This window comes from Bufo bufo, chromosome 2, assembly GCF_905171765.1.
Source record: "Bufo bufo chromosome 2, aBufBuf1.1, whole genome shotgun sequence".
NCBI lineage: Eukaryota > Metazoa > Chordata > Amphibia > Anura > Bufonidae > Bufo > Bufo bufo.
The window spans coordinates 467602100-467831013 of record NC_053390.1 but is presented as its reverse complement, the minus strand read 5'-3'; the positions used below and the strand labels follow the sequence as shown (position 1 = coordinate 467831013).

General features: G+C 43.5%; 2 protein-coding genes across 12 annotated transcripts; one reads left to right on the top strand and one right to left on the bottom strand.

Annotated features, from left to right (window-relative positions):
- Positions 1–12944: 12944 nt before the first annotated feature.
- On the bottom strand, positions 12945–113925 carry TJP3 (tight junction protein 3). Of its 6 annotated transcripts, none has more exons than XM_040417696.1 (21): positions 97802–97864; positions 96108–96167; positions 88022–88146; positions 84534–84636; positions 74111–74717; positions 73903–74006; positions 73637–73805; positions 66307–66412; positions 66153–66214; positions 62752–62839; positions 56049–56199; positions 53912–54020; positions 53610–53829; positions 53334–53521; positions 50448–50543; positions 50272–50342; positions 46508–46718; positions 46295–46395; positions 45833–46189; positions 25151–25190; positions 12945–13238 (listed from the first exon to the last, which is right to left on the bottom strand). In XM_040417696.1, exons 1-21 carry the CDS (start codon positions 97817–97819, stop codon positions 13129–13131), a joined length of 3096 nt encoding a protein of 1031 aa, XP_040273630.1. In that variant the 5' UTR covers positions 97820–97864; the 3' UTR covers positions 12945–13128. The 6 variants fall into 6 exon arrangements, with proteins under 6 accessions (XP_040273630.1, XP_040273629.1, XP_040273632.1 ...); XM_040417695.1 differs by having other exon boundaries at positions 12945–13234; positions 25150–25190; positions 56049–56205; positions 97802–97863; XM_040417698.1 differs by lacking the exon at positions 97802–97864 and adding an exon at positions 113542–113925 and having other exon boundaries at positions 12946–13238; positions 56049–56205.
- Positions 113926–114044: 119 nt separating this feature from the next.
- PIP5K1C (phosphatidylinositol-4-phosphate 5-kinase type 1 gamma) lies at positions 114045–219138 on the top strand. Of its 6 annotated transcripts, none has more exons than XR_005776273.1 (20): positions 114045–114179; positions 120163–120191; positions 121767–121832; positions 121913–122043; positions 122122–122239; positions 122785–122937; positions 137091–137390; positions 140808–141013; positions 145692–145775; positions 146874–146922; positions 147496–147580; positions 148328–148489; positions 150011–150149; positions 150395–150427; positions 195847–195948; positions 196747–196843; positions 209382–209427; positions 210351–210422; positions 210618–210701; positions 218069–219138. XR_005776273.1 is itself a non-coding variant. In XM_040417693.1 (20 exons), the coding sequence occupies exons 5-20, from the start codon at positions 122016–122018 to the stop codon at positions 218069–218071; spliced, it is 1641 nt and encodes a 546-aa protein (XP_040273627.1). In that variant the 5' UTR covers positions 114072–114179; positions 120163–120191; positions 121554–121668; positions 121767–121832; positions 121913–122015; the 3' UTR covers positions 218072–219138. The 6 variants fall into 6 exon arrangements, 5 of the variants coding, with proteins under 5 accessions (XP_040273623.1, XP_040273624.1, XP_040273625.1 ...); XM_040417693.1 differs by lacking the exon at positions 209382–209427 and adding an exon at positions 121554–121668 and having other exon boundaries at positions 114072–114179; positions 122859–122937; XM_040417689.1 differs by lacking the exon at positions 209382–209427.
- The last annotated feature ends 9776 nt before the right edge of the window (positions 219139–228914 follow it).

Below are 228914 nucleotides of genomic sequence, written 5' to 3'. Positions count from 1 at the left end.
CAGCAAATGTAAAACAGGGACTGAAGATTATTACAAAAGATGCTACATTTTTTTTTTGATTATATTTTTGGTGAATGTTAAAACTGGGGCCTCACTTAAAGGGAACCTGTCAGCATCAAAAACCACCCCAAACTGCCAGCAGTACCTTCAAGTATCCGGCAGTGTGTTTCTAATGATGATTTTCTTCCTGCAGTCAGATGCGGTAAAAGCAGGAAAAAACGATCTTTTATCCCCTGAGCGCGCTATTTTCGAGTCACTCTTGAAGTCAAGCAGGCAGCGGCCTCCTTGCTTCAAGTCAAGGTAACTATGCCCCCTTCCCTGCCCCTTCGCTGTGACTGACAGCGTTTATGCCAGACAGCCGGCTGGCTTTGCCGAACAGCTGGCTGTCAGTCACAGGAGAAGGGGAAGGGGGCATAGTTACCTTGACTTGAAGCAAGGAGGCCGCTGCCCGCTTGACTGCAAGAGTGACGTCAAAATAGCGCGCTCAGCCGATAAAAGATAGTTTGTGTGTGTTTTTACAGCATCTGACTGCAGGAAGAAAATCATCATTAGAAACGCACTGCCCGCTACTTGAAGGTACTGCTGGCAGTTTGGGGTGGTTTTTTGCCGCCGACAGGTTCCCTTTAAATAAAAAATGCATTGCAGATCTAGCTGTATTTTTGTCTTCTCCCTCTCCTCTCCCCTTTCTTATTTATTAGAGTATTCAGACATTATGGTTAAAATTGCATAGAAAAACATGTGGTCTTTGATGTGGTTGTTGTTTCTTTACAGGCGAAACACATTTGACAAATTTCACCTGAAAAAAACACTTGTTTTTCCAGTGCATTGTTTTTATGCTGTTTTAGTTGCAGCTCAATGTCTGAATACACACTAAGGCCTCTTTTAGACGGGCGGGATTTCCGCGCGGGTGCAATGCGTGAGGTGAACGCACTGAATCAGCACTGAATCCGGACCCATTCATTTCTATGGGGCTGTGCACATGAGCGGTGATTTTCACGCATCACTTGTGCGCTGCGTGAAAATCGCAGCATGCTCCTCTTTGTGCGTTTTCCACGCAACGCAGGCCCCATAAAAGTGAATGGGGCTGCGTGAAAATCGCAAGCATCCACAAGCAAGTGCGGATGCGGTGCAATTTTCACACACGGTTGCTAGGAGACAATCGGGATGGGGACCCGATCCTTATTATTTTCCCTTACAGAATGCATAGTACAATAGGGCTGGACGGGTTAAAAAATTAATTTAACTCACCTTAATCTACTTGTTCTCGCAGCCCGGCTTCTCTTCTGTCTTCATCTTTGCTGTGCAGTAGGAAAAGGACCTGTGATGTCACTACGCTCATCACATGGTCCGTCACACGATCCATCACCATGGTGAAAGATCATGTGATTGACCATGTGATGAGCGCAGTGACGTCATCAAAGGCCCTATTCCTCAAAAAAGAAGACAGAAGAGAAGACGGGCTGCGCGAACAAGTGGATTAAGGTGAGTTAAATTATTTTTTTATATTTTTTTTTTAACCCCTCCAGCCCTATTGTACTATGCATTCTGTATTAAGAATGTATTATTTTCCCTTATAACATGGTTATAAGGGAAAATAAAGAGCAATCTACACAACACCTAACCCAAACCCGAACTTCTGTGAAGAAGTTCGGGTTTGGGTACCAAACATGCCGATTTTTTCTCACTCTTGCATTACAATGTTTTACACTCGCGCGGAAAAAATCGCACATTTTTCCCGCGACGCACCCGCATCTTATCCGGGCCAAAAACATGACGCCCGTGTGAAAGGGGCCTAGGAGTAGCTAGCAATGTGGGCTTTCAATAGTTTCTATAGAACTGGACGACTTTTATGTTGTTCAGTAAGTTATCTACCTGAATATGAAAAACAGTTTCTGAGAAAATTGAACTTGCTGCTTTTCAATGTAATCCCCCTTTGTGGCAGGCGCAGCACTATGAAGTGCCTTTTGCGCTGTGGCATTAGAAGAATTTTGGTATCTCTGACTTTTAGTCTAACCAGACTGTCTATTATTCTGTAATTCCTCTAGCTCCATTCTATGGCAACAGTAGGTTTGAGGAGCACACCAAATGCTTGAAATAACTTCTTTATTAACTTCAACTTTCTTCATATATAACACTGCCGCCTCCGCAGCAAGATAGTCCATGTACATAACGCGTGTTGAAAGATATCACAAAATGGCAGTATGCATTAAGATGGTGGTTTAACTGTTCAATCTTGTCATTCAACATAAAATGGTGGATATATTTCTCTCTTCATCACACTTTAAGTTATTTAAGCACTTTATGATCTCTCTGAGAGGTATATCTGAGGTCTAACTAATAGTTTTCTTGCTGAATTTGGTCACAATTTGCAATATGTAGTTAGCAGTAACTATTTGCAGATTGGTTGAGTATGATCTGGTATGGTTTGTATGCAATTTGGATTGTGAACTTTGTAGTTTGCAATTGTAGTTTGCAATTTGCTGTAAGTAAACACACATAACTGGTTCATTATACAGTTCTAATCACTATATTAACAGTAGGAACATTATATAACTGTTTTTTTAAATACCTATTTTGGCCTCTCTGCTTCCATAAAACACAGCTCTTAGTGGAGTGAATATCTATTCAGCTTCTCTCTGGTGAAAAATGATTTATAGCAGCTCCTGCTAAGGAATTTCCCGCACAGGCTGTGTGTGAGGCTTGCTGTGATTGGCCAAGACTCCTGCTGTGTGTGAGGCTGGCTGTGATTGGTTAGACTCCTGCCCAGCAACAACAGTTTAACTCTATGCTTTGTTGTTTCTGCTGTGTCATTGAGCTTACCTCACATATATATAATCAATCCTAAAGGCATATTGTCTTCTGTTTCTGTGAACACAATATATATAACAGTTATATGACATCCAAACATGAAGTCACTGTTAATAACTGTTTTTGTCTTTAACCGCCTCCGGACCGCCTAACGCAGGATCGCGTTCCGGAGGTGGCAGCTGCAGGCAGAGTCACGCATATACGCGTCATCTCGCGAGACGCGAGATTTCCTGTGAATGCGCGCACACAGGATCGGAAGGTGAGTGAATGGATCTACAGCCTGCCAGCGGCGATCGTTCGCTGACAAACTGTAGATACGATTTCTTTTTTTTTATTTTTCTTTTTTTAACCCCTAACAGGTATATTAGACGCTGTTTTGATAACAGCGTCTAATATACCTGCTACCTGGTCCTCTGGTGGTCCCTTTTACTTGGATCAACCACCAGAGGACACAGGCAGCTCAGTAATAAGTAGCACCAAACACCACTACACTACACCCCCCCCCCCTGTCACTTATTAACCCCTGATCACCCCATATAGACTCCCTGATCACCCCCCCTGTCATTGATCACCACCCCTGTAAGGCTCCATTCAGATGTCCATATGTTTTTACGGATCCACGGATACATGGATCGTACCGCAAAACACATACGGACGTCTGAATGGAGCCTTACAGGGGGGTGATCAATGACAGGGGGGTGATCAGGGAGTCTATATGGGGTGATCACCTCCCCAGTCATTGATCACTCCCCTGTAAGGCTCCATTCAGACGTCCGTATTGTTTTTGCGGATCCGATCCGTGTATCCGTAACATATGGACGTCTGAATGGAGACTTTCAGGTGGGTGATCAATGACAGGGGGGGGTGATCACCCCCCTGTAAGGCTCCATTCAGACATTTTTTTGGCCCAAGTTAGCGAAATTATTTTTTTTTTTTCTTTCTTACACAGTCTCATATTCCACTAACTTGTGACAAAAAATAAAATCTCACATGAACTCACACATACCCCTCACGGAATCCAAATGCGTAAAATATTTTAGACATTTATATTCCAGACTTCTTCTCAACGCTTTAGGGCCCCTAAAATGCCAGGGCAGTATAAAATACCCCACATGTGACCCCATTTCGGAAAGAAGACACCCCAAGGTATTCCGTGAAGGGCATATTGAGTCCACGAAAGATTGAAATTTTTGTCCCAAGTTAGCGGAAAGGGAGACTTTGTGAGAAAAAACAAAAAAAAAATCAATTTCCGCTAACTTGTGCCAAAAAAATAAAAAATTTCTATGAACTCGCCATGTCTTCTTTCCAAAATGGGGTCACATGTGGGGTTTTATACTGCCTTGGCATTTTAGGGGCCCTAAAGCGTGAGAAGAAGTCTGGGATCCAAATGTCTAAAAATGCCCTCCTAAAAGGAATTTGGGCCCCTTTGCGCATCTAGGCTGCAAAAAAGTGTCACACATGTGGTATCTCCGTACTCAGGAGAAGTTGGGCAATGTGTTTTGGGGTGTCATTTTACATATACCCATGGCTGGGTGAGATAAATATCTTGGTCAAATGCCAACTTTGTGTTAAAAAAAATGGGAAAAGTTGTCTTTTGCCGAGATATTTCTCTCACCCAGCATGGGTATATGTAAAATGACACCCCAAAACACATTGCCCAACTTCTCCTGAGTACGGCGATACCAGATGTGTGACACTTTTTTGCAGCCTAGGTGGGCAAAGGGGCCCCACATTCCAAAGAGCACCTTTTAGGATTTTCACACGTCATTTTTTACACATTTTGATTTCAAACTACTTCCCACACATTAGGGCCCCTAAATTGCCAGGGCAGTATAAAACAACCCCACAAGTAACCCCATTTTGGGAAAGAAGACACCCCAAGGGTATTTAGTGATGGGCATAGTGAGTTCATGGAAGTTTTTATTTTTTGTCCCAAGTTAGTGCAGTGCTTCTCAATTATTTTCTGTCATGCCCCCCTAGGAAGAAGAAAACATTTCGTGCCCCCGCGCGACTGTAAATAGTATCATTTGTCTATAAAATTGTTATAAGTACACCTCTGCATAACACTGTATCCTTATTAACGTATAAGAGAATAAAAAAAGAAAGAAATGGGATCGGACACACACTTAAAGGGGGGATCTGTGGATGACGGACACTTATGGGGGGGATCTGTGGATGACGGACACTTATGGGGGGGGAAATCTGTGGCTGGCACTGTTATACAGGGAGTGCATAATTATTAGGCAAGTGTATTTTTGAGGATTAATTTTATTATTGAACAACAACCATGTTCTCAATGAACCCAAAAAACTCATTAATATCAAAGCTGAATATTTTTGGAAGTAGTTTTTAGTTTGTTTTTAGTTTTAGCTATTTTAGGGGGATATCTGTGTGTGCAGGTGACTATTACTGTGCATAATTATTAGGCAACTTAACAAAAAAACAAATATATATACCCATTTCAAATGATTTATTTTTACCAGTGAAACCAATATAACATCTCAACATTCACAAATATACATTTCTGACATTCAAAAACAAAACAAAAACAAATCAGTGACCAATATAGCCACCTTTCTTTGCAAGGACACTCAAAAGCCTGCCATCCATGGATTCTGTCAGTGTTTTGATCTGTTCACCATCAACATTGCGTGCAGCAGCAACCACAGCCTCCCAGACACTGTTCAGAGAGGTGTACTGTTTTCCCTCCTGTAAATCTCACATTTGATGATGGACCACAGGTTCTCAATGGGGTTCAGATCAGGTGAACAAGGAGGCCATGTCATTAGATTTTCTTCTTTTATACCCTTTCTTGCCAGCCACGCTGTGGAGTACTTGGACGCGTGTGATGGAGCATTGTCCTGCATGAAAATCATGTTTTTTCTTGAAGGATGCAGACTTCTTCCTGTACCACTGCTTGAAGAAGGTGTCTTCCCAGAAACTGGCAGTAGGACTGGGAGTTTGAGCTTGACTCCATCCTCACCCGAAAAGGCCCCACAAGCTCATCTTTGATGATACCAGCCCAAACCAGTACTCCACCTCCACCTTGCTGGCGTCTGAGTCGGACTGGAGCTCTCTGCCCTTTACCAATCCAGCCACGGGCCCATCAAGACTCACTCTCATTTCATCAGTCCATAAAACCTTAGAAAAAATCAGTCTTGAGATATTTCTTGGCCCAGTCTTGACGTTTCAGCTTGTGTGTCTTGTTCAGTGGTGGTCGTCTTTCAGCCTTTCTTACCTTGGCCATGTCTCTGAGTATTGCACACCTTGTGCTTTTGGGCACTCCAGTGATGTTTGCAGCTCTGAAATATGGCCAAACTGGTGGCAAGTGGCATCTTGGCAGCTGCACACGCTTGACTTTTCTCAGTTCATGGGCAGTTATTTTGGCGCCTTGGTTTTTCCACACGCTTCTTGCGACCCTGTTGACTATTTTGAATGAAACGCTTGATTGTTCGATGATCACACTTCAGAAGCTTTGCAATTTTAAGAGTGCTGCATCCCTCTGCAAGATATCTCACTATTTTTGACTTTTCTGAGCCTGTCAAGTCCTTCTTTTGACCCATTTTGCCAAAGGAAAGGAAGTTGCCTAATAATTATGCACACCTAATATAGGGTGTTGATGTCATTAGACCACACCCCTTCTCATTACAGAGATGCACATCACCTAATATGCTTAATTGGTAGTAGGCTTTTGAGCCTATACAGCTTGGAGTAAGACAACATGCATAAAGAGGATGATGTGGTCAAATACTAATTTGCCTAATAATTCTGCACGCAGTGTATATGTGCCATCCACAGTGCCCCCCCAGCCCATAACAGTGCCATCCACAGTGCCCCCCCACCCCTTAACTGTGCCATCCACAGATTCCGTGTGCCCACCGCCGTTTAAAGTTATTAAACATGCCCCCCTCACTCCTAATAGTACCATATATCCGAATTTCTTCTGTATAATGCCGGCCGGGGGGGCCGGCGCGTCCCTCAGTGACGTCACTTGTCTGTGCCGCCTGCTTCATTCATAAAGCAGGCGGCGCAGGCACGTGACATCACTGAGGGACGCGGCGGCGGCCGCCCGGCCTGCCTGCCGGCATTATACAGAAGAAATTCGCACACCCCAAAGGCCGGCCCTGAACGAGCCCCCCTTTACGGAGCCTGGCGCCCCCCCTGGGGGGCGCGCCCCACTATTTGAGAAACACTGAGTTAGTGGAATATGAGACTTTGTAAGAAAAAAATAATAATAAAATCATCATATTCCGCTAACTTGTCACAAAAAATTTAAAGTTCTATGAACTTACTATGCCCATCAGCGAATACCTTAGGGTGTCTACTTTCCGAAATGGGGTCATTTGTGGGGGTTTTTCTACGGTCTGGGGCATTGTAGAACCTCAGGAAACATGACAGGTGCTCAGAAAGTCTGAGCTGCTTCAAAATGCGGAAATTCACATTTTTGTACCATAGTTTTGTAAACGCTATAGCTTTTACCCAAAACCATTTTTTTTTTATCAAAGACATGTAGAACAATAAATTTAGAGAAAAATGGATATATGGATGTCGTTTATTTGAAAAATTTTACAACTGAAAGTGAAAAGTCATTTTTTTGCAAAAAAAAATCTGTAAATTTCGATTAATAACAAAAAAAGTAAAAATGTCAGCAGCAATGAAATACCACCAAATGAAAGCTCTATTAGTGAGAAGAAAAGGAGGGTAAAATTCATTTGGGTGGTAAGTTGCATGACCGAGCAATAAACGGTCAAAGTAGTGTAGTGCAGAAGTGTAAAAAGTGGTCTGGTCATTAAGGGTGTTTAAGCTAGGGGAGCTGAGGTGGTTAACACACAAACATAGGAACTGTATTAAGGTTATTGGCAGGTCTAGCTGTATAAACATATAAGCTGTATTAGCAACCTAGGACAGGTCTTAGCTGGCCAGCTACACCCTTGACTTCAACACACTTATTCCACTTTCGCCTCCAGTGATTGGATGCTCTCAGAATAGGAGACTTCTTGCTGCTGCAGAAACCCTGTTACCGTCTCCTAACTGCATCATCGTCATCAGGACATCTTTGCTCACGCAGAAATTTCTTCATGTTCCAAAATAAAATAATCACTGGGACCCAGGTCTGGACTGTAGAGGGGATGGTTAAAGCGGTTGTCTCACTTCAGCAAATAGCATTTATCTGTAGAGAAAGTTAATGCAAGACACTTACTAATGTATTGTTATTGTCCATATTGCTGGCTTGCTTCATTTATCCATCACTTTATACACTTCTCGTTTCCATGGTTATGACCACCCTGCAATCCAGCAATGGTGGCCGTGCTTGAACACTATAGGAAAAAGCACTGGCCTATGTGTGCACCCACAGTCCTGGCCGCTAGAGAAACCAGCGCTTTTTCCTATAGCGTGAAAGCACGACCACCACTGATGGATTGCAGGGTGGTTGTAACTGTGGAAACGAGCAGTGTACAATGTGATGGAAAAATGAATCCAGCCAGTGAAGGAAGCAATATGGATGATAAGAATACATTACAAAGTGGCTTGTATTAATTTCCTTTACATATTGAATGCTATTTGCTGAAGTGAGGCAACCCCTTTAACTCCATGAAGTCTCATTCCTTGATAGCAGCTTGTGATTTGGGAGCCTTGAGAGTTGGCACATTGTTGTGAAGCAGCAACACACCTTTCCACAGCATTTCTCTTTGCCTCACGTAATGCTGTCATTGTTAAAGCATAGGTGTCTCCAGTAATGTTGTCTTGTATAGCATGGGATGGTGTTCAGACATGCAACACAGTGCCTATATCTTTGGCCATATACATAGTATTTAAAAATATATATATTTTTTTAAATGTGGAAGTTGATCTAACGCAGTGATGGCGAACCTATGGCACGGGTGCCAGAGGCGGCACTCAGAGCCCTCTCTGTGGGCACTTGCACCCTGGAAAAGTCTATGCCTCCGTGGCCGTGCTGCGGGCCGCAATGCATGAACACAGACCATGGGGCAGCCGCAGTGAATCGCGGACCTATTCACTTTAATGGGTCCACGATCTGCAAAAAGATAGAACATGTTCTATCTTTTTTTGGAACGGAAGTACGGGATGAAACCCCATGGAAGCACTCCGTAGGGTTCCGTTCCGCACCATTCAGGATTTGCGGACCCATTAAAGTGAATGGGTCAGCATCCGTGATGCAGAATGCACACGGAACGGTGCCCATGTATTGCGGGTCCGCAATATGGCAACAGGACACCTACAGTCATGTGCAGGAGGCCTTAGACTTTTCCTGCCCTTCATCAGCGCAGGCGCACTATGAACAGCACAGGCAGCGCACTGAGTGTAAACAGGCTTTTATAGCGAAAAGTACATGGAAGATATACTATACTGGACTGCAGAATTCAGGGGAAATTCCCATGTTGGCACTTTGTGATAAATATGTGGGTTTTGGGGTGCAGTTTGGGCACTCAGTCTCTAAAAGGTTCGCCATCACTGATCTAACGGAAATAACACAGAGACTTACCACGTGTGACCAGAGATTAGAGGTGGTGTCAATTGGAGAGGAACACCCCAGAAGAAGCGGACAGCGAAACCCAGGTTGGGCAAATTGATTTTATATGTGATGTGAACAAGTGTCAATCTTGTAAGTAAATTAAAATATGTAGTGTTTAAAGGATAAAAGAGCTGTGATTGCTGGTGGATATTGAGACCGAGGAGTTGGAATTGTTTTGAATAGAGATAAATTTGTCTCGTGGAAGTGTTGCTGTGTGTGAACTGTTCCTTACTGATGAAGTTCAAGTGCGGACCCTGAATTGCAGTTTATTTTAGTTAAAAAAGAAGAGACCTACTCCTGTTGTTTGGGACTGCTGCTGATTGTGCTGCTTGGAAGACCACACAAAATATCTTTTGTTTTCTGTCTTGTATAGAATGAATTCTAGTGGTAATGCCTTCTGTATCCCAAAAAACGGTTGCTATGTTCTTTCCAGCTGACTGTTGCACACAAAATTTCTTTGGAGTTGGTGACCCCTTGGTGCTTATTGCATAGACTCTTGTTTGGTCTCAGGATTATTGTGGTGGACCCGTGTTTCGGGAATAGAAGTCTCCTGGACTTTCTCTAAGCATGTCTAAATTCTCTTTGCCTTTGACATCCTCAAAACATCATACATGATGCTGGAAACGATGCCAACTGAAATGCCCAATTCATAAGCTATAACTAGTGTTGAGTGAATCAAAGTTAATGAAGTGGACTTTGAGCCGGATTTAAGGAGAAATTTGATTCCCTGCGAAGCCGAATTTCCACGTGCTTCATGGTAATGAATCCCTGAAATGGCACTAAAAAAAATAAATCATACCTCATCCATTTCAGCATGAAGAAGCCGCCAGAGCCATCTTGCTTGGAGATCCCGCTCGAAATCTCATGCGCGGTGACGTATGATGTCATCATGCCAGCCAATGTGTGTCATCACGCGCTGTGTGAATTTGCACTGGCCTTGTCGCGATCAAATGGATGAGGTATTTTTTTTTTTTATTAACCACTAAAATGCTTTAATATGGATCTCGCCACTTTCTTTGTAGACCTTCCTGTCACTTCCAGTGCTTTCATCAGGCTGAACTGCTACTGTGTGTGCTGCATGTCCAGACATGTCTCAACCTGCGCAAATAAGCTCAACCCGGACAGAACATGCTGGGGTTGATAACTTATTGAACACCCCTCGTATCTCACAAAAGTGCTACGCAATGATTCAGGGTCTAAGTAAAAACGAAAGGTTTTGCATGCAAGTTCAATCACTTTTATCTGCGACTGTGTTCAGCGTCTCTTTTCATGCGGATGCAATCGGTTTTTGATGCTTTTTTCAGGTGTGTGAAGAAAAACTAAAGAATAACACAATATCTAACAACCATCAGTGAAAAATGCATTGCATCCAGATGTATTCAGTTTTTCACACAACCCCTTAAAATTCTACAGGACCAGGGCTGTGGAAAAAGCATAATAGAACATGCTGCAATTTTTCCTGAATGCAGTGATGATCAGTGATGAATAGCGTTCATGTACAGAGACCCACTGAAATGAATGGGTCAGGATTCAGTCTGGATGCTATGCGTTCAGAACATGCATAGCATCTGGACAGGAAGGTCTGTTGTGTGAAAGAGGCCTTAGTGGGTGGATTAAAGAGCGGTTTCCACCTCCTGTGCTGAAAGAGTTTGAGGCCTTCTTAGAACACATTTGTAGATAACAATTTCAGATAAAAAAAAAAAATTCCCAGTATCCGGCTCTGTCTTTGGTTTCCAAGTGTTACAGGCATCTGTCCCTCCCTGACCAATGTTACTTGGATTAGGCTACTTTCACACTAGCGCTTGATCGGATCCGTTCTGAACGGATCCGATCATATTAATGCAGACGGAGGCTCCGTTCAGTACGGATCCGTCTGCATTAATAACTTAGAAAAATTTCTAAGTGCGAAAGTAGCCTGAGCGGATCCGTTCAGACTTTCAATGTAAAGTCAATGGGGGACGGATCCGCTTGAAGATTGAGCCATATGGTGTCATCTTCAAGCGGATCCGTTCCCATTGACTTACATTGTAAGTCTGGACGGATCCGCACGGCCAGGCGGACACCCGAACGCTGCAAGCAGCGTTCAGCTGTCCGCCTGGCCGTGCGGAGGCTGAACGCCGCCAGACTGATGCAGTCTGAGCGGATCCGCATCCATTCAGACTGCATCAGGGCTGGACGAAGCGTTCTGCTCCGCTCGTGAGCCCCTTCAAACGGAGCTCACGAGCGGACAGCAGAACGCTAGTGTGAAAGTAGCCTTACTCCTACCGGTAACAAAAACCATAATAGCACTAGTATTCTCTTCTTGAGTTTTCTTGCTTTTAGGCTACACGCACACGAACGTATTTTGTTTCAGTGTCCATTCCGTTATATTTATTTTTAGGATAGCATGTGGACCCATTCATTTCAATGGGTCCGCAAAAAATGCAGACAGCACACCGTGTGTTGTCCGCATCAGTATGTCCGTCCCGTAACCCAGTAAAAAAAAAATAGAACATGTCCTATTCTTGTCAGTTTTGCGGACAAGGATAAGCATTGTTGCAATGGATCCGCAAACAAAAATGGATGACATACGGATGTCATCCTTTTTTGCGGATCGCAAAACACATACAGTCGTGTGCATGTAGCCTTATGTTGCAGTTTTTTTTCTGTCCAGCAGTGGTAGGTCCTTTCCATGGGTGCCAGAAAAACATAACCGGTAAGGCTTCTTTCACTCTTGTGTTTCACTAACGTTTGCAAGCGTGTGCTGCCGGAAGTCCGCCCTGTCCCCATTCTCTATAATGGGGACAGGACAGAGATCCGGCCACAGCATAGCAAACATGTCAAGAAACGGCTGGACAAAATAAGCAGCTTGCCCTGCTGGAATAGCCTACCGGACAAGCCTTATGCTTGTGAAAGAAGCCCAAGAGTAGTCCACATACCTTAGTAAACCAAATAAACTGGTACATTCGTTATGATCTCCTTATTCAAATGTTGTTGTCCCCATGTAGATCACTGACCTTTGTCACAAAAATAACAGCAATAGGGTGAGGAGCTTTTGGTGCATGGTGATGCCCTCTTTGCACTGAACATCTCATTTGCATAACACAAAAGGCTTGATTCCTCAGCATTGAAGGCACTGATCTGATCACTGATGGGGCAACAACTTTTGAATTAGGAGACAAAGAATCTACCAGTTCATGTTTTACTACTCAGGTATGTGGTGACAGATTCTTTTTAAGAATTAAACATGAACAAATAAATTGTCTCCCTCAAAGCGGATACCTCCAATACACAGCACTCATACCTGCTGAAAAATTTGGGATTCATAAATGCCAGACTGTCAGATTCGGAAACATGGTTTTAACCTGGCTAGAAGTGTGAATTCAAACACAGCATATTTTTTCTGCAACTGGAAATCAGTTCCATTCATCTGCCTGGGGTTGTTTATGCAGCTTGTGCATGGATTTCTGCAAGACCCATGCAGATGTATGGGACATTTCTGCAACATGTGATTTCACCCTAACATATTTGAACTGAATTGCAGTGGAATCAGACCAATAGTGTAACAAGACTTCAAGTGGTTACGTTTTTCAGGACATGCTGTTGTATTCCCTTATGGTTTTTTCAGATGAAACCAATAACTGGCCGTAGATATGAAAAAAAAAAACTATTTATTATACATACTGTAAAAACAATGTATTATGCAAATGTTTTGTTCCAAGCGGCTTCTGCTTATAAAATACAGAAAGCTGGTGAAAGCTTTATCTTAGACTGTGTTTAATAGTGTCATCTACGGGATCATCTCTTTACAGGTCAGTGGCTGGACCTCCCCAGCTGTAATCTTCATCCTCAGAGCTGGAACTTCTGGCATGGTTAAATTTTTTGCGAAGTGCATTGTGCTCATATTCCCTGCTGAAGATTAACAGATAACCAGTTATTTTGCTGAATAGTCAAAGGAATATAACATCAATCGAGTGAGACTAGAGGACTTTCACTGTATTTATTTCATGAATATCCACTCACTTTTCCTCAACAATAAAGGCAGTAACAAAATGCAGAATAGTAACTTTCCAGGGAACAACTACATGTAAGAACTGCATCATTCTTTTTAATAAAAAGTTCTAAGAAGAATATTTCAGAATAATTCTTGACTGCATCAGAAATCATGTTTATCCATGTGAATGCAGGTGATTTTAGTGCACTAGTTATCCCTTTTCCCCAAATTACATACAAATTTTCTTATAAGGGCTCTTTCACACCTGCGTTGTTCTGTTCCGGCATAGAGTTCCGTCGTCGGGGCTCTATGCCGGAAGAATCCTGATCAGGATTATCCTAATGCATTCTGAATGGAGAGAAATCCGTTCAGGATGCATCAGGATGTCTTCAGTTCCGGAACGGAACGTTTTTTGGCCGGAGAAAATACCGCAGCATGCTGCGCTTTTTGCTCCGGCCAAAAATCCGGAACACTTGCCGCAATGCCGGATCCGGAATTAATGCCCATTGAAAGGCATTGATTCGGATCCGGCCTTAAGCTAAACGTCGTTTCGGCGCATTGCCGGAGCCGACATTTAGCTTTTTCTGAATGGTTACCATGGCTGCCGGGACGCTAAAGTCCTGGCAGCCATGGTAAGGCTACTTTCACACTAGCGTTCGGGTGTCCGCTCGTGCGCTCCGTTTGAAGGGGCTCACGAGCGGTCCTGAACGCATCCGTCTGGCCCCAATGCATTCTCAGTGGAGACGGATCCACTGAGAATGCATCCGCCTGCCAGCGTTCAGCCTCCGCTCCGCTCAGTGAGCGGACACCTGAACGCTGCTTGCAGCGTTCGGGTGTCCGCCTGGCCGTGCGGAGGCGAGCGGATCCGTCCAGACTTACAATGTAAGTCAATGGGGACGGATCCAATTGAAGATGACACCATATGGCTCAATCTTCAAGCGGATCCGTTCCCCATTGACTTACAATGTAAAGTCTGAACGGATCCGCTCAGACAACTTTCACAATTAGAAAATTTTCTAAGTTTTAATGCAGACGCATCCGTTCTGAACGGATGCAAACGTCTGCATTATCGGAGCGGATCCGTCTGATGAAACATCAGACGGATCCGCTCCGAACGCTAGTGTGAAAGTAGCCTAAAGTGTAGCGGGGAGCGGGGGAGCAGCATACTTACCGTCCGTGCGGCTCCCGGGGCGCCCCAAGCGCATGGATCATGTGATCGCATTGGACACGTCATCCAGGCGCATGGGGCGCCCTGACGTCATTCTGGAGCGCCCCGGGAGCCGCACGGACTGTAAGTATACCGCTCCCCGCTCCTACTATGGCAACCAGGACTTTAATAGCGTCCTGGGTGCCATAGTAACACTGAAAGCATTTTGAAGACGGTTCCGTCTTCAAATGCTTTCAGTACACTTGCGTTTTTCCGGATCCGGAGTGTAATTCCGGCAAGTGGAGTACATGCCGGATCCGGACAATGCAAGTGTGAAAGAGGCCTTACTTCTCTTTATATCGCCATGTCTGAAAATTCCCAGAAGTACTGGGAGCTGAAGCCCCACCAATTACATACTGAGGACCTACCCGAAGGATAGGGGATAAATCACGCAGAAAAAGATGACCTATCCTCTGGATAGGTCATTAATATCAGATCGGTGGTGGTCCCAGATGTTGGACCCCCACCAATGAGCGCTGTGGCCTTTTCCTAAGCTATGAGACATCACCGTACATTGGTCACATGGCCTAGTTGTAATACCAAGTACAGCCGCTATACATTGTATGGCATTGTGCTTGGAAAGCTGCTGGGAGCCAGCTGCACTCACCAAAGCTCTGGTGAAATCAGACCCATGCTGATGTGATAATGATGGCCTATCCTGAGGATAGCTTATTATCAATTCCTGAATACCCCCTTTAAGTATTAACACATAACAAAAGAGTATTTATATTTGATATCACTATAATTGTACGGTGCCTGAGAGTATAGGCAACATGTCATTATTACCATACACTGAACGCTTTAAAAACTAAATCTGTAAAACAATGGTGCAGTTGTGTATTTTTTTTTTTTCAGTTACACCCTATTAGCCTTTCATGAGCCAGCTGATATAAAAAAAAAAACATTTTTCCTCCCTGCTTTCCAAGAGCCAAAACTTTTTTGTTCACATAGCTGAATGGGGGAACTTGTTTTTTTGCAGGGCAAGTTGCATTTTTTAATGTCACTATTTAGTTCACAGTGTCATGAATTTAAAAATGGGAATAAAGTCATCTGTGGGGGTGAAATGAAAAAAAAAAAAGCAATAGGTTTTTTGGTGTTTTATTTTTATGGCGTTCATTGTGTGCCAAAAATTACTTGATGGCAGGTCAGTTCAAATACAGAGATACCAAATTTATATAGTTTATATGATGTTCCACAGGTTTTTTTGGGGTGAGCTGTAGTTTTTAGTAGGACTACTTTAGTGTACTTTAATTTGATAATGTTTTAAATTTTTCTGTTTGCAATAAATATTTTTTATTTTATAATAGTTTGGACGTTTCCAGACAGAGCAATACCAATTATGTTTATTTTTATTAGGAAAGGGGGGAGATTTGAATTGTTAATATTTTTTTTTCTATAAAACTTTTAGTCCACTTAGGTAACTTGAATATGTGGTCTTCTGATTGCTTGTACCATAAACTGCAATAGAATACTACTGGGATTTTCTTCCTGTTAAGTCCTGCTGCAGGCTGGGCTTAACAGGCAGCCCTGGAAGCCTTCACATCAGAACCTTACAATTTTGCCATGCAGGCTTTAATTGGAGGACAGAGGATGCTCCCTCCAACTGTTTAACCACCATGGCATATAACAGGTTAAATGACTGGGATTGGAGAACTCTAATTCAGTCACTGCAGCAGAGTGTCAATTGTATTATCATAATCATGTATGGAGTGGAATCAACTTGTAACCATGTTTCATACAACAATTGCCTGCTGCTAATCTACTACAGTATTACATCATGGTGTGTGAAGAGTTTTTTTCCCAGATCCCAATACATTTTATACAATATTAAATGGTGCCATTAGAAAGTACAACTGCTCCTGGAAAAAGGCAAGCCCTCAGATGGCTATGTGTATGGAAAAATAAAAGAAAGGCAATAAAAAAAAAAAAAAAAAAAACAGCCTCAAGTATATGTTTCAAAATAAAAGACTGATCATATATTTTCATGTAATTTTAGAATCATCATTATAAAACCTACTTGTATGCAATAATCTGATGTACATAACCAAATTTACATATAACTTCTCATTTTAAAAGGAACACCCTGGGCAAGACTGATCCATTGTGTTATGCCTACAGCAGTGCAAGAGGGGGTGGAACATGTCCTTTGGGTCACCTGGATTTTGGGTATAGAGCTCAGGACATGGGTTGCTAGATGGCCGCTAGCACATCCGTAATATCCAGTCCCCATAGCTCGGTGTGCTTTTATTGTGTAAAAAAGACGATTTGATACATATGCTAATTAACATAAGAGTCATATCTTACTTGTGTGACCAGAGAAGAGTCATATTTTCAAGCTCTGACTTATCTCAAGTTAATTTTTATATGTATCAAATCGGGTTTTATACACAATAAAAGCACACAGAGCTATGGGGACTGGGTATTGCAGATGTGCTAGCGGCCATCTAGCAACCCATGACCTCAGCTCTATACACAAAATCCCGGTGACAGGTTCCCTTTAAGATCCTGCACTAAGCATAAGTCTGTGTGCTGTGCCTGAAGTTTTCCTTGAACTAAAAATACTTTGATATTTGGATTTTGAATGACCATATTTAATGTTTTCATAAATCAGATTTATTTTTTTATTGACATTTTTGTTATTTTAATATACATAACATACAATGAGGTATAACCAGGATTATTGTGCATAAAACTGGACCTGTTCCAATGATTGTACACCATCTGGTATGATACAACATAAGAGTACATTGCAGAACAACCAATGTCCCTTCCCCTATCCTCCCCTTCCAATTATTTATTCCATTCAAACTGAATAATAATCTTAAATTACCTTCAGATCTGATAACTGATACCACTCTGTATATTGAAAGTTTCGCATGAGCTTTTGTATCTCTCTATTGGACAGGTGTTTGCGAATATAAGTTTTCCATTTGTCAAGGAAGTTTGTTGATGTATAGTTTTTCTACCTCCAGCTGATCCATTAATAAAAAGTATCTCATTTTCACCTGAATTTCTGCGTCTGAGGGTGTGTGTGGCACTAACCAAGTGCACAGTAAACACCGGAGTGCTACTAATAAGACACCATGTACTAATCTAGGCACTTTCATTTTCTCCGGATAACCATGAAATACCACTAGTGGCTCACATGGTAATTCTATCTGCCAGGTTGTAGTAATCCAAGATAAGATCTTTTCCCATTAGGCCTGAATCAAATGGGCAAGCCCAGATGCAATGATCCAAGCCTGCCTTTGGCATATTACACTTAGGACATGCTACTATCTTTGGATTTGCAGCTGAAGCGGGGATATTAAAAAGCATATATTGCCCTATGTATTAGCTTAAAGTGTGTTTCTCTCCATCTCTCACATGATACTGCTCTCCTCACTCTTACCCATCCTGCCATCAATTTGTCTCTCCTGTCTATAGATCCTAACAATGATTTCCATCCCTGAAATAATTGTGGAGTAAGCTTACTGTTTTCTCCTTCTCTCAAAGTTATATATTGTAACTGGATTAGCTCATGGGACCGCCGTCTCCTGGGATAGACAGGCGCTATAGGCACATAAAACACAGTCCAGTCCAAGCAAGTATGGTGCAACTGGCCTCAAGCAGTTTTATTGACTTTTACAGAAAAAGAATTAAACACAACAGTTCAAAACAAATGAAATACCTGGCCGTCTGGCCACTACTTCTAAACAGGCAGTAGTCCCTAACTACATGAAACTGAGCCTTGTGCCCAGCTCCATCAACCAAACACACTGTTGTTTTTCACTCACCCCGCAGGGTTCTTCCCAGGAGCAGAGAGATCAGCTAGTGAGCTGTTTGCCCTTTTATAGCACACTCAGGTTCCAAGGTGATTAGCCACAGTTACCCTGAATACCTGGAGTGGCTAATTGGAGCAGGGACCCACCCAACTCTCCCTGCTCCAAGCAGCCAGGCCCTTCTAACCAGGTTTTTTAACAAAACCCTTGCAAAGAGAAAACCTAGTTTTCCTTGCTGTCAATTCCCTGGCTGTTTTTTAGAACGTATAGGACAGGAACCTAGGTGAAATGTAGACTCCTTCTACCACTTTCCCCCTGGTCCTGTCACAAAAAATAAAATAAAATAGATTTTATATATATATATATATATATATATATATATAATATCTCTCAGTGGAAGTTTAAGTTCCATTTGTTCTAGGAGAATATCAAAACGATTAGAAACACACTCCTGTGGTACTGTAGGCATACTATACCTATCATGCAGCTCAAGCAAATACATATATCGAAGTTCTTTATCATGTATTATGTGTTTTAAGGAATGAATACCCATTGATCTCCATGTTTGAAACAGCTTGTTGGTCTTCCCCATAACAAATTCTGGGTGTTTACATAGAGGCATATGTTTAGATGCTAAAAATGATAAACCAAACACCAGTTTTTTCAACCCCCCCCCTGCACCTCTGAATGATTTTATGGCGGCGGGAGGTGCAGGGGGGCGGGTGGTGCGGCAGGCGGGATCGCGATCCCCTGCCCGCCTCCTCTTGAATAATCATTGGTGGCCAGTGGTTATACCAGAGTGTCCGCACATTGCTGACACTCTGGTATAAACGGCTGACATCTGTGATGCGATGTCAGCCGTTTAACCCTTTCCATACCGCGGTCCGTACGGACCGCGTTATGGAATAGCAGAGGTTAACAGTCGGGAGCTCCCTCCCTCTCCCATCGGGGGGCTACTGTGCCTTTGCAGCCCCCCGACAGAATGGGGTGACAGAGGGAGGGAGCCCCCCTCCTTACCCTTCCCAGTCTGCGCAGTTGTGGCCACAACTGAGCAAACGGGGAAGGTTCCCATGGCAACAGGACGCCTTCTCAGGCATCCTGCTGTCCATGGTGCTGAACAGATCTGTGCTAAAGGCATAGATCTGTTCAGACAAAGTAAGTAAAATACAGTACAGTACACTATATATTGTACTGTACTGTATTATACAGACATCAGACCCACTGGATCTTCAAGAACCAAGTGGATCTGGGTCAAAAAAAGTAAAAAAAAAAAGTAAAAAAAAAACAAAAAAAAAAAAACACATTACTGATTAAAAATGAAAAAAATAAAATTCCCTACACGTTTGATATCACCGCGTCCATAACGACCTGATCTATAAAACGGTCATGTTACTTTACCCGAACGGTGAACGCCATAAAAAATAAAAGACTATGATGAAATTGAAATTTTGCCCACCTTACTTCCCAAAAAGGGTAATAAAAGTGATCAAAAAAGTCGCATGTACGCCAAAATAGTACCAATCAGTCATCTCATCCCGCAAAAATCATACCCTACCCAAGATAATCGCCCAAAAACTGAAAAAACTATGGCTCTTAGACTATGGAGACACTAAAACATGATTTTTTTTGTTTCAAAAATGAAATCATTGTGTAAAACTTACATAAATAAAAAAAAAATGCTATACATATTAGGTATCGCCGCGTCCGTGACAACCTGCTCTATAAAATTACCACATGATCTAACCTGTCAGATGAATGTTGTAAATAACAAAAAAAAAAACGGTGCCAAAAAAGCTATTTCTTGTTACCTTGCCGCACAAAAAGTGTAAGAGCAACCAAAAATCTTATGTACCCTAAACTAGTACCAACAAAACTGCCACCCTATCCCGTAGTTTCTAAAATGGGGTCACTTTTTTGGAGTTTCTACTCTAGGGGTGCATCAGGTGGGCTTCAAATGGGACATAGTGTCAAAAAAAAACAGTCCAGCAAAATCCGCCTTCCAAAAACCGTATGGCATTCCTTTCCTTCTGCACCCTGCCATGTGCCCGTACAGCAGTTTACAACCACATATGGGGTGTTTCTGTAAACTACAGAATCCGGGCCATAAATAATGAGTTTTGTTTGGCTGTTAACCCTTGCTTTGTAACTGGAAAAAAAATATTAAAATGGAAAATCTGCCAAAAAAGTGAAATGTTGAAATTGTATCCATTTTCCATTAAATCTTGTGCAACACCTAAAGGGTTAACAAAGTTTGTAAAATCAGTTTTGAATACCTTGAGGGGTGTAGTTTCTTAGATGGGGTCACTTTCATGGAGTTTCTACTCTAGGGGTGCATCAGGGGGGCTTCAAATGGGACATGGTGTCAAAAAAACAGTCCAGCAAAATCTGGCTTCCAAAAAACATACGGCGCACCTTTCCCTCTACGCCCTACTGTGTGCCCGTACAGTAGTTTACGGCCACACATGGGGTGTTTCTGCAAAATACAGAATCGGGGCAATAAATTCAGCATTCTGTTTGGCTGTTAACCCTTGCTTTGTTACTGGAAAAAATGGATTAAAATGGAAAATTTGCCAAAAAAAAAATCTAAAATTCTGAAATGTTATCACCATTTGCCATTAACTCTTGTGGAACACCTAAAGGGTTAACGACGTTTGTAAAATCAGTTTTGAATACCTTGAGGGGTGTAATTTCTAGAATGGGGTCATTTTGGGTGGTTTCCATTATGTGAGCCTCACAAAGTGACTTCAGACCTGAACTGGTCCCTAAAAAGTGGGTTTTTAAAGATTTATGAAAAATTTCAAGATTTGCTTCTAAACTTCTAAGCCTTGTAACATCCCCCAAAAATAAAATATCATTCCCAAATTGATCCAAACATGAAGTAGACATATGGGGAATGTAAAGTAATAACTATTTTTGTAGGTATTACTATGTATTATAGAAGTAGAGAAATTTAAACTTGGAAATTTGCAATTTTTTAAAAAAAAATTGGTAAATTTGGTATTTTTTTTATAAATAAAAAAGAATCTCTGGATCCATATGAGGTACAGGGCTAGTTTTATCTGTGTTAGAAAGAGAGATTGTCATGTACTATATGAGGTCTGATATTCATATTTTAGAATAATCATGGGATAACCCCTTTAAGTCATGAATGCTGAAGAAAACATCATACAAGTGAAGTCAGTTTAGGGATGATACGCCTTCAATTACAAGATCCGTAATGAATTTGATGCATCAGTTATACCTTTTCTATTTTTATTATTACCCTTAGGCCTCTTTCACACTACAGTATTTTGCGTTCAGTATACTGGACGTTTTTTGAGTTCAGTATACGGAACAGATACTGAACCATTCATTTCAATGGTTCAGCAAAAAATACTGAAGTGTCTCCGTGTGCATTCCGTTTCAGTATTTCAGTATTTCCGTGCCGTGGAAAGATAGAACATGTCCTATGTTTGTCCGCAAATCACGGTCCGTGGCTCCATTAAAGTCAATGGGTCCGCAAAAAAACGGAATGCATACGGAAGGCATCCGTATGTCATCCGTTTTTTGCGGATCCGTCATTAACAAATGCTAGGCCCAGCCCACTGTGGCCATGTGTTTCTTGTTGCCAAACTTTGGCTGAGCACAAATACAGGTGGCTTCCGTTTTTGATCCGTGAAAAACGGACCGTATACGGGAACCATACGGAAACCATACTGAAAGGTTTTTGCGGACATACTGAACGGAAACGGAGACACAACGGAACCCAAAAACGGGACAACGGATCCGTGAAAAACGGAACGCAAAACACTGAAATGGACATACTGTAGTGTGAAAGAGGCCTTAAAGAGATTTTCTGGGAATCTTCACTATTAACTTATGGCCCCTAGCCTATATTTACTCTTCCCAGAATTCAAGAGGAGCATTTCCTGGCCTATAAGACTCCTCAAGCTGCTTAGGCGCTCTCCATAAGGAAATATCCCCCAAATCCTGACCTAGGTCTCTCACCCAGTTAAGCCAGTACTCTTTGCTCTGCATGGATGAGGGTTCAATCACCCCAAAACAGCTGTTTGCAGATGAGGTGCTGGCTTAATTATTATCCAAGTCCTGTCTCAAGGCCTGTTTAAAAGGTTGAACATTGACTTATAGTAGGGATGCCCAACCTGCGGCCCTCCAGCTGTTGCAAAACTACAACTCCCATCATGCTTGTACAGCCTATAGCTATTAGGGCATGTTGGGAGTTGTAGTTTTGCATCATCTGGAGTGCCACAGGTTAAGCATCTCTGACTTATAGAATTACCTACCTTACATCTGCTGGAATTAGAGGCAGAGCTTAACCTCTTCAATATCAAGCCAGTTTTCACCATAAGAACCAAACCATATTTTGCAAAACTGACATGTTTCACTTTATGTGGTAATAACTCTGGAACGCTTTTACGTATCCAAGCCATTCTGAGATTGTACATCATTTGAGTCCATATTTATAAAAAAAATCTACCGAAAATTTGGAAAGAGTCTCAATTTTTGAAAATGTGAATTTCTCTGCTTTTAAAGCAGATGGTGATACCTCATAAAATAGTTGTTACTGTAAATTTCCCAGATGTCTACTTCACCTTAGCATCATTTTGAGAAAATGTCATTTTATTCTTTAGGACTTTAGAAAGCTTAGAATTGTAGAAGCAATTCTTAAAATTACGAAAATTTCCAAACCCACTTTTTTAAGGACCAGTTCATTTCTGAAGTCACTTTCTGGGGCTTACATAATAGACACCACCCATAAATGGTCCTATTTTAGAAACTAAACCCCTCGAGTTATTCAAAACTGATTTTACAAACTTTGTTAACCCTTTCGGTGTTCAACAAGAATAAGGAAAATGGAGGTGAAATTTCTAAATGTAAATTTTTTTTTGCAGATTTTCCATTTTTATCTATTTTTATGTAACACTGCAAGGGTTAACAGCCAAACAAAACTCAATATTTATTACCCTGATTTTGCAGGAAACACCCCATATGTGGTTATAAACTGCTGTATGGGCACATGGCAGGGCACAGAAGGGAAAGAGTGCCATATGGATTTTGGAGAGCAGATGTCGCTGGGATAATTTTAAGTTGACACTTGAAGACCCCCTCATGCACCCCTACAGTAGAAACTCTCAAAACGTGACCCTATTTTGTAAACTACGGGATGAGGAGATAGTTTTATTGGTACTATTTTGGGGTACATATGAATTTTTATCGGTCGATATTACGCTTTTTGTGAGGCAAGGTTATAAAAAAAATGGCTGTTGACAGGATAGATCATGTGGTGTTTTTATAGAGCAGGTTGATACGGAACAGACAATACTAAATAGGTGTATTTTTTTTTCCTCCATTTTCTGAAAGCTACATTTCTTTTATTTTTCTGCCAAATCGTCTTATGCAAGGGCTCTTTTTTGCAGGAAGACCTGACATTTTTATTGGTACCATTTTTGGGTACATATGATTTTTTGATCATTCAATGTGACACTTTTTTGCAGCAAGGTGACCAAAGAATTGGTTGTTTTGGCACAGTTTCATTTTATTTTTTTATTTACTAACCTTAGGGGGTAGATCATAGGGGGTAATATTTTTATAGAGCAGGTTGTTACAGCCGTGGTGATACCTAACATGTCTACTTTTTAAATAAATTTATCTCAGTTTTACACAATAAAAGCTTTTTTGAAAAAAAATTATAATCATGTTTTAGCATCTCCATTTTGTGAAAGCGATGTTTTTTAAATTTTTTAGGGCAATTTTCTTACGTAAGGGCTCATTTTTTGCAGGAAGAGATGACGGTTTGATTGGTACTATTTTGGGGTACATATGTCTTTTTGATCGCTTGGCATTACACTTTTTGTGATGTAAGGGGATTAATAAAATAGCTTTTTTGCACTGTTTTATATATATATTTTTTTTTACAACGTTCACCTGAGGTGGTAGATCATGTGACATTTTGGTAGAGCCTGTGTAAGGCATCGGAGTTGCCATAGCATCCATTGGCCTCCTGTTACTGCAGTGCGGAGAGGAGGGGTGCAATGGAGTCAGAGGGAGTCCCTTCCCTCTGTAAACCCCTTACGTGCAACGGTCACTGCTGACCGCGTCATGTGAACGGTTACTCCACCAGTATTGCCACATACAGCGATGCCGGCGGATGCAGCCAGGCCCGTGCTGCTGACCAGGCAGGCGCAGCTCCTGCACCCGCCCCATCACATCACGTACATGCACGTGGGGATGTGGCAAGTGTCCGCATTCCTTCACGTACATGTGTGTGATAATGCGCAAATGGGTTAAGAGCTCATTTGCATACCCTCTGACCTAATGAAAGACACATAATTGCCAGTTTCCCACCGCTCTGGTCCTGCTTCCCGGTTATTTCCCCCATCTTCTGATCCCTGGCTTGTTTACTTTCAGTCCAGATATGGTCATCTGTGCCGCTGCAGCCAATAACTGGCTACAGCATTGACATGTCCCCAAGTGGCATGTGACCTAACAGTGACATGCCACTAAAGCCAGTCATTGGCTGCAACGGCACAAGTGACCATGTCCATACACTGGCTGGAAGTAAACGAGCCAGGGATCAGAAGATGGCCTACAAGGAGCCAGGGTGTAGGACCGGAGAGGCAGAGAACATTTAAGTATGTGTCTGTGTCTTTCATTAGGTCATACATGCTAGGGGCCGTAAGTAAATAGTGAAGATTCCTAGAAAACCCCTTTACATTTTTTTTAATGAGATAAATCTACAAGTATAGGGTACATGTATGCCAGTACTTGTGCAGCTCTGCTATGATTCAGGTGTCATTTATGGCACAATATTCACAATGGGATGACAATAAAATAATGGTCATGACATAGGCGATTTCTATTGTACCTGTTTTGACGCCACTGAGGACGGGCCGGCATTACTTCTTCCTACAACAGAAAGAAGCATTAAGTATAATTTGCACTCATCAATCCGCATATTTCTGCCTCCATGCTTCTCCTAAAACACCCCACTCCCCCCCCCCCCCCCCCCCAAAAAAAAAAAACACAAAAAAATAAACATTACTATATGAAGAAAAAAAATGGATATAAAAAAAGAAATGGCTGAATAAATATTAGAACAGATAACTAATACTATTGCTAGGACAATTGCATAGCATTATAATCAGTGGGAGACAAGCCAAGCCAGAAAATGAAGGGACAGAGGTCATTTTGGCATCTCTCCTGCACAGCGCTGCTACCAACCACCTGTTGTGCAGAGAACTGCAACACAGCAAAGAGAGAATCTGGCTGTGCTGGTTCCCTGCAGTGTGGGTGGTTGGGAGCAGTATTGTGCAGGGTTAATCTGTAAAATAGCTGCTGCCCTAAATACTACTGTGGCCCTTTTAGTTTGGCGATCTGTATGGGTACAGGCAGTTGGACACCATAGATGAGTAAACAGTGGCATGAAACCCTTACTACAGTAGTAAAAACTTTATAAGATTTGGATTAGTAATAATTACAGGAACCAAAAGCCCTATAATTCTAGTACAGCAAAATGGAGCAAACAGCTGAATGCCAGCTACAGTATATTAAAAGGGATTGCCCTGCCTAGGAGCAGACAACTTCAATGAGCCCCATAAAACAAAGACAACCCTCACCTGCCCTGCCTGCTCCTTGCCACACAGGATCAGGAAGTGGCTCGGCCCTATGACCACTGTGGCCAAATCTGCTTAATTGGCATGTCACTGTTATTAGCTGCAGCAGTCACAGGACCAAGCCACTTCCTGGTCCCGCGGGGCTGGGAACAGGAGAGAGGCATGAGCAGACAGATGAGTGCACAGGTTAACACCATTGGGGCTGTCTGTTCCTATTCCGGACAACCCCTTTAATAATAGTATTCTTTATTTATATAGCACCAACATATTCTGCAGTGCTTCAATCAGGAAGTTCATGTACAAAGCAACAAACAAGTCAACATTTAACCCCTTAATGACTGGGATATTTTGCAACTTCGTGACCAGGCCGATTTTTGCAAATCTGATGTATCTGGTAATAACTTTATAATGCTTTTACTTATCCAAACCATTCTGAGATTGTTTTCACATCGTAATTCATGTTAGTGGTTAATTCGAGTCGATATGTTTTTCCTTTCTTTGTTAAAAAATTCAAAATTTACTGAAAATTAGAGGGGGGGGGGGAAAATCACAAATTTTAAAAATCTGAATTTCTCTGCTTTTAATATAGATACTGCTAACTTATCAAATAGTAATTACTTAACATTTACCATATGTCTACTTTATGTTGCTATCCTTTTTTAAATCAAATAAACTTTTTTTTTTTTGGATATTCGAAGGCTTAGAATTTTTGAAGGAATTTTTTACATTTTTAAGATATTTCCAAAACCCTCTTTAGGACCAATTCAGGTATGAAGTCACTTCTATAATAGAAAGCACCCATAAATGGCCCCATTTTAGAAAATGCACTCAAGTTTTTGAAAACTGATTATACAAACTGTGTTAACCCTTTAGGTGTTCCTCAACAATTAAAAAGGACAATATGGTGGAATCTCAAATTTTATATATTTTTTAACATTTTTCATTTTATTAACTTTTTATTTTTTTTACTGGAACACAGCAAGGGTTAAACAGCTAAATAAACCTCAATATTTATTACCCTGATTCTGCAATTTACAGAAATACCCCACATGTGGTTATAAACTGCTGTGTGACCAAACCACAGGGCTCAGAAGGGAAGGTGCAACAACATTTTCTGGGCCCATGTTGCACTTGAAGACCTCCTGATGCACCCCTACAGTGGAAACCCCCAAAAAGTGACCCCCATGTTGGAAACAACACCCTAAAGAAATATTTTAAGGGGGGTATTGAGCACTTGGCTATAAAAATAAAAAAATTATATATTTTAGAAGAAAATGTCACTTTACGCCCACATTTTTAAATTTAACAAGGGGTAACAATAGAAAACACTTCCCACTATTTGTTATCCATTTTCTTCTGAATACAGCAGAACCTCATACAGTGGGGGAAATAATTATTTGACCCCTCACTGATTTTGTAAGTTTGTCCAATGACAAAGAAATGAAAAGTCTCAGAACAGTATCATTTCAATGGTAGGTTTATTGTAACAGTGGCAGATAGCACATCAAAAGGAAAATCGAAAAAATAACTTTAAATAAAAGATAGCAACTGATTTGCATTTCATTGAGTGAAATAAGTATTTGAACCCTCTAACAAAAAAAGACTTACGGTAATACTTGGTGGAAAAACCCTTGTTTGCAAGCACAGAGGTCAAACGTTTCTTGTAATTGATGACCAAGTTTGCGCACATTTTAGGAGGAATGTTGGTCCACTCCTCTTTGCAGATCATCTCTAAATCCCTATGGTTTCGAGGCTGTCTCTGTGCAACTCTGAGCTTGAGCTCCCTCCATAGGTTTTCGATTGGATTAAGGTCCGGAGACTGACTAGGCCACTCCATGACCTTAATGTGCTTCTTCTTGAGCCACTCCTTTGTTGCCTTTGCTGTATGTTTTGGGTCATTGTCGTGCTGGAACACCCATCCACGACCCATTTTCAGTTTCCTGGCAGAGGGAAGGAGGTTGTCGCTCAGGATTTCACGATACATGGCTCTGTCCATTTTCCCGTTTATGCGAATAAGTTGTCCTGTGCCCTTAGCAGAAAAACACCCCCAAAGCAAAATGTTTCCACCCCCATGCTTGACGGTGGGGACGGTGTTTTGGGGGTCATAGGCAGCATTTTTCTTCCTCCAAACACAGCGAGTTGAGTTAATGCCAAAGAGCTCTATTTTGGTCTCATCAGACCACAGCACCTTCTCCCAGTCACTCTCTGAATCATTCAGGTGTTCATTGGCAAACTTCAGACGGGCCTGCACATGTGCCTTCCTGAGCAGGGGGACCTTGCGAGCCCTGCAGGATTTTAATCCATTGCGGTGTAATGTGTTTCCAATGGTTTTCTTGGTGACTGTGGTCCCTGCTAATTTGAGGTCATTAACTAACTCCTCCCGTGTAGTTCTAGGATGCTTTTTCACCTTTCTCAGAACCATTGACACCCCACGAGGTGAGATCTTGCGTGGAGCCCCAGAGCGAGGTCGATTGATGGTCATTTTGTGCTCCTTCCATTTTCGAACAATCGCACCAACAGTTGTCACCTTCTCTCCCAGCTTCTTGCTAATGGTTTTGTAGCCCATTCCAGCCTTGTGCAGGTCTACAATTTTGTCTCTGACATCCTTGGACAGCTCTTTGGTCTTTCCCATGTTGGAGAGTTTGGAGTCTGCTTGATTGATTGATTCTGTGGACAGGTGTCTTTTATACAGGTGACTAGTTAAGACAGGTGTCCTTAATGAGGGTGACTAATTGAGTAGAAGTGTCTAACCACTCTGTGGGAGCCAGAACTCTTAATGGTTGGTAGGGGTTCAAATACTTATTTCACTCAATGAAATGCAAATCAGTTGCTATCTTTTATTTAAAGTTATTTTTTCGATTTTCCTTTTGATGTGCTATCTGCCACTGTTACAATAAACCTACCATTGAAATGATACTGTTCTGAGACTTTTCATTTCTTTGTCATTGGACAAACTTACAAAATCAGTGAGGGGTCAAATAATTATTTCCCCCACTGTATGTGGTCATAAACTGCTGTATGGGCACAAGGCAGGGTTCATAAAGGAAGGAGCACCATATGGTATGGTGCTCACCAGAATATTAAAAGTTTAAATCCCACCCTTCCCCAATTTTAAAAACAAATATAAACAATAAAAAAAGAAACATATAAGGTAACGCCTGAAAATTTCCTGTGTGGTAAACGCCATAATGAGAAAACAAATGAAAAATGCACAAAAAGTCGTTCATACCACCAAACATGGTACCAATAAAAACTACAGTTCATTACGCAAAAAACAAGCCCTTATACAGCTCTGTAGACATAAAAAAAATAATGGCTTTCAGAATATGGCGATGCAATGAAAACTTAGATTTATTTCAATTTTTTTTTAAAGCAATTAAAATATAAACTACACAAGTTTGGCATTGCCGCAATCGTATTGTGCCCCGTCAGTTAATTTTTAGTGCACAGTCAACGCCGTGATGTCAAAACCCCAAGAACTTTGGTCGAAGAGAGTTTTTTTCAATTTTACCCCCACAAAGAATTATTTTCCCATTTTCCAATACAAGGCATAGTAAATTTGATGCTGGCGTTAAAAAACGCATCATGTCCGGCAAAAAACAAGCCCACATATGACTATGCGAAAAGGAAAAGTAAAAAAGTTACGGCTATGGGAACGTGGGGAGAAAAAAAAAAAAAGTGAAAATAGGCCCAGTCTTTAAGGGGTTAATAGATCAAGTCTTTACGTACAGGGCGATACCAAACACTTCTTGTGTACATTTTTTTCATTTTTAACCAATTATAAATGCGGATATAGGAAATAGCAATTATTATTATTATTATTTTTTTTTTTTTTTAACGTTAGCTGTACAATACACTGCAATAGTGTATTGTCAGTGACATTAATTCTGATCAGCGTCCTGCCTCTGATAAGAGACAGATAGAGGAGTTTGTCTGTTGCATTTGTGATAGATTGGAGAGGGTAGAGTTTAGTGAAGGGGAGACCAATTAAGTACGAGTTACAGTAATCAAGTCAAGAATGGATCAGGACAACAATTAAGAAAATGTTGAGTTCTAAAAGAAGTTTTTGAGGTACATGCAACACGAGTGGGGTGAGTCATTGAATATAGGCGGTGAATGAAAGATAAGTGTTAAGCATGACACCGACAGGGAGCGTGCTGCCTAGGTATTATGGTAGTGCCACACACAGATATAAATATCCGGTTTAGGCCTCTTTCACACGGCCGTTTTTTTTTCCCGTTTACTGGCCGTTTTTTGCGGTCCGTATACGGTCCGTATACGGAACCATTGATTTCAATGGGTCCGCAAAAAAAAACGGAATGTACTCCGTATGCATTCCGTTTCCGTTTTTCCGTTTTTCCGTTCCGTTTTAACATAGAACATGTCCTATTATTGCCCGCAAATCACAGTCCGTGGCTCCATTCAAGTCAATGGGTCCGCAAAAAAACGGAACACATACGGAAATGCATCCGTATGTCTTCCGTTTCCGTTCCGTTTTTTACTGAACCATCTATTGAAAATGTTATGCCCAGCCCAATTTTATCTATGTAATTACTGTATACTGTATATGCCATACGGAAAAACGGAACGGAAAAACGGAACAAAAACGGAAACACAACGGAAACAAAAAACGGAACAACGGATCCGTGAAAAACGGATCGCAAAACACTGAAAAAGCCATACGGTCGTGTGCAATAGGCCTTATGTAGGTTAGAAGAGGGAGAAAACACAAGTAGTTCAATTTTTTTTAAATTCTGTTTCAGATGGAAAAAGGACAGTGTTAGAGACAGCGGACAGTCAGCATAGAGATGATATTGAAAAACAAATAAAGTGATCTTATGTTCAATAGGGGCTGTGTACAGAAGAAAAAAGGGGAGAGGACCTAGGACTGAACCCCGAGAAACCCAAACATCAAGAGGAAAATATGTACAGCCAGCAAATGATACACTGAAAGCAAGATCTGAAGGGTAGGAAGAAAACCAAGAGAGTCGTATCCTTAACCCCTTAATGACCACTGATATGTGTTTTTACGGCGGTCACTAAGGGGCCTTTGGCTGGGCCGCCGCATTTTTACATGAGAGCCGCGGCCCTGCTCTAACAGCCCGGACCAGCAGCAGTGCTGATTCGGGCTGTTTAACACTTTACATGCCGTGGGCAATGGCGCCCGCCGCATGTAAAGTGGTGACAGAGGGAGCGGACTCCCTCTGTCTCCGATCGGCACCCCGCAAATGCAATCGTGGGGTGCGGATGTGTGTGAAGCCTACCTGGCTTCTGATGTAGGCCCCGGTCTTGGCTATAGTAATTTTCAACAGGCTGCGCCTCTCTGGCGCACCCTGCTGGCCAATGTTAAAATAGCATTGCTATTAAAATGCAATGCAATATAGGGATAATGCATTGCATTTTAAAAGCAATCAAAATACTGTCTGTTATAGTCACCTTGTGGGACTCTTAAATGGTAAAAAAAAAAAGAAGAGAAAAAAAACATTTATTAAATTAAAAAAAATTACACTTTTTTCCATAGAAAATACACTTTTCAATGAAAACATTTCCAAAAAGAAATCTCCCCCGTATATTTGGTATTTCTGCGTCCATAATGACCCGGACTACATAAATATCACATAAATTATCGCCTAAAAAAAAAAGACAGAATTGCTAATATATTCTTAGTTGCCACCAAAAAAACTTAATAGCAAGTGATCAAAAAGCGCCATTTACTCCAAAATGATACCAATGAAAAATACAAGTCGTCCCACAAAAATCAAGCCCTCAAGCAACTCCATAGAAAGAAAAATAAAAAAGTTATGGGTCTTGGGAAGCCGCAATGGGGTTTTATTGCAAAGGGGTTTTATTGCAAAAAAGTTGTAAAACAAAAAAAAATGAAACTATATGTATTTGGTATCACTTAGGGGTGGGCGATATAGGCGATATGCGATATAAATTTGTGCCACGATATGGATTTTGTGCATATCGCCAGATCGCGCTCTCGGGGCGCACCATGTTCTCCTGAGCCGGCACAGTGGAGAAGGAGGGAGTCCCTCCCTCCCTACTGTGCGCGGCTGCCGCTGACCACTAATGAGAACAGAGTAGGAGGAGGAGAGGAGGGACTGTGGCCACTGTGCCACCAATGAATGTGCCGGCCATATCCCGGCCCCTATGACTGCACGCTGCGATCCGCCGCAATTAACCCCTCAATTGAGGGGTTAATCGCGCGGATCACAGCGTCCTGTCAGAGGTCGGGTGCCGGGAATGTTCTTCAGTCTCTGCATTTGTGGCAGTGGGCAGTTCCGGCATACTCAGTGGGCATACTCACGTGCGCCGTGGCCGCCAGTCGCTCCTTCTTCTGTCTGTGCGGCGCATTGCTAATGCTTATAGCATTAGCAATGCGCCGCACAGACCTATGAGAAGAAGGAGCGCCCGGCAGTCACGGCGCACGTGAGTATAATGCTGCTCACTAACATACCATGGCAGCCAGGACTTCAGTAGCGTGACTCCTGGCTGCCATGGTAACCGATCGGAGCCCCAGGATTACACTGCTGGGACTCCGATCGGAACTGCCCACTGCCACCAATGATGGGGGGGAAAGGAGGGGGACCCTGTGGCCACTGCCACCAATGATTAATACTGGGGAGGGAGGGGGGGTGGGTTTGAGTTACCAGAGGAGGCTGATAAGAGGGAGAGGCTGGGGGGCACATGAGAGGCTGGCTGCCATGGTCAGCTCCCTGCTGTTGTGTGCACAAAGCACAGGGCAACAGGGAGAGTGTAAAGTCCTATTCACCCTAATAGAGCTCTATTAGGGTGAATATGACAAGGGTTCTAGCCCTTAAGGAGGCTAATAGTTATTAAATAAAAAGTAAAAAATAAATAAAAAAAATTTAAAAAAAAGTTTTAACACCCCCCCAAATATAGAAAACAATATATCGCGATATATATCGCATATGCTTAAAATTATATTGCAATATAGATTTTAGGCCATATCGCCCACCCCTCGTACTGAACCAGAGAATAAAGATATTCTGTTATTTATACGGAAAAATGAACGCTGTAAAATTTTAAACGTAAAAAAACGCAGCGACAGTTATGTGTACCCCAAAATGGCACCATTAAAAACTACAACTTGTGCCGCAAAAAACAAGCCCTCATAAAGCTATATAGATGGAGAAATAAAAAAAAAGTTATAGCTGTTGGAACGAGACGATGAAAAAAAGGAAGAAAAATGCTTGGTCAGTAAGGCCCAAAACAGGCTGGTCCACTAAGGGGTTAAAGGGAATCTGTCACCAGTTTTATGGTGTCCTAACTAAGGGCAATATGAAGTAGTGACAGATGCCCTTAGCAAAAAGCTGGGTCACTTTCTTTATGTTTTGCCATAAAGAAAGTATTACACAGCTTAAACGCATGCCGAACGAGTCCCCATATACATGAGTTTTTATTTTTTGTTTTTTACAACGTTCATTTGACAAGTTACATCATGCACTACTTTTATAGAGCGAGTTGTTATGGACGTGACAATATCAATATGTCTACTTTTTTGGTTTGTTTCATGACTCTCTCCACCCACCTGCTTCTGATTCATATGGAAAAAACTGTCAGAGGCAAGTGGGCAGGGAAAGCCAGCAGTTCATGAATATGGGGACTCAGTGGCATGCGCTGGAGCTGTTAGAACCTAGAAGCATAAAACTGGTGACAGATTCTCTTTAAACCCTTTTATCCCGTGCCAGTTTTCACCTTCCTGCCCAGGCAATTTATAGCAAATCTGACTTGTCTCACTTTATGTGGTAATAACTTTCGAATGCTTTTACTTATCCAAGCCATTCTGAGAATGTTTTCTCGAGACACATTGTACTTCATGACAGTGGTAAATTTGAGTCAATATATTTCACGTTAATTAATAATTTTAAAAAAATCCCAAATTTACAAAAAAAAAATTAAAATTACTAATTTTTTAAATGTCAATTTCTCTGCTTTTAAAACAGATAGTGATACCTCATAAAATAGTTATTAACATTCCCCATATGTCTACTTTATGTTGTCATCATTTTGAAAATGTCTTTTTTTTAGGACGTTAGAAGCCTTAGAATTTTTGAATCGTACTCTGCTGTATGGGCGCACAGCAGGGTTCAGAAAGAAAAAAGCGCCATATGGTTTTTAGAGGACAGATTTTGCTGGGCTGGTTTTTAGACACCATGTCCCATTTGAAGCCCCCCTGCTGCACCCCTACAGGAGAAACTCCAAAAAAGTGACCCCATTTTGGAAACTTAGGGATAAGGTGACAGTTTTATTAATACCCCTATTTTGGGGTACATATGATTTTTGATCACTCTTTATTATGTTTTTTGTGAGGCAAGGTAACCAAAAAATGGCTGTTCTGGCATAGTTTTTATTTTTTGTTTTTTACAACGTTCATTTGACAAGTTAGATCATGCACTACTTTTATAGAGCGAGTTGTTATGGACGTGACAATATCAATGTGTCTACTTTTTTGTTTGTTTGTTTCAGTTTTACATAATAAAGCATTTTTGAAAAAAATCATGTTTTTCTGTCTCTATTTTCTGAAAACCATATTTTTTTATTTTTCTGCCGATCATCTTGTGTAGCAGTTAGTTTTTTGTGGGAAGAGTTGATGTATTTATTGGTACGATTTTTGGGTACATGTGATTTTTTGACCATTCAATATAACATTTTATGGGCCATGGTGACCAAAAATATGTAGTTTTGGAAGTTTTTTGTTTTTTTTACAGCAGTCACCTTATATTGTGATATTTTTAAATCGTGTTATGGACACGGCGATACCCAATATGTCTTTAGTTTTTTCCTTTTCTATTTTTTACAACTTTGTTTTTTCCTTGAAACTTTTTTTTTATATATGAAAAACACTTTTTTCTTTCCTTTTTAATTCTGTCCCACTCTGGGTCTTCAACTTTTGGGGGTCTGATCCCCTCTGCAATGCCCCCAAAAAAGCCATTTTTGTCACCTTAGATCACAAAAAGTGCAACACCAAGTGATCAAAAAGGTGTATGCCCCCCAAAATGGTACCAATCTAACGGTCAACTTATCCCGCAAAAAATGAGCCCCAACCTAAGCCAATCGCCCAAAAAAATTAAAAAACTATGGCTCAGAATATGGAGACACTAAAACATCTTTTTTTTGTCTCAAAAATGCTGGTATTGTATAAAATTTAAGTAAATAAAAAAAAGTATACATATTAGGTATTGCCAAGTCCATAAGAACCTGCTCTATAAAAATATCACATGAGCTAACCCCTCAGGTGAACACCATAAATTTTTTTAAAATAAAAACCGTGTAAAAAAAAGCAATTTTTTGTCACCTTACATCACAAAACGTATAATAGCAAGCGATCAAAAAGTCATACGCACCCCAAAATAGTGCCAATCAAAAAGTCATCTCATCCCGCAAAAAATTAGACCCTACCTAAGATAATCGCCTAAAAACTGAAAAAAATAAGGCGCTCAGAATATGGAGACGCTAAAATATGATTTTTTTTTTTTTGTTTCAAAAATGACATTGTGTAAAACTTAAATAAAAAAAAGTATACATATAAGGTATTGCCACGTCCGTAACGACCAGCTCTATAAAAATACCACATGACCTAACCCTTCAGATGAACACCGTCAAAAAATTTGTCTACTTACATCACTAAAAGTGCAACACCAAGCGATCAAAAAGGCATATGCCCCCCAAAATAGTACCAATCAAACAGTCATCTCATCCCGCAAAAATCACACCCCACCTAAGATAATCACCCAAAAACTGAAAAAACAATGGCACTCAAACTATGGAGACACCAAAACATGATTTTTTTTTTGTTTCAAAAATGAAATCATTGTGTAAAACTTACATAAATAAAAAAAAGTAGATATATTAAGCATTGCCGCGTCCGTAATAACCTACAATATAAAAATATCACAAAAAAAAGTGTAAAAAAATGCCTTTTGTCACCTTACATCACAAAAAGTGTAATAGCAAGCAATCAAAAAGTCATCTTATCCCGAAAAAAAATGACCCCCTACACAAGACAGTCGGCCAAAAAATAAATAAAACTATGGCTTTCAGAATGTGGAGACACTAAAGAATAATTTATTTTTATTTTTTATGCTGTGTTATGTAAAACTATATTTGGTATTTTCACGTACGTGACAACCTGCTCTATAAAAATACCACATGATCTAACCTGTCAGATGAATGTTGTAAATAACAAAAAGTTACCTTGCCTCACAAAAAGTGTAATATAGAGCAACCAAAAATCATATGTACCCTAAAATAGTACCAACAAAACTGCCACCCTATCCTGTAGTTTCCAAAATGAGGTCACTTTTTTGGAGTTTCTACTCTAGGGGTGCATCGAGGGGCTTCAAATGGGACATGGTGTCAAAAAACCAGTCCAGCAAAATTTGCCTTCCAAAAACCGTATGGCATTTCTTTCCTTCTGCGCCCTGCAGTGTGCTCGTACAGCAGTTTACGACCACATATGGGGTGTTTCTGTAAACTACAGAATCAGGGCCGTAAATATTGAGTTTTGTTTGACTGGAAACCCTTGCTCTGTAACTGGAAAAAAATTATTAAAATGGAAAATCTGCCAAAAAAGTGAAATTCTGAAATTTCATCTCTATTTTCCATTAATTCTTGTGGAACACCTAAAGGGTTAACAAAGTTAGTAAAATCAGTTTTGAATACCTTGAGGGGTGTAGTTTGTCATTTTTGGGTGGATTCTATTATTTAAGCCTCACAAAGTGACTTCAGACCTGAACTGGTCCTGAAAAAGTGGGTTTTAGAAATTTTCTGAAAAATTTCGAGATTTGCTTCTAAACTTCTAAGCCTTGTAACGTCCCCAAAAAATAAAATGGCATTCCCAAAATGATCCAAACATGAAGTAGACATATGGGGAATGTAAAATAATAACTATTTTTGGAGGAATTACTATCTATAATAAAAGTAGAGAAATTGAAATTTGCTAATTTTTCCACATTTTTGGTAAATTTGGTATTTTTTATAAATAAAAATAAATTTTTTTGACTCCATTTTACCAGTGTCATGAAGTACAATATGTGACGAAAAAACAATCTCAGAATGGCCTGGATAACTAAAAGCGCTTAAAAGTTTTTCACACAAAGTGACACTGGTCAGATTTGCAAAAAAATGGCCTGGTCCTTAAGGTGAAATATGGCCGTGTCCTTAAGGAGTTAATGTAGATGGTTGAGAGTTCGAATCCCCACAGAAACATTTTAAAAATAGAGTTTAAATAAAAAGATTAAATTTAAAAAAAAAAAAGGCTAAATAAAACTTAAATACACAGGATTCTTCATAAAATGTTTTATTATATTCTTTTCATCGCGATATTCTGACCCTCAACTTTTTTAGTTATGTCTACTGAGATGTATGGGGGCTCATTTTTTGCAGGACGATGTCGTTTTTGACAATAACATTTTGGGATGTTATTCAATTTTCTTGGGAGATAAAGTGATAAAAAAACGCGAATCAGCCTTTTTAAAATATTTTTATGTTACGCCGATCACCATATGCGCTAACTTTATAAAATATTTCAATAGTATGGGGGTTTTCGGCGATGCCCGTAATGCCATTTTTTGTTTCTTTTTATTTTGGGGAATGAAGGTGATTTTAATTTAAGGTTTTTTTATATTTTCCAAACTTTTTTTAACTTTTTTTTTTACTTTTTGTTAAGTCCCCCAAGTGGACCACAACTTACAATCATCAGATTTAAATTGCTCCATTAGTCTGTATAGAAATAACAGAATGTAACCGTGTTGTTAGTACATTATTACAGGATTCGGGGCACCACTTTTGATTTTGCCCAGGGCCACATTTTGTCTAAAACCGGCCCTGGGATTGCAAATGGGTCTGAAGATAAAAATAACAATCGGACTCAGCATCACATACTATACACTGCTTACTCCAGTTTAGGGGTTATTTCGGAGCTGACAGATTCCCTTTGAGGCCAATAAATTGCGGCATACCAAGTAGGAGTTAGTGGTCTACAGTGTCATATGCTGCAGAGAGATCCAGGATAACAGACAGTAGTCACCAGTGTACTTAGCTGCCAGGAAGTCAGTTGTCACTTTTAGTAAGGGCAGTTTCTATACAGTGTGGAAACAAGATTGTAAGAGGTCAAGGAGAGAGTTAACACAGAGATAGGGGATGAGGTGTTCTACAAGTTTACAAATGAAGGGGAGATTAGAGACAAGTCTGTAGTTGTGCAGGATGGGTCAAAAGTTGTTTCTTTTTCAGGAATGGGGGTTTGACAGAATGTTTGAAAAAGGAGTGAAAGATGCAAGATGAAAGAGAGGTTAAATATTGTAGTTAAGTGACTAATGACAGATGGGGAGAGAGACTGGAGGAGGTGTGAGGGACTAGTATCAGTAGTGCAGGTAGTAAGTCAAGAAGAAGATAGAAGCCTGGAGACCACTTCTTCTATGGCTGGAACAAGTGTGGAAAGTGAACCAGAGGAGGAGCGGGAGGGAAGGGGAACACAATGATGCTTCAAGAGAGGGAGATAATTTCATGCCGAACGTTTTTAATTTTCCCTTTGAAGTAGGTGGCCAGATCTTCAGCAACGAGTTCAGTGATGGGCATCTGTACTTTAGGACTAAGGCGTGAGTGAAGAGGTTTTTTTATTTTTATTTTTTTGGGGATAGTGAAGAGATGAGAGGGGTGAAGTAGGTCTGTTTGGCAAAGTGGAGGGCAGAGTTATAAGTTCTTAGCATAAACTTATAATGGATGAAATCTTCTGGTGTATGAGATTTTCTCCACAGGAGTTCAGTATTCCTGGAGCGTCGCTGAAAGCGAATTCTTTGTGTGTGCAAGGGTTGTTTTTTTCTGTTTTGGGAGGTGGTGAAGAGGGCTTCCCTTCATCCATCGTGCTTTTGAGGGTATCAGAGTGGTGTGTTGCAGCTAGATTGGAACAGGAGAGGGAAGAGATTGGAGACAATGATGACTATAGAGTTTCTGTAAGTTTCTTAGAGTCACTGCATTCTGTCAGTGATTTACAGTCAGGTCCATAAATATTGGGACCGACACAATTCTAACATTTTTGGGTCTATATCCCACCACAATGGATTTGAAATGAAACGAACAAGATGTGCTTTAACTGCAGACTGTCAGCTTTAAATTTAAGGGTATTTAGATCCAAATCAGGTGAACGGTGTAGGAATTAAAACAGTTTGCATATGTGCCTCTGACTTGTTAAGGGGCCAAAAGTAATGGGACAATTGGTTTCTCAGCTGTTCCATGGCCAGGTGTGTGTTATTCCCTCATTATCCCAATTACAATGAGCAGATAAAAGGTCCAGAGTTCATTTCAAGTGTGCTTTTTGCATTTGGAATCTGTTGCTGTCAACTCTCAAGATGAGATCCAAAGAGCTGTCACTATTAGTGAAGCAAGCCATCATTAGGCTGAAAAAAACAAAACAAACCCATCAGAGAGATAGCAAAATCATTAGGCATGGCCAAAACAACTGTTTGGAACATTCTTAAAAAGAAGGAATGCACCGGTGAGCTCAGCGACACCAAAAGACCCTGGAAAACAACTGTGGTGGATGACCGAAGAATTCTTTCCCTGGTGAAGAAAACACCCTTCACAACAGTTGGCCAGATCAAGAACACTCTCCAGGAGGTAGGTGTATGTGTGTCAAAGTCAACAATCAAGAGAAGACTTCACCAGAGTGAATACAGAGGGTTCACCACAAGATGTAAACCATTGGTGAGCCTCAAAAACAGGAAGGCCAGATTAGAGTTTGCCAAACGACATCTAAAAAAGCCTTTACAGTTCTGGAACAACATCCTATGGACAGATAAGACCAAGATCAACTTGTACCAAAGTGATGGGAAGAAAAGAGTATGGATCCTAAGCATACCACCTCATCAGTGAAGCATGGTGGTGATAGTGTCATGGCGTAGGCATGTATGGCTTCCAATGGAACTGGTTCTCTTGTATTTATTGATGATGTGACTGCTGACAAAAGCAGCAGGATGAATTCTGAAGTGTTTTGGCCAATATTATCTGCTCATATTCAGCCAAATGCTTCAGAACTCATTGGACGGCGCTTCACAGTGCAGATGGACAATGACCCAAAGCATACTGCAAGAGCAACCAGAGTTTTTTAAGGGAAAGAAGTGAAATGTTATACAATGCCCAAGTCAATCACCTCACCTGAATCAGATTGAGCATGTATTTCACTTGCTGATGTCAAAACTGAAGGGAAAATGCCCCAAGAACAAGCAGGAACTGAAGACAGTTGCAGTAGAGGCCTGGCAGAGCATCACCAGGGATGAAACCCAGCGTCTGGTGATGTCTATGCGTTCCAGACTTCAGGCTGTAATTGACTGCAAAGGATTTGCAGCCAAGTATTAAAAAGTGAAACTTTGATTTATGATTATTATGTCCTATTAGTTTTGGTCCCTTACCAAGTGGGAGGCACATATGCAAACTGTTGTAATTCCTACACCGTTAACCTGATTTGGATGTAAATACCCTCAAATTAAAGCTGACAGTATGCAGTTAGAGCACATCTTCTTTGTTTCATTTCAAATCCACTGTGGTGGTGTATAGAGCCAAACATTTTAGAATTGTGTCAATGTCCCAATATTTATGGACCTGACTGTACATGGTTTACTTATTGTTTTCATTATCTTCCTGCTGGGTCTGCTAACCAAAGCCAGCATGCTTGGCCATTAATGTTTCACAGAATTTGCTCCGCCTAACTAACATTGAGAGCGTAGTTGTAGGGGACGTGACTACTGCAGAGGGAATAGTGTGGCAAGCAGAGCAAGCCCTGTGAAACATTACAGAACAAAGCATGCTGGGATTGCTTAGCAAACCCAGAAGGAAGCTGATAAAAACAGGAAGTTCTGCATGTAAATATCCTGCCGAGAACAGGGGAAGGAAAGTCCTGACATGAAAATCAAGTATATGGGGCAAAAACATGCAGTGGAGGGACTCTGGGCAGCTAAAAAAAAAAAAATGGAAAGAGCAATATATTTTTAGTTTTTTTCATCTCTGCATTTCAAAAGCCATAACTTTTTTTATTTTATTTTTATCAACATAGCCATATGAGGCTTGTTTCTTTTTTACTACTTTACTACTTTGTGTTCTCATAACTGCTTTACTGTCAGTCGATTGAGCTGTGTGAGTTTTTTTTTTTGCAAGGTTAGCTATAGTTTTTATTGATACCATTTTGGGATACATGTAACCTTTTGATTGTTTTTACTCAACTTTTTTTGTGAGGAAAGGTAACCAAAAAAAATGACAATTCTGGCATTCACTGTTCGGGTTAAATAATGGGATAATTTAATAGATTGGTTGTTATAGGTACGGCGATACCAGTATCACAGTGTATAGGGGTATTTACAGACAGACAGTCTTTTACATCCTTCCAGAGGCAGGATGTGATATATGCCGATACACGGCACGGTTGAGTGCGTTCAGTGCACAGCACAATTCACAGGGTGCTCCTTCACTCTATTTAAATACTCAGAAGCGGTGGGCACTAATGATCATGGCATCTGAGGAGTTAAGCTGCTGGAACCTGAGTTAATTCTGATTCCAGCAGTGAGAGCAGATTCTGAGTATTCAGCCTAAAGAAACAAAGCCAAGTAGCATGTGACCACTATGGCCAGTGAATGGCTGCATCAGTGCACATAGCAACATACAGGATGTCTCACTTCTGGTCCACAGGGGACAGGAAGCAGCAGGGATGGGACCCTCAGCACTAGAACAGAGCACCAATGAACAGGTAAGTGGCTTTTTTCTTCTTTAGGCTGAGCACTTTCGCAGCCATAATTAATTTCTGTAGGTCTGACAACGTTCCTTAACTTTTTCTAGTTAATGAGCCAACATGACAAGTGGCATTAAGCCATTTCACTTAAAAAAAAAAAATATATAGATTACAGTACATTATATATAGCCAAAAACTGGTGAGCGATATGAAGGGATGTGATTGCAACTAGTTGGGGAACCCTGCTGCAATGAAACCAGAGTGGGAAGGTCAGTTCCAATGAGGGCTTCTTCCACGGAGTAAGCACAGTATAATACAAAAACATCTGGAAAATCATTTCACTGAAGAAAGAAAATCCATATATTGGTAACAAAGTTTTCTACATAAACTAAATGATTTGAACATACTAGTGTCCCATTAAAATGGTTTTAAAGAGGACCCGTCACAATGAAAATGCAGTGTAATCTGCAGGCAGCATGATATAGAGCAGGAGAAGCTGAGCAGACTGATATATAGTTTTATGTGAAATCAATTTCAGTAAAACGTGTTTTATTCATTGAGGTCATTACATTTCCTATGTAACCAGGAAATGTAATGACCTCAATTATGGTAGCGCCATCCTGGTTGTACACACTTTGTTGGGCGAGTCCTGTTTTTGCTGTTGTCTTCCTGGAGTTTTGGCTAAGATTTTTGCGGGATTGCTCCGTATGTACTATTAGTTTGCCAATATCCTTATATTATGTATTGTTGATGACTCTCGCAATTATAGACTCCCTCCAGTATTAATAATACCCTCACAGAGCCCCCAGTAGAAATAAGGCCCCCTATTTTTCCCCCAGTGGTAATAAAGCTCTCTACAGCCCCCCTCAGTAGTAATAAGGCCCCCATAGTGCTCTTAGTAGAAATAAGGCAGATATATATGTCCCTCCTATAGAGCCCCCAGTAGTAATAAGAACGCCTAATGTCCCCTGGATTTATAATACCTCTACAGTGCCCCCAGTATTTATACTGCCCCCACTGTTATAATGGTCACCCTGAAGTGCCCCCAGTATTTATAATGCCCCCTGCAGTGCCCCCTGTAATTATATTCCTCTGTCCACCATACAGGCCCATGTAAATAACATCACACCATCTCTTCTACCCTCTCCAAAATACAGTCCTATGTAAATAACATCACTCCTCTCCCTTCAGCCCCTCCGACATACAGTCCCATGTAAATAACATCACACCATCTCTCCAGCCCCCTCCAAAATACAGTCCTATATAAATAACAACACCTCCTCCCCAGCCGCCTCCAACATGCAATCTCATGTAAACATCACCCCCTCAACATTCAGTCCCATGTAAATATCATTCACCCCCACCAGCCACCTTCAACATTCAGTCCCATGTAAATAACATCACTCCCTCTCACAGCTACCATTAACATACAGTGCCATGTAAATAACACGATCCCCTCCCAAGCCACCTCCAACACACAGTCCCATGTAAATAACATCCCTCCCTTCAGCCCTAACATACAGTCCCAGTAAAATAACCACAATTCTAGCATTGCTCTGCCTCTCCCTTCACTTACCTCTCCTCATGTAGCAGATCTCACCACAGCTTCTTCCCCCAGGTCTTCTCTTCACTGCCGTCCTCTCCTGCACTGGTCACATGATGGTGACATCATCACAGGTACTTCTCAACCACTGCCTGTCACATGACCTGTGATGTCACCACAGGTCCTTCAGATCTTTTAGTGTATTAGATTCAAATGTATTGCTATCCTGAGGATAGCAATACAGTTGTATCTAGCAGGCAGGCAGGACATTCAGGGCCTGGGACAAAACTACAGGGGCCCAGGCCCCGAATGTTTTAACCTAGCAACGCCCCTGATTAAATGTGACTATAACCCCCCTCACCATAGAAATTCACCCATGCACTGCTGCACATGGGTGTATTCCTATGAATGAGGGGGGTTATAGTCACATTTAATGCAAACACTTAGGCCAATAATAGTACAGCTTCTAGACAGTGTTTATATTAAATGTGACTATAACCCCCCTCATCCTAAAGAGAGCACCCATGTACTCAGTACATGGGTGTATTCCTATAAATGAGGAGAGGTTATAGCACTATGTAATACTTATTTGTCCAGGTCGGCCCTTGAGCTCCCCTTCTTTATATCCAGGCTGTCACTCACCAAGTCTCAGGTAGTCCCAAGGGTAGTCCCAAGGGAAAGCAGTGCTGACTCGGGGTGACGGAGGTTTAGTAGTGACGAGCAGTTGGTAGTGGCAAGCGGTCAGGCAACTGACTAAACTGATTGGTGGGGAGCACGGCGGGAACTGCTGCTCTGCTGCCTCCACCAATCAGCTCAACATACAGGGCAGCAGTGCCGGAGCGTGTCACAGTAGGGGAGGGAGGTGTGGTTCGGAGGACAGCACAGCGTCAGTGCTGCTAAGCAACAGTAGACGGAGCGCTCACACGTCTTGTTAAACATGCATGCTGGCGGCATTTAGCTTCAATGACCGCCGCCCGCCCCACACTTCCTACTAGAGGGCGCCGCCTCACATTATTAAAACTGGAGGTGAGTCTCTAAATAACAGCCTGCAATGTGACGGCCATATTTCTGGGCACGTTTGCTTTATAAGACGCATTGACTTCTTCCCCCCATTTTGGGGGGAAAAAGTGCATCTTATAAAGCGAAAAATACGGTAAATTAGAATAAAAAAAAGACTTGGGAGGAGAAGATGAGACACAGCTCACAGTAGTGAGCCAGCTTTACATATAATAGAATACAGCACCACATACCTCTTACTTCCAGTGACATCTCCTGTCATGTAGATCTTCTCTTTCCTCTTCTCCTCCGTTTACCCCAGAACGCCATGACTAATTCTTTCCGCTGCATCTCGTCTCTACAGAGTTTGTTACACAGACATGTTAGATTTCTCATAATTGGGGTCATTTATCAAACTGGTGTAATGTACAACTGGCTTAGTTGCCCATAGCAACTAATCAGATTCCACCTTTCATTTTCAAAAGGAGCTGTCTAAAATTAAAAGTGGAATCTGGTTGCTATAGGTAACTAAACCAGTTCATACGTTACACCAGTTTGATAAATGACCCCCAAATGTCCCTATAGTGTCTACAGCTATTATAATGTCCCCTAGAGTGCCCCCAGTAATAACATCCTATATTGTACTCCAGGTAATAATGCCTGTATAGTGTCCCTGAACAATAATGTCACCTAATATGTCCTTGTAATAGAAATGCCCCTATAGTTCCTACCCAATAGCAACATCCCCCACACTACCCCCATATAGTAGTTTGCCCCCACACTGCCCCCACAGTATTAATTCCCCCCACGGTAGTAATTTTCCCCCACACTGCCCCCACAGTATTAATTCCCCCCACGGTAGTAATTTCCCCCCACACTGCCCCCACAGTATTAATTTCCCACACACTAGTAATTTGCCCTCACGTAGTAGTTTGCTCCCCATCTGTCCCTTCAGTAATATTCTCCTGCCCCCCCCCCCCAGTAATGTCCCCCAAAGTTGGCACACACAAAAAAATAAAAAATAAAAATAAAAGCTAATACTTACCTGTGTCCCAGTCAGCACTCACTCGTACATGGTAGGCAGGCACACTGCACACACACGTCAGTGTGCTGCTTCCGGGCACAGGCGCGCAATGACATCATCACGCCCGCCAGCACCGGGATTTTACTACCGCATAGGCTTCAGGCCTACTAGGCCTGAAGCCTATAGCGGTGATCGGGGGGCAGGAAACTATGCGCTCCCGTGCCCCGCCGTAGTTTGTTGGCGTTGGGCCCCCCCAGCGATGCCGGGCTAAAGACCCAAACGCCCCAATTATAATCCGCCACTGCTTAGAGGTCATGTGGAAGGTTCTACAGTGACTGACAGATTTAAGTATTTCTAAAGAAAAGCTTGTCAATCGCTGAATAGGACGGCCCACTTCTAAGCATAGAAAACACAATGAATACATTACAAGTCTTATTGAATCTTTTCCTATAAAACTACACATCAATCTGCTCAGCTTCTCAATTTCTATAACATGCTAAATAAACTGCATGTTTGTGGTGACAGGTTCGCCTTAAGAAATAATTTTCTTCATTTGCTTTTACAGTTTTAGATTATTTTGCTAAAAATAATCAAACCGACAAAATGTAATAATGGTATAAAAAGATTTACCTGTGCAATATTATTAGATGGGGAATGATCTCTGTAGTGCGAAAATGGCTCAGTCGGTGACTGGTTTTCATGGTAGGAAGAGGTTTCAATAGATGACTGGCCTTCGTAAGAATATGATCTTTCATAAGGTGAGGCGATATCATGGTAAGAAGGTGAATGCTCAACAACAGGTTCAGAAGAACGGGCTAGTGCAGGTTCTTGGAACTCCTCATCCAGCTCCTGGTCAGTATAAGCTCCGCCTTCAGCATCAGTCTCCTCATAGTCACTGTTAGCCCGACTGTCACAACTCAAGTAATCTGCAGACCCAACTGCCGACCCATTCATCAGATCCAGAGGCTCATTAACTAGAGTCGCAGCCTAAAAAAAAAAAATATCTGTTTATTCTCAATTAAAAAGGTAAGTGTTGCCTTAAAAAAATACATATTCCTGCACCCCAAGTCCCATGGAGCTTAAAATCTTCACCTTCTCTTCAGTAGTCCATATAGGTCTTCCTTGTTCTGTCCGAATAATTTCCTTCAAACTGGGAAGCCATGCGTTACTAGCTCCACTCAAGTTAATAGTCGCTTAAAAATAAATTAATGATTGCATATAAATACGAGAGAGTAACTAAAGAAAACAGTAATAAAAAGCAAACAATAAAGACAATATAAGAGGGTGAAGGAAGCATGTGTTCACCTGTGAAAAGATGGGAACTGTTCTTGCGCAGTTTCACAGCTTGTGCATACAAACGCCGGGAGCTCTTCTTGGATTCTGGAAGTAACCATTGTCGCATTGCCTTAACCCCCTGTCTATTCTCTGGGTTGCAGAAGACTACAATTGGGTAGAACTGCACATAATTCAGGTGTTCCACTGCCGTTGGTGTGATGTCCAATAGTGCATGCTTATTCTACATGAGAAGGCAACATTTAGCTTGATATAGAAAGAAGTTCCCTGTTACACAACTATCAGTCACAGGTAGAAGGAGGTCCTAATCCCATACACATTCCTCTGATGAACTTGAGCAACATTTGCAGCAATGCACTTAAAGTAAATGTCTATTGAGCATCATTGTGTGCTTTTTAAAAATCAAAATACCGTGCATTTAAATATAGGGTTTTGATCTTTTATCTTTAAAAATGTTAGAGTGTTGCTCTATTTTTCACAGGGATCCAAATATCTTACACAGCGTTATATTTATAATGGACCAACTACAGGGACATTGTAAAAATAATAATACAAAAGAAAAACTTTAATGCATTTTTCCAGCTCTCTCCAATCCAGCATCACCACTCTGTCCCCTTTGCTGAGCTGCATCAGTGACATACTCTTATGGTTGCAACATTGATGCCCTGTATACCACTGGCCTTAGCAATGTCATGCCTTAGGCCTCATGCACACGACCGTATTTTTTTGCGGTCCGCAAAAACGGGTTCCGTTTTTCCTTGATCCATGACCGTTTTTTCGTCCGTGGGTCTTCCTTGATTTTTGGTGTCCGCCTGGCCGTGCGGAGCCAAACGGATCTGTCCTGAATTACAATGCAAGTCAATGGGGACGGATCCGTTTGACGTTGACACAATATGGTGCAATTTCAAACGGATCCGTCCCCCATTGACTTTCAATGTAAAGTCAGGAGTTAATATACCATAGGATCAGAGTTTTCTCCAATCCGATGGTATATTTTAACTTGAAGCGACCCCATCACCATGGGAACGCCTCTATGTTAGAATATACCGTCGGATTTGAGTTACATCGTGAAACTCAAATCCGACAGTATATTCTAACACAGTGGCATTCCCATGGTGATGGGGACGCTTCAAGTTAGAATATACTAAAATAACTGTGTACATGACTGCCCCCTGCTGCCTGGCAGGTGCTGCCAGGCAGCAGGGGGAAGCCCCCCCCCCCTGTAGTTAACACATTGGTGGCCAGTGCGGCCGGCCCCCCCCCCTCCCCTGTAGTTAACTCGTTGGTGGCCAGTGGGCCCCCCCCTCCCTCCCCTGTAGTTAACTCGTTGGTGGCCAGTGGGCCCTCTCCCCTCCCTCCCCCTCCTAATTAAAATCTCTCCCCTTATCATTGGTGGCAGCGGAGAGTACCGATCGGAGTCCCAGTTTAATCGCTGGGGCTCCGATCGGTAACCATGGCAACCAGGACGCTACTGCTGTCCCGGTTGCCATGGTTACTTAGCAATTTGTAGCAGCATTATACTTACCTGCGAGCTGCGATATCTGCGTCCGGCCGGGAGCTCCTCCTACTGGTAAGTGACAGGTCTGTGCGGCGCATTGCTTAATGACCTGTCCATTACCAGTAGGAGGAGCTCCCGGCCGGACGCAGACATCGTAGCTCGCAGATAAGTATAATGCTGCTACAAATTGCTAAGTAACCATGGCAACCGGGACAGCAGTAGCGTCCTGGTTGCCATGGTTACCGATCGGAGCCCCAGCGATTAAACTGGGACTCCGATCGGTACTCTCCGCTGCCACCAATGATAGGGGGGGAGATTATAATTAGGAGGGGGAGGGATGGGAGAGGGCCCACTGGCCACCAACGAGTTAACTACAGGGGAGGGAGGGGGGGCCGGCCGCACTGGCCACCAATGTGTTAACTACAGGGGGGGGGGCTGCCCCCTGCTGCCTGGCAGCACCTGCCAGGCAGCAGTCATGTACACAGTTCTTTTAGTATATTCTAACCTGAAGCGTCCCCATCACCATGGGAACGCCTCTGTGTTAGAATATACTGTCGGATCTGAGTTTTCACAAAGTGAAAACTCAGCTCTGAAAAAGCTTTATGCAGACGGATCTTCGGATCCGTCTGTATTAAAGTAACCTACGGCCACGGATCACGGACACGGATGCCAATCTTGTCATATTTTTTTGACGGACAGGATACACGGATCACGGTCTCGGCTGCAAAACGGTGCATTTTCCGATTTTTCCACGGACCCATTGAAAGTCAATGGGTCCGCGAAAAAAAACGGAAAACGGCACAACGGCCACGTGCATGAGGCCTTACACTAACGCCAGTGATTGGTTTCAGTGGTATACAGGATATCACAGATTCAGCCACAACAGGCAGCTCTGGAGTGGGTCGGGAAGGGAAGTTCGCTTTTTTTTCCATTATGTCCCTGCGGTTGGCCCATTACAAATCTACCTTGGAAAAACGATTTAAATAATAAATTCTGGCTGCCAGCAGCCACTAGTAAGGGGGTACATAAAAGTATACTGCATACACTGAACTTAATAAAACAGTATGCAGTAACCTCCTAGGCTCCCTCTAGTGGTGGCCACAGGAATTTCTCTTAAAAAATATTTTTTGTAAATGTTTGAGGAAATGTGTTTTGCATCTTTAAAGACATTTAATTAAATGATATATTGTTATTTCTTAATTAAAGGGTTTCTCTGAGATTATAATATAGATGGCCCATCCTTTAGTATCCCATCAATATCATGTCACTCCCAACAACCTAGCCGATCACCTGATTGTAGTGGTTGTGCCTGGCATTGCAGCTCAGTCCTTTCACTGACCACTCTCAGCTACTACAAAATGTACAAAACTGTATCCTGTAAACAATGAAGGGTATATGGCACTCACTGGAGCCCCAAAGCCCTTCAGTTTAAAAAATAATAATTGGATGCCTCTGCGTCATATGCAAATTAGGTCCCTGATGTCAAAGAGGCAGAAACCCTAGTTTCTTCTGCTTCATTGATGTCCCTGAGAACAGAGATGGTCATTACAAGCCCGGGAGAAATGAACAACAATGGCACACATGCCAGATTTCATCCCTGCTTGTAAAGATGTTCCCTCTCTTCAGAGATGTCAGTCAAGACAGAAAGTGCAGGATTTGGTCCAGATTTACTATTAGTAAGACAGGTTTGACATCTAAACAGAGAGTCTTTAAAGGAGATTTCTGAGAATTCAATATTGATGAACTACTATCAAGTGAATGGACCTGAGCTGCAATATCAAGTACAGCCGCTATACAATGTATGGTGCTCTGACTGGTAAGCTGTAACTATACTGTAGCACTCACCAGAGGCACTGCTGAACGGCAGGGGTGCAGAGTCTCGGACCCTCACTGATCAGATCGGATGACCTATCCCGAGGATAAGCCATCAATACAGGACTCCCAGAAAAAACTCCTTTAAGCCAAAGTTTACTTTATATTTTCACAACAGAAATGTTGGCACATTTCAGTGCAAAATGTCGCATGTGATGTCACACATACTTTTCAGCTAAACTAGGCCCTCTTGTCCAGCATAGTAAAAAACAACACACTGTCTAAAACACAAGGTGCAATATTTTGCACCAAAATCAGAAAATCTGGACAGGACTCCTAGGAGAGACCGTGAGAGTCCTGATCACCGTGACTGACAGCCTTCTGTGTACACACAGATACGGAGAAAGCTGTCATCCATATTAATTCAGCATTAAGAAATGCGCAAAAGCTCTATAAAACTGCTCACCTGTTCTGCAATCTCTTTTACAATCTGCAGTTTGATGACTTTGGAACCGCCATCATCTCGAGACATACTTTCTGCAACCAGAATAAGAGACTCTCAGTGGTTGATTTGCACGATGAATTCCCCAAAAAACGGATTTCCACCACTGAAAATAACCTCTATTTCTAAGCACAACTCACCTGCTGATTGAAATTCCTGGGGTAATTCTGCACAGAGTTTAATATGTGCAATATCTGTTATAGGACCCAGGATTACAACAGGCCTTTTGAAACTTGCTGCATAAAACATGTAAATTAAAAAAAGTTACCATTTTTGTCAACAGAAAAAAATAGCTGTATGTACAAAAAGATAATTAGATAATTATAATAGCTAAAAGAGTCAATGTGAAAGGACAGGAAAAAAAATGTGGAGAAGATTAATAACCCATAGCCGTTTCTGGAACTGCTAGAAAATATAATTACAAGAATAATAAAATAAAACATTTAGAATATAACAGTATTATACAGTTAGAATAAATGTATTAAGAAATTAAGGGCCCACACATATAGCCTTATTACAGTTCTGTGTCCTACGGATCACCAACCAAAGACTGCAAAAGGCTAGTACAGTATATGTTTGCCTCACAGTTTATAATAAAGGCATTAAAATATGAAATGAAATATAATTGCTAAATATTCACTGAGGACAGGAGCCCTAGGAGTCAGCCCCCTATTTAGATGAATTCATTGAGCACTAGCAATGGTATGAAACCTATAAAGTTACATATACGCTATGTAAAACACATAAAAGTTTTCATATTCGTACAATAAGGATGTCCAGCAGTTGAAATTGGAGACTTCATTTCACTGGGTCCTGAAATATCAGACAGCTGAGAGTTTTTAGGGCAGTGAGTGCCCATGTTAATGCATAAACACCTTCCTTTATAACCATACACAATGGACAATAAGAATCTGCTGACTTAGTACTGATGTTATGCAGAATTATAGGCGGTAAAGGTTCACTGCACAAAGTGTAGCAATACAAAGGCTGTATTTATCGTATCAGACTAAGGGTGCATTGTTGAGAAGACGTCTCCAAAGATTCCTATAATATTGGCCTGGCAGAAAGTCATTTACCGGAGCACAGGTATTTTAACCCAGCAGGAAACAGATTCACGTGTGTCCTCTAAAAATTGATTCTCACTCTTGTACAAAGCTACATTCTAGAATCCTAGGTGACATCAGGCAAGTCATATGTCTCATAGCAAAATGAACCCTTGCCCATGATTTCAGGCTTTGTAAGGCAGGTAGAGAGCAGAATCGAGCCTGAAATGGTGTTTCATTCCAGATAAATGAAGAAAATTACACTGCAGTTACTAAAACGCTGAACAGTCCAGTGGTTAAAACTGTTACACCAAAAGGGCAAACCTATTATCTACACTCGATTTCAAAAGCCGCTTTGAAGTCAAATTGGAAAAATAAGCGCTGCATTTACTCTATACCTTCTCTACATAGCTCCAGGGCCAATAATGAAAGCCTATAAAGCTGCTCTAATATCACTATAGTCTGAACCGGTTACATTTCTTTAAAAATGTAATCATAACTAATTATGCTCCATAGGCTGAAGTTTGATGCTGTGGATTCGCAGTCTGGATTCTGCACCTCAAATCCACAGCAAATTACAGTGCAATACATGTGGATTGGGTTGCTAAAAAAATGGCAGAAATTTAGCATGCTGCAGATTCTTTCATGGCATCTAGCTATAGCCTAAAAAGATGGATCAGCTGACACTCTAATGTCATTGCAAGGGAAATCAACCCCCATCATCTCCAACTGGGATCCAATGATTGAATAGGCGATAACTTGTTTACCCCCGGGAGGAATAAGGAAAGTGGCTTTTAGCTGAATGACCAAGCTGTCTTTAGTGAACGGACAGTTTGAAAAAGGGGTTTACTAGGGAAATCAGATTTAAAAATGGTTAAAGGGATTCTGTCAGCACGATTTTTCATGTTAAGCTGCCAACCGGTTCACGGAGGTCTCTGAGTATGTTAGAAACATACCCGTGTGTGACATATGAATGCTGTTGTTTGCCTTAAAAACTATTTTATATTTATGCTAATTACCTGTGAAAAGAGCCCATGGGGCTGTCCTGATGGTTAGTGGAGCCAAGCCACAACCATTCTGAATAAGCCTCGCACCTCCCCTCATCCTGAAGTCCCTTCCTAGCTCCTCTGACGTCAAGCAGACCCTGCACTGTAATCTCACACAGGCGCAACAAGATGTCACTTGAGCACCCGCATGGTCTGCGATCCCTCTGCCGCCTTCAGTTTCATTTAACCTACTGCGCACGCGCCAGCTATATGCGCAGTTCTCCTGACCCTGACATAGGTATTAGTACAGTCACTTCTGGCTAAGGAGAGCTGCTGGCGCATGCGCAGTAGATTAAATGAAGCTGAAGCCGGCAGAGGACAGCCCCCAAGGAGATCCCCATGAACCTGTTGGCAGCTTAATATGAAAAATCGTACTTACAGAATGCTCTTAAAAATTTAAAATAAACCACACTCACCCTGACCAATCTCTCACAACCGCCCTTCTGTAGCTGATCCGGTCCATGCTGCTCTTCACTTTCTGGTCCTGGCGTGACAAACTGAAAATGCCAGGAAAGGCCCACTCAAGCAATCTCTGGCCAAAGCTGTGACCCGCCTCAGCCAGTGATTAGCTGAGCAGGCCTTTGCTGGCCAGGAACAGGAAGTGAAAAGCAGCGGGAACTAGAGCAGCATTAGAGGGGAAAGGCAGACTTTTTAAATAAAAATAATTTAATAGAGTAAAAAAAAACAATGCCGCAATAAAATTTTACAGTGGGACTCAAGTATAAAATTTTAAGATCCACGTAACGAGATCCCTGCAATGGCTCTAAAGTGCTCAATTTGAACTGTTTAATGATCCACACAGCATAAATAAAGTATAGTTTTACATCAATGCTACTTTCATACATCGGATTAACCAGAAAGTCTCTCACAACTACTGGTATACTGGCACATTTAGGTCAGTCACTAGATAGGAACAGAAAGTTTGGTGTATTGTTACCTTCCCGAAGCACCACTTTCTCATAAGGTGGATACTTGGCCTTGCTAGTAATTGCAGACAAATCCTCTCTACTTTTCTTTAATATTTTTTTGGCTCCCCTCAGGCCTCTCAGCTTCCAAAATTCAGCTCGTGGTCCTGAAGATGACTGGGGCTTTAAGACGTTTTCTAAGCTAGCATACTGTTCCGCCCTGAAAAAGTATGAATTTCAACTTCAGGATCAACTAAGGTGGAAAACAGATAAAAGATATGGTCTTAAGATCATGGCAAATAATTTACCTAAGACGATTCGGGATAATTCCTTTGTCCATCTCCTTCAGATCACGAGCAACACGTGCAGCAAGCCAACTCCCAAGCTTCCCACGGTACATTGTGTCCAAAACATGGAAAATCTCACCCCGAGTGAAGCTCAGGCTAGATGGACTATCTGCCTCATGATCAAAGTGTGTACGGATATAGAAGGAATCACCAACATTGGACTTAATCATCTTCCTGTAAACTATAACAAACAGCTTGTAGTGTGCATCCAACACCAAAGAACATATAGTACAGGGGAAAACTAGCTACGTTATTTAACTTACTGTCCTCCTTCCCCTGGGTCAGTATTAGAACATCTTCGTTCTGTGGCAAGTTCATTAGATATTGTACAGCATCTTCACGTGTCATGTTGTGGAAACTGGTTTCATTTACCTGGGAATGGCAACAGTATATCGTCTTACATGCTGGGGTCAAAATACCCATGGTACCAGTATGCATCCATTGCACTCATTTCTCGGTGACAGACATTATAGTTTGGTGGTTCAAAGAAGGGGTCGCGCTGCTTCACTTGGCTATAATTCAAGAGTCTTGATCAGGATAGGATACAACAGCTTTTTGGTGATACCAAACAACGAGGTACCACTCTGTAGATATAAAGGTTCAGGCACATAGTGAAGGTCCACCAATGTTTCCAATGAAAGGTATAAAATCAGGTATAAAATCAGTAGGCATAAAATAAAATCTCTTTAGTTATAACACCGCTCAACCCAGGTTTCGCCACACCAGCTTCATCAGGAGCAGATGATACACTCACATATGGGCGTTCCTTTTATATGGGTGTCGAAATAACATAAAACGTTCTCCCACCCCCCTTCCATTATAAATCCACTATTTTTTTTAAACCACATAAAAAAAATCTGTTATCATTGGAAACATTGGTGGACCTTCACTATGTGCCTGAACCTTTATATCTACAGAGGGGTGGTTTTGTGACCGAGATTATCCTCCTGTGGAACCTTGTTGTTTGGCATCACCAAAAAGCTGTTGTATCCTATCCTGATCAAGACTCTTGAATTATAGCCAAGTGAGGCAGCGCTACCCCTTCTTTGAACGGTCTGTTGAATGTGAATAAGCCCGCTTCACACGGTGGTCTGAGACGCCAAAAAAGAAGAAAACACAGTGGTGAACTTTTATCATTTTTATCCGTATTTTTATTTTCACTTCATTATTATTTTTTATTGAAGAGATTATAGTTTGGTGAGTTCTGAAGATCTAGAAACATACCATTGCTATGTCAATTTAAGTTATTAGGGTAACCTAACGCAGAAACTGGATTTTTGTATTTAACCTAAAATCTTTTTCTCTTCTGCTTATTGGGAGACATGGGCAGGACCATGGGTATAGCTGCTGCTACCAGGAGGCGGACACTAAGTGTTTACTCTTTCCATCAGCTATACCCGTCCTACAGGGTCTAAGCTAAAACTAAAGCTAGAAAAGGTTTGTACAAAAGCAGTAGGAGAGACAAAACCTTAAGATTCCCACAAACTGGGAGAGGAAAAAAGTTAAAAACCAAACATCTCGGTGGGTGTTGTGTACCCCAGTGAAAGAAAGATACAAGGTTTTTACGTTAAGTGCAAAATGTCTTCCGATCCTTTCACTTTTTTCTAAAAATTTCATGTTGGGGCTTGTGCTAAAATAATAAATGAGAAAGGAATTAACCCCTACAGCACTGTACAAGTAACAAGATGACACAGACAGGGATGTGGGGGGGGGGGGAGAGATGAGAAGGCTAACTAAAAGGGAAGGTGGATATCTTTTGAGGTCTTGTACCGCAGATGCACCCAGATCCCCTTCTTCAGCATGCTGCCCCTTGGAGACAGAAGTCATGCTGAAATAGGGGGACTTGTCAGAAAAGGTGACACAAACGCTGGCAAGTGACAGCAAATTTAGAGAGCTGTTGTCCCTCCTTCTGGTGGTAGGGAATGAGCTGCGTGTTATGATGACCCCCTGGTCACTCTTTTCGCCATTGGGAAGACAGGGAGCTGTTTCTGCCTGTATTCCCATATACAAGAATAAAAAGTGGTGGGAGGAGCTAACGCTTTCTTCAGCATAGTGTCGCCTCCTAGTGGCAGAAGCTATAGCCATGTTCTTCAGTGTTCTCCAATGACATGGATGAAAAACAATGACTGCAACATAACAAAACTGCCACTTAAAAGATACCTGCAAGACTATGTAGAGCTTTGGGGGTATTTTTAAATCATTGCATTCTACTTATTTTGGGCTATTTTTAATAAAGGCTAATTGAAATTGTTTTAGCCGAAAATGTGTAAAATGCGCAGTAATAAAATAAACTGCCCTCAAAAGGTGCCCATAGACTTTAAAAAGCCCTGAAAACTACTGTGAGTGGGTTTTAAAAGGGGTGAATGGGGAAAGTTAACAAATCTTAAAAAGATGGGTCACCTGTAGGATCTGGTCACCCTCTTTCATCCCTTCTCTGGCTGCAGGGCTCCCTTCCTGGACAGCAGCAACAAATATTCCCACATCATTTCCCCCAGCAAGACGTAGTCCAATACTTCTTTCCTTTTGAAACTGGACAAGGCGTGGATCAGGACTGTATCTTAAAAAGAAGCAGAAAGCTTATAAAAAAAAAGTCAGACAAGTGTTAAATAACTTGCAGCTTACACATGGGGAACCAATACACGCAGGGTTACAAGAGAAAGTATATTCTAGTGTACCTAGACACATTGCAGATCCGCACGGTTTTTCAGAGTAAATTTTTGCGCAGATAAAATACGCAAAACTGTACCAGCAAAGTGAATGAGATTTGATAAATCTCATGTACATCTTTTTTCTTTCCTGTGGAAATTGACCTGCTGTGTGGCTTTTCCAATCTGCAGCAGGTCAATTTTAGTGTGGATTCCACCCTTTGCAATGCAGCGTTCTCCCTGATCTCATGCATTTTGTCATGCAAAGAGTAGGATCAGAGAGAAACATCAAAATCCGCACAAAAATCTGTGTGGAATTTCAGTTTTCAAACCTGCACTCGTGTGCAGGTAACCTAAAGGAGGGAAGTTACAACGAATCAAGCTCACCTTTTCACCAGAACATTTTGCTCTTTATCTACTTGACAGCCACAAATAAGGGTACTTTCACACTTGCGTTAGAGGATTCCAGCAGGCAATTCCGTCGCCGAACTGCCTGCCGGATCCAGAAATCCATATGCTGCGGTATTTTCTCCGGCCAAATTCCGTAAAAGGGACTGAACTGAAAACATCCTGATGCATAGTGAGCGGAATGCTCTCCATTCAGAATGCATTAGGATAAAACTGAAGCTTTTTTTCCCGGTATTGAGCCCCTGTGCCGAAACTCAATACCGAAAAACTTTAACGCCAGTGTGAAAGTACCCTAACATACATCCCATTGCTTTACATATGCGTTTTAAAATACTAATGCAAAACTGAAGGTAACATCTGCCCTAAAATTATTTAATATGGAGAAAATGTATTTTGGTGCCTGACCTAGCTAGAGTTCCAGCTAGTTGTCTGCTACAAGTAAAAGCAAAAACAGCTAAATAAAAAGGTGCCAAAATATGCTTGGGGATGAGGGATATTCGTTAATTTCTAACGATAATTTGTTTTCCCTTAGTCCTAACAGCAGCACAGATGGGGTTAACTACCCCCGTGGACTGGTAGGACCGGCGGAAGTTTAATGAGCCCAAGTACCAATAATAAACTTCACTCCCCTACAAAAAGGAGGGAACCGCCCCCCAGCCCACTGTGTTTATAGCAAGAATAACTTTACTAGGGTGGGATATTTGTGTGCTGCTAATAGGACTAAGGGAAAACAAATTAATCGTTAGAAATGAACGATTCCCTTATGTCCTACAAGCAGCACAGATGGGGAGATAGCAAGAAGAACCCCTAGGGAGGGCCCTCATGCCTGGTAGAACTAAGAATAGTCTGCCCAAATGCCGAAAACTCACCAGAGGAAGGAGACGTCTTTCAGCAAAAGAAGTAGAGACGGCCCTAGTGGAATGGGCCTTCACAAACTCTGGAGGATCCAATGCCTGAGAAACGAAGGACTCTCCTATGGCCTCCTTAATGCAGCGACTAATAGAAGTCTTGGACTCCTTATAGCCTTTAGACTTACCGGCAAACAGGATAAAGAGGTTCTCATCTATCCTGAACTCCCTAGATCTATCCACATAGATCTGGAGGCATCTCGAGATATCCAACGAATGTTTGACTGGATCTCTGGAGGAGGGAGAAAGAGAAAACAAAACTGGCAATGAAATAACTTGGTTGATGTTTTGAAACGATGGAACCTTGGGCCTGAAGTATGGAAGAAATCTTAGGAGAACCCGGTCTTGTAGAAAAATGGTATAGGGTTCGTGGGCCGAGAAAGCTTGAAGCTCCGAGACCCTCTTGGCCGAGGTTACCGCCAGTAGGAAGACCAACTTCAACAACACAAATTTCAAATCTACCTCCTCCAAAGGCTCGAAAGGGGGAGATGCTAACCCCTTGAGTACAACTGATAAATCCCACTGAGGGATGGGCTTCAGTACTGTAGGCTTCAATCTTTCAGCTCCTTTGAGGAAGCGTTTGATGAGTGGGTCCAGAGAATAGGATCTGTTGAGGCAGGCCGAAATGGCAGAAATCTGGACCTTCAGAGTAGATGGAGCAAGGCCTTTGTCAAGGCCATCCTGCAGGAATTGAAGTATTGCAGAGAGGGGCGGATCTGCAAACGCCACCTGTTTAGAGGCACACCAAGACGAGAAGATCCTCATGATTTTGGAGTAGGCTTTTTTGGTAGAGTCTGCTCTTGAATGTGACAATGTTCTCCGGACCGACTCTGAGAGCCCTTATATTCTGGGAAGGGACTGATCAACCTCCAGGCTGTCAGGTTGAATCTGTGCAGATCTGGGCAGAGATGAGGGGGGAGCCTCCAATAATGCCCTCGACTCATCTGAATGAGTTGGGTAAACCAGGATCTCTTAGCCATCATACCGTTTTGGCCCATCACCGAGGCCTGATCCTGACGGATTTTCATCAATACCCTAGGTATCATGGAAAATGGAGGGAAGATGTAAGCCAGCCTGAACCTCCACGGTATTGACAGAGCATCTATCGCCAGGGGGTTGTCCTCCCTGTAGAGGGAGCAGAACCTCTCCACCTTGGCGTTGAACCTCGTTGCCATGAGATCTACCTCTGGCAAACCCCACTTGAGGACTATCTGCCAGAACATCTCCAGATGCAAGGACCACTCCATCGTCGGTAGACCGCGACTCAGGCAATCTGCGATCATATTGAGGGAACCTCGAATGTGGATGGCAGACAGGTGGGAAAGGTTCGACTCTGCCCACCGAAGAATCATCCTGATCTCCGAAAGGAGGGGTAGAGATCTTGTGCCACCCTGCTTGTTGATGTACAGAACCGCAGCCATATTGTCTGACTGTACTTTCACCGCCCTGCCCCAGATTCGGGGGGCGAAGTGAAGGAGGGCTAGCTGGATGGCTCAAATCTCGGAGATTGGAAGAGAGTAGCCGCTCCTGAGGAGACCAAGTCCCCTGGACTGGGGAATAGTCTAGGCGAGCGCCCCAGCCTACTTGGGACGCGTCCGTTGTCAATATGACCCAGGATGGCTGGGTTATAGACCCCCGCCCGGGAGATGGAACCACCATCTCAGGGAGCTTCGAGTTTGATAATAAAGGGAGCACCGGGAATCTAGCCCGGCAGGGCTGCCATCCCACTTGGAAAGGACCTCCGACTGTAGAGGGTGGAGGTGCCACAGAGCCCAAGCGACTGCATCCGCAGCCGCTGACATGAGCCCCAACATCTTCATGAGAGTCCGGATAGGAACTCGACGAGGAACAGATAAGAACCTTGCCAGGTCCTGAATCCGAGTTCTTCTTTCTGGAGTTAACTGGAGGGACTAGGTAGGTTACCGAAGTCGACGGGCTCACATTCGACTTCTGCCAGTTGATGATCCACCCTAGGTGGACCAGAAAGGAGATCGCAATATGAAGATGGTGGGAAAGGACTGGAACCGAAGAGGCCTTTAGGAGCCAATCGTCCAGATAAGGAATTATGGTCAGACCCTGAAGTCTCAAAGCTGCCACCACCGAAACCACTACCTTGGTGAAGGTGAGAGGAGCACTAGAGATCCCGAAGGGCAAGGCGACGAACTGGAGGTGCCTGCGGACCCCCGAGACCTGGACCGCGATCCTGAGATACTTCCTGGAAGCATGATGGATCGGGACGTGAAGATACACATCCTTGAGGTCCAGAGTTGCCATCACGTCTCCAGGATTGAGAACGTGAACCACTGACCTGATAGTTTCCATACAAAACTTTGCCTTCTTTAAAATCTCAAAAATCGATCATCATCCGGAGATCAAGATTTTTTGGGGACTAGTAAAATCGGAGAATAAATCCCCAAGCCCCGTTCTCCTGCCGGAACCTCCTCCAGTGCGCCCTTGAGAATGTAGGACTCCAGAATTGCCTCCTTGGCAGGTTGTAAGCGCTGGTTGGTGATGAATCTGTCTGGGGGAGGAGATTTGAGACTGGATTAAGTAGCCCTCGGATATGACCTTTAGGACCCAAGGGTCCAGAACTTCCTGGGCCCACATTTCCTTGAAGTGGGCCAGACGCCCCCCGACAGGTACAAGGGGGCAAGGGATCTGAAATACTTCTGGAAGGACGGCAGGAGTAGCGGGTGTTAACCAAGAGCCTCGGGGAGGCCCATAGTCTGCGAGGGCGCTTCCAATTTCTACAGTCTCTACACGATCTTGCGTGTTGGCCAGACCTACCGCCATGGGCCCTGAGAAAGGAAGAAACCTCAGTGGCCACAATAGCGGTAGATGCGGAAGCTGCAGATGCAGAATAGCTTCTTCTTGAAGTGCACTCAGCCCTCCTATCAAGGGGGTCTTGCAGACTAGACCCATCGTTTGCTGGCACCAGAGTGCGCCTGGACAATTTGGCAATAGCCATGTCCACCTTGGGAACGGAACCCCACAATTCCATCAAGGATTTTGCCATGGGAAACATGGTCTTGAATTTTTTGGTCAATTTTTCAGGCTTTTTCCATTCCATCCACATGACGGAAAGAAGGGTCTCATTCGCCTTAAAGACACGCTGTGCCTGACCGGCGGGATCGGAGGACTCCCCAGCGTCAACATCATGGTCCTCTGACATGATGTCCGAAGAGGAAGAGACCGATGAAATGGCTGCGGGTTATTCGACGGGCACGGAGGTATCCATAGGTGCCTGGGTGGGCGCAGGGAGCCTTTCGTCCAGTAGGTTTACGACACCCTTAATGGATTCATCCACGTATCCTTTAACCCACGCATACATCTCTTGCATGGTGGGTTCAGTAGATGGTTGGAGCCTACGACAACCTTCGCATCTGGAATTGGGACAATTCTCGTCCAGGAGAGCGCTGCAGTCGAAACAGGCCAGATGTTTCCTCTTCTAAACCGATTTCCGGGCCTCTAGGTGAAGCTATAGCTGTAAAGAATTAAGAATTAGTAAATTCTGCCACCAGTAAAAGAATACCAGAAAAAAAACTTAAGCAGCGGCCAACCGAGGGAAACGTCAGAAAGCAACAGCTAGTAGCAATGGAATCTGAGTACAATGTACTAGATAGGCTCTGGAAGATAGCTTCGAGAGAACAGTGTGCTACCAGAGGAAGAGCATGAGAACAGAGGCTCCTGAAAATAGATGAGGCTCCGCCCCCTTGGGCGGAGATACCGCCCCTGGAAAGATCTACCCCGATCCTTATAAAATAATATTTTAACTACTTAATACAGTAATCCCCCTCCCTCCCCAATCCCCCGGAGTCAGGGGGCCAAGTATGCAGGCGCAGAGGAAGCAAAAGCTTCCCAGAGCGGAGAAACGGCGCTGGCCGAGGACCGGAAGTGACGCCAGAGAGGCTGACGTCAGTTCCGGAAGATGGCGGCGCCCACGGAAACATGGCGGAGCGCCGCACAGACAGAGGAGGGAGGTAAAGGGAAAAAAACAGCCCCGCAAAAAGATAGCCGGGCTTGAGCAAATATAAGAGAAATACTGCCGAAGCCAGCAGTATAAAAGAATACATGCTTCCCCCCAAAAAAAACAACAGAGAAAAGCGGGAAACCGCCAGTCCACCTGTCAAAAAAACACAGTGGGCTGTAGCGGAGTGAAGTTTATTATTGGTACTTGGGCTCATTAAACTTCCGCAAGAATAGGCATATTCTATTAGTGCCGGCGATGTGCGGTCCGCAAAATCAGTGTGTGAATGGACCCTTAAGCCGAGAGTAGGTGGGCTAAAAAGGAAGGAAGCAGGAAAAGGGTTCACTTGCCATTCAGCTGAGAGGGATACTCCCTCCCCATTACTTTTGAGGATAAGGGATTACAGCATGGAAGGATATTGTTTTATCCCTCACTGTCATACTTATTGCATGGGTATTCAGCTTGTTTTTTTTTCCTCAGTCACACATATTGCCACAGCTTGCCTGGGGAAAAAGGTCCCTGCCTTGTGAAGGAACACCCAAAATTCAGGCAACATGCCCATTGCATTGCCATAGCTTGGCATTAAGACAGGATTTAAAGGAGTGTTAGGGAAGAAACTCTATAGTGGTTAAGGTTTCTACATGAATGTGTATTTCAATAAGGCTGTGAAGAGTAATTTGGTATCAGCTAAGTGGGTGTGAGGAGGTTTACAGCTTTTCCCACAGATGGTAAGGATCCCTGTAGTGTGACAGCAGCAGCCCGAAATTAGCAGTAGAGTCCAATTAGCTATGGTACTGTACACTATGGCATTGCTACAAATGGCCATATTTCTAGCTTAACTTGCTCCAAAAACCCAGCCTCTATGCACTGCACCACATTTATTATGTTTTATACCCTTTTTGTGTCTCACTAAAAAAGTAGCGTGGCATAGTGAGAAAGGTGGCGAGGCTTACAATGTGCCACCATGAACTAAAATGGTCATAAAATTTAGCCACAAAGTGGTGTAAAGTTAGACAAAAGTGTCAAAACTTACACCAAGTTTATCATCCAGTATAACCCACTGAGATAAATTTGACGTATCTTTAATGTAAGTTTATATTATTTAAACATTTGACAGGATTAGTAAATCTTCTCCATTATATGGTGTTCTACAAAGAAAGTAAAATATGGGATACCCCACTCGCAGTTCATCTCTGTCCTTAGCCATAGGTGGGTCAGGATCTTCCCTGTGTTCAGTATCCAAAGGAGGAGGTTCACTGTTAACTGGTTAGAAGTAAAACAAATTAGGAAACATTAGAATACATTGAGCCAAGATGGTAGCCGGCAGCACTCATAATATAGGGGTTGTTTGTGATGGAGAGAAGCCCTTTACAAGCACCGTTATCTCTTACCCACACATAACCCATGTGAAAAAGTAACTGTTCTTTTACCAGGAAAGGACTGTATCAGGCCAATGGGCCTTGAAGAGAGTAGAATGGTTTTCCAAAATGTGAGTTTCAAAGACCAGATCCCCACAGGCTCTATAATAACGTCAGAAAATTGAAATGCTGCCCATGCACTTTAACCTTCTTATCTATCTGCATATCTGTACCTGTAGATCTAGAATACAAGTAACCTATAAAAAAAATCCTCAGGCTTCTGCACTCAGCATGGCGTATTAGATCCCATCTCATAGACAATGCTGGGCTGGATCACTCTAAAAGTGTGCTATATGTTCATTCAGGTTGGTTTCATCCTGCCATACATTTTGGTTAATGACTAGAAATCAGAATATAATGTGAACTGGGTATCTAATAACATAACTTTTATTATGTCATTTTTAAAATAGGTTTTGAGTAAACCACATTATGAGACAAGACACAAATCAATGAGAACGCCACTTACTAATTCCATAAGATAAAATGAAAAAAAGAAAAAGGGTAGATCTTACCAATTTTAGTAGAGAGATCCACACCTAATGGCGTGATGGTCCTTTCAAGGATAACAGAAGGACAGTTGTGACCGGCACTCAGGTGGTAAATGGCAGTGATGGTATCTCCTGTAATGCCCTTAGATAACAGCCCTACCTAAACGGAGGGTTAGGGACTAAACAGTACACCTGCCTACCAGACACAGAGCACGATAGGGGTGACCCCATATGGAACCTGTCCCTGTATTGGGGCCTATTCCTTATTATACCCTATTGTACAGAGCCCTACATGCCATGTTTCATCCTGAATTATCAGAACTCATCAGGGGACTTCAATGAACTTCAAGTCTTCAAGTAGAAGATCCATTTAGCCTCACACTGGAGGATTCTCCTCTCAAAGTCGCCACGTCTTGCCCCTGGTTTGATTTTTTCTATACCCATGAATGAGAGGCAATCTGTCCTCCCACCATGCTCAGTTCTTACATGGCGCGAGACAGAAGTGTCCCTGGCATTTTTCACGTCACCGATATGTTCACCAATCCTCCTTCTTAATTCCCTTGTCTTACCGACATACTCTTTACCACAGTCACAGGTGATTTTGTATATCACTCCTGTGTATTTACAATTAATCAGATCCCTGATTGTGTACGTCTTGTGAGTATTATTGCTCCTAAACATTTTGGCACACTTCATGTACCTGCACGCTACACAGCCCCCACATCAGTAAATACCATGAACACCTCTCTCTAGCCACGTTTTGTTGGTGGGTGCTGGTGTGAAATGACTATTGACCATCCAGTCACGAACACTCCTTCCTCTCCTATATGTGATGCTAGGGTGCTCCTTTATCACTTAACAGATCTCAGGGTCCATCCCGAGTATATGCCAGTATTTTGAAATTATCTCCCTAACTGCAGTAGAGGACCCATTAAAGGTGCTAATGAGACGTATTTCCCGTGTATTGCCTTCACAGTTACTCCCCACAAGTTGTCTCTTTTTAGGAGTAAGTAGGGAAGTACGTTCACAGTTTAGGGCTACCTGATAGGCTGGTGTTAAAATGCCAGCGGGATAGCCACGATCAATGAATATGGTTTTTAAGTCGTCAGCCTGTCTCAAGAAATCAGAGCGTCTAGAGCAATTTCTCCTTAGCCGTAAGTATTGGCCTCGGGGGATCCCTTTTTTTAAAGGGAAGGTATGGCTACTCTCCCACCTCAGAAGGGAATTAGTGGAGGTTGGCTTTCGAAAAATCGAAGTATCAAGTGTACCATTGGGATTTTGGATGACACAGATGTCGAGGAAAGGGAGTTGAGTTGAATGGCATTCTGAAGTAAAGCGCAGACCAATGACATTGTTATTCAGACCATTGGCCCATGCTGAGAACGACTCTGAACATCCCTTCCAAATGACAAATAAGTCATCGATAAAGCGTGCCCACATTTGGACGTGCTGTGTTTGTGATGTGAGTTCATCCTTAAATACCAGGGTATTCTCTCACCAGCCCAAGAACAGTGTTTACCAGTTGCCATACATCATTGGCAGCATTTGTGGGTGATGTGTGTGCGCGCCGCTTGGTTGCTAAGCTGCAGGCGACGCTCACACACTGGTTCCCACCCCACTTCCAGCAACCCGCGATCACGTGATGCTTGCTTCCGGTACTGTGGAACGCACGCGGACGGCGTGCGTTCCAAATGCGAACCATGAGTTTCGCATTCTGAATACCAGGTGAGGCGGGCAACTAGGAGTTAGATTAGCCGGTTACTTCGTGTATTTAAGTGGGGGAGTTAGCGCAACTTGGCGCTCTCCCAAACTACCACATTTGGAGGTGAGACACAGGTGGACAGGGGACACTTCCCTACACCTGCATCTGGACGCTTGCTACCAAAGGTCCATATAGAGAATACGACGGGGAACCTGCCTTAGTCGATTATAGTAAGTAGATTTTGATATTATGATCTAGGAGCTAGCTGTATATACAGTCCGTCATGTAGGACTGATAGTGACCATTGTTTTTTGTATTTTCTGTTTCCGTTTTCTTTAGCATTTCCCTAAGTTCATTGAAGTCCCCTGATGAGTTCTGATAATTCGGGACGAAACATGGCATGTAGGGCTCTGTACAATAGGGTATAATAGAGAATAGGCCCCAATACAGGGACAGGTTCCGTATGGGGACGCCCCTATCGGGGCAGGTGCTCTGTGTCTGGTAGGCAGGTGTACTGTTTAGTCCCTAACCCTCAATTTAGGTAGGGCTGTTATCTAAGGGCATTACAGGAGATACCATCACTGCCATTTACCACCTGAGTGCCGGTCACAACTGTCCTTCCGTTATCCTTGAAAGGACCATCACGCCATTAGGTCTGGATCTCTCTACTAAAATTGGTAAGATCTACCCTTTTTCTTTTTTCCATTTTATCTTATGGAATTAGCAAGTGGCGTTCTCATTGATTTGTGTCTTGTCTCATAATGTGGTTTACTCAAAACCTATTTTAAAAACGACATAGTAAAAGTTATGTTTTAAGATACTTAGTTCACATTATATTCTGATTATACGTTTGGGTTGTGATTATATACCTCTGTACGTCTATCTAGTGCAGACGGTACCACTGACCTAAAGCAATAAGTTATTTAATGTACTACTGCAGTAGTACTATGAAGACAGCAGGGTCTCACCATTTTCATGTTCTAATTTATCTATCTGCGGGCTTGGTGCTCCATTAAAGTGATGACTGTGCCTAAAAAAAAATAAAAAAAATAAAGAGAATGAGAAACTTGCAAAAAGTTGAGGATGTGAGCATTTTTGAAGGCTTCATATAATGGCTCTTACCCAGGGTTCTCTAAACTTTCAGAGGAGCTCCTATGGGTTTGTCCTGGAGGAGGTGGGGGAGGATGAGAAGGTGGTGGGGACGCATCCGAACTCAGTTGTGAAATATCTGTCATGAAGAAAAAAAGACACTCACTGATCTGGCAGAAATGGTGGCACTCGTTCTACATAACTCTGTAAGGTGCTGTAGACGCTGGTTGTGCCACCTGAAATCATCAATTATCTGGGATCAGCTGCAGAGTCTCAAGGCACAGATGATGACAAAATATACTATCTGCATCAAACGATCTCTCTTGGGATTGGCAAAGTGGAAAAAACTTTTAGTTGCTCAATATGTAAACATAGAGAAGAATAAGTGTTATTTAAAGGGGTTATCTCACAAAGTGTTATGCCTAACGTATATGGAGGCATCTAAATACAAGCCAGGGTAACAAGATACTTTATTATGTAAATATTACCTAGAACAAAGGTTATTACTTTAATCTGTCACGTACATGAAGAATACCATCATTTCTGGCCATTATGTGATTTGTATCTGGCATTATTCCCTCTGCTATCTGTAATTCTCATTCATTTCACAGCTAGTGGGTGGACAATACACCTACCAACACACAGGACACAGGGACACAGATAAATCGGATGATCTGCTACCCAACTCTGAAGCACTCCCTCACAAGCAGCAGCCACACAGACTTTCTGGGGCGTTATACTGGTGTTTTGCACTTTTGTGCAAACAGCTGCTTTTTTGTAGGGGTATTTTTTCACCCTCAGGGTGCGTTTTATTATTATTTTTTGCTTTTTTCGAAATGCAGCATGGTCTGGCATTTTTCCCCTCATTGTCTGCCGCTTTTCCCCCTTAGACCTCCTTTTTTTTTTTTTCTTTGTTGCTTTAAAAAATATATTTCTTAGTGTTTTTTTCCCCCAATGATTTTTTCCCCATACAGCTCTCCACAGAAAGTGGCATCACAGAGGGGAACATATATTCCTCTAATAAAATATGGGCAAAAACGTCCCATGAAAGGCTACAAAAAATACAGATCAAGTCAGGCATTTTTGAGAACTTTCTTGGGCAAAGAAAAAACCTGCCAGGGTCAAAACTGTTGCAGGAAAGGCATTACACAGCAGAAATAAGCAGTTTAGATTTAACAAAGTAAGGCCGAGTTCACATCACCGTTCAGCCTTTCCGTTCTCCTGCTCCGTTATAGGAGCAGGAGAACGGAAAGGACGGATTCGGCACACAACTGAGGCGAACGGAGCCTAAGGACCCCATAGACTATAATGGGGTCAGTTAGGTTTCCGCTCAGAAGATGATATTGAAGCAGAGACAAAAGTCCTACATGCACAACTTTTGTCTCTGCTTCAAAATCATCTTCTGAGCGGAAACATAACAGACCCCATTATATTCTATGGGGTCCTTAGGCTCCGTTCTGCTCAGTTATGTGCCGAATCCGTCCTTTCAGTTCTCCTGCTCCTATAATGGAGCAGAAGAACAGAAAGGCTGAACGCTGATGTGAACTCAGCCTTAGACAGTCAACCACTTCCAAACCAGCAGCAGTCTTTCGGTCCATCTCCAGCAGCCCCTCCCTTCTCCTCCTCCTCCTCCACGCCATAGACTTCTATGTTATCTAATCCATCAGTGAGCAGGCAGCCCCCTTCACTAAAGACACAGCTGACCATTAAATTGAGAGTTAGTGAAGAGGACAGGAGCAGGATATTTCTCTGAGTGCTGGCACACAATGCAGTTATAACATGCATTCAGGATGCAGTTTTTTATTGTAGCTAGCTGAAATTAATTAAATCATTCCCACAATGCAGAACACCAGGGTTTAACCCCTTCAAGAAATTTTTTGTTAGCCTTAAAGAGGACCTTTCATCAGTCCAAACATTGTAAGATAATTATCAGGCTACATAGAGCGCCACCCAGGGATCTCACTGCACTTACTATTATCCCTGGGCGCCGCTCCGTTCGCCCGGTGTGTCCTCCGGTATCTTCACTGAATTGGTTCTACTAGTCTTCCCTGTTTTCACCCTGGGCGTTCGTTCTCCCAGGCTGTAGCGCTGTTCAATCGCAGCGCAGAGCTCACAGCCTGAGAGTTTTTTTTGTCCCAGGCTGTGAGCTCTGCGCTGCGATTGGACAGCGCTACAGCCTGGGAGAACGAACGCCCAGGGTGAAAACAGATTTTTTTAGAAATTTTAGAAATCTGACATGTGTCACTATGTGGTAATAACTTTGGAACGCTTTTACTTATCCAAGCCATTCTGAGACTGTCAATATAAATGACCTTTATTTATTTAAAAAAAAAAAATAATTCTCTGCTTTTAAGGCAGATAGCGACACCTCACAAAATAGTTATTACTTTACATTTCCCATATGTCTACTTTATTTTGGCATCATTTTGTAGATGTAACTTTATTTTTTTAGGACGTTAGATGGCTCAAAATTTTTGCAGCAATTCTTAAAATTTTTAAGAACATTTCCAAAACCATTTTTTAAGGACCAGTTCAGTTCTGAAGTCACTTTGCAGGGCTTACATAGTGGAAACCACCCATAAATGACCATAATTAAGAAACTACACCCCTCAAGTGATTCAAAACTGATTTTACAAGCTTTGTTAACCCTTTATGTATTTCACAAGAATTAAAGGAAAATGGAGATGAAATTTGTAAATTTCACTTTTTGGGCAGATTTTCCATTTTAATCCATTTTTTCCTGTAAGGCTAGTTTCACACTTGCGGCAGGACGGATCCGACATGCTGTTTAGCATGTCGGATCCGTCCTGTGGCTGTTCGCCGTGCCCCCGCTCCGTCCCCATTGACTATAATGGGGATGGGGGCGGAGTTCCGGCGCAGCACGGCGGTGCACGGAGAAAGCCGCCGGACTAAAAAACCTGACATGCAGTAATTTTAGTCCGGCGGCCTTAAGCCGTGCACCGCCGTGCTGCGCCGGAGCTCCGCCCCCATCCCCATTATAGTCAATGGGGACGGAGCGGCGGCCCGGGGGCACGGCGAAACAGCCGCAGGACGGATCCGACATGGTGAACAGCCTGTCGGATCCGTCCTGCCGCAAGTGTGAAAATACCCTTACACATCAAGGCTTAACAGTCAAACAAAACTCAAAATCTATTACCCTGATTCTGCGATTTACAGAAACACCCCATATGTGGTCGTAAACTACTGTAAGGGCACACGGCAGGGCGTAGAAGAAAAGGAGCACCGTATGGTTTTTGGAGGGCAGATTTTGCTGGACTGGTTTTTAGACACCATGTCCCATTTGATGCGCCCCTGATGCACCCTACAGTAGAAACTCCTAAATAGTGACCCCATTTTGGAACCTACGGGATAAGGTGACAGTTTTATAGATACTATTCTGGGTTACATACGATTTTTAATCGCTCTATATTAGGTTTTTTATAAGGCAAGGTTACCAAAAATGGCCGTTCTGGCACAGTTTTTATTTTTTGTTTTTTACAATGTTCATCTGACAGGTTACATCATGTGCTATTTTTATAGAGCAGGTTGTTACGGATGAGATTATATCAAATTTGTCTACTTTGTTTGTTTCACTTTTACATAATAAAGCATTTAAAAAAATAAAAATAAAAATTGTGTTTAGATTTTCTGAAAGAAAAAGGGGGTCAGTCAGCACATCCCAATGCACAGGTGCCTGCTGCTACGCTTATTTTGTAAAATTTAGATTCTTGGCAAATACATTTTGTACAAAATTATTTGGGACCGTCTGCCACACGTCTGCCACACGTCAAGGCGATCTCTTTTTGCGGGAAGAGTTGACATTTTCATTGGTCCCAATTTTGGGTACATAATATTTTTTGATCATTCAATGTTGCACTTTATTGGGCAAGTAGACCAAAAAAAAAAAAATATGGTTGTTGTGGCACATTTTATATTTTAGTTTTTTACAGCATTCACCATAGGGGGTAGATCATGTGATATTGTTATAGAGGAGGTTGTTACGGATACAGCGATACCTAATAGGTCTATTTTTATTTTGGTTTTACACAATAAAAGCATTTAAAAAAATATATATACATTTTTGTGTCTCCATATTCTGAAAGCCATCTTTTTTTTATTCTTTGGGTGATAGGTAGGATGTTATTTTTTGTAGGATGAGTTGACGGTTTGAGTGGTACTATTTTGGGGTACATATGATTTTTCGATCGCTTTGTATTACACTTTTGTGATGGAAGGTGACAAAAAAATAGCTTTTTTGGCACAGTTTTTATTTTTATTTTTTTATGGGGTTCATTTGAGGGGTTAGGTCATGTGATATTTTTATAGAGCTGTTTGTTACGTACACGGCAATACCTAGTATGTATACTTTTTTTTATTTATTTCACTTTTACACAATAAAAGCATTTTAGAAAAAAAAAAAAAACGTTTTTGTGTCTCCATTTTTTGAAAGCCATAGTTTTTTTTTCATTTTTTGGGCAATTGTCTCATGAAGGGGCTCACTTTTTGCGGGGTGAGGTAACGGTTTAATTGGTACCATTTTGGGGTACATACAACTTTTTTTTAATCACTTTTAATACCTTTTTTGGGGAAGTGAAGTGGGCAAAATTTCAATTCCATCATAGTTTTATTTATTTTTATTTTTTTAAGGCGTTCACCGTGCTGGGAAAGTAAGGCTACTTTCACACTAGCGTTCGGGTGTCCGCTCGTGCGCACCGTTTGAAGGGGCTCACGAGCGGCCCCGAACGCATCCGTCCGGCCCTAATGCATTCTCAGTGGAGGCGGATCCACTGAGAATGCATCCGCCTGCCAGCGTTCAGCCTCCGCTCCGCTCAGTGAGCGGACACCTGAACGCTGCTTGCAGCGTTCGGGTGTCCGCCTGGCCGTGCGGAGGCGAGCGGATCCGTCCACACTTACAATGTAAGTCAATGGGGACGGATCCGCTTGAAGATGACACAATATGGCTCAATCTTCAAGCGGATCCGTTCCCCATTGACTTTCAATGTAAAGTCTGAACGGATCCGCTCAGACAACTTTCACACTTTGAAAACTTTCTAAGTTTTAATGCAGACGCATCCGTTCTGAACGGATGCGAACGTCTGCATTATCGGAGCGGATCCGTCTGATGAAACATCAGACGGATCCGCTCCGAACGCTAGTGTGAAAGTAGCCTAACATGATCAGGTCAGGTCGTTATGGATGCGGTAAATATCAAACATGTGTAGTGTATTTTAGTTTTTTAATCAATTATAAATGTACTATAAGAAGAAATTAGATTTTTTTATTTTACTTTTTTTTTTTTACCCAGACCCACTCCAGTGGGTCTGATGCCTCTATAATACACTCTTTAATACACTGCAGTGCACTTTATAGTGTACTGCAGTGTATGGTGACTTTACACTTAGTCTGATCAGGCTTAGCTATACCATGGCAAGCCGGAAGTCTGTGAAGGCGTCCAGTTGCCATGGTAACCATCGGGACGCTGCCACATGCAGACATGGTGACAGTTTAATGCCATGATGTATATACTCGTCATGGAGCACCAAGTAGCAGTGCTCCATGACGAGTATACACGTCAAATAGCACTAAGGGGTTAATAAGGCTGCTAAACTGGCTAAATTGAAAACTGCATCCTGAATGCATGTCAGAACTGCACTGTGTGCCAGCACCCTTAGGTATATTACAAACTTTCTTCTATTCGCCTGTACTACATAAAAAAATAAAATTAAATAAAAAAATTAAGTGACAGTTACTCTGCAAATCACTTTCTGTTGGTTCCTTTATCTACCTTATTTTCTCCTAGTCAGCTTGCAAGCTAATGTACAGGGATCTCTCCAAGACCAGGACAATATCGGCATATGCAGAGACAGCACCACGACTGTGCATGCATGTCCACTTTAGCACTGTGATAGCCACAGAAAGCTTGAAACAGCAGGTGGCACTATATAAGTTATTTCACGTAATATGAAATTGCCATAATTTGTAAATTGAAAATAGGCTCAGATTGTGGTGCTTTTTCAAAAGAAAAACAGTATTTTCCATGAGACAGCCCCTTTAAAGCAGTGTACCAGGACTAAGTAATTGATGACCTTAGGATAGGTCATGAATATCAAATTAGTGGCAGTCTTGCTTCATACACTTACTAACTGAAACTGCAGCTGCCGGTAACAGCTGAACGGAGGGGTGCTGGGAATCATACCTCCACGATCTGATATTGATGACCTATCCTATGGACAGGTCATCAATATCTCCATCCCAAAAAAAAAAAACATTAAGCATAATGTAACAAATGGCAGGCTTCACAAAAGTATCCCACTGGTCACATACTATTTTATAAACTATGATGTTCTATTAAAAAGAACAATGAGGTCTAATACTTTTTTATTCTAATACTTTAAATATACTCAATCTACAGATGTACTGTAAGAATGTCTCCATTATGCACACAACGGGCATATTTATCAACTCAATCTAAAAGTAAAACTGGCCTTGTTGCCTATAGCAACCAATCACAGCACAGCTTTCATTTGTCAAGAGCAGCTTAAGAAATAAAAGCCGAGCTCTAATTAGGTGCTACAGGTCACAAGGTCAATTTTAGATAGTTTTAATAAATTGCCCCCATGTATGCTGGTTATCGTTCCAAAACTGTATTCATCCACTTGTAACTAAAACATTTCTAGGAAAAAAACAAAAACAAACCTACACTATAGTATTTTGTTCCATTTAAAGCTTTTCACGCATCACGGTTGGGTGGCAGTTTCCGTACAGTGACATTTTTGTCCTGGTGATCTCACAGGTGCTGAGAGTGCACTCGCAAGAGCACTTGCAGGAGTTAGGCTGTTTTTTTGTTTTTTTTTACCGGCTCTGGAGCATTTTTTCTTATGACTCTGTGTTATGCTACTGCACTATTATTACTGCTAGAAGTTTATGACTGAAGGTACAACTGGGTATTACAAGTTGGGGTATGTGTTTCTGTACAGTTTGACACTGTCCAATCAGTGCTGTCAGTATCAGGCACACCCCCTACCGGGAACACCAAGTTGTACCTTTATTTATAAACGCCTAGTAGGAATAATACAAGAATAACACAAAATAGAGTTAAATGAAAAGATGCTCCAGAATTGTTATTTCATAAGGAATGCAAGTAGTTACTAAACCAGACATGTCAGGAGAGGAGACTGGTCTTCTTTAAATATGAAATCACATTCTAGTGACAGATCTGCATTTTTTCAGCCTGAAGCACAAATCTTTATTCTGCATACTTGTCCAGCACACAGTGCATCTAAAACGCTATATGCAATAGGACATGTCATGTATTCACTTACATCTACTTTTCAATATATAGCGGGAATATTAATACCATTACCATCATGAATGGAGCTCCTATCATCACTTTCACTGTCCCTTACTTCTGGAATGTTGACCAGGAACTGTCGATTATCCCTCAAGACAGTGAGAGTTAGTTTGCCTTTTGACTTCTCAATAAGGTGGCGTGTGTCAGCCAAAGACATATTCTCACTTGCCACGCCATTTATCTGCAAATTCATTCAGAATATATACTTTTGGTCAGTCAGATTACAGTGTGGAAGAGAGAAGCAGGGGGATGAAAAGGTTAAGTGTGGAGTCAATAACCTTCAGGATGAGGTCGCCCTCCTGCAACGATTTTTCCTGAGCTGCCAGACCAGTCTCTGTAATATGTTTAATGAAGATCTGACTGCCCAACTTCAGACCATATTCTGTGGGAATACAGCAAAGTAGAAGGAAAGTTAAGAAGTAAAGAAAAACAAGTGGATTTATGGTAATAGAGAATTCTAAGTAAACACTGCACATTTCAGCATACCTTGATTCTCCACGCGTTTCACCAGCACGGTTTTAACAGGTTTGGATGGTACATCCTGAGGGGGCAGGCGTTTGAACCCGGATACCAGTTGTAGGCCATTATGGTCCCTTCCCCCTGCCTCACTGCCAGATCCCCTCCTTGAGTAGTCTCCTGCTTCACTGCCAGATGCCCTCCTGGAGTAGTCTCCTGCCTCACTTACCGAACCTTCCAAACCACTACCATTTTCTTTCAATCGACTGGAAGCCCTGGTATCACTTCCAGAACCATATTTCTCTCTACCAGCCCTCCTCCTTGTATAATTTCCTGTTTCACTTCCCCCACCCCTGGTCCTGCGTTGTCTGGCATGGTATGAAGATGGTGTTCGAGATCCTCCAGAGCTACGTCCACTAGAAGAATCTCCTTCATAACCTTGTGCTGTATCTTGAGGCTCTCTACTAGAACTTGCGTATCTTTCTCTCCACTGCACAGGAGAATCCGATCGGTCTTCCTCATCTCTGGGATATGAATCAGATAAGTGATCTAAAGTGTTAGGTGTTCGTGAGGGTCCTGTAGAGGCTGATACAGAGTTGCTCACTGGGATTTGAATTTTTTTAGGTCGTTTTACGGTCTGTAGATAGAAATAAAAGAAAAATTTAAAGAAAAATTTAAAGGACTTAAATATTATGAGAAAAATATTAATTTCCCTAAAACATATTTGTATTTTATTGTATGTTTCTTGTGTGTTTATGTTTTTGGTACAGACCAGACCCCCCAAGAGGTCACATAAGACACGTAATAATAAAAACACTCAATGGTGAATGCATGCAACCGTATAAGCATAGCTGCACATGTCAGGGGCATATGTGTGGTGAAAACTAGAAGAAGTGAAAGAAAAAAAAAAAATCTTCTTTCAATTTCCATCGTGTAATGTAAAAGTTAAAACTGAAATATAACTGGTTGCTGTGACTGCACTTTTTGTCTTTATTGTATTTTTTTTTGCATTGGATATGTATCAAGCACGTTACTTTGGATACCTACTAGGTGTTGGTAGGTGTCAGAAAGAAAAGGGCACAACTTTGGAAGTTGACCGATTTAGGCTACTTTCATATCTGCATTTTTAATTCAGGTTTTGAGATCCGGCAGAAGTTCTCAAAACCTGAATTAAAAAGGATCCGTTCCATTTAATACATTCTGAAGGATCCATTTCAGGGTCCATTCACACGTCCATATTTCTGGCTCTGCATCTGTTCCACAATTTTGCAGAACGGATGCAGACCCATTCATTTCAATGGGGCCGCAAAAGATGCGGACAGCACACCATGTGCTATCCGCATCCTTAGTTCCGTGGCCCAGCAAAAAAGATAAAACATGTCCTATTCTTGCCCGCAATCGAGGACAAGAATAGGTATTTCTATCAGAGGGGCCGGCCATTTGTGGTCCGCAAAACGTGGAACACACACGGCCAGTATCCGTGTTTTGTGGATCTGCAATTTGCGGACCGCAAAACACTTACGGACGTCTGAATGGACCCTTAGCCTGATACAGTTGTATTAAATCAAAACTGAACAAACCTGATCAGGCATGAAAATCATTGTAAGTCAATGGGCGCCTGATCCAGTTTTTGTTTTTTCTGTAATGAAAAAAAAAAAAACTGATCTGGCACCGTTGGCTTACATTGATCTCCATGCCTGATGAGGTTTGTTCAGTTTTGAAAACCGGGCACAAAAACGCCGCTTGAAAAGGTTTTGTGTCTGTCCCCAAAATGCAATTGAAGTTAACTGAAGCATACTGATGAGTTTTGTCCCCATTCACAATGAATGGGGGCAAAACTGATCCGTTTAATACCAGTTTTGCCAGATCTCAAAACCGGAACTAAAAACGCAGATGTGAAAGTAGCCTTACAAGAGTTATCTGCCACTTCTCTGTCCTGAAAAGTGGTGGTGACCTAAACCATGTCCAATTAGCATTGCCACCAGGCAGGTAAACCACTGGCCTGGCTACTAGTAACACTGGGAGGTCCGTGTCTATAATACTTTTTTAACCTCAACAGCAAGTGCTGATAAGTTTGAACATGGCGCCATGGAAGGCCCACATTATTCTAGAAGATTATTGCTGAAATCCTTTTTGGTCGGGTTATAGAGCAAAGGAGTGAGGAGTCACAGGAGGTCACTAGTGTACGAGCCTTCTCCCTGCAAGGATACTTTGTGACTGACATGTGACTCACATTGTACCCAAAATGGGTTAAAATACAAATCAGCTTTTATTTGTCTACATACCTGGGCAGATTTACTAAAAGTGTCTAAAAGTAAGACAGACTGGTAACCTACACCAGATTTATCACAGTGGCTGATGGCTGGATAATAAATCTATCACAGCTTTAGACTGTCTAGTCTAAGTTTACGCCAATTATGGGCCTTAATACGCTAAGCCACACCCCTTGTGGTTTGAGGCATGAAAAGGTTAGAAAAGTGCATGAAACACCTGCTAAATGCAGTGCACAGCATGTACGTCAATTTTTTGGCACATTTTCAATTGTAAATCTGCCAAAAAGTCAATTGTGACAAAAAGGTTCTGTTTAAAGGTACTTTTACACAAGGCAATTATCGGTACGATTGAGTGACGAATGAGTCGTATCTTGGTGTAGTGAACGTTTCAACAATGACCTATTAGACGCGCTGATTATCGTTCACAAAATCGTAATTTCGATTGAATATTCCATAGTTTGTAAAGCAGATTGTTGAACTGTGTTAATTGACTGCAATTCTTTGTGAAGTGAACGATTCCTGTTTACACGTATGAAATAGTTAACGTCCAAAGATGATTTTTGTGCCCACACAAACGATCTAACAAACGACAAATCTAACAATTGTTGGTTGTTGCTCTATCGTTCATTGCTTTTCCACTGCTGGATAATCGTGCAGTTTTGCTCAATATTTGTACACGATAATAAGCCCGTGTAAAGGTGCCTTAACAGTGCTAGTCCATGTCATCACAAAATGCAGTCTAATCTGCAGGCAGTGAGTTATAGAACAGGAGGAGCTAAGCAGATTGATTTATGGTCTTGTGGGTAAAGATTCAGTAAAACATGCAATTGTACATCGGTGGTCTTATCAGAGAATGAAAGCAATTTCTGTATAAGTGCATATACAGAGATATCGGTCAGTCACTGACAGTTGTACACGGGGAGGTGTCTTCAGTGATTGATAGCATTCTTTGTGCAAGTGTCACGGTCCCTCCCGTGACAGAGGTTAGAAGATCTGAGAGACTGGCTGCATGTTAGGCTGTCAGATAACTTATCTGTTTTCACTTCTTGCAGTGTTGTTGGTAATGACCACACCTCTCGTCTCAGGTGTAGCTTGTGGTCATTACTGCTCCTCTATTTAGTCTGGACTCACACTTCTTACCATGCGGTTTATGTTCTCCTGGAGTTGGAAGAGCTGGTGTGTGGTCCTCATCTGAGTTCCTGCTCATCGATTTTCTATTGAAGATAAGTGTACTTCTCTTGGTATTTTGTTGCTCCCATTTGCTCGTTTATTAGGCCTCACAAAGATGCTAGTTTGTTCATCTGGGAAGGAACCAGTAGTCTCAGACCCTGTCACTAAACCTAGGGCTTTTCAGGGTTACTAGGGCCTAGGTTTACGGGAGTATGAATATTCCTATCTTCAGGGTCTATTCATACTGACAGGAGTCAGGGCTAGGTTTAGGGTTTCCTTAGGTGGTCACTATTTCCTTTTTCCTAGCCTTGAGGCCTAGTTCCTGGTCATTTTCCTTCTGGTGTTCCTCCCCTTCCCCTACACTGTGACATTGTCAACCGCCAAAAAAACACCATTTTGTTTGTGTCAGTGCAGCGATGGATACTATTTCTGCACTGGTCGGACAACTGCAGGGGCTGTCTTTGGAGGTAGCACGACAGTCTCACAGATCCAGAGACCACAGGCAGCTGGTCGCGGCAGCGGGAACCAGGCCTGTCCTGAACCTAAAGTCACTCTCCCGGACAGATTTTCCAGGGAAAGTGACAACTTTATTCGGTTCAGGGATTCATGCAAATTATATTTTAGATTATGTCCTAACTCTTCTGGGGACGAGAGTCAAAGAGTGGATATAATTATTTTGTTACTTAAAGGCGACGCTCAATCTTGGGCTTTTTCGTTGTTGACCAGATCACAGTCCCTCCGGTGGTAGATTAATTTTTCAGAGCTCTAGGTCTTATCTACGATGACCCAGATCGGATCTCCCTGGCAGAGACTAAGTTGCATGGCTTACGGCAGGTAGAGCGTTCTGCGGAGACCTATTGCTCTGAATTTAGGAGATAGGCTACGGATATGGAGTGGAATGATCCAGCTCTCCGTGGCCAATTCTGTCAAGGGTCATCCGAGAGCCTGAAGGACGCGTTGGCGTTTCACGAATATCCTGAGTCATTGGAAGCGGCCATGTCCCTTGCTGTACGCATTGATAGACGCCTGAGGGAGAGATCTAAGGTTCTTCACTCTCAGGACGTACTATCATAAATGGTGGCGGCCTCCTCCGACACTTTGGGTAGAGAGACACTTAGAGTTTAAGAAGAGTTTGAGCTTAAGAAGAGACTGATTTTTCTGTGGAAAAAGGGGACATTTTGTTAACGTATGTCCTTATGTTCAGCGTCAAGGTGAAAAAGAAAAAAAAAAAGTTTAATCCTCATCTCACTCTTGGCGGTGTGGGTGGGGAATCTGAGAATTTACTTTTCTCACTTGCAGGTAGTACCAGATTTGACTGCCGAAGTGGCGCTAGATTCCAAGACTGTGGGAATTGAAGTGTTTATTGACAGTGGGGCAGGGGTTAAGAGGGTTGATGTAAACTTTGTCCGTATGCATGGGTTGACAACAAATGCATTAGAAAAAATATTTAGGTGTATGCAATTGATTCCGCTCTACTCACACAGAAATGTTTGCCACAAATGGTGCAGGACATCCATTTAAAAGTGGGTAATTTTCATCAAGAACCCATTTCGTGTTTTGTGCTGGAGGGTCTGCCTGCTTCCTTGGTTTTCCATGGTTAAGCAAACATGATCCTACCATCGGTTGGCAAGCGAGACAGATTCTTGATTGGAGTGATTATTGCATAGACAACGGTCTTAGCACATCACTTTCTGTTGTAACCACTAAAGTTGTACCTTCGTTTATTTCTGATTTTTCTGATGTATTCTCTGAAAAGTGGAGACCAGGAGTTACCTCCACATCGGGAGTACGATTGCCCCGTCAACCTTGTTCCCGGAGCCAGAAAAAGGACGGAACTCTTAGGCCATGTTTGGACTTCCGTGAGCTTAATTGCATTACTGTCTGTGATCCTTATCCCCTTCCTTTGATTCCAGATTTGTTTAATCAGATTATCTGTGCCAAGGTGTTCTCCAAGTTGGATTTGAGGGGGGTATATAATCTGGTAAGGATCAAGGAGGGGGACAAATGGAAGACTACCTTTAATACCCCTGAAGGTCATTTTGAGAATATGGTCATGCCTTTTGGGTTAACCAATGCCCCTGTGGTTTTTCAACATTTCATCAATAACATCTTTCAGCATCTGGTGGGCAGGTTTGTGGTGGTGTATCTGGATGATATTCTAATTTATTCTCCTGACATGGAGACGCATCAGGATCACGTGAGACAAGTGTTACAGATCCTAAGAGAGAATAAACTGTATGCCAAGTTGGAAAAGTGTGTGTTGCAGTTCAGGAAGTGAAATTCCTGGGTTACTTACTCTCATCTTCAGGTTTTTGCATGGATCCAAAGAAGGTCTGTGCTGTGTTGGACTGGGATCGACCTAAAAATCTGAAAGCGCTTATACGGTTTTTGGGGTTCATCAACTACTACCGTAAATTCATTTTGAACTCCTCGACGGTGGTTAAACCTTTAACGGACATGACTAGGAAGGGTTCGGCTGTCTCAGTCTGGTCTAATGAGGCATTACAAGCCTTTTCAGTGGTGAAGGAATGTTTTGCTTCTGCTCCTATACTGGTGCAATTGGATGTCTCACAGCCATTCATTGTGGAAGTTGACGCTTCTGAAGAAGGGGTAGGAGCAGTCTTGTTGCAGGGCCCTTCACCTAGTAACTGGCACCCATGTGCTTTCTTCTCCAAGAAGCTCTCAACTGCTGAAACAAATTATGACGTAGGTAATAGAGAGATGCTGGCCATTAAGTTGGCTTTTGAGGAATGGCGTCATTGGTTGGAAGGAGCGATTCATACTATTACGGTAATTACCGATCACAAAAATCTGGCTTACCTGGAGTCGGCTAAACGTGTGAACTCAAGGCAGGCTTAGATGGTTGTTTTTTTACCAGATTTAATTTTGCTGTCACCTATTGCCCTGAGGTTAAGAATGTCAAGGCGGATGCTTTGTCGCGTAGCTTTCCTGGGAAGGGTGATTCGGAAGATCCTGGTCCGACACTGGCTGAAGGGGTGGTAATATCCGCCCTTTATCCTGAACTTGAGGCAGAAGTGTGGGAGGCTCAGGGAAATGCACCGGAGTCCTGTTTTCCGGGGAAGTTTGTTTGTTCCGAATTACGACAAGGTGTTCGAGGAACATCACTGTACAGTTCTTACAGGACACCCTGGGATCAGATCCACAGTCGATCTAATTTCTCCTAGATTCTGGTGGCCAGGGTTCGTAAATGTGTTGAGGGCTATGTGTCAGCTTGTGGTACTTGTGCACGTACTAAGGTGACACATACTCAGCCTTCAGGATCTCTACTTCTGTTGTCCATCCCGTCCCGACCTTGGACTCATTTATCCATGAACTTTAATCACAGATTTGCCAAATTTCTTTTGCCAAAAACATTGATTCTGGTGGTTGTTGATCGCTTCAGCAAGATGTCGCAATTTATAGCATTAGCAGGTCTACCTAATGCTAAAACTCTCGCACAAGTGTTTGTAGATAACATCGTAAAGCTACATGGTATTCCCTCTGATGTGGTGTCTGATAGGGGAACTCAGTCTGTTTCCAGATTCTGGAAGGCGTTCTGTATTCGCCTGGGTGTACAATTGTCCTTCTCCTCAGCCGAACAGACAGAATGAACGCACAAACCAGAACCTGGAGACTTATTTGAGATGTATTCTCAGAGAATCAGGAGGAGTGGTCTTCATTTTTGTCTTTAGCCAAGTTTGCAATAAATAACCGTAGGCAGGAGTCCACTGATAAGTCACAGTTTTTTGGGGAATATGGGTTCCATCCGCAGTTTGGCACATTTTCTGGTACTGAGACTTTCCATCTATTTGGTGGAAAATTCTAAATAATTAAAAGAAAAACGGGCAACAAGAATAAACAGATGGCTGACAAGAGACGTATGAGTGGTCAGGACCTGAGAGTGGGCGATTCTGTGTGGCTGTTCACAAGAAACATTAAAGTTGAAGGTACCTACTTGGAAGTTGGGTCCAAGGTTTATTGGTCCATATAAAGATCTCTGCCATTATTAGCCCAGTAGCCTTTAGTCATGAATTTTTGAAAGCCTGCGGAAGTTCAAAATGTTTTCCACAAGTCATTGCTGAAGAGATATGTCGAACCTGCTGCCTCCTGCTCCTGTCTTGGAGGACACTGAAAGCTGTACATGGGGAGGTGTTATCAGTGATTGATAGCATTCTCTGTGTAAGTGTTTATACAGAGATAGCGGTCAGTCACTGATAACACTTCCCCGTATACAACTAAGCTCAGAAAGAGATATAAAATGTATAATGTAGAAATGACAAGTTTTGCTGAATCTTTTCCCACAAACCTATATATCAATCTGCTCATCTCCTCCTGTTCTATAGTATGCTACTATTTGCAGATTGCACTGTATTTTGTGGTGAAGGGTTCTCTTTAACTCCTTAAGGTCAAGGTCTATTTTCATTTTTGCAATTTGGATTTTTCCTCCCCACGTTCCAATAACCATAACTTTTTTATTTTTCAGTTCACATAGCTATACGAGTTTTTTTTTTTTGCGGAACAAGATGCATTTTTTATTGCCACCATTTAATTTACCATATCTCGAATTGGAAAACAGGACAAACTTGTATAGGTTTTTTGTTTTACTACTTTAAAAAAAAAAATAAAAATAAAAATCTACATTTTCTTTGCATTGCCATATTCTGACAGCCATAAAGTTTTTATATTTCGGTCTACAGAGCTGTATGCTTGTTTTTTGCATAACAAACTGTATTTTTTTATTGGTACAATTTTTGTGATATGTGTATTTTTGATCACTGTTCTTGAATTTTTTGGGCAGACAAAATGACAAAAAGAAATGGCGAACCGCGCGTTTTTCATTTTTTTTTCCCATTACGGTGTTCACCGTACAGGTATTTTTTATTTTTTTATAGTTGAGACATTTTTGGATGTGGTGATACCAAATATGTTAATTTTTTTTTATTGTTTATATATTTTTATATGTAAAAGTGGGAAAGGGGCGTGATTTATATTATTTTTTTAAATTTTTTTACTATTAGCCCTTATTAGGGACCTAGTGCATGGGTTCTTTTGATCCCCTCTTCTATTCACCCTAATAGATCTTTATTATGTGAATAGGATTTTTACACTGTCCATTCTGAGCTATGCCTCGTGCATAGCTCAGTATGGAGAAAGCAATGGCAGGCCTGGATTGCTTCACAAGCGCCCAGGCTGCCATTGCAACCGATCGAAGCCCCGTGATTTCACTGCGGGGGCTCTGATCGAAAAGGCAGAGGGCACCTGAGGGGTTAAATGACGGAGGCGTCGTAATCGCCGCTTCCTGTCAGTGCAGGCGAGTGCTGGTTGCAGAGGCCCGCTCCATACATCCCTTCACACATTAAGACGTACAGGTACGTCATAATTCGTGAAGGGGTTATAGAGATCCTGTCAGTAGGATCAATCATATTAAACCAGCCATAGTGTTGGGGTTGATCCTGCTGATAAAAATGATAATTGTGTTGTCAAAATCTCTTTCAGCGTTCCAAAAAAAAAAGACTTATTCTTTATGTAAAAGAAGACTTCAGTGGACCGAAGGGTGTGGCCAGAACTGGAAATTAGTGGTGCACCAAGGAGCTAAGCCCAACCCCTTGGTGTACTGAAACCTTTATTTGCATAAACAATAAGGGTGGGTTCACACATAGGGTTTTTGTGGCATTTTTTGCACCTGCATTTTTTTTTGCTGCAGTCTTTTTCAGTAAAAGCATCAGCTCCAGATGCTGAAGATCTACAGGAAATATGGAAACGCAGGACACACCATTTTTTCAGGCGTTTTCATATCACCTTCTCAATAAGGGAAGAACACCTGGAACAAAATGCTAGTGGATAACCACATTGTTTGTAAGAAATGCCCAAAGATGTGGCAACATTTCTACAAATCTGTGTGTATAGAGACCCCAAGACATTTTTTTTCCCGCTCAGGAACACTGCAGCCGATTTTCATAAGACATGTATCATTTTAAGCACCAGGATCAATGCCAAGAAGTATGCCTAGTTTAATAGAGGTGCTCTTTAAAGGGGTATTCCGGTTGTTTCAACTTATTCCGTATTCACAGGATAGGGGATAACTATTAGATCTGTGGGGGTCCTACCGCTGGGACCCCTACAGATGACTAGAATGGGGGCCCTGTACCCCCCGCAGACCCAGTTAATTGAACAGAGCAGCTGGTCGCACATGGGCGCAGCAGCTTCATAAATTTCTATGGGAGTTTCGGAGATAGCCAAGTACAATAGTACAACATAAAGGAATAAACAAAAATAACAACAGTTGCGGTCACAGAGATCAGCCGCTGTCCAAGATAAAGCACCGGTAGGCCCCACCACAGTCCCCAAGAAAGACTGACACTTGTCAAGAACTCACATGTTCAATATAGGCGGGCACCTATTGATTCCCTTTCCTAATACCATGTCGTAAGGCGGATAGGTCTTATCTGTGCTGTATTTTGCTTGGCAAAGCATACCTCAAAGAACCATTGTACCCAGTCTTTCTTGCCCAATCTTCCTGCTTCCACCAAACCATTTGGAAAAAGCGAGTTATTATCTCCAAGAATAACTTCTTGGGAGGGGGTGGTGGCAGTATCCAACAGCTATCATTTTAAAGAGCTTATCTCATAGTTCTATACTGTGAGATGGTGATTCACGGGCAAAAATGTTGTTCAAATCTCTGTGTTTGGATTGGAAACGTATAAAAATTCTTAACAAATAAGAAAAACCTCTCAGACCTAGTATGAAGTCCCCTCCTAAGACGGCTCCCCATGTAAATCTGGCAAGTTTTTTGGGGTGGACAGGGTAGTAACACCATGTACAGTCTGACATAGTTCACTTGCTATAGTGTGTTGGTCGCATACCACTCTGTAATTATATGGTACAGCCAACCTGGTAAATGCAAAGGCATTATCCATGGGGAGAATCAGGTTAAAGCTCTCAGTTGTGTGATTTTTAATGATTTCCTGTGCTAAACATACGGTACTTGATGAAATGAAATGTTAGCTTACCACATTGGCAGTTTTGGCACAAGATTTTAGCGCGTGTATAGCAAATGACGAAGTCACATTCTCCATAGATGCACCATTTACCATTACTATGCGATCTCTCGTCCTGAAGAAACCAGATTATATAGTTAAATCACAGCAAGACAAATAAAGATAGTAAAAGTAAGACCTCATGCACATGGCCGTGACAGATTATTAATCCACAAAAAACTGATCCTTGAAAAAAAAAAAATAGCATAACTTCTGTGTGTGTCCTATTTTTAACTCAATCCCATCAACAGAAAGACCTATTCTCATATACAAATACGGAAATGAATAGGACCTGCACTGAGACTTGTGGATCGGGCACATGGAGCAGTGAAACACATGGATGTGTGCACGGTTCAATAGAAATGAATAGGACCTGCACTGAGACTTGTGGATCGGGCACATGGAGCAGTGAAACACATGGATGTGTGCACGGTTCAATAGAAATGAATAGGACCTGCACTGAGACTTGTGGATCGGGCACATGGAGCAGTGAAACACATGGATGTGTGCACGGCTCAATAGAAATGAATAGGACCTGCACTGAGACTTGTGGATCGGGCACATGGAGCAGTGAAACACATGGATGTGTGCACGGTTCAATAGAAATGAATAGGACCTGCACTGAGACTTGTGGATCGGGCACATGGAGCAGTGAAACACATGGATGTGTGCACGGCTCAATAGAAATGAATAGGACCTGCACTGAGACTTGTGGATCGGGCACATGGAGCAGTGAAACACATGGATGTGTGCACGGTTCAATAGAAATGAATAGGACCTGCACTGAGACTTGTGGATCGGGCACATGGAGCAGTGAAACACATGGATGTGTGCACGGCTCAATAGAAATGAATAGGACCTGCACTGAGACTTGTGGATCGGGCACATGGAGCAGTGAAACACATGGATGTGTGCACGGCTCAATAGAAATGAATAGGACCTGCACTGAGACTTGTGGATCGGGCACATGGAGCAGTGAAACACATGGATGTGTGCACGGCTCAATAGAAAATAATGTGTCAGTGTGCTATCCGTGATAAAATCAGACAGCACACTGAAAAAGAAAAATATGGTCGTGTGCATAAGCCCTAATGTAGATGACATTAGGCACACTGTCAGAGACATGAGAAAGTCTTGAAGCCTTGGACTGAACATACGTTCACCCATCTTTGTGTGCTTTCTGTCTTTCACTCTACATGCTGGTAGACCAGTCAGCTGTGTGGCAGAAAGATAGGTGGCTCAGTGGTTAGCAATAGTGGCTTGCAGCGCTGGGGGTCCTAGGTTCAAATCCGACTAAGGACATCTGCATGGAGTTTCTCCCCATGTTTGCATGGGTTTCCGGTTTCCTCCCCTACTCCAAAGACATACTGATGGGGCTCACAATCTAAGATCCCTATTTGGGACAGCTTCATAATAATGATGTCTGTAAAGCGCTGCAGAATATAAATATAATGCGGTATAACTATATACCGTATTTTTCGCTTTATAAGACAACACTTTTTATCCCCCAAAAGTGGGGGGGAAGTGGCAGTGAGTCTTATAAAGCGAATGCTGCCATTTTTAATCTGCTGACACTGATAAATCGCCGCCCACTATGCGGCACAGAGCGGGGGGGGAAGGAGTCGCTGGAGGCAGGAAACTGATCTTGCGATTGCGGCGGGGCCCGGTGTAATCACTGTACTGTATTACACCGGGCCCCGCGCACAGCAGTATTCATATGTAAAGTGTAGTCATTTAATCCTTAACCAGTGGGTTAGCTTTGTTAAAGTACCGCAATCCTCTGAAATTGTACTCCCTATCAAGCTACCATAGCAGGCCGGCAGCATAACGTCACTCACTCCCTCACCCGCCTGCTTAATTAATAAAGTTGGAGGAGCATGCATGTGAGGGAGTAAGTGACGTTACGCCGACAGCCGGCCTGCTACGGTAGTTTGATAGTGAGAACTACTGCAGAGGATTGCGCTACTTTAACAAAGCTAACCCACAGGTTAAGGATTACATGACTGCAGGCTCATCCTTCACTAGGGTGCGGGCTGATGACAGGGACAGAGCAGGCTACACTCCGGGGGTCCCACGCTGCACAGTGTCCGGGCTGCTCATGCTGGTGTGCCTAGTTCCTCCATGCAGACAGCTGAGCGCCACCTCCGTCACTGCTCTTCCCTGTACAGTCGCGTCTCTTTACATATGAAGACTGCTGTGCGCGGGGCCGGTGTATTGGGGGTCACTATTTACACAGGGACACCGTAATGGGGGAAGGGGGGGGGGGGAAATCTGTGGATGACACACATATATATATATCCCCTCCATAACAGTGCGTCATCCACAGATCCCCTCCATAACAGTGCGTCATCCACAGATCCCCTCCATAACAGTGCGTCATCCACAGAACCCCTCCATAACAGTGCGTCATCCACAGAACCCCTCCATAACAGTGCGTCATCCACAGATCCCCTCCATAACAGTGCGTCATCCACAGATCCCCTCCATAACAGTGCGTCATCCACAGAACCCCTCCATAACAGTGCGTCATCCACAGAACCCCTCCATAACAGTGCGTCATCCACAGAACCCCTCCATAACAGTGCGTCATCCACAGATCCCCTCCATAACAGTGCGTCATCCACAGATCCCCTCCATAACAGTGCGTCATCCACAGAACCCCTCCATAACAGTGCGTCATCCACAGAACCCCTCCATAACAGTGCGTCATCCACAGAACCCCTCCATAACAGTGCGTCATCCACAGAACCCCTCCATAACAGTGCGTCATCCACAGATCCCCTCCATAACAGTGCGTCATCCACAGATCCCCTCCATAACAGTGCGTCATCCACAGAACCCCTCCATAACAGTGCGTCATCCACAGAACCCCTCCATAACAGTGCGTCATCCACAGAACCCCTCCATAACAGTGCGTCATCCACAGAACCCCTCCATAACAGTGCGTCATCCACAGAACCCCTCCATAACAGTGCGTCATCCACAGAACCCCTCCATAACAGTGCGTCATCCACAGAACCCCTCCATAACAGTGCGTCATCCACAGATCCCCTCCATAACAGTGCGTCATCCACAGATCCCCTCCATAACAGTGCGTCATCCACAGATCCCCTCCATAACAGTGCGTCATCCACAGATCCCCTCCATAACAGTGCGTCATCCACAGATCCCCTCCATAACAGTGCGTCATCCACAGATCCCCTCCATAACAGTGCGTCATCCACAGATCTCCTCCATAATAGTGTCATCCACAGACCACCATTAGTTCAAAACCCACCAAAAGCACACCTTTTGGTTCAAAATATTTTTTTCTTATTTTCCTCCTCAAAAACCTAGGTGCGTCTTATCATCAGGTGCGTCTTATAAAACAAAAATACAGTAAGTGCATAAAATAAATAGATAAAAAAAAAATGTTGGTGCTATAAAAAGGAAAAGAAGAAGAATGATAAAGCTCTACATACTGTAACCTTCCATCAGCAGGCCCACCACGGACAACATCTGACACAATGACAGAGCTGTCCCCATCTGTTCTAGATGGTCGATCTCTGCCTCCAGAGATAGCAATGCCAAATCCTTTACGGGGGTCCTGTAGACAGATAAGGTGTTTTATGAAGACATGGAGATTTTCTAATGTCTTTATTATGAACATGTTTATAAACGTGACATAATCCATTATAAATACAGCATTATGTAAGCATTATAATGAATGTGCATGATACAGTAGTTATGTATAAGCAGCACAAACATGTGAGAAATATCAAATCATTACATTTAAAGGGGTATTCCCACCTAGCATATTTATAGGATATGCCATGAATGTACAATAGGTGTGGTTCCTCTGTTACCCACTCCTATTCCTATCTCAAGAATGGGGCCCCAAAGTGAATGGAGAGAACACTGCACATGGATTCACTGCTCTCCATTCACAGTCATAGGACTTCTAAAACTAGCCAAGCACGCTGAATTAACCCCTTCACTATCGAGCCACTTTTCACCTTAACTCCCAGGACGATTTTTGCATATCTGACATGCGTCACTTTATGTGCTAATAACTTTGGAACGCTTTTACTTATCCAAGCCATTCTGAGATTTTCTTCTCGTGACACATTGTACTTCATGACAGTGGTAAATTTGAGTCGATATATTTCAACTTTATTTATAAAAGAATCCAAAATTTTATTAAAAATGTCGAAAAATTCACAATTTTCTAAATTTGAATTTCTCTACTTTTAAGACAGATAGTAATACCTCATAAAAGGACGTTAGAAGGCTTAGAATTTTAGAAGCAATTTTTAAAATTTTCAACAAAATTTCCAAAACCATTTTTTTAAGCACCAATTCAGTTATAAAGTGATTTTGAGGGGCTTACGTAATGGAAACCACCGATAAATTACCCCATTTTAGAAACAAAAGCTCTCAAATTATTCAAATGATGATGTTACAAACTTTGTTAACCCTTGAGGTGTTCCACAAAAATTAAAGGATAATGGAGGTGGAATTTCAAAATTTCATTTTTTTGGTAGGTTTTTTATGTTAATCAATTTTTTCTTGCAACACAGCAAGGGTTAATAGCAAAATAAACTCATTATACATTACTCTGATTCGGCAGTTTAAATAAATACCCCATATGTGGTTGTAAACTGCTCTATGGGCACATGGCAGTGTTTAGAAGGAAAGGAGCGCCATATGGATTTTGAAGGCAGATTTTGCTAGAATGCTTTTTAGGCACCATTTTGTAGTGGTAAACTGCTGTGAGGGCACATGGCACGATTCAGAACGGAAGGAGAGCCATATGGCTATTGCAGCGCAGATTTTGATGGATTGGTTTATGGGTGCCATTGGTTTTTATTTTTTGAGTGATTGAGTCTTATGTGGAGGTTCTTTTTTTTGTGGGATGAGGTGACGTTTTCATTGGTACCATTTTGGGGTACATAAGACTTTTTGATCGCTTGGTATTACAGTTTTTGTGAGGCAAGGTGACAAAAAAATAAAAATAAAGGACTGCTTTGACATAACAAAAATAAACTAAGTTTTACACAGTGAAAGACTTTTTGAACAGAGTAAAAGCCATATCTGTTTTATTTTTTAGGCGATTGTCTTAGGTAGGGGCTCATTTTTTGCGGGTTAGGCTACTTTCACACTGGCGTTTCTGGGTCCGCTTGTGAGATCCGTTTCAGGGCTCTCACAAGCGGCCCAAAACGGATCAGTTTAGCCCCAATGCATTCTGAATGGATAAGGATACGTTCAGAATGCATCAGTTTGCCTCCGTTCAGCCTCCATTCCGCTCTGGAGGCAGATACCAAACCGCTGCTTGCAGCATTTTGATGTCCGCCTGACAATGCGGAGCCAAACGGATCCGTTTTCACTGACACAATATGGTGCAATTGAAAACGGATCTGCCTCCCATTGACTTTCAATGTAAGTCAAAACGGATCCGTTTGCATTATCATGAACAAAAAATATACACTGCTCAAAAAAATAAAGGGAACACAAAAATAACACATCCTAGATCTGAATTAATTAAATATTCTTCTGAAATACTTTGTTCTTTACATAGTGGAATGTGCTGACAACAAAATCACACAAAAATTTAAAAATGGAAATCAAATTTTTCAACCCATGGAGGTCTGGATTTGGAGTCACACTCAAAATTAAAGTGGAAAAACACACTACAGGCTGATCCAACTTTGATGTAATGTCCTTAAAACAAGTCAAAATGAGGCTCAGTAGTGTGTGTGGCCTCCACGTGCCTGTATGACCTCCCTACAACGCCTGTGCATGCTCCTGATGAGGTGGCGGACGGTCTCCTGAGGGATCTCCTCCCAGACCTGGACTAAAGCATCTGCCAACTCCTGGACAGTCTGTGGTGCAACGTGACGTTGGTGGATAGAGCGAGACATGATGTCCCAGATGTGCTCAATTGGATTCAGGTCTGGGGAACGGGCGGGCCAGTCCATAGCATTGCTGCCTTCGTCTTGCAGGAACTGCTGACACACTCCAGCCACATGAGGTCTAGCATTGTCTTGCATTAGGAGGAACCCAGGGCCAACCGCACCAGCATATGGTCTCACAAGGGCTACCTCTGGTGAGCACATGGAGGGCTGTGCGGCCCTCCAAAGAAATGCCACCCCACACCATTACTGACCCAATGCCAAACCGGTCATGCTGGAGGATGTTGCAGGCAGCAGAACGTTCTCCACGGCGTCTCAAGACTCTGTCACGTCTGTCACATGTGCTCAGTGTGAACCTGCTTTCATCTGTGAAGAGCACAGGGCGCCAGTGGCGAATTTGCCAATCTTGGTGTTTTCTGGCAAATGCCAAACGTCCTGCACGGTGTTGGGCTGTAAGCACAACCCCCACCTGTGGACGTCGGGCCCTCATATCACCCTCATGGAGTCTGTTTCTGACTGTTTGAGCAGACACATGCACATTTGTGGCCTGCTGGAGGTCATTTTGCAGGGCTCTGGCAGTGTTCCTCCTGTTCCTCATTGCACAAAGGAGGAGGTAGCGGTCCTGCTGCTGGGTTGTTGCCCTCCTACGGCCTCCTCCACGTCTCCTGATGTACTGGCCTGTCTCCTGGTAGTGCCTCCATGCTCTGGACACTACGCTGACAGACACAGCAAACCTTCTTGCCACAGCTCGCATTGATGTGCCATCCTGGATAAGCTGCACTACCTGAGCCACTTGTGTGGGTTGTAGACTCAGTCTCATGCTACCACTAGAGTGAAAGCACCGCCAACATTCAAAAGTGACCAAAACATCAGCCAGGAAGCATAGGAACTGAGAATTGATCTGTGGTCACCACCTGCAGAACCACTCCTTTATTGGGGGTGTCTTGCTAATGGCCTATAATTTCCACCTGTTGTCTATCCCATTTGCACAACAGCATGTGAAATTGATTGTCACTCAGTGTTGCTTCCTAAGTGGACAGTTTGATTTCACAGAAGTGTGATTGACTTGGAGTTACATTGTGTTGTTTAAGTGTTCCCTTTATTTTTTTGAGCAGTGTATATATGTATATATATATAATGTTGTTTTGTTTTTTTTGTTCATGGTAATGCAAACGGATCCGTTCTGAACAGATACAAATCGGTTGCATAATAGGTGCGGATCCGTCTGTGCAGATACCAGGTATGAATGTAGCCTTAAGATGACGGTTTGTTTGGTACTATTTTGGGCTACATCCACCTTTTAGATCACTTAGTATTGCACTTTTTGTCAGGCAAGTTGACCAGAAAATGGCTGTTTTGGCACAGTTGACGGGGTGGATCATGTGATATTTTTAAATATGTAAACTTTTCTTAAAATTATGAGAAAAGGCCGCTTTTTTTAAATATTTTTTTACACTTGAAACTTTTGATTTTCTATTGAGTAAAACTCAATTTTTTTACTTTTTTTTTGTCCCACTCTGGGACTTCAACTTTTGGAGGTTTGATCCCCGTACAATGCATTACAATACATTTGTATTGTAATGCATTGGTTGTAAGTGTATTATTGAGTGTAACACACTTTCAGTCGCCAGGGGGCTGGATCTCACAGGCTTACAGGGAAGGCAGCACAATGCCTAAGGAAGGCATCGGGCTACCGTCCCAGCGGTTGGGTCTCCGGTACAGCAGCGCGGGGACCCGATGGGAGCTCCCTCCACATACAACGCGCGTGCAGCGGTCTAGGGTTAATGAAAACACCGAAACCCGGCGCATGCAGCAGGGGTCTGGCTATCAGTGACTGCCGCAACCCTGCAGCTGATCGGGTGGGTGCAGCTCCTGCACCCGCCCAATCAGCACGGCGTAGTACTATGGCGCTGGGATTTTAAACGGTACTGTACGCGTTAACAGACATTACCAAATGATGGGCTACGGCTACATGGCCAGAAGGGTTGTCCAGTTTAGATATCACTTTTTATATACCTTTTTATGGAATTCTCAGTCAATTGCTCGAGTCGACCACCATTGATCAGGCACTTATCCCTTATCTTGAGGACAGGAGATCAGTGTTTTTTTGTGGGACAACCGCTTTAAGGCTGGGTTCACATTATGTTTTTTCCCATCTGTTTAGCATATACACGAAACATATATGTTAAACAGATGCCATACAGTGGTATCCGTTAACCATAGAGTTAAAAGTATATTTTTTTTTTACCGGACTCTGCAGGATACAAGAACTTAGTGTGCTGCATTTTTGGATCCTTTTTTTCAAATTTATACGTCAAACGGAGGCATAAAATGTGATGTGAACCCACCCTTAATTAGAAATAACCATGTCCTGGAGCACTGTACATGGAATATACTAACGTACATGTTTTTATGGCATTTGGGGGGGGGGGGGGGGGGAGTAGGAACGCCTTAAAACTGATAGTTCAAATGAATAACACTAAATTATCTCATGGCAATGGCACCTTTCAAGTGGTGGGCTATATTAGGCAGCAAGTGAATAGTCAGTTCTTGAAGTTGATTTTTCAAAATCAGAAAGAAAATTGTAAGGATTGGAGAGACTTAAACAAGGGAAAATTGTGTTGGCTACATGACTAGGTCAGAGCATCCCTAAAATGGCAGGTCTTCTGGGGGTGTTCCCAGTATGCATTCCTTACTAACTATTAAAATTGGTGCAAAAGTCAACCAGTCAGCTAGGTGCTGCTTTTTCAGATGAGAGTCACCTCTCACAATCTCTGTACTTGTCTGTTACAAGGCAAATGTGGATCTGCTGTGTCTACTGAACAGATTCTAAATGTCCGGCCTGGTATTCACTTTAACCCCTGTACAGGGATATGGACTCCGTTGCAGAGGAACCACCAGACTACGACCTCTTGGATAGTCTCTGTTCAGTAGATTGATGACCCATGGGTGTCAAGAGACAACAATATGAAACACTAAGTCAGGCCGAGTTCATGCAATCCAAAATCAGTCAAGGCAGGGAGCTCAGGGTCAGTACAAAGATCAGGCAGAAGTAAAGTCAGGCAGCTCAGGGTCAAATCCAAAGACAGGAAGAAGTTGGTCCACAGGAAAGGAAACAAGTTAAGTAGAGCACCAAAGCAGGAAACTATCCAACTAGAACCTGTTTCTCAAGCATCTTGCACCAGGGACAGGTACCTTAAATACCCTAAGGTAACCAGCCATTGACTGGAAAAGACAAAGGTGGATGGACATTGCCCCTTTAAGAGCCAGATGAGGCACACATGCATGCCCTATGGTTACAGTGAGGCAAAGCAGGCGAGTAGCAGGCCTCAGCTTGTGTGGAGTGGACACAGCTGCACAGACCCAGTGGTCAACAGGGAAACAAGCCGAGTGTTCCGGTGTCTTTGCTTACAGTGAGGAGAGATGTGGTGATGGGTGTGGACCACTGGTTTAAGAGTCTGAACTTCCAAGTATTGCGTCATACAACATCTTGATGCCTAGCAGTGACAAGTATTGCAGGAATGGGGAGAGGTGAGTAACTACATCTGGTCTGCAGTTAGTTCTAACACCTGGGTTTGTTGGGGCTAGTGATCTTTATTTTAGAGGTCTGGCGTGTGGTCTGTATTTGCTTAAAATAATCTACTGTGTGGTCTGTATCCAATGCCAGGTGTGCTAAAGGGGGTCATATGTACTATTTGTGATTAAAATGCCATAGGTTGGGGCTTGTCCTATATAAAAATGGGAAGAAAATATGGCCAAAAAAATCCCTCTTCAGAATCCACATGATGTCCCTTTTGAAAAGATGGCAAGTAACTTAGCTGCTAACATCTTGGTGCAAGATATCACAGGAAACCTTCAGAGGTCTTGTGGAGTCCATGCCTCAACAGGTCAGAGCTGTTTAGATGACACTACAACAGGGGCATAACTATAATTCATAGGGCCCTATAGCAAAATAAGGCTACTTTCACACTTGGGTTTTTCTTTTCCGGCATAGAGTTACGTCACAGGGGCTCTATACCGGAAAAGAACTGATCAGTTTTATCCCCATGCATTCTGAATGGAGAGTAATCCGTTCAGTTTGCATCAGGATGTCTTCAGTTCAGTCGTTTTGACTGATCAGGCAAAAGAGAAAACCGCAGCATGCTACGGTTTTCTCTCCGGCGAAAAAAAACCGAAGACTTGCCTGAATGCCGGATCCGGCATTTTTTCCCATAGGAATGTATTAGCGCCGGATCCGGCATTCAGAATACCGGAATGCCGGATCCGTCCTTCCGGCCTGCGCATGCGCAGACCGATAAAAATGTGAAAAAATGTACAAGGTATGTACAATAGTACAGTATATCAGAAAACCCACATTATAGCAAAAAGCCACCATATTATTATTCCTCACCAACAGGTACAATGTTCCTGATAGGGATTCCACCCCCGCAGCCTCTGGGCCCTATAGCAAGTGCTATGGCTATAGTTACACCCATTCCTACATAATATTAGGCAGGTGGTTTTAATGTTAGGATTACATTATGTATATCTAAAATTGGAGAGAAAACATTAATGGCATTGTCAACCAGGCATCACATAAGAGGTCATCAGCACTTAGATGCCAAATACAGTGTGATTGGGCCCATATTCCAATTTCAGCAATGAAATCATTTTCACGATCTCAGTTTGCTATTACTCAATAGGATCCTTCATAGGTTTTTTTTTTCTACTGGAAATAAACTATCCTAGGCATGCACTGGACACACTGTCCCGATTACAGAACAGTTGTCAGATATCTATCTTGCATTGCTGGAAACCAGGCAGGCTCTCCCATACGATCTATAGAAATTACAGGGGGTTGTCAGAGTTCTGCTAAAACTTTGCCAGCAGCAATAAAAGTAATGGAATTACAAAAGAAGTCATACTCGCCATCCTGCGTCTTCCATGGTCGTGCTCCGGTCCTCCCCGATTGTGTTTGTTTTCTTGGGTGCAAGCGGTAACATCCCGGCATGTCACCACTGCAGCCAATCAATGGCCTCAGCAGCCAAGTGCTGTATACAGCTGAGGCCACTGCACAGTGACCTGGTCTGTACGGTGCATGGCTGCTGCAGGCAGGAGATGTCAGTTTTGTAGGACCGGAGCACAATGCTGGTAGAGGAATGGGAGAAAAATCGTTATTTATTGTTGCTGGCAAAGTTTTATTCTAATTCTGACAACCCCTTTAAAGGAATGGCAAAGGTTGTTGTTGCTGGGACACCAAGTGTGTACGACACATGGCATATGGCACGTCGCTGTAGTCACAGACAGTGCACTCAAGAATCACTATGGAATAAAGATATCTGTAGCTCTCCTCGTTCTGGTAGTACTACAATTTATTTTCTTATATTGGATCGCATTAAAAGACAGCGACATGGTTACATCCCAGTCAACACGCTGGCCTGAGGCACAAGTCAGCCGGAAATGGCCATTCCATTGGGATGTCTCTTCTTCATGCTGTGTCGTTCTTCCACAGTAATTATAAAAATAAAGGGGTTGTGCAGGATTAAAGTGTATCTCATGTCGTTTCCTGAGAAAGCACACAGTAGTATTCGGACATCTTGGCTTCTGCTGCTAGTCATTACTAAGTGGTCCCCTACAGGCCAAGTAGTAGAGCATTCACATGAGGGATCAGACTTACCCTGGCCAGTGTGACAGTGTACTGCTCCCATATTGTCATCTCTTCCATTTCAGACACCTGCTTACAAAAGAATGACAGGATTCATATCAGAGAAGTTTCACTTTACCACACAAGCCGCTTTCATTTTAAAAAGACTATCTATTTGACGTGCTGCTTTACCAATCATTATTGTGAAGTAGGGAGGTGTGCATTGATTTCGGTGAGGGTACTGGCTTTTATTATAGCCTTCTGAATGAAGGAGCCCTGACCAAGATGACCTCCAGAGTTGGCTGTGCCCAGGCTCATACCGCTTCATCCCCTTGAGGGAGCAATGCAGAGACGTGTTGGGGACTGTCTAGGTGCCATATTAGGGTCTGTGGAGGTGGTATTCTTATACCTAGATCTAGATTTGTAAATCATTGTGAATACTGAATTGTCTACCATTTTCTCACGTTTGCTAATTTCGACTGCAACATGGTACCTTGTGAATAGTGTGTCTGCCCATTGTACTTGTATTTAAATTACTATCCATTAATAAAGATGAAATATTTCAATCGGTGGCAGTGTGCGTGTTTTTTGTATTGAGTTTTCATATTGCTTCAAAAACAGGAGCAAACCCAAAACTGCAGCTGGGGGGTAAGCAAACTCCCTGCACTTCAGGGATCAGCAACCTCCGTCACGCAAGCTGCTCTGAAACTACAACTCCCAGAATCCTCCTTTCACTTCAAAGGGAGTTACAAGACGAGTTGAGTAAGTGTGCATGCTGGGAGTTGTAGTTTCACAGCAGCTGGAGTGCGAAGGTCGCTGCTGATCCCCACTATAGGTAAACTACAGGCAATGGCCTCTATAATTTCTCTATTGAACACAGGCTACCGATTGTTGTAAAACCGTATGTATCCTGATGACATCCCTGATCTACGTAGGTCTATGAGGGGAATGTGCACATGACCCCAGATGCCTCATAAGGTTACCACAAAAGATGATGGGTGACTGGCATGTTAAAGTCCACCAAAACACAATGGGGCAATTTATCAAAACTGGAGTAAAGGAAAACTGGCTTAGTTGCCCATAGCAACCAGATTCCACCTTTCGTTTTCAGAGGAGCTGTGAAACATCAAAGGTGGAATCCGTTTGGTTGCTATAGGCAACTAAACTAGTTTTCCTTTACAGTTTTGACAAATCTGCCCCTACAGTGCGAGAATTCAAGCTTAAATCCTGGCATACAAGCGTTACTAAGCATTTATCATGTGTTTTAGACACTTTTAGTGCCTCCTTTGTTAAGGGGGGGGGGGGGGGGGGGCTTGAGATGCACCAACATTTTGTAAGCCAATCAACAGGTGGTGAAATGTTAGACAAAACTGTGTAAATATGCACCAAATTTATCTTCCAGCATGCACGGTTTGATTTGCCTATGTAGCCTAGGTTTACACTGTGGAAATAGAAGACCGGATTAGTAATTCTGCCCCAAAGTAATAAAGAGGTTAAATAATAACATCATCAGCAGCGCAGCATATGGATAAGTAATTCCACGTTACAGCGAGGAGTAAGCCGTCACATACCATTACCCGTCTCTAAAAAAGGTGTACAGTACCCTTGAAGAGCTTTTACAAATGAACCTCAATCTCCCTAGTCTTGAGCTGGTGTAGCCTACTATTGAGAAACCACTCCATGAATGCTACACGCTACCTGTGTCTGGAAAACATGCAACTACTTACCTGAAACCTCACCGCCATCCCACCACAAGCAAGCAGTCCTGAGAGGGGAAGGACTTCCAGCCTCACCTGCACTCTGCACACTTGTGTTTTTCTCCAGGAGGTGCCCTCCCACAGTGACACAGGAAGGCATAGTCAGAGGTGGAGAACCCGGAAGGGAAGCAGGTGGAGAGCACAGTAAATAAGGGGGAGACGGTGTCTTTCTAGGACTGACATTCCTATCTGTGAGCATATTTAGCCAAGACATGGGGCCAAATTTATCATGACTCTGACAGCTCACTCCACTTTCACATATGGCTAAAGTCAGTTTTAGCCAAGTCAGATTTATGATCGGCCCTTTAAGACTGTAATAAATGTGGTTTGACGGTAGCAGTTTATTTGTCAGTAAGCAGCTTTACAAAAGTCGCACGTCTTTACGAAAAAGTCGCACGTTTTTATGAAAAAGTCGCATGTTCAATAAAAAGTCTCATAAGATAAGCATGGTCCTCACTGGAGTGAAATTGCGACTTTTTTGCGACTTTTTAAATAGTCCCAATAGTAAATCTGTCTAGAGATTCATTTACATAAGAAAACACGCCCACTTTCAGAAAACTGGCGAGCATAGTGCAGAGCAGAAAAAAGTCGCAAATTTGAGTGCAGTTTTAGCGTTTGGGACTTTTTCACTCCATTATTCTGACCTGAGCTAATGATAAATCTGGCCCATGGAGTTCAAGAGTTTCCTTCCTGATAAGCCATACACTACAGGTAGACATGAGAAAGTAGTGATCATGGGGGCAGGGGTTTTCAGATCCTACTGAAAAACATTACAAATGGGGTAAATGCATATTAGCATCCTCATGTGGCAAAATGTTCCACACATTGTGAATGTATGGATATCGCACATGTAAATCAGCCCACCGACTATAGCTTTATAGTACCCAGATGTGAACATTGGGGTAGATCTATCAAACGGGTGTAACAGAAAACTGGCATAGTTGCCTATAGCAACCAGATTCCAGCTTTTATTTTTTAGAGCTCCTTTGAAAAATGATAGGATCAAGCTAATTGGCTGCTATGGGCAATCGAGCCAGTTTCCATTTGCAGCAGTTTTGATAAATCTCCCCCAATGGCTGCTAGGTGTCTGACAGCTTGCACACTTGGCTGATCCCAGCATGCACATTTATAAGGGAGTTGGGAAAGACACTCATCAGTCACATGCTTAACTGCTAACTCAGTGTCATCTTAAAAGGGGTTGTCCTATTACAACGTATCTGTAGAAGAGGGTATAATTGCCTGATCAAGGTGGTTCTGCCTTCTGGGGCTTGTGTTCCCCATGTGAATAGAGCAGCAGACACATATTCGTGCTGCCTCTCCATGGGACTGCCGGAGAGAGTGGAGCACTTGTACTGGGTTATATCTGCCGGTTGAATGTAGCGGTGGCGCACACTGCTCTACTGAAATAGGAACACGGGCCACTGTTCTAGTGATCACATCTATGAGGGCTCCCGACTGTCTCCTGATAGCAGGGGGAAGAAGGAGAAGTCCTGTACCTTCCTGACAATCGCCTGCTTGTTAATGGAGGAGACTGCTGCTATTTTTGCCTTCCTCTGGATCAACTTGTAGGATGACAGGCCGAACTGGATGGACAAATGTCTTTTTTCGGCCTTATGTACTATGTTACTATGTTACTATTACATGCAGTGATCTCCTCCACAGTATGGGGAGAAGCATTCGCTTATGCCATTGCTCTTCCTCATACAGAATCATTATTTGCTGGCAGCAGAGCATGATTAGACAGCACAATCTGCTGCCGGCAAATGATGATATTTAATACTGCTGGGTAGTACATACGAACGCATGTTGGTGATGAGCTGGCCGACTATCAGCCAGTGTAATACAGGCTTAAAGGGAACCTGTCACCGGGATTTGATGTATAGAGCTGAGGACATGGGTTGCTAGATGGCCGCTAGCACATCGGCAATACCCAGTCCCCATAGCTCTGTGTGCTTTTATTGTGTAAAAAAAAAACGATTTGATCCATATGCAAATTAACCTGAGATGAGTCCTGTCCCTGAGAGGAGTCCAGCGTGAAGGAGCCCAGCACCGCCCCGCATCCTCAGAATCTCCTCCTTGCTCCCTGACGTCAGAAAGCCGCAATCTCGCAATGTGCAAGCTAGCACATGCGCAGTGTCGTCATAGTGTTCCTTCCCTGTGCTGGCATCAGCCTCAGGGAAGGAACTGCGCATGCGCTAGCTCGCACATCGCAAGATTACGGCGCTCTGGCTTTCTGACATCGGGGAGCAAGGAGGAGATTCTGAGGATTTGGGGGACGGTGCGGGGCTCATCTCACGTACAGGACACATCTCAGGTTAATTTGCATATGCATCAAATAGTTTTTTTTTTTACACAATAAAAAGCACACAGAGCTATGGGGACTGGATATTGAGGATGTGCTAGCGGCCATCTAGCAACCCATGTCCTCAGCTCTATACACAAAATCCCGGTGACAGGTTCCCTTTAAGGCATGTCGGACAATGTCAGTGTGCATGGTTATACTGGTAATCAGCCAGAGAAATCCCCTTTCATTACCATTTGAACGCTACGACTCATAATCGTGTAATGTGAATGTATGTGATGACTGACCGATTGTACTGAAAATGCTCGTTCAACACTTGTGTAACGCCCCAGAGTGGCATTACCACTTTTGCACCCCACCACTATCTCCTATGGTTTACCTAATGTCATTCTGTGTATTTATTTCCAGGTCCTGCAAAATGTCTATCCATAATAATGTTATGTAACTGTTAAAATGTAATATGCCCGATTCACCAGCAGGTGGCAGCATAAATGGTAGAGCTATCTTACATAGAATGGAACCTTCTTTCCATTCGATTTTCTCCCCCTAGGGAGGAGTTTAGCTAGTTAGAGGGTAGAATAGAGTACCCCCTGCTAGGGGAAGGAATCAGGAGCCCATCCCTGCTGGACGAGCCCTGTACAGGCCAGCCAGAGCACCTTCAGCTCTGCTGGACATGAGGCAGAAGCTGGAAGCCTCTGAAGCCAGGAGTAAAGTTCCCTGGACAAAGCTAGAGATAGACCAGATTACAAAGTTAAGTACAGCACAAAGAAGCAGCTGAGTTCTATAGTCAGCCTGTTAGCACAGCAGGGCCAGAGAACAACAGATGTAGGAGTTTGCCTGCCACAGAGGAGTTTGCCTGCCACAGTTAATGCCAAAGCCTGCTGGAAACCAAGAGAAAGCCTGTAAACCGTTTGGAGGACGTTTATGCAAAGTAAAGCTGTTATCAACTTCATCCCAAGGTCTGGACTCAATTTATTCTTCATCCCCCTACTACTACTACCCCCCTTTTTCTGCTTTTGGAGGGCAACGCCTGGGGTTCCAGCATATCCAGGTAGGAGCACCGTGACACGTGCAACACCATTAAGAGACATTTAGGCCACCCTACACCACTCTGGCATCACTAAAAGGGGCCCTGTGGCCTTGTTGCTTCACTGCAATTGGCGTCACGACAAAACATATTTTAAAGGACCCCAAGTACTGCGCCCGACGACTGCACTTCGTTTATGGGAAAAAATACATTATTGTCGGCTGCCACTGAATTGTGGTAATGTAAAAGTAAATTGTATGATCTTTTGGCGATGTGAACAAGCGCGTTTTATGTAATTCGTGGCTGTCTAAATACAGAAAGTGGTTTTCCCGTCTCGTTCCTATACACTTGAAGAGCCATCCTATAGAAGTGAATGGCACGGCTTGTAATTACACCTGCTTACCTCTGCGCTGTCAATGACGAGCAGGTAAACAATGAAGAGAAGGCAGAGCTGGCATGGTGCGTGGTCTTCTCTTCAAACAGCTGATTAGCAGGGGTGTCGGACACCCGTTGATCTGATATTGATGAACTATCCTGAGAATAGGTCATCAATATTAAAATCATGGAAAACCTCTTAAAATTAGTAAATGATCTTTGCATGAGGGTTCATGCACTCGGCCATAAATGTTTTGCGGTCCACCAATCGCGGATCCACAAAACACAGATACCGGCTGAGTGCATGACGCCACTTATTTTTTAACTTCCGTAGAAATGTCCTATTCTTGTCCACAAAACGAACAAGAATAGGACACGTTCTATTTATTTTTTTGTGGCCCGCAGAACGGACGTGCAGCCGCAGTGAAATTAATGGGTCTGCATCCAATCTGCAAAAAATGCGGATGGTATGTGGAACGAAACTACGGTGGTGTGCATGAGCCCATTAAATGACTAAGGTCGTTACATGTACTCGTTGGATGGATACTTCACATTACTATTAGCTTCAGTGCCTCATATCATTTAATGATGAGGGGTGAATAGGCCAGAGGAGACATAAGGGGGCCAGGGGGTCCCCAGAATAGCAGGTCAAGTTAGGAGTACTAGTAGCTTAGCAGTGTATAGAAGGGAAAATGGCACTGGCTACATTCTCCAGGTGGGGGGACAGTACACCTGCGTATAAAAGGGTGGAATGATGGGAACTGGTGTCCTCTTGCACATAAAAGGATGCACAAGACAATGGGGATAAAATTCTAAATAAAAAACCTGTGTAAAGGAAAACTTACTTAGTTGCCAATAGCAATCAATTCCATTGACCTTTCCATTTCCCAAAGGAGCTCTAGAAAATGAATGGGGGAATCCGATTGGTTGCTATGGGCAACTAGGCCAGTTTTCCTTTGCACAGTTTTGATAATGCTCCCCTAAGGCCCCTTTCACACGAGCGAGTTTTCCGCGCGGGTGCAGTGCGTGACGTGAATGCATAGCACCCGCACTGAATCCTGACCCATTCATTTCAATGGGTCTGTGTACATGAGCGGTGTTTTTCACACATCAGTTCTGCGTTGCGTGAAAATCGCAGCATGTTCTATAGGCCTCATGCACACGACCGTTGTGTGCATCCGTGGCCGTTGTGCCGTTCTCCATTTTTTTTCGCGGACCCATTGACTTTCAATGGGTCCGTGGAAAAATCGGAAAATGCACCGTGTGCAGCCGCATCCATGATCCGTGTTTCCTGTCCGTCCAAAAAATATGACCTGTCCTATTTTTTTGACGGACAACGGTTAACGGACCCATTCAAGTCAATGGGTCCGTGAAAGAACACGGATGCACACAAGATTGGCATCCGCGTCCGTGGACCAGGGCCGTAGGTTACTTTCATACAGACGGATCCGAAGATCCGTCTGCATAAAAGCTTTTTCAGAGATGAGTTTTCATTTTGTGAAACTCAGATCCGACAGTATATTCTAACACAGAGGCGTTCCCATAGTGATGGGGACGCTTCTAGTTAGAATATACTACGAACTGTGTACATGACTGCCCCCTGCTGCCTGGCAGCACCCGATCTCTTACAGGGGGCTGTGATCCGCACAATTAACCCCTCAGGTGCTGCACCTGAAGGGTTAATTGTGCATATCCTAGCCCCCTATAAGAGATCAGGGGCTGCCAGGCAGGAGGGGGCAGACCCCCCTCCCTCCCCAGTTTGAATATCATTGGTGGCCAGTGTGCGGCGCCCCCCCCCCCCCCCTATTGTAATATCATTGGTGGCCAGTGTGCGGGCCCCCTCTCTATTGTATTAATATCATTGGTGGCCAGTGTGTGGCCTCCCCCCCCGATCATTGGTGGCAGCGGAGATTCCGATCGGAGTCCCAGTTTAATCGCTCTGGGGCTCCGATCGGTAACCATGGATGCTACTGCAGGCCTGGTTGCCATGGTTACTTAGCAATATTACAATATTAGAAGCATCATACTTACCTGCTGGCTGCTGCGCTGGCTGTGTCCGGCCGGGAGCTCCTCCTACTGGTAAGTGACAGGTGTGTGCGGCGCATTGCTTAATGATCTGTCACTTACCAGTAGGAGGAGCTCCCGGCCGGACACAGATAGCGCAGCAGCCAGCAGGTAAGTATGATGCCTCTAATATTGTAATATTGCTAAGTAACCATGGCAACCAGGCCTGCAGTAGCGTCCTGGTTGCCATGGTTACCGATCGGAGCCCCAGAGCGATTAAACTGGGACTCCGATCGGAATCTCCGCTGCCACCAATGATCGGGCAGGGGGCGGGGGGGGGGGGAGGGGAGGCCGCACACTGGCCACCAATGATATTAATACAATAGAGGGGGAGCGGGGGGGGGGGGGGGGGGCGCACACTGGCCACCAATGATATTACAATAGAGGGGGGCCGACGGAGGCCGCACACTGGCCACCAATAATATTACAATAGAGGGGGGGGGGGGGGGCGCACACTGGCCACCAATGATATTCAAACTGGGGAGGGAGGGGGGGTCTGCCCCCTGCTGCCTGGCAGCCCCTGATCTCTTACAGGGGGCTATGATACCCACAATTAACCCCTTCAGGTGCGGCACCTGAAGGGTTAATTGTGCTGATCACATCCCCCTGTAAGAGATCGGGTGCTGCCAGGCAGCAGGGGGCAGTCATGTACACAGTTAGTAGTATATACTAACTAGAAGCGTCCCCATCACTATGGGAACGCCTCTGTGTTAGAATATACTGTCGGATCTGAGTTTCACGATGTAACTCAAATCCAATGGTATATTCTAACATAGAGGCGTTGCCATGGTGACGCTTCAAGTTAAAATATACCATCGGATTGGAGAAAACTCTGATCCTATGGTATATTAACTCCTGACTACATTGAAAGTCAATGGGGGACGGATCCGTTTGAAATTGCACCATATTGTGTCAACGTCAAACGGATCCGTCCCCATTTGGCTCCGCACAGCCATGTCCGTGGATCCTCCAAAAATCAAGGAAGACCCACGGACGAAAAAACGGTCACGGATCACGGACCAACGGAACCCCGTTTTGCGGACCGTGAAAAAATACGGTCGTGTGCATGAGGCCATATTCTGCGTTTTTCACGCAGCCCTGGCCCCATAGAAGTGAATGGGGCTACGTAAAAAACGCATTGCATCCGCAAGCAAGTGTGGGTGCGATGCGTTTTTCACTGATGGTTGCTAGGAGATGTTGTTTGTAAACATTCTGTTTTTTATCACACGCGTGAAAAACGCATCAAAACGCATTGCACCCGCGCGGAAAAAACTGAACAACTAAACGCAACCGCAGACAAAACTGACTGAACTTGCTTGCAAAATAGTGCGAGTTTCACTGAACGCACTCTGAACGCATCCGACCCCAATCCGCAACGCCAGTGTGAAACCAGCCTAAAATGTTTGCCATGTGTTTCTTGTATCAGGGTTGTCACCTTTTGTAATATTGATGACCTACCCTCAGATCGCTCATAGGAGCGCTGTGTTCTCTCCTGTTCTCTCTTGGTGTAACTCCGCCCTCCCATTCACTTGAATAGGAAGGAGCCGCCCAATTGAATCCGGATGCCCTCCGTTTTTCATGCATGGCCCATTCACTTCTATGGAGCCAGAGCTGAAAAACGCTAATCATATAGAACATACAACAATTTTTCCTGGACGCAGAGGTGAGTGATAAACAACACTCATGGGTCAGGATTCAGTCCGGATCCTATGCGTTCACAACACACCGTGCATCCAGACAGAAAAATCACTTGTGTGAAAGGGACCCGAATCAGTTTTTTAGTAAAAAAAAAGAAGAAAAAAAAAGTTGCAAACCCCATGTCTGTGACTTTTTAAACATCAGGGAGGGGCCAGTGGTCCTGGCACATTTATCTTCATTTACACCAGTTTGGAGCTCCTAATTTATGCCGATCATGAATTGGGCAGGGGATATAAATCTCCTCATGCTGGATACCACTGTATGACCATAAACACAATGTGAACATAGCCTTACTGATTTATTTTTTTCCATAAAAGTACATAAATCTGCTCAGCAGTATGACTTGCTAAGACTGCACATATAATGTAACAGGTTCTCTTTAAAGGGGTTGTCCAGTTACAGAAAGTTGTCCCCTATCGACAGGATAGGAGATAACAATTAGATTAGTGGGGTTCCTACCACTAGGACCTCCATCGATCACAAGAACGGGGGCACGATACCTCATGCCGCCCCCTCACATGCTCAAAGCCACTCTATTCATTTGTATGGGAGTTCGAGATAACTGAGCGCCATACTCGGCTATCTCCGGAAATTGGCAGCGTGCATTTTGTCCATTTCAAAAGGGCTCCATGGGGTACAGGGCCACCATTCTCGTGTTCAGTAGAGGTTGGAGGAGTAAGACCCCTACCAATTTGTTATCCTCTATCCTGTGGATAGGGAACAACTTTCTGTAAATGGAATACCCCTTTAAGTCTCCAGAGGGTTAGCAAGTGCATACCTCATAGCAAACAGAGAAGTGGATGTCAGCTCAGCCTTGGTTTTCTATCACATGAGGTCACATTTCCTGTTAATGTGAGTGAATCAGCTGAATTGTAGTTGCTCAGAAGACACCCAGCGCATGCTACATAGTAAACAGCAATGTGCTGTCACTCATCTGCACTGTAGTGGAATGCAGTCTATTGTTTGCTGTTAGCCATTGCACAACAGGGAGAGGCCGACCACTGATGACTTCTGTCCACAGACAGCACACCAAATGTAGGCTCCAAGCGTGATCTGAACCCAGGTCGGCTATTATTTACCTATGTGTGCTGTTTGTACGCTGGCTTTTACTTACAAACACTGATGTAAAACACTGACCGTGTGAAAGTCGCCTAAGGCTACTTTCACACTAGCGGCAGCCTTCTCCGACACATGACGTAGTTTTATTCTGGCCGCCTCTCGGCATGTTTGCTGTGCTGCCGCCGAAACTCTGGCCCGCCCCCATTATAGTCAATGGGTCCGGAGCGGACCTCCGGCGGCACGCGTGCACTAGCGGCAGCACGGATCCAGCAGGCTGTTCACCGCTAGTGTGAAAGTAGCCCAACTCCAGCAGCATACAATTATGGCACATACAGCTAAGGTTACTTTCACACTTGCGGCAGGACGGATCAGACAGGCTGGATCCGTCCGTCCCCATTGACTACAATGGGGACGGGGGCGGAGCTCCGGCGCAGCACGGCAGTGCACGACGAAAGGCCGCTGGACTAAAAGTCCTGCATGTCCGACTTTTTAGTCCGGCGGCCTCTCACCGCGAACTGCGCCGGAGCTCCGCCCAGTCCCCATTATAGTCAATGGGGACGGACGGATCCAACAGGGTGAACAGCCTGTCGGATCCGTCCTGCCGCAAGTGTGAAAGTACCCTTAGCTGTCCATATGGAAGGTCAGCCACTGCTAAAGCCACAATTGTGAACCTCAGGACTAAGACAGGTGTCCGATGCAACTAGAAGTTATCTGCAGCACATCTAAACGGTAAAATAAAATAAACTAAATCACCTGAAAATAGACGGTAGGTCCTTGAGTTCCACCTTTTCATACCCGTGTCTGCTCCCAGGAAGACGGAGGAACAGGTCTGCCGAGCTATGCTCTAATACATCCCTCCCCCTGTATAATGCATTACTGAAATGACAGCAGTTCCATGATGTAGCAATGAAAGCTGTAGAGCAGGGGTGGCCAACCTGTGGCTCTCCAGCTGTTGTAAAACTACAATTCCCACCATGCCCTGCTGTAGGCTGATAGCTGTAGGCTGTCTGGGCATGCTGGGAGTTGTAGTTTTGCAGCAGCTGGAGAGCCGCAGGTTGGCCAGCCCTGCTGTAGAGAATGCTTAGTGTATGTTCACAGTGCACCACGGGTTATGAAAACATGCTTTTAAAATCAGAACGGAATCCACCTGGATTTTAAAAACGGATTTTTTAAGGCACTTTCTTTTTGTGCAGTTTTGATGGAATTTTTTTTGCCGGGACATATACTTCAGTGCAAATCTGCATTCCTGCTGCGGATCTGTGCAAAACAAAGATTTTTTGGCGGCTTCCCATTCAATGAAATGCAAGATTCAGTGCCAAGATAGTACACGCCGCTTCTTTTTTCTTGCTGCTTCCCATTGAAACGGGAATTTGTCAGCACTTTGTCGGTGAGAAACGGATGACACACGGACAGCAAAAACAGACACACAGACCACACACAGATCCTTAATGGGCAGCTTCATGGTTGCATCACTGACCATCTTTTTCACAGATTTGAGTGTGGACACAAACGTGTGAATGTGGCTTAAGTGATCTAATGATCCACCTTTCGTGCAGGTGGATAGCACATGCTGTTCGCATTAATTCAGAAACAGCAGAACCCCTTTAAAGGAGTTGTCTTAAATGATCACTGACTTTTCACACAACTTTGCATAAATCAATAGTACAATTGACCATAAGAAACTTTGTAATATACCTTACCAGAGAGAAATGTCTTATTCTAGAGTCATCGGCTGTTTCTTCCCCTTCTCTTTCTAAAATGACTGTCTTTAAAAATCATGAGAAATCGGCCTTGGATGGCCTTCTTCTCACTAAGGGCTCTTTCACACAAACGAGTTTTCCACCCAGATGTGATGTGTGTAGGGAACGCATAGCATCCAGACTGATTCTTAACCCATTTATTTTATTGGGTCATCTTTGCATTCAGGAAAAAAAAATAATGATTGCATCTGATCAAAAAACAAAACAAAACAAAAAAAACACTCAGACCAGACTGTTTCAACTTGTGCGCAAAACCATCAGTTTTTCCCTGAACAGACCCTGACTCATTCAGTATCACTTATGTGAAAGAGGCTTAAAGAGGATCAGATTACATTATCCCATTCAAGTCTATGGAGAGGGGAAGGAGTGAGAAGAAGCAGGACTCCAGGAGAGACACCAAAGAGACTACGGCAGCTAAATAGGAAGTTTATATCTCAGCCCAAGTGTTTTATTCACAACTATACAGGTCAGTACTTCTCTGCAATTTCCTCCCTGATCCTGAGACTGCTTTTGAATAAGGCCCCTTTCACACAAACAATACAGATTATGTCCGGATCTGTTCAGGAAAAACTGAAAGCTTTGCATGCAAGTGCGGTCAGTTTTGTCTGCGATTGTGTTCAGTGGTTCAATTTTTGCACGTGGATGTCATCAGTTTTGATGCTTTTTTTTATATTTGTGCCTCTTCTGTGTTTTGGACCCACTTCTGGTTTTGGCTTACAAATACTGATGCAAAAATACTAACGAAGTACTGACCATGTGAAAGAGGCCTTAGCTACACTTTAGAACAACTCCACAGAAATAATGTACCCAGTGATTAGCTGATCTCTGCAGGTCTGGCTTGCAAGCCCCCAATGATAACAGCTGATTGAACCTTGCAGGTGGTCACACAAATGCATTATTACCCTGTGCCAATTCAAAGCAATGGGTGACGATACATGGGTGTGCCACTCTCGCTAACAGAAATACCTTACATGTATGTTTGCATTAATAAGGCATATGAACAGGGTTTCTCCAGGTATTCCAGTCAGAGATTCACTGTAAGGTCCCATGTACATGACCATATTTTTGGGCACATCCAATACACATTTTTTGCAGCTCGGATGCCAACCCATTAATTTCAATGGGGCTGCAAAAAAATGCAGACAGCACACTGTTCCGCCATACCGCAAAAAATATAGAATATGTCCTATTATTGTCCGTATTGCTGACAAGAATACGCATTTTTAACATAAGGTGGGATGTGCGGAATGGGAAAAGGTTGGTATCCATGTTTTGTAAACTGCAAAACGGATACGGTCTTGTGCATGGGGCCTAAAGTTTTCACTTTTCATATCACGCACACCATCTAGAAAGTGGCTGTCAGAAGCCATAGGCATCATGCACACGACCGTGCCGTTTTTTGCGGTCTGCAAACTGCGGATCCGCAAAAAACGGAAGCCGTTCGTGTGCCTTCCGCAATTTGCGGAACAGAACGGGCGGCCCATTGTACAAATGCCTATTCTTGTCCGCAAAACGGACAAGAATAGGACATGTTCTATATTTTTTTTGCGGGGCCACGGAACGGTGCAACGGATGCGGACAGCACATGGAGTGCTGTCCGCATCTTTTGCGGCCCCAAGTGAATGGGTCTGCATCCGAGCTGCAAAAACTGCGGCTCGGATGCGGACCCGAAAAACGGTTGTGTGCATGAGGCCCTATACTGATGCAGTCATCAGACTGACAACTACAGGTACGGTCTTCAGGTCTTCTCCTTAGGCTATGTTCACAAGGCAGGGGAGGGTTGGTCTTCCAAAACTGCATCAAGAAACCCGAATGTGTGGCTACACCAACAGTTCTCCCATCAAACTAAAGTTTAAAGGGTCACTGGATTTTCAAAAACTTCTGATATGACATAGAGTCTCGGGACAGAGGCGAGAAGTGCTCGCTGCAGGGGACAGGATTGAGACAGGCCCACAGACTTTCTATTGAGTCTGTCCTGCTTCCTCTCCAGTAGTGAGGACAGAGAGCTTGATATGATAGCACTTCTCTCTCCTCCTTTTAGGGATCGGTGGGAGTCTCAGCACTCAGACCCCCACCGATCAAAACTTTTGATGTGTCTCTATGACACATGAAAAGTCTTTTGAAAACTCAGTGTCCCTTTAAGAAGGGCACATACCGGTGTTACACTATAAAAAGAGAAGTCTATAAACTGCAAACTTTCATGACCAGGAGGGCAGAGGAACACGGGAACAAAACCTCTCCAGCTTGTTTGACTAGTTATGATTCCACCGAAACTCACCCTGCAGGCACTGAATGGGCAGAGTAAAGCTGCACTGGAGCTGGGCCCACGGGGGGGCTTGTAGATGAGTTAGGTGATGGTCAGTGCACCAGGCCAGTCTGAGGGGAAGGTTACAGTGCAGGATCACCTAGGTGCTCCCTGCGGTGCAGGTCCTGGAAGTACTAGAGCTTTGGCATGTGCCTTGTGAGAAGCTTTTGTTCAGCTATTCTATTTGCATAGGGAGGGGATGTTTTTGAAGTGAAGCGGTCAACTGTGCTGCCCACAAGAAGTATACATAAGGGCGGAAAGCGCTACTCACTGCACACAAACTAAGGGGGGGGGGGTCAGTGCTTTACTCCTGAAGGGTTAAACACACAAGAATCTAAGAAATCCAGGTTAATAATCTATTCTCAAAATGTAAGATTTCTGAGTTAAACATTTTCTAGCCCTGGGGAAATGGATGGGACCTGACAGACTAAGCCCAAAATCTGCCCTTTAAGACTGAATGAAAAAGTCTGGAGGCTCCCAGAAATGGAGGTATAGGAGATGGTGATCATGGCCTCACAGACTTTCCACATTACACACCGTATGACATGGCTGACAACAGAGAACACTAGATTGTATTCAGCAAACAGAGAAGATACGCTTTACCTCCCAATGAAAGTCAAATAAGGAAACAATGCCTGAAGAGCAAATGTTAGCTTCCATCAGGTGACCTTCACAGATCTGCTGCTAACCTGGCGGCTGGATTCACACACAGCACTTGGCAGCGTCCTTTGTGGCATTTTCATGGGCATTGCCAATTATTGTAAAGCGTTTGAGGGAGGGGGGTATGGCATTCCTTTAAAAAATTGCATCATCCTGAGACTATGGCATTTTCCCCCAAAGGCTTCTCTATAAGACTCGAAAATGCACATGTAACAAAATATTGAATGCCACGAAAAACACTAAGAAAATCAAGCTTTTAAAAATGCTGGAAAATACAATGCATGTGATGCAGGTCTAAAGAGCTTTTCATGGTGAACTACAAATCTGTTCTCTCGAATAGTTACAATCAGTTCAGGGGTTTGTTTTTGGAGAAAGGTGGGTTGTCCCCCTGCTTTCCCAGATAAATCGGGCTCGTTTTCTGCTTGGGCACTAGTCTGGGAGACCTCGTGACAACCCTTGACATGAAGATCACAATGTCACAGTGCAACACTGTATCCGATTGTCACCAGGGTTGTGATGAGACACCAACAGTCCAGCAGTGTTGGAAACTTTTTTTAAAAGTTGCAATCTCACTCCAGGAGGAGAGTGGAGTAGGACAACTGGAATAGCTTTTCTAGACATAAATGTTAGGTTTAAGGACAAGGCAAATTTATCAAACAACCTGTGACAATTGATAAATGTGGCACAAAGTATGCCAACACAGACTCAAGCAGAATAGACTTCAAATATTCTCCTCATGATAAATTCCCACCAATGGGCCAGATTTATCATGACTGACAGCTCACTCCACTTTCACATAAGTCAGATTTATGATCGGCCCTGTAAGACTGTAATAAATGTGGTTTGACGGTAGCAGTTTATCCGTCAGTAAGCAGCTTTACAAAAGTCGCACATCGTACGAAAAAGTTGCACGTCTTTACCAAAAAGTCGCATGTTCTATTAAAAAGTCTCATAAGATAAGCATGGTCCTCACTGGAGTGAAATTGCACATTTTTTTGGAACTTTTTAAATAGTCCCAATAGTAAATCTGTCTAGAGATTTATTTACATAAGAAAACACGCCCACTTTCAGAAAACTGGCGAGCATAGCGCAGAGCAGAAAAAAGTCGCAAATTTGTGCGCAGTTTTAGTGTTTGCGCATTTTTTTGCTACTTTTTCACTCCATTATTCTGACTTGAGCTAATGATAAATCTGGCCCAATGTGTTTTTCTCTGATGGTTGCTAGGAGATGTTGTTTGTTAGTCTTCAGTTTTTTTTTCACGCGTGTAAAAAACAGACCAAAACTTATTAGGCTACTTTCACACCTGCGTTAGGTGCGGATCCGTCTGGTATCTGCACAGACGGATCCGCACCTATAAATGCAAACGCTTGTATCCGTTCAGTACGGATCCGTCTGCATACACTCAGTCAAAAAAAAGTCTAAGTGTAAGTCAAACGGATCCGTCCTGACTTTATATTGAAAGTCAATGGGGGACGGATCCGTTTACAATTGCACCATATTGTGTCAATGTAAACGGATCCGTCCCCATTGACTTCCATTGTAACCCAGGACGGATCCGTTTGGCTCCGCACAGCCAGGCGGACATCAGAACCCTGCAAGCAGCGTTTTGGTGTCCGCCTCCAGAGCGGAATGGATGCGGAACGGAGCCAAACTGATGCATTCTGAATGGACCCACATCCATTCAGAATGCATTGAGGCTGAACTGATCCGTTTTGGGCCGCTTGTGAGATCCCTGAAACGAATCTCACAGGCGGACGCAGAAACGCCAGAGTGAAAGTAGCCTAACACTCGCATGGAAAAAACTGACACACTGAACGCAATCACAGACAAAACTGAATGAACTTGTTTGCAAAATGGTGCGAGTCTCACTGAACGCACCCTGACACAATCCGTATTGTGCGTGTGAAAGAGGCCTAAGACTTCACTCACACGAATGTTGTTTGGGTCCGCATCCAAGCTGCATTTTTGGCGGCTTGGATGCGGACCCATTCACTTCAATGGGGCTACAAAAGATGCAGACAACATTCCATTGCTGTCCGCATCCGTTGCTCCGTTCCGAGGTCCCGCGAAAAAAAATAGAACATGTCCTATTCTTGTCCATTTTGCCCACACGAATAGGCATTTCTATTATGGGTGGCCTGGGCGGCATCTGTGTATGGTGAATCCACAAATTGCACACGGATCCACAAAAATAAAAAATCTGTGTGACATCCGTTTTTTTGCAGATCCATCTTTGTCTGCAAAACGGACAAGAATAGGACCTGTTCTATTTTTTTGCGGAATGGCCATGTGGACTTTCGGATATGGAATGCAGACGGAGTATTATTTCTGATTTTTTGTGGACCCATTGAAGTGAATGGTTCCGTAAAAACTAGAATGGACACAGTAAAAAAAATACGTTTGCGTGCATGAGCCCTAAAAGGGATGAGGGGATCCCCGCTGAATGGAGGGGTCTCCTACCTGGTGAGGTCGGGCAGCTCCACAGGTGCTCTCTCTACAGGTGTCTCCAGTCACTCTGCATTTCCTGGTATCGCCTCAGACTCTCCGCCAGCTTAACCCTGTCTGTGCTGCACACTCGCCTTTAACCCCTTCATCGCGGACCCGCTCTCAGCCTCACAAGCTACACAGTGAATGGCTGCAGCAGGAGGTTTTATTGAATTACCTCACATCTCTACAGAAAGTGAACGTAAAGGTACGCGCACATATGTATTACTATTATTATTATCGGGCACTTGACAGAAGTACATGAACTATGTCTGCCGCCGTCAGGGCTGTACACGAGTCACACTGCAATACTGCTGTCATGCTTCCACTCAATAACTCTTTCAATATTTTGTCGGGAATTTTTTTTTTTTGTTGCCAGTAGCAATGATGGCGGTCACTGTCTCCCAAGCTCCGCCCTATAGGAAGAGGGAACCCTTCTGACTAGTGACGTAAAGCGCTGCAGAACGTAATGACGTAAGAGGCAAGACCTCCGGCGAAGCTGTCAAGAGAACGGTAGAGAGGCTAGTGGAGGATGGAGGAGCCCGAGGAAGATGAGGGGTGCGCGGAGAGCCCGGAGCGGGCGGCCGGGGAGTCCACGGCAGAGCTTGGCGAAGGTGAGTACTTATTAGGAGCACGTATCGGCTCACAGCAGAGTGGAACTATGGAGGGACACCTCCTGGATTCATCTCAGTGTTATCTGTCTCCTCTCCATGTATTGTAGCCATCTATGTCCTGTCTGATATCTAGATCTGTGTGTCTCTACCCTCTCTCTTGTTATTGTGATGACAGGATCAAAATAATATATATATTTAATAATAATAATAATAATTTTTTTAATATTTTTTTGCAATAATTGTGAAAGTGTACACAGCACATATTTATTATTATTATTATTCTTTTAAATATTTTTTTTGCAATAATTGCTAACGGTGTTGCATTAGACTTTTTTGCTGAATTGCCTCCAGTAAAGCCGATTGAGGCAGTGTGTATGCGCTGCACTTTAGCAGACGCAGGTGCCTCTACTTTGAGTTCCTTGCTTATAGTGCACGCATGGTGGTTTTACTCTCCACTGAGTCTGGACCCAGTGTAATTGGGTGCCTGTGTAGTCTTGTACTTAGATTCCCACCACGTTTTACCCCTCTAGACCAGGGATGCCCAACCTGCAGCCCTCCAGCTGTTGTAAAACTACAACTCCCAGCATGCTCTAATAGCTGTAGGCTGTCCAGGCATGTTGGGAGTTGTAGTTTTGCAACTGCTGAGGTCCGCAGGTTGGGCATCCCTGCTCTAGACCATTCCCACAACCTAGCACACATAAGCACAATTTTAAATGTATGGCTCTTTCCCCAGTGACATCCCCTGTACCGGATGGAAATTAGAGCAGCCATGCCTACTGGGTGTTACCAGAGCTCCTAAGTGTCCAGCACATTCAGCGCTAATCTGCGATGTCCTACACGGGCCATGCTGCAGTGAACTAGCGCTTGCGCAGTGTAAATTTTCAGTTGTGGGCAGAGAATTCAATTTCCTTCCTGAGCATGTGTCAGTCCCTATTTAACACACGTAGGCTGTGTCCACGTCATGTTTTGGTTCCACGTTTAAAGGGGGTGTCTCATCTCAGGAATTGGTGACCTATCGCTAGGATATGCCACCGATGACATAGGTGTGGTTCCCACCTCTGGGACCTGCTCCCACCTCCAGAACACAAGTGTGGCCATCCTCCATTCCCTTCAATGAAAGTTCTGAAAATTGCCAATCGCTACCTCAGCAATTTCAGGCTGTCCCATAGAGGTGACTGGAGAGGCGGCCGTGCATGCGCAGTGTGTTTGCCATTCACTTCTATGGGACTGCGCTTGGCTATTTTCAGGGCTTCCATAGAAGTTAATGGAGAGCATGTGCGGTCAGTTCTCATTCGCCTTTGGGTCCCCATTGTGGGCAATTTCAGGGCTCCGTTCTGTTACCTGTCTGACACTGGTGGTATATCCTAGCAATAGGTCACCAATTCCTAAAATGAGACACCCACTTTAACACATACACCTCCGACACCATAGGGTTCCAGAGTAAAGAAAAAATAAATAAAAAAATAATCCATTCATCTATGTTTTTTTCCTGGGCTCATCAGGATAGAAAAGTGTAGTGTAGTACAATATTGTATCCTTTGTTTCCAATATGTGTTAAACAGGGGACAAAACTGTGATGTCAACATAGGCCTCATACACATGGCCGTTGCCCGTATTGTGGCCGGGTCCGTGGGGTTTCTCTACGCAAGTTCTATATTATTATTTTTTTGCGGTGTGGACCGATTACAGACCCATTTAAGTCTAAATCTGGATCCATCTGTGACAGCCGCATGAACGTTGCCCGTGCATTGGGGACCGCAAATTGCGGCTGTGCATGAGGCCTTAGTTTGAAATCTTTCTGTGGGATGTCTCCAGCCCTAGTCATAGCGTTGTACAAGCTGTTAATAGCAATGCCAAGTTTAATTTCATGCGTGAAGAAGTGGAAAGAAGACTAGAGATTGTAACCTGAAGAGTGCCGACCGGTGGGCTTTCCCAGTTTGGAGCTTCTCTGCATTGGGTTGCACAGGACGTAATTGGGCAGCAGAGCTTGCTCTCTGCACATGCGGCTTAGCAGAGTGTACAGATTGTATATGGAGATGATGTCATCAGCCGATTAATCTTTCATACTCCCTCCTCTCTGAGACTAAATCCAGCCACTGCCATCCTGAACTTCCCCTCCTAAATCTGTCTAATCCCCCTCATCTGCTCTCTTGTGCTTATGGGCAGAAGGCAATAACGGGGTTTCATTAAAGGAACAAATGAAGGCTTTTCCTGAGCAGAGGCAGTGAACCGGATTTCTCTGCACGATGATTCAACCTAATGTCAATTGTTTACCTGCGGTAGGTTTTGTTGTGGGGCGCGAGTAAAAGACCACCTTAAGAACATCTTTGGCAGGGGGCTGCATTACATGCTCACACAAAGGTAGCTCAGGTTAGTGCACATATATGTGGGATTAAAGGGTAACTACTTTCCCAATAGTTATTATTATGTCCAGCTGAATGCTTGCTGGAGAACATCCAGATCAGTTTAGTAGGCTTTTAAGCAACCTTCTGGTAGATATCTGCTGCTAGGGCTGCCATTTTACATGTAAGGAAGGCCTCCAGTGGTGTGCCAAAGTATAGATGTGGACAGTGCTAGAAGAGGCATTGAGGCTCATTCATTAAATCAAGTATTGACTTGTATGACCGATGAAAAGGATCCATCAGAGGGCAGGACATGAAGCAATGGTTGTGCCGCTTTGATGAAGTCTGCACCCTTCTGTTCCATTTTGGAATAAGTTGCCCAATGTTCTCCTCAGAATATACTTAACATTAAGCCTCATTCAGGTGGCCCTTCAATATCCGTCTGCAAAACACAGATGTATCTGGACGTCTGTATTTCCTCTGGGCCTGTTCTTCTGAATGAATACGTCTCAGATGGAAAGCAGACAAGACTGGTGCATGCTGCAAGTGTGAACTACGCCATGTGCTATGCAGGTGCAGTCCGGATAGCACACAAATGGAAATTGTTACTGTCTGAATTAGACCTTGCGTCATAAATGTGCCCCATAGGTCTCTCAGGTAGAGTTTTTCTTAAAAGTGACCCTCCTGTTCCAGAATAAAATTCATGTAACTGGGGAACAAACAGAAGACTGACCGGTAACCGGTGGCCTGCTTTTCATGTTTGGAGCTGCAGATCTTCCAATTTCCGACCTCCTCTTCTGCCATCCAAAATGGCTGCACCGCTTTGTACATCTGCGGTCCTAGACGCTTCTAGCTTGTCCAGCCCTGCTCTTAACACGACATCGCACATGAGCTAATTACCTGTGCTATGCACAGTATTATTCTATGGCGGCCACTGCTGTTGAGTCAAGCCCTATTGACTCCATACCAAATTGACTATGGCAAGTGCTGAGTATGCCTGGCAGTCTCCGAATGAATTGGGTAACCAACTAGAGTGGATGTCCCCTTCTATGATTCTTGTGATGTCCATTACAGACGAGCTGCCAGTACTCAGCCCTGGAGTTGTGGATTGCTAAGGCCTCATGCACACGACCGTTGTTTGGGTCCGCATCCGAGCTGCCGCTTTGGCGGCTCAGATGCGGACCCATTCACTTCAATGGGGCCGCAAAAGATGCGGACAGCACTCCGTGTGCTGTCCGCATCCGTGGCTCCGTTCCGCAGCCCCGCTAAAAAAATATAACATGTCCTATTCTTGTCCGCGCTTTGCGGACAAGAATAGGCATTTATATTGCCGGCGCCCGTTCCGTTCTTCAAATTGCGGAAGGCAACACGGGCGACTTCCGTTTTTTGTGGATCCGTGGTCTGCGGACCGCAAAAAACGGCACGGCCGTGTGCATGAGGTTTAAGGCTACTTCCACACTAGCGTTTCAATTCCGCTATTGAGATCAGTCATAGGGTCTCAATACTGGAGAAAAACCGCTTCTGTTTTGTTCCCATTCATTGTCAAGGGGGACAAAACTGAACCAAACAGAATGCACCAGATTGATTTCCGTTCCGTTTGGTTGCACTCCTATCGCAGACAGAATAACTCTGCAAGCAGCGTTTTTCTGTCCGCGATGTGATGCTGAACAAGATGGATCCATCCTGACTCACAATGTAAGTCAATGGGGACGGATCCATTTTCTGACACAACAGAAAAGTGATCCGTCCCCCATTGACTTTCAATGGTGTTCATGACGGATCCGTCATGGCTATAAAAGACATAATACACTGCTCAAAAAATAAAGGGAACACAAAAATAACACATCCTAGATCTGAATTAATAAAATATTCTTCTGAAATACTTTGTTCTTTACATAGTTGAATGTGCTGACAACAAAATCACACAAAAATAAAAAAATGGAAATCAAATTTTTTAACCCATGGAGGTCTGGATTTGGAGTCACACTCAAAATTAAAGTGGAAAAACACACTACAGGCTGATCCAACTTTGATGTAATGTCCTTAAAACAAGTCAAAATGAGGCTCAGTAGTGTGTGTGGCCTCCACGTGCCTGTATGGCCTCCCTACAACGCCTGTGCATGCTCCTGATGAGGTGGCGGACGGTCTCCTGAGGGATCTCCTCCCAGACCTGGACTAAAGCATCTGCCAACTCCTGGACAGTCTGTGGTGCAACGTGACGTTGGTGGATAGAGCGAGACATGATGTCCCAGATGTGCTCAATTGGATTCAGGTCTGGGGAACGGGCGGGCCAGTCCATAGCATCAATGCCTTAGTCTTGCAGGAACTGCTGACACACTCCAGCCACATGAGGTCTAGCATTGTCTTGCATTAGGAGGAACCCAGGGCCAACCGCACCAGCATATGGTCTCACAAGGGGTCTGAGAATCTCATCTCGGTACCTAATGGCAGTCACGCTACCTATGGAGGGCTGTGCGGCCCTCCAAAGAAATGCCGCCCCACACCATTACTGACCCAGTGCCAAACCGGTCATGCTGGAGGATGTTGCAGGCAGCAGAACGTTCTCCACGGCGTCTCCAGACTATGTCACGTCTGTCACATATGCACAGTGTGAACCTGCTTTCATCTGTGAAGAGCACAATGCGCCAGTGGCGAATTTGCCAATCTTGGTGTTCTCTGGCGAATGCCAAACGTCCTGCACGGTGTTGGGCTGTAAGCACAACCCCCACCTGTGGATCGTCGGGCCCTCATATCACCCTCATGGAGTCTGTTTCTGACCGTTTGAGCAGACACATGCACATTTGTGGCCTGCTGGAGGTCATTTTGCAGGGCTCTGGCAGTGCTCCTCCTGTTCCTCCTTGCACAAAGGCGGAGGTAGCGGTCCTGCTGCTGGGTTGTTGGCCTCCTCCACGTCTCCTGATGTACTGGCCTGTCTCCTGGTAGCGCCTCCATGCTCTGGACACTACGCTGACAGACACAGCAAACCTTCTTGCCACAGCTCGTATTGATGTGCCATCCTGGATAAGCTGCACTACCTGAGCCACTTGTGTGGGTTGTAGACTCCATCTCATGCTACCACTAGAGTGAAAGCACCGCCAGCATTCAAAAGTGACCAAAACATCAGCCAGGAAGCATAGGAACTGAGAAGTGGTCTGGGGTCACCACCTGCAGAACCACTCCTTTATTGGGGGTGTCTTGCCAATTGCCTATAATTGCCACCTGTTGTCTATCCCACTTGCACAACAGCATGTGAAATTGATTGTCACTCAGTGTTGCTTCCTAAGTGGACAGTTTGATTTCACAGAAGTGTGATTGACTTGGAGTTACATTGTGTTGTTTAAGTGTTCCCTTTATTTTTTTGAGCAGTGTACAAACGGATCCATTCATGACGGATGCATGCGCTTGTATTATGGTAACGGAAGCGTTTTTGCAGATCCATGACTGAGCCACAAAAAGCGCTAGTGTGAAAGTAGCCCAAGTCCTTTTTTTGTTTTTTACATTGTCTTTCAGCTAGAAGTTTATATGAACAAAACTAATTCATCCTTTTTTCATTAGTGCAAAGATAGGATACAAAAATGTATATGACTTCACTTGTCTTCAGGTTTTGCACTAATAGGGGTTTCCGTTTTCTATATTAATAGATGTCATTGGAAAGAGAGCGGCTTCAGAGGTAAGAATTCTGTTGTGCATAAGTGTGTATTCATGGGCCATATAGGGTTAAAGGGGTTGTCCTGGCGCTCCGTTGTTACCGTAACCTCTATTTTAGTGAATTGGAGCTGCCTGAATCTGCATAGCAGATCGAGTTACCCTGCCTCTGTAATGCCTGCTATGAGCAGGTGCAGGTTTGCACCTTTTTTTTATTTTGGTATTTTCAGTTTTTACATTTGTTGAAACATGTCTGACCACGCCCCTCCATCTTAACCCCTCCCACTTAGATGGCAGAACACTGGCGCAGAGCAGTTGATAAATACCCACCATAGTTTTTTGTTGCATAGGTGTAGAGGGAAATTTAATCTGAAGTGTGCTAGCATAAGAGGCACTAAATGTATTAAGAGGCACACACCTCTGGTCCATCTGTGTGTATCAGTAAATGAAATCTATACCTGCTAAAGTTTCATCATCATTTGACTCTAAAAGGTGAACAGGAAAGTTCAAAATGACGACGAGGCTATGTGCGAGAAATGTGGCGGAAAATGTGTTAATATATTCCTTCCATAGTGGTTGACAATTTCCAGTTAGCTTCTCAGCATGCTGACAGCGCTCTTATATGGGTTTCCAAGATTTGGTCTGTTTTTAGTTTTGACCTGAAGAAAAAAAAATCCTACTCCCTGGCTCTATCCAGCAGCCAATGGCAGGCGAGGACGAGCCTCCCTAGCATTGCGGGTGGCGCTAGGGAGGCTGGTGCCCGCATGCCATGTTTTCATCCAGGCACGGGGACAAGCAGCAGTGCAGGGACCAGGAGCGGAGCAGGGAGCAGGGACCCGAGTAAGTATATTCAGCATGGGGGGCCCAGTCTATGGGGGGGCTTTTTTTTTTTTTTTTTTTTTTTTTTAGAATAGGATAACCCCTTTAAGGCATCTATTGGATGCCCTAAAGCGGTGTTCCTCAACTCCAGTCCTCAGGGCCCACCTACCGGTCATGATTTGAGAATATCCCACAGAATGAATACCTGATGCACGGACATGAATTATATCACCTGCTCAATACTAATCTTGAAAACTTGACCAGCAGGTGGGCGCTGAGAACCAGATTTGAGGAACACCCGAAGTCAGCAGGTGCTAATACATACAGACTCTTTCCCTGTATGGAAATGATGGGCCATTCCCCACACCTTCCTTACTAATGTGATGTACTTGTTGCTGTGTGCTCCCTCTAGGCCCATCAGCCAAGATGGCTGCATCATTTGCATACCTGGCATGCTCTGTAGCTGTGCATCATACTGGCTTGTTTCATAGAGCATTTAATAGGTTGTCTGTCAGTCCCTTTAACATACAAGTCATTGACTTTGAAACCGATGCTGTGTCTTACATAGAGAAACTCTACCTTGAAATCCACGTGGATGTGACCTGAGGTGTGCATTTAGCTTCAGTATACTTTTTGATTTGAATTAGTGTGAAAGATGCAGACGGAAAGTCTTTCTTATTGAGGTATGATCCAATTAAAAAGTAGTATTTGCAGAAAACCATACAAATATATATTTTTTAATGACCACTTATTACAGTAAGTCTCTCCTTTATTTATGCAGCCAGGAGCTGGTAAGAAAATTGGGCACCGTGGAGTAGATGCGTCAGGAGAAACCACCTATAAAAAGGTTAGCTATAAGCAGATCTTTGGTGCAGATGTAGATAATGTCCCTCAGTAATATTTTACTAACCACCGTGTACTCCACAGACCACATCATCAACATTAAAAGGTGCCATACAATTGGGTATTGGCTATACTGTGGGCAATCTGAGTTCCAAACCAGAGAGGGATGTCCTGATGCAAGATTTCTATGTTGTTGAGAGCATCTTCTTTCCTAGGTGAGGAGATTGACTTTAAAGTGTGAGTGCTTACCCAAGACTTCTCACTGATCTTGACTCCTTTTGGTTAATTTGTAGTGAAGGCAGCAATCTTACTCCTGCCCATCATTACCCGGACTTTCGCTTTAAGACATATGCCCCTGTGGCTTTCAGATATTTTCGAGAACTCTTTGGAATTCGCCCAGATGACTATTTGGTAAGTGTCTAATTAATTTATCGATTTTTCTTCTGCCTAAGGGCTCATGCACACGACCATGATGGGCCTGGAAAACATGGTCCGTACTTCTACTAAACTGTGAGTTCAGTAGAAGAGATCCGCAATGAGATATGAACTGACTGTAACATAAAACACTATGATACAGTGAGTTCACGGGAGCCATGGCCTGGGAGGTCCAGCAGACACACAGACCATGGTTCCTGGGCCCATTACGGTCGTGTGCATGAGGCTTTAGGAGGGGGCTCCACATTAATACGAATTTGCCAAAGATTGTATGTAAAATTGTGGCATTGCTGTCATTTGGGGGCTACTCCCCCCTACTACTTGGGGGAAACTCCAGTTTCTCTACTGGAAAGAAATATGCAAGTAAAAACTAGGCCTTAGATCATAGAAACATAGAATGTGTCGACAGATAAGAACCATTTGGCCCATCTAGTCTGCCCAATATACTGAATACTATGAATAGCCCCTGGCCCTAGATCAAATGGCTCACCTTACTTACTCCTTCCTGCTTTAATTTACAGTATTCTCTGTGTAATGAACCTCTCATTGAACTCTCCAACCCTGGAGCCAGTGGCTCTTTATTTTATGTCACTAGTGATGATGAGTTCATTATCAAGACTGTCATGCATAAAGAAGCGGAGTTCCTGCAGAAATTGCTGCCCGGATACTACATGGTATGTTTGTTGTTTTGTTCATTTCATGGACGCTTGAAATGTTCTCTCATTTTAATAGCTTATAGACAATGTGTCGCCATTTTTTTCCTGCCAGATTCCTTTTTTTTTCTAGTCTGTTTATTTTCCAATTACAGATGTTTGTGATTTTTGTTTTTTATATTGATTATGATTATGTGGGCTGCCATCTGAGAACGGTGCACCCCCACCGATGAGCTGTTTGAAGGAGCCACAGGTGACAAAGCTGTGCTATGTGTTACAGCTCATTCCCATTCATGACTGCCATGGCCTCTTCAGCTGATCTGTAGCGATGCCTTCCTGAGGCATCTGCGCTGCCTTCCGGTGAAGAGCCTGTGAGATCCAGCCCCCTGGCTCTCACAGGCCCTGGAAGCTGTATGAGTAATACACACAGTATTACTCATACAGCCAATGCATTCCAATACAGAAGTATTGGAATCCATTGTAAAGGAATATACCCCCAAAAGTTCAAGTCCCAAAGTGGGACAAAAAATAAAGTGAAAAATTAAGTTTCAAGTAAAAATAAATAAAAATAGTATCGACCGGCTCTATAAACATATCACATGACCTAACCCCTCAGATGAACACCATAAAAAATAAAAACTGTGCTAAATAAACAATTTTTTTTGTCATCTTACATCACAAAAAGTACAACAGCAAGCGATCAAAAATGCGTTTGCCAACCAAAATAGTACCAATCTAACCGTCACCTCATTCGCTAAAAATTAGCCCCTACCTCAATCGCCCAAAAAAAAAATAAAAAAAAATATGGCTCAGAATATGGAGACACTAAAACATAATTATTTTTTTTTTTGTTTGAAAAAAGCTGTTATTGTGTAAAACTTACATAAATAAAATAAAACCGGCTCTATAAAAATATCACCTGACCTAACCCCTCAGATGAACACCGTAAAAAATTTAAAATATAAACTGTGCTAAATAAACCATTTTTTCCCTTTCATCCTCCATGACGGCATACCATGAGAGATGACCCGCCTCCAACCAGGTAGGGACAGGAAGTATAAATTTGATGCTCCTCCTCAGTGCCTTCCTGTCCCTCCAGGTAGGAGATAGGGTTTTCCCTTATGGTCGCTGACCATGAAGAAAGAGGATACCATGTGAGGAGGCAGCAGAGTCCGAACCCTAGTTGGGTGAAACGGGCTCTGAAGACCTGTCTCTTACCTGCTGCTAGCGCGGGCAGACAGGTCCACGTGGGACCAGACACTCAGGGAGTCCCTCCGGTCAGTTGCTGAGCTCCACACTGCGATCCGGCATGGCCGGCGCTCACAGTGTCATCACCGGAAGTGGACGCGCTCCATGCATTCCACAGGCGTACTTCCGGTATGGGGCCTGAGAGCACTTCCGGCGGTGGATTGCATGCCGGCGGCGGCGGGAAATTCAAAAATCGCGCAGGATTATGACTGAGGCCGTCCTCTGATCTGAGGTCTTAAGGTGAAGCTATTTAAGGGGGAACAGTAAGGTTGCTTGTTACCCTGAAACATGCTGGATCCAGGTGAAGTTATGGAGACCACTCAGGGATCTGTAACTGTGAGTAATGCCACCAGGACTTGGGTTAAGGCAGTATATTCTGTTATTTAACCCTTATGTTTTCTTTCTTTCTGTATGTGTGCAGAGTGAGAAAGAGAGTGCTCTGAAAGCTAAAACTAGTCAGAGGGCTAAAAAGTGCAGTATCTGTTCTGTTAAACATTCAGATTCCTCTACTAAGAAAGTTTGTAAAAAGTGCACTGACAATATTTCTAAGGAATTGGTTCCGTCCTTAAAGGAAGAACTTAAAAACACATTTAGGGAAGAAATCAGGGCTGCTATGTCAGCTACCTCATTAATCCCTTCCTGCTCCAAACAGACGCAGGGACCAGCGACAAACGTCTGATTCTGAATTAGAGGAAGATTCAGAATCAGGAGAACTCGGGTCCGAAGATTCTGGATCTGATTCAGAATTTAAAAACTATCTTTTCCCCCCTCGCCTATGACAGCACCCATGGATAGCATCCGCCCCCTTCCTCAGGACAGGAAACAGGAAGCACAGCCTCTTCAAAAGGGAGGTACAACCCCCATCATGCCAGTTCTGTTTCCTGTCCTAAGGGACAGGGTGGAATGCACAGCATGAAGAGACGGAGCTGCGGGAGCCCCTTGTTTTTTTTTTTTTTTTACCCGTGGGAGGAGGGCCTACCCGAGCAGCGTAAGCCTTCTTTGGAAGCCGCTGCTGAAGCCTGGACCTCTGGACTCCCCCTCGTTCCGGTCACTCCCCCATCGGGGCCGCCCTGTGTGTCCCCAGCACCTCTGCGGCCGTGCTGTATGTTCGGCTACGGTCTGGCGTTCGCGCGGGTGCGCGACGCCGTCACTTCCGGGTAGGTCAGGCCGGGGCGCTGACGTCATTAGTTGGCACCGGATCCTGGCCTCCGGATTCTGCAGTGGGAGGAGGCGTGGCCTTGGGCCGGAAGGGGAGGGTGCCGGTACGCGCCCGGCAAGTTCAAATCCAGCCAGCTCTCACTGCAGGCTGGTGTTTTGGCCTGCAGTGACCTCCATAGACGAAAGCCAGTGGCAGAAAATGGAGCCCACACAGCGCGCAGAACCCACTGAAACCACCAACGAATCCTTGGTACCGGTGGGGGTAAGAGGGGTGAATGCCCTGCCTTTTTCATTTATTTCAGATCTTGATGGGAGTCTTCATTTATTTTGTGTGTTTAGACTTCCAAAGAGAAAAGGGGGTCAAGGTCCAAGGAGCGGGGCTGCGCTATTTGCAAAGGAAAGCTACCGTCCGGTTGGGGTAAACCTGCGTGGGCAAATTGTTGGAGGATGAGCCCCCTTCTCTCATCAAGCCTAAAAAAGATTATCAAGGATGAGGTTAAAGAATCAGTGAAGAAGTCCTTGAGTAATCTGCTTGAAGATTGCCCTTGCACTTCCGCTGCTGTCTCTATTCCCGCTTCAAGTGATCAGGAGTTGTTATCGTGATTAGAGGAGGAGGGAGAACTTCCGTCCTCGGATCACTCCCAGGATGAGCAACTGGCAGGGAGACCTCTGTTCCTTCCAGAGAACATTAATTCCCTAGTCGGGATCGTCAGGGCAACTATGGGGCTTGACGATCAGGCAGAACCCCAGTCCATGAGAGATTCCATGTTTGAGGGCCTAGGTCCTAGGAGGCTGAAGTGTTTTGATGTACATGAAAACATAACTTCGGTAATTAAGAATGAATGGAGTAGGCCGGATAGAAAAATTTTCGTGCCTTCTGCCTTAAAAAGGAAGTATCCCTTCGAAGACAAAGCCTCAGCTGATTGGGATAGAGCCCCGAAGCTAGATGCTCCGGTAGCGAAAATCTCTAAGGCTGGGTTCACACTTGAGTGTTTTACAGCGCGTTCAAACGCGCTGTAAAACGCGCTGTAAAACGCTCAACACATGAAAACCAATGCTTCCCTATGGCCCTGTTTCTCACTTGAGCGTTTTACAGCGCGTTTGAACGCGCTGAAAAACGCCCTACGCTCAACAAGTTCTTGAGCTTCTTTGGGGCGTTTTGACGCGCGTTTGTGGCCATAGGACACTGCAGTCAATCGCACAAACGCGCGTTTACTATTCCAAAAAACGCGCGTTAAACGCGCATATCAAATACGCTCAGGTCTGAACCCAGCCTAAGAGAGCAGCCCTCCCATTTGAAGACTCGGGTACTCTGAAAGATCCAATGGACAGAAGAGCTGAGGTCTATTTAAAAAAGAACTGGGAGGCGACGGCTGGCTCATTCAGGCCCGCTATAGCCGCCACTTCTGTTGCCAGGTCTTTAAAGGTTTGGATGAAAGAGATGGAAGAGTAAATAAAGATGGGAGCGCCCGTGGAACAATTGCTCTCGTCATTTCCAACTCTGTATAGTGCCATTGATTTTTTTTAGCAGATGCCTCAGTGGACTCCCTGAGGCGGTCAGCGAGAGCCGCAGCTCTTTCAAATTCCGCCCGCAGAGCGATTTGGTTAAAGGACTGGAAGGGAGATGCAGGTTCAAAGGCGAAATTGTGTGCTATTCCCTGTCGGGGGGGAATTTCTCTTCGGGCCCACGTTGGACGATCTGCTGGAAAAGGCTTCTGACAGAAAAAAGGGTTTCCCTTCTATGCATCAGCAGCCTCCTAAGAAGCCCTTTCGTTCTCAGACATCCAGATTTAACTTCAAGAGAAGAGAAACTCCCAGACAGTCTTGTAATGCGGCCAGAGGGAACAAGGGTTTTCTTTTTTTCAGGTGGAGAGGCCTCTAAAAAACCTCCGCAATGACGCCAGACCCCCGGTTGGAGGTCGTCTCTCCCTCTTCGCAGAGCAATGGCGGAAGATCTCGAACAGCCCCTGGATTCTTTCAATCATTTCAGAGGGCTATTGCCTGAACTTCCTAAGAACTCCTCCAGAAAGATTCGTTTTGATGGACTATCGCTCCAGCCCAGAGAAGCTAGAAGCATTAAGTCTGGAGATTTCGGATTTGCTGAAGAAAAGGGTCCTGCAGGAGGTTCCAGCTCAAGAGAGGGAGACGGGATACTATTCAACGCTTTTCCTTGTAAAGAAGCCGAATGGCACCTTCCGTACTATAATAAATCTGAAACTGCTCAACAAATACCTGGTGTACGAGAGATTTCGTATGGAGACTATCAGTTCCATAATCCCAAATTTATTCCCGGGCTGCTAAATGGCGACCCTGGATCTCAGGGACGCTTATTACCACGTTCCAATTCATCCCAGTCACCAGAGGTACCCAAGAGTAGCAGTTCAGTTCCCGGACAGACTCCTACATGTACAGTTTCGGGCCCTGCCGTTTGGGTTGTCTCAGGCACCCAGGCTTTTCACAAAGATTGTAGCAGAGATGATGGCTCATCTGAGGGAGAAGGATCTGATTGTCATTCCCTATCTACACGATTTCCTCCTTCTCTCTCGGGAACCAGGTCAATTAATCGATCGGATTTTCTGGTTCAGGGAGGTGCTGGTGAAGTTGGGTTGGGAGTTAAATCTCCAGGAATCCAATCTTGTGCCAAGCCAGATATGCACCTTTCTGGGGCTACTCCTGGACTCCCAGAAACAAATGTGTTTTCTTCCAACACAGAAAATATCTCTGCTAGTCTCCAGGGTTCAGGACCTTGTAGCTCGCCACTCCATCTCTCTAAGAGAAGCTATGTCAGTTCTAGGCCTAATGACGGCTGCAATCCCGGGGGTGGAATGGGCCCACTTCCACTCGGTCACTTCAGTTGCAGATCCTGGGGGTTTGGGACAAAGATCCCCAATCCTTGGATTCTCTCTTTTCCCTTTCAACTCAAACGTTAAAAGATCTAGAATGGTGGACGGTGCCTTCCAACCTTCAAAATGGAGTCCCTTGGTCAAGGAAGGATCCCCTTACTCTGACTACAGATGCAAGCCCTTGGGGTTGGGGAGCTCACACAGATTCTCTACTTCTGCAGGGACCGTGGAATCAGGAGATAGTTCCCAAATCTCACAATTTCAAGGAGCTTCTAGCGATCCTCATGGCCTTGGGGAGGAGCCTCCACCTCTTAAAAGGCAGAAATATTTTGATCTACTCAGACAACATGACGGCAGTAGCTCATATCAATCGTCAGGGGGGGGACCAGATCTCCAGACCTAATTTCTCTCACCAAAGAGATTTTCGAGCTAGCAGAGGGTTTCCTTCCATCGATCAGGGCAGTACACTTAAAGGGAAAGGAGAATGTGAGCAGGCAGTGTGTTCGGCAGGGGGAATGGTCCCTGAATCAACAGGTCTTCAACGACATTGTGGCTCTTTGGGGTCTCCCGGTGGTAGATCTCTTTGCCACAAGGGGAAACAGAAAAGTGAAAAGATTCTTCTCTCTGTCCCCATTAGAGCAGCCCACGGCGGTGGATGCATTGGCCCAATCATGGAGTGTAGGCCTCCTGTACGCCTTCCCTCCTATAAAACTACTCCCAAGAGTCCTGAGGAAGATTCGGGAGGAGAAGGCCCTAGTAATTACTATAGCCCACTTTTGGCCCAGGAGGGTCTGGTTTTCCTGGCTAAGGAGGATGTCAGTAGCAGATCCCTGGGTACTTCCTGTCTTCCCGGGGCTACTAGTGCAGGGGCCGATACTTGCTCTACATCCTGGGCAGAAAGAGCTTCTGCTTCTATTGACCAGATTTGCAGAGCTGCTACGTGGAGTTCTTCTCATACCTTCTTTAAACACTATAGACTGCAGCTTCCTTCACAGGAAGGTTTAGGGTTTGGGCGTAAAGTCCTCCAAGCAGTTGTCCCACCCTAGATAATCTCGCCTAGATATCCATGGGTGCTGTCATAGGCGAGGGGGGAAATATGGGATTACACTTACCGGTAATCGTTTTTCCTTGAGCCTATGACAGCACCCGCCTAATAACCTCCGAAAAAAATAAAAAATAAATGGTGTGTGTGTGTGTGTGTGTGTGTGTGTGTATATGTATGTATGTATGTATATATATATATATATATATATATATATATATATATATATATATATATATATATATATATATACACACAGTACAGACCAAAAGTTTGGACACACCTTCTCATTCAAAGAGTTTTCTTTATTTTCATGACTATGAAGGCATCAAAACTATGAATTAACACATGTGGAATTATATACATAACAAACAAGTGTGAAACAACTGAAAATATGTCATATTCTAGGTTCTTCAAAGTAGCCACCTTTTGCTTTGATTACTGCTTTGCACACTCTTGGCATTCTCTTGATGAGCTTCAAGAGGTAGTCCCCTGAAATGGTCTTCCAACAGTCTTGAAGGAGTTCACAGAGATGCTTAGCACTTGTTGGCCCTTTTGCCTTCACTCTGCGGTCTAGCTCACCCCAAACCATCTCGATTGGGTTCAGGTCCGGTGTCTGTGGAGGCCAGGTCATCTGGCGCAGCACCCCATCACTCTCCTTCATGGTCAAATAGCCCTTACTTTCAAAGTTTTCCCAATTTTTCGGCTGACTGACTGACCTTAATTTCTTAAAGTAATGATGGCCACTTGTTTTTCTTTACTTAGCTGCTTTTTTCTTGCCATAATACAAATTCTAACAGTCTATTCAGTAGGACTATCAGCTGTGTATCCACCTGAATTCTCCTCAACGCAACTGATGGTCCCAACCCCATTTATAAGGCAAGAAATCCCACTTATGAAACCTGAGAGGGCACACCTGTGAAGTGAAAACCATTTCAGGGGACTACCTCTTGAAGCTCATCAAGAGAATGCCAAGAGTGTGCAAAGCAGTAATCAAAGCAAAAGGTGGCTACTTTGAAGAACCTAGAATATGACATATTTTCAGTTGTTTCACACTTGTTTGTTATGTATATAATTCCACATGTGTTAATTCATAGTTTTGATGCCTTCAGTGTGAATCTACAATTTTCATAGTCATGAAAATAAAGAAAACTCTTTGAATGAGAAGGTGTGTTGTGGTGTGTTGTGGTGTAGTCTGGTTTTTGTCTCCTTAGTTCTTGGAATAGGACTGGCATGATGGGGGTTGTACCTCCCCTTTTTGAAGAGGCTGTGCTTCCTGTTTTCTGTCCTGAGGAAGGGGGCGGATGCTATCCATGGGTGCTGTCATAGGCTCAAGGAAAAACTATTACCGGTAAGTGTAATCCCATATTTTTTCATCAGAGGATACCAGAGAGTTAATTAAAGCGGTTAGGGCCACTATGGATCTTTCTGAGGAAAAGGTCCGCAGATCAGTCCATGACGAGATGTTCAGTGGATTTGAGCAGAGGTCTAACCGAGGCTTTCCGGTACATAAAAATATGCACGATCTAATTAAAAGGGAATGGAGGTCCCCAGATAGGAAATTGTTCATTCCTAAGACAATAAGGCGACGGCTCCCTTTTTCTAGTGAAGATAAGGCCCTTTTAACAACTTGGCCTAAAATAGACGTTTCCCTATCTAAATTAGTGAAAGGTCCAAACGCCTTACCATTTGAAGATATGGGATCATTAAGGGACCCCATGGATAAAAAGACGGATCAAACCCTCAAAAAAACATGGGAAGCTTGTGCGGCCCTGTTTAAACCAAACCTAGCTGCAACATCAGTATCCAGATCACTAAAGAAATGGCTCACGCAGTTAGAAGCCTTACTGAAAAGCGGAAATTCATATGATCGTCTAAAAGATTCCTTTCCGCTCTTAATTAAAGCTGTGGATTTCCTATCGGACTCCACTGCGGAATCAGTCAGGATAGCTGCAAAGGCATCTGGGTTAGCGGTCGTGGCAAGAAGGTCCCTCTGGTTAAAGTCTTGGTCGGGAGAGGTCAGTTCAAAACTAAAGTTATGTACCTTGCCTTTTCATGGTAATTTGTTGTTTGGGGAAGATTTAGAATCCATCCTAGAAAAAGCTTCTGACTCAAAGAAAACCTTTCCCAGGGACTCTGGAAAAAGGAAATTTCCCTTTCGGAGGGTTAAAAAAGGGACCCCCTTTCAAGCAAAGAAAACGAATAGGGATTCGAGCTGGTCAAGGGGAAGAAACCAGAAGAGTAGAGGATACTTATACTCTACAAAGAATACAGAACCGTCAAAGCAATGACGCCAGTGCTCAGGTAGGAGGGAGATTAAGTTTTTTTTCTAGACTATTGGGAACAGATTACAACAAACCCTTGGGTCTTAAATATAATATCAGAAGGCTACAAAATAGTTTTCCGTCTTCCTCCTCCCTAAAATATTTTCAGGGTAACTCCAATTCAAAAAACAACCGTTCTTCAAACAAATCTGGAAGAAGGGATTCGGAAGCTACTAGCTCAAAAAGCCATAATTCCGGTTCCCCATTCTCAAAAAGGTCAGGGATATTATTCAACCGTTTTACTAGTAAAAAAACCAGACGGGAAATATCGGTTAATAATAAACCTAAAAAACTTGAACAAGTTCATACAATACAACAAATTCAAAATGGAAGCAATAAGATCAACCGTGAATCTGCTAAAAAAGGGAGACTTCTTGGCCTCCATAGACTTAAGAGACGCATACTACCATATTCCGGTATACAAACAGTCTCAAAAATTCCTGCAGATAGCGGTCTATTTGGGGAAAGATCTGCTCCACTTTCAGTTCCAGGTATTACCCTTTGGAATAACTTCGGCCCCAAGAGTCTTCACAAAAGTGATGCTGGAGCTGGTGGCCCACTTGAGAAGGAGAAACATCCTGATTGTTCCTTATCTAGACGATCTACTGATAGTAGGCGAGACAAGACAGTCACTGGAGAACAATCTCTTAGTGACCTGCCAGACGCTGTATCTAGCGGGATGGCTAATAAATTGGGAAAAATCAAAGCCAGTCCCGTCCCAGGAAAGAATTTTCTTGGGCCTCTCCCTGGACACCACTCGTCAGAGGACGTCACTTACAGAGCAAAAAGTTTCGGGAGTGGTAGAAAAAGTCTCAAGGTTTCAAAGTCATTGATCTTGTTCGATACGAGAGGCTATGAGACTACTAGGGACTTTAACCTCTTGCATTCCTGCGGTAAAGTGGGCTCAGTTCCACTCTCGAACTCTGCAATACTGGGTATTAACCTGCTGGGACAGAAACCAGAGTTCATTGGAACTAACAGTTCTGATTCCCTTTGCAGTAAACCAGTCTCTTCTGTGGTGGAAACAAGTAAATCACCTATGCCAGGGAATTCCATGGAATTCGGAAGAACAGGTGTTTGTCACAACAGATGCAAGTCCTTGGGGGTGGGGAGCGCATTACTCTCATCACTATTTCCAAGGGGCCTGGGCAGACCACCAAATACTTTGTCCTCAAACCAAAAGGAATTGATGGCAGTTTGGGAGACTATAAAAGTGGCGAGTCAATATATAGAAGGAAAAGATGTCCAAATAAGATCAACACAACAGTGGTGGCATATTTAAACCATCAAGGTGGAACAAGGAGCCAATGTCTGAGCCAAATAACAGAAAAGATTTTTTCCTGGGCAGAAGGAAATATAAGATCCCTTTCAGCAGTCCATTTAAAAGGAAGCTTAAACGTAAAAGCAGACTTCCTAAGCAGGGTCAAAATATATCAAACAGAATGGAGTTTGAAGAAACAAGTTTTTCACCATATAAACAAAAAATGGGGGGTTCCCCAGATAGACCTCTTTGCGTCAGCCACAAACGCAAAAGTAGGTAGTTTCCTTTCCCTCAATCCAAGAGACGGAAGCGAAGGGATAGATGCCTTTTCAATAAAATGGAATTTCCATCTGGCTTACTCCTTCCCTCCTCTGCTACTAATATATCTCGAGTGATAAAGAAGATAAGGCAAGACAGGGCTCACGTTATTCTGATAGCCCCCTTATGGCCCAAGAAATCATGGTTTCCACTATTAAAGATCATGTCCATCCAAAGTCCATGGATCCTTCCTTGGGATCAGGATTTGTTGTCGCAGGGACCAGTTCACCATCCCGGGGTGGAAAGGCTGCATTTAGCAGCCTGGAACCTGAAAGGTTGATTTTAAAAGCTAGAGGCCTGTCAGATCCTGTCATCAATACTATGTCGGCTAGCAGAAAGGAGGTAACCTCAAAAATCTATAATAAAGTATGGAGAACTTTTAATACCTGGTGTATAAAAGAGAAAGTATCCCCTGAAAAATTTTCAGTCCTTTCAGTCCTAGGTTTTTTACAATCTGGGCTGGAGAAAGGTCTTTGTCCCAATACACTAAGGGTTCACGTATCTGCTCTTAGTGCAGTTTATGATGAAAAGATTGCCAATCATGCTTGGGTTATCAGATTCCTTAAAGAGGCAGACAGACTGAGACCATCATTGAAAGCCATGACTCCCCCCTGGGATCTCAGTGTAGTTTTATCAGGCCTAATAGAAAGTCCTTTTGAACCCTTATCATCTGTCTCTATAAAATATATAACCCTAAAAACCCTGTTCTTAGTAGCAATTACGTCAGCCCGCAGGGTTGGTGAAATCCAGGCCCTGAAGATTAATGAGCCTTTCTGTGTCATTTCTTCAGATAGAATTACGTTTAAATTGGATAACTCCTTCCTTCCCAAAGTTGTGTCTAATTTCCACAGGCAAGAAGAAATATTGGTTCCCTCGTTTTGTGACAACCCAAAAACAGAAGGAGAGGAGAGGTTTCATAAATTGGACGTACGCAGAGCCGTTCTAATATATTTAGAAGCCACAAAGGCCTTCAGAAAGACTGACTCCTTATTTGTTCAGTTTCTTGGCACAAATAAAGGGCAGAGAGCGACAAAAAATACTGTTTCCAGATGGATTAAAATGGCGATTTCAGAATCCTATAAAGCGCTAGAAAAATCGCCTCCTGAAGCCTTTGCAGCACATTCTACAAGATCGGTTTCTGCCTCTTGGGCAGAAAGGGCTAACGCTTCACTAGAGCAGATCTGTAGGGCGGCCACTTGGTCTAGCCCTAATAAGTTTATCAAACATTACAGAGTCCATGTTAAGGCAGGTCAAGATCTAGCCTTTGGGAGGAAAGTTCTTCAAGCTATAATCCCCCCCCTAGTTCTTTAATATGTTATATCTCATGGTATGCCGTCATGGAGGATGAAAGGGAAAAACCAAATTACGTACCGGTAATTTCCTTTTCATGAATCCTACATGACGGCATAGGGGTTTCCCACCCAAAAAAAAAAAAAAAAAAAGGGGTATAAATGAAAAGATTCGAAAGAACACTCTCTAGGCTGTCGATCCAGAAAGACACTGAGGAGGAGCCGGAGGAGAGTCAAATTTATACTTCCTGTCCCTACCTGGTTGGAGGCGGGTCATCTCTCATGGTATGCCGTCATGGAGGATTCATGAAAAGGGAATTACCGGTACGTAATTTGGTTTTTGTCACCTTACATCACAAAAAGTGTAATAGCAAGCGATCAAAAAGTCACACGCACCCCAAAATAGTGGCAATAAAACAGTCATCTCATCCCACAAAAATCATACCCTACCCAAGGTAATCGCCCAAAAACTGAAAAAATTATGGCTCTCAGACTATGGAAACATTAAAGCCATGATTTTTTTTGCTTCAAAAATGAAATCATTGTGTAAAACTTACATAAATAAATTAAAAGGTATATATATTAGGTATCACTGCATCCGTGATAACCTGGTCTGTAAAAATATCACATGATCTAACCTGTCAGATGAATGTTGTAAATAACAAAAAATAAAAACGGTGCCAAAACCGCTATTTCTTGTTATCTTGCCTCACAAAAAGTGTAATATAGAGCAACCAGAAATCATATGTACCCTAAACTAGTACCAACAATACTACCACCCTATCCCGTAGTTTCTAAAATGGGGCCACTTTTTTGGAGTTTCTACTCTAGGGGTGCATCAGGGGCGCTTCAAATAGGACATGGTGTCAAAAAAAACAGTCCAGCAAAACCTGCCTTCCAAAAACCGTATGGCATTCCTTTCCTTCTGAGCCCTGCCGTGTGCCCGTACAGCGGTTTACGACCACATATGGGGGGTTTCTGTAAACTACAGAATCAGGGCCATAAATATTGAGTTTGGTTTGGCTGTTAACCCTTGCTTTGTAACCGGAAAAAAATTATTAAAATGGAATATCTGCCAAAAAAGTGAAGTTTTGAAATTGTATCTCTATTTTCCATTAATTCTTGTGGAACACCTAAAAGGTTAACGACCTTTGTAAAATCAGTTTTGAATACCTTGAGGGGTGTAGTTTCTTAGATGGGGTCATTTTTGGGTGGTTTCTATTATGTAAGCCTCGCAAAGTGACTTCAGACCTGAACTGGTCCCTAAAAATTTGGTTTTTGAAAATTTCTGAAAAATGTCAAGATTTGCTTCTAAACTTCTAAGCCTTGTAACATCCCTAAAAAATAAAATATCATTCCCAAAATGATCCAAACATGAAGTAGACATATGGGGAATGTAAAGTAATAACTATTTTTGGAGGTATTACTATCTATTATAGAAGTAGAGAAATTGAAACTTGGAAATTTGCAAGTTTTTAAAAATGTTTGGTAAATTTGGTATTTTTTTTTATAAATAAAAATTTATTTTTTTTACTTCATTTTACCAGTGTCATGAAGTACAATATGTGACGAAAAAACGATCTCAGAATGGCCTGGATAAGTCAAAGCATTTTAAAGTTATCAGCACTTAAAGTGACACTGGTCAGATTTGCAAAAAATGACCTGGTCCTTTAAGGTGAAATAGGGCTGAGTCCTTAAGGGGTTAAAGGCCCAAGCATCGGTCAGATCATTGCGAACAAGTGATGATCTGCAAATCTAAAGGTGCCACCGATTCATCGGGTAATGAGATTGTTTGTTTGTGTTGTCAGCATATAATGATTCTGTATGAGGACGAACGTTGGAATTAGCAATTGCGTCTCCCAATACTCTGGAGGAGATCGCTGCAGATAAATTTAGCGGTCACCTCCACTGATGAGCAGGCAATTGTCAGGAGGGAACGCTTCCTCCTCGACAATCGTCTGAGCAGTGTAAAGGGGCCTTTACCCATCAGATGCAGTGTCAGTACTGATTGTTGCACCTAAAGGCTGCCCCTTTTACACTGCTTCATGGAGCAGACTATTGCTGAGGAGGAAGAGTTCCTTCCTGACAATCACCTGCTCGTCTGTGGAGGTGACCGTTGCTATTACTTGCAGCGATCTCATCTACAGTATGGGGAGGAAGTATTGCTAACGCCATCGCTTGTCACCATACAGATTGTTTGCCGGCAGCAGAGTGCTGTTTAGACGGCACAATCCGCTGCTGGCAAACGATGATTTAGGTGTCTGCACCAACGATTCTATTACCCAATGAACTAGCGTTTTGCTCGTTCATCAGGTAATCGCCATCTTTACATTGGCAGATCATTGCTACCGAGTTTTCCTGCAAACGCTTGTTAGTATTTATCTGCCCAATAATTGGGCTGTGTAAAGGTGGTTTTACAGATACAAATTAAAAACGAACTTTTCTCCCATATACAATGTTTTATTAAAAAAAATAAAAACATATACTGTATGCTGCATCTGTAAACCATCGAACTATAAACATAATACTTTACAATGGTAATGGATAGTATACTCTCTGCCTGCACCCTCTTGCTAGTTGCTCTTGGTAACAAAATTGTAAATGGGTACTACGAAGTGTTCACACTTTTTAACCCTGTTTGGAACCCCTTGCCAGGCTATATACTGAATACTTTGTGTTCTGTTGATGCAGAACCTGAACCAGAACCCACGGACACTTCTCCCCAAGTTCTACGGTTTGTATTGTGTTCAGTCTGGTGGGAAGAATATCCGTGTTGTGGTCATGAACAATATCCTTCCAAGAGTGGTCCGTATGCATTACAAGTATGACCTAAAGGGTTCCACTTACAAGAGACGTGCCTCTAAGAAAGAGAGGGAGAAACGTAGTCCTACATACAAAGACCTAGATTTCATACAGGATTCGCCAGAAGGGCTACTCCTCGATAGTGACACTTTCAGTGCACTGGTTAAGACCATGCAGAGAGACTGTTTGGTAAGTTGTACTTCACTATGCTAAGCTCACTTTAAGGGTCCATTTACACGTCCGTAAGTGTTTTGCGGATCCGCAAAACACACAGACACCTGCAATGTGCGATCCGCAATTTGTGGACCGCACATCACAGACACTATAATATAAAATGCCATTTCTGGTCCGTAATTGCAGACAAGAATAGGACATGTTCTATTTTTTTCAGGAACGGAATTGCGGATCCCGAAAAAACGGATCCCGAAAATGTGGATTCGCATCTGTTCCAGCCCCATTGAAAGTGTATGGGTCTGCAAATTGCAGAACGAATGCGGACCCGAATTATGGACGTGTTAATGGACCCTAATAATGAATACCTGTGATTCCAGCATTAAAGGAAACCTGTCATCAACTTTATGCTGACCTGACTGAGTGCAGCATAAATTAGTGACAGAAATGCTGATTTCAGCGGTGTGTTACTCATGAGCTAAAAGTAAGTGATTGCTGAGAACCAGCATCATAATCATTACAGCACAGGCCTTGAAAAGAGTCAAATCTACTTGAGAAGAGTCAGTTATTCATAATCTTTTGCTCTCTCACCAATCTGCTGATGATTGGCAGTTCTCTCCTAGACAGAAAGGGAGAAAACTAGGTAGAAGACTGTCAATCAACAGGTGTGAGAGCAGGAATTCATGAATAACCAGGACTCTTCTCAGGTGGCCGGGACTCTTTTCTAGGCCTAGTCTACAATGATTGTGATGTTGGTTCTCGGCAACCACTTACGGTACTTTTAACTTAGAAATGACAGACTGCTGAAATCAACTCACCCGTCTCTACTTTATACTGCCGTTAGTATGGGCAGCATAAAGTTGATGACAGGTTCCCTTTAAGATACACTCAGACCAAAAATAAAGCGCTCAGATTGAAATGTTGGATTGCTGCAAAACTCGGTATGCAGTTATGTCTCAGGCAGATATGTAAATGATTACAGGGTTCGTCTGATTAGACACCTAAAAGTGCTTCCCCCACTGCCCTATAAACAGGCTCTCAGAGGCTACTTTTGGGTACTTACCTCTTGGTGAGAGATCGTTGAATGCTAAAAATGCCTCTACGATGCACTCAAAGGGGGTAATTTATCAGAGTGGTGTAAAGTACAACTGTCTTAGTTGCCAACAGCAACCAATCAAATTCCTACTTTCAGTTTCCAAAGGAACTGTTTAAAAAGAAAGGTGGCATCTGATTGGTTGGTATGGGCAATTAAGCCACCCGTTTACACCAGTTTAATAAATGACCCCCAAAGTTCGTACAGCACTCCAGAATAGAAATTGAAGACTTGTGCATGCATTGGCTGGAGATGAGTCCGAATTACCTCCACAATAACAATCCAAATAGCAGAAAAGTCAGCACTTGTACTTGTGTACAGCTGTATTGAATGAGTGTTTGCTTATATTGTACCACAACAGTATTAAATCCATGTATCTGGAAAGCAGCCTCCAAATGTAAGTCATGAAGAGTAAAAAGGAGCGTAGATTATATGGGCCCATCATTGGAGGGTACCAAAAAAGGGGGAAAGGGGAGAATCACCTTTGATAAATAACAAAGAACCATATGCTATCCATATCAAGACATGAATAAAGTTCACTAGTGAATCAAGAGGTACGTTACCACCCCCTAGTGATTCAAGATGAGCAAAATCATAGTCCAGCTGGAATAAAGAAAAAAACATACTGTTAAAATACAAATACACAACTATGCATAAAGGGGATGTCTCACTTCAGCAAATGGCATTTATCCTGTAGAGAAAGTTAATACAAGGCACTTACAAATGTATTATCTATATTGCCTCCTTTGCTGGCTTGATTCATTTTTCCATCACATTATACACCGCTCGTTTCAAGGGGTGACTGCTCCCAGATACGAGGTGGCCAGGACAGGAGCTGCTGCACATTCATGCCTATGCACGATCCATGGTCCTGGGAGGCCAGCACTTTTTCCTATAGTGTGCAAGCACGGCCACCGCTGCAGTACAGTGCAGTGTGGGATAACCATTTAGGGAAGATGTCGCATATTCTGCCAGTGACATATCATTTGTTTCTAATATAGATATAGATAGAGAGAGAGATTTTTTTTATTTGTATTCCTGAGCATTAGTATAGGAGCTGCCATTGCCTGAGCTGTTAATGGCGTTTAGAGAGATACAGTACAGAAGCCCCCATGGGGCATAGACACAATAGTCTGAAGGAGACTCATTGATTTCTGTGGGAATTTTCTAGGCATGCTTTGTCACTTGTGTTGATTCTGTATTATGTATATACAATGGTCCCTCAAGATACAATGGTCATTTCTGACTCATCCTAAGATGAAACTAGACTCCACATGCAATGCCTCGGACTCGGATCCAACCAATCCAGGCCACTTCTCTGGTAAAACAGATGTATTAGTTGCTAGTTAGCAGTTGTTCCTGACTGTTATATGTAAGGACTTGTTTTATATGTCTTGGTTATCAGCTTATTTTTCTTTATATCTTCATTTTCTCTTATCTTGGATGACATTTTTGGGGCTCTGGAACCGATTACTCAACTTACAATGGTTTCAACATACAATATTAATTGGTTCCAGGACGACCATTGTAAGTTGAGTAATCTGTTCCAGAGCCCCAAAAATGTCATCCAAGATGAGAGAAAATGAAGATTTAAGAAAAATAAGCTGATAACCAAGACATATAAAACAAGTCCTTACATATAACAGTCAGGAACAACTGCTAACCAGCAACTAATACATCTGTTTTACCAGAGAAGTGGCCTGGATTGGTTGTATCAGAGTCCGAGGCATTGCATGTTGAGTCTGGTTTCAACTTAGGATGAGTCAGAAATGACCATTGTATGTTGAAAACATTGTATTCTGAGGCCATTGTATGTTGAGGGACCACTGTATATAGGTGAAATCTGCCATTGTAATCATGCCTGTGATGAAAATGGTATGACTGCTGAAAAGTGGTCTGTAGAGACCAAAAAGTAGCACCTATTAATCATAGTGGCCAGTGCAAAAGCTGCATATTTTATTTGAATATAGTAATAACCACCAAAAATTCTTTAAAATGTCTAACATAAAAACTTGATGTAAACAATAGGTCATTTTCTGCTGACACGTTCCTTTTAAAGGCTCACTAGACAAATTCAATATAATATTGCAATGTATTAGAGAAACCCTCAACAGGCTGCAGTTCACACTCACTGGACATCTTGTTAGAGTATCATGGATTATTATTTTTTTTTGAGCTGGTCATCTCATGCCACTCATCTCGGAATATGTTGAACTAAGAGAAAAGTTAAGGAAGGGTACATTGTAGGTGTGAGTTCTGCTGTGAGAAGGTAGAAGATGTTAATGATAATGTTTAATACTTGATGATATTGTAGTATCTTATTATCTTTACCCTTTTTCTAGGTTTTAGAAAGTTTCAAGATCATGGATTACAGCCTTCTTCTAGGCGTGCACAACCTAGAACAACAGGAAAGAGAGAGGCAAGCAGATGGGGCACAGAGTCCAGCTGATGAGAAGCGTCCAGTCGCACAGAAGGCACTATACTCCACAGCAATGGAATCCATTCAGGGAGGAGCAGCTCGTGGGGAATCAATAGACACTGATGACACGTGAGTAACTCTTTGGAATATATTCTTAAATAGTGTTGAGCGAACTTGTGGTTTCAAGTTCGGTGTACAAAGTTCAGGTTATGTAAGAATTCCGTTATGGATTCCGCTACCACAAACCATTACTTATAGTCCGTGGTAGCAGAATTCATAACGGAATTCTTAAATAACCGAACCTTGTACACCGAACTTGAAACCACAAGTTCGCTCAACACTATTAACGGCTATGTACAGTCGTGGCCAAAAGTTTTGAGAATGACACAAATATTAGTTTTCACAAAGTTTGCTGCTAAACTGCTTTTAAATCTTTGTTTCAGTTGTTTCTGTGATGTAGTGAAATATAATTACACGCACTTCATACGTTTCAAAGGCTTTTATCTACAATTACATGACATTTATGCAAAGAGTCAGTATTTGCAGTGTTGGCCCTTCTTTTTCAGGACCTCTGCAATTCGACTGGGCATGCTCTCAATCAACTTCTGGGCCAATTCCTGACTGATAGCAACCCATTCTTTCATAATCACTTCTTGGAGTTTGTCAGAATTAGTGGGTTTTTGTTTGTCCACCCACCTCTTGAGGATTGACCACAAGTTCTCAATGGGATTAAGATCTGGGGAGTTTCCAGGCCATGGACCCAAAATGTCAACGTTTTGGTCCCCGAGCCACTTAGTTATCACTTTTGCCTTATGGCACGGTGTTCCATCGTGCTGGAAAATGCATTGTTCTTCACCAAACTGTTGTATTGTTGGAAGAAGTTGCTGTTGGAAGGTGTTTTGGTACCATTCTTTATTCATGGCTGTGTTTTTGGGCAAAATTGTGAGTGAGCCCACTCCCTTGGATGAGAAGCAACCCCACACATGAATGGTCTCAGGATGCTTTACTGTTGGCATGACACAGGACTGATGGTAGCGCTCACCTTTTCTTCTCCAGAAAAGCCTTTTTCCAGATGCCCCAAACAATCGGAAAGAGGCTTCATCGGAGAATATGACTTTGCCCCAGTCCTCAGCAGTCCATTCACCATACTTTCTGCAGAAGATCAATCTGTCCCTGGTGTTTTTTTTGGAGAGAAGTGGCTTCTTTGCTGGCCTTCTTGACACCAGGCCATCTTCCAAAAGTCTTTGCCTCACTGTGCGTGCAGATGCGCACACACATGCCTGCTGCCATTCCTGAGCAAGCTCTGCACTGGTGGCACTCCGATCCCGCAGCTGAATCCTCTTTAGGAGACGATCCTGGCGCTTGCTGGACTTTCTTGGACGCCCTGAAGCCTTCTTAACAAGAATTGAACCTCTTTCCTTGAAGTTCTTGATGATCCTATAAATTGTTGATTAAGGTGCAATCTTAGTAGCCACAATATCCTTGCCTGTGAAGCCATTTTTATGCAATGCAATGCAATGATGGCTGCACGCGTTTCTTTGCAGGTCACCATGGTTAACAATGGAAGAACAATGATTTGAAGCATCACCCTCCTTTTAAAATGTCAAGTCTGCCATTTTAACCCAATCAGCCTGACATAATGATCTCCAGCCTTGTGCTCGTCAACATTCTCATCTGAGTTAACAAGACGATTACTGAAATGATCTCAGCAGGTCCTTTAATGACAGCAATGAAATGCAGTGGAAAGGTTTTTTTGGGATTAAGTTAATTTTCATGGCAAAGAAGGACTATGCAATTCATCTGATCACTCTTCATAACATTCTGGAGTATATGCAAATTGCTATTATAAAAACTTAAGCAGCAACTTTTCCAATATTTATGTAATTCTCAAAACTTTTGGCCACGACTGTACACCTTTTTGGAGGCAATTTTTGTTTATTTTATGATTGCATTTTACTTATTTTTGGCTAAATATCATTTTCAATTGGCTTTTATTAAAAATATTGAGCCATTCTGTCACAAAGAGTTAACTGTTTACAACTGTGTGACTGGTACTTTGACATTCACTTTGTGCCATCTAATAACCCTTATTTCCTCATTCTTATCAGTAAGATAAGAACTGAGCTATAATGCTGTGTTTATAATGTCGGAGAGCGAGATAAGAATTCTGTCTGCTCCCCAGATGACGGAAAAGACAAAAAATCCACAGGCAGCTAGTAGAAATTGTCAGCCATGTACACAAAAAAGAATTCCATATTTTTTTATAAAGACCAATTGAAGAAAAGATTTTTAGCTCAAAATAAGTACAGTGCAATAATAAAAAAATAAAAAAAATAATTCCCCCAAAGGTGAACATAGTCTTTAAAATTATGAAGGGCATCTTCGGTTTTCTACAAAAGAAATAAGGGGATAGTGGGTCAGTTATATTTCAGTAACAGCAGAAAAATGAAAGCTCTCAAACACAGGACCCCTGATTTTAAGAAAAAAAAAAAAGCTTGCTATTTATTAGAAGAGGGGCATATTTTCTGTAATGTTGCAGTTTGGTGAAGTGTTAGTTTTTACATATGAACAGAGGTAATGTAAAACATAATCATAGTAGACTATGCTATTCCATACCACGGACGAGTGTAATTAGTGTTTTGTCCACTGGAGGGACCCATGTTGTGTTCCATACTACTTTCATGTTCCGTAATGGTCTAGCTCAGGGATGGCCAACCTGAGGCTCTCCAGCTGTTGCAAAACTACAACTCCCACCATGCTCAGACTGCCTACAGCTATCAGCCTACAGCAGGGCATGCTGGGAGTTGTAGTTTTACAACAGCTGGAGAGCTGCAGGTTGGCCATCCCTGGTCTAGCTAGAACACAGTCTAATTTGGGAGTGCCCCTTAAAATTAGCATAGAGGTGAGGGTCACTTACGATTTGGACACTATAGGTCATGTGCATCTAATGCTTCTGCAGCTATTGATGCTGAACCTTGTGGCCCTCACCTTCCTCCCCGACAGCCAATTGGTAAAGAGCTTTCTGCAGATTGGCTCAGGCAGCTGTGTGCAGTATTCAAATTTGGACCATTACTGTATGGCAAAGTGTGTAAAAGCACCAGCGCCTGCTGTCACTGGTCCCAACATCCTAGTGTTCCAACCCTGTTTTCTATGCACACAGTCATGAGCTCCCCACTTTCCAGTACCCCTTCCTGGGCTTCTGTGCACATAGTAACACCTTTCAGGGGATTTGTCCTGCATCAGAAAACTCCAGTAGTCACTGTCCATATATTTGCATGTCTCTGGAGCTCCTCCGGCCAGAAGATGTCCTCTGAAAGGTGTCGCTATTTGCATAAAATCTCAGGATGGGATGCTGGGATCCAGGGAGCCCATGACTGCAGACACTGGTGCTTGTCCTCATGCTGAGTAACCAGGACTGCTGTAGAAGATAGGAATTGGATTATTTGTGGTGCCAGGGGGGAGCTGTACATAAAGAGGGGACAATATGGATGACACATCTCAGTATAGGCCTTTGTAATAGGATAAGTTATATGTGTACATTGAGAGTAGAAAAAGAAGAGTCCAGCATCTTGAGGATTCTAAAATTGGAGCTTTATTCAGACATACGGTAAATCCATAACTATACAATTAGTTTTATGTCTCAATAAGGCCCCAGTTTTAGGATCCTCAAGATGCTGGACATTTCCACTTTGTATAGTGTGGTTCGTTCACAAGCAGAGTTTGAACATTGGGGATCCTTTGAGTAGGCAGTAGGACAAGAAGTGGACAAACCCTAAGTTGTCCTTAAGGCCTCTTTCACACGAGCTTGACGGATTGGCTCCGGATGCGTTCAGTGAAACTCGCACCATTTTGCAAGCAAGTTCAGTCAGTTTTGTCTGATTGCGTTCAGTTGTTCAGTTTTTTTCCGTGCGCGTGCAATGCGTTTTGATGTGTTTTTCCACACGTGTGATAAAAAACTGAAGGTTTACAAACATCATCTCCTAGCAACCATCAGTTGCTTGCATCTGCACTTGCTTGCGGATGCAATGCGTTTTTTTACGTAGCCCCATTCACTTCTATGGAGCCAGGGCTGCGTGAAAAACGCAGAATATAGAACATGCTGTGTTTTTTCATGCAATGCAGAACTGATGCGTGAAAAACACTGCTCATGTACACAGACCCATTGAAATGAATGAGTCGGGATTCAGTGTGGATGCAATGCGTTCACGTCACGCATTGTACCCACGTGGAAAACTCGCTCGTGTGAAAGGGGACGAAGTCTTGCTTCATTTGACGTAAACTCTATTTTTAGATATTGTCAGCTCTTAGCGGAGTTGTAGTCTTAAAGGATTAAGTTCTCACCATCCTATAAACAGAATGTTCTTTACTTGCTGCAGAAGCAGTATAGTGTTTGCTTTATTTGGATTACCAGGCATTCTCCTGCTTTATGGCCTTTTTTTGCCCTCTTTCTCTACAGCTAAAAAGCAGATGAGTGTACTTTGCATTTAATGCAGCGCAGTCCCTGTTTTAGGGTTAAGCATATATCCTATACGTATGTGGCAGCCTGCTCATTGGCAGTATACATCAGTGATGCTGTTTATGGCAATGCAGCAAACCCAGGTAGTAAGTATGGTAACTATACAACTGGATCACAAGGTCTCAGCAGACTGAGCAGTATGGGTATGTGCATGAGCCTGGACCTGCAACCATTTATAACGAGGGTCCTTATTAGTGAAGAAAATCTCTGTACTGTATATTTTGAACGCTATATACACTGAGCAGGTATCGTAACACTTATTAATCTACATTCATATTTTTTTTTTTCTAGAATGGGGGGAATTCCAGCAGTCAATGGCAAAGGGGAGCGGCTTTTACTGTACATAGGAATTATTGACATTTTGCAGTCTTACAGGTAAATGGTGTAGCTTTCTGTACAATGCATCTACAGTTAAGACTTCTTTATGAATTTCTGGACAAAGCAGAGCCTTGGTATACTTGGCAGCAAGTACTGTGTACAAGTGTGTCATCACCCCACTACAAATGTAGCCATTGCCAGTGTATAGTAGAAGTGCGGGTCAACAGTGGCGTCTTTCAAAGTGTTAAAGAGGACCTTTCACTTGTAAAAACAATGTGAATTAGGTATGCTGACATATAGAGCGGCGCCCGGGGATCTTACTGCACTTACTATTATCCCCGGGCGCCGCTCCGTTCTCCCGTTATGCCCTCCGGTACCTTTGCTCTGTAAGTTATAGTAGGCGGTGTCTTCCCTTGTCCTGTGGGCGTCTCCTTCTCCTAGGCTGTAGCGCTGGCCAATCGCAGTGCACAGCTCACAGCCTGGGAGAAAAAAAACTCCCAGGCTGTGAGCTGTGTGCTGCGATTGGCCAGCGCTGCAGCCTAGGAGAAGGAGACGCCCACAGGACAAGGGAAGACACCGCCTACTATAACTTACAGAGCAAAGGTACCGGAGGGCATAACGGGAGAACGGAGCGGCGCCCGGGGATAATAGTAAGTGCAGTGAGATCCCCGGGCGCCGCTCTCCATGTCTGTATACTTAGTTTACATTGTTTTTACAAGTGAAAGGTCCTCTTTAAATGAAAGGGTTAGCTGCTTTATTTAGTGTTGTGAAGCGGACTACCTGATCACAAGAAATCGGTTAGATACCGAATGAATGAAATCTTTCCATATAACAAGGCAATCGCTTCCTTCATAGACTTTTTCAGTGTATCTAAATGCTGATCAAGTATTTATTCAGTTACATGGACTTAAATCAGGCGTGTATTGCCTGGACCCTTTTCTGTATGCCCACACCGGCCCCCAGCTGTGTGCCCCTTCCAGGACGTCATGTCACCTAATCATTGTAGATTAAAGTGACAAGACTAGTTCACCATTGTAGTCTTTATTGAGACACTGGATATATTCCATTTTCAAAAAATGTCTTCAGGGACTGTGATGTACCAAGTATTTGCCCCTGTATAGTGGATGCTACTTTTTTTACTTCTACTTTTCCCAGGTTAATAAAGAAGCTAGAACATACGTGGAAAGCTCTTGTTCATGATGGGGTGAGTAGAGCGTGTAGAATTGAGTTCTAGCAATGGCGTCACCATTGCTCTTGTTGCACCCAGCCCCTACCTCGATGCTTTGCCACTGCCTGGCTCTGGCAATCAAAGCAGCCAGGGAGGGGCTGGCCACAGAAAGGAGCAGAGCTTGGGTGCAACAAGAGCAGTGGTGACACCCTCATTGCACCCAAGAAAAAGTATCATAACTCGGGAACAGAGCCTCGAATCAACAACAAAAAACAGCATTTTAATCAGGTGAACCACAGCACATCAGGTGTCTATGCAAACAGTTTGATGGGGACAGATTCCCTTTAAATAATTTCCTTGTTCATGGTTAGTCAGACAGTGCTAACATGCTGAGGAAGACCATCTGATATAGAGATGGGTCGGAAGATAATATATTATCTCCATCTGGGACACATAGAAGTGCTCTGGCCAATCGCTGGCATTGAGTATTGTGAGCTCTGGGGCGTCGGGGTGCTGTGGCATCCATCATTCAGGGCTAATGGTGCATGGTTTTATATGGGTATCTGATTTGATATACCTACAGGTGTCTTATTTTTTTCTTTTTTTCAGGACACGGTGTCTGTACACCGGCCCAGTTTTTATGCTGAACGGTTCTTTAAATTCATGACTAACACAGTGTTCCGAAAAACATCCTGTAAGTAGCTGTAGTTGTTAGATCTTATTACGATGTCAGTGTCCCTGAATTGATCTCCCAGTCACGCAACAGTGCCGGAGAATTTCTGTAGTTCCAAACTGGTTATAAGTTTCTATGAACTGCAGGTTGGCGGTAGCATTTACTAGAGCATCTGTATTAAACCATTGTCCTTCATCAAACTGACTGGTCAAGAGCTTTCCATTCAGCTTTAGCATCATGGGGCAGGACTGCCAGGCTGTAAAGCAGCAGAAAACTGATGGCATGTGGCCCCTGTAGAGCATCAGTGAGGCGATTATCACTCTTTCTTTTAGGTCATTCTGACCTTAAAAAAAAATTTGGTCAACCTTTTTAAATGAGTTAAGTGGCTTTATGATTTTGCTGGGAGAGAGCTTATTGTAATGGCTGCATGTTTTTTGTTTTTATGAAATAATGGTTTCCCAGCAAAAATCATACAGGCACATAACCTGCCATTTCCTGTGGCACTCCCCTGTATTCACTCATAACCTATCATACGTCAGCACTAGACAGCTATATCGGTGTTATTTTCCCCTTGTCATTTCCCTGGCCACCGACTAAATTTAGTCATTTCTGATATTCCCTTTATGTATATGCTCTGACTTTTCAAAGGGATTTTCAAGGCTCCTGATATTGATTTCATATTTTTAAGATAAGTCCTCAATATCAGGAGCCCAGAAAACCCCCTTGATTACCCACATTACATTTTAGCTTTCTGGTTTATCATTGCAGCACTGAAGTCCTCTCCTTCCAAGAAGGGGCGAAGCACTCTACTGGTACCTCGACCCCTGGGACCATCTGCAGCCTTTTCGACAGGGCTAATTCCTACAGAACAAGAAGAGGGGAAATATGAGCTGCGTGGGGTGCGCAGCTACCCTACATTAGAGGATGATGGTAAGATAGTCATGTGGCCAAAGTATCAACTAATGCCTCATGCTCAGTCTTCTGCGTGATTTTTGGGTTGAATGGGGTGTCATTGCTTTGCACAGTGTACTAGGCTGCTGTACACATGTTCTAAAAGGTAGTGACTTTACAGAACTTTATATTTGCTAAATTGTTTGTGTACCTTGTTTGCTGATATTGTATGATTATGACCTCTGTAATAAGAAGTGATTTTTGACACACTGAATAAATAATAAATCTGTCACCATAATAATGTTATGAAGTGCCTAAATTTATTCAGTGCAAAAGTAAAATGGTTGTGATATGCCCTAATAATACTCCTATTACATCTCCTACGTTCAACAGCCTGCCCTCGCAATTCCATCATATCAGTATGTGTAGCCTTCTGATGAAATCTTTGTGCTTAGGTCATTCCTTCTGTACTCTATTGTTTTTTTTAAAGAAGCACTCCCATAGTTTGTTTGTTTTTTTGTAGCTATAAAGCTTTATCTCTAAAGATACAGTATCTCTCTACAAGTATGTCAAAAACATTTACAAATACATTTTTTTGGTCATTTTATGGGGCCTGAACCTGTGATCATTCAATTACTTATATCACAGACTACAAAAGTGTAGTGATGCATGTCTTAACAGGCAGTTTACTATGGCAGGTCTGGATGCTCCATCTGTCAGACAGAGGACAGAGAGAGCCCCCTTCCTCTATCTAATCCCTCAGATGCTGCAGTCGCTATTCACCGCATCATCTGAGTGGGTTGAATGACTTGGATCAGACTTATCTCCTGAGCTAGTTATTGCCAGTGGGTGTCAGATGTATTACTTAGCCACTATCTGCCTGGATCAGATTTGGCTTGTGAGACGTCTGGATACACGTATCCATCATATAGCATGAAGGGGTTAAGGTGATACTCCAGGAAAATTGTAGGATCAGACAAGCTAGCATTTTCCTTCCCACATGCATCACTGAGCCGTGGGTGCCAATGACCTTGTTGCCACTTCACAGCGTAATTCGTAATGCACGCCATAAGTGGTGCTGCAATATGTCCAGAGAATCCACAGCACTTGGATATATGGAAGTTCTTATTTTCTATATCACAGCACATTGTCAATCTATCCTGAACTTTTATCAGGTAGTATCTGGAGTATTGAGAGATGCAGGGATATCCCTGAGTTGTGCTGTGAGCAGTTGTCTAGCGGTCCTTCCTTAGACCACTTTTGGTACTTACCAATCACTGCATAAGTAAAACGCCGCACATGATCTGGTATTTTGGAGATTCTCTGCCTCAGTCATCCAGCCATCCCGATTTGGCTCGTTGCTCATATCCTTAAACTTGCCCTTTTTTTTTTTTTTTTTTTTTCTTTTTCCAACACTTCTACTTCAAGAACTGATTGTTCACATGCTACCCCATGACAGTTGTCATTGTCACAAGTTACTCACTGCACCTCCGGTGTTGTATTTGCTGGTTTGCATTTTTGGTGTAATAGCCTTATTGTTTCTCTTCTTTATTTCCATAGGTCGTGCCGATTTACTGCCCTGCACACCTCCATCTTTTGAGGAAGCCACTACTGCTTCTATTGCTACTACTTTGTCTTCCACCTCTCTGTCCATTCCAGAACGCTCTCCATCTGAAACCTCAGAACACCCTCGTTATCGGTGAGCTTTGTTGTGTGTGTGTGTGTGTGTGTGTGTGTGAGACGGAAGCAGTTTATGTAAAACGCCTTCCATGGCAGATCTTTCCTCACCTCTGTTATTTGTAGGCTACATCAAACCTTACTTTCTTGGTCTTGCTTCTGCTGCATGTGTGCGAAATAGTCTGTACGATGTTTGCACATTTTCATTTCATTTCTTACCCATGTAATGAAGTTGCAGTGTAATAACGTGTTTGTCTCTCCTCACAGAAGGCGTACTCAGTCATCAGGATATGATGTCAGGTAGGTGTCATCTGTTGTGTGTGTGTAGGAATCTTGGAGACATACCTGAATGCTGTTTGTCAGTCCATAGAAGGTATTGGAGAAGTGGCTACGCATGTGCATTACCACTCCATTTACATGGGGTCTCTACAAACCAACCTGTCATCCTGTGACCAACATTGAAGCTGTAACGAAAGCTCCATCTGGTTCTGTGCATACATATTACTGGTTTATCCACAGACACAATATAGGATCATACAGATCGCAGTACTAGGAGATAGCTTCTAAGTATAGAAAAACCATGTGGTAATGTCCCTATGTGGTAATGTTATAGCTTAGAGGTTACATTAATGGCTTTGCATGTAGATATCCCAGGTTGAAGCCCCCAGAAAGACATATGTTTTTTTTCTTTAATAGCATATACTATAATAAATAATATGTCATTAACCCGTAGGATACCAGCGCTGTACATGTATGTCGCTGGAAACACGGTCACAAATCCCAGCGCCGTACAGGTACAGCGCTCTGATCGGGCGGCCACAAGAGCTACTCCCTCCCGATCAGTTGCAGGGGTCCGGCAGTCACTGATAGTTGGACCCCTGCTGTATGCATCGGCATCGGTGAAAACACTGATGCCGGCTCATAAACCCTTGCACTGCCGCGGTCAGCGTTGACCGCTGCACGTGCGGTATCCTGCCGGGTGCAGGGTTTCCATCGGGTCCCTGTGGTGCTGTGGCGTCAGCTTGCTGTCTAGCCCTGTCAGTCAATGGGGGGAGGGGGTGCAGAGCACAGGGGGGGTTACAGAACATTGCTCAGAATATTCAGCCCCTCCTCTGAGTGCTCAAATTGTTTATTTGCATATGAATAAAAACACAGATATCTCTGCAGCTATTTATCATACATAATCAGCATAATGAGCCCTACCAGGCAGTATGTATGGTCTAATAGGGTTGATTCTGGTGACAGACCCTCTTTAACCTCTTACGGGTACGCCCTGATGTCATAGTCCTTAAGGGTATGCCTTGTGTATTTCCGATTCGGGTCTCCGGTGACCCAGAATCACCCTCTATAGATCCTGTGAGGTGGCGGTGACGGAGGATGAGGGTGAGGATTGCCTGTGATTGGCTGGAGGGACTGACCTGGAGATAACGTCCTGGAGCTCCGCTCTCCCCGCCCACAGACTTCTGTGTGAGCAAGGAGAGAGGAGTCCTGTGTCGGTCCCTCTGCATCCCACACTATCCGCCGCCATCCATGGCCCCTGAGACCCCATAAAGTGCCATCTGGCATATAAACATTTATGGAGAGCTTTAGGTTAAGCAAAAAATCCTATTTAGCATGGCTGGATCTTAACAAGGTTCCAAGTAGAGCTTCAACATGCAACAAGAAGAAATGGGAGTGAGAGAAAACATTTTTTGAGCATTCAATTTAATGAAAACAACAAATAAACTGAAACAGGCTGTTTTTCAGCTGATCCAAATTTTAGGACCACATGCCTTTAAAAGACCAAATCTGTGCAAAGATTTGGATTCATTGTCATTTTCTGTCAGGTAGTCACATGTTGTGATGGCAAAGGCAAAAAAACTCTCCCTTTTTGAACGTGGTCGGGTTGTTGAACTGCATAAGCAGGGTCTCTCACAGCGCGCCATCGCTGCTGAGGTGGGATGCAGTAAGACAGTCATTTGGAATTTCTTAAATGATCCTGAGGGTTATGGAACAAAAAAGTCAAGTGGAAGACCCAAAAAAATGTCATCAGCACTGAGCCGGAGGATCCAATTGGCTGTCCGTCAAGACACTGGACGATCCTCGATCCTGCAGCCCCATAACCATCAGACGGCATCTGAGACTGAAGGGCTTCAAAAACAAAAAACTTCTTCAAAGACCTTGTCTCCTTGAACGCCACAGAACTGCTCGTTGGGACTTTGCAAGAGAGCACCAAACATGGGACATTCAAAGGTGGAAGAATGTTTTATTCTCTGATGAGAAAAAATGTAACCTTGATGGTCCTGATGGTTTCCAACGTTACTGGCATGACAAGCAGATCCCACCTTAGATGTTTTCTACGTGCCACAGTGGAGGGGGCGCCATAATGGTCTGGGGTGCTTTTTCCTTCAGTGGAACAATGGCGCTTCAGGAAGTGCAGGGGCGTCAAACGGCCGCTGGCTATGTCCAGATGTTGCAGAGAGCATTCCTCATGACTGAGGGCCCTCGTCTGTGTGGTAACGACTGGGTTTTTCAACAGGACAAGGCTACAGGACAACGCTACAGTACACAATGCCCGCAGGACAAGGGACTTCTTCCAGGAGAATAACATCACTCTTTTGGCCCATCCTGCATATTCCCCCTGATCTAAATCCAATTGAGAATCTTTGGGGATGGATGGCAAGGGAAGTTTACAAAAATGGACAACAGTTCCAGACAGTAAATGGCCTTCGTGCGGCCGTCTTCACCACTTGGAAAAATGTTCCCACTCACCTCATGGAAACACTTGCATCAAGCATGCCGAAACGAGTTTTTGAAGTGATGAACAATAACGGCGGAGCTACTCATTACTGAGTTCATGTTTGGAAGTGGATTTCTGTTTTGGGGGGGGTTTAGTTTTTTTTGGAGGTGTGGTCCTAAACTTTTGTTTCAGTTTATCCGTTGTTTTCATTAAATTGAATGCTCTTGACCCCCGTCCCCCCAGGGGTGCTGCAGCTTGCGCCCCCCACATATTTTGGGGCGCAAGTGTGTGTGTATATATATATAGCTGCAGCACCCCTGGGGGGACGGGGGTCACACAGGGTGCTGTGGAACCCCCTCAGATCCGGGTGCTGCACACAAAAAATAAATAAAATTTTATATATATATATATAATCTCTGCTCAAAAAAATAAATGGAACACTTAAACAACACAATGTAACTCCAAGTAAATCACACTTCTGTGAAATCAAGCTGTCCACTTAGGAAGCAACACTGAGTGACAATCAATTTCACATGCTGTTGTGCAAATGGGATAGACAACATGTGGAAATTATAGGCAATTAGCAAGACACCCCCAATAAAGGAGTGGTTTTGCAGGTGGTGACCTGACCACTTCTCAGTTCCTATGCTTCCTGGCTGATGTTTTGGTCACTTTTGAATGCTGCCGGTGCTTTCACTCTAGTGGTAGCATGAGACGGAGTCTGCAACCCACACAAGTGGCTCAGGTAGTGCAGCTTATCCAGGATGGCACATCAATGCGAGCTGTGGCAAGAAGGTTTGCTGTGTCTGTCAGCGTAGTGTCCAGAGCATGGAGGCACTACCAGGAGACAGGCCAGTACATCAGGAGACGTGGAGGAGGCCGTAGGAGGGCAACAACCCAGCAGCAGGACCGCTACCTCCGCCTTTGTGCAAGGAGGAACAGGAGGAGCACTGCCAGAGCCCTGCAAAATGACCTCCAGCAGGCCACAAATGTGCATGTGTCTGGTCAGAAACAGACTCCATGAGGGTGATATGAGGGCCCGACGTCCACAGGTGGGGGTTGTGCTTACAGCCCAACACCGTGCAGGACGTTTGGCATTTGCCAGAAAACACCAAGATTGGCAAATTTGCCACTGGCGCCCTGTGCTCTTCACAGATGAAAGCAGGTTCACACTGAGCACATGTGACAGACGTGACAGAGTCTGGAGAAGCCGTGGATAACGTTCTGCTGCCTGCAACATCCTCCAGCATGACCGGTTTGGCATTGGGTCAGTAATGGTGTGGGGTGGCATTTCTTTGGAGGGCCGCACAGCCCTCCATGTGCTCGCCAGAGGTAGCCTGACTGCCATTAGGTACCGAGATGAGATCCTCAGATCCTTTGTGAGACCATATGCTGGTGCGGTTGGCCCTGGGTTCCTCCTAATGCAAGACAATGCTAGACCTCATGTGGCTGGAGTGTGTCAGCAGTTCCTGCAAGACTAAGGCATTGATGCTATGGACTGGCCCGCCCATTCCCCAGACCTGAATCCAATTGGGCACATCTGGGACATCATGTCTCGCTCTATCCACCAACGTCACGTTGCACCACAGACTGTCCAGGAGTTGGCAGATGCTTTAGTCCAGGTCTGGGAGGAGATCCCTCAGGAGACCGTCCGCCACCTCATCAGGAGCATGCACAGGCGTTGTAGGGAGGTCATACAGGCACGTGGAGGCCACACACACTACTGAGCCTCATTTTGACTTGTTTTAAGGACATTACATCAAAGTTGAATCAGCCTGTAGTGTGTTTTTCCACTTTAATTTTGAGGGTGACTCCAAATCCAGACCTCCATGGGCTAAAAAATTTGATTTCCATTTTTTTTATTTTTGTGTGATTTTTGTCAGCACATTCAACTATGTAAAGAACAAAGTATTTCAGAAGAATATTTAATTAATTCAGAACTATGATGTGTTATTTGTGATATATATATATATCTAACAATCCTCCTGGGGACCTGCGACCAAGATCCCAAATTGTATAGAAAGCAAAAGAAGGCAGCACTCCAAATAAACTTGAAAAAAGTGGACGGTTTATTCACTCATTCAGCGACGTTTTAGCTCTCTCAATGGAGCCTTTTTCCAGCTGAGTAACATGTGCCAAATTACATATATAAATAGTGCAAGTAATTACCAGAATACAAATTGGTACATCATATAATAAAGTGCAAATGCATACAAATTACAATCGCATTACAGATATAAATACCATAGTGTCATAACATAGTGAAATAACAATGTAAAGAAATCTTAAAAAATTCACAATATGATATCTCCGGTGTACAATCTTCAGAATACCATAATCATCAATCAAATCTGTGACGGTGAACAAAGGTGTATAGCATAATATAACAATCAAAAAATTTAAAAACCTTTGAATGAATCACTTGCGGCTGAATAGACCTGGTGGAATCTGTTGGCGTCCGGAAGACTCAACGGCGCATGCGCCGTCTCATCCGCTATCGCGAGAATCACAAAGTTAATGTGTGGTATAGCAACCACATCCAAAATGGCCGCTTCTGAACTTTACTCTAGGGCGCATGCGCATGCCAGTAATAACGCCCATATGTATTTGACAGACACTTATACAGTGTCAGAGCGCCACAGTATCTAGCAGAAAACAGCTGATCCATATATCGGAGGCCGGCGAATCAACGTCGGTCGCCAATAGGATATCTGTATCTTTTTTCCTATAGGATATTATATTGAAGTATAAAAGCAGGAATGTTCACGTAAGGCGAATACCGGAGGAACTATGTTGGCGGTCCTTCTTTTTATTATTTTTTTCAATATGTATAACTGGCATCTGACGTCAGCCCCTGTCTGATTATATAGTGCGACTCTAGCCCCCTTTGGGACTTGAGTGGCGCTGTCACAGACGGTTAGCACTGACATATTTATTATTTATTGTTAATAAACTGATATGATGAGCCCCGATGCAGTCTTGTCCGTGTCCCTTCCGTTGATACACAGCGGTTTACTACTGTGCAGCTGTAAGGGACATGGAGCGGATTGGCTGTTATTCTGGACAGCGGGAGATTAACGGTGTGAAGACCGGGCTGTCCCGCTGATAGATATCCTATTGGCGACCGACGTTGATTCGCCGGCCTCCGATATATGGATCAGCTGTTTTCTGCTAGATACTGTGGCGCTCTGACACTGTATAAATACATATGGGCGTTATTACTGGCATGCGCATGCGCCCTAGAGTAAAGTTCAGAAGCGGCCATTTTGGATGTGGTTGTTATACCACACATTAACTTTGTGATTCTCGCGATAGCGGATGAGACGGCGCATGCGCCGTTGAGTCTTCCGGACGCCAACAGATTCCACCAGGTCTATTCAGCCGCAAGTGATTCATTCAAAGGTTTTTAATTTTTTGATTGTTATATTATGCTATACACCTTTGTTCACCGTCACAGATTTGATTGATTATGGTATTCTGAAGATTGTACACCGGAGATATCATATTGTGAATTTTTTAAGATTTCTTTACATTGTTATTTCACTATGTTATGACACTATGGTATTTATATCTGTAATGCGATTGTAATTTGTATGCATTTGCACTTTATTATATGATGTACCAATTTGTATTCTGGTAATTACTTGCACTATTTATATATGTAATTTGGCACATGTTACTCAGCTGGAAAAAGGCTCCATTGAGAGAGCTGAAACGTCGCTGAATGAGTGAATAAACCGTCCACTTTTTTCAAGTTTATTTGGAGTGCTGCCTTCTTTTGCTATATATATATATATATATATATATATATATATATATATATATATATATATATATATATATATATATATATATATATATAATATACTTATTCTGACTGTGGCCGGCATAGCCATAAAAGAGCGCTTGGCCACAAAAGAGCGCATCGCCAACCTCACCGCTGATCAACTTGCTGTCAGGCATTACTGGAGTGGGGACGTCCTCTACCAGACCCCACTTTACAGTATGGCCATGACACGTTGCTGTTTTGAGGCCATTCAGAAATGCCTGCATTATGCAGATAATGCAGCATGTCCCCCAAGAGTACCTCAGGGTACACTTACAAGTTTTGTGTGTACGAGGGGTGAGATTCCCGTATTGAACCCCCAGAATGTCCCGCCACTCTGGGTGTTAGCGGGAAACTTGTGTGGGACCTTATGAACCCCCTGCTACATAAGGGTTACTACCTGTACGTGGATAACTTTTTTATACTTGTATCCCCTTGTTCCAGTCCCTCGCCGCCAGATCCACGTCCCCTTGTGGGACCGTGCAGAAAAGTCAACGAGGCCTCCCTACCCACCCCCTCCAGGTACCTATCCCCAGGGGTGAGACCTGTGCCCTTACCAGTGGAAACCTGTTGCTGGTCAGATATAAATACAAGAGGGATGTCCTTGTACTGTCCACAATTCACGGTAACTGCATCACCCCTGTCCCTGTGCGAGGTACCGTGGCACCAGTCCTCAAGCCCGATTGTATCGTGGACTACAATCGGTATATGGGAGGAGTTGATCTTTCTGATCAAGTCCTCAAGCCATATAACTCCATGCGCAAAACCCAGGCATGGTACAAAGAAGTTGCGGTCTACTTGGTGCAGGTTGCCTTGTACAAGCGGACACAAACGCCAGTGTGAAAGTAGCCAAACCTAAAAGTCTTTGTGACCCTGACAAGTGAAGGAAGTCTGATATCAGTGTCACGCAGCATTTGAATTTGCCTCCTATCTAGGGCTTAATCAAATGTAAAAAAAATTGAGGCTGAAAGGGGTTTTGAACACAAACACTGGATATGAGGCAATTGTTTTACCACTGAGCTATCAGCTATGCACTCATAACACTGTAATGTGTTAACTTACAGCATTTCAGGCACAGAGCTATAAGGTCAGCAATAGACTGTCTTTGGTTGTGTGATTTAGCATAGAAATACATAGTATATCTATAACTCATTCTCACTTTGACCCTGCCCTATGAAGAGCATAAGTCAAACTCCGATGTCAGAGTCATGGGTCAGGTGTCAGATTGGCATTATTTTGATACTTGACTATGATATCTGACCATGTCCTAAAATGAACACTCTACTGTGGGCATCTTGATCTAGGCCTATCAAGAGACTAATAGTTATCTTATTTTTATCCCAAATTCTACATCTACTGTTAATTAGGATTACCTTGCAGATAACATCTTCCCCTCACAGCAGTAGTATACAGACAATGGATTATCTGCCTATATAGGTCTTGGCATTTGTTCCGAACACTACAGAAGGACAGTAATTTGTATTTAATTTTCAATGGCACAGTATTGCTGAAATGAATAACAAGAAAATGCCAAAAATTCTAAAATAAGTAGTTTGATATGAATCTTGATTGTGTGCCCTGAGGGTAGGCCCAAGCCACTGTATGCATTCCTTGTTCCTCCTGCTTCCTCTGCTAACCCCCTTCTCTTTCTTAATAAACAGGACCAGGTTCCTGCATACACATCTTACCTGGCCTTGTCGATCAAGGAGAGAAAGAGAGAGGCTGGCAGAGGAAGGTGGGGGATCAAGGGAGCACGTAGTGGCTTGGGCCTAAATTCGGTACACTGAACTGCTCATTTGCATATGGATTAAAAGTACATTCTCATCAGTGTCATTGGGGGACACAGGCTTAACCATGGGTATAGCTGCTGCCACTAGGAGGCGGACGCTGAACACAAACGTGTGAGCTCCTCCCACCAGCTATACCCTTCCTACAAGGGACTAAGCTAATACAGTATATACAGGAGGCAGACATCCCTGCTATGCGTGTCTGCCTAAGATCTTTTTTATTTTATATTTATTTATTTTTTAGTTTTCTTTTTTTGACAAATAGGGCTACAGGCGGCCTTAAGCCACCTGTTTTTCCCACCCATGAGGGGGGGGGGGGGGGGGGGGGAGACCAGTGGGCCCTGAGCACACCGAAGAAGGTGACACTGCTGGATTCAGGGTGAGCAGAAAACGTCAGACAGGTGGAGGCGTGGCCTAACCTGCATGGCGTGAGGAAGCAGAAACAGTTATATATGTGTACTGGGTGGCAGTACCCTGAACAGGCACGCACTGTAATAGAAGAAATTTGTTTATTTGCCTTTTCTCACTGACATACCTATATGGTATACATGTTCATCTAAAGGGTTAGGGTAGTGCTATCATACTCAAAAGTTTGCTAGTTAAGGGATTCAGGCTCAACCATGTTGGGAAGGATTGGGGGGGTGCTTGTGTTGGAATTATTTCTAATACGGTATGTATGTGTATTATGAAGAAAAAAACTGAAGGTCCAGCTTCTAAAAATCCATTTTCTTTATTCCAGCGGTTTAAAAGTTTTCCATACACAGGACAGTAGTATACAATCTACGCGTTTCGGACTCACAAATTTACAGTCCTTACTCATGACAAATGTGCTTTACAAATGCCACTCCATATAAACCCCCCCCTAACTCCCATCAAACACTGGGAAGCTAAGCGGGCTCACCTGGAATAGGCAATTAGACAATCACCACACTCATTAACCCTTCACCTACAGAAAAATACATAAACATTAAAATAACATCATTTCTCTTTCAACAAAGAATGGCAATTGCTAGGGGTATCTGTCATTAATATTGCAGAATCAGATCATATTTCTTATGTAGGCCCCTTGGGACACAGGTGCCCAGTTCATGCATCCAAAAAGTTTCTCTATTCAAGAGTTTTTTTTTTTTCTATGATCTCCCCCTCTCACTGGTGGAGTAACCCTTTCAATCCCCTGGACACGTAAGTTGGCAGTATTACCCTGATGCTTTACCGCAAAATGCAAGCTCACTGCAGAAACATTTCTTGTCATATGGTGTGGTGTATCTGAAATATGTTTTCGTACTCGTGTCTTTATCGCATTTTATGTACATCCCACATATTGCAGGTTACAAGCTATGCATGTGATCAGATAAATCACAAACTTTGAGTTGCAGTTCAGGTATGACTTGATATTATGTGTGTTCCCATTTGCTGTAGAGCAAAATGTTCTGCTTGTTTGCATATGGGAACAACAAATGCATTTATTCTGACCACATTTATAGCTGCCAATATATTTCAACCAGGTGGGCTCTGTAGGGGGTTTGTCCAAAAACAAACTAGGTATGTATGTGTGTGTGAGATTGTGCCTTCATCGGACCGAGATATTGGCTATTTCTTTTCTGGCGGGTAAAATGGCATTATTTAAGTTACTAATAAAAAGATAAGCTAATAAAAAGATTAAAAGATCTTTAGTTTTTAATTATCTGAAGAAGTATAACCCAGATATAGTGTTATTGCAAGAAACGCACCTTCAAGGTCAGAAAGTACTCGCTTTGCGATGTCCTTGGGTGGGGTCCACGTTTCATGCAGTATACTCAAATCACGCTAGAGGGGTTTCTGTTTTAATCACTAAGAACCTGAAACGGGAGACTTTCAGTACACTTGGATCCTTCTGGTAGATATGTGATTTTACATGCCAGTGTTAGAGGATTGCAATATTTGATTGTTGGTCTTTATATCCCACCGCCATTCCGCAGAGAAGCCCTAGACTTAAAGGGGTTATCCCATCATAATGATCACTGTTAAATCTGTTAATGATTTGACAGTGATCATTTTTGTAAATATATTTGATTAACCCATTCCCACCATTTATGAGAAAATTCATCCCCACTTACCTCATTGTTGTCATTCGGTCTCCCCTGGTTACGGCCACCTCTCTTCTCCGGAATCCCGGTGGCCGCACTTGCGCAGAAGACTCCTTCTTTTCTCCAGGCCGGGCCGCTCGCTGTCCTGAACGCGCACGCCGCCGCGCATGCGCGATGGTGACTTCTTTCTGGCCAGAATAGTACAGAGCTGCGAACGCGCACGCTGACTCTGTACTATACTGGCCAGGAATAAGTCACCATGGCGCATGTGCGGCGGTGTGCGTGTTCAGTCCAGCGCGCGGCCCTGCCGGGAGGTAAGTATGAAATTGCAAAGTGTGATAACCCCTTTAATTATAGCTAAGATAGCAATGTTTCCAGCAACATCCTGCATTATTATGGGTGACTTTAATGCCACTTTAGATCCAATACGAGACAGATTGATTCCCCTGGCCTCTCACAACAATGCGCTTTCATGTTGGGCTGATGCCCATGGTCTGATAGAGACGTGGCGTTATTTTCCTCCCACAGATATGCAATTCTCGTGCTACTCTGCTTCTATTGGCTCGTTATCCCGTATAGATTTGTCCTTTGTCAGCAGAGACAGATCTCCTTATATCAGGTCTAGTGATTATCTGCCGAGAGGTGTTTCGGATCATGCCCCCCTCCTTCTGAATCTGTCCCAGCCGTTGGCTTCGGCCGATAAGCAATGGCGGTTAAATACCATGTGGCTTGGTAGTAGTGAGTAGTAGCCTGGACGAGTACTAGCCTGGACGCTATGGGAAACTACTGGATAGAAAATGAAGGGTCTATGAATTCCCTGGTAGAATGGGATGCTTTCAAGTCAGTAATGAGGGGCACTGATTTCTGCAATAGCAACTCACAGAAAGGAATTGAATATCAAGCGGGGTAAACTAGAGATGGAACTAGCAGATGGAGAGAGGTTGTTTCTACTGGATCCGTGTAGTGAGAAGCAACATATGTGGCTAGATGCACAACGTAGGTTTAATTTACATTTGACTGAGTATACTCAGAAGAAACTCTTGGCTCAGAGACAAACCATTTTTTCAGATGGTGATAAGTGTGGTAGAGCTTTGGCATATCTGGCTCGATCTGAGACCCAGCAAACGGTAGTGGCGGGAGTGCTGAATGATCAGGGTGTGTTGTTGAGGGAACCTAGAGATGTCTGTCGTCAGTTTGCCTCCTACTATACAAACTTGTATGCCTCCAAAACCACATGCAGTCCGGGAGAGATTGCCAAGTTCCTGGCGGGTATTAACATTCCCTCACTTGATTGTGACGACAGGGAGGCCTTGGCGGCGGACATAGACTCTGAGATTGAAGTAGCCATCAACTCTTTAGGGACCAAAAAAAACCCAGGTCCCGACGGATTCCCAGCTGAATGGTATAAGCGTTTTTCTAAGGACCTTGTTACTAGAATGGGGAAGTTGTTGAGACATGTGCTCGAACAGGGTTCACTGCCTCCTTCTTTTTCAGAGGCAATAATAGTAGTACTTCACAAGCAGGGAAAACCATCTAACCGTGTAGCTCATACCGGCCTATCTCGCTTCTGAATCTTGATGTCAAAATCTTCGCGAAGGTACTGGCATTGAGATTGAGGGAGGTAATTCTTTCCTTGGTTGGGGTAGATCAGTCGGGTTTCATGCCAGGGAAGACTACCGATATTAATCGAAGACGTTTGTTCACTAATCTTCAGGTCAAACATGATAATCTAGGTATGAGGGTTCTCGCCTCCTTAGGTAATGAAAAAGCTTTCGACTCAGTAGAGTGGGACTTTATGTGGGCGGTGTTGGATCAAATGGGATTCCCTGCGAAATTTCTGCGCTGGCTGCAGATGCTTTATAGATCCCCTTCGGCGAGAGTCAGGGTAAATGGGTATACATCGGATTCCTTCTCCTTAGGTAGAGGCACTAGACAGGGCTGCCCTCTCTTCCCCTTGTTATTTGCATTAATAATGGAGCCTTTATCGATACTCATTTCCTCTAACTCCGGTATAGAAGGCAGGGAGATAGGCGGAATAACAGAAAAGCTTTCGTTATATGCTGATGACATGTTGGTATACCTAGCTGATCCGGAGAAGTCCTTAGATACCCTTTTTAAATGTGGATTATTTTGGTAGCTTCTCGGGTCTTCGCGTGAATTGGGCCAAGTCAAGTCTTTGCTTAATTAATGGATTTGATCCAATTCATATTTCATTGAACACTAAGCTTCAAATTGTAGAGCAATTTACATATTTGGGGATCACTATTCACAGAGACGTGGCAAAGTTCTACGACCTAAATGTTGTTCCTACAATGCAATACATTACCAGAAAATTAGAAGCATGGGAAAACTTAGCTTTGAATTTCATTGGGCGTATTAATATTATAAAAATGATTCTTCTCCCGAAATTGCTATACCTATATAGGGCTGCCCCAATACTACTTTCCAGGAAACACTTTACTACCATACATAGAGTATTCACTCCCTTTTAATGGAAAAAATCTTACCTACAAGGAGATCTATACGTATATTATGTAGCTGTGCAGCTAAGCTATGTGGCGTGGTGGGTACAGGCAGATTTGGGTAATCCGGCGGTAGTGTTGGAAGCAGCGTTGATGGGGTCCTATGAAGCGCTTATGAATTTGGCATATAGGAAAGGGGCTGGTTCTGCAGAATATTATACCCAATCGATGGCTGCGGTAGTGAAGATTTGGGTTAAATGGAGTCAGATGCGTAATTCCGGTGAGAATAGCATTACTTGGTCACCATATTTGCCATTGTGGAGAAATAGAGGATTGCCGGTATTGTTCTCATTAACGGAATTCGAATTTTGGCCCCAAAAAGGGGTGCGTTATCTTACCCAACTGTATGACTTTTTTTTTTTTTTTAGATCCTTTAACAGTCTGAAGCAGGAATTTAATCTGCCCCAACATGGTTTGTACAGATACTTTCAGATTAGACATGACTGTCATCCTCAGTTTGGTAGAGATCCACTAAAGCTGGAGTGTGGCCCTGTAGAAGCAGTAGTCAGGAGGGTTCCTTTAGTCAAACTAGTGTCTGCTCTCTATGCGTCGTTAATGACGTTACAGGAGTTTCCCCTCGATAACTCATTTGTCAAGTGGAGAAGGGATGTTGAAAATCTAGAAGATACGCATATTAAAGAATTTAGCCATACATGGAAATCCACAGTAGTAAGTGCTAGAGATCAATTGATTTAAGCTAAGTGGCTTCATAGAATATACTATACCCCTGAGACTGTTCAAAATGGGTAAATTACCAGACCCTCAGTGTACGCAGTGTGGATATGAGACGGGATGCCTAATACTTATGATTTGGCAGTGTCCGGTCATTTTATAGCTTCTGGGAAGAGGTTCATGCTTACATTAGGATGGCCTTATGCCTATCCCATGCATGCTTAAACTCCTTCACTGTATTTGCAGCTACCACTTCTGCAGGAAGGCTATTCCATGCATCCACTACTCTCTCAGTAAAGTAATACTTCCTGATATTACTTTTAAACCTTTGCCCCTCTAATTTAAAACTATGTCCTCTTGTAGCAGTTTTTCTTCTTTTAAATATTCTCTCCTCTTTTTACCTTGTTGATTCCCTTTATGTATTTAGCAGTTTCTATCATATCCCCTCTGTCTCGTCTTTCTTCCAAGCTATACATGTTAAGGTCCTTTTAATCTTTCCTGGTAAGTTTTATCCTGTAATCCATGTACCAGTTTAGTAGCTCTTCTCTGAACGCTCTCCAAAGTATTAATATCCTTCTGGATAGGAAATTATACAGAATACTCTTGTTCTATGCTAGGAAAATCATCCTCCTGAATTGGAGTCCTACTGTGCAACAATGGATACAATTAGTTAATACTGACCTTGAGTTATATAAGTTTATATATGAGCGTCGAGGGACCCCCGACTGGTTCATGAAGATATGGGATCCTTGGATTGGCGCCCAAACGCTGATACCCTAGGAGGTAGTGGCGTTTATATCCGGCCGATGAAGGTATGTATGTATGTATGTGTGTGTGTGTGTATGCAGTACTCTCTACTATTCCATGACCTAATATATTGGGTGCTATTCATACTAATAAGTTACTATTCGCTTCTGATCTGGGCAAGGGCTGAAGGAAGCTGCTATGATTAATCCCATCAGAATTAATGTACTGGACTTATTTGTAGTTTGGTTGCAAATGTAGTGTTTGTAATGCTCTGTTTAAACTTTAGTAAAAAGATACTATTAAAAAAAAAGTCAGACAGGTAAGTATTAACCTTTTTTTCCTACCCTGTATTTTTTTTCTCCCATCGTAATGGCCTGGGTTTTTCCTACATATTGACCCCTGCTGGCCCCTCTTCTCCTAGCCCTTCTCCTGCACTGTCTGGTTCGAGCGCCCACCACTAGTTCTGGGGCTGCTGCCTCCTCTCTCCCAGCCAGCAGCCGCTGCTGAAATCTAGGCCCCGGCTCTGTTTGCGGCCTTCCAGGTCTGACGTTCATCCAGCTGGCAGCCAACCCTAGCCCCCGGCTCAATTTACGGCCGACCGGTTTTGCCGCCCTCTAGGTCGTCGGTGGCTGCGAAAAATCGAGGTCCTGGTGTCATTGCGGCCTGCCTGTTCGGGCACTCGTCCTGCCAGTGGTCGCCACTAAAAATTGAGGATCCAGCTTTTATTGCAGCCTGCTCTTCCAGCCACTTGTTTTCTGGGCTTCCGTTGTTCCTCCTCCCTCATCTTAAATTTCTTGTGCTGTTTTTCAGGCTCCACCCACGTCCTGCCTGGAGTGCGCACAGTGGCCTGCGCTGCCTTGGGGGGACACATACACAGTAACCTGAGTAAGCTACATTTATCCTTTTTTTGTAGGATCTGGTTTCCCCCCCTTTTTTTGCCTTCCTTGGGGTCACAGCAGTGGGGTACTATGTACGAACCCAGAGCTGAGGCCTCTAAATGGGCAACAACTTCCATTCCTCATGCCCAGCCGCCGGGAATTTGCGGTCCCGTCCCTGCTGCCCCTCCTCCCCTGCCTATGGCGGAACCACAGTGAGCAAAAATAGTGCAGGACATTTCCCACACTAACAAAGCTATTGTTGAAATGTTGGGGTATTTGTCCTTGCGGCCTCCCTCTGATCATTCAGACTGAGGAACCTACAGCTAAGTCCCATCGTGGCTGTCCTACTAAACAGGCCAGTACATCCTCCCCCACAGGGCTTCTGTATCTCCCGTTGTCTCTCCCCCTCCTCCTAGGGAGTCTCACTCTGACATGTTTTCTAAGGAGGAGGCATCTGAGAGTCTCATTGCGACTGTAGCAGGGACCCTACAGGTTAAGCAGCTGGAACCTTCTTCAGGATCAGGTTTTTTCCCCTCAGATGTCCCTGTTGCTCACCCCAAATTCTTCTTTGACCATGCAGATTTTGATTCCTCTCTTTCCAAAGATAGATATTTTTTTTCCATGCCAAAACGCATAGACATTATAAAGCCCTTCCAGGAAGATGGTTGTCGTCCTCTGTTGTTGACCTCCTTGCCCATGGCGAATGGTGCTTCTTTTTCGGACCAGAGGGACAAGGAGCTAGAATCCTTCACTAAATCTTCTTTTGAAGTGGTCAGTTCAGCCTAGCATCCAGTTTTTGTTTCTACCTGGGTGAGCATGGCCATGGCAGAGAGGGCAAGCAAATTGCGACAGGGTATCACCTCAAGGGATGCTGTGGAGGAGCTTTCTGACATTTGCTCTGCAAATTTTACATGCCAGCTCTTACATCTGTGAGGCCTCTTTGGATGCAGCCAGGCTTATTATGGTCTGCTTTTCGGCCCTTCTCATGGCTATCTACCAAACTATCTTCCTCCGTAGCCCATGCCTTTTTTTCAAGCCATCCACACTCTTCTGTGGCAGGGCGCGATCTTTCCCGTTATCAAAACATTTTCACGGATTTTACTGCATTCTCTTTGTGGTCCCCAAAAAGAAGGGGATGGTCCAGCCCATCCTGGACCTCAAAGCTCTCAACCACTTAAGATGAGGCACTTCAGGATGGAGTCCTTGTAGTCGGTCATAACATCCATGGAGCAGGGAAAATATCTGTCCTTGATGGATTTCAAGAATGTTTACCTTCATGTTCCCATCTGTGTAAGCCACCAGAAGTTTTTCTGGGTTGCCATTGGTCCCTTCCATTACCAGTTTGTTGCCCTTCAGTTTGGGTTCACTATGACTTTGAGGGTCTTCACCAAGATTCTGGCCTCTGTCATAGCTCTACTCCGTACCAAGAGAATTGTGGCGATTCCATACCTGGATGACATTCTCTGCAGCACTAGACAATCTGCAGATTGTCTTAGACACCTTGGAACTCTTCTGTTGGATCCTGAACCTTTCCAAGTTTATGCCTTCATCCGTCTCAGCAGCTAACATATCTGGGCATGCTGTTCAACACTTGACCGGCCAAAGTGTTTTACCTCTGGAGTGTCACGGCCACGGTTTTGGCCGTGACTCCTTGGGAGCCGCATACTGTTGCCCGCGGTTTTGTGTTGTAGTTTCAACCGCAGCTTGAGGCATAATGTAGTTGGCCTCAGGTGCGGTTGCCGCGGACAACAGCTATGTGTGCGGTTTCCTAGGAGTTGTGTGTATGTATGCACTTTTGTATGTCGGTGTGCACTCTCTGTTTTGTGTGGTGTACACTTACATCTTCTCCTCACTGTGGTTGCCCGTGGCAACGTTTGGTTGCATGGTGTACATGTGGTGGCAGTGTCCCGGCCTTCGGGCTGACTCCCAGGACATGGTTGCCACCCATGTCGTTGCCTGCGGCAACAGCCACAGTGTGTTTCTGAGTTGGACACTTTCCCTTTTATTTTATGTTTCCCTTCTCTGGTGTTGGAAGGGTTAACCTCCTTCCTAGTGTGTGTGTGTGCACTGGGTGTGTCTGATTGTGGGTGTGGCTTCCTGGCCTATATAGCCTCGCTGTTAGCATGGCTCAGTGGGTTGTTTCAGCCATGCTTGCTGGAGCAGCCTCCTGTGTTATTATCTGCCTGTGAGAGCCACCCCTGTGGTCATAAAAGAAAATGTCACTTTATGTTTTATGTCATGTTGTGTGAGATGTCCGTCTGATGTTCTGTTGGGTCCTTCCTGCGTTTGGTTTGTGCAGCTAATGGTTCTGGATTCTGTGTGTTCTCAGGGATCCAGTCAGCAAGGCTGTGGCAGGTTGGTTGAACTACTTAGTTCACCTGCCATTTCCGTTAGTCTGTTTTGGTTCCCCTTTTTCCCAACAGCTTGGCCAGTGAGACTCCTGCTCCTCCGCGCCTAGGAGGAGTAGGTCGTCTTACCCTGACTCCTAGCGCAGGGACCGGACGGAGGGTGAGTTAGGGATCCGAGGTTCCTGCGCATGGGTCCTCCTACCTTTAAGGTCAGCCCATGCAGTTAGGAGTTAGGGTCAGGGTAGGGACGCTGTTAGGAGGTGACCTGCTCCCTATCCTGTTCTCCTGGCCGAGTAGGCCAACAGCATCTGGCATCGCACGGCTGAGGATTTCCCCCATCCTCAGCCGTGACATGGAGCAGCTGTCCACACTTCACCTTTAGGTCCTCCACTTACTGCGGCCATGTGTCACAGGTTAAGGTGAAAGGGAAAACGCCAAATACACAACACAACGAATAGACCACAATCTAGGCCTCAAAAGCTAAGGAATGGTAACCTCCTAGTAATCCCTAGGCCTTTCCCTAACTCCTCCCAGTATGAGAAGATCCTGATGGTGGAAATACTCATACACCGGATACCTAAAGCCCTGCTAAAACTGACGAGCCCTAGGGCTTCCAGAATGAAGGAACCTGCGTCTCTCTGAGGCCTAGAAACAACACACACCAGATAATAAGAAACAGCGAAGGCAACAAGTACTTAGCTTAGCAATTGTATGGAGAAGCGGGAAAGCCAAGACAAACCAGCACTAGCAACTCCAAGCAGTAAATATCAACCGCGTGGTCAACAGTGTGAGGCGGATCTAAATAGAGCCTCATCACTGATAACGAGCGGCACCTGAGTAGAGGTGAGATCCTGCCAAACAACATACATAAAGGAAAACCGAGAGATCTGTCAGCCTCACGTGCAGCAAGTCTATCCGATATTTTCACCTCTCACAGGAGGGACCGTGACACCATGCCTGCTCCCCTTTTGTCAATTCATGAGAATCCTGGGTCTCATGGTCTCTGCCTTCGAAGCAGTCTGCTTTGCACAGTTCCACACTGTTAATAATGAAGTGATGGTAGTCCTCGTTCTTTTCCAGAGATTAAGCTTTATTCCGAGTATCAGGCCCAGATATAGCAAGGTTTATAGCTCTTACGATGAATGAACCGACTAATACCGAGAATGATGTTACCTCAGTTCATTCACCTCTCCCATTTATTCAGCCTTCCTTCTTATACCATTTTTACCCATTGTGGAGGACCTCTAATTGGCTAATACAAAATGTCAAACCTAAACATAAGTCTGTTGGTCGTTTTAAAAAAACTAAACGGATATTCTGATAGATTTTTATCTAATACTGTTGTAGTAGTGGCAGTTGTATAACTTAAAATGCGGAAGGAAAATTCTTGTCCGGGCGCTTCTGTGTAGACCTAGACTATGTCACATACAATAGTCACTTTTTACTGTAAACCGTACATGCAATGGACAGAAAACGTTATCCATTGTTCTTGGAGTCAGAGAGTCTCCGTTGGCCTAGAAAACCCTACGGTCTACAATTTTGCATCTAATTTAAACAAAAAGATTTCCAGTCTCACCTCTAGACATCAACTAGGAGTTGTAAAGTTCTGATTGTAACCTGAACCTAAATGTCCGCCAATGTTAGATCAATGGGCCATGCATAAATCATGTATAATACATATAAAAATATATAGTATACCAATACACTCCTCCATTATCACCAGTTGGGACAGGTCTCCAGCCTCACTGAATCAGCTTCTGTGTCTTTTCACTCCAACGCGTCGAGCTATCAGGTGGTGGACCACTTCACTGATGTTGACATTGGGTCCGCTCATTCATTCCCCACCACTGGCTTGTGGTTACGACAGATGCCAGCCTGCAAGGCTGTGGATGGGTGTTGGGAAGTCTCTACATGCAGGTCACTTGGTCTCCCGAGGAATGCTCCCTTCCAATCGACATCCTGGAATTGACAGCTATTCGACTATCTCTGGCTCACTGTACAGACCGTTTGCTGGGGCATCCGATTCGCATTCTGTCTGACAACTCCATGGCAGTTGCCTACCTCAACCACCAAGGCGGGCCCCCAGAGTCTAGCAGCCATGGCAAGTCGAGACCTTTGTGGTGCGTAGCACGGATCCTCTGGCAACCGACGTGCGAGAGGTTCTCCCAGTCATTTGTTTCTTTTTTTTTTTTTTAAACATTTTCAATTTTAAGAAGGAACTGAAGGGAAGAGGAACAAGCAATAATTCCTGAAATATGTATTTTCTGAGCCCATCTATATCATGTTGCAAATAACAATAGATGGATGCCCAGTGACCAACATTTAAGGAAAAAAAAGTAATATAATATAAAAGAGGGGGGGGGGGGAGGCGGGGGAGGAGGGGAGGATTACACTTGAATTGAGCCCAAAGTACCTTTTAGGGAATAAATGAGGTACTAGGAGGTATACTGGAATGGTTTAACCACCTCCAAGATTTCAGTGGGACTAAAATGAGTGATGAGGAAGATCTTCCATTTTCGCAAGAATTTAGTAGCTGCACCCTCTTTGTGCCTCTCTGCCTCGATCCGATCATACCTCAACAACGGCTTCAGTTGAGAAATCACTGCTGATACATCAGGCAAGGAGTTAGACAACCAGTGTTGTAATAAAACTCTCTTGGCAATTAGCAGTATCAAATGGAGGAAGAGAGGGGCATTTTGGGGCGAGTGGATTGGGATGCCGGTAGGCGAATGTAATGAAACAACGTCTGAGGTTCTAGGGGGAGGTTGACAGACCAGTGCGTCCTAACATATGCTGTCAAGTCCTTCCATAACTTTGACACCTGGGGGCATGACCATATCCCAGGTTCTTTGCATTTTGGGCAATGGGTAATGCGCTCTGGAAACCTGGGAGAAGCTGGGAAATTAAAACCATATATGGTGTTATGCATCATCTTTGAAGTAGGATTCCCGCCATCTCTCATTGATAACACCGGAGCAGACCTTAGCCCACCCCTCCAGAATTTTCTGTCTAATCTCCGCACCCATCATTCTTTTTTCCCATTTACAAAAGAGCTTGGATGGTGAGACTTTCATGAAATTGCCAGACCTGGCTCTCTAAAGTCCCAAAAGTTATATAATTTGCGGAGTGTTTCCTACTATATCATCAAAAGTGTTCGTGAGTGCTTCTTTGGATAAGTCCTGAACTCTATGCCTGCAGAATCCTAGCACTTGCATGATGTGAAGAAAGTGAGTCTGGCAGTTGGTATCTTTCCTTCAGTTGCCAGGGAAACAACCAACATTTCTCCTCCATGTATCCGATGTTTCGCCCTAACTATCCTTCTTGATCTCCAATTTCCAGAAAACATAACATGCCTCCCTTGGGGAAACTCAGGATGATTCCATAACAGCATCTTTTTTTTTATATTGAGTAGGGGAGCCCAAAAGCCTTCCTGATCACTTTCCATGCAACCACTGTATCTTTCACTAACACTGAGTTCCGAGGGCCAAGTTTTGTTCCAGATCTCTGTTGAAGTGGTCTGTCCCGTGTAGCCAATCCACGATGTGTCTCATGAGGCAAGTGATATTGTATTCCCGTATGTTCGGGAACTTCACTCCCCCCTCGGGCTTCCATTACATCACTTTTTATACTGAGATCTGGGGCGCTTACCTGACCATATAAACTTAGTGAAGGCTGTGTTGAGGGTGTCTACATCTGCATGTTTTAACAAAATTGGGAGGGTTTGGAGAGGATATAGCAATTTGGAGAAACTCATCATTTTAATCAGATGACATCTTCCCAAAAACAACAAGAAAAGTGTGCCATCTCTTTAAATTCGCCACGGTTTTCCCTATGAGTGGCGGTTAGTTCAAATTGTATAGTGAGTTAGGAAGTTGGCCTATCTTCAATCCCAAATATGTTATGTTGTTTGACTGAAGTAGGGGCAAACCTATTAGTCTGCCACAGTTGAGGGGGATTTTTGGTTTGCAATTCAAGGATTTTACTTTTGGCAGAATTAATGTTCTAACCCGAGAGGGAACCAAAGCAGTGCAGCAAGTCCATCAGGGGGCTCATATGTTGTTGAGGATTGGACATAAATATCAGCAGGTCATCAGCGTGTAATGCCAATTTGACCTCCTTCTTCCCAACTTTTGATGCCTGAGTAAAAATCCGAGCTTTCCAGGAGCGGCTCTAGGGCCAAGTCAAACAACACACGGGGATAAGGGGCAACCCTGCCGTGTGCCTTTTTGAAGGGAAATGGTGGGGCATAGAAAGCCCCCTGAATGTACTCTTGCTATCCGGTTTGTATAAAGGCCGTTTTGGAAGATGCGAATGTGTCCAAATATCTGAAATTTGTTCAGCACTGCTCCCAGCCAGTTCCACCTAACAGGCTCCAGGAGAAGTATCTAGTGGGCTCAGCATGCATGTTGGTACTTGCATCCCTGGATCCGATGAAAGCAGAGTGGGTTAAAAGCAGAGTGTGCTTGGCGTGCATGCTGACCTGCATTCCCTGGACTTTGTGTGGCTGTCATGGCCCATAAACAGGTAGGAACTAGTGTTAGGGACCACTCCATAGAGGCGACCTTGACGTGGTGAGTGGCTTATTACGCTTTGGCCAAAATGTACACCAATGCCTCATCCAGCATAGAGGCAGGGCAGAATGCTGGTTGCAGAGTGTTATAACATTTGTATTTTGCGAGTGTCAAAAGCTTGTTCAGCATCCAAGGCCAGCAAAATGGAGACCTCCCGTGGCCGAGAGGGCTGCCGGACCACGGTGATGGACCGTGTGATCTGACGTCACCACAGGTCCTTTAGCCGGCAGCTCATGATTAAAGAAGTAAGACGAGACCGGCAGCTACGCGATCAAGAGGAGAAGGTGAGTTAATTATTTTTTAACCCTCAATTGACCACCTACTAAGCATTCTGTATTAAAGAATGCTATTATTTTCCCTTATAACCATGTTATAAGGGAAAATAATACAGTGAATAGACTGTCATCTTAGCAACCATGCGTGAAAATCGCACCGCATCCGCACTTGATTGCGGATGCTTGCGATTTTCACTCGGCCCCATTCACTTCTATGGGGCCTGCATTGCGTGATAAACGCACAATATAGAGCATGCTGCGATTTTCACGCAACGCATAAGTGATGCGTGAAAATCACAGCTCATGTGCACATCCCCATACAAATGAATGGGTCCGGATTCAGTGCAGGTGCAATGCATTCACCTCCCGCATTGCACCTGAGCGGAAATCTCGCCCGTGTGAACTCCGCCTTAGTGTCAGGTATCAGGGTCTCATAGAATGACCTGTTGGAAACACCCTTCATTATCAATTTCCTGACGCACGGTATAACACATATTGTGACGGCGGCTATTTTAACTATGATTACTAGGATAATGATGCCTAACTGTACAAGTGCCTGTTTCCAATTGGAGAACCAGCCAAAATATTGATCCCAGGGGTTATTAATACCCGAGTTCTTCTTGAGCTCGATGGATAAGTCCTCGAGTTTCTGTATCGCCAGTGTGACCTTACCATTAGGGGCCGGTGTTGTTGGGTATGAAGGTGCAGCACGATGCAGGGTCTGTCAATACCTTACAAACACCTCCTTTCTCTGCCAGTATCATGTCTAATACCATGCGATTCTGAAATGTCATGATTGAATCTGCCTGTTGCTGTTCTGACACTCCTTGCATGGCGTCTCTAGTATAATTTATAAATCTCTGTTGATTATAGTAAATATAATTGATCCAATCTACATTTTTGTTAGCTGTAATGATTGGAAAGATCGATTCAAAGCCAGCAGCAACTTGATCTCTTGCCTTGAATTCATTCGGGACCCCTCTTGGGACGCCCACTGCGTCTATATACACATGAGGGTCCAAACTACCCATGGGGAGTGATCTTTTGGTCCTTGTCACTCTACCTACACTAGGGGCTATTTGTTCACTAAATATGTTTATATTCATTATGGCTTTAGCAAGAGCACATTCACCTTTCCAGGAACCTTCTAATCTAGATCTTATCTTTCCATCCCCACAGATCCAATACACATCTCCAATCGAGTATACTTCTGTGTGAGGGAGGTATCTGTTTTACTGTAAGTTGCACAGTATCCTTCAGTGAAATTACCCAGGGATCTTCCTTGATTTCCCCCTCTGTGGCAGGTATAGTTACCAGGATAGATGTGTATACCTTCCCCATGGCGAGGAGTTTTTGTGAGTGGGTATTTTTGCTTCCATTCTTCACACTGGGGATAATTGCTGGTTACATTTGAAAATAGCTGTAGAAAACATTCCTCCACATTTTTTTAAACTCGTTTTATTAAAAGAGAATAGCACAAGTATGGTATACACAAGACATTGTGACAACCCACGCAGGGGTTAATTTTGAAATGCAAGGTAAACAGAGTTGCATAAGGACATAGATATATCGGGAGACCCAGGTGTGGGATTACATAATAATGATGACTTGGATGGTATACAGTTTGCATGGAACCTACATATTACATACACACAGGGCATATCCTCAATGACAACAGCATTTACAATGTAAGCCCCCTGCTATTAAGATAGAGGGTCAGTGAGAACCATCAGCTGCCGAGTACAAATGGGAAGCATGCAGGGTGAGCGGGGATGCGCACCAAACTCCCCAGACTCGATCAAATTTTTGAGGACATCCTCTGTGCTTATAAACAACATTCTCCATGGAGACTGCGTGGTTTTCTAGGGAAATCCATTGTCCCTTTGAGGGAGGGGTGTCTCCCATCCACCGTAAGGCTATCGCCTTCCTGGCAAGAAATAATGTTTCCGCTAGAAAGATTCTGTGGTAATGCGACCAGGACTCCTCATCTATAACCCCTAATATACACAACTTGGGGCATAAAGGTAACGCCACAAGGACCATGGTTGTGAGGACTTCCAGCACTGAGGCCCAGAACTGGCGAATGACTTCGTAATCCCACATCATATGCCAAAAGTTAGCTCCCTCCGTATCACACCGGTGACACCTAGTGTGAGTTAGTCTTCCCATCTTTTGAAGTCTAGTGGGTGTGAGGTAGCTGCGATGAAGGATGAAAAGCTGAATCATTTTGTTATTTATAGAGGGTGATTCCTCCACATTTAGTGGGAGGTTGAGAGGTACTGTCCCCAAGTGAGGTTTAGCTGTCCCACATATACACTCACCTAAAGAATTATTAGGAACACCATACTAATACAGTGTTGGACCCCCTTTTGCCTTCAGAACTGCCTTAATTCTACGTGGCATTGATTCAACAAGGTGCTGATAGCATTCTTTAGAAATGTTGGCCCATATTGATAGGATAGCATCTTGCAGTTGATGGAGATTTGAGGGATGCACATCCAGGGCACGAAGCTCCCGTTCCACCACATCCCAAAGATGCTCTATTGGGTTGAGATCTGGGGACTATGGGGGCCATTTTAGTACAGTGAACTCATTGTCATGTTCAAGAAACCAATTTGAAATGATTCGAGCTTTGTGACATGGTGCATTATCCTGCTGGAAGTAGCCATCAGAGGATGGGTACATGGTGGTCATGGAGGGATGGACATGGTCAGGAACAATGCTCAGGTAGCCCGCGGCATTTAAACGATGCCCAATTGGCACTAAGGGGCCTAAAGTGTGCCCAGAAAACATCCCCCACACCATTACACCACCACCACCAGCCTGCACAGTGGTAACAAGGCATGATGGATACATGTTCGGACTGTACCATTTGAATGTCTCAACAGAAATCGAGACTCATCAGACCAGGCAACATTTTTCCAGTCTTCAACAGTCCAATTTTGGTGAGCTCGTGCAAATTGTAGCCTCTTTTTCCTATTTGTAGTGGAGATGAGTGGTACCCGGTGGGGTCTTCTGCTGTTGTAGCCCATCCGCCTCAAGGTTGTGCGTGTTGTGGCTTCACAAATGCTTTGCTGCATACCTCGGTTGTAACGAGTGGTTATTTCAGTCAAGAGTTGCTCTTCTATCAGCTTGAATCAGTCGGCCCATTCTCCTCTGACCTCTAGCATCAACAAGGCATTTTCGCCCACAGGACTGCCGCATACTGGATGTTTTTCCCTTTTCACTCCATTCTTTGTAAACCCTAGAAATGGTTGTGCGTGAAAATCCCAGTAACTGAGCAGATTGTGAAATACTCAGACCGGCCCGTCTGGCACCAACAACCATGCCACGCTCAAAATTGCTTAAATCACCTTTCCTTCCCATTCTGACATTCAGTTTGGAGTTCAGGAGATTGTCTTGACCAGGACCACCCCCCTAAATGCATTGAAGCAACCGCCATGTGATTGGTTGACTAGATAATTGCATTAATGAGAAATAGAACATGTGTTCCTAATAATTCTTTAGGTGAGTGTATAACAGTTACTCCTATTCACTGAGGCAGCACTATACTTCATCCATTCTAACCATAGGTTGGCATCAGAGAACCCAGTTTTTGCTGCAAGAGCCTCCCCATATGTTGTGTTAGATATTGCTCTCATATTGTTAAAAGTTAAGATACGGGGTTTGAGGGGGTTTGTTTGTTTTTTAGGGTATTCTGGGGATTGGTACATGTCTCTTATCTTAAACAGTCTGGTGACCATTATAGTCTCCGCCCCCCACATGTGGTGATAGTACCATCCCAGCACATAATCTCCTTCATCACCTTTGTTGGGATTTTCTATGTTTATGACTACTTTCATTTCAGACACTACCTTAGGACATAGCGCATATCCTGCAGAGTGGGTAACATCTATATGACAATCTCCTCCGTTGGCAATTGTCATTCTACTAATCAAGGATTTACCATTTTTTTCCTTCTTATTAAGGGCATTCCATGGTTTGTACCCCCAGTCTTCACCCGTATTCCATCCTACTGACCCCCAGTATGTGCATCGATTGCCCCAATAGGAATCGGTCACACAGATATAGGCCTGTTCAGTCTTATAATGGTTACAGCATCTCATGGCAGGGCCGCACTTCATCAGGCTGCATAAACAGAAGGAGTAAGTTGCAATGTGCGTATTAGAGGAATTGTACCAAAAGGTGGTAATGCCATCCTTCTGAGTTATGGCCACTTCTCCTTTGTTACCACCCAGGAAAGTCATTGAGATCGCTGACAGGATTGGGGAAGGGCATCCTGGTGGAGGTCAAAGCTGTCTGCTCCCGTTAGTACCTCGTTCTGTTCCCCTTCAAGGTCAGGGCTGTCTGCCCCCGTTAGGACCTCCTTTTGGGATGTGTTTGTGACCAACTTTAATCTGGTGGCGTGTATCCAGGAGGGTGTTTCTTCTGTAAGGACAGCTGTGCGGGTCACTGCTACCACTGTGGTCGGTGGTCCGTAGGTGAAGTCCCCTGGAGCTTTTCCTTTCCTCAGTCTTTACCAGCACGGTGTCTCCCGCCTGAAATGGGTGGGTGGGTTCCTGTGGAAGAGAAGGAGACTTACAAGCAACTTTTTCTTCAGTTTAACTTAGGACCTTTTAATTAGTTTGGTAACACTCTTCTCTGATGAGATCTATATCCCCTTCCTGCACTACCAGTGGGTGCTTGGCCCAATGGGTGGGGAATGGCCTACCCATGAGTATCTCAAATGGTGACATCCCTAGTTTCTTATTAGGTGTCATCCTGATCTCAGCTAGCACTATTGGTAATACTTCTTTCCATTTCTCAAATGTGCCACCTGTTGCTTTTCTCAATTTATCTTTTATTGTCCTGTTCATGCATTCCACAATGCCTGAGCTTTGTGGGTGGTATGGGATATGGAATTTCCATTCCATCTCCAGAATTTTAGCAAGTTCCTTATTTACCCTTGAGGTGAAGGCTGGCCCCTGGTCAGATTCAATCGCCAGTGGGCAGCCCCATCTTGGAATGATGTTCTGTGTGAGTATCTTGCCTACTGTTTTTGCATCTTCTGATTTTGTAGGGTAGACCTCTGGCAATCTTGAAAACATGTCAACTATGACCAAGGCGGATTCCTGTTTCCCTTTTTTGCCTAGGTATGTGTGTAAAATCTACCTGCAAATGTGTGAAAGGAGTGGTGGGGTAGTCAAGATGTTGGTGTGGGACATTGACATTGTTGTTTGGATTGTTCCTCAAACATGTGATGCATCTCCTTACGTAGTCTGAAACTAACTCTTTGATACCCATAATATAAAAGTTTTGTGTTAACAGCATGTATGTTGTTTGAATGCTGTTGTGTCCTACTCCATGAAAATGTGCAATGAACAGAGGAACACTGTGTTGTGGTATGCATGGTTTCCCCTCTTTGCAGATTAATCCAGTCTTGCCCAATTCTGCAGAAGTATCCTAACACCAATCAGCCATTTCATCTTCAGTGGCTGAGGACTGGAGGTCCACTAGCATCAGGGTTAGTTCTAGTGAAGGGGGTACCAGTCTTGTCATTTGCAGTGTTGCTGGAGCCAACAATGCCGCTTTCTTAGCTGAAAGAGATCTAAGACATGCTGGCATTCCTTGGACAGAAGCCGGCATTACCTTCGAGAAAAATGCACAAGGACGCAACTTGCCTCCGTGATACTGGGTCAGCACACCCGCCATGGTTTTACAATTTTGTCGAGCATATACGTGGAATGTGAGGTTGTAGTCAGGGAGGCCCAAACCTGGACTTGTCATTAAAGCACATTTCAAGTAATCAAATGCATTCAACATTTCCTTTGACCATTTAATCAAATCTGGCTGTTCGCGCAGTGTGCCTTGCCTCAGAACATTGTCATAGTAGGAGCAATCAGGAATCCATTGTCTGCAGTAGTTTATCATGCCAAGGAAAGATAGCATCTCCTTCTTGGTGTGTGGGGTGACCAGGCCCGCAACAGACTGGACTCTTTCTGTGCTGATTCTCCTTTCTCCCTTTTTGAGGACAAAGCCCAAGTACTCAACTTGCTTCTTACAACCATTGCATTTTCTTGCGTGACACCTTGTGTCCACATTCTGATAACCATCTTAACAAAGATACACCATCAGTAACATTGGCCTCCTCTGACATACTACACAATAACAAATCATCCACATATTGCAAGAGCACAGAACCCTGGGGGGGTGCCATGGTTTTAAACTGGCTTGGAGGACAATGCTGTACACTACAGGTGAATCGGCATATCCCTGGGGCATTCTGCACCAGGTGAGTTGACGACCCTCAAAGTAAAAAGCAAAAAGGAGCCTAGTCTGCTTGTCAACCGGGATAGAGAAGAAGGCATTCTTCAAATCTATCACGCTGAAACAGACAGCATCTGCAGGGATGGTTGAAAGAAACTCTCATGAACTGATCCCCTATTGTCATGAAGGGGAATGTCTCATCACGGACATTACTCCTCAAACGTTGTGAGATGGGAGGACTTGCAAATCTAACACTCTGTGAGGGACCCTCTTCTCCCTCAGCTCCCAAATCTCCCCCCTGCACTGAGGTAGAAGTGGGTAACTCAGCTGGCGGGCTTCTTGTTGCATCTGCGACCCCTGGTGGACCATGTGGGGGTTGCCCCTGCTGTTGTGGTATCAGTAGTGCTGGTGGTGCAGTGGGTTGTTGCTGCAGGCTAGTATGAGCTGCAGCTGTTGATTCTTCTGTAAAACTAGGGTAGATCTTTTGTATATTACAACTTTTCTTACTCACTGAGCTGTCTGTATTGTTACAGGGGACATTAGGAACTTGGTATGGAGGAGGTCTGTCTAAAACTTGACTCTTTCTACCTTTTCTTAGGTCTGCCTCAAGATCATGTTTCTTCGATTCATCAGGCATTCTTTTAGGTGGTTTAGTTTTCTTTGTACTCCTATCATACCAATGGGGCGCTATTTCTAGCCACTGTTCCCCTCCCCTCTCCATATATGTTGTATCCCACTCAGGAACTGGTTCAAAGTGTGGCCAGGCGACCTTGTCCCCTAGGCACAACCCTTTGACCATATCCATGTGATAAGGACCATTGTCCCAGTCACGTGGAAAAGGACTACAGGCTTCCATGAATTCTGTCCAGCCCGCCAAATTATCTATCTATCCATGGATTTATGAGGTAGTAATTTGTGGGGCTAACCCTAGCAACATATTCTTTACATGTTTCTCCTACATTAGGGGGAGGGAAATCTAGTCTGTACACTTACCACCCAGACAGGATCTCCACACAATATAACAAATAATCTTATCACTCTATAATAATCTTATCACTTTACAAAGTTATCTATGTGGGTCAAACCAAGGTAGGTTAGTCTCCCTGAGACTTATGCCTTATTCACAGCAATACGTAGTACTAAAAGTACTGACTATAAACTCCCTGAGTCTATATTAAGGCTTTAACTATGTATCCCGGATACAAAAGTAAAACTTACGGATCGAGACGTGGCCAGTAGAGTTGAGCGGACACCTGGATGTTCGGGTTTGGCAGGTTCGGCCGAACTTGAAAAAAAAAGTTTGGGTTCGGGACCCGAACTTGACCCCGAACCCCATTGAAGTCAATGGGGACCCGAACTTTTGGCCACTAAAATGGCTCTAAAATAGCCCTGGAAAGAGCTAGAGGGCTGCAAAAGGTGCTTAAGAGCATGGTAAATGCTCTGCAAACAAATGTGGATAGGGAAATGAATTAAAAAAACATAAGACCTTAAAAAAAAAAAAATAGGAATGATGGAAGAGGTTGAGGAAGCGGTGAATGGGTGGATGTGGCCGTGTAGGCTCACGTGGCGGTCTAGGTGGAAGCGGCGGCAAAGGAGGAATAGGAAGCCAACACAGATGTGTTATTTTGCATTTTTACATACGGGTATCCCCCAAGATATTCGGACATAAAAAAATAAAAAAAAAGGAATAAGTGCATTTGAGTACAAGGATGGATGGTTGAGGCTGTTAGAACTGTCTATTCTGCACAAGGTACAGATAAGTCTTGTGGGATCCAGGCCTGGTTCATTTTAATGAACGTGAGCTTGTCCACGTTGGCTGTGGACAGGCGGCTGTGTCTGTCTGTAATGACGCCTCCTGCCGTGCTAAATACACGTTCAAAGAGTACACTGGCTGTACGGCAGGCCAGCACCTCCAAGGCATACAGGGCAAGCTCTGGCCATGTGGACAATTTGGAGACCCAGAAGTTGAATGGGGCAGAACCATCAGTCAGTACGTGTAGGCGTGTGCACAGGTACTGTTCCACCATGTTGTTCAAATGCTGCCTCCTGCTAACACGCTCCATATCAGCAGTTGGGGCCTGTTGTTGTGGCGAGGTGACAAAGCTTTTCCACATGTCGGCCATGCTAACCCTGCCTTCTGAGGTGCTGGCGCTGACACAGCTGCGTTGGCGACCTCTTCCTCCTCCCCTGCCTTCGCCTTGTGCTTCCACTTGTCCCCCGGCGTCAGTTGGGAATGCTCTCAGGAGCGCGTCTACCAGCGTGCGCCTGTAGTCGCGCATCTTCCGATTACACTCCAGTGAGGGAATTAAGGACGGCACATTGTCTTTGTAACTGGGATCCAGCAGGGTGGCCACCGAGTAGTCAGAACATGTTAAAATGTGGGCAACTCTGCTGTCGTTGTGCAGGCATTGCAGCATGTAGTCGCTCATGTGTGCCAGGCTGCCCAGAGGTAAGGACAAGCTGTCCTCTGTGGGAGGCGTATCGTCTGCGTCCTCCATATCCCCCCAGCCACGCACCAGTGATGGGCCCGAGCTGCGTTGGGTGCCACCCCGCTGTGAACATGCTTCATCCCCATCCTCCGCGTCCTCGTCCTCCAGTAGTGGGCCCTGGCTGGCCAAATTTGTACCTGGCCTCTGCTGTTGCAAAAAACCTCCCTCTGAGCCACTTCTAAAAGACTGGCCTGAAAGTGTTAGAGATGACCCCTCTTCCTCCTCCTCCTAGTCATGGGCCACATCCTCTTCCATCATCGCCCTAAGTGTTTTCTCAATGAGACTTAGAAGTGGTATTGTAACGCTGATAACGGCGTCATCGCCATTGGCCATGTTGGTGGAGTACTCGAAACAGGGCACACAGGTCTCGCTTGGAGGCCCAGTCATTGGTGGTGAAGTGGTGCTGTTCCGCAGTGCGACTCACCCGTGCGTGCTGCAGCTGAAACGCCACTATGGCCTGCTGCTGCTCGCACAGTCTCTCCAGCATGTGCAAGGTAGAGTCCCCCCTGGTGAGCACGTCGCATATGAGGCGGTGAGCGGGAAGGCCGAAGTTACGCTGTAGAGCAGACAGCCGAGTGGCGGCAGGATGAGAACGCCGGAAGCGCGCACAGACGTCCCGCACTTTACGCAGCAGCTCTGACATGTCGGGGTAGTTGTGAATGAATTTCTGCACCACCAAATTCAGCACATGCGCCAGGCAAGGGATGTGCGTCAAACCAGCTAGTCCCAGAGCTGCAACGAGATTTCGCCCATTATCGCACACCACCAGGCCGGGCTTGAGGCTCACTGGCAGCAACCACTCGTCGGTCTGTTGTTCTATACCACGCCACAACTCCTGCGCGGTGTGGGGCCTGTCCCCCAAACACATCAGTTTCAGAACGGCCTGCTGATGTTTACCCCTGGCTGTGCTGAAGTTGGTGGTGAAGGTCTGTCGCTGACCGGATGAGGAGGTGGTAGAAGAGGAGGAGGAAGCAGAGTAGGAAGAGGAGGCAATAGGAGGCAAAGAATGATGCCCTGCGATCCTTGGCGGAAGGACGTGCGCCAAACAGCTCTCTGCCTGGGGCCCAGCTGTCACTACATTTACCCAGTGTGCAGTTAGGGAGATATAGCGTCCCTGGCCGTGCTTACTGGTCCACGTATCTGTGGTTAGGTGGACCTTACCACAGATGGCGTTGCGCAGTGCACACTTGATTTTATCCGATACTTGGTTGTGCAGGCAGGGCACGGCTCTCCTGGAGAAGTAGTGGCGGCTGGGAACGACGTACTGTGGGACAGCAAGCGAAATGAGCTGTTTGAAGCTGTCCGTCTCCACCAGCCTGAATGACAGCATTTCAAAGGCCAGTAGTTTAGAAATGCTGGCATTCAGGGCCAGGGATCGAGGGTGGCTAGGTGGGAATTTACACTTTCTCTCCAAGGTTTGTGAGATGGAGAGCTGAACACTTCTGTGTGACATGGTGGAGATGCTTGGTGACGGAGGTGGTGGTGTTGGTGGCACATCCTCTGTTTGCTGGGTGGCAGGTGCCAACGTTCCTCCAGAGGCGGAGGAAGAGGCCGAGGCATCAGCAGAAGAGGGAGCAGGAGGGGCCTGAGCCATTTCTTAGTTTTGAAGGTGCTTACTCCACTGCAGCCCGTGTCTCGCATGTAGATGCCTGGTCATGCAGGTTGTGCTAAGGTTCAGAACGTTAATGCCTCGCTTCAGGCTCTGATGGCACAGCGTGCAAACCACTCGCGTCTTGTCAGCACATTGTGTGAAGAAGTGCCATGCCAGGGAACTCCTTGAAGCTGCCTTTGGTGTGCTCGGTCCCTGGTGACGGTGGCCAGTAGCAGGCGAACTGTTTTGGCGACGGCTGCTCTGCTTTTGCACCCTGCTTCCTCTTTTGCTACATTGTTGGCTCAGTCTCACCACTGCCTCTTCCTCCGAACTCTGAAAGTCAGTGGCACGACCTTCATTCCATGTGGGGTCTAGGACCTCATCGTCCCCTGCATCGTCTTCCACCCAGTCTTCCTCCCTGACCTCCTTTTCGGTCTGCATACTGCAGAAAGACTCAGCAGTTGGCACCTGTGTTTCGTCATCATCAGAGACTTGCTGAGGTGGTATTCCCATGTCCTCATCAGGAAACCTAAGTGGTTGTGTGTCAGTGCATTCTATGTCTTCCACCCCTGGGGAAGGGCTAGGTGGATGCCCTTGGGAAACCCTGCCAGCAGAGTCTTCAAACAGCATAAGAGACTGCTGCATGACTTGAGGCTCAGACAGGTTCCCAGATATGCACGGGGGTGATGTGACAGACTGATGGGCATGGGTTTTAGGCGCCACCTGTGCGCTTTCTGCAGAAGACTGGGTGGGAGATAATGTGAACGTGCTGGATCCACTGTCGGCCACCCAATTGACTAGCACCTGTACTTGCTCAGGCCTTACCATCCTTAGAACGGCATTAGGCACGACCAAATATCACTGTAGATTCTGGCGGCTACTGGGACCTGAGGTAGTAGGTTCAGTAGGACGTGTAGCTGTGGCAGAACGGCCACGTCCTCTCCCTGCACCAGAGGCTCCACCAACACCACCACCACCACCATGACCGCGTCCCTTATTAGATGTTTGCCTCATAGTTAGCGTTCACCAAGCAAAGTAAAAAGTGATTAAGTCTGTTAAAAATAATTAACCGCCAATAAAAACCCTGATGTAGGGTATTGCACTCCAATTTTTTTGTTTAAAACTCTATATGACAGCGGTATTTGTGGCCTAAATTCCACAGTAATTTATGCACCTCTAATCCCAGATGTGCAATATATGAAACAGATGGGGTTTTTTTCGCCCCAGTATGAGAGAGCCGTATTTCTGGCCTGAATTTCACAGTCACTTATGTAGCGATAATCCTAGATGTGCACTATATGAAAAGAAGTTTTTTTTTAACCCCAGTGTCTCAAAGCAGTATTTCTAGACTTGCAGACATGCAGATATCCTGTGCTGCTGCACTATCGTTGCATAAAATGGCTGCCGATTATGTATTGATATTGACTAACTGAAGGAAAAAAAGTTCGTTTTCAGTAGTAGTTGGCTCAGGGCAGGCTTAAAACAATTGAGCACTGCACCCACAAAATACATTTGCTGTAGATCGCTGAGTAAAGAAGCAGTTCTTCATAAGATTCCTCCCTGATCTCTCCCTCACAGCAGCTGCTTCCTCTCCCTACACTAATCCGAGCAGAGTGACGGGCGGCGCTACGTGACTCCAGCTTAAATAGAGGCTGGGTCACATGCTGCAGTTGGCCAATCACAGCCATGCCAATAGTAGGCATGGCTGTGATGGCCTTTTGGGGCAAGTACAGTTGTGTTCAAAATTATTCAACCCCCAATGCTGTAAAGGGTTTTAGAGAATTTAGTGTACATTTGTAATTGTGTTCAGAATGAAATCTTACAAGGACTTTTTAAAGAACCAAATGCAACTAAAATGACATCAATTTCTTTTGTAATACAGTATTAAATGTTTTTTTTGTGATTTCTTCATTGACACAATTATTCAACCCCTTAAAGACTACCACTCTTAAGAACAGAGGTTCATTCGAGTGTTTTCGATCAGGTATTGAAAACACCTGTGGATGTCAAGGAGCAGCAATCAAGCATAATAAGCACCAATTAGGCAGATTTAAAAGGACTGTGATACTCAGCTCCTTCTAGACATTTACTGGTGTGTTTACAAACATGGTGAAGTCAAGAGAATGGTCCAGGAAGACAAGAGAAGAGGTGATTTCTCTTCACAGGAAGGGCAATGGCTATAAGAAGATTGCAAAGATGTTAAACATACCAAGAGACACCATAGGAAGCATCATTCGCAAATTCAAGGCAAAGGGCACTGTTGAAACGCTACCTGGTCGTGGCAGAAAGAAGATGCTGACTTCGACTGCTGTGCGCGCTAGCTGAAGTGCAAAGTGGAGAAAAGTCCCCGTGTGACTGCGGAGGAACTGAAAAAAGATTTGTCAGATGTGGGTACTGAAGTTTCAGCTCAGACAATAAGGCGCACACTGCGTAATGAAGGCCTCCATGCCAGAATCGACTGCAGTATGCCAAAAGTCATGTGGACAAACCACAAAAGTTTTCTGTGGACTGATGAAACAAAATTAGAACTGTTTGGGCCCATGGATCAACGCTATATTTGGAGGAGGAAGAACAAGGCCTATGAAGAAAAGAACACCTTGCCTACTGTGAAGCATGGCCGGGGGTCAGTCATGCTTTGGGGCTGTTTTGCTTCTACAGGTACAGGGAAGCTTCAGCGTGTGCAAGGTACCATGAATTCTCTTCAGTACCAGGAGATATTGGATGAAAATGTGATGCAGTCCGTCACAAACCTGAGGCTTGGGAGACGTTGGACCTTTCAACAGGACAATGATCCCAAGCATACCTCCAAGTCCACTAGAGCATGGTTGCAGATTAAAGGCTGGAACATTTTGAAGTGGCCATCGCAGTCACCAGACTTAAATCCGATTGAGAACCTCTGGTGGGACTTAAAGAAAGCAGTTGCAGCGCGCAAGCCTAAGAATGTGACTGAACTGGAGGCTTTTGCCCATGAAGAATGGGCGAAGATACCCGTAGATCGCTGCAAGACACTTGTGTCAAGCTATGCTTCACGTTTAAAAGCTGTTATAACTGGAAAAGGATGTTGTACTAAGTACTAAGATTGAATGTCACTTGGGGTTGAATAAAACTGATAATGATGTGAGCACAGAAAAGACATTTGTGGTTATTTCATTATAAATGTTATGTTATATTTGTCTGACTTACAAGTGCCTCTTTGATTTAATTGTAAACAAGATGACTGAAATGATCAAAATCAATGTCAAACTGGCCAAAACACTCAATTTCAGTGGGGGTTGAATAATTTTGAACACAACTGTAGTATGACGCTTGTTGATTGCCTGCTTTGCAGCCTTTTAAAAAGCGCCATAAAAATTACGGAACACCGAACCCAAACTTTTATGTAAATGTTCGGCTCCGGGTGCCGAAAAACCTAAAGTTAAGGTTCGCTCAACTCCTAGTGGCCAGTGCCCTCGGACCGGACAGGTGGACAAAAGGATGTCTCTTACCTGACGCGAGGATGACCTTCCCGGACGCAAGCCCCCAAATTTAAAGGATTCAGACCTTTCTGGACCTCTAGAGCCACCTTGGTTTGACCCTACTGACGTCAGGTGAGTATTCCTCAGCAGCAAAGGAATGACACGCACACAGGTATCACTGAGAAACACTCTAATTTTATTGTTCTACAGTTCAGCCTTTTATAAGGCAGAGAATATAATTTACATAGTAACAGCATTAACCAATCGTATGTAGGCACATATAGGCCGGTAAACATTAAGCCGGAATGACCTTGTAAATCACAAAAATTTAGGAATTTCAAGAATCTGTCCAAGGACAGGGAAACTAAACCTAAATCACAGTGGGGGAACTTGAAACAGTGCATGGACGAGATGCTATCACAATACATATTGTTAGAACAGACAAAATGGAGTCACATTTCTCTTCACCCCCCAAGTGCCTCAATCAGCCCCCCCATCGTTGGTGGAATTGGTGGTGCATGTAAAAATAATACTCAACCACCGCTTATGAAGTGGTCTCCCGGTCCTCCTCTCCGACGCTGTCCGGACTCGTCTCTTCCGTGCACGAACTGTTCGGGCGGCCGCGCATGCACAGAACTATATCCTTTTGTGCTGCGTTGGAGCCGCACATGCGCGGCTCTCTTTTAGACGCGGCTCAAAAGAATATGGATATGCGCGGCCGGCAACGTACGTGCTCAGTGTGAGTGAGAGGCCGGCGAGCAGGATCGAAATAAAAACGACTGCGCAAGCACGGCCCATGGATGCGGCCGGCGAGTGGTGGCTGTATCCATGGGCAGCGAAGATAAACAATGGATTTTAAAAATTCGATTTAAAAGAGAACAGTAGTTTATATTTTTTTATGATATATTTATTTAGAAAAAAGTTAAATGGGGGATAAATAATTTAATCAAAGATGATTAATAAGATGGGAATACCCCTTTAAGGGCTCTTTCACACGAGCGGATGCCGTTCGGGTAATCCGCTGTGTGAAAGAGAGCCAAGCCCCGTTCTGGACAGCAGAGACACGGAGCACTAACATGATTAATAATGCTCCGTGTCTCTGCTGTCCAGAACGGGGCTTGGTTCTCTTTCACACAGCGGATTACCCGCACGGGATCCACACGCGTGAAAGAGCCCTAAGAGTTTGGAGCGCTTTTGTGGGGAGCGCATCCCTTCAATTTTGGTTTAGTCACGTCGCTCTATGGGGAAGGAAGAGGGAGAGAGAGAGAAACAAAAAAGTAACTGAATCAGCACTTGTGCTACAGCCTATGTGGAAGCCAAGATGTTATGTTCACTTCCTGGTGTTAAGCTAAGACCTTATCTTAGGTTAAGCTACCTGCTACATCACTAGATAAGTCGCATTTGCTATTCCTCGTGAACCTAATGCAGTTAGTTATCTAAAAAACAGAACCTAAGAACTTAAAAGCCCTAAACTTGTATAGCCCCGCTGTCTTCCCCCTCTAACAAGTATGGGGTCTGGGGTCCCTTGGGGCCAGGCAGATCAGCGCCCCAAGGGAATACCCCCCCCCCCCCCCCCCTCGGTGGAGTCCACTGATCTTTCTCTGGAAGCGCAAGGGGGACCTTGCCAAGGAGGGAGTTGTATTTGAGGCAGTCATGGATGGGACGTTATTCAATGCTTCTGCCGCTGCCGCAGGAGAGTCGAAAGTGGAGACACCTCCCTGGGCATGGTAGACCTTCAGCATGGCTGGATATATGAGCTGGAAGCGGATGTTTTTATGAAATAGCTTGGTGTAGATGGAGCTAAATGCTTTTGCGTCGTTTCGCTACTTCTGCCGAATAGCCCCTAATGGAAATCGGGTGTTGTCGTCTTTGGAAATTGCGCAGTATGGCAACTTTGTCATTAAAGTCCAGCAACCGCAGTATTACTTGGCGGGGTCTCCCACAGTAAGTGGAGGAGGAGGAAGCTGGGTTCGAGTTGCGTTGCTCTAAGGAGTTTGGTCCCACCCTGTGTGCGCGCTCTACCCGGCAGAAAAAGTTAAAGGATAACTGTCACATTTAGACCCTAATTTCAATTCTCATATATGTAGTTACTAATAACATGATATTCCAGAATCAGTTACTATTAGACCGACTTACCCCATATTTAAAAAGATTCAGCCCTTAGCAACCAGTCTGCATAAAACTTCAATTTCACTATTCAGTTAAGATGGCCGCCACTGCCCTCACCCTGAGGCTAATCCCACCTGCCCTCACTAGCCAGTAACAATAGCCCCCCAAAAGTGTCAGTAACCAGAGCCCTCCCCCTAAAGAATTAATCTCCTGCAGCACAAAGGGGTCCTCTTACCACATGTTGCTTTCATTTATACACTGAGCAGATGGCAGATCTACCTTCCCTGGTCTGCGCTGGTTCTGCTCTGCTGAGTGAGGGAGCGTCTGCCAAGCGCAGGGACAGGGAGAAGTGCACACAGCCCAGGCACTGTTATCAGCTGCTGGGGAGGACCTGGCTTTAATCATTTACTTACAGTCCCTGGCTTTCAGTAATCTGACCTTGCACGCAGCCTGCTTCTGTGTGCTCAGTCCTTCAACAGAGGACGGACCATGCCTAGCAACCCTATTTTAAGCACAGGTAAAAGTAGGCAGTACAGGGGACAAAAATGTGGAATTAAGGGGTAATTTAATACACAGTGAAAAGTTGAAATAGGGCCACCAAGGAGATATTAATCGCCACAATCCAATACTCCAAAAAAAAATATATACGACAGTTATACTTTAAAGCCTCCGGCAGTTCCTGCTCACAAAGGTCCAGCAATTCTGAGGGCCTAATGGTTTCCGGTAAGCTCACCACCCTTAGGTTATTGCGGCGGGACCTATTCTCTAGGTCCTCGACCTTGCTGCATAGCTGCTCAAGAGCTCGTTGTTGGGTCTGTATAGTGGCTTCCAAATCTGCTGAGGTGGAATGGAGGGATTGCACCTCCTGTTCTAGCTCCCCCAGCGTTCAGGGAAGACTGTATGGTGGTCTCCAAAGTTCTCTGGATGTCTGGGGTAATGCACAGCGCCACTTCTATGCCAAGTCGCTTGTAGTCCAGTGGATCTGAACCCCCATCTGAAGGCAACAGTTCCTGGGAGCTGTCCTCATGGAGCACCAGTGGTGAGCCTGGTGCCATTTTGGTAGGCCGGGAAGGGGGGGGTGAACTGGAGTGCTGAGATCCAGTGGATTTGTGTCGGCTCCGTATTAAGTACCGGTGTCTGTGTAGCAGAGGAGCTCTGTTCACTGCGTTCTCACATGGCAGCGACAGAACCGGAGGTCCTCCCAGTGATTCTAGTGGCTCCAGATTGGCTATGTCGCATGCATCGCTGGTAGACCTTCTCATTGACGAGCCCTGGTGTCTCCCACTTTGAGAGGATCTGTTATCTCAGAGTCCTCTTTCACTGGAATTTACAGTTGCTACATTTTAAAGGCATGGCTGAGGCAGCCATTCTGAGGGCCTGCGGTTTTTTGGAAGCTGTCATCCAGATGATGATCCATGCCAAGAAGCCGGCTTCCTCTAAGATTTATCACAGGACCTGGAAATCCTTCCTTCATTTGTGTGTGCACAACCAGCTGTCTACCATGTGATATTTGCTTCCCAAACTCTTATCCTTCCCTGCAATCCAGCCTGGAGATGGAGCTGGCGCTCTGTTCCCTCAAGGGCTAAGTTTTCCATTTTATTTCAGCGTAGCCTGTCCTCTGTGCGTTTCGGACCTTCTTGCTGATTCGGTACCTCCCTACCGCCAGCCCCTGAGCTTGTGGGATCTTAGTCTTATCCTTGATGTCCTCCAGTCATTGCCTTTTGCAGCAAATTTCTATCTGCTTTCTCTCCTATAAGGGGGTCTTTTTGGTAGCAGTCTCCATTCGGCAGGTGTCAGAACTTGCAGCCCTTTCCTGTCACTGTCCTTTCCTGGTGCTCCATCAGGACAAGGTGGTCCTCCGTCCTGTTCAGTCTTTTCTTCCGGAGGTGGTGTCTTTGTTCCACCTCAATGAAGAGATTGTGTTGCCATCCTTTTGCCCCTCTCCATTTCACTCCTGAAAAGCACTCTCTCCGGACTCTGGATCTGGTTTGGGCTATTCGCATTTATCTGTCATAGACGTCATCTTTCTGGAACGTGGATTCCCTTTTTGTGATCCCAGAGGGCCCAAGGCGAGGACTGGCGTCGTCCAAATCTTCTATTTCTTGATGGATTTGTTTGACTATTGTGGAAACGCTTTGTACCAAACGCCAGAAACCACACTTCCATATTAGAGCTCATTCCGCTTGTACGGTAGGGGCTTCCTGGGCTGTGCATCATGGAGCTTGGGCCCTTCAGGTATGTAAGGCTGCAACCTGGTCCTCTTTACACACTTTCTCTATGTTTTACGGGGTGCACACCTTTGCATGCTCGCCACTTCACTTGGGTGCAATGTGCTGCAGACGGTGGTTCTGACTGTTTCTTCTTCTTTGTCTTCTGGCCCACCCTTGGGACTGCTCTTGAACGTCCCATGGTCAAGCATGTGTGTCCCCCAATGACACGGATGAGCAAACTAGATTTTTGTACTTGCTGTAAAATCTTTTTCTCTTCCGTTCATTGAGGGACACAGCTCTCACCTGTTCTCTAGTTTTGGTTGGCCTTCATTGTGGCCTGGTTCGGTTCTGGGTTTTTACATAGTTGCGCTTATTTATTTATTTTTTCTACTTCTTTTCCACTAACTGTTTTAGCTTAGTTCCTGTAAAAAGGGTACAGCTGGTGAGAGGAGCTCACACTTTTGTGCTTAGTGACAGTCTCCTAGTGGCAGCAGCTATACCCATGGTCAAGCCTATGTCCCCAATGAACTGAAGAGAAAAAGATTTTACGGTAATTACAAAAATGTAGTTGTTTTTTTTTTCCCTCCAGAAATAAACGATGAATATGGGCCCGGGCATATTGGGGGGGGGGGGGGGGGCCCATTTCCAGTCTCGGATAAACCCTTTAAAAAATACAATTAATATATTTATTATATATAATTTTTTTTTCTCCATTCCTCCCCCCCAGTGAGCCTTTCAATACATTCAATACATTATATGTACCCTAAAATGGTGCTAATGAAGGGGTTTTCCGAGACTGGAAATGTCCCCCCCCCCCCCCCCCTTTCCCAATCATATGCCCGGGCCCCCCTCACACTGGTTCTACTTACCTTGCTCCTTGCGCCGCTCCTGGTCCACGCACGACTCCGCTGCTTCTCCCTGTGCGCAGATGAAACAGGGACATCCAGTGCTGGGGAGGGATGCAGCCAATGGCTGGCGGTGACTAAGAAGAGCTTCCCTAGTGTGACCCGCCGGCTGTGCAGAAACCAGGAGCGGCACAGGGAGCGGGGAGCCAGGTAAGTAGAATCAGTCTAAGGGGACAGTCTCTGATAACCCCTTTAAAAAATTGCAACTAGTCCTGCTAACACAAGATGTCATATTGCTATCGCCACAGAAAAATTATATGGCGCTTCAAAGGCAGGGATGAAAAGTGAAAAAAAAACGCTGTCTCCTGAAGGCCTAAATAGCCCATGTTCTTAAAGGGGTATTCTGGTTGTTTCAAGTTTCCCCTATCCACAGGATAGGGAATAACTATCAGATCGGTGGGGATACTACCACTGGGACCCCCACCGGTTATGAGAACGAGGGCCCTGTAGCCCCTGCAGCCCCTCTGAAATGAACAGTGAACGGTCACACATGCGTGCATCCACTCCATTCATTTCTATGGGAATTCCTGAGATAGCTGAGCACGGTGTTCGGCTAACTCCAGAATTCCCATGCAAATGAATGGAGCTGCGGCCAGCCGCTTCAATTATTTCAGTAGGGCTGCAGGGGGTACGGGGCCCTCGTTCTCAATTTTCCCATATTTTTTTTTAAACTTAGTTACAAATTGTCTTTTAATATATACACCTTTTTCTAAGCGCAGTATATCTGACATCCTATTTAGAAATTCTCCCCTAGACGGAGACTGGGGTCTAAGCTAGTATCTGGCTATCAGTTTCCTAGCTTGAAATAGCAAACGCTGTACTCCCAGACGATGATGGCGGTTTTTAATGTCCAATATCCCGACCACACATGCTCTTGGCCCAGGTGGAACCGTAATATTATATGCATCTTTTATAAAGGCCAGAACCGCGGTCCAGAAGCTCTGGAGCTCCGCACAATCCCAGAACATGTGTAACAAGGATGCAGAACTTATACCGCATCTAGGACAATCCGCACCTGCCCGAACACCTATCTGGCATAAAAACTCTGGAGTCCTTAACACCCGGTGTAATAAAAACAGCTGGGACAATTGCGGAGTGAGCGCTAAAATCTACTTCCATTGCTCTTCTGAAATCGGCCTGACCTCATCTTCCCATTTAGATTTAACTGCTAAAACATCTTGTTTCAGTGATTTCACATACAAGTTCCTGTAAATGGATGATATCAGACCGCTCGAGGAACTGTTTGTGAGGAGCTGCTGAAACAACGGGATCGTAGTACATTTCAGCGATAAGGATTTAGCCTGTGTCTGAGCTCTTTTATGGCGCCAAATCAGGTCCCTAAATCTATCAATTTTAATAAATCTCTTGCGAGGTATCCATATCGGGGAATTATGTAGAACATACATGAATTTGGGCATGAGAATCATTTTAAGAAGGTTACTCCTCCCAATTTCAGACAACGGCAATTTGCACCAAGCCTTAACCTTAGCCGACATTGTGATCAAGAGCGGTTCTATATTAAGTTTAATATAACTGTTAGGGTTTGCGGTAACTAAGATCCCCAAATACTTGACCTGTTGCGCAATCTTCAATGGATTGGACTGTGGGAGGAGAGTCATAACAGAATCATCTAACGGTAGGAGAGTGGACTTATCCCAATTGATACGGAGACCAGACCTATCTCCAAACTCCTGTATAAGTGCCATGATAGGACCTAAGGACCGTTCCACATTGCCCATATACAGTGGGGGAAATAATTATTTGACCCCTCACTGATTTTGTAAGTTTGTCCAATGACAAAGAAATGAAAAGTCTCAGAACAGTATCATTTCAATGGTAGGTTTATTGTAACAGTGGCAGATAGCACATCAAAAGGAAAATCGAAAAAATAACTTTAAATAAAAGATAGCAACTGATTTGCATTTCATTGAGTGAAATTAAGTATTTGAACCCCTACCAACCATTAAGAGTTCTGGCTCCCACAGAGTGGTTAGACACTTCTACTCAATTAGTCACCCTCATTAAGGACACCTGTCTTAACTAGTCACCTGTCTTAACTAGTCACCTGTATAAAAGACACCTGTCCACAGAATCAATCAATCAAGCAGACTCCAAACTCTCCAACATGGGAAAGACCAAAGAGCTGTCCAAGGATGTCAGAGACAAAATTGTAGACCTGCACAAGGCTGGAATGGGCTACAAAACCATTAGCAAGAAGCTGGGAGAGAAGGTGACAACTGTTGGTGCGATTGTTCGAAAATGGAAGGAGCACAAAATGACCATCAATCGACCTCGCTCTGGGGCTCCACGCAAGATCTCACCTCGTGGGGTGTCAATGGTTCTGAGAAAGGTGAAAAAGCATCCTAGAACTACACGGGAGGAGTTAGTTAATGACCTCAAATTAGCAGGGACCACAGTCACCAAGAAAACCATTGGAAACACATTACACCGCAATGGATTAAAATCCTGCAGGGCTCGCAAGGTCCCCCTGCTCAGGAAGGCACATGTGCAGGCCCGTCTGAAGTTTGCCAATGAACACCTGAATGATTCAGAGAGTGACTGGGAGAAGGTGCTGTGGTCTGATGAGACCAAAATAGAGCTCTTTGGCATTAACTCAACTCGCTGTGTTTGGAGGAAGAAAAATGCTGCCTATGACCCCCAAAACACCGTCCCCACCGTCAAGCATGGGGGTGGAAACATTTTGCTTTGGGGGTGTTTTTCTGCTAAGGGCACAGGACAACTTATTCGCATAAACGGGAAAATGGACGGAGCCATGTATCGTGAAATCCTGAGCGTCAACCTCCTTCCCTCTGCCTGGAAACTGAAAATGGGTCGTGGATGGGTGTTCCAGCACGACAATGACCCAAAACATACAGCAAAGGCAACAAAGGAGTGGCTCAAGAAGAAGCACATTAAGGTCATGGAGTGGCCTAGTCAGTCTCCGGACCTTAATCCAATCGAAAACCTATGGAGGGAGCTCAAGCTCAGAGTTGCACAGAGACAGCCTCGAAACCTTAGGGATTTAGAGATGATCTGCAAAGAGGAGTGGACCAACATTCCTCCTAAAATGTGCGCAAACTTGGTCATCAATTACAAGAAACGTTTGACCTCTGTGCTTGCAAACAAGGGTTTTTCCACCAAGTATTAAGTCTTTTTTTGTTAGAGGGTTCAAATACTTATTTCACTCAATGAAATGCAAATCAGTTGCTATCTTTTATTTAAAGTTATTTTTTCGATTTTCCTTTTGATGTGCTATCTGCCACTGTTACAATAAACCTACCATTGAAATGATACTGTTCTGAGACTTTTCATTTCTTTGTCATTGGACAAACTTACAAAATCAGTGAGGGGTCAAATAATTATTTCCCCCACTGTATATTAGTATGTCATCCGCATACAAGGATACCCTTTCCTCCCAGGTCCCACAGGGAAATCCTTTGATCCTATCAGATGAGCGCAACATGCAGGCAAGCGGCTCAATTTCGATGGCGAACAGAAGGGGGGATAACTGGCATCCCTGTCGGGTTCCTCTGCCCAATCTAAACGACTCAGAAGTTCCCCCATTATCCCGTATTCTAGCCGTGGGGCCATTGTATAACAACTGGACCCAGGAGATAAAGGTCTTCCCAAACCCCATGACTCGCAACACCTCCCAAAGATAACTCCATTCAACGCTATCAAATGCCTTAGCCGCGTCCAGTGAAAGGATGGCTCGACCTCTGACAGGCTCGACCCTTCTCTGGATATTAAGAAAGTCATCTAAGATTTACTGAAGTAGATTTGTCAGGCATGAATCCCGCCTGATCACTAGGAATAATAGTGGAGATGACAGACTGTAGACGATTCGCTAAAACTTTCACCAAGATCTTAATATCAGAGGTCAACAGTGAAATTGGTCTGTACGGGGCCCTCGTTCTCATGTTCGGTGGATGTCCCAGTGGTAGGACCCCCACCGATGTAGTAATCCTCCTCCTAACCTGTGGATAGGAGAACTTCAAACAACCGGAATACCCCATTTAAGGGGTTAATGTGACTGCAAGGATTTATTCCAGCGTTGAAGTCTGCAGCACATTCAGTATGCTGCTGTGTCCGGCTGTAGGAATCAATGCTCCAAGAAGTGATCCAACTACAATCCAAAACTATTTGGAGTATTTTGTTTTTAAATATTTGCCCCTTTTTATAGCTAAAGAGTGAAGCCATCTATTATCGCCACATATCTGCATACTACTGCGAACACTCTAAATAAAACCTCTCAATAAAACTATGGTGGAGCTCTGTTTTATACCTTTTTGTTTCTCTCTAGGGCTTATGAGGAGACACGAGCAGAAGACATTCAGCAGGTTTCAGTTGAGGTGGAGCCCAGACCATCGGATACTGTGATTCTACCAGAGGAGGAAAAGCATGGGTAAAAAAAATGTACCAAATTTGAAGAGCAAAAAAAAATAATTGGTTTTCTAGAGGGGTGGTTCCTAATAAAGGAGGGAAAGTATACGTAGGATTTAAAGGGAACCTGTCACCTGCAAAACGCATATTAAACCGACCACAGTACCTTACAGTATCCCCCAGTGTGTTGCTAATCATATTTTTCTTTGCGTTTCTTCATACTTGTTAAAAACGTTGTTTTAATGTCGGTTGGCGCTGTCTCCGAGTCAGGCTTGAAGTGAAGGGGGCAGCGGCCTCCTTGCTTCAAGTAAAGCTAAGCCTGCCCCTTACCCCTCCTCTACAATTAGATGGACATGCTGCCGGGATTGCGCTCTTCTAGCACATGCACGGTACGCTGCCTGTTACAGCGTGACGGCCGGGCGCGCGCACAATCAAACTGTCCGGAGCATCCGCAGTCAGCAAAATGTAGGCGGGTGAGTGAGGATCGCGCTGTAACAGGCAGCGTACCGCGCATGCGCTAGAAGAGCGCGATCCCGGCAGCATGTCCATCTAAATGTAGAGGAGGGGTAAGGGGCGGGCTTAGCTTTACTTAAAGCAAGGAGGCCGCTGCCCCCTTGACTTCAAGCCTGACTCTGAGACAGCGCCAACCGTTTTTAACAAGTATGAAGAAACGCAAAGAGCAAAGAAAAATATGATTAGCAACACACTGGGGGATACTGTAAGGTACTGTGGTCGGTTTAATATGCGTTTTGCAGGTGACAGGTTCCCTTTAAGGAATTTTTCCCTGCAATCAATTTATTGCAGCTATTTGTCTTTACAGCGAGGCCTCAGGCTGTACTGGGAGGACATGTCCAGTTGGAGAAACAGGCAGTCAGCGATCTGAGGAAGATGAAGTGCCCGTGACGGACATATATTTTGTAAGTTCTTTACAGTCATCTTAAAGACTATTTTTAGATGAAAAAAAGAGTCCTTATGTCTAGACTGGTTCTAGACACTTTCAGTATATTAATGTAAACCTTGTTAGAAGAACTAATGCATTAATGAAGGTTTGAAATTATTATACTTTTTATGAACATACAAACGTCTTATTTGGGTTTGGCATACATTATTTGCTCAGATCAACCTGGAACTTTGCTTGAAAACTACTGACTAGATTTAAAAGGGGAAACAAGATTTACCTGTATTAAAAAAAAAAAAAAAGTGTGAGCATTGCATTCAAGAGCATTTCAAGTCGCCTTACCATCTTTAAAACGGATCTGTCCTCTATTGACTTTCAATGGAGTTCATTACTGATCCGTCTTGGTTATGTTAAAGATAATGCAACTGGATCCATTCATAACCGATGCAGACAGTTGTATTATCAGTAACTGAAGCGTTTTTTCTGAACCCTACCGAATCCAGCAAAAACGCTGGTGTGAAAGTAGCCTAAGACTGTGTAGGCACACACAACCCAGTGACAAAGGGGATTTTGACCATTCGTACAGAGGAATGGCACAATGCAGAATTCTCCAGAATGTGGGAAATAAATATTTACTAATACAGACATTATTTGAAGAGCTGACAGGTCTTCTTTAAAGGGGTATCCTAGTAATAACAACTTATACCCTGTTCAGTGAATAGGGATAACTGCTAGAGCAGTGGGATACAGACTGCTGGGACCGACACCAATCGCAATACACTGTCTACATCAGTCCCATAGATACCCAGAGCTTGACTATAGCTGATCTAGCAGTTCTATCAATTGAATAGGGGATAACTTGTTATTTTCTACATGCAGGCATATACAAGTGTTGATATTCTTGTAAAGCTAACCCCCCCCCAAAATTGACCAATACACCAACAGTACTTAGGTGCTATAGCAAAGATTAAACACGTAACCTCTGCAAAATAGTGCGTAGTACACTGTATAAAGCAGAATGAACATATCTTTATTACATCTATATATAAACGTGGCAATAAAAAAGGCAGAAACCAACCCATGCAAATAAGTGGTAGCAGGGGGATATTAGTACATCAAGTACATAAAGGATAAAATGATGAAGTGCAAAATGGCACTGCACATGTGATTACATTCCCATGACATTATAAAGGAGCAAATACAATAAAAAGCTAAAGGATGCAACTCAAATAAGGGTGGGTTCACGCTAGTGTTATGGAGTCCGTCATGGCTTTCCGTTATAACAGAACATAACGGAATCCATAGGATGGAATGCAAAACGGAAGCCTTGAAGAGGCATTCCGTTTTGCTCCGTCCTAATAGAAGTCTGCGTCCCATTATGCAAGACTGAAAACAAAGTCCTGTCGACAGGACTTTGTTTTCCGTCTTGCATAACGGGAACCAGACTGATCCGTTTTGATTCCCATAGACCTCTATTAGGACGGAGAGCAAACAGAGTGCCTTTTTAAAGGCTTCCATTTTGCATTCCGTCATAATGCAAGTCTATGGGCAGCAAAACGGATCCGTCCTTCTGTCTTATGGATTCCGTTATTTTCTTTTATAACTGAAAGCCATAACGGGCTCCATAACGCTAGTATGAACCAACCCTAAGCAGTATAGTATAATATACAATGGTATAATAATAGCATACAGACAGCGGTTAGCTCCACCCTTCACACAAAGAAATAGCAAAATGCTCATTGGGGTGACGTGTCAACTGCGGTCTGCATGTTATACTGTCTAAATACATACAACCCCAATTTTAAAAAAAGTTGGGGCGCTGTGTAAAACATCAGTACATGTAAATAAGAACAGAATGCAATGATTTATAAATTTCATAGACCCATATTTTATTCCCAGTAGATCATAAAACACATATCAGATGTTACTAATGATGTTACTAAAAAAATGAACTCCTTTAAAACTTAATGGCAGCAATTCATCTCAAAGAAGTTGGGACAGGGCCATGTCTACCATTGTGTAGCATGCCCTCTTTTTACCACAGTCTGTAAACGTATGGGAAGTGAGGCGACCAATTGCTGGAGTTTTCTGAGAGGAATGTTGTCCCATTTTTGTCTAATGGAGGATTAGAGCTGCTCAACAGTCCTGAGTGGTCTTTGCTGGATTTTTCCTTTTCATGAGGTCCCAAATATCTGTTGGTGAAAGGTTTGGACTGCAGGCAGCCAGTTCAGCATCCAAACTTATCTGAGAAGCCAAGCTGTTGTGAAGTATGCAGTATGTGGTTTAGTATTGCTTTGCTTGAATGAGACATCGTCTAAATATGAGCAGTTCTAAAAACTTCTATACACGGTTCAGCATTGATAGTGCCCTTCTAGATGTGTAAGCTGTCCACACCATAGGCACTAATACAACCCCATACTATCAGAGATGCAGGCTTTTGAGCTGTGCACTGGTAACAAGCTGGATGGTCCTTCCCCTTTTTAGTCTGCAGAACACGTTGTCTGTGGTTTCCAAAAATAATTTAAAATTCAGATTCATCTGGCCACAGAACAGTTCTCCATTTTAGGCTACTTTCACACTGGCGTTTTGAATTCTGTTTGTGAGATCCGTTTCAGGGCTCTCACAAACGGTTCAAAACGGATCAGTTTAGCCCCAATGCATTCTGAATGGATAAGGATCTGTTCAGAATGCATCAGTTTGCCTCCGTTCCGCCTCCATTCCGCTCTCGATGCGGACACCAAAACGCTGCTTGCAGCGTTTTGGTATCCGCCGGCCGATGCGGAGCCAAACAGATCCGTCCTGACTTACAATGTAAGTCAATGGGAGCGGATCCGTTTTCACTGACACAATATGGTGCAATTGAAAACTGATCCGTCCCCCATTGACTTTCAATGTAAGTCAGGACGGATCCGTTTTGACTTTATTCTTCATAATGCAAACGGATCCGTTCTGAACGGACACAATCGTTTGCATTATAGGTGCATATTAATCAGGCCTTGTCACTGGAAACAACCTGCGAGGTGTCCTCTTTGCATGTCGATCCTGGATAGTGTGGCCATACAAGCGATCCATGCTGGATCAATATTTTGTTGATTGGATTGATTACGTCATTGGAGTGGGATCTGTGCACCAGAACTGTAAAGTGATTTCCAGTACAGAATCATGCCTGTTTTCAAAGTCATGCCGCCTGAGGACCCATAGATCACAAGAAGGGATGAGCGAATCGACTTCAGATGAAACATCCAAGGTCGATTTGCATAAAACTTTGTTCCAATACTGTACAGAGCAAGAGCTCTGTACAGTATTAGAATGTATTGGCTCCGATGAGCTGAAGTTATTGCTTTGTGAAGTCTCGCAAGACTTCGCATAATAACTTCATAAATTAATTTCTACTGTAAAAAAACATTTCCCGAACTCTGGTTCGGTTCAAAGGTACAATTTGCAACCGAACCATAGTTCTGGAAATGTTTTCTTTACAGTACAAATCGCGAAGTAATAACTTTGGCTCATCGGAGCCAATACATTCTAATACTGTACAGAGCTCCTGCTCCGTACAGTATTAGAACAAAGTTTTATGCGCATCGCTTTTGAATGTTTCATCCGAAGTCGATTCGCTCATCCCTAATCACAAGCATCCAATATTGACCGTTGGCCTTGTCCCTTACGCACATGGAGGACATTATGCACTTTGAATATCGCACCATTTAAAGTCTTCACAATTTTTGCAGATTGGTGAACTTCTGTCCATCTTTGCTCCTGAGACTCTGCTTCTAACATGCTCTTTTTATACCCAGTCTTGAGACTTAGTTGCAAATTGCTCCTCCAGCTGTTTTTTTTTATTAGCACCACTTGCTTTTCTGCCTTTTGTTTCCCCATCCCAACTTCTTTGAGATGTGTTGCTGCCAACGAGTTTTATATTTATTTTTTTCATGAAAAAATCCAATATACTGCCGTTACAATATACTGCCAGTGTGGTCTTCCAGCACCAATATACTATAGATTCCCACTGAGAATAACTACAACGCCCAATATTTTTTATGTATGGGGAGTTTAAATGGTTCTGTTGGGATTCTGAAGCTGTCAGCTCTGATAAGCAACTTGAACTTGGGTTCAAGTGGAATTACAACATGGACGTATGTTGCTTTTTTATATATACCTATTGTTTACAGTTTCTTTTACAAGTCTGTTTTTCAGTTCAACATCATGGACATGTTTTCTATAGTTTGCCTCTGTCCTTTTTCCTGTTAAATCCTAATATCACATGTCATAATGTCTCCTCATCCCTTTTCAGCTCATTCACTCGATGTGTCCTCTCTCCATCGGTCTTTTTTGCATGCCTGCTGTAAACAGCCTTTTTTACCTTAACCAGGGCTGATGTATCAGGATTAGGCTACTTTCACACCTGTGCTTTCCCTTTCCACTATTGAGATCCGTCCTAGGATCTCAGTACTAGAGGAAAACGCTTCCGTTTTGTCCCCATTCATTGTCAATGGGAACCAAATTAAACGAAATGGAATGCATTCCATTCCGTTTGGTTACATCCCCATCGCGGACAGAATTACGTTGCTAGCAGCTTTTTTCTGTCTGCGATGTGGTGCAGAGCAAGACTGATCCGTCATGACTCACAATGTAAGTTAATGGGGATGGATCAGTTTTCTCGGACACAATAGAAAACTGATCCGTCCCCCATTGACTTTCAGTGGAGTTCATGACTGATCCGTCTTGGCTATGTTAAAGATAATACAACCAGATGCAGCTGGTTGTATTATCAGAATGGAAGTGTTTTTGCCGATCCATAACGGATCCAGCAAAAACGCTGGTGTGAAAGAAGCCTTATGTCCATTGTGCTTATATTCTGTAACAAAATGCATAAACAAAAGTGATGTAGGAATAATGGCTGGTTCTTAAGCTGACATGCTTATGAAGCACGAACAAATTCCAGAGTGCTGTACAGGAATTGTCATCCCTCGAATCTGTCCCTGTCCCCAGTGGGGCTCATCAGTTTACTTGTCACTAGTCAAGGTCCTTGCAGTTTTTTAAAATCAACACATCAGGTATCAAGCATGTGGTTGATAGTCAGTCATTTTTCAAATACACCTACAAATTGCAAGTAATCCCTCTATGCAGATCTGTCAGTGTAGCATGTGAAATAGGGAAATGTTGAGGTTGGGCATATTAGTTTTTTTTATGATTTTAATTAATTATTTTCATATAAAAACTCTTTAAAGGCTGTTTGGGCTTGTTTAAAAATAAATTAGTCCTGAGTACATCTCCCAAGCACAGTAGTGATTGACAGCTGTCCTTTGACACACTCAAACAGGAAAAGCTGCCATTCACTCTGTTAGCAGGGGAAACATGAATCCCTGTTTATCCCCAAGCACAGGATCTCCCCCATGGTATCCCGAATGGTCCACACTTTACAGCTAGGTAGGATAAGGTGTCTGGCAAGCTCTTGAAGTCTGAAATATGTATAGACATTTTTTTTTTTTATTATACCGCAACTACTCTTTCTCCAGGGCAATAGGGAGGGTCCAGTGTTAAGTCAGTCGGAGCAGTGCGGTAGTAACAAGCTCCCTCCACTACAGGGTTGACAGTGCAGATGGAGATACATGATCGGGCGGCATGTGAGGCATTTTGGACACCCGCCAATCATCACTTAGTAAAGACTGGACAACCTTTTTAAGGCTAAGACTCCACAACACCCTAGTGTTAGCAATAACACCACCACCACCACCACTTGCACCATGTCCATGTCTATATGCTTCCCTGTTGATATAGAAGGCTGTCCCCAGAATACCCCAGGCTGTACAAAGTACTCTATCCTATGGGATCCCACCCTTATCGGCTGGGACTCCTGTCTAAATTAGAACTATCTCACCCACTGCACAGCAACTGCAGCCAAGCCAATACACTGCAGTACACACAGTAATCTGCTTTAACATCAGTGCATACCAGTTACAGACAGACATTACAAACATAGGTAAAAGAAAATGAATTGCATAAAAAAACTAAACTCGAGAATAAGCCTTTGTTTCTACAATGAGAAAGAACAAAAAGCCTTTCTCATGGTAGAAAGTTTTCCTCCATACTTGGGTTACTTCTAAATATCTGGACAAGCAATCTTTTTACATCCAGACAATACAGCTTCCTTTACTTGTCGTTTTTTGGGGTTTTGACATAAAGAAGATGGAACAATCTCCTGAGAACGATGGAAGGGGGACACAGCCTTAGGTAGGAAGGCTGGGTCTATTCTAATAATAATTCTATCCTCTAGGAAATTGGTAAAAGAAGGATTAGCAGAGAGGGCGCTAATTTCTCCTACCCTTCTTGCCGAGGTGATAGCTACCAAGAAAACTGTCATAATGGATAGGATGTCAATCAGAATCTCATCCAGCGGCTCGAATGGGGGATCCATCAGACTAGAAAGAACCAAGGTTATCAGGTGGAGCATGTCTACCAACTGCCTTAAAAAAAAACCTCTTTAAGGTTGTAAGGTCAGAGATACATCAAAGAAAGCACTTGAACTTTAAGAGTACTACAGTAGGTCTCAGTTTCTGATTCAACCCTTCCTGGAGAAAATCTCAAATTTTTGGCATAGGAGGGGATTGTAACGGATCCACTGAACATTGACAAAAACTCAAAGCCAACCAAATTCTAAAATTTTGAGGTGACTGGTTTTCTGCTAGACCTTTCCTTCTCAGGATCCCCCTCTCAAATTCCAGGCCGCCAGGTGCAAGTTCGCTAACTCTGGATGGGAAAAAAGGACCCTGAAGAAGGAAATCCCTGCTTACCGGTAACACCCAGAGATCTGAGAGGGACATCCTTCTCAGCCAAGTGAACCAAGTTCTCCTTGGCCAAAAGGGTGCTATCAAAATGAGTCTAACCTGTTCTGATCTCAATTTCTGAACTATTCTGGGAATTTAGTCTCAGAGAAGGAAAGGCACAGAGTAGAAGGTTCGGCCAGGAGAGAGAGAGAGTCTGTCCCTGTTGGGTTGTCCCTGGGGTTGAGAGAAAAGAAAATATGGCATTTCTTCTTTTCTCTGGTAGCGAAGAGGTCTAACTTGGGATGACCCCAAAGGTTGCATATCTGATGAAAAAGATTGGTTCAGGTACCACTGCCCCTGGGAATGATGACTCAAAAAATCTGCTTCTATGTTGTCTTTCCCCCTGAGGTGAACAGCTGAAATAGACAGAGCTAGAGGAATAATAGTTTGAAAAAATTTCCTGAGTGCTAATGACATCAAAGATGGAGACCTGGTGCCCCCTTGTCTGTTCAGATATGCAACCGCTGTGGAAGTGTCCAAGAACATTTTGACATGTCGACCCCTCGGCCTTGTCAGATAGCCCCTGAGAGCAAACAGGATGGCTCTTAGCTCACTCACATTCTGGGATTCTTGGGACTGTGCTCATGACCAACTGCCCTGGCTGACTTCTAGTACATAATAAGCCCCCCAACCCAATGGACTGGCATCTGTTATTGTTAGCTGATCTTGCAACACCCAAGGTAATCCCTGATTCAGGTTTTCTAGGGACAACCACTAGACCAGAGGAAAGAACCTGAGGGTTCAACTGTAGAGGTTGGTCAAAGTTTAGGGTTGGAACCATCCAAGTTTCCAGTATCTTCCACTGGAGTGGTCGGGAACGAAAACATCTCTGGTTAAACATTGGGAGACGGGATTAGGGACAATTTTTCCCAATTTATCTGCCACCCTAACTTCTGCAGAATGGAAATCATCTGATGAAGATGGTCGAGGAGAATTACTCGGGATTTCGCTATCAACAGAAAATCGTCCAAGTAAGGCACTATCAAAATGTCCCTTTCCCTTAAATGAGCCATCACCTCTGCCATGAGTTTTAAAAAATAGTCTGGGGGCCTGCGAGATTCTGAATGGAAGGGCCTTGTACTGGAGATGGAGGATTTCTCCCCTGACATGGACCGCCACCCTCAAATTTTTTTGGGAACTTGGATGAATTGGTACGTGGTAATACGCATTCTTTATATCGATTTAGTACACATTACACAGTTTGGAAACAGGTACTTTATTGTAGAATGAATTGACTCCATCCTGCATTTTTGTAAGTTAGGTCCTGATTTTAAGTCCTTTAGATTTATTATCCTGCTAAATGTCCCATTGGGCTTTGGGATCAGAAACAGGGTGAAGTAAAAACCTCTCCCTCTTACGCTACGGGGTAAAGGAATAAGAACTTGGTAGTCTAGAGCAAAAAAAAATTTCTTTAGGAAAAACGCTCTTTCTGATGTTCCAGTAACGTCTGTGCTTTTTAATCTTTCTGGAGGGGGGAGGGGTAGAACATTTTAATTAAAAACCTTCCCTGATTATATTTTTTATACAAGGGATTCTTGTTATCTCTTCTCAGGCCTGAGAAAAATAGGATATTCTGCTCCCCACCAGGTATCTGGCTTCATTGTTGGTTAGGTTTGTCCTTGGAGATAGATTTGGAACTAAACAAAAATCCCTTGTTTCTTTTATTGTTGTAGGATTCCTTCCAGTATCTATCTTTTCTAGCCCTGCTAAACTGATTTTTCCAGTTGTGTGGAAGGAAAAAGTTTCTGATAGTCCTTTTTATCTGATGCCTTCTCAAAAAGGTCATCAAGCATGGGCCCAAAGAGAAATTCCCTGTTGTTGATGATTATTATTATTATTATTATTATTATTTTTTATGGAATTGGCTTGGTCTCACCATAGTTCCCTAGTCAATACTTTTCAATAAGTATTGAATTACCTAGTAATTGCAGCTTTCTCTTTGCTCCTCCAGGCATTTCAGTTGTGTGGCTAAAACAGCGTTGCTAGGTGTCCTCCGTCTCCTATCTTGTATGTACAGAAGACGGATGACTTATTAGTGGGCAGTCCTGAACACGGCGTGTGCGCTCCTGTCGAACCGTGGAAATTACTTGCTTCTAGAGCAATGTAATTCCCGCTCTAGGGACTAATAAAGCGCCAAGCTACAATAACCTCTAGTTAACACTGCCTTTTCTATTAGACCAGGTACACGGCCACAAGTCAAAATAAATGAAATAGACATAAATATTAACCCCTGCACTGCCGTTTTATTTAAGTAAATGAAATAGCCCCCACAAACTGACAGTATATAATGCAGAGGATAATATGTATGCACTCTCAGGAGCAAGAAGGCGTGTTTAACTGTGGAGAAAGCCGATTGGTTGGGGTGAGGCTGCGCGTTCCCGAGATGAGCCTAAGTAATTCTGGTAAGTTAGGGAGGGCGGTCTTGGCCTCAGGGTAAGGGCATCGGCGGCCATCTTGAGAAGATTTTCTTTTGAGGGAGTGGTTGATATGGACGGAATCTTATTAAACAAGTGATATGTGAACACAATAATAAGTTTGATTATGGATTATCACCACAGCAACAACATATATGAAAATTTGAATTTTGACTTGAAAATATGACAGTTACACTTTAATGAATCCACCGAGGCATCTGAGATAAAATCAACCTTTTTCATAATGGTAAATGATAAAAGTTGGTCTCTAGGGGTTTTATCTTGAATATGTGATTCTAGTTCTTGGAGCCATAATTTTAGGGACCTAGCCGTGGAAGTTGTGGCAATATTAGGTTTAAAGGATTGAGTGGGGGATTCCCAAGCTTTTCTATCCATTGGGTCTTTTAAGGTGCCCAAATCCTAAAATAGTAATGCATATCTTTTGGAAATTTTTGGTCACAGGTGCGCCCACTCTTGTGACTCTATCCCAGCACGATGATTCCCCTTCTTCAAATGGTATTTACGCTTTATCGCCCTGGGAATATAAAAATTTATTCTGGCTTTTCCACTGGTTTTGGATTAAGCATTTAATGTTATCATTAAGGGGGAAAAACTGTTTCTTATGGCCTAAATCCCCAAACGTAATATCCTGAATGGATCTTTTTATACTTATCTAATTTCATTCAATGGCTTTACGTAGCACATCAGTATCTTCAAGGGAGGCTAAGGGCTTCCCCCCTCGCCTCATCATCACAAGAGTGAAGAGTCTCTATACAATTCTCCTTCTTTGTCATCTTCTGAAAAATTTGTATCAGAAGCTTCTACAGGGGAAGATGGTCTACCCCTGGAAGTAGAGGGAAGGCTCCTTTTAAAAACCTTCAAAGATGAAGGAATTTCCGTTTTAATCGGCTCCTTAATATTTAGCAAAAAGGATGGGGACTCCTCTTCTGTCGTCTTTTTAATGCAATCGTTACACAAGGGTTTCCCCAATCAGGGGATAGCAAATCACACAATCCCTCCTTTTATGACCCTTCTTTGGGACTCTAGGATAATAAAATTTAAATATATTAGGCCCAAATTTTTAAAAAAACATTTGGGGTTAAGAAAGCCCCTCCCCCTCCAGGGAAAAGCGGTCTGTCATCTGTTCCTTCTGGAATATCAGTGCGTTGACCCACATCTTCTTCCATAACTTCTCGCTTAGGAAGGTATGATGCAACCAGGGTTCAGAGAAAGCAGTCTTGCTGCCGGTAGAAACCACTGATGCTGGCTGGGGGCTGAAGCGCACTCCTATTAATGTGGATGGAATTTTTATAATGCCCCTCGCCTGGTCTTCTATGAGACGGCGCCCGACGTCCCATCCTGTGACCTTACTTCCGGTCACGTGCCTGGACATCCCACGTGCGCAGGGGAAAGGAGCGTGGCGCAGTCCTGGCGGACACTGCAGATAAAAGCCGGGCCTTCAGGGGCAACATGGAGCGGAGGCATGAAGACGACTTCAGGGCCAGTGAGTGGTGGAGATGATGCACTGACTTACTAGGCGGCTCCTAGTGGAGACTGATGCCTTAACCAGGTAACCTCCGTATTTACTTGAAGCTAGGAGGAGCTATATGTTTAATTGATGATTTGGATCACCAGAATTTTTAGTACATAGAATAGGAGTGGTGATTTTGTAGTTAAAATTTTGCTTTTAATAGTTATATATAGAATACGGTCCCTATGTATTTAGTTTAGATATAAAATAGTGATGATAACACATGGGATACACAAATAATAGTTTGGTGCAAAACCGCACCTTACCTATAGAGAGGTTGATGCATGGCGGCACCTTGAATAACCAGTGGTCCTACCGTTTTTAGGCCAGGGTCCTCTGGTCACTGTTGATGTTCAGATAGCACTTGATAAGCTATAAAATAAAGCAATTAGGGCTGGGCGGGGATATTAGTGCATTAGAGGTACCTAGACAGCCCTGATATATGGGTACTATCTCGGCCCTAGCGTCCTAACCACGGAGCACCCGTTCTGATAAGAACGACCCCGTCCGGAACCTTGCCCTTTTTGCTACTTGGCCCTATTGTGCCCTAGTGTAGCTAATCCCTACATGCATGTTTCGTAAAAAACTCATCAGGGGCATATAGGCACACATACAGGGGCAATACAATGTAATATCATATAGTGTTGGTCTTGGTTTAGTAATCAACACAGTTATACTTTGCAATAATTGACACAATTGATACCTGAGAGCGGTAACCTATAGTCCAGGCTCCGCTTATGTATCAGGGCGCCGTTCCTGCCTCATGATATGGAGGCAGTGTTGAGAGGGTAGCCTTTTTTGCAGTCAGGTCCTTCTCCTGAAGCGCTACGGTGTGTCCTGAGGCCGTGATGTAGACCCACATCTTCTTCCATAACTTCTCGCTTAGGAAGGTATGATGCAACCAGGGTTCAGAGAAAGCAGTCTTGCTGCCGGTAGAAACCACTGAGGCTGGCTGGGGGCTGAAGCGCACTCCTATTAATGTGGATGGAATTTTTATAATGCCCCTCGCCTGGTCTTCCATGAGACGGCGCCCGACGTCCCATCCTATGACCTTACTTCCGGTCACGTGCCTGGACATCCCACGTGCGCAGGGGAAAGGAGCGTGGCGCAGTCCTGGCGGACACTGCAGATAAAAGCCGGGCCTTCAGGGGCAACATGGAGCGGAGGCATGAAGACTACTTCAGGGCCAGTGAGTGGTGGAGATGATGCACTGACTTACTAGGCGGCTCCTAGTGGAGACTGATGCCTTAACCAGGTAACCTCCGTATTTACACAGAGAAAGAGGCCCTGCAGTATGAAAGACTAGAATAAAACCGTCCATTCGAACAGGAACTGATGTGATGTGGAGGGGCTACTCCTTTTAAACTCTCCATAGAAGTTCCTGTCCTGGATGGGAGGAGGTCTCTCAGGGTGCTGTCATGGGCGTAAGGGAAAAAAAATTTGAGTGGGTTGTGAGCCTTTATATTTCAGAGCATATGTGTAATTCTTATCAATGTATTAGAAGCAATGTTTGCATATGCTGGTTTGGAGTTCAGCTCTGAGATGTAAGGCTAGTTTCACACTAGCATTTACAGATGTGGCAGGCTGTTCTGGTTGGGAAGATGGCGAGAATCGGCCAGACAAAAAATACCGCTTCTATGCAGGAACGGCTGACAGAAGGCTGTGTCTGCAGTGTGAAACTAGCCTAAGCAGTTTAGATGATACGTTTCTATTGTTGATGGCGCAATGTACGTAAAAGTGTAGACAGACAGCAGTATAGGCTACATGTTTCATTTTACCGCCCTACAGACATTGACCCTAATGCAGCTACCCGTGAAGCATAATTCTGACACCAGTAAGTGCTACATATGTCATGCATGTGCAGTGACTGGCTGTTCTATTACCTTGTACATAAAATTTTTTCATTTATTGCAGAGGCTATACTTTTAGCAGGGTCTTGACAGTATTGGAATTATACACATTTTGGAAGCTCAGAGGGAATCTGTCACCAGTTTTATGGCACCTTAACTAAAGTCATCAAAGACTAATGACCCATCTCCTTAGCAAAATGCTGGATCATTTTCTTGAATTGACTCAGCCCACTTATTCGTAAGGATCTGGCTTTCCCTGCCTACCTCCACTGCTGGCTGACATGTTTTTTTTTCTTGTAGCAATTAGCTGGAAGAACGGAGTCCTCATGAATTTCAGGGCTCATCCGCATGTGTTTTGTATTGAGCAGCTCCAGGGCTGGAGCTGTTCAGTATAAGGTTTTAGCAAAACGGCTTGGTCAAAAGCCCGTGACCTGGAGTTTTTGTCCCAGTCAGCAGTTTGTGCTGGCCTCAGGGCACCATTGTTGACAGATTCCCTTGAATAATTCTCTGATGTTTTTAGCTTGAGAATGCTTAATTTAACATTTAAACATATTTTTAATCCTAGTTTTAATAAACTTTGACAAATTGTTGTAAGTATTCTCTACTGCAAGCAGCTAATTTAATCCTTTGGCTCTGCATGTCTGCTCTAGACTAAGCAATAATCGGTCCTTGCTAGTCTCTTTTAATGAATGGGTCTGACATGCTGCCTCCCCTTTCTGGTGTCTTCATAGAGAACTTTTCTTGTATGTTGCACTTGTAGAGAGTAGTTTCAGCTCTCTCTCTCTCTAATCGTTATGGCCTGTTTCTGGTTGTGTATCATGTTATCGTGTGGAAGTCTCATCCCATTCCCTCTGTCATTTCATTTATCTGTCTTTTTCACCTCTGTGTCATCTCATCTTTCAAGTAGTTCACGGATGGGCGATATTGGGTGTATTCCCCCCGCCTCAACCGGATACACTCTCCATCGTCCACTGACTCTGTGAGTACGATCAGTGCAATCAAATGCTAAACCTACATGACCCTTGTCTGACAAGTATGGACTGTAGCAGTGTTAGAGACTCCTGTAGGCCCTTCAGGCATATATGCATCCATTTATTTTGTTCTTATTTTCTTCTGTCTTTTTCCTCCCCTCCTCCTACTTCTGCCTTAAAATGTCTCCTCACCCCTTGTGTAGCCTCCAGATGACCGGAGCTGGGTTTATTCTCCACTCCACTATAACACCCAGGTTCAGTCTGTCTCGGACGAGGAGAGTGACACAGTAAGTTCTTAATGGAAGCATATTAGCACTTGTGTGTGGTTTTGTTTTGGATAATTTAACTGGCGAAAGGCGTTTGACATTAAATTATGCCTATTGGTTAGAAAGCGGGAGACTTTTTACGTTTGGGTATTACCGGGGTTCCCCATCTGTGTAAAGCTGCTTGTGCAATAACCTCTATTTTCCTTATGGTCACACTATTTACTATGGAGGGAGGAGCATCATCTTTCTGTTCTTTTCACAGAGCTGGAGGAGAATGGCAAATGAACATTGTGAGGTGTTCTTGAACACCTTGGCCATTTATGGCAAGGCATATGCCCTAAATTTCTGATAGATTTGGTCACTTTTGCTGGGACGCTACCCTGTTTGCAAATTTAAAAGCCGCCGTCAGCAGCTGCTTTTACTATTAAAGTTAAAAGGGTTGTCCTGTTTTGTAATATTGATGACCTATCCTAACTTTACACCAACTACTGGTTGCCTACCTTTAACCATAATTTTGTTGCAATTTTGGTACATGTTGTTGCATCTTTAGCCTCGCCTCCTTTCTGCTAAGCCACTCCTCCTTGTGCAGCTTGAAAGCCAAAGCAGCAAAGTTAAGCACAGTGCATTATTCCTTTTTGCGCATTTAATTCATGAATAGGTCTAAATGTCATGTGGCAAATTTTGCATTTTACAATGTCTAGGCACAATCGCATTAGTACATTTTCACCAGTTTGTTAGAAAGTTGCATTAGCATGATTAAGATTTTGCCCTTTAATGGAGTTGTCTCAAACCATGAAAATGGCATTGTTTCCATGGCTATAACTACAGCAGTGGCCGTGCTTGCAGACTATAGAAAAGAGCTCCGGCCTCTTTGGTGGCTGCGACCATGGGAGCATGCATACACCACAGCTCCCATCCCGGCCAACTTATATCTGCGCCGCAAAGGTGGTCATAACCCCTGGAACTGAGCAGAGTATAATGTGATGGAAAAATGAATTCGGCCAGCAAAAAAGGCAATATGGACAATCACAATACATTAGTAAGTGCTTTGTATTAACTTTCTCTACATCATAAATGCCATTTGCTGAAGTGAGTGAGACAACCCCTTTTAACACTTGTAAAGTCTCAACCCCTCCTCCTCCCCACCTTAATCAAGGGGTGGTGCTTTAGGCTGGGTTCACATCGTTTTTATCTAACTTGTACAAAAAATATATACGTTAAACTGATGCCTACTACGGATGTCATACAGTGGTATCTGTCACCATAGAGTTCCATTGTAACAAACACTATACCTGTATGTTAACAGATACCAAGTACTATGCTTTTGCATCCTTCCCCCCCCCCCCCCTCCTTCCCCAACAATTACTTTAAATCTAGGGCAAAAATGTGAAATGAACCCAGCCTAACATGTCTGGTCTTCAGTTGGAGACTGGGCAGTAGGGATGGCTCCTTCTGCAGAGCTGCATACAGGCAAAGATTTGTCAGAAGGCATAGAAAAGGAATGGCTCAAATCCAGGGACACACCTAAAAGAACTGTTTATATATTTCTCTGTTTTGTCTTTGGACAAAATTAAACTAAAATGAAATTTAATTCATTTAAATAAACTGCTGCAAAATAAAGGACCAAATATATTTTTTATCAACTATATATAGTGGATAACTCTTCGACACTGGTTACACAATGCAGGTAAATACCAAGGGTTGCATCCAGAACTGTACTAATCCTACCACAGCTCGCTGATAGTAGAACTTATTAGATGGAGCGGAACATGATTCCAGAACAGAATACCAGAATTGCCATAACCACCATATGCTGGACACCTCCGGCACCCAAAGGATCCCATTGACTATGATTGTGTCCGCTAGGTTTCCAGCCTGACTAACAGCATTCTAGATGCAGCTGTATTTTGTCCAGCATGAATACTGGCATTCTGCCGACAAAATACAGCTGCATCCAGAATGCTAGTATTTGTGCCAGAATCCCAGCAGACCCAGTGCATAGGATCTGTCAGGTTCCAGCGGTGACTGGCATATTCCAGATACAGCAGTTCCGATATTCTGTTCCTATGCTGGAATAGAATGCCACAGTTGTGATTGCAGATGTGGACATAGCCATACTGTAGAAGATCATGTCCTCGATAGAAGTACAAACAATAGAAAGAGACCATGGATTCTGGCTAGTTAGGTTAGGTCAATCCAGCTATTTTAAGTACAGATGTAGCCAGCTTTAAGTCATGCCTGGTGGGTTATCACACTAGCATATCTCACTGGTTTATTTTAACTGTATGGAAAGCTTCCAAAGTTTAAAGTATTGAGTTACACTGTTGGGACGGCGCACTAACCCACTGATTCTGGTACTTAATACATCTGTATACTCAACACGTTTCCTGACCTAATGCATTTTTCTTACAATGTCACCTACATGATCCATAACTCTCCTGCAGAATTCATGAATGGTTTTAGGTGGGCAAGAGCTTGTCTCTAGATTGGTCATGCCTCCAGACATTCTACCTTTTATTGACACGAGGTCCAGATAGATTTTTTTTTTTTAGACTTGTTTGGTTTTTCTGTTTTTGTATTTTATTTGAATTGGGAGTTCTGTTCTAGCCAACTTTTGTTCAGTGGCTGGCCCATTTACAGTCTTGTGGGAGCAAACGTCATTGTCCTCAATGATGCTCTGTCTGTTAATTTCAATATAAGTTTGAATGAAATCAATAAAAAAAAGATGAGATATTATCTCATTATTAACATTGTAAACTAAACAGCGGATCGGTTTCCTGGTCACCTGGTGGTCGGGACTTAAGCTGCATTTACAGGGGCCAATAATCTTCCAAATTATCGGGAATGACCATGCCTGACAATCTGCCCATGTAAATATGCCGCCAATCACCTGATAAACGAGCAAAACGCTTGTTCATCAGGTGATCCTGCCGTTCATGCAGGCGCCACTGATCATAGTTTCTGAGCAGCAGATTGTGTAGCCTAAACAGAGATCTGCTGCCCAGAAACCATGATTCTGTACGAGGATGAGGTAGCAATCCCTCGTCCTCATACAGTGATGGAGATCGCTGCATGTAAAAGCAGCGGTCTCCTTCACTGAGCAAGCCTGACTGTCAGGAAGGCACGCTTCCTTCCCAACAATCTAAATCCACCTTTAGTTTCATCTCTTCTTAGCAAGGGAAAGATGAGACAAATCTTTCAAGGGGGAGTTGCTGATCTGTTGTATGTGTTTGTTTTTGTACTTTTTTTTTTTTTTTTTTTTTAATGTTTCTTTAATGCGAAGTATTGATGCAGCACTCCAGATGGCAACCAAAATGTTTGCCAATGTGCCTTAAAATTTGCAGATGGCGACAGGACTTTTTAGCCTTGCCGCCATTTGCGATAGGGCTGCCGCGGCGGGGCATGGAAGCCAATAATTCCCTGCCCCACCGCAGGCGCTCAGCAGCACAGGGGAGAAGGAAGCAGTCTCTCCCCCCCCCCCCACTGCGCCACCAATTATGTTAACTCACCCATTAATTCAAATACAGGAGGCGGGTGCTGGCTGCAGAATCACATAGCCGGCACCTGACCTCTATGACGGGTAGCTGCGATCTGCAGCAGTTAACCTCTCAGGTGCCGCACCTGTCATAAGGTCGGGTGCCAGCTATGTGATTCTGCAGCCAGCACCCGCCTCCTGTATTTGAATTAATGGGTGAGTTAACATCATTGGTTTCGCAGTGCGCCCCCCTTCCCCCAGTATTCCCAGTATTAAAAACATTGGTGGCACAGAGCTCTATTAGGGTGAATAGGTCAAGGGTCCCAGGCCCTAAGGGGGCTGATGGTTAGTAAATAAGTGTAAAACAAACACCAAAATATTAAGTCTAAATCGCCTCTTCTCCCAATTTTACTTATAAAATATATAAACATTACATATCGCCACGTCAAAAAAGTACAAACTATTAAAATATTAAAATATCTCCTATGCGGTGAACGTCTTAAAAGAAAAAAAAATAATACCCGTGTCACCTTGTCTCCCCAAAAAATAGGATAGGACTGTTCTATTATGGGCCGGACATTCCATAAAATGCGGAATGGTGTTTCTGGTAGTGAAACCAAATCAAAATTTTTGTATTATGACACCTCTAATATGTAGTGCTGGCTCATTACTGTGACCTGTGTCTCATCTTCTCAAAGTCTTTTTTTTTTTTTTTTTTTTTATTATTATTATTATTTATATTTTGAATTTGGTGACAAATTTTATTTTACATTTTTCAGTTTAGGAGGCAATGGCTCCTGTTTATTATTATTTTTAGTCTGGAGCACTGTGATGTTTCTGAGCATTGTGTTTAGGCCAAGGAAAGGAGACCCAATTTTTTTGGGTGTGATTGCTAAAAGATGACTGCTCTCTTAATCTTTATTAGGGACGTTTATTATCCCCTGTTCACCAGAAAACTGGGGCCAAAAAGTCACCAAAGTTTTGTAAGGTCCATAGTTGTGCAAAATTTCCTGGCTTTTTGAGGGTTTGGGGCCCAGCTCAGAATTTTTCAAAAAGTGAGTGTGGAGCGGGCAGTTCAAGGTCTGCACGGCCAGCCGATCACATTTGTTATAAAATCTAAAACCTGCAGCCACACTGAAAATGACAGCAAAAACCACATGTGGTTGTGTCCAGTGTGGTTTTAACAGCACATAACCACACTGTTGGAATACACCCTAAGGTAAGTGTCAAGTATCCAAGAAGGGATTAGAAGCTCCTGTGTAGTTTCAAATACAAGTCTGTATGAAACACTAATATCTCATTGATCGCTGGTAAAAATACATAGCTCCTGTTATTCATCTAAATGTATATTGTAAGAATAAAGTCACTTAACACATTTTGCATTATTTCGGTGTTTTACTTTTCTTAAAGGGGTTGTTCCACAATTGACATGTAATACCTATCCAAGGGATAGGTGATAAATGCCTGATTGCTGGGAGCCCCATGGCTAGTTGGTGGGGAAATCCCCCTTTATCGTTGTCTTTAAAAATAAATTAGGAAATCTTGCAATATTTTGGTTTGACTTCTAGATGTCATCTTAAAAAAATTACTCCAGAAAGTGATCTTGTTATGTAAAATACATCCGGTCAGTGTCAACCAGCGAGACTTGGGCTGTTTACATGTGCGGGTGACAGCAGTTGGGGATCAGATATGATTGTACAGTAGTGACTACATGGTGAGGACCAAGCATTACGAGAAGTTACTGGTGTGAAAATGATATCACTGGCAGCTAACTCTAGAGTACAAACCATATGACTTGTCCCATCTTGACCAGGCTCTTTTTAAATATTGAAGTGTTTGTGACAAATTTTAAACTTTAGACACTTATCAGTCTTGTTACCAAAAAAAAATATGAAGACCGCATGATACTAGTCAGGATGAGCGGTCTCCAAACCTGTCCTGAAGTATTCTCTTTCAAAAAATTTGGCATTAGTTGTGTACATAGTGAATTGGGGTACAATTCACTATGTTTACATGTCCAAATTGGGGTACATTTATGTGTTGTGTGCCTTGGGCCATACTGTTACTGCTTTAGAAAAAGAACAACTTTAAATAGATCTTGCCACCATGTAATCTGCCAACTGCTCGTTACAGAACGGCAGATTGATATTATTTTATGGGAAAAGATTCAGTATAACTTGTATTTCATTCATTTAAATTCCTGCTTTTTCTGGGCTTTGAAGTCAAGGAGGCGGTCCTATTGGTGATTGACAGCCATCTCTGTATACACAGTTATAGAGGGAAGGCTGTCAATCACTGATAGAACCGCCTCTGACTTCAAAGACCAGAATGAGATGGAATTTAAATGTATACCGTAAAATACAAGTTTTATTGAATCTCTTCCCACAAAACTATATATCAATCTGCTCAGCTCCTTCTGCTCTATAACATGGTGCCTGTAGCTCAGAAGCCATGTTCAATGTGGCAGGTTCCTTTTAAATGTAATTAAGTCAACATAGTAGGACAAGTGTAAGTCACAAAATATGCTATCTGCTGTATTCCTACTACTCATAGAGATATGCCCCCTTGGATAGCCCCACATACAGTGATGCCCCCTTAATAGTTATGCCCCATTTAGTGGCCCCTCTCGGAGAGCTATGCCTCCTTATATGCCCCCCCCCCCCCCACACACACAGTTATGCTTCTGTAGATGGCCCCCACACAGTTATGCTCCTGTAGATGGCCCCCCCTCACAAATTTACCGTATACCCCCTTAAGTGTCTCCAGTTAGAATACTACTACGTTCCCCCGTCAAACATCGTGGAGCGCGTCTGCTCTACTATGTGCTGTGCTATCTGTAGCTCAGTTGCTGGTTCAATGCCGTCACTACATCACACTTCCTTGCGCTGAAATACAGACATCAGGGGAATGGTGAAGCAGGGAGCTGACACAGATACAGCTCAATGCAGGACACGATGGGGGTCCAGACAGCTGGCGACCAAATCCAGACCTCAGTCTACCAGTTGAGTACCCCTGGTATAGAGATAGATGGCCATAAGTGCTGAATTCCTGATCCATGTAAGACCCACTTCAAATACAGCCATGTACATAAGGGTCAAAATTGTAGTATTGTTTGATTTTAAAATGATGTGCTTTATTGAAGGGGTATAAACAGATCTCATAGGGTCCCATGGCAAAACTTAGTATGGGGTCTCCTTTGCTTCACCCAGTTTCTTAGTCAAACACTCCCAGGCAATACGGAAGGCAAAGTATGACTCCCAGATTTTCGAAGAATTTAAGTTTATTTGTTCGGTGGAAGAAAGTTTAATAAAAAGTTGTAATAGAAGTCACATACAGAGTGACATTTGTGTCAGAAAAAGTGGAACAGGTTCATAAATATGGCGCTTATTCTGAACACCATATTTCTCAGTGTATTTATATCAGACAACTGGCATTAACACATGGATAAATCTACCCCATATAGCTGTCTGCAGCTTCCCGCAATAGAACTGCCTTCCTGAATCCACCACAAGGGGGAGAATTTATACAGTAATCATAGACTGCAATGGCAGTTGTAAAAATCGCTTTGCACTAAGACCCCCCTGGTGGCGGCTCCATTAAAATAGTTCAGCACTGGGTCCCATAGTAGTCACGTGGTCTGCCTCTATGAAAGATATGAAACTGCTTTTACTGTAAAATTATGCACTACATAACTTTTTCTTTTTGCTTTTCATGTGTATAAAAATACAATTTAGAAACACTAAGGAATTTGCTTGCTAAATCATATGTACTCCTATACAGATTTTGTAAAAAGATCTCTAAAATCGGTCAGAATAATTATTTTCACATCTGAGTAACCCTGCTGTACCTGTAAAAAAAAAATATATATATATATAATAATTTTTTTTATTTTTTTTATTCTGTCTCTTTCTAGTAAATACTATGCAGATACCTGACAGAAGAAACCCTTGATACCTTTTGTGTCCCTTCACCCCAGCCTCAGAAACAATGGAAGGGAGTGATGATCAGCCATGGAAGAAAAGAACTGACCAGTTACCAGACTCATACAATATACTATGCCGTTGTGTATTTGTAGTAGTATTATCCCTTCCTTGTTGTTCGAGTGCTTTGCCAAACATTCCCTTTTATTTTTCAGTCTGTGAATTTTATTTGATTGCCAGATGACTGGGGACAGAAGCTCATCCGCTGTATCTCAGATGGGCATCCTGCACTATTTATGGAGAGGGAATATATGCAAGGTCTGTGGTGTTCTCTAGCTGAACATAGAAGTTCCGTTGATGATGGAAAGTTCCTGTACACTACAAATTTAATGCACCTGGTTGGACCTATCATGCTGCATCTCTGGCTCGGTTTTATTTTAACACTGCTCCTTGTTTTGTATGTTTTGATATTTAATCCTTTTTTAGTATTTATATTGCGTGGAGTAAACTGGTGATAGGAGTGCTAATAAGGACTGTTTACCTTTTCACGTTTCACTGTTGTGGACTGTTTACATTGTAGAACTGATCACCCCCATTTTTATTTTATTTATTTTTTAATTTTTTTAAATATAATTTGCACTGCCACATTTGTATCTGTGGCTATAGACTACTGGCGCCTAAAGTCATTAAAGATCAGGTCAGAAAATTGAATCCAACTGAAATGCTGGCTGGATATCATTTTGATTTATTTCCATTAAATCTTGAACTGGGGGATGATGTTTTTAGACTTTTAAAATGTTTTTTTTATCCATTGCGTGCTGTTATAATTATAATCATTGTGATGTTCAAGGCCCATTTTGTTTTCTATCCTGGTTTCTTTGCTTTCAAGACTTTCTATACTTTTATGTAAATATCAAAGAAGTTTTTATTGCTATTTAAAAACCCACTGCTTAAGGCTACATGCACACAAACGTTTGCTTCAGTGTCAGTTCCGTTTTTTTTCCCGGATAGGATGCGGACCCATTCATTTCAATGGGTCCGCAAAAATTGCGGACAGCACACAGTGTGTGTCCGCATCCGTATGTCCGTTCCGTAGCCCCGCAAAAAAAAATAGAACATGTCCTATTCTTGTCCATTTTAGTCATTGTTACAATGGATCCGCAAAAAAAAACAGATGGCATACGAATGTCATCCGTGTTTTTTTTTTTTTTTTTTTTGCGGACCGCAAAACACATACGGTCGCGTGCATGTAGCCTAAATCAAAAGAAAAAAAAGCAATTCGATTTTGTTTCAGCCTCCCGCCAGCTGTCGAATCATTCCCATAAGCCTCTCTACAGTGGCAAATACTATATTAATACTTTGAAGACATTAGATTTTTTGTATTGTTTTTATCATTCAAATAAATGTAGAATGCTCAAGCCATTAAGATCGAATGCATTGTAGCCATATTCCCACAGTCTCTGCATATACTTTTAAAGTGGCAGCACTACATTTATATTCAAGCTGCTTGGTTTAAATTTTTTATTTTTTTTTACATTTACTGCTAGTTTATGTATTTGCACATATTAGTATAGGCAAGAGTATTACTATATCGTTAAGGAAAGTCGTCAGGAAGAAGTTACAATTGGTGTGACACCAACCAGCTGATTTAACGGGGAAATCCAAACTTCAGGTATGAGAAGGTTAAGTTTGATCTAGGGTTGCCATAGATTTTCATGAAATAAAAATCTGACGCAGGGCTAAGATTGTAATATGTAACTATGTAATCTTCTTACTACAACTGGAATTCCTCGTTAAGAAGCCTCCATACAGCTACAGTGTTAGAAGATAATTAATCAGTCATATTGTTCCATTGTGATGAAAAAATATTGTGTCCTGTATTGAAAGCTCCTAATCGCTGCGGGAGACAGGTTGTTGGACACATTCCTGCCTTGTGTGCAGGTGAATGATCTTCTGTGAGTCTTGTAGAGTGCTAAAGGATGCCTGGGAAATGAAAAGTAACACCACGTGGTGACTAATCATCTTTATGATGTCAACATATGGAAAAAATGCTCTCCATTTTTAAAGAGTGGTGAGGTGTGTGTATGTATTAATAAATTACACACCCACATATAGATAGTGTGTGCGCCCTGGTGCTGCTACATTAACGTTTCAGGCTCAAGAATGTGTCAATTTTTACTTTTAAACTGTATTGCACAGTCCACGTGCATCCTTGTTTATTTAGAGAATACATTTTCAAAGAAGTGCAAAGCTCACATTGGTGATTGCCACCATGACCAGGACACTTTTCAGCTCCTGTAAATAAGGTGCGCTATAGAACTGTATTTTTTTTCCATTTTATTTAATTCTAAGTATTCTCTATTTTCTGTACTGTGCAAACTGTTTATTTTGTACTTAGATTGTGCTGTGTTTGAATATCATTGATGTAACCAAGATATCAAGGTTGGAAATAGTTAAGCAGGTTGTAAATTGATGTAAATAATGTTTGACTGTTTCATTGTGGCTGTGTCTTTTTTTCTGATGGCTGCAATTATATAGTGAATTTATCAAAATGATCCTGCTGTATTAAAACATTCTGCTAATGCACTCTGTGTTATTGTATTACTTTCATTATGCCTTTTTAACCCCTTAACCACCTCAGCCCCCTTAGCTTAAACACCCTTAATGACCAGGCCACTTTTTACACTTCTGACCTACCCTACTTTGACCGTTTATTGCTCGGTCATGCAACTTACCACCCAAATGAATTTTACCTCCTTTTCTTCTCACTAATAGAGCTTTCATTTGGTGGTATTTCATTGCTGCTGACATTTTTACTTTTTTTGTTATTAATCGAAATTTAACGATTTTTTTGCAAAAAAATGACATTTTTCACTTTCAGTTGTAAAATTTTGCAAAAAAAAACGACATCCATATATAAATTTTTCTCTAAATTTATTGTTCTACATGTCTTTGATAAAAAAAAATGTTTGGGTAAAAAAAAAATGGTTTGGGTAAAAGTTATAGCGTTTACAAACTATGGTACAAAAATGTGAATTTCCGCTTTTTGAAGCAGCTCTGACTTTCTGAGCACCTGTCATGTTTCCTGAGGTTCTACAATGCCCAGACAGTACAAACACCCCACAAATGACCCCATTTCGGAAAGTAGACACCCTAAGGTATTCGCTGATGGGCATAGTGAGTTCATAGAACTTTTTATTTTTTGTCACAAGTTAGTGGAAAATTATGATTTTTCTTTTTTCTTACAAAGTCTCATATTCCACTAACTTGTGACAAAAAATAAAAACTTCTATGAACTCACTATGCCCATCAGCGAATACCTTGGGGTGTCTTCTTTCCAAAATGGGGTCACTTGTGGGGTAGTTATACTGCCCTGGCATTCTAGGGGCCCAAATGTGTGGTAAGAAGTTTGAAATCAAAATGTGTAAAAAATGACCGGTGAAATCCGAAAGGTGCTCTTTGGAATGTGGGCCCCTTTGCCCACCTAGGCTGCAAAAAAGTGCCACACATGTGGTATCGCCGTACTCAGGAGAAGTTGGGGAATGTGTTTTGGGGTGTCATTTTACATATACCCATGCTGGGTGAGATAAATATCTTGGTCAAATGCCAACTTTGTATAAAAAAAATGGGAAAAGTTGTCGTTTGCCAAGATATTTCTCTCACCCAGCATGGGTATATGTAAAATGACACCCCAAAACACATTGCCCAACTTCTCCTGAGTACGGAGATACCACATGTGTGACACTTTTTTGCAGCTTTGGTGGGCAAAGGGGCCCACATTCCGAAGAGCACCTTTCGGATTTCACCGCCCATTTTTTACAGATTTTGATTTCAAACTCCTTACCACACATTTGGGCCCCTAGAATGCCAGGGCAGTATAACTACCCCACAAGTGACCCCATTTTGGAAAGAAGACACCCCAAGGTATTCGCTGATGGGCATAGTGAGTTCATGGAAGTTTTTATTTTTTGTCACAAGTTAGTGGAATATGAGACTTTGTAAGAAAAAAAAAAAAAAAAAAAAAAATCATCATTTTCCGCTAACTTGTGACAAAAAATAAAAAATTCCATGAACTCACTATGCCCATCAGCGAATACCTTGGGGTGTCTTCTTTCCAAAATGGCGAAGTACATTATGCACTTTATCCCAGGTGAAAGGAGAGGTTTGCAGCAGCTGTGAGTAAAAGGGCCCTAATAGCCCTGTGTGCCTGTTCTGTGAGATGCAATCCCTATGCTAAGTGTACCTGTGTGTGGTACTTCCGGAAACACTCTCCAAAGCATAGGGCAGGGTGGTCAGGACAGAAATAGCGGGTGTCACGCCTTATTCCACTCCTGCTACAGACACAACATTTTTTTCGGGGTGGCGGTCGGTTTGAGGTACCAGGAACGACACTGGGGAAATGTCGCTCGTGTAGACGGCTAACTACACTGGTGGATGGGGCCACGGAACCTTCTGGATACAGGAGGTTCTCGATGATCTCTTCCTGAAATTTGAGGAAGGATCCTGTTCTCCCAGCCTTACTGTAGAGAACAAAACTATTATATGCAGCCAATTGAATTAAATATACAGACACCTTCTTATACCAGCGTCTGGTGCGTCGGGAAACTAAATAGAGAGCCAACATCTGGTCATTGAAGTCCACCCCTCCCATGAGCGCATTATAGTCGTGGACTGAGAGGGGCTTTTCAATGACACGGGTTGCCCTTTCAATTTGGATTGTCGTGTCTGCGTGAATGGAGGAGAGCATGTAAACGTCACGCTTGTCTCTCCATTTCACCGCGAGCAGTTCTTCGTTACACAAGGCAGCCCTCTCCCCCCTTGCAAGACGGGTGGTAACGAGCCGTTGGGGGAAGCCCACGCGACTAGTTCGCGCGGTGCCACAGGCGCCAATCTGTTCTAGGAACAAATGCCTGAAGAGGGGCACACTTGTGTAAAAATTGTCCACATAAAGATGGTACCCCTTGCCAAATAAGGGTGACACCAAGTCCCAGACTGTCTTCCCACTGCTCCCCAGGTAGTCAGGGCAACCGACCGGCTCCAGGGTCTGATCTTTTCCCTCATAGATCCGAAATTTGTGGGTATAGCCTGTGGCCCTTTCACAGAGCTTATACAATTTGACCCCATACCGGGCACGCTTGCTTGGGATGTATTGTTTGAAGCCAAGGCGCCCGGTAAAATGTATTAGGGACTCGTCTACGCAGATGTTTTGCTCGGGGGTATACAAATCTGCAAATTTCTGGTTGAAGTGGTCTATGAGGGGCCGAATTTTGTGGAGCCGGTCAAAAGCTGGGTGGCCTCTGGGACGGGAGGTGGTGTTGTCGCTAAAATGCAGGAAACGCAGGATGAGACCCTACCCAAGATAATCGCCCAAAAACTGAAAAAACTATGGAAACACTAAAACATGATTATTTTGTTTTTTCTGTTTCAAAAATGAAATCATTGTGTAAAACTTACATAAATAAAAAGATTGTATACATATTAGGTATCGCCGCGTCCGTGACAACCTGCTCTATAAAAATACCACATGATGTAACCTGTCAGATGAATGTTGTAAATAACAAAAAAAAAAACGGTGCCAAAACAGCTATTTCTTGTTACCTTGCCTCACAAAAATCATATGTACCCTAAACTAGTACCAACAAAACTTCCACCCTATCCCGTAGTTTCTAAAATGGGGTCACTTTTTTGGAGTTTCTACTCTAGGGGTGCATCAGGGGGGCTTCAAATGGGACATGGTGTCAAAAAAAACATTCCAGCAAAATCTGCCTTCCAAAAACCGTATGGCATTCCTTTCCTTCTGCGCCCTGCTGTGTGCCCGTACAGCAGTTTACAACCACATATGAGGTGTTTCTGTGAACTACAGAATCAGGGCCATAAATATTGAGTTTTGTTTGGCTGTTAACCCTTGCTTTGTAACTGGAAAATAAATATTAAAATGGAAAATCTGCCATAAAAGTGAAATTTTGAAATTGTATCTCTATTTTCCATTAATTCTTGTGGAACACGTAAAAGGCTAACAACGTTTGTAAAATCAGTTTTGAATACCTTGAGGGGGTGTAGTTTCTAGAATGGGGTCATTTTTGGGTGGTTTCTATTTATGTAAGACTCACAAAGTGACTTCAGACCTGAACTGGTCCTTTAAAAAGTTTTTTTTTTTTTTATTTGAGAAATTTTCAAGATTTACTTCTAAACTTCTAAGCCTTGTAACGTCCCCCAAAAATAAAATGTCATTCCCAAAATGATCCTAACATGAAGTAGACATATGGGGAATGTAAAGTAATAACTATTTTTGTAGGTACTACTATGTATTATAGAAGTAGAGAAATTGAAACGTTTTTTTTTTTTACTCCATTTTACCAGTGTCATGGCGTACAATATGTGTCAAAAAAAACAATCTCAGAATGGCCTGGATAAGTCAAAGAGTTTTAAAGTTATCACTACTTAAAGTGACACTGGTCAGATTTGCAAAAAATGGCTTGGTCCTTAAGGTGAAATAAGCCTGTGTCCTTAAGGAGTTAAGTCACCTTGGTTGACAATAACTGGCAATCATTATATTGCCCATTGTGTTCATTGATGGCTACAAGATGTGATGGGGAAGACCTAAGCCAGTTATCCATCCACAGACGGCTCTGTAAGGGTGTTGCCCACTTAATATCAGAGATTGCAAACATCAGAACTACATCCGTGACCAACAAGATTTTGATAACCAGGTTTATTACCTGGAAGGACAGAGAGAGACATACTACACAGACCTCTCTGAATATGAGACCTCAGGGACTGAGGGTAACCCACATGTAAGAATAAATAATAGTAAAAAAAAAAGTGAAAAATAGACTTTACCATAACCCAAATAAACTAAGCCAACAGTGCCTCAGCCCTCCCAGAATTAATCAAGCACAAAAGAGACAACCACCATGCAGAGACCAAACATCTGCCATTCCTTTGGGAACCATGGCAACCTGTACCAGCCAGGACCTTGCATCTATATCTCTCTTTGGCACATCTGGTTCAGTGCACAATGGGGACACCTATCCGCAGCCCCTTTCAAATCAGAATATTACCCCACAGGGTCCAACAATGCCAGCAATCAGACCGGAAACACAAATGGTCACTGGTGCAATCACAACCAGTACCCTACCAAATGCCCCCCTTTTTTTTTTAGGACAGTCTGGGATCCAACTAAGGGATAGGGAGAAATGGGGCTACAATCAGAAATAGAAGGCTGTAGTGGAAGTCAGATCATAAACTTTTCCAGTACAGTTTTGACAGCAGCCCAAACAAACTTACAACAAAATGTGATACATTTATGTGGGTAAAAGATATAAACTTGTTTGCAAGAAAACTTACACAAATATTTTATATACTCCTCACATGATACAGAAACATTACAAGCTCAGGAAAGGAAAGCACTTGAACCCCTAGTATCTCTGGAGCTGGAAAATGAGGGATCACAAACTAACATAGAGACACCACTCACAAATTTAAGACCAAGGTCCAAATTGACACCACCATTTACAAAATACAAAAACCATTGAGACCTTCATTGATTTAGTAAGCATGGAAATTGAAAAGCTATGGCTACGAAAGGACAGAGTTTCATCTGATCTATCACATGAGGAAAGATTAGCCCTAGAACAACTGACCAATATGGATGACATACCGTAATCAACAAGGGTGAGAACATTGTGCTTCAGGACCATGGTGACTACAGTCAGGTCCATAAATATTGGGACATCAACACAATTCTAAATTTTTTGGCTCTATACAACGCCACAATGGATTTGAAATGAAACGAACAAGATGTGCTTTAACTGCAGACTGTCAGCTTTAATTTGAGGGTACTTACATCCAAATCAGGTGAACGGTGTAGGAATTACAACAGTTTGCATATGTGGCTCCCACTTGTTAAGGGACCAAAAGTAATGGGACAATTGGCTTCTCAGCTGTTCCATGGCCAGGCGTGTGTTATTCCCTTATTATTACAATGAGCAGATAAAAGGTCCAGAGTTCATTTCAAGTGTGCTATTTGCATCCAAAGATCCAAAGAGCTGTCACTATCAGTGAAGCAAGCCATAATTAGGCTGAAAAAACAAAACAAACCCATCAGAGAGATAGCAAAAACATTAGGCGTGGCCAAAACAACTGTTTGGAACATTTTTATAAAGAAGGAACGCAACGGTGAGCTCAGCAACACCAAAAGACCCGGAAGACCACGGAAAACAAATGTGGTGGATTGTTGTGCTTTTTCATAAGTGTAAACAGTTATATCTACTTATTTTAGTTATAATGGGTATTCATTGCCTTTAAGAGCAATGTTGATTTATATTCACTGTATTGTATGGATTTTTATGTAGGCCAAAGTAAGTCCATGAGAAGATTACTGTGCTGTTCAAAAGCTAGTGTTATAGTAACAATATATTATACATTTAGAAAGTTAGAAGATACACCGCACCTGCAGATTCTGAGTCTTCATTGTTTTTCCTATCTGAACATGAATTCCACAGTGTGAGAATTGTCTAGATGTTCCTCAAAGTATATATTCATGTATCAAAGTTTGTCTCTCGGCCCTGAGACAAGGCCTCTAGACATCAGAGGTGTAGTAGTGAAAATATCAGGCATGTATGAGTTAACCCTTAATGGTATGATGCCTATTGCTTATACAACAGTGCCACCTAGATATGAGCAGTTAATACTACATCAGTAGCAAAAGTGCATTCTGGGTAGTATTATGACGTCATGCTCCTTATCAATGCACACACCCATCCAACAATGATTGGAAAGTTCCAAACTCGGAGGGCGTGTTCATCTGATAAGTTTTGGGTTAAGAAACCAGTTACCAGGAGAAAGGAAGAAAAAGGGAGAAAGAAAAAAACAAACAAAGAAACATGTGGATTATAGATCTCTGGAGAATCATTTGGATTATCGGGAAAAACTCTTGAGAGCTGGCTGCCCCAAGACTCTGCACATCACTTGACCCTTGGGTAATGTATATTTTTGTTTTATGTAGTATTGATCTAAATTAATTGGCTTGCTGACTTGAGATGTACTATTGTAATGCCCACATAATACATATACTCAAATGTAACTAGCTCATACTGTATGTTTTCAAATGTATATGGTTTTTCAATAAAAACCAAATTGAACCATAAATTAATTGGCTTGATACTTAGTCAGATACCCGCTCATTTGCGGACGTGTAACGTTAGTTGCTACATCAGTATTTTCTCTGATTTCAGTTACGATGCATATAACTGAATAAAGGGGATAATATTGGAGAAACTCTCTGTTGGGAATCTTTATATTCCCTAGTTTGATATCAAGCCAATAATTTATAAGTTTTGTTGCAATACTACCATTATCTGAGTTTGGTCATCAATTTTGGGCGGAGCAAGGGCTCGTATCTGTCATCTTCTTGATTTGAGTTTTCCGCATAATCCATTGATTGTATATCTCTCACAAATTTAAAGCTGTATTGCATCATAATCTTGTGTTGGTTGAGTATTGTTTTGTTGGCACCATGTAGTGGTGAATTCTGGGTACTGCATATCATTGTATATTATTGAAATTTACGTTTGATTAATTTTTGATTGTATTTTAAAATATTGTATAATAAACCATTTATATTTTTGCATAGACGCTTGTACCCTGTTTTACTGATTGCACAAAATAATCAGGTTCTTGATCGAACTCTGAGATGTTTATGTCCATCTCACGGGTCAATATCGTTTGCATAATTTTTCTTTTGATCCGTTAAAATTTTTATCTTTATATAAAGCATTTGCTTTATATACCCGACATTAAATGGAGGCCCCAGTAGCGAGATCGAGTTAATTCTTTGATTATTTGTGCAAATAGTAATCCGTTCCATACCTTTCTTGGCTAACCAGATTATTAATAAATCTGTGTATAACTTTATTGCAAGAAAATGAGTGCAGCCAGTAGTGAAGCCGGTAGTGATGTTGCAACAGGAGATAGTCCATCTAGCCCGGAGCAGTTAATCCAGAACGTTGTTGAATATGTAAATTCACATTTAAATTTGGATCATGATGTGGCTGCATGGATAAATGAGTTGCAGGCAGAAGCCAAGAGAGAATGTGTGGATGTATGGACGCCACTTGGCACAGTCAGGAGACAACTATCTTATCTTGATGTGCTTAAAAATACTGCCAGTTAAAGATGTTGCCATCAATTTTGTATGCATTAGAGGTCAGCATTTTCTCAGAGAGTAGACATGTGCATATAATGAAAGTGCAAGCATATGTATCCCATATGGAAGAAAGATTAGAATCTGCAAAGGCATCGATCGAGGATTTAAAATGCAAGCTCGATCAGCCATGCTGCCTATCACAAATTAAAAAGTGAGGCAGAGGAGCTGCACATCCGTTATAGCAGTCTGCAGCAAACAAATGAACTAAGCAAAACTGTAGCTAATGTTTAAAGTGATCTGTCTGATCATGAGGGATCTCCAGACCCTCCAATTCTCACACCCCAAAATGTAGATATGTCCTCATCACATGCTCTTAAAGCGCAATCCATCCGAGACCCTAAGCCACCCGAGGGTGATGGCATGATTAAACAGGAGGCCTTAACCCAATTAAATCAGGCGTTTCAAGCTGTAACCGCCTTACTAGGCACTAGCGACGCAAAAGGGCACAGAAGTGCCCCTCCACGTCCTCCTCTAGAGAGGAATGTTAGGATTAAGTCACCTGTGCCAAGAGGGTCTGATGGAAGTGAGCGGAGCGTGAGTGATTGTGACAGTGATGTGGGAAAGCGTGTGATCCATTCCCTACCACGCAGGCATAAGATTGCCCATCAGGGGGATGAGAGTTTCAGACGACC

Coding starts and splice junctions, on each gene's coding strand:
- TJP3 (XM_040417694.1), bottom strand. Junction 62,840..66,152: donor TAAATTAGAACATGAAAATG/GTGAGACCCTGC, acceptor ACTTCTAACCAG/TTAACAGTGAACCTCCTCCT. Junction 53,830..53,911: donor GACCCAGGGGAAGGAGGACA/GTAAGTTAAATA, acceptor TGTTTGTTATAG/TTTACAGGAAGATGATTAAG.
- PIP5K1C (XM_040417689.1), top strand. CDS start 114,098: ATGGAGGAGCCCGAGGAAGATGAGGGGTGCGCGGAGAGCCCGGAGCGG. Junction 122,044..122,121: donor GAGAGCATCTTCTTTCCTAG/GTGAGGAGATTG, acceptor GTTAATTTGTAG/TGAAGGCAGCAATCTTACTC. Junction 122,240..122,784: donor TTCGCCCAGATGACTATTTG/GTAAGTGTCTAA, acceptor TTTAATTTACAG/TATTCTCTGTGTAATGAACC.